The sequence below is a fragment of the Clarias gariepinus genome, chromosome 21 (genome assembly GCF_024256425.1).
Source record: "Clarias gariepinus isolate MV-2021 ecotype Netherlands chromosome 21, CGAR_prim_01v2, whole genome shotgun sequence".
Classification (NCBI taxonomy): Eukaryota; Metazoa; Chordata; class Actinopteri; order Siluriformes; family Clariidae; genus Clarias; species Clarias gariepinus.
In genome coordinates, this window is record NC_071120.1 from 13281852 (window position 1) to 13521943 (window position 240092).

Here is a 240092-nt window from a genome sequence, read left to right on the forward strand (position 1 = left end):
GCGGCAATGAAAATTGCTAAGAGCGCTATACAAATAAAATTGAATTGAATTGAATTATTACTACCCTAGTGTAGGGTACCTTCTGTAAATGGAAGAGTGAGAGGCCTACTCACCCACAACCCCGGAGCTCTGGCCTGTCCCCAAGACTGCTGAATAGGTTGAGCAACCCAGGGTTAGATACCTCAAGCAGAGCCAATAGAGCCAGAATCTCCAACCTCTGTATCTAGGAAGATGGTGACTTGCTGACTGCAGTTTACATTCCCCCACATAACCTCAAGCACCCTTCATCTAGACACTGAAAGCACAGTTTCATTAGCCCACCACTAGTTTCATTGGGTCTGCCCCAGGATCAGTCTTTTGTGTTCATGAGGATGTCCTGCAGTTCCTCACCACACCAAGAGGGCAAATAACCTTAATATATAGGCTTGGTCACCAATGTACCCATGCCTCCGTTAATATGGAAATACTGGTCTGGGTTCCCTAAGGTCCTTTCTGAGATTTTTTTCATCAGACTTCAATAAAGAAAAGGGGAGCTTTGTGCAGCTTTTAGTAGTTGACATGTTACAACATTTTACTTAAAGAAGAGATTATAATTATGTGAAAGGTTTACAAGGAAAAAATGTAAGGGAAAACTAAGGTAACCCTAAATTATTTGTAAATTATTTTTCAATATTTGACTGCCAATCCTTTGCAGTCTCTGACTGCAATGAATGTTGGGTCTCTTCTTTGGTGGTGGTCTTGCCAGGCTTTTACTGCAGCCATCTTCAGTTCCTTGTTCTGGTCATTGGGCTTTGCCTTAAACTGAGTGTCAAAAATCACAATTATTTATGATTATGTTAAATTGACCTTACCTTTGGTCCCTGATAAGAAGAAAGATGCCACATAAAAAAGCTGGAAACTGTACACTGTATGTAAGGACTCTCAAATTGATCCTAGAATTCTGCTTTGAGCTATTTTAAATAAGCTATTTTAATGAATTGTTAATTAATTTTAAGTCTAATAAATTAAGTGATTCCAACAACAGTAACTATGCATATACAGTATTTATGGCCCTGACTCTATTATATAAATTGATCAATTATGACATTAAAAAGTTGTTGAAGATGTGTTTAAAGTCAGAATTAACAAGAGTAAGGATTGCAGTGATCTTGCCTGGTACCAAATTGTGATGGCCAGATGACAGGGTCAAATCATTACCAAAAATGACAGGTCTATTGTGGTGTCCTTTGTATTCACTGTTTAGTATTTATCAAAATTGGTCCAAGGAAAGACAACCAGTAAAGCAGATACCAGGCCATGGTGTAGTCACTGTTCAGTATTTATCAAAATTGGTCCAAGGATAGACAACCAGTGAAGCAGATACAGGGCCATGGTGCTCAAGGCTCATTTAGGCTAATCCTGTCGGATTCCCCAGAAGAGGCACTGTAGCAAAAATTGCTACAAAAAATGTAATGCTGGTTATGATAGAAAGGTGTCAAAACACACAGTACAATGCAGTTCCTGGTGTATGTGGCTGCGCAGATTCAGACCAGTTAAAGCTTTTATGTTGATCCCTAAATACTGTTGAAAGAAACTTCAGTGGGCATTTTAGCTTTAGAAGCAGACCAGAAAACACTAAATAAATATGGCCTGGTCTGCCTTTTTGCAAAGTTGATTAATGCACAAACTGTACCATTTGTAAGGCCATCAGTATCTTTATTAGAGTCATTGACTTCAGTCTGATTATTTTCACATTTTTCATTTGCATCCCAGTATGCTTGCTCTTTTATCAGGTTACAGCTTCAGAACAATGAGGTTGAGACTTCAATAAAGAAAAGGGAAGCTTTGTGCAGATTTTACTAGTTGACATTTTTATAACATTTTACTTAAATAAGAATTTATAATTATAAGAAGGGTTACTTACTAGTTTGTATGGTATAATCTATAGCTTTTAACCAACAACTGATAAACTCATAAAATTGAGAGGCGAAAAAACTCACAAACTTTTAATGACACCAAGTAATGTTTACATCAGAAACATACAAAAATAACTTAGATGAACACTGTGTAAATATAAATAAAAAACACTGACATTTTTAATAAATAATCCTTATTTACAATATTGTATATTGCTAAGTGACTTAAATTACTAAAATACTGAATAGGTAAGCAGCAAACATTCCAAGCATGAGGTACAGCAAAATGATCCTGTTGCCTTTACAGTAGAATGTTATATCTTCTGACATTTACATCAGGATTCACCTGTTTCAATGTAAATTTTCTTGAAAGAAAAAAACAGGAATTACATTTTTATTTGCAGACAATAAGAGTATCATTTCCATAAAATGAACACAATTGGGCTCTTCTAAAATAAAACTGGTTTTGATACTTAGTGAAATGTGTACTGGCATTTGTCCTAGGCAATCTCTCCAAATGATATACATATATAAGCTGTATTTTTCGTATTTAATATCACATACAATAGCATACTATATAACACTGAGGATAAAGACATTTATAAGGACATAATATCATATGGTAGGCTTCTATCAAATTTAGAACCGAAGTTTGTACTGTATACTAAATGATAAGTTTAGTATTCTACTGTGCTGCCTACATGGTCTTTTTACTCTATTTATTGCCATGCGTTTTCTATTGGTGATGGGGATGTTTTATTATATAGAGTGGAAAAAAAGCTGTATTCAGAGTGTATTTGGATTTCATTTCTAAGTTTTTTTTAGTACTATTTCCTCCTAACTTTATATTTATGTATATAATAAATGGGGGAAAAAGTAAAGAAAAAAGAAAAGGGTCTAATACACTAAATACACTATGAAGGGCGACATTAACAATAATAGTTGATGTAATAATTACAATTTACCTGTCTGACCATAGCAGCTTTTGTATACGTCTTTCTTTTATTATTGGATTTTTTTTTTAATTATTGACAAACAACAAAGACAAGTGCAGTAACTGAGGTCAATGATTACACAGAAATTACACAGTTTAAGAATGCACAACCAAATGCAAAGACATCATAAAATAACCTACATACTATCCCTATACATCTATCGCAAAATCTTCTACTCCATTTATTCCTGTTGCCACAGATCCTTTCAAATAATTCCATAAAAACGTTTTGGACACACAGCCAGTCTTTGAATGTGCTGAATTTGCATTCTTGCATTTAAACAGCTATGTATAAACACCTACTGCTTTTCCCACATTATCAGTAACATGCACAAAAGAAAGCCACAGTGTGAGTGTGTGGGGCAGGGTTCATGGACGCTGTGCATGGTAAATGTCTCTATCCCATTCTGCAGTTGGATAAGGTCATATTGTGACAGTGCACATACATTACTGATTGGAATGCAGCTATTGACTCATACTCATTAAATGCAATGTTTTGAAAAAATATGTGATTAAAAGCTGAAATCAAATTCTCAACTCACCTCTGAATAAAAATGTATTTATGTATGCCCTTAATACTTACAATGCACAGTAGAGATAATACTATAAATAAATCATAATTATAAGTATGAGTAACTACCAACTTGTCTTCAGTCTTTCTCAATGACTATATCTATATATATATATATATATATATATATATATATATATATATATATATACACACACATACTGATAAGTGTCAGAGCTGAATTTAGTTTCAAAGGTCAGATTCTAACAATCAAATTATAAGAGATCAATGATGAGGTTGAAAATTTGGCATCTGCAACGTTTTGCAGAAAATAAGTCAGTAGCAAAATAGCTCTGGTTACTATCTGGATGTTTTGCCCATGTCTAAGTGGGATTCCTTCCACCTTCCAAAAACATACCAGAAGGTGGGGGCTAAATGAATGAATCTAATAATTAATACATTTAACATCTTTACCAATGATAATTCTGAAACCCAGCAGTTCCTTTTTAAAAAGATTTTGTTTATCGCAAATGCTTATATTATGTGTGCTAATATCGACTAATGTGGAAATTTTTAAGGTGATGTTAGCATCAAGCAATGCCTACCTTCACTGGACTTATGGTACTTCTAGTTAGCCTTATACTCAGATTCATGGTGTGCGCATAACGTTTCAGGTGTACCGATACACTGTGATGCATTTACTTGAGTTTCTGCCAAAGCTTACCTTAGAAAGCTACCAAATTAGCACGGCTACTCTAGTTAGGATGGGATAATGACTACCGATGTCGTCATTATCGTTGTTTAACATTTAAACTGGCTCAGGCAAATAAAGTTTAAATAAGCTGGACACTGATGTTAAAAAGGACATATTGCATATACCTAAATGCAAATGTTCTTACACAGTCAGCCTGATATCAGCATGTCTTTTTGATATCAGCCTGTAGGTAACATAGCAGCATGTCTCTTTGATAAGCTGATGATGCAAGTTTGAATTTGGTTACAATTGGATAAATTATGCTTGCTATGACAGTACTGGACTTTTTGTAAGTAAGGGTTTTGTTTAAAAAATCCTTAATAAGTTGTTAGATGGCCAAATATATAGACATAGTCCAGAAGTCATATATAGGCCTGCAGTCTAATAAATACATACATCTGAACATCATTTTATATTATGGCAGGAGGAAAGATGGAGAACAAGCTTCATACACACTCTGCCTCGATAGTTGCCTGCATGCCCAAAACAGGAAATCTTACAGTAACAGCTGTGCTTTCTTTCCTTATATCCCTTTTATTCATTTTTTCTTAGTCTTGCTCCCTTGCTCTTAATTATACACATCTCTATGGATGTATTTTATTGTCTCTTTTGAGAGAGGTATTTATTCAATAAAATGTGAAAAAAATAAGTTAATACTTTTTAGATATATGTGTGCATATTTCTTGGTGATTTTCAGGTTGTTTTTGCTAATTTATTGCTTCCCTCATTATTTTCCAATGCATCATGCATCATCCAGAGACACTTAATTTTCCTATGTTTCATGCAGCTACTGTAAGTGCTGCTTTTGGCTCTTGAAAAATATTTGGCCAAATGCTCCATCCTTTAAGAAGAATTAAATTTTCCTATGTTGTAGCATACCATTTATTATTAAATGCATCAGTGTAAACAAAAGGACATGGGTGGGATAATTTTTATAAATAGCTGATATTATTTCTCTGAAAAGCTTTGGAATCTCCAAGACTGCTAGTTTCCTCATTTTCCCTTTCTTACTTTCTGTTGGTCAAATTACTTATAAATGTTGTCTCTTAAAAACAAACAGAAAAAAAAACATTGAGAGCATAAAACGGCATAAAGTCCTCTCTGTGTTGCTTTTTAAATATTTGCTGCAGTCCTGTCTACAAATCATGACTAGGGAATACAAAAGACAAATCTGTTCCGACTTGTGTCCAGTTCTTATTGATGTAACTGGTTGTTTATTTTTAATTTAGCTGGCTCCCATATTTGAACCCTATTTAGCATTGTATATTGTGGTGTGCTGTTTGCTTGTTGAGCGGCATACCATAGTTGGCAATGGCTCATAGGTAGGCATGTCAGGGTACAGTATGAGTGGAATGGCCCTCTAGTAAGCAGCATGAAGAGAGAAAGATTTTATTGTTTTTCCCGTTGTGTACCCGGAGGACCTCTAGTGGCCCGGTCTCAGCCCAGTGTACGGTGTCGAATCCCTTTATTGTTTTCCTGTGCATTGGGGTCCCGACATGCACAGTCTTCTCGCTTGTCACAAGATGTGGGGAATGGAATGACCTGGGAAAAAAAACACCACCACCCATTTCATTAAAAAAAATCAGAAAATACCCAATCTGTGCTATAAACAAACCTGCATAAATCCAATTTTTAACAGTATAATAAAACATGTTTAGGTCAGCCATTCATAAAACTTTCTTTTCCACTTAAAGCCCACAATCAGCACGTCATCTATCAAGCAATAACAATGATAACCCAAACCCAAAGGTATTGTGTTATTTTGCATATAAACAACTTAGTAGTACATTGTTTTGTACTTTGTATGTCAGTTTGCACTCAGCTGGGTGACACAACTGTCAAAGTGGACATAACTGAGCAGCAGCAGGTTAGACTCACACACACACACACACACACACACACACACACACACCGGAGCAGAGGAACAAGGGCTCTCTTGTACAGAGAGCAGTAGACGAGGGAATGGCCTTATATTGCCCTGAGAAACACCCAGGGTTTCCCTTTCACACTATAGGGGATTTTCCCAAGTATAAATCTCACCCATTCATTCTGGCCCACAAATTCTAGCTGACAACCTTCTGCCATCACCTTATTGCAGTTCTCCAGTGTGGTTGTGTGTGTGCACAAATGTGCAGAATGTTTTCACTACCCTCAGGCATCTTAAAAATAGTAAAAAAAAAAACACAACCAAAAACACCAAACGCCATTATGCTTGCTGGTTGGGCTGTAAGTTTGTTTTGGCGACACAATTATCAGAACCTTGACTAATAGCAGAAATGACTATACAGAGACACATCTGTGAACAATTTAAATGGACCTATCGTAAAACAGTAATTTTCTGCCTAAATGCCTAAAATGGAATAAATAAATAAATAGATAAATAAATAAATAAATAAATAAATAACAACAAGAAATACAAGAATAGGGAATAATGATGACTACACATTTCAACCTTTGGCCGTAATGCTACTTTGGGAGAAATTTGCTTTGAAAACGCAAATTAAGTTATTGAAAACTTTTCCTTTTAGCCATAACACTGGAGGAATAAATAATTTCGAAGAGGAAAATTTTACATGAATGGAAGTCCCTAAGGTATGACAACAAAAAAAACAGAACCATAAATTTTTTCTACAAAATTAGATCAACCTATTTTACCATTATGTAGTCATAAATTACACCAATCCATTTAATTCTTACTTAAGAAAAAATACAAATTTTATGTAAATACACTCACTTACTCATCGTCTATACCACTTTATCCTGTATTTAGGGCCGCAGGTGGCCTGGAGCCTATCCCAGGAGACTTTTACCCTGGACAGGGTCCCAATCCATTGCAAGGCACACACACACAGACATACTGTACACTCATACTATGGGGCAATTTGGGAATGTCAGTTAGCTTAATCCTCATGTCTTTGGACTGTGGGAGGAAACCCACCAAGCACAGGGAGAACATGGAAACTCATGCACACAGAGATGGGAATCAAACTTGGCCAGGATTCGAACCTGGACCCTGGAGGTGCAAGGCTACAGTGCTAACCACTACACTACTGTGCAGACATATGTAAATACAATGCCATAAAAAGTATTTGCCTTTAGTGAATTTTAAAATATAAAATCATAATTTAATTAAAAAAGCGTGAATGTCTGAATTCCAATAATTTATTTTGCAGTTTTTAAGACCCCTGAAGGGCTTTACTGTGCTGTGCTATGCAAGGCTAGCATGGAATGGCTGATTAGATTACAAAAGCTGAGATAAAATCATCAAACAACATCCTGTTTAGGGGTTGAAGAAGTGTCAGGGCTGATGCTCCATCAGTGTTTTCCTTTAGTTTTTATTATTTTTTATTATTTTTAACATTGTACATTAATAATAAAGACATTTAAACTATGAAAGAACAGGTATGGAATGTTTTTAAGCTTACAGCTGTGCCTTGTCGAATGTTAATTTATGACATTTCTTGCCTTTTTGATGTGCTTTAAACCATCAGTTGTGTTGTGCAGAGAGAAGGTGTGTACAGAGGCAATAGCCCTATTAGTGCTAATACAACTACTGTAGAAATCCATACTATGGCAACACTCAGTTAAAAGTAAAGACAATTTTGATTATTTAAAAAAAATGGATGTCAGGCAATCTGAAAAATCTCAAGAACTTTGAATGTATCCTCAAGTGCAATCACCAAAACATGAAATGCTATGATGAAACTGGCTCTCATGAGGGCCGTCCCAGGAAAGGAACACCAAGAGCTAACTCTGGGTAAGTTAATTAAAATGACCATCCTCAGAAACTGCAGATTTATAGCACGGCAAATCAGAGCATGCATTTTTGTACCTGAGCCTCCAGTAGAAAATGTTTAAGTTTCCTTAAACACCTTTCTTATTATATTGAACTTCTAGCCTCCATATGAAACCCATGAAGCCTCCATTAAACACCATATAACATCAGATCAATTCCTACTATCTGTTAAGTTAAGCCTTTATTTGTCACATATAAATTACAGCACAGTGAAATTCCTTCTTCCCATATCCCAGGGTAACTGGGGTCAGAGCGTGCGGTCAGCCATGATACAGATAGGGTTAAGGGCCTTGCTTAAGGGCCCAAATGTGGCAACCTGGTGGAGCTTGAACCGCCGACCTTGGGATCAGTAACTCAGTGCCTTAACCTTTTGAGCTACCACTGCCCATTATAATCACCCATGCCCCTTATTATCACCCAAATGAGGATGGGTTCCTTGTTGAGTCTGGTTCCTCTCAAGATTTTTTCCTATTATCATTTCAGGGAGTTTTTCCTTGCCATCATTGCCCTTAGCTTGCTTATCAGGGACAAACTGATAACTATTTACAATTGTTAAAAGGGCTATGTAAATAAAACAAAATTTTTCTGAAGCACTCCCAAGTTCTTGAATCGCCTTTGCTCGACAATCTCCTTAAAGCACCCTTATGGCAGGTCATCCCTGTTGCTTGTCTACAATTTCCTCAAAAACTTTCAATGAATATGTTTTGATATGCTTTGCCTGATTTGTACCCCATAGAGAATCTATGGGTATTGTCAAAAGTAAGATGAGAAACACAGTCCATCAATACAGATGAGCTGACAGCTGCTATTAAAGCATCCTGGTCTTCCATGAGGTTTCAGCAGTGTCACAGGCTAATTGCCTTGATACAATGCTACATTTAATAAGTAATTCATGCTAAAGAAATCCCAACCAAGTATTTAGTGCATAAATTAACATACTTTTAAGAAGTTATTATTGTATTGTAAATCCTTTTTCATTCATCTTAGTTTTTTTGTTTTTTTACTTATATTTATATCATGGACTTTCGATGATTATAATGTGAATCAATAAAATAAACAAAGAAATGCTTTACATTACATTTTCACATTACATGTAATGAATCTAGAATATATTATACAGTGGTGTAAAAAACTATTTGCCCCCTTCCTGATTTCTTATTCTCTTGCATGTTTGTCACACAATGTTTCTGATCATCAAACATATTTAACTATTAGTCAAAGATAACACAAGTAAACACAAAATGCAGTTTTTAAATGATGGTTTTTATTATTTAGGGAGAAAAAAAATCCAAACCTACATGGCACTGTGTGAAAAAGTAATTGCCCCCTGAACCTAATAACTGGTTAGCAGCAATAACTGCAATCAAGCTTTTGCGAAACTTGCAACGAGTCTTTTACAGCGCTCTGGAGGAATTTTGGCCCACTCATCTTTGCAGAATTGTTGTAATTCAGCTTTATTTGAGGGTTTTCTAGCATGAACCGCCTTTTTAAGGTCATGCCACAACATCTCAATAGGATTCAGGTTAGGACTTTGACTAGGCCACTCCAAAGTCTTCATTTTGTTTTTCTTCAGCCATTCAGAGGTGGATTTGCTGGTGTGTTTTGGGTCATTGTCCTGCTGCAGCACCCAAGATTGCTTCAGCTTGAGTTGAGGAACAGATGGCCGGACATTCTCCTTCAGGATTTTTTGGTAGACAGTAGAATTCATGGTTCCATCTATCACAGCAAGCCTTACAGGTCCTGAAGCAGCAAAACAACCCCAGACCATCACACTACCACCACCATATTTTACTGTTGGTATGATGTTCTTTTTCTGAAATGCTGTGTTACTTTTACGCCAGATGTAACGGGACACGGCCCTTCCAAAAAGTTCAACTTTTGTCTTGTCGGTCCATAAGGTATTTTCCCAAAAGTCTTGGCAATCATTGAGATGTTTTTTAGCAAAATTGAGACTAGCCTTAATGTTCTTTTTGCTTAAAAGTGGTTTGCGCCTTGGAAATCTGCCATGCAGGCCGTTTTTGCCCAGTCTCTTTCTTATGGTGGAGTCGTGAACACTGACCTTAATTGAGGCAAGTGAGGCCTGCAGTTCTTTAGATGTTGTCCTGGGGTCTTTTGTGGCCTCTCGGATGAGTTGTCTCTGCGCTCTTTGGTCGGCCGGCCACTCCTGGGAAGGTTCACCACTGTTCCATGTTTTTGCCATTTGTGGATAATGGCTCTCACTGTGGTTCGCTGGAGTCCCAAAGCTTTTGAAATAGCTTTATAACCTTTACCAGACTGATAGATCCCAATTACTTTTGTTCTCATTTGTTCCTGAATTTCTTTGGAAATCTTGGCATGATGTCTAGCTTTTGAGGTGCTTTTGGTCTACTTCTCTGTGCCAGGTAGCTCCTATTTAAGTGATTTCTTGATTGAAATAGGTGTGGCAGTAATCAGGACTGGGGGTGACTACAGAAATTAAACTCAGGTGTGATAAACCACAGGTAAGTTATTTTTTAACGAGAGGGGCAATCACTTTTTCACACAGGGCCATGTAGATTTGGAATTTTTTCCCCCCTTAATAACGTAAACCTTCATTTAAAAATTGCATATTGTGTTCAGTTATGTTATCTTTGACTAAAAATTAAAGTTTTTTGATGAGCAGAAACATTTAAGTGTGACAAACATGCAAAAGAATAAGAAATCAGGAAGGGGGCAGATAGTTTTTCACACCACTGTACAGTATATGATCAACTAATGATGACTTTAGGTTTGTTTTGTTATTTTTGTTATCTATGTTTGAGTATGTATGTTACTTGTTGGGTATACATTCTGCCTGGGTCAACACCTACAGTATAGTCGGCATGAGCTCCTTAAAATAGGAGTATGTTGCATACAAACTGTCACAGCCAATTTTCTCCGCTTCCATATTTATCCCACCTGTGAATATAGCCAGGATCCTGGGTTCCCTTTCAAAGGCTACACTCGATGCTGCGTGAAAACGCTATGGGAACATCTTGTCATGTTGCCGGTTGTGAAGCATGTGTGTATCAAACACACCAAATTTTTGGCTTTTATAACCTCGTGGGTGACGTCATCTGATAGGACGCACCTGCAGGTAATCAATAGGAGTAAACCAAAAACATTCCTCAGATTTTTGTCTTCACCTAGTTGTGAGCGTGTTGTGTCTAACCAGCAAAATAAGTGTTTAACTCACCTATAATGGCAGAGTTTTAAACGAGATGTCCCTCTGTGTGTTTAATCCATATCGGAGGGCGATCTCTACACTTTACTGCTTTGATTAAGTGCTACGCGCGCCTCGCTTGGAAGTTTTGAGTCGCCGCGCATTCCTGGGGCTTAAACTCATGCATCCGGCAGAGCAGTGAGAGACGGATTTAAAAACTCCTTTCTTTCGCATTCTCATCGGATCGTTGCTTCTCAAGAGTCGGGACTGTCGGCCCCCCAGTCTCGACCGGGTCTGACTGTTGCGAGGCGTGAAACAGAGTGTTTCTGAGAGTGTTTTTGAGCTGGGCACCCCCTCGCAAGATTGAGGTGCGTCCAAAAGAGGTCAGACTGCCATATTGTCTTCACAAAGAAGCCCTGAGGTTCATGTGCCCAGCACCGTGGGGGGTGGCCCCGCAATGGGGAGAGGCACGCAGAATTCCTTTCAAAGAATTAAGTGTTCTCCCTGGCACCCCAGGAGGTCGGTGTTCTTGCTCCGCCACCACTGGTGTTTCGGGCAACTCCAGTCTCCAATAAAATGTTAGTTCTTCGTTTTTTTTTTCCTGCCTTGTTTCAGGATGCCGAACATCTAACAATTCCCCCCGTTTAACCAAGCCGCCAAGACTTTGCCCGTTTCTGAGAAACTGGCAGCGTGGAAGCTACTGCCAAGTATATCTCCTTGGGTACTAAGCACTGTACAGAGAAACTACAGGATTCAGGTCTCACATCACCCTCAATGGCCTCCACTTCCATGAAACTGGAAAGTGCGCATCTGCTGACAGAAGTTGCTGGGAAATGGGGCCATGTAACATATTCCCCTACCAGAGGCTACTACATTCGGTATTTTTTGGTTCCCAAGAGGAACGGGGGGCTGCGTCCAATTTCTTTACCGCTATCTAAAAATAAATCAATAGAAATATTGCCACAACACAGGAGGTTCCTGAGGTTTGCTTTCGAGGGCAAGGCTTACCAGTATCGGGTCCTTCCATTTGGTCTAGCTCTCTCACCCGCACATACACAAAATACATGGATGTAGTTCTGGCTCTTACGACTCCAGAGCATCCGTATTTGAATTGCATGACTGGCTGGCCCAGTCTCAGTAGCTAGCGCTTCGACATCAGCATGTCGTTCTAGCTAATCTTTGTTTCTTAGGATTGAGATCCAATGCCATAAAAGCATGCTCTTTCCTGTTTAGAGGACAACTTTTTTGAGTGTCACATGGAATTTGAGCGTAAGCGGGCACAGCTGTCTCCCGCTCGTGTCAAATCCATTCTCAACACCGTCAAGGAAATCAAGCTAGACCAGAAAGGGACCATCACTTTCAGAGATCTTAGCTGTATCCACGGTGACACCTTTTGGCCTTCTGCACATGAGAGCGTTTCAGTTGTGGCTAAGAACCAGGGGATTTTACTCTAGGGCCAATCCCCAATAAGGGCTACGCGCCAGGTGCTTCGTACCCTTCCTATGTGATTCAGACCCCGGTTTCTGACTCTGGGTCCCACTCCAAGTCGCAGATGCTAACGACAGAAGCTTTCCTCATGGGCTGGGGTGCAGTCTTAGATGACCGTCCAGCCCAAGGGAGCTGGAGAGGCCATCTTTTTGCGCGGCAAATCAATTGCATCAAAATCATGGCTCTATTTCGGGCCCTAAAGCACTACCTCCAGCAGTTGAGACTTCCATGTCCTAGTGCGGGTGGACAACACTATGGCAGTCTCATAATATATTTGCCAGGGCGGACTGTGTTCGCGCCACTAAATAGCTAGCGCACCAGGTTCCTGTCCCTCAGGGCGATTTACATTCTGGGACAATTTCATGTAGTGGAGGTGGACCTCTTTGCCTCGCAAGATCAGCAAATGTCCCCTTTATCACTCTCTGACTTCCAGCCCCTACGTCTGGACGCCTTGGCGGTCCCTGAACAGGACCAACTAAGTCAAGCTGGTCTTCCAGCCAGCGTAATTAAGACTATTCTAAGTGCTAGGGCTGCCTCCCCTAGAAGAGCTTATGCCCTCAAATGGAATGTATTTGAAAGTTGGTGCATGACGAAGCAGGTAGACCCAGTCCACTGCCGAATTGTTTCAGTGCTGGAGTTTCTGAGGGAAAAATTTGTCCTCGGGCTTGTGCCCCCTTGTTAAACCACTAGAGTTAGCGCCTCAGGTTTTTGACCCTCAAGATGGTTTTTCTAAATGGTGTTACCTCTCTAAGAGGATCGGAGATCTGTCAGTCTCCCCATCCTGCCTAGACTTTGCCCCTGGGCTAGTCAGGGCCATTTTGCATCCTCACTAACTATCTTCCAAAAGTTCCATTCCCAACGTGCACCCTATTGTTTTTGAAGCCTTCTGTCCTCCACCTTTACAGCTTCGGAGCAGGAGAGAGTTCACTTACTGTGTCCAGTATGTGCTCTTCAAATTAATGTCCACCGCATTAGCCAGTGGCGTAAGTCAGAGCAGCTTTTACATGTTTTGAAGCCGCAAGCTGCGTGAGAGATGCTATTGCCCTTTCCTATGAGGCGCGTGGACTCACTTCGCCTCTAGGAATTAAGGCTCATTCAACCAGGGGGATCGCCTCATCTATTGCACTAGCAAGAGGTATTCCCTTGCAGCAAGTGTGTGACGCGGAGGGTTGGTCCTCCCCGCACACATTTGCCAATATGCATCCTATTGTTTTGAAGCCTTCTGTCTTTACAGCTTCGGAGCAGGAAAGACTTCACTTACTTTGTCCAGTACGTGCTCTTCAGATTTATGTCCACCGCATCAGCTAGTGGCGTAAGTCAGAGCAGCTTTTACATGGTCTGGGGCCGCAACGGGGGTGGCCCCCACTACACTGGGCTATTGCCCCCTCCTATGAGGCGCGTGGGCTCACTTCGCCTCTAGGAATCAGGGCTCATTCAACCAGGGGGATCGCCTCATCTCATTGCACTAGCAAGAGGTATTCCCCTGCAGCAAGTGTGTGACATGGAGGGTTGTCCTCTCCGCACACATTTATTACATTTATAGTCTGGATGTTAATGCTACTCCGGGCTTACGGGTCTTAAAAAACATTCTCCCTGAATTACATCAGCATGTGAAATGTGCCACTAGAGGAATAAAAACGTTGGACAAGGTGTATTCCAACCTCAAAAAGGGCTACATGTACATGGCTATCCAGCTGCCACACCTGGGCCAGTCTGACCATACAGTATGTCTCTGCTCCAAGCTCCAGCATACACCCCCTAAGAAAACAGGTCCTGATCACTAGGAGAACTAAGAAAACTGAGAAAAAAGGTGCCTATCAACAGCTGCAGGACTGCTTTGGAAGAACAAGCTGGGATATTTATGACCATCCAGAACAGGAGGAGTATACATCAGCTGTTTGGAGCTATATTAAATACTGCACAGACAATGTCACCATGGATAAAAGCATCCAAGTTCATCCTAACGAGAAACCCTGGATAACCAGAGAGGTAAGGTGCCTGTTGCAGGAGAGGAATATCACATTCAGGTCTGGTGATATGGTACTATATAGAGTGGCCAGTACCAACCTGATTAGAGGCATCACAAGGGCCAAGCTGAAATACAAGAGGAAGATAGAGAACCATTTCAGCAGCAACAACATGAGAGAGGATCCAGCATAAGGTGCATACACTGAGGGCGGTAAACCCAAGTAATGCTGCTGGACCTGGTTGTGTTATGGAATGGGTGTTGAATGAATGTGCAGATCAACTTGTGAGGAATGTGTAGGAATGTTCAGACCAACTGATGTTTTTACTAGAATATTTAACTACTCAAGTCCACTGTTCCTTCCTGCCTGAAGTTCTCCATCATAGTTCATCTGCCCAAAAAGTTTTACATCATCAGCCACAATAATTATAGACCAGTGGTACTAACTCCAATTATTATGAAGTGCCTTGAGAAGCTGGTTCATAGTCACATAATTTCCTGCCTCCCATTAACATTGGATAGATATAAGTTTGCTTACAGGACTAATAGATCCACAGAGGATGCAGTAGTTACCACTTTCCATGCCACTCTGTCCCATCTGGAGAAGCTGAGAACTTGTGTCAGACTGCTGTTTGTGGATTTTTTATCTGCATTAAATATATTACTTCCACATTAGCTGGTGCACAAACTCACAGGCCTATCAGACTATTAGACTGCCCTCTGCCTCAGCACTGGCTCCCTGCCGGGCTGTGCACTGAGCCCCCTGCTTTTCACGCTGTACATAAATGACTGCAGGCTGTTTCCCCCCAGCAATGCCATCATTCATTTTGCAAATGATACCACTGTGGTCGGGCTCTGAAGGTGATGAGTCCACCTACCGGGATGAGGTGGGCAAGCTGTCTGAGTATTGCAGGGTAAAGAACTTTACAAGCCTACTTAACATTAACAAGCCTAAAGAGATTGTAGTGGACTACAGAAAAGTCCCTGTTTATTAGCGGGGAATTTGTGGAGAAGGCTGTCGATTTCAAGTTGCAGGACTTCACCATTGAGGAGGACTTTACCTGTAGCGCCAACACTACAATGCTGGTCAAGAAGGCCCAGCAGAGACTATTTTTCTCAAACTCCTCAAGAAGGTTTTTCTGGGTTAGGGTGAGAAGCTGCTGGTGGCCTTCTATCTATGCTTTTTGTGGCTACTGTTTTTGTGTCATTTGTGGATACTGTTTTTGTGTAAAGCATCTGGTGGCCTTTTATCTATGCTTTTTGTGGCTACTGTTTTTGTGTCATTTGTGGCTACTGTTTTTGTGTCAAGCATCTGGTGGCCTTCTATCAATGCTTTTTGTGGCTGCTGTTTTTGTGTCATTTTTGTGGTTTTTTTTTTTGTTTTGTTTTGGGATAATATAAGCACTTTTGGTTTGCACCAAGGACAGCACTCAAATTCATTGCACTTATGTAATGGCAATAAAGATTCTGTTCTATCCTTTTGTATTATATTCTACTCTATTTTACTCTATTCTATATGCGTGTTTCATTTTTTAGAATAAATTACAAAAATAAACTTTTCATGATATTCAAATTTTTTAAGATGAACTGTATATATACCGCTTTCTGTCTGTGCACATTGCTCATCAGTAGTGTCATCTCCAACATTACTCATTCTGTAGCACAGTCTGAGACTATCTGACTAGGAAAAAAGGGAATTCATCAATAGGGTACGATCATTTAGATGGCTTAGGATGGAGACAATGCTGAGTGGTACCTTACTATAGAGGAAGGGCTACTCTACCAACATGTGCAATTTGAATTACCTATGTTAGTTAATAATAAAAGTTATGCTAACCATGCATTTCTTTCAGTATAGCATTTATGTGTGTGTGTGTGTGGGGGGGGTGTGGGTGTGTGTGTGTCTCTTTGTGTTTGCATGTGGGTGTGTGCATGTATATCTATATATATAAATAAACAAAGTAATTTTCTCCACGGTGATCTCATGACAGAACAGCAGACCATATTGACCTTGCCTTTCTCAAGTCCCACAGAACCATTAGGAAGCTTTTTGGCACAGTTGCTTTCCTGTCTGTAGTGAGCCACTCAAACAAGGTTTTCCCATTGCTCATTGGGGTCAGTGAGAGTAATAGTGTCCTAGTGATGATACTATTGGGAAGAACAACCTTTGGCTTACATTAGTCTTCATGTAATATAAGCTGTGGAAGACAATATTTAAAGGTAGGTAGTCTGTCCAAAACAACAATGCAACTGGCAGCTAATGCCTTAATATATCTGAAATATTTTAATCTAGCTAGCTCAACATTGCAAAAAACTACTAAAATCAACTACCAACCAAAATTGAAGAAACACATTAAAATTGTAAAATACCAAAGTGGACATTATGTCCAGGCTCTTTAAAGTCATTTTAAATATTCAGGAATATTAGGGCTAAAACATTTTGAGATATAAAGGTTGGAGAAATCATGAAATGATATTCAGTGAAATTACTTAATTAGATATCAAATCCCTAATGCACTTAACATCATTCCTATTTCTACAGAGGCCAAAACAGCAGCCATACTAGCTACATGAGTGTTGACATGTTTCTATCAGTCAGGATCTGTAGAGATCACATTTCCATTGCTCAAAAGAAAAGGCTCAAATGAAAGAAAATAAGAACATCAGAGAAAATCCCAAGCTTCTTTGTAATAAGTTTTGAGTATATGGTCTACAATATGAGACACATTCCTGGCTGGTGTTATGGCTAATAGATATTCATATCAGTATACTGTATCTATTAACTTAAGGAGAGCGATTTATTGTAAACCTTTCTCAATCAAAATTAAGGAATCAAAGCAATCACAAAGAACTACATGAACTCACTGTTTTAGTTTTGACAGTAGAAGCACAGCAGTCTCCACCATCGTAGTTACAGAATGCTCGGTTGTTGATGGCATCACAGTAGTTGTCACCCATGAAAGGCTAGAAGGAAAAAACATTCCCACACTCAATGTATTTTGAATAAAATAAACAAGTCTTCATAATGATTACATGCATACAGTATGAAACACAGCCAGAATAAATCTGTTCTCTGTAATTACGGAGAGAGAGAGAGAGAGAGAGAGAGAGAGAGAGAGAGAGAGAGAGAAGCTTTCACACATATACATTAATATCATACAAAAATAGAAACAGACCCAGTTTTTTGCAATCACACTGGAAACACTGACCTAGCATCCTGTGACTGTAGATGGAGTCCTCTCTTAATTGGGAAACTACAGCACTATAAAACTTATATGTGTTTCCTGTGAGAGTTGCTACATATTTCCATTCTGATGGACTCCAAATGTTGCTCAGGCACACCTGTGACCTTTATCAAGGTTCATCAAGACTCTTCAAGGCGATTACTAATTAATTATTCTGTGGCTAAAATGGCTAAATGTAAAAATTGGCTGAATCAAAAGACTCTCAAATATGGGAACAAAAAAAAACAGTGATGGGTGAGCTACCATCATTGGCACACATCACTTTTACTTTATTTTGCTTCATTAACACGGGTTGGGAATATTTCTTAAATAATAGCCTTTAGCGGAAAGAAGAAAAAATGTTGATGTGATGGCTTGATGATTTGTCAGAGCCTCCCCAAAAAAGTATGTCTTGTAGGGTATTTTTGGTATCCAGTAGCTAGTACCCACTATGGTTGTAATGGGGCATATATTTATAACATACCATTCAGTAAAGGCTGTTTAATTCAGGATAAAATATAGTCTTGCTTTAACCATATGCATAACTGTTTTATGCACTGACGGTAAGTCAATCAAAGCTTAAGCGAATGAAGTGATACTTGACAAAAAACAGTGTGCCCTCTCTTTTAAAGTTCTGCATGTAAAACTAAAGCTTAAAATTTCGTAACAGAGCTATAACTTTATAACTGAATTAGAGCATGTCCAGCCCTGTAAGCATTGTATGTATGAGGTTGCCGCAGAAAACTGACAAGACATTCCGTCACTTTTTTCATCTTTATAAGCAATATGTCTGTGAAGTTTCTCAGTCATCCTGGTAAGTTTATTTGGAATGTCAACTGGACTTCTCTCTTGTTCAGTAGAAACGTTTCTCTACTTCAAGACTGAGAGTCTTCATAGACATATTGCTGAACACATTGGGATGAAATCGCTAAAGTTGATACAGAAATGTGAAAGAACAGCAAGGAAAGTGGCAGATTACAGGAAAGCCCTACACTTCAGCTGGACTACTGAACAAGAATGATTTTCAGAAATCCAACTTTTAGATTTTTGTAAGCACTTGAAGATCCAATTATCAGGAAAGGGTATTTCATCCGAGGAAACCAATAAAGCAAATGGATAGTGGATAGTGCTGATGTCAACTAATGCATCAACTAAGTCAATGTTAACTAAAAAAAATTAATTGGCATTTTTTGAAAAATTCACATCTTGAACAGCTAAAAACTTAAATGATTCTATGGGAAAAGAAAGGTGTATTTTCATAGCTTAGCATGATGACCTCTGCCTGCACTGCAACTTTTCCTCAGAATTCAGGTTTTGAATTAGGTTTTATTTGCCCAGGACAAGTAGGTATATGAAATTATTTAAAACACAATATTTGTGTTTATTCTTTGCTTATATCATATAAAGCTAGGCCATGTCAGGCAAGTGAATAGTATAAAAGTATAAAACAAAGAATTCTTTAATGATGACAGTCCTGGCCTTGGCTAATGCAGACTGGTGACTGCACTTGTGACTGCAGTCGCTCAGTACTTTAGGACTGGAACGTGCCTTTAATAACGAACTGGACCATGTGCTTTCAATAACGAACTTAACTTAAAGACATCAAATATTATATTGAACTTCCAATTGCCAAACTTAACAGCTTGGCTGTTGAGTCTAGTTCCTATCAAGGTTTTTTTCTACTTCCATTTCAGTTAGTTTTTCCTTGCCACCGTCGTCCCCAGATTGCTCAACAGGGACAATCTGATCATTTTGATTTGTGTACATTTTCATATATTGTGTTCACATTTCCATAATTTTCTTTTGATGCTGTAAAGCTGCTTTGCAACAATGACCATTGTTAAAAGCACCATACAAATAACATTGAAATCAAATTTAAAATGCTATTAAAATAGTATATAACGCAACTTACCTCACAACCTTTTATGCAATGTAGAATCTCTGGACTTGGATACCATTTCTGTGAAATTGTGCATACAATACTCTGCAAAAGATTAACACAAACATTACATTTTTATTTATTCAATTATTATTATTTTTTTTATTATTTTGACAACTTCAAACCTTATTCTTCTAACAATATACTATATCCCTGTTTACGGAAGATTTAAGAATACGTTTTTTTTTTTAAGCTTTTTTTAACCCAAATACATAAACATGTTTGGGTTTTCAGATATGAAAGGTAGAACAACAGTTTTACTTTTATAAAATTTTTACAAAGTGATCATGTAAATGTTATCATTATCATATGGGAATGATGTTGCAAAATGTGAATTTTGAATTTTTTATTCTTTTGCTAAGTCATGTTTGGGTAGTTGTTTAAAATAAATTAAAATTTAGTTAATTATATTGCCAATTTTGTGTTAAAGAAAAGGATATGACACTCTATACTGCACAATCTGGAGCACTATTATATATGTTTCATAAAAAAACAGCAAAACAAAAATTGGCTAAAATCCTCTGAGCTTTAAGGGCTACACGTAAGGAGCGCTAGCTGGCTGCGGTTCCTGTGTTAGAACAGGTAGAGAGGATGTTTAGAGAGGCAAAATGACACGCTCTGGGGGAACTCCAGAAGACATGAAGAGTGGAAAAAGCTAAACATAAACATAACATTTCCAAGAAAGCAGGCATTTGCCCACTATTCCGGCATGGCGTAGGGTGGTGAGGCTTGGCCTGGGCAATCCTGACACACATACACATACACACACACACAGGCGGCATGTTTACTCAGGCCTAATTTAAACCGTCTGCTCCTGAAACTGTGTGCTTGTTTTTATAGTTTCTTTAAAGGTCTGGGTTAGACAAGCACTACCTGCTTCCTTTTAAATAGACTTTTATGCTGTCCCTATCAGAGGGCTATTGTTCTTTTCCCCCATTTTGGCAAGAAATTCCATTGATCTGTTAGCATTTTCCAGTGCATTCTTGTTGCATTAAGCATGATTTCTTAAAGATATAAATCATGATAACACTCTCCAATTCATCACATTGGTTTATCAACACATTCAACACGCCAAGGGCCATATCAGGTCAGAGTAAGAAAGCAGCAACATTCACACTCACACATACACTAATGCTTCAGAAGCTGCTGCTCTGTTCAACATGGTGGCCATTCACCAAGTGAATGAAAAAAAAAAAGTCAGGCTCCTGAAAACATCCTTTACAACCATTTGGATGTGGAGGAACAAACAAACAAAAGAAATACAAGTAAAAGTTTGACAACCTCTTTACGACTTACAGGCATAACACACCTAAAGAAGACCATTCAATCCACCAGGAATAAATCAGTGTCATCATAAATCATAAAGATAGATATTCCTCATCTATTTTTCAATCCCTCAACTTTTTCAGCGTCTCAAGCTGTTTATTCATGGTTTTACATAGCTTTTTATTCAGTGCTTTTGAAATTGCATGAAATCTTTCATTCACCACAATAACAGAGAAAGTTCATGACAGGCTTTCATTTTGTTTGCCATTTCATGAAGCTAAACAATGAGTCATTTAATAAGGCCAAAGTATTTTTAAGGGCTAGACTGGTGTCTGTGGTCTTCTCCCATCAGCAACACAAGCAATGAGAAGTTCTCACAGACAGCACTAAAACAAGTGGTGGAGGCAGATAGGAGAACCATGACAATAGTACTAAAGGAAGGTCACCTCTTACAGTACAACTGTTACCTTTATTGACTGCTTTGAAAAGATTTAAATCCATGGGTTGAAAGCCATGGAGAACTTAGTTTGATGTCACAGTTAATGTCAATCCTATGTTTCTCGTCCAGCGTGTTGGTCAGACAGTTGTAATGGGAAACTCATTCTCAGGAAAGTAATAGCTTGTGTTTCCAGTCATCCACCACACAAAGGTGTAATAGGCCAGATCAGAGTAACGACAAACAAAGAACTTCATCCTTCCTGTCTGAAAGCTTATGTTTTTGTCTGACTCAACTTTTATGACAGAGGTTTTATGATTAGGTCAGACGGTGACTCTTACATTGTATAGTACGTCACTGATGAAGCAGTGACACATACTGTATGTAATAGCTTTATCGAAAATAACCAGCCAGCAGTTGTGTGTAATCTTTTTTATTTTTAGTCCTGCTATCATTTTCTAACAATTTCTTTACCTTTCCCAAGCACAGTTAAAAAAGGCAAAAGCTAAATGTTGTGTGTGTTTGAGAGAGAGAGAAAGAGAGAGAGATCCACCCAAACTGTTCTCTATTCTGCGTGACAAATATGACACATGGAAATTCATCACTAAGGGAAAACACATTTATAGTTTCAATCTTAATGGTAATAATTTATTTACTTCCATTCTTTGTCTTAATCATAATATGAAAAAAAAAAAAATCAAAGCAGGCTTTTAACTGCTACATATTTAAGCATTTACAGATATTTATTTTGACCATGTTTGTTGTTTGCAAACATTTTATACATTATCATAAGTAACTTTGGATTAGTTACATCAAGGCTTTCCAGCAAACATTGGTCCAAAGGTGACGACGTATAAAACAATCGAGATGACATCAATTGGTAAGAACATGCGACACAGAACATTTCCTAAAAATGCAATCACATTTGTACATGTTTACAGATGTCTGAGGTTGCATGTATTGTTGTTACTTTGATTTTTTTGCAAAGTGTTGTTTAATATATATACCCTCAAAGCAAAAATTTGGACAATTGATGACCATTTAAGACAGGTGTTGTGAATCAGATAATGTCAAACACGTCCGGTTCAACTTTCGTTTTGGAACTATTTTTTACCCATGTTGGAGGGACGTAATTTTAATGGTCATCCGACGTCCAAATGTTTGCTTGGTTGTTGTGAACCAATTCTGCTATCTTATTGTAAAAATGTAAAGAAATTCTGGGACATCTAGAAAAGAGGATACATTTAGAAACATGCTAAAACATACAACATACATACTGTACAATGAAACATACAACCTGTACAGTATACTGCATGATATCAATAATGGTCAAGAAAAAGGTTTTTAATCGAACCTTAACTTTGGGTGGGTTTCTCCAATGGTCTTTCATTAAGACATCCACAGTCATATTCCTGGGGAGGAGCACGACACTGCTACCAGCATCACTGCATGTTAGTTCACATTGCTCTCCTATTACACACCACACACAAGACATTTCAGTGTCACTGCTACTGTTTCCAGCTATAATTAAAAGTCACAAACATAATATAGCTGTTTTAGATAATGCTCTTATATCCATCCTTAATTTAACTAATTTGACTAAAACCTGCTCAGGCTATGACTGCAGATCGACTGTGTGCATTTATACAGACCAATGCCATGCTCCCTGCTGCAACTTGTGTTGATATCCAGGCTTAAATTCTGAGGGAACAAGCAGTGGCCTGTTAGCTGGGGACACAACTGGAAAGAACCAGTCCAGTTGCCGTCCTTTCTACAGCGGATCACAGTGGTGGAGGTTGTCTGTATGAGTAGACAAGCACATGGTTATTATATATAACAGACTATGTTTGGATCAAGTCTATTTAAACAACATTCTTTTTTTTATTATTATAGAATAATTAATTAAAGTAGCGAAATTAGTCAATGATGTGGTACATGTCAACTTTTATCTAGTTGTATCTAGGTCAGGGGTCGTTCATACCTCTCCTGCGGCTCCCTGTGGCTTTGGAAAAGACATATTGAGCATTTAATTTAAATGTATTTTATTTTCATTTGTTTTTTGTGGAAAATGGGTCCGAATGGCTCTTTGAGTGTTTAATATTGGCAACCCCTGATCTAGGTGTTTCTATGACACTATTGTTAAATTACTTTCTGAGAATATGATAAATACTTGCCCACTGGTCACATGTTTTTTTTTTGTTTGTTTGTTTTTCTGATATGGATATACAGATAACAACACTCAGAAAGTGAAAAGACCAAGACAGATTGTGTTCCTTAGGGATTTTCTATATTAACACAAGCAAAAAAAGCTCAAAGAAACTTCAGACCAAGTCAAGTCTGCGAGATCGCAAATGTAATTGTAGGGGATATGTTCTCTCACCATATGATTGGACTCAGGACAGCTTAGCCAGCATTCACTATTGAACTGGAAGCCATTAGTACACTGGTAGCTGCCGTGGAAGACTGGTGGTGGTGGCTCGCACGTCACTGGAACACACATGCCAGGCTGCCAAGTACCGTTCTCTGTACATTGTCGTGTGAAGGACCGTCTAAATATGTATGAACAAATAAATGAATAAAGTTTAATTTACAGCAAAACAGGTCACACAGGGCCACTCAAATAATATCCTGTATGACCACTTTCTCATGTGGGAGTAAAAAAAAAAAGAATCTACTCAAACAAATTTTTGTACAGTTATCCAGAATTCCATGTCCAATACACACCTCTAAGAAACAATTAAAAATAATAGAATTTAAGTTTGCATATTTATAAATTCACCGTTTGGGGTTGTCAGCACTTGGCACATGGTAGCCTGGCTTGCACTTGTACTTGCAGAAAGAGCCAACTTTGAGACCATTGGCATTGCAACGTTTGGTTTGCAGGATGGCATTGGGGATGGAAGGAGGCATTGGACATCGCAGCTCACACATAGCCTCTGGGAAGGACCACATGCCATCCTCCATACATGTCAGCACATTATTGCTGCCTATAAGAAATACGTTTCAGCTTCTTTATACTTTGAAAATCAGTGATTAGGGTAGTGATATTCCAACAACATTTATCTTTACTAAAATGGAAACTGCATTCACCATAGTTCACCTATTAAATCTGTGCTGTACCCACCTATCATCTGCGCTGGGTGCATACACTGGAAAGTACACTTCTTGCCATAAGTGGTGCCCTCTGTGAAGCTGAAGTTAGCTGGATGCACATGGTACTTGTCTGGGCGTCCACAGTCCACTGGTTCACAAGACACCTGTTTGTTCCACTTCCCATCGGCACAAGTGAGGATAGCCATAGAGTCCGACTAAGAAACAAGAGCCAAAAATATCAGTTTTTTCTTCTATCTATGTGTGGTAACATCAGTTCCAGAAGCTTTCATTTGTTTATACAAAAAGGTATGACGAGAATATAAAAAAAAATGGGAAATACCACCCCTTCCTCAATAAAAAAAGTTATTGTGTCTGTGATGGGTCTCTTAATGAGAGTGAATAGGGGCAGTGGTCATTGCAAAGGCGGCCACCAATAATAAATGGAGTGTGTGCAGCATATAAAGCTGTCAGGAGCAAAGTCGGTGGGAGTCAAGGGTCATTTCGCCTGATTTAATAAGTCATTTTAGTAGTGTGGAATGCCTGTAAAGACATTAGTAGAGCCCCATCAGAGCTGTTGGAAGAGCTGGGCCAGCCAGATTCTTTTTCTCTTTTTTTCTGTCCAAGCCCCACCATTGTCTTCTCTTTCCCCAGTGGAACCACAGTGGCAAGTATGCAACAGACCTGTCCAACAAATGTCAGTTCACTGGTTGTGAAATGGATCAGCAACATTCCTGCCAAATGCAGGAAAACAGCAAGAAGTGGTCTGCTTTGACGGGAAATAATACAGTCTCTAAAGTTTTCTCATACTGAAGCGTCAGACCTTCATGTGTTGCAAAATATTTATTGGACCATTAGAAATTAATGTTTAAGTCAACAGATCTTTACAAACTTTTTATTAAGTAAAACTAAGGAAAAAAAAGTTTTGCTCACTAGACAAAAAAAAAAAGCATGGAGCAAACTATTTATTTAGTGACCACTCAGTTACAGTAAAAGAATTATAGTGTAATAGATCATACCACCATTAGATTTGTAATATGTTCATTTAAGGAGATGCATAAAACTGCTTGTAAATTTGTGCCTGATAGCAAATTCAAACCATTAAGCCAATAAAAATATTGTGAGCTTCCAGCATTTGAAAATGAATTCTATGGGTTGTCCTGTTGTTTGGTGTGAAGCAAGCATTAGGCACACTTTATATTTGAGCACACTCAGAGCACTGGAAAGCTCCATCATTTTCAGTGAAATACAGAATAAAACATGCTTCTCTTACACAGATCTCTTAATGTGTTTATGACAAGGGCCAAAAGACTGGTCATAAAAAAAGAAATGCTAGAGATGTTTGTTGAACCAGATTCTGTGAAGCCAAACAGTTTTTGCTGGCAAGGCATAGATTATTGTGGCAAATGTTCTTTTACTCACATCCACAAAACTAAACACAGAAGGGAACTGCATTTTTGTTGTGTTTTGACCCCAGTCTCTCTCTCTCTCTCTCTCCCTTTCCCCTCTCAAATGGCAGATTTAAGGCAGTCTGGAATGCAGCACAGCCATGGAATCCAATGCTTATCTAATGTTCTGTACCCTCTCAGGAAATATACCAGCACCTAAAACTAAACAAAACAGCAGGAAACAGTTGAAATGCAATCCAGATTCAGCTCCAGCTCCAAAAACTTGCCCTCTTTTCTGCTTTTTCCTCTTTTTAGCCAAACACTCTTATTGAAAACAGCTCAATGGTGAGACAGTGCAAGCTTATCCATATTTCAGATGAATAATTCACGCAACAAGCAGACCTGCATGTTAGTTTTCTATAATTAGACAAGGGTTTAATAACAAACAGATAACTATGATCAAACACTCCAAATCCATCTCTCTGATTAAGGTGTCAGGCTATGAAGAGGAAGCATCACTTTCCTGCTAATAAAATCCCCCCCAAGGAGAAAGAAGTATATAAAAAGGGCATCAGAGGACCCCATCATGGTAGGCCCCCCTCAAAACCCAGTTACAACATAAAAAAAAAAAAAATTATGCCAGGCCCCACTCTGTAACATCAGGAATTAAACAAACAAGCTGAGCTGTAGGGGTGTTAGGAGCCTGGCCCAAGGAGAGAGGGACCAACCTAAAAACTGTCATCACTGAACACATGCAGGACACACATATCTACACACACACACACACACACACACACACAAAATGAGGGGGCTGTTTAAATACCAAACATCATTTTGCAAAGCATACAAGCACAATGCATACAATGACACACCGAATGACACACACAAGTACACAAACACAATGTTCTACATTTAGAAATCGTTGCTCAACAGGCTGTCACTGGTTGCCTCCTCCTCCTCCTCCTTTCCTCACAAAGCGAGGAATGGCAACTGGCAACATGTCTAGGTTGGGAAGCGACGTGGAGTGGAGCAGGGGTGTCTGCGTGCAAGGAGTTTCCTTCTTTTAAAAATTTACAGCTTCTGATTCCTCCTCCACTGAGAATTTAACTACCACTGACTACTGTGCCTAATTCAACACAGATGCCCCTCTTGCTTGTTGGACTTTCTTTTGCACCCCACCCCAAGAGTTTTTCTTTCTTTGGACACACACACACACACACACACACACACACACACACACACACACACACACACACACACACATCTTACTAACCATGTATAGACTCTCCACTAACATAATTATTAATATGGATAATTAATCCACCCAAGCTTAACCCTAACCTTACAGAGGCAACCAGCCAAATGTCCCAACAAGGTTAAAAATCTCAGATACTTCTATCATTATAATAATATTTGGGCCCCAGCTATATACAAAAACATGTCCAAACACACACACACCAACACTTTTTTGGTGGAAAAGAAGAAAAACAAGAGAAGGAACGTAATCCTTGAACTCTTCATTTGCCTTTCTGGCCTGCTGAAATGTTGTTGTTTGTCTAATAGTGATTTTCAGGACATGTTCTGCTTTCAATAACACCCTGGCAAAAACAAGTGGTGTGCCGCCAGGATATGTAGGCCGCAAATGACACTGCCCTTGTTGTGATGTGGGACCCTGCCGCCACCAGTGAAACCAGAACAGAAATCATTCAGCTCCAAAGCTACTTTCTCATCACGCAGACAAGTCTATGAGGAGCTAACAATGTTTGGTGCTGCCGTCTGTACCTATGACGTAAAAAACTGGAACATTCTGAGTTCCATTATAGCATTAATGGTGAAATGACTAATTTCTCACTGACTGGGTTTTTTAAAAGCAGACTTTAGTGCTCTCTGGAGACAGCAGATAAGCAGTAATTGCTGTGCTGGGATCAGCACTTTCCCTTTCAGTGCAAGCACACGGGCACCCTCATACCATCATCCATCAGGCCATCTCTCTCTCTCTCTCTCTTTCTCTCTCTCTCCTCCTTGTCTCTAGCCTGGCAGGGTTACAGAGTTTCTTCAGGAGAGGTTAAAAGCAGGGCATCTGATTAAAACCTGCCACACACTAGCCATATGTCTGGCAAACAGTTTCATGTTTCAACAACTACACATGGTTCAGATTCCTTTATGTATTTATTAATTAGTTTATTTATGTATTAATTAATACATTTATTTATAAATGTATTTATTTATTGTGTGTATTGAGGTTCTGAATTGCCATAATGGGGTGTGATGCAGTAGGGTAACAAATGTGTAACAGAGTAACAGAGATTGTCTCATTAGTATACTGTAACACAGGCAGCAGGCTTAAGGAAAACTCTCACCTTACATAACCAGTCCAGACATCTCCCCTGCGAGGGCCCCTGCAACCCCCAGTTCTGGGCCCCAAATCCTAGTGCAGTTATATAAACCAAGGCCTCCCAAAAAGCCGAAAAATCTGTCTGTTGCCTCTCTCCTCTTTCCTAATGCGTAATAGCTGCTGTATGGAAGCCAAGCCTCTCAGCGGACAGCGGTCTCTGGCAGCAATCAGCCCAAACACCTACATACAGTAATGCCCTTGCATTTGCAAAACATGCTCTGCATGTTTTTACCAGTTTTCTTTACCATTTTTATTATTGTGTTTATTTCTTCTGTTAGTTTTTTTTTTTTTTTTGCCAACATATACAGTAGCACACGCTTATATTCAGTGACACAACATCATGCAATTGGTGATGCAAGGGTGGTTTGGTAAGGCTTTCCTGATTAAACAATATGCTAGCAATTCCGCAACAGAAAATTGACATTGTCAAAAACTCAGACAATGTCTTGCTTTTCCTTGTTGGACCTTAAATAAAGCTGTACGTTAACAAATCTTGGCAGCACAACCAGACTCAAATTCCAACATGCATGTCCCAGAGTTGTGTAGAACTTATTGGCTGGAAATTTAGCAGACCTATGTTTGTTTTTTGTCTTCTAATATGTGGCAGAATGCAGGTTTTGCTGTTGCCTGATACATAGTAAATGTAAGTATGTGACTTCATAAGCAAGCAAAGATTTCTGGAACACTACCACCTCTGTGTTATAGAAATAAATAGGTCCTTCTATATGCAGTATACTGATCGCCAAATATAACAATTTTGGCCCATATAAATATGGGTTATTCTAAATTTGAGATTAACATAAAAACAAAACCTTTTCTCAATCTGTAAACATTATTTATAAAAGAGTTAAAAACGCAGGCCATGTTAAGATTATATACACCTTTAACTGTAAATTAGAGCAATTATTTAAAGGAATAAGTATTACAGGGACTAACAGCATGTCAGAGAGGAAACATAGATGCTGTGAAATGCTATGTGAACTTAACAATGCCCCTCACTAAGTTTTGGCGTGCATGGTGTGTTTTTCCTCTCTCTCTCTCCTTCTTAGTCCGTGAATGAAGAACCTTGCTTTTATTTAAGCCACATGGACTGTTTCCATAGTTTCAGGATCCTCAAACAAAGTGGTTTAGGAAGAAAGACATAAACCTGGGGAGAGGCCAGCAGCAGCACAGAGCCCACCGGACTAAGTGCCAGCGCTGCTCTCCTCTCTGATATTTGCTCCATCCAACCCACGAGATCCATAAAAATTTATTGCTACTCACTCCATGAACGCTTAGTAGATGAGACAAGATTATTTTGGTGTATGTGCAATTTTTTGCATTCTACAGTGTGTGTGTGTGTGTGTGTGTGTGTGTGTGTGTGTGTGTGTGTGTGTGTGTGTGTGTGCATATACTACTCTATGTAAACTTATCAAAATGATACACATGAAAGAAAATTGGAATCGAAAGGAAGGGACAGTGGGTAATAAAACAGCCGAGACCATAAGATAAGAGCAGCACCTGTGTTTTGATAATTTCGTCATCTCTGTGGATTTTGAGGGTGTATCCCCGGTTGCAGGTGACAGCGCAACGGACACCATTAAAGTAGCCTGGACTGCTGCATTTCATCTCTGCATTATGCACCATAGGCTTCTGGCAGTCAATGGCATCACATGAGTAATGCACACAACTATAGGAGAAGAGCATGACATAATATTAATAATAATAATTATTATTACAATAAATATTATAAATAGTGGGAGTACTTAAGTTGAGCTTTTGTGAATAGTTTAGCAATATTAAGCATTGTACATCAGACATATTGAAATTTGCTAATCTAGATATGACAGGATTAAGCTTTGCTGACACACCTACAGTATGCATGTGATAAATCAAATGCCTCTTTAAATCTGACTCCAAACTTAATTTTATTTGTAGTTGCATTGAAAGGCTCACCTTTGGCCCATGGGGTTGTAGATCTCATTGCTCTGGCAGCCACTAATTGTGATGGGATCGAAATACTGAAAGGAACGGAGACCGACTCCAGAAATGGCCACCAGAGCTGATCGGAAGCTCACCACAATAGCCTTGGTCCTGTAGAAAGCCATGCTTAGGTCATGAATTACAGGGATCACTAGAGGGTTGTCCCTGCAACTCAGCCGCCATTCGCCTACAAAAGTTTTGCAAAGTTTTAAACTGTCATTATAGCTTCTGGCTCATCTGGCAAATTAGCAATGAATGGTAAAATAAAGGTGTGATGTAAAGAATAATATTTAGATGTATATGATGTATGATGTACAAGATGTTTTATGCAAATGTAAGATGAATGAAGGCACACAAACCAAGATTGTGAAGGTGCTCCTTGGTGTCTACCAGCTGGATAGTGACATTGCTCTGTGTCTGATCACTGTAGATGGTCCCATCTGCAGCCAGGTGAATAATGACAGCAGCAGCTACCATGGGGTGGGAATAGTATGCCTAAAGACAATGTTAGATAGACATATTATTCTCTCTCTCTTTCTCTCTCACACACACTATTACAGTATTTTTTTTTTTAAGTTTAGAAAAACAGAATAAAAATAGAATAAAAATAGTAAAAAAATTAATATGGGTATAAAAAGAATAGCTATCTAAAAACAAGAATATATAACATAGAATTTAAGCCAGAATATATAAAATATGGAAATGTAATAAATGAATATTTAATAATATAATTAATATAGAACACTGTAAAAACAGATGTACTGTCTGACTTACTGATGTATTTTTGTAAAGCATTTTAAGTGTATAAAGAAAAAAAACATTATTATGTGTCCCATATATTTTACAGCAAAACAAAATTCCTTTTTTTCGTCACCCAGCTTGTTAGAATCATAAAGGTTAAAGGGCCTTGTGTTTGAGCCCCTGACCATCTGATCAGTAACCAAGAACTAACAATTTAGCCACATTTACCATCAGTAAGATTTAGGTTGGAATATATAGAATTATGAGTTATTTGGATTGAGATTAAATTATTTACTTTGCCGTAAACAGCATAGGCTACATTCAGCATGCTTACGGTTATTCATTTCAGGCAAATTTTAGTAAAATACTAAGCAAACCACTTTTTAAATTTTCTCTGCTTTCTGTTGATTTCAAAACTATTTGTAATTCTTACTGCAGCACGCTTCTTGTATAGCAGTACAAACCTACTAATATATATATATTCCTTTTTTATATTTTAACTTTTTTTGAATTAAAATAGATAAACTCCACACTTTTTAAACACAAAAAATGGTTAAATCTTTTTCTAAACACACTAAGCATTCTTTCTTTCTTTCTTTCCTTCTTTCTTTCAGAAAGCAGGTGTCTTTGCATCTTGCTTTAAATATTTGGTGAGTTCAAAAACAAAATACATAACAAATCATTAATATATACCACAAAAAATGTATTGTTAATTGATTGTCTTGTGTAGTTTCTGATTTTTGCCAGCATTTACTCATTAATTAATAAAACATTACTTGAAATTTATGGGATAAACTATTAAAAAAATGTTAAAATGTTTAGTTATTATTATTATTATCATATTTTCTTGTACACATATTTAGTCACTCCAACTCTGAAGCTTACCTTTAACCTGTACTGAGTGTTCCAGCTGTGCTGGTGTGATTCCTCACATGGAAACCAGGCATACTGAGACACCCCAACGTCAGATAGGTCAAACACCTTCGACAGGCAGCCCTAAAAGAACACAAAATACTAACATTAACACATGATTAACACATTCATATTCACTCCAAAATAATATAATAAATATACCAACAGACACAACAAAGGATTAAACCATATGTTCAAAATAAATTCATAACCTAGGAAGAACCACTTCACTAAGGATGGGAACCACCATATTACATTTCCGTTGTTAATATCTGATTTAGGAGTTATAATTGTGCAGAGACCCAGCAAGGTTCGTCATTGCCCCACAAATCAAAAACATAAAGAAACGGGGCAGAGGGGTGATGAGACGAACCACTTCATACACTATGTTTCAGATGTCTTGAATTAAGCTTGAAGATCTAGACTTAAACTTACAGGAATTTGATCTTAAAAAGAAATGTGACCCTACATTGCAGGAATAATGTAACCTAAAGTCCCTTTAAACACTTGTGGTCTGTTTTAAGGCCAAATATTTCCAAGTTGCATAAACCATACACATTGGACTCAACTAAGATTAAGCTGATGCATTAAAAAGAATAACTCAATCTGACTTATTCAATTCATCTGACATTTCCAAGAAGCATGTCAATTACACCAAAAGCGTACTGAAAACCTGGAGATTTGAACCCACTGAACCCAAGTGTGGGGTGACGGCAGTGAGACGCTAGGTGACACTGAAGAGCCGCATGGTTCCCGAGATGGCACTAATTATGTGCACGCGCGTGTGTGTATGTGAGACAGAGAAAGAGAGAGTGTAACAGGAGCATTGGCAACGGTCACGCTGTCTGCTGTCTCTGCACAATGGATGTCCCCAGTATTTTTGGAGGAGTTTATGGTGGAGAATTTCTGCCCCATCAGCAGTACACTGGCTGTCTGGACTTTACACTGTGCCTGCTTCTCTCTCTCTCACACACACACACACACCTGTCTCTCAGTTTCAGCAATGTGTATGGCTCCTGTGCTCACAAACTATATAATTTGATGCAGTACACATTAATACCATGTATAAAAAAAAAATTGTTACTTAAAAAAAAAAAAAAGGTGGAATCCACTATAAGGAGACTAGAGTAGTCCTAAAGACTTGCAGCTGTAATTGCAGGGAAAGGTGTTTCTACAAAGGTCAGAGAGCTTGAATACAATGTACAATTTATGTACAGGCTAAAGCTCCACTGCAAGCAGACTTTTGTGAAATATATTTTATGTATTTCATTCTCATTAATTCTTGGCTACAGTGTTTCAGAGGCTTTATTTCTACAGGCATTCTACTTAACTGCAAGACAGAATACTTGAGGTTTTTAATTACACTGTCTACAATCAGCAAGCAAAATGCCTCTGTTGAGATGTTTTATTGCTGCCAGCTTTCAAGCATCTGTCTAGCATACTAGAGTCTTTCTCTACAGTGCTTCCCAACTTTAACACATAAGACTAGAAGAGTATTCTTTTGAAATCTGTCAATGAATGTGTGTACATTTCTAAAGAACAGAACCAACAAAAAATAAAAACATGTCTCTATAACATAACAATTCAGCAATTGTGATTTATTAATAAATAGAAAAAATAGCCAAAAGTAAGCATAAGCTATACACATATGAACAAAACACATGGAACTGAAAATGTATTTATGAATAGCAGTGAAGTTTAAATCACTGCATTTGGCCAAGAACTATAAATCCTGCACAGCATGGTGAGAATAGTTATCTGGCATGATTAATTCAGGAGTCTTTAGCAGAGGGGCTGTAGTTTGCTCTGAAAACAATAAAGAATTGAAAAGAGTAGGCAAAGTGCCAGAGAAATATGTACAATTATAAATGGTTTATACGGAAATATCCAAAAAGTATAACAGATCAGATTTTTTGGAATCTTTTAGAAATGTTTTACATTACCTCTGTGTGATGGCAGAATGACATGATTTGATTTCATAAAATGTTAAATCCATGGCACATTTAAGACATTGTCACAAATTAGCTTTAAGAGCAACTGGATGAAGCTCTACATTCCTATTGAGGCACCATGGCTAAGGAAAGAAACTACCTGAGACAACAAACTATGACATCACATTGCATAATTGGATTATAAATGATAACTCTTTATGACTGTATACTCTTCACGATTTTATATCCTGTATATAAAACAATTGTAAATGTGGTCAAAGAATGTACAAGTCTACATTAAATTTGTGAAACTCATAATGTGAAACTCATTTTGTCACCTTTGTCACGGCAGGATACCCAGCAGCCACCTCCGCAGGGCAATGTACTCTGTCCTCATTTGAAACCTCCACTCCTGTGGCCCACTGGTCAAGGAAACCACTGGGTGTGTAGAGACCACAGTCTCTCACACTTGTCTCCCGTTCAAAGTCCTCACAAAGACCATCCCCATCATAGAAGTAGCAAAGGCTGGGCTCATCTACATGAGAGAAAAAAAAAGCATCGATACAGCAAATGTACAGGTAGTGTATACTTGCTGAAAAAAATATGCAAAAATATTCTTTGTTCTTTGGAGGTTTTAAAAGTCTTACTGGTATTATTTGCCTACAAACATTCTTATTCAGCATAAGAACAGTAAAAAGCATCTCATAAGCAAAGTGTCCATTGGTTGCTTCCTTTAAAAGTGATTGCTGAAGTAATGGCATTTATTTAGGAAAGAATCTACGTACAAATGCATTTGAAGCATACATTGTAGCTATATAGCAACTTCCCACTCTTAGTGCAGCCCAGTATTACCCTTTTGACTTTTTACATACATAGTAGGCCATTGGTTCTGTTTCTTGTTATGCACTCACAGCCTTTGTAATTAGCTTCACCTGTTCCCTGTTTCCACCTCTTTATTTGAGTGACTTGTATCCCATGTGTTTCTTCAAAACCTTGCATATGTTTTTGTAATTGTAATTTGTGGTCTACTGATTTGTATGTTTCTTTTCCTTCAGTTGTTTGTTTTGCTAGTTACCTAGTTGTATTTTGTCTGTTTCTGTTTTGAATTCCTCCACCCTGTCTGGATGGTGAAGATGCATTTGCTATTGTTACCTTTGTCTGGAGTTTTACAATAATGCTAAAAATTATTATTGAAAAATTGTAGAGTGAAATGAGATATATCCTACCTTCTACCTCTATCTACAGACAATTCTTACATCTACACAGGAACTTCTGAAAAGCAGAAATCACTTAATGCTTTCTGTGTTTTACATTCTTTTTGAGCCACACAGCCCTATTTAACAAAAAGACTCTTTCTACATTTTGCAGAAAATGTGAGATTAATATAGAACATATGAGTTCTCCCTCATTCTGTCACTCTGGCCCTCATCAATGATTACAATACACTCCTGTTCTTCTACATGGCTTGCCACCTGCTCTTCAACATTTGCCTAATGATGCTGCACAAACGTGGCACTGATAAAGAGGTAGGGGCTACTACAGCAGCCCCTATAGCAAACATGCCTAAAATCATTGCATATTTGGCATTGTCCTGCCCAAACCTAATTTGTCCATTTTGACATAAGAGATGGAAAAGAGGGGTTGGATGGGTGTTTTAAAAAGATACATAAGCAGTGCAAGATACTTTATCGCTCTGTTATGGTGGCATATGATTGGGCTTAAGCTGTCAATATAGAAGCCTGTCTCTGTATGATGGGCCGCTCCCAAGGGAGGGGGGGGGTGTTTGGACAAACAAACAAATAATAATAATAAAATGTTGTTGTTGTATTGGCCCCAAAGTGCATTGGCCACATGGTAAAATGCCCGGTATGCCAGATTACCAATCCAGCCCTGACTGCTTGTCTCATTAATAATGTGGTTCGGCATACGTCATCTTATACACTCAACAAAAATATAAACGCAACACCTTTGTTTCTGCTCTGATTTTTCATGAGATGGACTTAAAGTTCATTCCAATTACACAATATTACCATTTCTCTCAAACATTGTTCACAAATCAGTCTAAATGTGTGATAGTGAGCACTTCTGCTTTGCTGAGATAATCCATCCCACCTCACAGGTGTGCCACATCAAGATGCTGATCTGACATCATGAGTAGTGCACAGGTGTACCTTATACTGCCCACAATAAAAGGCCACCCTGGAATGTGCAGTTTTGTCTCACAGCAAAATGCCACAGATGCCACAAGCATTAAGGGGTCCTGCAATTGGCATGCTGACAGCAGGAATGTCAACCAGATCTGTTGCTCGTGCATTGAATGTTCATTTCTCCACCATAAGCCGTCTCCAAAGGCGTTTCAGAGAATATGGCAGTACATTCAACCGGCCTCACAACCGTAGACCACGTGTAACCACACCAGCCCAGGACCTCCACATCCAGCAGGTTCACCTCCAAGTTCGTCTGAGACCAGCCACTCAGACAGCTGCTGAAACAATTGGTTTGCATAACCAAACAATTTCTGCACAAACTGTCTCAGGGAAGCTCAACTGCATGCTCGTCGTCCTTATCGGGGTCTTGACCTGACTCCAGCTCATCGCCGTAACAGACTTGAGTGGGCAAATGCTCACATTCGATGGCGTCTGGCACGTTGGAGAGGTGTTCTCTTCACGGATGAATCTCGGTTTACATTGTTCAGGGCAGATGGCAGACAGCGTGTGTGGCGTCGTGTGGGTGAGCGCTTTGCTGATGTCAATGTTGTGGATCAAGTGGCCCATGGTGGTGGTGGGGTTATTGTATGGGCAGGCATCTGTTATGGACGAAGAACACAGGTACATTTTATTGATGGCATTTTGAATGCACAGAGTTACCGTGATGAGATCCTGAGGCCCATTGTTGTGCCATACATCCATGAACATCACCTCATGTTGCAAGGATCTGTACACAGTTCTTGAAAGCTGAAAATGTCCCAGTTCTTGCATGGCCAGCATACTCACCGGACATGTCACCCGTTGAGCATGTTTGGGATGTGCTTGACCGGCATATACAACAGCGTGTACCAGTTCCCACTAATATCCAACAACTTCGCACAGCCATTGAAGAGAAGTGGACCAACATTCCACAGGCCACAATTGACAATCTGATAAACTCTATGCGAAGAAGAAACTGCACATTCCAGGGTGGCCTTTTATTGCGGGCAGTATAAGGTACACCTGTGCACTACTCATGATGTCAGATCAGCATCTTGATGTGGCACACCTGTGAGGTGGGATAGATTATTTCAGCAAAGCAGAAGTGCTCACTATCACACATTTAGACTGATTTGTGAACAATGTTTGAGAGAAATGGTAATATTGTGTAATTGGAATGAACTTTAAGTCCATCTCATGAAAAATCAGAGCAGAAACAAAGGTGTTGCGTTTATATTTTTGTTGAGTGTATATTGCAAAGCAGAACAAAATGCTCTCTGAAGTATTTATGCTCCCTGTGAGGTTTTTGTTGGAGACCAGTTCAACTGCAAATCAAATAAAAACATCATAATAGGAAAAAGCCATGGCCTATTTAACTTGGAAAGCAATAAATGAAGAGTGAAAATAAAAATCCATGTCTTGTAAAACCTTTATCTTATAGGTGAAACTGTAAATATCAGTACATTTTATCTGTGGAGGAATTCATCATTCATCTTGAAATGAAACTGTATAGACCTTTAAAAGAAAGCTGCATAGGTAGCAGGATATTGTAGAGAAATGACAGGAACCTTTTGATAACTCTATAGGAATGTCAGAAGAATAGGATAGGTATGAATTCAGATTTGGTCACATGCCCAGTGTGACTAAGCAGATTAAATAGGAGCTCTGTTGCTGATATTCAAAAAATTTGTGCAAGAATGCAATCAATCAATCGATCAATCAATCAACCAACCAAATAAACTAAATCAATAATCAGTTGATATTTAAACTTTTTGTTTGTTCGTCCAAAAGACGTGGAATTTGTTGTAATGACGGAATGAAGAATACCAACAAAATGCTGACACAGGACTTCCTAGGAAAGAGAGAGGGTCTGTAAAGCATAAACTCATTGAACCCTTTCCAAACATGTGGCTTGATGGCCTATTCTATAAGAAGAGTTGCTAATTAAGCTGTACTGAACATCAGAGCAACTCCAGAGGGCAGACTTCTACAAATGTCTCAGGTCATCCCTTCAGCTGAATACACATTCAAAGGGACACTTCAAAGGATTGGAGAATTCTTTGGTAACTTTCTTCCTCTCTGCACTTTTTACGCTCCACTTCCATGACACGCTCTCATTCATAAGTTTTGTCATTATGAATGAAATACTTTTAGCAGGGAAAACTTCTATTCTAGAAAAGAATTTCTGTTAATTCCACTGCACAATGTACAATGATCATAAATTATTTAAGGACTTTAAATAGCAAAAGTTTTCCTTTAGGTTTAGAAGTCTTTAAGAGTTCATATTGTATCAGCTAGAGGGCCTAATTACTAACATTCATCAATAAAGCTCCACCATTAGCATTGAAATCAGGGATCCCAGTCTAGAAAGAGCAATGTGACTCATTATTGCATTCATTGAACAACCATGAGATAAATGCATATGGGCTGAAAACTATGAAAATGGTGGCCTTGACAAAAGCATGAATCTTTAAATTTATCCCTAGAAATGTCAAAACTCTTTGGCTCCCATGTGTGGTCTTCAAATAAGTTCCCTTTCAAAGGCTACACTCGATGCTGCGTGAAAACGCTATGGGAACATCTTGTCATGTTGCCGGTTGTGAAGCATGTGTGTACCAAACACGCCAAATTTTTGGCTTTTATAACCTCGGTCAGGTGACGTCATCTGATAGGACGCACCTGCAGGTTATAAATAGGAGTGAACCGGAAACATTCCTCAGATTCTTGTCTTCACCTTGTCTAGTTGTGAGCGTGTTGTGTCTAACCAGCAAAAATAAGTGTTTAACTCACCGATAATGGCAGAGTTTAAACGAGATGTCCCTCCGTGTGTATAATCCATATCGGAGGGCGATCTCTACACTTTACTGCTTCGATTAAGTGCTACGCGCGCGCCTCGCATTCCTTGAGAATCTTCGAGCCGCCGCGCATTCCTGGGGCTTAAACTCGTGCATCCGGCAGAGCAGTGAGAGACGGATTTAAAAACTCCTTTCTTTCGCGTTCTCATCGGATCGGGGAATCCCTCTGTCCGCTCGCAAGCGCGCGCCGCACTTCTTGTGAATGGGCAAGGATAAACATCCTCTCTTGCTTCCGCGGAGATGGTAATAGGCTCTAAGCACTTAAAAATAATAATAATAAAAAAAAAAACATAGACGGCAGGGTGGCCAGGGGCGGAGCCTCAACGACGCTCTCTCCCCTTTTCTTAGCAATCTCCATATAAGTTAACCCTTTCATGGAGTAAGCTGTATTCATCCCGTGTTTTCCTGCCATCAACTTATTTATTTATTTAAATATAATTGAGGTAGAAACGCGGAGTTATATGATGACACCCAGATAGAAGAGACGCTTCCAGGCTATCTCTCTTCTGGGACATCATCCTTCCTGAAAAGCTATTATTTCCTTTCAAGTTGTGTAGACTTTTTATCTGCCCTGGAGGGAAAAGCTTTTCAGGCAGCAGGTCAGGTTGGCGCATTGCACACCATGGCGGTTTTGCACGCCTACCAGGCTGACCTGCTGAGAGACTTGAGTACTGGCGGGGCTCTGCAAGGTAAGGCGTATTGGATTTACGCCGGGCCACAGACTTGTCTCTTCGTGCAACAAAGCAGACGGCTCGTGCTATCGGCCGTTTTATGGCTGCTATGGTCTCCGCGGAGAGGCACTTGTGGTTGAATCTCAGGGGCATTAAGGAGAAGGATCGTGTATTCCTCCTCGATGCCCCATCTCGCCTCCCGGCCTACTTGGCGATGTCGTTAACTCGGTCGCCACTAGGTTCATGAGGCGAAGTTTGTATAACAAGCCTTCGGGAAATTCCTTCCCCGCCTTGCTCAAGAGTCGGGACTGTCGGCCACCCAGTCTTGACCGGGTCTGACTGTTGCGAGGCATGAAACACACAAGGAGAGTGTTTTTGAGCTGGGCACCCCGTCGCAAGATTGAGGTGCGTCACGCAATCCGCCTCAAAAAAGGTCAGACTATATTGTCTTCACAAAGAAGCCCTGAGGTTCATGTGCCCAGGACCGTGGGGGGTGCCCCCCCCCAATGGGGAGAGGCACGCAGAATTCCTTTTAAAGAATAAAGTGTTCTCCCTGGCACCCCCAGGAGGTTGGTGTTCTTGCTCCGCCACCACTGGTGTTTCGGGCAACTCCAGTCTCCAATAAAATGTTAGTTCGTCGGGTTTTTCCTGCCGTGTTTCAGGATGCTGAACATCTAAAATCCCCCCCCCCCCCCCCCCCCGTTTAACCAAGCCGCTGAGCTTTGCCCCTTTCTGAGAAACTGGCAGCGTGGAAGCTACTGCCAAGTACATCTCCTTGGGCACTAAGCACTGTACAGAGAAACTACAGGATTCAGTTCTCACATCACCCTCCGCGTTTCAATGGCGTGGTCTCCACTTCCATGAAACCGGAAAATGCAAGAGGAACGGGGGGCTGCGTCCAATTTTTTAGATTTTGCGGGCTTTACCGCTATCTAAAAATAAATCAATGGAAATATTGCCACAACACAGGAGGTTCCTGAGGTTCGCTTTCGGGGGCGAAGCTTACCAGTATCGGGTCCTTCCATTTGGTCTAGCTTTTTCACCCGCACATACACAAAATACATGGATGTATTTCTGGCTCTTACGACTCCAGAGCATCCGTATTGAATTACATGACTGGCCGGCCCAGTCTCAGTAGCTAGCGCTTCGACATCAGCATGTCGTTCTAGCTAATCTTTGTTTCCTAGGATTGAGATCCAATGCCATGAAAGCATGCTCTTTCCTGTTTAGAGGACAACATTTTTGGGTGTCACATGGAATTTGAGCGTAAGCGGGCACAGCTGTCTCCCGCTCGTGTCGAATCCATTCTCAACACCATCAAGGAAATCAAGCTAGACCAGAAAGTGACCATCACTTTCAGAGATCTTAGCTCTCATGGCAGCTGTATCCACGGTGACACCTTTGGACCTTCTGCACATGAGAGCATTTCAGTTGTGGCTAAGAACCAGGGGATTTTACTCTAGGGCCAATCCCCAATAAGGGCTACGCGCCAGGTGCTTCGTACCCTTCCTACGTGGTTCAGACCCCGGTTTCTGGGTCCCACTCTAAGTTCGTCTTGTCGTCGCAGATGCTAACGACAGACGCTTCCCTCATGGGCTGGGGTGCGGTCTTAAATGACCGTCCAGCCCAAGGGAGCTGGAGAGGCCATCTTTTTGCGCGGCACTCAATTGCCTCAAAATCATGGCTCTATTTCAGGCCCTAAAGCACTTCCTCCAGCAGTTGAGACTACCATGTCCTAGTGCGGGTGGACAACACTATGGCAGTCTCGTATATTAATCGCCAGGGCGGACTGTGCTCGCGCCGCTAAATAGCTAGCGCACCAGATTCCTGTCCCTCAGGGCGATTTACATTCTTGGAAAATTTCATGTAGCGTAGGTGGACCTCTTTGCCTCGCAAGATCAGCAAATGTCCCCTTTACTACTCTCTGACTCTAAGTCAAGCTGGTCTTCCAGCCAGCGTAATTAAGACTATTCTAAGTGGTGTTACCTCTCTAAGAGGATCGGACAACTATTGCCCTCTCCTAGCAGGCGCGTGGGCTCACTTCGCCTCTAGGAATCAGGGCTCATTCAACCAGGGGAATTGCCTCATCAATTACATTAGCAAGAGGTATTCCCTTGCAGCAAGTATGTGACACGGAGTGTTGGTCCTCTCCACACACATTTGCCAACATGCTTCCTATTGTTTTTAAGCCTTCTGTCCTCCGCCTTTACAGCTTCGGAGCAGGAGAGACATCACTTACTGTGTCCAGTACGTGCTCTTCAGATTTACATCCACCGCATTAGCCAGTGGCGTAAGTCAGAGCAGTTTTTACATGTTTTGAAGCCGCAAGCTACGTGAGAGATGCTATTGCCCTCTCCTATGAGGCGCGTGGGTTCACTTCGCCTCTAGGAATCAGGGTTCATTCAACCAGGGGAATCGCCTCATTAATTGCACTAGCAAGAGGTATTCCTTTGCAGCAAGTCTGTAATGCGGAGAGTTGGTCCTCTCCGCACACATTTGCCAATATGCATCCTATTGTTTTGAAGCCTTCTGTCCTCCGCCTTTACAGCTTCGGAGCAGGAGAGACTTTACTTACTGTGTCCAGTACGTGCTCTTCAGATTTACGTCCACCGCATTAGCCAGTGGCGTAAGTCAGAGCAGTTTTTACATGTTTTGAAGCCGCAAGCTACGTGAGAGATGCTATTGCCCTCTCCTATGAGGCGCGTGGGTTCACTTCGCCTCTAGGAATCAGGGTTCATTCAACCAGGGGAATCGCCTCATTAATTGCACTAGCAAGAGGTATTCCTTTGCAGCAAGTCTGTAATGCGGAGGGTTGGTCCTCTCCGCACACATTTGCCAATATGCATCCTATTGTTTTGAAGCTTTCTGTCCTCCGCCTTTACAGCTTCGGAGCAGGAGAGACTTCACTTACTGTGCCCAGTACGTGCTCTTCAGATTTATGTCCACCGCATTAGCCAGTGGCGTAAGTCAGAGCAGCTTTTACATGTTTTGAAGCCGCAAGCGGCGTGAGAGATGCTATTGCCCTCTCCTATGAGGCGCGTGGGCTCACTTCGCCTCTAGGAATCAGGGTTCATTCAACCAGGGGAATCGCCTCATCAATTGCACTAGCAAGAGGTATTCCCTTGCAGCAAGACTTCACTTACTTTGTCCAGTACGTGCTCTTTAGATTTACGTCCACCGCATCAGCTAGTGGCGTAAGTCAAAGCAGCTTTTACATGGTCTGGGGCCGCAACGGGGGGTGGCCCCCACTACACTGGGCTTATTGCCCTCTCCTATGAGGCGCGTGGGCTCACTTCGCCTCTAGGAATCAGGGCTCATTCAACCAGGGGGATCACCTCATCTATTGCACTAGCAAGAGGTATTCCCCTGCAGCAAGTGTGTGACACGGAGGGTTGTCCTCTCCGCACACATTAATTACATTTATAGTTTGGATGTTCATGCTACTCCGGGCTCACGGGTCCTCGAGTCAGCTACCCAGACATAGTTCTGAGACCTTCTCGGCCTTGTGCGCACACGCTACACAACCTTGGAGTCCAGACACTCGCAGTGCGGCGGCGTTGGCACTCTCGTTCCCATAGCGTTTTCACGCAGCATCGAGTGTAGCCTTTGAAAGGGAACGTCTCGGGTTACTTTGCTGTAACCCTGTTCCCTGAAAAGGCGGGAACGAGATGCTGCGTCCCAATGCCGCACTGCCTATGTGACCGGACGTCCGTTCAGACAAATCAATCTGAGGAATGTTTCCAGTTCACTCCTATTTATAACCTGCAGGTGCGTCCTATCAGATGACATCACCTGACCGAGGTTATAAAAGCCAAAAATTTGGCGTGTTTGGTACACACATGCTTCACAACCGGCAACATGACAAGATGTTCCCATAGCATTTTCACGCAGCATCTCGTTCCCGCCTTTTCAGGGAACAGGGTTACAGCAAAGTAACCCGAGACGATTTCATTAAATCCAGACATTGTTTGGTTGAAATCTGTAGTAATACAGTTGAATGCATCATCTGTAATAATCTGTAAGAAATCTGTAGTAATACAGTTGTACATACATACATACATAGTAATACAATAATCTGTCAGAAATCTGTAGTAATACAGTTGAATGCATCATCTATAAAATGCTCCTTTATATTTTCCAGATAGGCGTAAACATTTACCAGGACATACCAACACAGTTAAAAAAAAGTTCCTTTTTGCACTGGTTGGAACAGCCATCTCCATTGGCAAAGTTCATGTCATCACACTGCTCCCCAAGATAACTGAAATAAGCATACACACACACACACACACACACACACACACACAACACAGATTTAGAAATTCCCATAATTTCCAGACAATAAACACTTCCAACAAAATAAAATATACCTTTATAACATCATCTGCTTAGAGACTAAATCAATATACTGTATATAGCTTGCTTCACTGTATATATTGCAATATCCTAACGAGTATTTCCACATTAATAATAATGTGTGTCTCAAACAATGCTGGTGTTATCTATAAAAAAAAATTGAGCACTGTAGTATTTTTTTAGACTGAAGCATTTCTACAGGTACCTTTTTTTTTTTTTTTTTTTTTTCTTTTGGTAGGTACAGAAAATATGTCTATCTTTGCAAGGGGGTTATTACACAGCTGTGTTTAATACATAAATTGTATAATAGGTTTTCTCTATCTGTCCACTGATGATATGATAATGCTCATTTCTGCTTGTGCAGCAAAAGCATATAAATGTTATCTTACTGCCCTGATATCTGCATTGTATGTTACCATAACCTTACCATTATATAACCTTTCCAACAGTACACACATAAAATCATGCAATTATTCTAACGCAAAAATTATTTTGCTAAGCTAGATAGGCAACAATAAACAAGTTTTATTTCATTCTTCAAGTAGTAGGAATGGTACGTAATTGCAAGAGTAAGGAGTAAGTCTGGACCTAAAACATTGGTTTACATAATAGCAGTGCTGTTCTTAAGTTTCTTGAAATGCTTGTGAATTTAAGATGACTTACTCTTGGATGAGTCCATCTCCACAATATGGTGAGCCCAGCTGGTGTATGAGAGCAGGAGATGGCTCACTTTCTGCTGTATTGGATACTGTCAGCACATGGTAGGTGTACATCTCACCAAACTCTATGTCCCTGCAAAGATCAGAGTGTGACAAAAGGTCCAGGTTTTTTTTTTTTTATGTTTTTCAATCATAGGTTGCCCCTTTAGCTACCAAAACAGAAATGGACTATGTTCTGACACCTGTCTATGGGAACCAGCATTAAACTTTTCAGCAATTTGTGCTACATTAGCTGTTCTATTGAACCGGACTACACGGCCCAGCTCATTCAAGGTGTGTCCAAAATGTTGGGGTAAAAGATTTAAATAAAAATTAATAGTTAAATAAATCTTGTTAAGCTGCCACATAAGTTGCCTCCTCAAACAACACAAACTTTGGTGCAGATCATAAACTGTATAAAAAACTAAGACAGTTGTTGCAAGTGAATTCATTCCTTGAACCTACAATATGAAGCAGTGATGCTGCTAGATTCAGGAGGAAACTTTTAAAATGTTTAAACACAGGTCAGTGACTGTCAGTGACATGAGAACAGAAAATAGAGCCAAATTTTTATCTGTTAGAAGTGCATATGAAGGAATCTCAGCCAATCCCAGAAGCAGGAGTTAGGCAATCATGTGGTCATGTGGTTATGTGTTTTTCTAAGACATGTTTGTTGTGGTCAGGCAAAAGCACAACTAAAAGTGTTCTGTTACTATCCTTAACAGCCACAATGACTTCTGAGGTAAAATGCTGGCTTGACATATGACAAGAGGAAATAACATTTGCTAGATGAATCCAGTAAGCATTACTGTAGTTTGGCCATCAGTGTCAGGTGGTAAGGTTACACAATTGCGGCTACACTGTGGGTTACAAGTGCATTCTGCATTGCTGCAAACCATACTGTCTAGCTATAAGCCTAGAAATTAGCACTTATGCAATTCAAGAAAACATTATACAGTAAAAAGTATACAGACAGCAAACAGTATATCTCAACTTGAGGCAGATAGATTTTTTAAACTGTATACAGCTGAACTAAGGTATTTTACACCTGAAAGAAGGTATAATATAACATACATGTAGCTCAGCTCATGTAGCTTAACTATATAGCCCCATGATCAGGAACTAAAAAAGCATGATTTAGTACATTCAGGTAGATAGCTCACTTTATTGCCACATAACTTTACTGAGCCTAGAGCTGACCAACTTAAGCATCCCCAGAAGATAACACTGAGGTTTGAACAGTGGACACTATTCATTATGGATACAAAACTTTATACTTCTCTTCTTAACCTGACTCATCAGGCTAAAATAGGGTAAATCTAGAGTCCATATTACCTTTTTTCCACTGCTGCAAAGCCAATTGTTTAAGTTTTCTAGTAAATTGAGGACTTACTATTTAAAAAATTTGTAATCACAGTCATTCATGTTTTTTTTTTTTCTGACTAGATTTCTAGGTTCATGCAATCAAGGTTGATGCAAGGCCAATGCGGGTTTCAGGGTCGAATCTTAAATAGCAATAGAAAGCTGGCATGCTATGTATAGTTTAAGTTAGAATCCCTTATTCCACACAATAAGTAGTGCCCTTGATCAGGGGTTAGAGATATGTTTGAGATTTAGGCTTGTGTTAGAATCTAGTTAGGATTGTTCATAGGCTATTTAGAACTTAGATGTATGTACTAAAGAGTAATTTTACATAGTAAAATATTGCTGTATAAGTGTTTTAGCCATATATTTCATGAATGATCTTGTCAGGGAGTTGGCTGGGCATGGAAAATCCAGGCAGAGAAGATGGTGAGGAACAGAGGTAAGGAAAAGAGTGAGAGTGAGTGCCGTTGCACCCAGTCTGCATGAGATCTCAAAACAAATCGTGAAACAAAACCATAGTCAAAGTAATTAGAGAGCGAGGCGACAAATCCAAAACGCAAGACGAAAAAGGGGGAAAATGAGAAAAACAAAGCAAATTAGCAACAGTAAAATCAATCATGAAACAAAATGGGCATGAGGTGATTTAGATGGGAGGTGTAAACCCCTAGGATTGACTCGCCACATAGTAGAGGGCAGCAAGAGTCTCAGGGAGAAAGGATTGATTATTTTGGTGATTGTGTATGGACCAATGTATCAGGGAGAGAGTTTGCAGGAGATTGTTCTCATGGAGATATCTCTTCCAGCAAGCATTACATTTAGGCATTTGGCAGACGCTCTTATCCAGAGCGACTTACATTTTTATCTTATTATACATCTACGCAGGTGAAGGTTGCTCAAGGGCCCAACAGTGGCAACTTGGTTGTGGGGTTGTGGGGTTTGAACCTGGGATCTTTCGAACCATAATCCAATGCCTTAACCACTGAGCTACCCCCGGCCCGATAACTTTCTAGCCTACCCTATATTTTGGATTATGTGGATTGGGAGTTATAAACGTATTCCACCCAGGGCATGAACTCGACTCTAAGCTGGCTTACAGAATGCCTTCATGGACATGGAGAATCATCAGTTCCTCAGTCCCAGTGGAAGATGGGAGTGGGCTGCCTTGGAGAACTGATCCACCAAAGTCATGATATAGGTGTTGCCGTTGAAGGTGTCTAATCCTGTGAAGAAATCCAGTGAGATGTTGGACCATGGGCAGTATGGAATCAGTAAGGGTCTGAGGAGGCCTGCTGGTGCTTGCTTGCCATGTTTACATCTTAAACATCTTTGGCATGATTGATGCATGCTGCCACAAAGCTAAAAAATGTCTTTCTTTAACTTTGGCCATCAAAAACGTGGCTGATCTGTTTAAGCATAGCCAGGGTGGCAAGAAAGCTTACAGCTGTGCCCCCATTCCAAGACCTGGGAGCAGAAGGTGAACAAAGACGCGATTAGGGAGTACATTACTGGGCCCTGGTTAATAAGACAGGTCCTGCTTGACCTTGGTTTAAGTGTCCAGCTCGGCTGCTGTGAGCAAGCAGGGAGAAGGTTGGATATCTCCTCAGAACTCAGCTACACCGGCTGCCCTATCCTCTGCCTATGTATTCTCTCACACTCCACGAGAAACTGGCAGAGGTGGTGGTACGGGTCTCCTGTTGTCCAAGAGATGGTCCTTCTCGCCCATCACCCTGTCTCATCTCAGTTTTTCATCATTTGAATTTCATGCAGTTAAGGTAACCTCTCCAATTAACCTCCACATCTTAGTTATTTACCGTCCTTCTGGCTCTCTAGGAAACTTTCTAGATGAAATGGACATACTTCTTAGTCTTTTTCCTTCTGCTAACACTCCTCTCACTGTTCTAGGAGATTTCAACCTTCCATCTGATAAACTCCAATCCTCTTTCCTTCTTCCTCTCCTTAACTCCTTTTCTTTAACCCTAAACAGCTGCCCTCCTACACACAAGGCAGGAAATTCTCTCGACCTTGTTTTCTGCCGCCCTTCCCCAGCCACAGATACCACTACTATTCCTCTTCATAAATCTGATCATTACCTGGTATCCTTCACCATAACCCTTCCCATTCTATGTAAACCTAACCACCAAAATGTCTCTTTTACCCGCAAAAACCTTCACTCTGTCTCCCCTTCCTCTGTGTCTTCATACACCCTATCATTCCTCCCAGACCCAGACTCCTTCTCCTCTTTACCACTAGAGACTGCGACTGAAACTTTCCTCTCCTCTCTCTCCTCATCCATAGATCTCCTTTGCCCGCTGTCATCTAAACCAAGGAAGACGTCTTGTCCTGCTCCTTGGTTATCTGATGTACTGCGCAACAACAGGAGAGAATTAAGAACTGCAGAAAGAAGATGGAAGAAATCACAGCTTGATGCAGATCTCATCTCTTACCAGACTCTTCTTTCCAAATTCTCATGTGATGTGACTTCTGCCAAAACTACCTTCTTCAGACAAAAGTTGGAAGCGTCTGCACATGATCCTGGCAAACTCCACAACATCTTCTCCTCACTACTCAACCCACCGACTCCTCCTGCCCCTTCCTCTCTGACTGCTGACGATTTTGCCACATTCTACGATGGGAAGATTGCAGCAATCCGCCAGTCCTTTGCTCTCAACCAAACTCCTACGGCAGAACCTCAGGACCTTTCCTTCCCTCCTTTAGTAGAATTTTCCAACTTGTCATCTGACGAGATTCAACAGATCATCTCGTCATCTAACCCCACCACCTGTTCATTAGACCCAATCCCTTCCACAATGCTCCAGGCCATCTCACGAGACCTCCTTCCCTTCACCACAGCCATCATCAACCAATCCATATCATCTGGTCATGTTCCTGCCGCTTTTAAGAAGGCGAGGGTTATTCCCATCCTCAAGAAACCCTGCCTGGACCCATCAGAAGTTAACAACTATCGCCCGGTATCACTGCTCTCTTTCATTTCCAAAATTCTTGAAAGAACGGTTTATAATCAAATGTCTCTTTATCTCTCACAGAACAACCTTAATGACCCAAACCAATCTGGATTCAAAGTGGCACATTCCACAGAGACTGCCCTTCTGTCAGTCACTGAGAAGCTCCATGCTGCTAGATTTGCTAAACTTTCATCTGTCCTCATCCTCCTGGACCTGTCAGCTGCATTTGACACCGTGAACCACAAGATTCTATTATCTATTCTTACAAGCCTTGGAATTTGTGGAACAGCGTGGCAATGGTTTGCTTCTTACCTAAAAGATAGGTCATATGAGGTAACATGGAGGGGATCTACATCTGCCCCACATAGACTCTCTACTGGTGTCCCGCAGGGCTCAGTACTTGGTCCTCTTCTGTTCTCCCTCTATACCCGGTCTCTTGGTAAGGTCATATTATCGCATGGATTCTCATACCACTGTTATGCAGACGACACCCAACTTGTTCTTTCCTTTCCTCCCTCTGACACTCAGGTTTCCACCCGGATCTCAGCATGTCTGGCAGACATCTCATTTTGGATGGCTGCTCATCAACTGAAGCTCAATCTCAGTAAAACCGAACTGTTGTTTATCCCTTGTGACTCATCTCCAGGTCAAGACCTTGTGATATCCATGGACAACAACCAAATCACTCCCTCAACCACTGCCCGCAATCTCGGGGTAACCATGGACAATCATCTGTCATTTTCCCCACACATCGCTAACCTTACTCGCTCTTGTCGATTTCTTCTTTACAATATCAGAAGAATTCGCCCATTTCTTTCTTCACAGGCTACTCAGGTGCTTGTTCAGTCCCTTGTTATTTCAAGACTGGACTACTGCAACTCACTCCTGGCAGGCCTGCCTTTGTCCACGATTCGTCCTCTGCAACTGATCCAGAATGCAGCAGCACGACTCGTTTTTAACCTTCCCAAGTTTTCCCACACCACCCCACTCCTCCGCTCCCTGCACTGGCTTCCTGTAGCTGCCCGCATCAAATTCAAAACACTGATGCTTGCCTACAAAGCTAAAAATGGCCCAGCACCCACTTACCTCTCTGCGCTAATTACACCACGAACTGCACCACGTTCCCTCCGATCCTCCAGCACTGCTCGCCTCATCCCACCATCTCTCAGGGATCGAGGGCGGCAATCATCCAGGCTCTTTTCTGTTCTGGCACCTAGGTGGTGGAATGAACTTCCTCTAGATGTCCGTACATCAGAGACTTTGACTATCTTTAAACGACGACTCAAGACGCATCTGTTTCTCCAGTACTTGGACTAACCCCCCACCCCCCGAAAAAAAAAAAAAAAAAAAAAAAACTCAGATGTGTTGGACTAATGGTACTTAGTTATTAACCTAGTTAACCCAGTGTAAGTATGTATCCAATGTTGTAAACATTAAAGCACTTTTTGTAAGTCGCTCTGGATAAGAGCGTCTGCCAAATGCCTAAATGTAAATGAGAAGGGAGGATAGTCTCACATGCAGTGGAGTCGTAGGTGGTCAAGAACTGTCTAGAGAGGGCATCTTGCTTTGAATTTTTAACCTCAGGGGGATTGGAAAGTGTGAAGTTGAACCTGTCAAAGAAACACGACCACCAAGCTGGGTGGGCACTGAGCCTCTTGACGCTTTGTAAGTACTCAAGGTTCTTGTGGTTGGTTCAGACCAGGAATGAAACCTCCGACCCCTCAAACTAATGATTCCATTCCTCCAGGGCCAGCTTCGTCTAGAAGCTTTCGATTGCTCATGTCATAGTTTATTTCAGCAGGGGTTAAGGGGTGTGAGAAGAAAGAGCAAGGACACAGCTTGTTGTCACGCACAGACCTCTGTTAAATGCACCTCTTACCCCCCATATAAATAAGGTGTCAACTTCCACTACAAACTGGTGGGACGGGTCCAGGATGGTAAGGATAGGGGCTGAGGTGAACCACTTCTTAAGTTTCAAGAATGCTCTTCTGGCTTCCTAGTTACAACAGAACTGGATCTTAAGGGAGGTCAGGACTGTTAAGGGGGAGGCGATGAAAGTGTAGCCCCATATGAAGCAACGGTAGAAGTTCCCAAACCCCAAGAACCTCTAAAGGTCCTGCTGTGGGGATGAAGTGGGCAAATTAGTGACAATTGGTAACAATTAGTAACAATTAGTGAATGTTCCCTGCCGCAAGGGACTCAATAGGGTGATATACTGGTTCATGGCTTTGCGTTTGGACAGAGAATAAAGATGGTCTTTGGGATTGGGAAGAGAAATGGTGCGAGACTTGAGGTCATCGTATTCATTTATGGTATTCTGGGGGTTCAACTGTGGTAAAAGGGTTGAGATGTAGCATGACGGCAGCTTGATAGCATGTGGCACACGATAGACTCAGGCTGTGATTGTGATTGAGTGTGTTAACCAGGAGAGGCCGAGGACAATGATAGTGTGGGATGTTTTCATGATGAAGAGAGAAGTCTGCTGTCTTTGAAGTCTGCTAAGAACTCTGAGTGATTACCTGAAACCCTCAGGCCTAGAACAGGGATTCAGTGAGTGATTGATAAGAGCAGGCTCTTATCAATGGCTTGGACCTTGAGAGGGCTTTCTATGGGTAGAGAGGGAATTACCAGAGCCTTAGCTGAGGTTGTGTTGATTAAGTTAAAGCCTAAGTCGATTAATGCCTGGACCAGGTGAGCCAATTGATCATGGACAAAGTAGACAGGAAGTAGACGGTGCACAGTTCTTTCCAGACTTTCAGCAGTAGAAGCAGGCTCCCTCCACTTGGCGATGTTGACACTCCTTAGGAGAGATGCGGGTCCTGTCCAGCTGCATGGGTTCCTCCTGTTAGCATGCTTGTGGTGAAGGAGGCATAGGGGTCGCCTTGGATGGTTTTATTCCCTAACATTTTAAAACTGTTATTGATTTCTTTCTTGGCAAGATTGCTTTGTTTCTTGTTTTCCCTTTCCTTCACTTTGCGTTTTGGATTTGTCACCTCAAATTCCCCTTTCGACTATGGCTTTTGTTTTGTGATTTGGCACGTTCACTTCCACTGACTGATTTCCCTGTTTTTCTGATTTATTTCCCAGTTTCTGCTTTCCCAATCAATTAATCAATCAATTAATCAATCAATCAATCAGTAAAGTGACGGAGCCAAAACAAGAAACAAAGCAAACTTGCCAGGGAAGAAATCAATAATTAAACAAAACGTGAGAGAATTGGGCAAGAAAGCTAATCCAGAAATAATCCAGCAATGAGACGTAGCACATGCTGGGAGTAATCATAGCGGAACAAAAGACCGGTGCGCAGGTGGGGCAGTTTGAGGGAGTGGAAAAATACATGTATATGACAGTTTAGGAAAAACATGAGGACATAGGGATAATGTAAGCAAAACATGAGGACGTGGGGAGGACGTGGGAAAACTGTTTGACAGGAGTGATTGTGGAACATGACAAATCCAGCTCTACTATAACATCAATTATTTAATTTCAATATGTGGTCATTTCATTTGAATGATGGAATAAATGTGCAAATGCTAGTTTTTGTTCAAAAGTAAAGCACCCAGGCCAAGTTCCCACCATGTCTTTGAGCACCATGAATTTGGGCGAACACAGAAAGAGCGTGTTCAACTTGGCAGGAAACATAGTATAAACAGGCAAGGATGTAGTATTGCCTCCCTTGATGTGACATGTTCAAAAATTGTCTGGAAAGGACATGCTCAAACCAAGACGTAGGAATTACTTAATATGGATGTAAAAATGACAGCATTAGCCAGACACCGAATCCAACATCTGCACCAAACTTCTGTACAGAATGCATGACTGACAATTCAAGGTTAAAGTGAACATCTATGAGTAGGACCATGACACAAGGCTAGCTGGCATTCAGCTCCATCTCCTTTCCTAAGATAGAATTATTGAGAGTAATGGATGTGAATTTACATAAGTAGAGTTTAAAGCATATTTATATGAGTAGAGTTTCAACCCACTTGGCGAATCCTAAACCGGTGAAGCAGCAGTGGATCCTTTTTGTGCTCATCCAGCCCCTAAACCTCACAGCAGCATTTCAGCTTGGTCAATATTTGCCTGGCACTTTTTGCAGCTGTCGGGGTATTTCCCCATTAAATTGTTTGAGTCTCCCTAAGAAAGAATTTTTTAGAGGGGGCTATACACATTGTGATGGCAAAGCGAGCAAAAGAGTGCCAGGGTGCTCAATGTGGGGGGTGAGAGCAAAGTATCCCAATGACAGCCTGACTACACAGAGCACATGTGTGCTCAAAGTAGGACCAAAATGGTGGTTCCCAGAGACAAAGTTTTTGGTATTTTGATAAAATGGTGAGGAACACTGTTTTCTGCACACTGATCGTAGTTTGACAAAGTTACCAGCAGAATTCATATTCTCCAGCAAGCTCAGTGCAAATGTCTTACACACATACAAAAATATGGCATAAGCAAAAGATCCTTTTGAAAACATTTCTGCATAAAAGAAACTTTTATAAAGAGCAATAAAGAGTAATAAAATAAACAGTCAATATTTGAAATGAAAATCCACTGCTTAAAATCAGGAGTTTTAGACACAGATTTGTGCAGTTTTATAAGAAAACAGCTGTTAGGTTTTACTGAGCATGCTGGAGAAAAAAAGTTTTACTGTTAACTTTGACGCACTCGCTCCTTTCTATTTTTATGCAAATCCCAGGAGAGTACATTAGGTTTTTTGTTTTCGTCTGAAAACTGGTCTGTCTTGTACTATATTTTTGTTATTTACAGCCATGCATAAGATGACAGGGTGGTGTAGTGGTTAGCACTGTCGCCTTGCACATCTCGGGTCCGGGTTTAATTCTCGGTCAGGCTCGATTCCCATCTCTGTGTGCATGGAGTTTTCATGTTCTCCCTGTGCTTTGTGGGTTTCCTCCCACAGTTCAAAGACATCTAGGTTAGGTTAATTGGTGTTCTCAAATTGCCCATAGTGTGTGAGTGTTTATATGTCTGTGTGCCCTGCGATTGATTGGAACCCTGTCCAGGGTGTATAGAGAGAGAAATGGTATTCATCCTTCTTCACCTAGTGAACTATCATGAGGATGTGTTTTTAATAGAGACTACAACATAGTTCTGTAAGTCTGCTCTGGAAAAGGGCATCTGCCAAAACATAATAAAAATCATCTGATCATAGCGGGATTTGTATTAGACAACAACAACAAAAAAAATTCACCAGGCAATTATTTATTTAGCAAAAATAAAGCCAAAAAGAAAAAAAAACACCTGAGCAATACTAAGTACCCCCATGATTCATTACCTTGTAGATCTACATTTAGTATTAAGTAATCATGTCCTGTGTTACTATCTGTCTCTCATATCATTGTAGTGAAATTTTGGCCAGTTTTTCTTTACAAGATCCTATCCCAGAATTTCAGTTAGATTGAGGTCTGGACTTTGACTTGGCCATTTCAAAACTTTAATTATTTTATTTTTCAGCCATTCTGATGTAGATTTTCTGGGGTGTTTTAAATCATTGTTCTGTTACATGACCCTCTATACAGAGGAATTTGTAAACCTCAGTTGTGCTTCCATATGCTTTTTAGATAGAAGAGCCCTTCTCCTAGCAACCCTTCCAAACAAAGCAGACTTTTTCAGTCTTCTTCTAATTGTGCTGTCATTTAACTTTTAGAGCAAGGCATGTAGGGTCTAAGATTTAACTCTTGCATTATTTTGTACTTCTACTGTATAAGCATTGTATGATCTGACCTTGGGGTGAGTGTGCTGGGACATCCTTTCTGGGATGATTGGTAATTGTCTAGAGTGCGTTCCACTTGTGAATAATCTTTCTCGCGAAAAAATGTTGAACTCCAAATCATCTGAAAATGGTTCTGTAAACCCAGACTGACAAAACTTTTGCTTTTGTTAATCATCTGCATACCTGCTGTTTACTAAAGATAAGCTATGGGAGCATGAGGTGGTACTTAATATTGCGTTTTTTTTTGTTGTTGTTTTTTTTTTGGTTTCATGTAATGGCATAGTAAAAAAATATATGTTGTTATTCATCTGGGGTTGTATTTGTCTAATACTCAGGCCCACTATGCTTAGATTTAAAAAAAATGTTTTTTACAGCAGTGTGATTTATTTTGTGATTTTATTAAAAGTATTAAGAATTAGAATTGTAAAAAAATATATAGAACATTTAAACATACATAAAAACACCTTTGGATTTAATACTGTATTAAAGGGATAATTAAATCACCTATTGTGCAACTAGAGTCCAACAGTTTGTACAGCCATGTTATCTGAAAAATATGAGGTGTCCCTTAATATATGTCCCTTAAGTTGAATGAGCATGATGCCTTTGATCAAACCACATGTTAACTGGATTTATACATGTAGTTATCTATTTCAGTGCTGTTATAGTCTATATGAGCACTCATAGACTGTCATATCAAATTGCTTGGATGAAACTAATTTCTGTGTAATATGCATTAACAGTCAAATAAAGGATTAGCTAAGATTCAGGCTAATCAGCAATGCGAGTCATTTTTTTAACATCCCATTAAAAATATTTGACTGTTTCAAAGTACAATTTACAGCACCATGCTCATTCTAGCATTAGATGTAAAAACAATAATTTTATGAAAAATCCCTCTTTCAGAATTATGATTTGTTACAATAATTCAGCTAATTATTGCCTTTTATAATTATTGTTGGTATACAATAAGGTACTCATGTGCATATTACATCTTCCTTAAAACTGGAGCTGGGCAAGGTAATAGACTAGTTTCCACAGCAAACAATTTCGATTTGCATACAACTTAGCTCAGGTTTTACACTAGCTGCCTGACCTGACGCAACCTTTAAATTTCTTTAGTATTGTGACAGCCACTGCAGTGGCTGGGGTTTAGGCCTTGACAGGGAATTGAACACAAGAGTTGGCAGGCCAGAAACCTATCACTGATGACACATGCTAGTTGTACATCATACCAATGCATAGCATGTGATATCACAGAGTCGTATGCCCAAGAACCATCTGAAATTGAAATTCATTACATCATGAACTTCAGTTTGGGACAATTTAGCACACTTAAGTTTTGTTTTGTTTTTTTGTCGGAAATGTGGCAACGTTTGCTAACTACTTCATCACTGTTATGGGAAGGATGGTTTGTGAGCTTGGTTTGGTTGCCAACCATTGTCAGTGTATTTTGCAGATACCAAATCAGTAATGTTTCCATATTTACAATAATGTTTCCATATTTAATATTTGCTACAGCACCTACAAGTGAGCAATTAATCACTTAATCACAAACAGTTCACACTGATTGGTTCTAAACTAACTAAGAGGGCCATCAGAAGATAACAATGGATATAAAAACTAGAATTCTTGGCACTTTTTAGCTCTTCCTTTCAGTTTCAATGACCTTAATATGTTCATACAGTCATCAGTGCAGAAAAAAGCCCATATGCCTGTTCTGGAGCAATGAAATAACTTGGCCAATGAAAAGAAACAGAAAGAAGCTGGGTATTACCTATGGGATTCCCACAAGTTGGATGCAACTGAGATCACTTCATTTAAGGATTAACGCTTTGCGTCATTTCCCTGGAAAATCTTTTTTCCCAAAGAGGAGCTTGGCTTAGTATTAAACATAATTTTTCTAGACTTAGTTTTTGTCTCTCAGGATTTTCAGGTCAGAATCCGAGAAAGGTGATCTTAAAAGCTCTGAATACATGAACTGACTTCTTTAATTGCTTGGTTAATGTGTTTCTACAGGCTTATTTAATCTAAACACTGTTCTTAATAATTCAATCTCAATGAACGTTTCTAAATAAACTAGCTGCAGGGAGGATCAAACATGCTTGCAAGTGTAAGCAAACCATCAGGCAAATGTATATAAGAAACTGTACCACACTTTCTCATATGGTTTGGGGGTTGGGTAGATTTTTTAAGCAGAACATTAATTGCCTGACTACTTAAATTAAATTATACAATTTTAAATCTTGGTGTGATTTGTAATTTGCAATACACATGTATTACACATGTAACCGTTATGTTTTAAATACGTTTGCCACAGCTCTCAAATGGCAGTGAGAAAACTGCAAGTGACCTTACATAGTCTGGCTTATGCAAGGACAGAAAGGTTCACCAGGTTCACATCAACTGCTGTTTACAGAATCAAAGAATATTTTCGGGAAGTTAATGTACAGATTTGGCAGCTTGCCAACAGAGGTGTCGCTCAAGGCCCCAGGAAAGGCCCATTATTCACTGTGTCAGGAAAAAAAAAACACTCGACCCACACTCAAAAAAAGACAACCAAGACAATGCCTGCCTCCTGAATGACTAAACTCTTCATTTCTGTATTGTTAATATGAGACACATCTGCCAGAAACGAAGAATGGGTGCTGTATCAGGCTGTAATTTTTTTATGGCTTAAAAAAGGGGAGGAGAAGCGAGGAAAAAAATGCTTTGAACTTGCCGCCTCATTGTGTATAGACTATGGTTGTTACACTTGAGTAGCTGTGAAATTCTTTAAGCTGGCTTAAACCCCCTCACAATCTAAGGGGCAAAAGGGCAACTTGTGAGACCCCACACATACAGAGGAGACCTAGGACAAAATACCACTTGCAGTGAGAAGGTGTGACATGAATAGAGCCATTGAGGTTGCATGGAATAATAATTTTTCACTAATATTGTTGTATTATATTTTATTACATTAGGAATCAAGTGGAAATTGATACATTACCAAATCTCTCATCCATACCTGTCTACAAATCTCCTCATGGGCTCCATGAGCACCACCCCATTAGGTGCATGGCTGAAAGGCGGGCTCCGCATCAGTCTATAATGCAGGGGTTGGCATGCCTGACAGAGTAGATGTCCTGGCTTGGAGGTCATCATTGTGGCATCAATCTCGAGGTGCCGATCCATAGTAAAGAACTGAACGCCGTAGACTTCCTCATCCACATCCAGCTTCACTGTCAGTGGCATGTCACAAAAGATGCTTTGTGGACCCAGAGACACATTGTTGCCGCTCAGTGTCAGAAGCAGGATGTTGTGGATGGCTGCCTGGTCACTCTCTTCTGCTGAAAAGAATGTGACCCAGACAGTGAGTGAGTCTGGCACAAGTGGGTAAGTGAAGTTCAGGTGGAGCATGCAGCCTTGTGGAGGGCATGAAGCAGAGCCCACACTGCTGGAGTCCAGGCCAGCATGTGGACTCCAGGTACGCACACTGGGTTCACACACCTGCTCGACATCCGGTGAACCTGTAGAACACAATAATATCACACACTTTTGATGCCTAGATTTCTCAAACCAATAAATTCTAGGGGCAAATAATTCGTCACAATCCAGTTATAAAAACTGAAATGAAAAACCTCTCTGTACTTTTTTGTGTACAGTTGATTTAATGATTGCATTATCAATTCTGCACATTTTGTTTAGGTGTGTGTATGATGGTGTAGTAAATCCCTACCACAGCATATTTCAGCTTTTCTTACAATATGAAACTGTGTACAACACATCAAATGTGCTATTCTGTCTAACTGTGGTCAGAACTTCCTTTGTGATCCTATTCAGGATATCATATTTTCCTACTGTACATCTACCTATTCACTATAAAACTATATTGGAATAGTGTGAGGTGAAGAATTGCTTAAGGAAGGAAATCTGAAAAACCAACTAACTGAGAGGAAGCAAATGAAGTCCTTTAGTAAGGCAGCAGGAGGTCTTTGGGGCAATTTTGGCCCTCAGCCCAGTTATTCTTTCAGGAGCTGTCAAGAGGCCATTATAAGGTGGCTAAATCGTAAGGGTGCAAAGAGAGGGAAAGTTTAACAGAGAGGCCCCACTGAGGAATGAGAGGAAAAGAAGATCACTGGAACCTTTTGCAGTGAAGGATCTAATACTAAAAATCATTCCATTATTAGGATGGGGTAACAGCCATGGTAATTTGTTTGGGATAGTGTGACAGTCTAGTAAATTATTTAATTCTTCTTTGTCTTCTTCATTTGATTGTTTCCTTTCAGGGAATTATCTGCAAGAAGGTCAGAGATACTCCTACTGTGCTAACAGGGTCATATTAACTACTACTTATGGTTACAAAACAGTGATGAATGTAAAGTTACCAAATGTTCTGATCTGTTAAAAAGTTAAAAATAGAAGTTCAAATAAAAATAAAAATATATCACTGTAACAATTTCCCTCGTAAACATTTAAATTTTGTCTAGAAATCAGACAGTTTTTCAGAACCCATTGTATTTGCATGTTTCATCAATCATTGGCCATACTGCATAGGCTTACAAACTGTTTACCGAGGTAGGAGGCTGTTGGTTACTATAACTGAATGAGTTTTTACATTCTTTTATTTTGTGTTTTTCACAGTCACCTAATCTGCTACAGGATCTTCATGAACGACCACTGACCACAGGGCAATTTGCATAGCAAAAAATCTTAAAATCGTGACTTTGGCACAATTTCTCAAGCCTGTGAGTTTTTGTGTCCTCATTGTTCGTTTCTTAAATTTCAGCCACTCAATAATGGCACTGCTCTAATACTTCTTGTTCCATCATTTTAACTCAGGAGGTAAGTGAGGACACTCAGTGCTGGTGTGGATGTGTATGGTGCATTAATAAAAACACTAAACTTGGTTGTTTAGCTTATATAGTGGATGATGGAGAGCATGCATTAAAGAGTCTAAGTGCTCAAGGCAGGTGATTTTCTAAGATTTTGTGGTAGTTGTAGGCAGCTGCAGGTTGTCAAAGGAAGGTTTGTATTAAGTTGTAAACAGTGGAAAGATCACCCAGGCTATGGAGTACACCAGGGAAGTGTTCCAAGCACAGAAGAAGTTCGTTGAAATGTTGTGGCAGTGGCAAGCCTGGGCATGCCTTTCCCAGCTGAGAATAGCCACTGTATTGCCAACTTGGCTTTAAGGAATACAAGTTTGTACTTATGGCCATCCCTACCACTGACTCACCCATTTCTAAAAGCAACTCAAACTAAGTAATTAAACTCCAGGGAATGTAGATAACTTGGTTTGTTTTCAGTGTCATCTCCAATTTACTTTTCAGAGGTTTTTTTTTTTTTTTTTTTTTTTTTTTTTTTACAATTTTCAGATAAAACATAAAGCAGGCAAGTGTCAACCCTGTTAGGTTGATAAGTTCCTATATGTGTGAAGACCTAAAACGACTCAATATTCTGTAAGATATAGTGGTAAATTACAAACCAGTCTGGAAAACGTCCAGCAGGGGAAAGTGAATTAAGGACAATATTTTTCTGGCACACAGCATGTTTTTGTGCAATGTCAGGTCAAAGGTTGAATTTCAAGCTCAAAATAATTAATATAGTTGAGGAAAACATGAGTCACTCTTGGTGATGAAGAACATTTTCATTCATATCAGAATGCTCTGTGGACTAATTCTTTTATATATTTACATCTGTATTTTCATCTCTTAAAATAAACCCATGAGAAAATAAAATTTTGTGACAACCCATGTGGCTAATATTTTCCACACATTTTAGTCAGTTTCCTTCACTTGGCCTCTCTTGACTAACTGTAAGGTGCAATATTCTAGACATGTGCTCCATTAAAGAAAATGTACCAAATGTTTTGAATGACACTTACCAATTAAATATTTTTTTTAAGTGTCAGTAGAAACAAGTATCTTTCCAAAGCAAGCATGGCTAAAATTCAACAAAAAGTACACACACACGTGCATCTACCACTAATGATAGAGCTTGAGATAAAGACATAGCAGTTTAAATGATGTTAGTAGTATGTAGTTACTCATATACTGTATACTTTTAATAGATAAAATATTTTAAAAGTATATAAACTAGGTTTGACAACTTTGCCAAACAGGTACTTTCTTCTGGTTTCTTTTTTTTTTTCTGTTATAATTTTGAAGTTCTAATATACACAATTTCACAGAAAATAATAGCAGGTGTTTATACAGTATATATCCTTATTATCCACTATTTCTTACCCTCTGCTTCACGTGGGCTCCAGTGTCCTGATGGAATGCAGGGTTTTGGGGAGGATGAATTCGAGGCATACTGCAGGAACACTCGACCTTCAGTGCATTTGTCACATAGGGATCCCACTTCTCTAGGAAACCAACAAACAGCCAAGGTGGAAACTTAGACAAAGCATAAGATCCATAAGTGCCCCAAAGTCATTTAAGCAATATCACATGAGAGGGAGAGTTTTTGTATTGAATACCAGCGTCGCTTTTATGTAGTCATAGTAAAACTTATATTTAAACGTCTTTTCTTCAATAAAATTACTTGGTCAGAATTGTTGTATAATTTACTTTAATACATTGTCAGCATTAAGGGAAACAAACATGAAGATAACAGACGCATGCTTTTTAAAGAACACTCTGTGATATAATTTGCTACAAACCAAAGATGGTCTATTTTCACCTGTCAAAGTAATGACCAGTAAGTGTAGGGAACCACTCCAGGGTGAGGTAGTTTTGCCCTTGCTCCATAAGTCGAGGAGCTAGAGGAACTGGGGCTGGCTTATTCTCTGTCCTCCAGGACTGGTAGATCAGATCTAAATAGCAATGCATCCGAGCCACCTGATTCATTGTAAAGGAATTTGTGCAGACATCATCTTTAAAAAACAACAACAATAAATTAGACAAAAAGGAGTGAAATGTTTATGACAATTGTTCTGTATGTAACACATATGACATCACAATTTAAAAACAACATAGACAGCATTTTAAGCCTCTCTTAAGGCAGAGGAAAGCAGCTGTTCTCTAAGGTTCCTTATTTTTGGCAAAATGTGGACTATTACGTAATTCTTCTTATCGGTTCTAACTCCCATGAAAGATTACTTCATTTGAAGGGTATATCTACAAACGCTCATGAACTGCTTATCATATCTTGCTTACAGTGATATTTGCATATTTGTGCTTGTAAATTGAAGAAGTGATTCCATAACTATTGTGGCCTTACAGAGTATCTTTCATTAGCTAGGCTAGCTTATCTTATTATCAGGAGTTAATACCTTGTCACTATTTTGAAAAATACTATTTGGGTAATGTGGACATGGAGATGGTCTGTTTTGTACTTCGGTGTTGGGTTTGTATCAGCACACAGGTCCCCAAATACCTAGTGAAAAATACTATATTTCTACTATTCATTGTAGGGATTTGTATACTGTTCCTAAGAACCATTTTTGTGCAACATTTAAAACAGTATCTTACATAAACATTATTATAGAAAGTAGATTTGCCCTTCCCCACAAGTAGATCTATTGTAAAATTTAGGGATCTACAAAGCGTGAGAGTATTTGATGATGGATTTGATTTCCTTCCAATCATTTCTTACAGATGATTTTGCTATCCACAGAGGGGTTTACACTGCATGGTTCATTTATAGAAAATCAAAAATGCTTAAAAATATTAAAACCATGATAAATATCCAGAAAATAATTTCATTGAATCGTTCTCAAACATGAGCAGTCAGTGGAGGATCCAGTCACCAGTTATGAGCATATGCATGCACATGTGTAAAGAGTGCTATCTGTAAGATCTGTGAAGATCATTTATATTTTATTCTCACCAGTATAACTCATATAGTTTCTAAATGGTGTGTGCTTGAAGAGCCGCTGGCCACACGTGTAATTTCCACGCTCCGGGTCTCTGCAGTATTTGTACTTCGGTGTGGGGTTTGTATCAGCACAAAGGTCCCCAGTCTCTAATGATGGTTCTGTCTCCAGACAGGCATCGTTGCACGACTCTATTTCTGAAATCCCCCTGAAGACATGGTATAGCCCAAGGCTATGGCCAATCTCATGGATCATGGTGTGTGTGTGGCCAAATGTGCCATAGAACAAGGGATTCAGCACAATCCCACCTCAAAAAGAGACAGAAAAAAAGAATAATGCAACCACCATTTGTGTAGCTTACAGTAGTTGAATTGCATTCACATCACATAAAAAACAAACAAACTGGAACTATTATACAGTACACTGCCCGGACAAAAAAAACAAAACAACAAAAAGCACTCATTTAGTCGGATCACTTTGCTTTGGTTATGGCACATATTTGCTGTGGCATCATTTCAAAAAGGTTATGCAATGTCACATTTATTTCTGTCCAAAGTTGCACTATCTTCTCTTCTTTTATTGATGATGGGAGAGTCAAACTAATGTGTAAAGCATTCTCCAGCACATCTCAAAGATTCTCAATGGGGTTAAGGTCTGGGCTCTATGGTGGCCAATCCATGTGTGAAAATTATGTTTCATGTTCCCCTGAATCACTCTATCACAAATTGAGCCTAATGAATCATAGCATTGTCATCTTGGAATATTCCCATGCCATCAATAAAGATAAAAATAAATTCATGGAAAAACCTGGTCATTCAGTATATTTAAATAGTCAGCTGACCTCATTTTGGGCACATAACATTGCTTAACCTAGACCTGACCAACAGAAGCAACCCCAGATCATAACACTGCGCCCACAGGATTGTTTGGTAGGCACTAGTGTAAATCTGGACTCATGAGACCACATTACCTTTTTCTAATGGTCCACAGTCTTTCTTTATGCTCCACAGCAATTCTTTTTGCTCCCTAGCAAATGGAAGTCTCTTTTACTGAATAGCCTTATTGATAAGTGGTTGTCTTAAGGCTATACAGTAGATCCCCTTTCCTTGATATGGTTCCAATTCCTTTTTTAACAATTTGATTTTACCAAACATTTTTAGTAAAATCAAAAAACAATCATTCAAAAAAAAAAATTGTGACCATGGTTCACCACTCTCCTTCCAGATTTTAATAATGTGCTGACTAGTTCTTAAACCAATTTTAGTAGTTTCATCAATCTTATTAGTTGTTTTCTTTGCTTGATGAAGGCCACTTATTTGACACTTCTGAAACATCTTTGCCATGACTATATGATATGTCTTCAGACTTGGTTGCAGTTAGATGCCACTTACTCCATTTATTTATTTATTTGGCTGGGCAGTGTATAACCAGTTACTACTGTTTACCCAAATGTGTTAAGGCATCCTTATCCCAAGGCCATGTGGCTTCGCCTGCTAGGTCTTCATCAGTGGCATTGGCAAAGAAGATATTAAGGTGTGTGGAGCCATCCAGGTGCAAAATCTCTTTCAACTCCTTCACATCCAAGTAGGCCCTGAGACAAGACAGAATGGTCAGGTTACAATTAGATATTTTACACTTGGCTTAGTTTCCCTAAAGCGCAATAGGTTCAAACCAGCTGCTGTTTAAAGTAATACTTTAAGAATCTTTGGGCTGCAATGCCTTTAGGAAACCATTTGATCATCAAGCAATTGTGGCAAGAATGTTTAAGTACATTCTGCTTTTTAAATTAGATTTTTTTTATCTATTAAAACCTCAGACATGCATATATAATATAGCATATTTTTATTAGAAATAATATAAATAAATAACAAAATAATTTCTATGAATTTCTATATACAGTGATGGGTAAAAGTGCCCTCTCTTTAATTCTATGTTGTTTTTGTGTATAAACATAATAAAAATCAGCTAATTATAGTGGGTCTTAGTATTAGGCAAATACAACAAACAACACCATATAACTTTATTTTATTTTATTATTGTTTTTATTTAACAAAAGTGAAGTTAAAAAGAAAAGAAAACATGTACAGAACTAGTATGCGAGGGTGCCAGAAGAAACGTCTTCTGTCTAAAAAGAACATGGCTGAGGTTTGCAAAAACTGCATCCAAGCAAACCACAACCCTTCTGGAACCATGTCCCGTAGACAAATGAGACCAAAATGAATTGTTTGGCCTTAATGCCCAGCACCATGTTAGGCAAAAAACAAACAGCATTTCAGCAGAAACACCTCATACCCACTGTCAAGCACAGTGAAGGGGTGATGATTAAGGCTTGTTTTTGCATCCACTGGACCTGGGCACCTTGCAACTTCTCTGTGTATCAGAGAGGCAAATGTGTGGGCAACTGTATAACAGCTCACTCACTTGTCTCCTATATTGCTTTATTTTGTATTCAGGGTCGCGGGGACCCGGAGTCTATCCCAAGAGGCTTAGGTCACAAAGCAGGGTGCCAATCCACGACAGGGTGCCAATCCATCAAAGGGTCCACACACATACACTTACACACCCATTCACACCCATTTGGGAACGCCAATTAGCCTAACCTGCATATCTTTGGACCCATGCATGTTCTCACCCACCAAGCACGGGGAGAACATGCAAACTCCATGCACACAGAGACGGGAATCGAGCCTGGCTGGGAATCGAACCTCGGTGTAACCACTACACCACTTCAGTCTTATGCATGACTGAAAAGGAAAAAAAATTGTACAAGACAGACCAGTTTTCAGACAGAAACAAAAAACCTAATGTATGCTCCTGGGATTTGCATAAAAATAGAAAGGAACGAGTGTGACAAAGTTACCAGAAGAACTCATTCTTCAGCATGCTCAGTAAAACCTACAGTAACAACTGTTTTCTTATAAAACTGCACAAATCTGTGTCTAAAACTCCTGTTTTTAAGCAATAAGTTTTTTACTCCAAATATTGACCGTTTATTTTATTACTCTTTATTGCCCTCTATTGCTCTTTATAGAAGTTTCTTTTATGCAGAAATGTTTTTAAAAGGATCTTTTGCTTATGCCATATTTTAGTATGCGCCCAAGACTTTCGCACAGTATTATAAGTGAAATAGTCGTTACAGTAGGTTGTTACGAACCCGGACCCTGGAGAGGCAAGGCGACAGTGCTAACCACTACACCACCGTGCTGCCTTGTCTGACAGCTAAAACTTAAAATTTGATCTAGCTAACAGGACAATGACCTTAAGCATACCAGTGATTCTACATCAGAATGGCTGAAAAAGTATTTTTTTTAGAAAAGGCCTGTAATTCCAGACCTCCCAATTGAAATGCTGTGGTGAAACCTTAAGAGAGTTGTGCATAAGTGAATACCCAAAGACCCTAATGAACTGAAGGAATGTTGTTAAGAAGAATGGGCCAAAACTATGTGAAAAACTGGTTATACAAGGAAATTATTACTTACTGCTGAAGGTGAATCTACATATTATAGGATTATGAGTGTATTTAGTATTGGCCACATGTTTTAATTTTTTTTGATAATTTTTGTTAAATAAATATTGGCATGGTAAAAAAAAGTTAGATTTTGTTGTTTATCTGAGGTTGTGTTTACCTAATACTGAGAACCGCTTTGATCAGATTATGTCTTTACACAAAAACACATAGAATTGAAGATTGAATACTAACTTTTGAACATGACTGTATACACAGTCTTGGCATCAGTATGTGTTCTGTAATTTAATAGCCCTCGTGAGTATTATGATGCTACTCTGGGAGTTTGCATTTGGAATAAAACTTAAGCTGTGGTCTAGGGCCAGCTTTGATGTCAGAGGTCACGGGCCTTGTCTAGTTAGGAATGCATTGTGCCTTCTGGATAAATGTGACCTCAGTCCCTTTACATTATTTGTCATTTTAATTTAGCACTTTATTAGACATGTTACTGGTTTATAGTTTTTAGTCAAAGATGTATTACAAGTGGCCTTTTGAAGGTAAATTATGTTTTGCTGCAAAAATGTCTATATATTCTATAGGCTAAGTACCATGGAATCCCATCAGTGAATTCATTTACATTTGCAAAGACTGTAAGAATGTCCACTTTCACAGTTTCCATCAATTGCACCTGTTCAAGTTGTCCTGCCCTCTGACCTTGTCAACTGTTCATTAATTTGTTAATTTTTTGTACATTTCATTTAGTATATGATTATGCGTGTAATAGTTTTATCACTGTTTTACCTAGTCTTGGGTTTGTAATGAAAAATTCTCCTTTGCCTAACAAACATGCCACTATTTGTTCCATGGGTTTTAGCAGCATGAAATCCCATAATTGAATTAACAGATATCTACAAAGACATAGAGTGTTTTGTATCAGCTCACTTCCTCATATCTTTGTGAGTTCTTACATGAGGCCCCATTCAATTCTTCTCAAAACATTTCCTCTTTAGAAAAATCTGAGAAAAAAAAATGAAAAGCCATGCTCAACCCCCACTTCCAACCATCTCTCTCATGGTAGAACCCCCACTTCCACCCCCAAACTGCCATTCTTAAAAACAGCCAGCACCTCATTCCTCCCTTTAAGAATATCTGTTGTCGAGTTTACTACAAAGACCAACCAAAAACCGTTTCTTAACTGTTGCGACAAAAAAGAAAAGCCTTGGTAAGCTATGATATTATATATATTCTTTCCAGTGATCATAAATAAAAAAAAAAAATTTTAAAGAAGGCATTAATCTTAAAGGAGAAAGATGAGGATCTTTTTCTTCCCCTAAGCTCCAAACATTTGTATGAAAATCGCATTATTCTCCTTCATGAGTGACATTTTGAACAATGTGAATTATTGTGTATAATATTTTACTTCATCTGAATCCCACTCATATTACTGTACAGCTCCAAAACATACAAATAATATTTAATGTTAATGTACTTAAGGACACATGTGAGCTAGTGTGTGTGCCCAATATAGAGTAAAAAATTGCTACCTTAGCTTTAGTGACATTTAGTTACAAGCCAGCACATAATTTGACACACTGGACAAAAGTAAGGAAACTTCCTCATATAACAGCAAAATCCACAGCATTGAACCAACACATTTAGTGATGAACAAACTCTTGTAGTGTTCAGTCATTTCCATATTGCACTCATTTAAAAATTATTTTAAATCAAGAGTTGGGATTTTTTTATGTGATGTGAATAGGTGTGAATAATCAGAATAATGTGTGGAGATTACAGGAAGATTTATACTTATAGTAGGTTGGTGCTATAAACAAGTAAAAGCAGAAGGCATATTGGGATATAACAATATAGCAGACAACTCACAAAATGTGTGCACTATCAGGCATAATACGTTCCAAACCCAACCTGTTGTGGTGCTGGACACAACCATGCCTTAACCAAGATAAAGCTTTGGACAATAGACTGGGCTTGTTTCTCTTAGTAAATGTTAATATACCTTTTCTAAATTTGTTTAAATGAACACATTGTTGTGTAATTTGAGTCATACAGTTGTGATATCAGACTGGGCTTACTGTCTGTCTCACATATAAATTGGCACTGTCTACTTTGCAGCTCTTGCTATCACCTGGGCCTAAGAGAGAGAGAGAAAGAGAGAGAGAGAGAGAGAGAGAGAGAGAGAATGATATTTTTCAAGCTTAGATATTTTTCAGGCCAGTTAAAACAGCCATTGAGGCCACATTGCAACCAATAGCCAAGTAAGACAATGTTTCACAGGGGGTCTTTAACAAAAGCCATTAGAAAGCAGCCTGTGAAACCTGAATAACCTGCATGAGGGACATGTCTGTAAAGAAAAAATGATATAATGATTCCTTCTATCAATTTCTGGAATTTTATTATTTCCTGTGAAAACATTTCGCTGGCTTTAGAGAACGGTGCAAAATAGGTCAGCGAGTTTAGCAGGAAGATGAACAGTTCAGCTGCACACCAAGCACACGAATGAGGTTGTTTTGAAAAAAGCAACACTCTACTATTGTAGGTCAATGCTAACCCAATTTATTCAATTTAAGCCACTGGCTCACTTACAAAAAAACTCAACATGAATCAGATGCGGATATGTGACACAAACTGTAGACAAGGATTGTGGCTGGTATGGTATGCATGCAATAATGGAAGGGCATTGCCAAGTGCTTGCTTTTCTTGTTGTCAACCAAGGGAGAACCAAATGCCACTGATAATGCTGACTTTAAAAAGCCCTTTTTTATATTCATATGAGTGTACTTGTTTTGGACTGGTATAAAAATAAACTGCAATAAATTGGAGAAATAGTAATTATGCAGTTCTTTTTTTCTTAATCTAATCTTTATTTAACATGGGTGGTTGACATGAAAAATGAATGCCAACCTGTTACTCTGAATGCCCAGAAATCAACATCTGCCAAGGTGAGATGTGACAGCATGAATAGAAAAATTCTGGATGTGAATGTTTAAAATGTTTATAAATATTAATTTCGACATACTTTAAGCAAGCTACCTACAAAAGTGCATAATAATAATTATAATAATAATGTACGTTTATTAAAGGAGCTCCTCACACTTCTCAGATGAAAATCAATAATCAATTCTGCCCACAAGGGCACACTAAAATCCTATTTTATTAATGCTATTTAACAAGAATATGTCCCACTGTTCCCAGGGATCAGCTTTCCTCACCACATGTATAAACACTGCAGGCTACATGGACATTTATATGCCTGCATGCTTGTGTTAGTGTGTATATGTATTCATTTGCGGGAAGGAAGTGTAAGCAGATCCTCTCCAGTTCATCTCACTTGTGGCAACAGGTGATTTATGAGCCCACCAGACTCTTTAAAGTGAGCAGGTCCCTCTCCCAAAATCCTTGATCAAGCCATAACCATGTTTAACAAGGTATGTGACTCCTTGTAGGCGGCACAGTGGTGTAGTGGTTAGCACTGTCGCCTTGCACCTCAAGGGTCCATCTCTGCGTGCATGGAGTTTGCATGTTCTCCCTGTGCTTTGTGGGTTTCCTCCCACAATCCAAAGATATGTAAGTTAGGCTAATTGGCATTCCCAAATTGCCTGTCTGTACCCTGCCTCGTGTCCTAAGCCTCCTGGGATAGGCTCCAGGCTCCCCGCGACCCTGAATACAGGATAAAGCGGTATAGACCATAAGTGAGTGAGAGACTTCTTGTAAAGTTTGGAAGCTGCTGACATCAGGTTAATGATGAAAAGCACAAGTCTCTGGGCCCTCAAGCTTAATGTAGCGGTTCAAAAACAAATAGACAACAACATGGGAAAAAGTGTCTTTCTCTAAATGAAGACAAATTTAAATATCACTATAAAAGAAATTATAATGAAAATTTTTGGTACGCCTAAAAAGACAGTAACAACAACAAAAGAACCTCTGGAAGAGGTATCATCATTAGTCTACAATTAAGACACCTTCATAAATGTAACAAAGAAGATTTACCTCAAGACAAAAACCAAAAATAGAAAACCTAAAGAAATAGAAAGGCCAGTTTAGATGTCTTTAAAAAAAAAAAAAAAAAAAAAAAAAGGACTTGTACCCAAATAACTGGACGTCAAGAATATAAAAATATTGTAATATTATGGAAATATGGAAAGAGCTCATGTGTCAAAGCATACCACATCATCAGTAATCATGGCATTATAGCATGGGCATGAAAAGATCCCAAATGGAAATGGGTCTCTGATGTTTTTGATGATGTGAAAGCTGACAAAATTAGCTAAATGAATTCTGAAATATATAGGCTCATACTTTCTGCTAAGATTAATGCTGCAAAAACTATAGGACAGCACTTTAGTGTAAAGGCAAATAATTGACCAAACTATTGCTACTGTGAAAGCTAATCAAGTAAAATAAATTGAATGTTCTAAAAAGGCTAAGTAAGTCACCTGACCTCAACCTAAGAGAATGGTTTTCACTTAGTAAAGACAAAACTGAAAGAAAAAAGACCCACAAACAAGAAGCAACTGAATGCAGCCACATTAAATGCCTGGCAAAGCATCTTAAAGGAGAAAATTAATTGTTTTGTGATGTCCATAAGTTCCAGACTGTCAGTCCCTGCCTACAAAGTATTAACAACTGAGTACATACAGTAAGTATATGTTAATTTGTCCAATTACTTTTGAGCCTTTGAAAATTAAGGCCATCATTCCTAAAAAAGTTTATTGTTATGTTTTTCACTATTTTTTCCTTGACTTAGAGCTGAATGTAATATCCTTATAGATGTAATGATATAATAAAAATACCCTTTATTGACAGAAAACAGTTATGAGTTTAGCAAATATTTGATTTCACAATGCAACTTTACTTCGGGGTTTGCACACAGACAAAAACACCAACAACAAAACTGCTGTTAGGTAAACAGATACACATCAGGATGCAAGTTTGTTATTTTATTCTTGCACAAACTTCAGTTTATGCATTTTTTTAACAATAAAAAAAGAAGGTCAAATCAATTTGTACACCAGACATACTGTAATCTAATCAAAACAAGCAACAAGATTTACTTTTTTCTTGACTTACATGGTTTAACCCCCTCACACAGACATAGACACGCATAGACACACACGCATGCGCACACACACACACACACACACACACACACACACACACACACACACAGTTTTCAAGGCACAATTACAAAAGGGATATTAATTAGACATAGGCATGCATAGACTTGCAGAATTCTCCATAAATTTATTTTCCATAAATGTCTCCTATGTGCTTAATTTTACTTCATTAGAAACACCTTTACTTCTAATCGTAACATTTGTTTTGAATGTTTTTGAAAGCTATTCCAAGAAATGCTTCAACTAATGTAAGTAATACTGTACAAGGTCTAACTCTGACTGATTCTGAGTGGTGTCCAGTAGGGACAAAGTTTCCATTTACTTTCTATCAATCCTCTTTACAAAGCTAAAATTCAAGGCAAAACATCTATGTTCTTCCAAATCTTTTAACAGAATTACTTTGTCAAAGCAGAAAAGCATTAAGGGACTGGCTGCTTAACTTTGAATGAATCGCACAGACGGTCACAGAGGACTTGTAAAACATACTCTGCTAGTAAACATCAAAACACATAAACACATGACAAAGACTGAAATTACACACATCCAGTGTTCCATATTTTACTATTTTTGTAACGTAAAAATTTCAGCTGAGCTGTTGTCTGGCTTGTTTATGGGTAAAAAAGCAGTCAGTTCTTTTCCATCATGCTTTCGTTTGTATTGTGGACCCATCCATAGGATGTGAATGAATTAAAATGAAGTTAGACAATATCTGATTTAATTTATTATTGTCACATGTTGTCATTATTACCCTATCTATGTTACTTAGGTAACTTATGGTGATATACTGAACACCTCTGTTCATTAGCATTAATTCCTTAATTTGTTTGTTTGTTCTTTTAATTTGATCATTATTTATCATATATATGTTTGTTTAGCATGCGAAAAAAGGCCTGACCTCAGCCTCACAGCAACTTTTAGTTTCTTATCTGAGGTCGGTACACTATATAAAAGTCTAAAAATGACTATCAAATGAAATTTACATAATAGGTCCCCTTTAAATTGTATCAATAATGTGTTTTCTCAAACACATGAATTTTCAAAATGCCATGCCACTTTGCAGAAACAACATGCAAAAACCTAAATATCAAAAATCCTTAAGCTTACCTGTAGCGTGATGCGGGATTAAAGCAGGTTTTTGTTACATCCGTGATGTTGGGGTCACAGCAGTCACCCTGGTCATAGTAGAAATTATCCAAGTTACATTCAGGATCACAAACTTTGTTCCCTATTTTGTGCTCAGGACAGCTGATGGTTTGCCTCCTACAGTAGCCTGCATCAAAACCAGTGAGTGTGTGGTTGCATTCTGGGTCACACTCCTCATCACCCACCTTGCTAATGTCACAGTTAGCCAGGACCAGGCGGTTGCGTAAGGATGAGTTGTAAACATTATGCACGGTATGCTCCCAGGTGATGTTATAGATGCGGAAAGCTTTGTTTAGATGCTGGTGCTGGAGATTGATTTGGTGTTCTGTAACTGTTGGCCAGTGACCATCATCATCATATACATTCACCAATCGATAACGGACTGTCTTGGGCTTGCGTAAGGTCCATAAGCGATTATAGTTTGTAACAACCGCCACATTGTCACAGATTGTCTGGCCACATGATGGAGGAACCAGTGCAGTTTCAACAGAGTCACCAAGATTGACTGTCAATGAGCGGTCAGAAACCCCCATTTGGGGGAAGCTCCCATCTTTTACTGTCAGCCACTTCCGTGATGCATTTTCAAAGTTCTCATAAATGACCGGTTTAGAAATATCATCATAGTACTCATGGCGAGGGGTCTGCATATACTGAATGATCTTGTGTTGGGTCAGGGCTTCTTTCCATAGGCTCAGGTGCTCCACTGTTCCTCTGTAGTTGTGATTGAGAGCATTGCCACCTATCATAAGCACCTTGCACTTTTTGGTTAGCGGGCTAAAGACCTCACCAGACTGCTCTTGACTTACAGCCACTTGAGCGCCATTCAGGTAGAGCTTCATATGGAGGCCATTGTAGGTAATAGCCAGATGGTACCAGTGATTAGGGGAGTAGGGAGCTTTGGTGGTAATTGTGGTAACTTTGTGTGCTCGGTCTGTTTTGAGTGAAAAGAAGAAACGCGGGTCCCTGTTTCCTTGATCACTCACTGGTCTGATGCCTATTATCCAGCCTCGATCACAGGATGCATAGAAGCATTTGTCATAAAGCCCTAAATGAAAGAAAAGTAAGTTAAACTCAGTCCTAGTCTCCCATAGGTCAAAACTATACAAATGTATAGCACATTTTGCTAGAAATGATTGTTAGAAAAATGATTCATCAAATAGGTTAAAGTTTGCCCCAAATAAGGTTCTATTTCGAATCTTTGGATATGGATATAGAACACCCAAGGAACAAATAAAAAAAACTGTTAAGTAAGAGTTTTAGATTTTATCTTTTTTTTCTAATAATTTAAACTGTCATCATCCAGTATGTGCATTACACATATGTAAAGTGTCGATTTCCTTAAAATAGGATGTTAATTTCTTATTATGTTAAACAGACAAAAAATCTGTTACTTGCACTTTTACTATTTATGGTTTACAGTGTCCTGTGAAGAACAATGTAAGAAGACATTTATGCCAGTGAAGCAAAGTGAGAAATACTGTGCAGTTCCCATGATTGAACTTTTTAAAACAGTGTAGTCCAAAGACTGCAAGCCTACAGAGAGGCATCTGCTAGCAATCAGACTCCAACACTGTGGTCTTGTATCAACAGACCAAAGGTTACATGAACTTTCAGTCTATTTTCTTGAAATATGCCTCAGCAGTTGGGCTGGTATGAAATAAAAATGGTCCTTTTTTAGCAAAGACCTTATTATGATAAGAGAAACTCTCTTTTCCTGTTTCATTTGGAAAATGTGTGAGTCTCAGGAAGGCAGACATACTCTTATGTCTAGGGAGAATGTTTCTTTCATGTAGAAAAGTAAAAGTAAATAAAAAGGTAGTAATCCTGAGAAAGGATTGAGGCAGTCAGTGGTAATTAGGTTAACATGTTAAATATTAAAATATGTAACTGCTGGAAGATTTCAATCTGAAAATTATTAACTCTTACATTGGACTAAAAAAAATGCAACTGCAAAGATCCAAGTCATTGTAAAGTTTAATGACCTGTCAGTTCTGTAGAAGTTTTAATATCAACATATTTGCTGAAGTTTTAATATCAAACATAATTAAAATTAAATGTGAAATTAAATTTAAGTCCTAGATTTTTAATAATAATAAATACAATATGTAATTGAAGAAAATAAGATAACAAAAGTTGTTTATAGTCTGTTGCCAAAAATATGTTCTCTATGTCTATGTACAGTAGGTGATGATCAAACAATTTCTTAAAACAAAATTTTAATACAGATCACCAAAATCTGGGGTGTTGGTGTATGACACAGTGGCAATTTGCAGACATGTACTGGAGTCAAAAAGAGGGATGTGCTTTGTGACCTTCAATCTAGTGTTGTGTACACAGTTGTGTGAGGAATGTTTCCTCTTCTCACATTGCTGTGAGAAGTATGTTTGCTAGAACTAATTGGTTAAAACTTGTTGGCCAAATAAGTTGTAAAGTGTTACTAGGGTAACAGGAAAAAAAAATGTCCATTTTTGTGGGTCAATGTAAGTGTGCATTTGTGAGTGTGTGCATGCACATACATGTTTACACAGACCACTAGCTTTAACTAGCTTTTTCCCACTAGACCTAACAAAGTCATACAATTATTAAGCAAATATTTCTCACACTTTGTTTAACCATTTAAAAATATTTATAATGAGAGAAGGAAACACATGTGCATCTACTCAACAGAGAAAGTTTTCCTCAAACAGCTTGAAATAGTTGAAGCATTGCCTACTTTAATGAGTTTTCCCTTTTTCATTCTGACCACTAGCATTACAAAAAGATTATTCACATTAAGAGAAAAGCCCCAGATCTGGGGCAGAAATGGGCACACAAGAGCTTGCAGCCTCCCTCACGCTCCTTTGCTGCCCGCAAAAGCACTGCCAGCTACTATAAAAATAAATTGTGCCATAAAAGTGAGGAAATTACAATCTGTGAAATCCTGGAATGAGACCACTAAGTGGCAAATAACAAACAGGTAAAAATTATGCCAGCACCAAAATTTCACGTGAAAGAGTGTCAGTGGAGGCGAAAAAAGAATGGAGCAGAGATGGGCAAAAACAATGCAAAGAAAAGTACATTTTCTTGTCTTTTAAAAGGAAGGTATGAAATGTAAAAATCACAGGGAATAAGGTTGGCATTTAAGGTAAATGAAACAGTGCCACACTAAAATACTGAAATATGACCAGTCTTAGGTTCACTAATGTGTTTATTTGAAGTGTATTGCATCTCAGCACCATGGACAGAGCACAATACAGTTAGTATTGCCAAATGAAAGACACAAAAAGCATTTCTAACTAAGAGTCAGTCTCACAAATAGGCCCATAATTTAATATAATACTAAATCATATGCTTTAAAAAAAATTCATTAAAAAAGCAGACATTTATTTTGCTTTCAGCATTTTGTGTCTGTTCCAGAAAACATGAAAATTCTGGGATGCCCCATAAAATTATTCATATAAATAATAATTTGGTATAAACTTTTTAATCATGTGGTGTCTGACCACATGATATGAGAGCTCTTTATAAATAAATAAACAAACAAACAAACAAATCCTTAAATCCCTAGAATTACATTCCTTACTCTCCTAACTACATTTTTATTAGTTTCAGATTATGTACTGCATAGGAAATTTAAGATTAAATAATAGATTAGGTATTTACAGTGTCAAGATATTTTATTTAGGGTTGGTATTTCATGTTTATGTTTAAATTAAAAAACCAATATTCACTTGTCTCCACCTGATGCATTAAGTGTTTTTTAAAATAAAAAAAACAATTAATGTTATACTTTGTTTACATTTTGTAAAATTAAATAAAATAAAAGAATAATGAACTAAAAGATTATCTCTCATCCCCTCTTGTGCTTGATATTTTTTATGTTAGGTTCCCAGGACTCCCTGATTTATTGTGCATTTTGGACCATTGGTCTGAAATGTTAATATGTGGTATTTTTTTTTTTTTTTTTTTGACAAATCAGACAAAGTTGATAAAGCTGTTCAAGATATGTCACATCTAAATCAATGAGTTTTGTATTTATTTTGATCATGTAACTTATTTCTTTTACAATTAAAATAAGTGTAAATATAATGTAAATATAATAACACCTTGGATTTGTTCATTTAATTTGTGTATATTAACTAGTAATGCTGTCTAACATTCACATAATGGGAAGACAATGAGGCAAAACCTATAAGCACAGCCATTTACCTAATTTCTGCCATTAGAAAACAAGAACTAAAATATATGCACGAATCAAATGAATTCTTGAATTTTAAATTACATTTAAATGAATTTTAAAAAGTGTTAATGACAATATTTTACAAAGAAAGAAAGAAACTAATAGGGTACCACAATGAAAAACTTCGTTATAGTTCATGAAATATTTTATAAAAAGTCTTAATATTTAATATCGCCAAAACAATGGTTTGTTTAATTGTTAGTTTAATAAATAAATAAGCGCCTTGAATTTATGTATTAGTTAAGCATTAATTGAGCTTAAGTAATTTGATTTAAATGATTAATAAAAGAATAAAGATTTGATGTACCTTAAAAGTGCAGTTTGTTTTCGTGTTGATCAGAGCTGGAGGCCAGCCTACAGCTCATTAAATAAGGGGCGGGGCCATATTACGCATCAAAATGATGACGTCTTCCATACAGATTCAAAAAGACGAGCTGCGACTTAAATGGAATTTGGCTACAGGACGCCTCATTGACTTCAACCCGTGTCTACATCTTCAGCCGTCGTTCATAAATATGATGGTACTTAACATTTAGGTTGTCACGTTTAAAGCCTGAAAAAATTCAGAAACATTTTAATTATTAGCGGAAATACAACGCCATTCCCTGTTAAAATATCTCAGCATTAATCGGATTTTTTGATCTTTACATAAAGGCTTAACTAAATATGTAATTAGCTTTTAATTAAGAGGAAAATTTTAGAAAGTTGTCATCGTGTATGTGGTGGTGGGGTTGTTTCAATTGCGGGTTACCACACTCTATAATGACGGCTTGAACTTGCGCCAACGGTTAATATAGAAATGGGTTAATATTTAAAGGAGAAAGAAAACAAATCACAGCTCTGTGTCAAAAGAAAGCGCAGAATCAGCAAGCGGTAACCTGTCAAATGTCAAGGGTTGTTGGTTTTCATTCTGTTATGTTTTTCTTTAAAAAGAAAAAAATGTAACAGAAATGTGCATAAAAAGATGCTTCGTAAAATAATCAAATAAATTTTAAAAATACACAAATTTATGTATGTCATAGAAGGCAGTATTTCAGAGCAACGCATCATTTTTTTTTTATAACTAGTAAATGTAGCTTAGATAATAATAATAAACGTCTAATTTCTTATAGTCTACAATTCCCTTTGTATTTATAGGCAAAATGTTTTAATCAACAAACAACAACAGCGTGCAAGTTGCACGTGCACAATGCAGTCTCTAATCTGGATTACATCGGAATGTGGAAGGAGCAGTAAATCCAAGCAAACCTGCGATCACACTTGGAGAGCGCTGACCGCCCTCAGGTTTTATCCACATCTCCAGGGTGAAATTGCCGCGCGGAACCTCCACGCTGGGTTTAAGCCGCAGCTGATCTCCTCTGCCGCTGAAGTAAACACTGTTGCGGCGCAGCGTTGTGCTCGTGCTTTCTCCCAGCTGGCGCGCATGCAGGCGGCCCCCGCGTCGATCTGCTCCGGACACAGAGCGCTTGCCCCGCGGCAGCCGCGTGCCGCACGCTCCGGGCGAGACTCCGCCAGCCTCCCTCGCGCGCACCAAGTCTCTCTTTGACCTGCCCGTCCACCTCAGAGCGCCGCACTCGCAACCCAGACACAAGCTGAAGACCAAGAGGCACGGCCACCAAGTACAAAAAGGCAAAAGTTTCATTTTCACGTGAAGCGAATAAAATGTATCCTATAGCCTATAGGTGTGAATATACGTATAGTTTCCCCCCTCTTTAATAGATTAGGTGAAAGCAGTGATCTCCAGAAAGATCACTCCAGCGTCTAGATCCTCTTCTCTTCGGCGCTTCGTATTTTTTAGACTAACAAAAGCTTGTCAAGACAGCGGATCCAAACAGCGAGAAAGCGATGCTGTCTTATTTTTTCCTTTATAATGTTAAGCCACGACCCCCCTTTTCCTTGCCCCTTTCAAAGACACTTCAGCACAGATTGGAGGGGGGTATGTTAATTCATCCAAGTGCTCCACCTTCCCAATTGAATGGAACCCATTAAAGTGCGGGCATGACTAATAATCAATCAATCAATGCAGAAGAGGTATCAAAATCATTTCCCTTTCAGGGCTTCTTTTCAAAACCCTATACATTTTACAGGAAATGCGCCCATTTCATCAGCATCTCGCAGCCTGTGGAGCAAAAAAAAAAAAAAATGAAGATAGGCGCCAGCTTTAGTAAAACAGCCTTTAAAGGAGTATGTACAACCTGAAAGAAAAAAAATATCATGTTTTTATCGCAGTTAGGGTTAATCTGATGCTGGGTCTAGGATTTCCCTCAGACACAAGGTTTAGGTTGCTACTGTTCGAGCCTCTCACAAGAGCCCGCTGCTTAGAGGACAGGATAATAATGAAGAGATCTTTAAGTTAACGGCGCTTGAAGTTAAGAGCGAGAGTCATGGGTGGCCTATGACCGCCCCACTGATTTCCACCTCTGTGCGTTTCTGCGGGGGACAAAAAGCGAGCAGAGCGCCCCCTGGTGAGTTCACACCTACAGACAAAGGATGCAACCAATCCGCACAATCTAAACGATTTTAATTATCGCCCAAAAAGGCTTTGACCACTAGGATCGCTCACTCAGCCTAACATTACCAGAATAAATAAATAGTAACAGCCCATGACGTATTTGGTTCCTTCAAATTACATGTTTATTTGAATCGAATGAGTTAAAAATATTCGTTGTAACACAATCGACGAATACTTAATGCTGATCCACATTTATGGTTTTATACAATAACTAATATTATTTAACTTTATTTTGTAAGGGGAAAAAAGTTAGAAAATAATATATGCAAACACGTAACATCAAATCCACTAAAAATCAATAGTAATCTATTGCAAGGGGGAAAAGTGGTACAACCTCTGGGGAGCCAGGTAGGAGCCTCAACCTTAAATTCTTACTACTTTGCTTCATGTTACTTGTTTTTCTTTTTTTTTTTTCATTTCATGAATAAAGCAAATGTATAATTAAAGTACAAAAATGAGTTATGCAGCCACAGCTGGGGTTTAAACTCGATCATGAATGTGAAAGAAATAATTGGCATGACAATTATTTCTTTGAACTAGTGTTTTTCTGGGGAAGAATGATTATACAAAATGCATCTGTACTTAATGAAAACTGCAAAAATCTGAAGCACAATTTCATTTCATCACAAAATTCATTTGAGGTTTTCTAAAATTAACGCAGGGGCAAAAACATACATACATTGACTGAAATGATTTCGTTCAGTGGTGGTAAAAGTCCCAAAATGTCTTTTAATTTTTCAAGACCAATGCTTCTTAACTCACACAGCAGAGAGGACATTTGAAAGAACTGAGAGGAACCATCATGGCACAGTCTATAAGGAAGAAGTTGCTAGAAAGCCCATGTCACTGTCTTCAGTCATGCAAGATTTATGTTGCAGAGATAACACTGGTGAAAGTGGCAATGCTGTCATAGGTAGTCTCGCCAGTGTCTCTGCTTGGGGTCCCTGATTGAGTATCGTCCCTCTCCAGACATATTTTCTTGATTCAACCTGATGTCCCACTTCTGGTTGGAGTAATTATCACATGGAGACCACTCACTGCAGTTTATACATACAGTAAATGTCACTCCTGAGGACAATTCAACTTAATAACCATAAAGATGACTTTAAACTACTTTGATCCAAACAGGATTTTATGTAATGGCTTGTGACTGCAATTACTTGATTAGTCTTAGGATTTAAATTGTGCGAGGCACCATTAGCCAACTGTTGGTGATCTCAACAAAGTGGACTTTCCCAACTCTAGTCTTGGTGGACCCCTGTCCTGCACATTTGAGTGGTTTCTCTGCTTTCAGCTAATTAACAAATTAAAGCTTTTTCTAAAAACAAGTAACTGTTGTAGACCAAGGAGAAACACTAAAATGTGCAGGGCAGGGGGTCTTTGAGGATTGAGAACCACTGTTTTAAGCCATGTAAGAGACTGCACACCAAGCCCCCACCCAACCCCCATGCCGCATATCACAGCCACAGCATGGGAGGATATGACCAAGGAAAGTGGGATAGTTGTCCCGCTACACTGTTAGGCACTCTGCGGGTAGCAGCTTGGGGGGTATTTTCTGTCAGGGTTGTCCCTTGAAGGGCAGTGCCTGCTCACTGTACTGTTTTGCACTGAGGACTTCTATATTGACATTGGTGTTAATTGTTTCCTGCTTCACATTCTAGCTTGTTTTAAAGATTTGCATTTGAGCATTAGGTCCTACTGTATGGTGCTATAGTTAATGTTTAATAAAGTTAGGTTGCATCCCCAAATCTGACAGCCCTTATGCGCACTTACTTCTGACATTAATCATATCCCTTTTTCCTTCAAAGAAACAAGTGTTTAATAATAATTTAAGGATGGTTGTCGCTTGGACAATCACCTCTTAATATATTTTTAAAAAAATTACTCATCCACTATCCCACAGCTTCTTATCCTTTTATTGTGTTCTAGGTTACCAATCCTATATATTGCTGTTTTCCAAAAAAAACTTTAAAAGTCCACGTTATTGATTCCTGGATAAAAAATAGCCAGCAAACCTGAGAACAGTACACACCCATCTTTAGTGGGCAATGTGAAAGCAAAAAGCAAATAGTTGCAACATGCACCTTTGCCTGAAACTTCAAGATTCAGTCATAAAAAGCTTGCATCTTTTGATGCATCTATATCCTCAAAATGTATAATAATAATAATAATAATTAGGATGAAGTTGTCCAATAGGGAGTCTTAGGAGTTGATACTGATCCTACAATTCTGCATGCTGGGAGTTAGACTGTCTTTCGAGAGAAGAGACAGTAATACAATGATAAAACATTTGTTCTTTTGATGTGGTGGTATCCAGATTTTCCTTTTGAATCCAAAAGGATTTATGGACAGAGCCTGACTGTTAGGTAAGAATCGGAACTAATAGGTAATAATACATTGTGTTAAGAAGTTTCCAATCACCCTGTGGAGTATGGGAAGAAAAGGGTGACTGTTTTGGGGCTTTTATACACATTTATCACATTTCATTTGGGATTCATTTTGGGTTTTTTGGATGGCCTTCCCACTACTTTCTCTTTACTTCTTTTTTAAGAATTCTATTACAACTATAAATGTATGCTCAGGATCATTGTCCTGCTGTAAAGCCCAGTAGTGAACATGTTTAAACTTTCTGGATTGACAGACCTATTCCTGAATAATGCAATGACTGTGCAGTCCCAAGATTTTTATATTTGCATACAGTTGCAAATATGCTCTTTTTAGCTTCACTCATATAGGTAGCTTATTCATTTAGTGTATCATTGGTAAAGATCTCAAACTCCCTCATTATTGAGCCCAACATTTACTTCACTTTTTCAGAAATTGCACATAAGAAGGAAACATTTTCCCCCCAGTGGTCTTGGCTGGGTTGCTTGAAAGTTCTCATGGTATCACAGGGGGGATCAACCATAGGTGCACTTTGAATGAATTCTTAATTATGACAATGTTTCATAATGAATGTTTTTTTCCCCAGATTCCACAATTTAAAAGACACTTTGTACATTCGGATTGGTGTATATAAACTTTGGACACATTAAACTTTGGATACAGTGAAATAATTGAAAATAAATATTTAATTGAGTTGCTAAAGAAAATATATATAATGTAAAATGTACATATTTAGCATATTTATATATGAACTTCATGCCTCAACTTTATATGTGATGGAAGAAATATGATGTACTATAGATGCTCTCAGTTCAAATAATAGCACTTATTTAACAACCTCCTGGTCTGTATTTCTAAAAAAAGGAAAGCTTGGTATCCAGGTACTTAAGAATAGGGCCATGATGGTTGAGTAAAAATATTTATCTTATTTATTCTAAAAGTACATGGGTTTTTTATATTTCAGCAGTGCAATGTCAGTAGGCTTAACGCTGCTAAATCCTCTGAAGTATCTATCGCATTTTGTAATCCTCTATAAATGCTACTTGAGAGTAGGCTAGTACTGAACAGTTTTACAATATTGTAATCCAAATTGACCCCCTCCAGTCTCATAAAGTATCCCAGAAATCAAATGGACTTAAAGCCTCAAAGAACAGCATGTTTGTTTAAAGCATTTCAAGCATTGTCCTACCATGAAATGATGATTGGCAAGCAACAGTGAACTGACCATTGAGAGTACCAGGGGTTTTCCTGCTGGACAAATGGGTCGATAAAACACATGGTATAAAATGAACTACTTGATGTACTGGCCAATAGAGTTGTGTGTTAACTGACCTAAAAGGGGTTTGAGGCCATTTTAACAGGATTGGCTAAGGTCTCCCAAATAGTTTAACATATCCCTAACTCGTAGCCACGTGACAACATTACACCCAGTTTTAAACTGTCTGCTGTCAGACATCACATCAGTGGCACTGTTAGCTATGATCATTTGGGGCTTTAGTTTTTAAGCTTACCCCTAAATGTTTTTACCTCAAAAAGCAAAGTATCAAACCTAGGGAGTTACAAAGCAGAACTTTACATTTGTTTAGTGTCTGAGGAAGTGGAGGTGGAGAAATTAAGTGCTGGAAAGAAAAGCTGAAAGACGTGCACACCCAGACGTCAAGAAAAATTCCTATTCTAAAAACAATCTAGCTTTCTGAGCTATTTCAAGCAGAAAAATCAAGTTTGAATATAAAAAGGCCATTTTATTTCAAGAGCCATAAATGTACTTAATCAGTCCATTAAGTGCCCCCATTACAAATGTAGCATTTCCAATTATAGCTACAATAATCTTAACTTTCTACCATAACTACAGTATACACACTATCGTTTAAATATTTGGGGTCACTTTCTAATTCCATGATGACAATACTGTTCTTGCAAGAACTATTACAGAAAGGCTGACCTTTGTGTCTTAAAATAACAACTAACTGTTGTTTTTGTTGTTGTTACATAATTACCTAATCCCATATGTGTTATTTTATAGTTTAGAAATCCCCAGTATTGTTGTAGAATGTAGAAAATAAATCACTAAACAAAAACAAAGAATTTTGCAAGTGGCCCCTTTTGAACGGTAGTGTAGGCTATATAATTGACGAATAGAACTTGCATGTTGCATTTCATTGGAATGCACTGTACAATGCCTGTTACTACAACTGCCTGACTGCCTAACTTGCACTTGTACAGTAAATGCCTAACTTGTGAATTTAACCTAAAAAAAATATTATAGCTTGGGCAATTTGCCCTTAATGAGCAAGCTATAGACAATGGTGGAAAAGATCTTTAAGATGATGTGAGATGACATCATCTTAAGAAAAAAGGACTGCCTTGATCAATTGCTTTGATATAAATAATTTTGCTGTGATGGTGTTTGCTCTGCTCGTTTCAGGACTGAGACTGCACATTTTGCACTTAATAACCAAGTTGCCTACATGTTAATTAATCACTTTTTTTACTATATGACAGTCAGAGAATGGTTATGCTATCTGGCAAGGCAGGAAAAGTCCACTGATGAAAAATGTCTAACCCAATTTCAGTAGTTTCAGCTCAACTCAGCTGTTTTCATTGCTTGATGCAGGCCAATAATTTGACCCTTCTGGAGCAGAATAACGACCACAGAATATGTCTTCTGAACACCTAATAGAAATGAACACCTAATCATTGCATCAGCTAGAGTTAATTAACTTGTTGGAGGCTGAAACATATTGATCACTGCAGTAATTATTCAATGGGCGGTGCTTATCTATTTAATTAGTTAGATCCAGATGGTGAATCTTTTTCTGTTTTGGCCTTGCACTGTATATACGAATTCATACATGCATTACATCATACAAAAGACATGGATCAACTTATGAGTGATTACAAGTTATGCAACTTCCATATTTAGGGTGTTCGTTTGTGTACTGATTATAAACATACATGTATAATAACATAAAGAAGATTTGTAAACAGCTTTTTCTTAGGTAAGGATGAAGAACTCTCAGAACTCATGACTACAGTTTTTTTTTCTGATATTTCTGGATGCTGTCGGTCCCTACTCTCACAAACTCACCTACTGTAAGTTTGTTAATGATGAAGGGACTGCCTTACTTCCCAGGGAAGTAAAAATATTTATGGGTATTATCCTTCACATTATATATTTTTACATTGTTTATCATATAACTTTAAATGATATATTTTTTCTTATTCATGAATAGTGGTCAAGTGAAGACATTAATTATCACTTACAGTAGTTGTTTGACTCCTTTTTAAAAGCGAATGTTAACTGTAATTACCCAAATAACCCTGATCAAATGTTCACATATCCTTGAATATTTGGTTACATTGCAAACACACTGGCTGACACACACAGGTTTAAATTGCTATTAAAGGGAAGTTTCCATACAATTAATTGTACTTAGTGTCTGTGCATAAGTTGTCAGTAAATTTTTCAGCTCAGGAGGTGATGCACTGACTTGGCTGGATACTACACCATGGAGAACCAAAAGCCAAGGGACCTGCATAATAAAGTAGATGAACTTTATAATGCTGGAAAGGGATATACTGTAAAAAGCTATCTCAACACCTGAAAACACCAGTCAGTACTGTCCAAACGGATGTAGAGGTGGAAAATAAAAGGTTCTGTTGATACTAAACCCTGGTCAGGTAGACCAAGAAAGATTTTTACACACTGGCAGACAACTTGCATCCTACAGCACAAAAGCTGCGCTCAGGACACTCTCGGATGTTCTATCATGACAATGATACAAAGCACAAGGGCAAGCAGACGCTCCAGTGGCTACAGCAGAAAAAGGTGGAGGTTCTGGAGTGACCTACTGAGCTCAATATATTGAAACCACTTTGGGGAGATTTCAAACATGCCGTTTATGCAAGACAACAAGAAAGGTTATAAGAAAAGAAATAGGCAGCTATACCACCTGAGAGAATTGAGGACCTCATGCACAATTATTACAAAAGACTGCATGCCATCATTGATGATAAATTGGGCAATACATGATATTAAGAACTAAAGGTATGCAAACTTTTGAAGAGGGATTATTTCCTTATCACTCCTTTGATGGTGTTTTCCTGTTGGTCTGCAGGATATACTTGTTGATGTTCTGCATCTTTAGTAGGATGTTTGCTGAAAAACAAGTGGTGGAACAGGGTAAGAATTAAACTATGCAAATAATTTTGTGATAAGATTAAGGGAATTTTCTAGACTGTCTTGCTTCCTTTCCTACTGCAAATCAATCACACAGGACGAAGCCACCAAAGAAGGCACTCATGCATATCCTCGTGCAGTTCTCACATTCATGTTGTACTTTTACTAATCCAACATCTCACTTTTTATTGTATTCCAAGAAATTCATCAGATTTAACATCTCTGATATATACTGTAGGATAACAACAGTTGTTTAATAATTAATTTCCTGTGATATTTTAATGAAACCAGGTTAGGTATAACTTAACTGTGGGTCCTTACCAAGTTTTATTTTTGACATTAAAAGCTCAGGGTACAGACAGTCAGGTGAAAAGAGTGAAAATCATTTTTTCATGGTGAGTGCCTCGTAGAGTGCCTCATACTCTATTTTAGGACAATTAATTTGAATTGACCTTGGCCTGTCCTAAACTTGGGTCTGAATAATTGTGTTGTTACCGTTATCAGTGTGAACAGCAGGATGGGTTCATGTGTTCATGTTGTTTTCATTATATTCTAATTATGCAGCAGAAATCTAAATAATTGGTCAGGAAAAATTGTGAATGATTCATTCTGATGATTGATCAGAAGTTATTCAAGAATAAAATTAAGTGTGGTTCTAAGTGCCACAATGTGAGGAGAACTCAAAGTTTAGGCAATAGGTAGCTGTGTGACTGTACCATTTGTTATTGGTAAAACCATTTTTTTGTGGTAATCTGGAAAAAAAGGCTTCAATTTGCTCTTCATGACTTAAACTTGGAACAATTAAAAAAAAGGTCATGTGGTCTGATGGGTGCTTCAAGGTAAAATACGAAGTGCATGAAAGGATGTACCCATCATGCATAGTGCCCTCTGTACAAGCCTCTGTGCACTGTGTTATGATCCAGGATTGCTTCAGGTGCTTATAGGCTGAGTAACATGGAGTAACAGAACCTTTCCACTAGGTTTAGGAGTGTGTTTATGGGAATTTTTAACCATTCTTTCAGAAGAGAATTTGTGAGGTCAGACACTGATGTTGGACAAGAAGGCCTGACTTTCACTCTCCGATCAAATTAATCTCAAAAGTGTTCTATCGGGTTGAGGTTAGGACACTGTGCAGTCATGTTGGAACTGGTGTGGGGTATTACGGCACTGCGGCATTGACGGAAAAAAAAATTATTTTACGGATTTTTCCTAAATTTATACAATTTAACACCTTCATTAAAACAACAGCACTATAAGTTTAGCAGTAAAACACCAATATTCCATTCCATCTTTATTACAACAGCACTAGGCGTGTAGCAGCAAAATGTTTTTAATTTTCAGTTTTTTCCCAAAATTATTAAAATCAAACACCTTTAATAAAGCAACAGCATTAGACATTTGGCAGGAAACACTGATTTTTTTCAAAATTTAAGATCAAACACTTTTAAATAAAGAAACAACACAAAAAAACTGTTATTTCACAGATTTTTCATTAATTTCTATAAATAAAAATGTTCAATAAAGTGTTCTAACCCAAACCCCAAATTATAATATTTGTAAAATAGCCTGAAGAACTGTGACACAGTATAGTACAAGTATGATGCAAAATAGAAGAAAAGAACACATTAAGATCTAGGATTCAAACGAAAAAAATTATCTTTTTCTCTGTTGCCCAAGAAGCAGATTAACAAAGTACTCGATATCATATTTAACTAGAATACTGTTAAAGAGAAATGCAAGACCTTGTTCCCCCCTCAACAGGGGCCTTGTTTTTTTTTTATTTATTTAAGAAAACATAATCACCGTTCATATGAAAGCAGCGGCAGAATTCGGCTCCTTTGGCTCCTCCCTGTCTTTCCCACATTGATTTCAGCGCGGTCTTCAATTCGCCATCACTGATGGAGGATTAAGGCAACGTGTGTGTTTTTTAATAAATTGTTATATTTGCATCAGTGCAGTCCTTTCTCATAAATACAGTTTACTAAATGTCATGAGGGATTAATCAGTTAAATCTTCGCTGTGTTCACCCTCATCACACCAGCTGTTTCCTCTAGTGAAAATGAAGCCCTTAATACACACTCTATGAACCTATAGTATACTTTATAAAACAATCATGCCATCGCTGTTTTAATTGGAAAACCTAACTGTCTATATAAAACATTGCAGAGTGCATATGGCATTAACTACCATAGAGTTATGCACATAAATGATTAAAAACAGTGACAGACAGCATTTAGTGCACTCGTTTTAAGTGCATAGCAGTGTGATTTATAGAGATAGAAAAATCCTTTTTTTTGGTAAGAAATATCGTATTGTATTAAATAATGTCCCAAATCGTAAAATACATTTATTAGCCTTAGAGTCGAGATTTCGTAACTTTGATTTAGAAAAGGTAACTTTTTTTAATGAATAGAAACAAAAAAAGAATAATATTAAAATGATGCTTTGTTAAATTACATTAAAACAATGTTTGTCTATATTAATGAATTTGAATAAATAGCCTAGTAGCTACAAAATTTTAATGAATTGAATAGAGAACCTACTGTCTCATTTATGTAGCTAAAACTAAATTAAATTAGATAACATGATGATCAAAGTTGTAATATTTATATTTACCTGTAGATGGAAGGTTCTTCAAGTCACATGGAAAAAAAAAGATGTTCTATTCTTACCTGCTGTCATTTGGAGACCTACTCCCATGTGATTTGAAAACCCTTCCATCTCCAGTTCTCTGTTTAGTTCTACAGTTCAGTTCTCTGAAAGCGCAGCCTCTCAGGCACATTAACACTGTGTTCCCAACATTGATTAAGGTCTTGCATCAGAAACTATTTTTTCACATTTCTTATGTCTGCCAGTTTCCAAAAAAAGCAGCAGTATTGTCAAAGAATTAACAGATACATGTTTGACATTATTGGCCCCCACACAGTTTATTCCATTGTCCAGCCTCATAGGTGTGTGGTTTATATTGCCAATCAACGTAAGTTTAAAGTTATATGCTGTTTGTCTGGTTACATTTTTTTTATTGTACCTGTACATAGAAAATGGTTTATACAGTAAACAGCATGTGTGATCAAGAAGACTCATTTGAGTACTGATTCTGAACAAGCCAAATATGTGTTAAACATCTATGGGGGCTGAGGCACCCTTAACTGAAAATCCTAGAAACGCCCCTGCTTTACATTAAAGGTATGTTGAAGGCATAAAGCAGATACTATAGCCTACGTGTAAGTGTGGGACTTTTGTGCCTTATCTGTGCCACTTCCTGTGAGTAATCTTTTTAAAATGTCAGGAAAAAATGCTAAACTTGCATCAAGAACTTGAATGTCAAAGTATTACAAAACTAATAGGATTTACCTTAAAATTACAAAGAAAAAGTAGTTATTTTTATTTAGTATTAAAATAATACTTAAAATAATAGTCGACTTAATAATTTACAGATAATATCTGTAATTTTACAGAAATTTGTATTTATTTATTTATTTTTTAAAAAAAAGGAAAACTAATATAAAATTAGTTATTTTCTGTAAAATTAGGACTTAGGACAGTGTTTGTCTTTTTAGACACTTACCTGTGCCACGTCATCCTTGGGCACACATCTTATGATGGGTGTATCCCGTCTGATGGAAACACCTGCATCGTGACCATAGTAGATCGCTTCTTCAATTCAATTCAATTTTATTTGTATAGCGCTTTTAACAGTTGGCATTGTCCTAAAGCAGCTTTACACAATCAAAAGAATTATTTAAGTTTGTATGGAATTTGAATGTGTATGAATCAAAATGGTCAGATAGTCCCTGATGAGCAAGCCGAGGGCGACAGTGAGAAGGAAAAACTCCCTGAGATGGTAGTAGAAAGAAACCTTGAGAGGAACCAGACTCAACAGGGAACCATCTTCATTTGGGTAAAACAGAAAGCAGGAATTGATCTGCATTTATACAGCGTGTTAGGTGGCAGGCAGTTCAGCTATAACAGTTGATGTTAATTGATGTTAATATGGAGTCCAGGTAGTTATTGAAAACTCAAGTAGACTTGCATGGATTTCCAGTCCTGAACTATCGAACAATCAATTCCACAGAGAAACAGCTGCCAACACCAGTCGAGGCCAGAACTATCTTCTACTGTAGGTAGAGAGAACCATCCCCAGACACGAGACGCATCCCAAAGAGACACACAGGGCATCCATGTGACGAGATCTCCAACCAGAAGCGGGGCACCAGGATGGGTCAGACAGGTCCGGAGGGCAGAGGGAGTCTGGATCACTGGCAGCTCAGGAACGACATGTGTAGCTCGACAGAAAGAGGGAAGAAGAGAGAGGGAAGAGAAAGAGCAGAAGAGAGAGCAGAAGAGAAGAGATAACAGGTCTGGTCACAGTCATATAATGTATAATATAAATGTATATTCGCTGTAGAGTGCAAGCAGAGACTCCATCAGGACTAACTATGACAGCATAATTAAAAGGGAGAGCCAGAAGGAAACACAGACATGAGGGCTCCCTGAGATGTAAAGCAACCAATCACCTCACCGTCAACAAACCTGAGTGATCAATGAGAGTAGGGAGGACAGCATCTAAACATACCAGTTCACCTTAATACTCTACGTCCATGAATCCCCCAGATCTGCTTCTTTACCTAAGGCAAATCTATTTATAAAAATGCTTGATTAATTAAATAGGTTTTTAGCCTGGACTTAAACACTGAGACTGTGTCTGAGTCCCGAACACTATTTGGAAGACTATTACATAATTTTGGGGCTTTGTAAGAAAAAGCTCTGCCCCCAGCTGTAGTTTTCATAATACGCATAATACTGATAAGCAGCCTGCATCCTATGATCAAAGTAGGCATGGCGGATCGTAAGACACTAGCAGTTCATTTGGATACTGCGGTGCGAGACCATTTAATGCTTTATATGTCAAAAGTAGTATTTTAAAATCAATGCGAAATTTCACAGGGAGCCAATAGAGTGAAGATAAGATAGGTGTGATGTGCTCGTATCTTCTGGTTCTAGTGAGGACTCTCGCTGCTGCATTCTGGACTATGCACCTAGTTGAACAACAAGACAATAGTGCATTACAATAGTCCAACCTAGAGGTGATAAAAGCATGAACTAGTTTTTCTGCATCGTTTAGCGACAATATATTTCTTATCTTGGCAATATTTCTGAGGTGAAAGAATGCTATCCTGGTAATATTATCTACATGAGCTTCAAATGAATGGAATTTATAATTACATCGAGGTCTTTTACTGTTGCACTTGATGTAACTGAAAGGCCATCTAAAGTTACAGAGTGATCTAAAATCTTACTTGTAGCTGTATGCGGTCCTATGACAAGAACTTCTGTCTTATCTGGATTAACCAGAAGGGAGTTAATTAGCATCCAATTTCTTAATCATTTCTGTATGTCATCAGGTTTTGCTAAGACATATTACTGTGTGTCGTCAGCATAACAGTGAAAACTAATACCATGTTTATGGATTATGTTGCCCAGAGGAAGCATGTAAAGGGAAAAAAGCAGTGGGCCTAAAACTGAACCCTGTGGAACACCAAACTCCACTAGACAACATGCAGAATAATCACCAAGTCTACATACTGATACTGATTGGTCAAATAGGATCTGAGCCAGGAGAGGGCTGTACCCTTAATTCCTACTACATTTTTTAATCTGTGAAGAAGAACACTATGATCAGTGGTGTCAAAAGTTGCACTGAGGTCGAGTAATACAAGCATGGTTACACAACCTTGATCAAAGGCCAATAGGAGGTCATTTAACGAGTGCTGTCTCTGTGCTGTGATGAGGCCTAAATCCTGACTGATACAGTTCATGTATGCCATTTCTATGTACATATGAGCATAGCTGCTCCGCTACTATCTTTTCCAGAATCTTAGAGATGAAGGGGAGGTTTGATATTGGCCTGTAGTTGGACAGCTGACAGGGGTCAAGGTCAGGTTTCTTAATAATCGGTTGAATAACTGCTAATTTAAAAGATTTTGGAACATACCCAATGCTGAGTGAAAAATTTATTATTCTCAACAGGGGTTGTTATTGCTGGTACTATCTGTTTAAGAAAATGTGTCGGTACAGGATCTAATATACAGGTTAATGAATTTGCAGAAGAGATGAGTGAAATCAGTCATTCTCTTCAAGGGGAGTAAAGTATTCTAGGTTCTGATCTGACATGGCTAGTTTACCATCTGCATAACTTACATTTTTTGGTTTCAAAGCCTCAATTTTATGCCTAATATTTACAATTTTATTATTAAAAAAGTTAATGAAGTTCTCACTATTACACAATGTTGTTGTGGAGATTTCTGCAGTGGTCTTATTTCTGGTTAATTTGGCTACGGTATTAAATAAAAATCTAGGACTATTTTTGTTATTTTTTATAAGAGTGGAGAGATACGTTGATCTAGCTACACTAAGAGCTTTTCTATAGTTTTGAATCTGCAAATTTACTAAGAAATTCAGAGTACGGTCCTGGAGGTCTGTAAATGACAATTAGTGGAATCGACTGAGCTGACTTAATATTTGTAGCTACACTTGTTATGTTACTATAGAGAACTTCAAATGAATTACATTTGTGTCTGTGTTTTGGTATAATAGTCAAATTATCATTGTGAATAACTGCGATGCCTCTTTCTCTACCAGTTAACCAGGGCTGGTATATGTACTGTAGCTGTATCCAGGAGGACTAGCTTCATTTAGAGCTATATACTCGTCCTGTTTAATCCAGGTTTCTGTTAAACAGAGTATATCAAATTCCTGATGCAGTGGCATCATGTTGCAAGGAGCACAATTTATCTCAGGATTTTGTAAGGCGTACTGAAAACTAACGGACAGCCAGAGAGAAAGAACCAGGCACTTGAAATCACTCTCCGGTGCATGACTATTTAAGATGCCACCACCTAGAGAAAACTAGTACAGTATGTTTCCTTTCAAAAGCTACACTCGATGCTGTGTGAAAATGCTATGGGAACATCTTTTTGTGTTGCCGGTTGTTAAGCATGTGTGTATCAAGCACGCCAAATTTTGGCTTTTATAACCTCGGTCAGGTGACATCATCTGATGAAGTGCACCTGCAGGTTATAAATAGAAGTGAACTGGAAACATTCTTCTGAGCTTTTAGTCTTCAGAACTGCATTGTGTTTGCATGTGTGTGTGTGCAAGCGAGTTCAAAAAGTGTTAACTTACCGATATGGCGAAGTTTGTTAGGAGATCCGTGCCTCGGTGATAGATCTCAGAAGAGATCAGGAAGTTTTTCCGCCCACTTCTCAAGCGTGCCCTGGGCTTCTTTGAACGGGCAAGAGAAACATACTCTCTCGCTTCCGCGGATACGGAGTTACTGCAGGTAAGTAATGCAGGCGTTCGAGCATTGCATATCGTCTGGCTGCTGAAGCAGGATTTCCCCAAGTGCTCAAGATTGGATGACAGGTTTCTGTCAGGTGGCCGTGGGGCAGAGCCTCAGCGACGCTTTCTCTCTCCCTTTTTTTGGCAACCTTCATGACAAGTTAACTCTTTCATGGAATAAGCCTTATTCATACCATGTGTTTTCGTGTCATCAACTTCGATTTATACAAACATCGTTGCTGCGAAGGCGTGGGGTTATTTGGTTATACATCATCCTCCCTGAAAAAGCCCACACTCCCCACCAGGTCATCTTCCCTGGTGGGGGAAAAGCTTTCAGGCAGCTTGTCAGGCTGGTGCTCCACTGCACACCATGGCGGTTTTGCAGGCTTACCATGCTGACCTGCTGTAGGACTTGAGCACTGGCGGGGCTCTTGATGACAAGGTGTTCTTGGAACTTAGCCGAGCCACAGACTTGAGACCTTTGTGCAACAAAGCAGACGGCCCATGCTTTCGGCCGTTTTATGGCTGCAATGGTTGTGCGGAGAGGCACTTGGTCTGACTCTCGCGAGGCGTGAAGCAGGGAAAAAGAGTATTATGAGGTAGGCAGAACCTCGTAAGACTGGGGTGCTTTGCAACCTGCCTCAAAGAAGTCAGACTTGCATACTGTCTTCTTCACCAAGAAGAAGTCCTGAGGCTTATTCGCCCAGGGCCCTTTCGGAGAAACTGGCAGCGTGGAAGCTACTGTGAGGTATATCCCTTTGGGTACTAAGCACTGTAGAGAGAGTCTACAGGATTCAGTTCGCACATCGCCCTCCGCGTTTTAACGGTGTGGTCTCCACTTCCGTGAAACCGGAAAGGGAGCACCTGCTGACTCTAGAATTACAGACATTGCAGGAAAAAGGGGCCACAGAACATGTTCCCCTACCAGACAGAGAGTCAGACTACTACAGTCTGTATTTCTTGGTTCTCAGGAGAAAAGGGGGGCTGCGTCCAATTTTAGCTCTTCGCGGGCTGAACCGCTATCTGAAAAAATACACGTTTAAAATGTTGACTGTCAAAGTGATTGTTTCTTATATCCAACCGAAAGATTGGTTTGTGACAATCGACCTGAGCGACGCATACTTTCATATAGAAATATTTCCACAACACAGAAAGTTCCTGAGGTTCGCTTTCGTGGGCAAAGCTTACCAGTATCGGGTCCTTCCATTTGGCCTAGCTCTGTATAAAATGCATGGATGCAGTCCTGGCTCCTTTACGACTCCAGGCCATCCGTATTTTGAATTATATAGACGACTGGCTGATTCTGGCTTAGTCTCAGAATCTAGCGCTTTGACATCGGCATGTCGTCCTAGCTCATCTTGATTTTTTAGAATTGAGACTAAATGCCACAAAAAGTGTTCTCTTTCCTGCTCAGAACACAACACATTTGGGTGTCACGTGGGACTCGATCGAAATGCGGGCACAGCTGTCTCCTGTGGTGTTGAATCCATTTCCAACACCCTGAAGAAAATCAAGCTAGGCCAAATAGTGACTGTTCATCACTTTCAGATATTTTTTTAGGTCTCATTGCAGCTGCGTTCACAGTGATACCTTTTGGACCTTCTGCACATAAGATTGTTTCAGATTTTACTTAAGAGCTAATCCCCGGAGGCAAATAAGGGTTACGCGCCAGGGGCTTCGTACCCTTTCTATGTGGTTCAGACCCGGTTTCTGACTTTGGGTCCCACTCTAGGTGCGTTTTGTCGTCGCGAGAAGCTAATAACAGACACCTCCCTCACGGGCAGGTGTGCGGTCATAGATGGTTGTCCAGCCCAGGGGAGTTGGAGAGGCCATCTTCTCGCGTGTCACATCAATTGCCTCGAAATGATGGCTCCATTTCTGGCCCTGAAACACTTCCTCCAGCAGTTGAGAGGCTACCATGTCCTAGTGCAAGTGGACAACACGACGGTAGTCTCCTACATAATCGCCCGGGCAGACTTTGCTCGCGCCGCTTGATTAGGCTAGCACACCAGGTTTTGCACAGGATGCACAGGATGAGTTCCTGTCCCTCGGGGCGAGTTACATTTCACCTAAAAGCCAAGGAATTTTACTCAGGAGCCAATCCTCGGAGGCAAATAGGGTTACGCGCCAGGGGCTTTGTACCCTTTCTATGTGGTTCAGACCCTGGTTTCTGACTTTGGGTCCCACTCTAGGTGCGGTTTGTCGTTGCGAGACACTAATGACCTCACAGGTTGGAATTTACATTTCAGGGCATATGAAGTTGGAGCAGACTTTGCTGTCCAGACAGGCTGTGACACATGGGGAATGGAAACCCCACCCTGAAGTAATCAGTCAAATCTGGAAGAGATTTTATGTAGCATTGGTGGACCTCTTTGCCTTGCAAGAAAGAACAATGTTCCCTTTGCTACTCTCTGACTCCTCCTGACCCCAAATGGAGTGTTTTTGAAAGTTGGTGCATGGCAAAACATGTAGACCCAGTCGACTGCCGAATGGTTTCAGTGTTGGAGTTTCTGCAAGAAAAGTTGCCCTCGGGCTTATGCTTTAGTACCCTCAGAACATATGTAGCTGCTATTTCGGCTTGTCATGTTCTGACTGATGGGGTTTCTGTGGGTAAGCACCCTTTAGTTGCATGTTTATTCGTGGAGCTAAACGGTTGAGGCTGTCCCACTAGAGCGACGGTCCCTTCTTGGGATTTAGCGATTATGCTCAAAGGTCTGGTTGACACCCCTTTCAAACCACTAGAGTCAGCACCTTTTGGGTTTTTGACCCTTAAGATGGTTTTTCCTATCGTTACTTCTTTCAAGAGAATTGGAGATCTGCAGGCTTTGTCAGTCGCCATCCTGCCTAGACTTTGCCCCTGGGCTAGTCAAAGCTATTCTGCATCCTCACCCAGTTTTCCTCAAAGCCTTCTGTCCTCCGCATTTTACGACCAGGGGAATTGCCTCATCTATTGCGCTGGCAAGAGCTGTTCCCTTGCAGCAAGTGTGTGATGCAGCAGGTTGGTCCTCTCCACACACATTTGTCAGATTCTATAGTTTGGATGTTTATGCTACTCCGGGCTCACAGGTCCTCGAGTCAGCCTCCCAGAGCTAGGTCTAAGACCGCCTTGGCTATTGTGTGCACATGCAACACATCCTTGGGGGTCCAGACACTTGCAGTGCGGTGTTGTTGGTATTCTCGTTCCCATAGCATTTTCACGCAGCATCGAGTGTAGCTTTTGAAAAGGAATGTCTCGGGTTACGTTGTTGTAACCCTGTTCCTTAAAAAAGCAGAGACGAGATGCTGCGCTCCAATGCCGCACTGCTTGCGTGACTGAACGTCCTTTCAGACCAAATTGATCTTAGGAATGTTTCTGGTTCACTCCTATTTATAACCTGCAGGTGCACTGAATCAGATGATGTCACCTGACTGAGGTTATATAAGCCAAAATTTGGCGTGTTTGATATACAAATGCTTCACAACTGGCAACACAAAAAGATGTTCCCATAGTGTTTTCATGTAGCATCTCATTCCTGCTTTTTCCAGGAACAGGGTTACAGCAAAGTAATCCAAGACGTTTCTCTCATGTGTCGAGTATGCCCATTACTGCCAGCCATCTGCCTCCATGGGTATGTCTTCATCCCAGTGCTGTTTGGGCTACTAGCCACTACTGTTCCAAGCACAGGAGGCGGAGGTAGACAACCAATATATTCAACACCTCGTTCGCCACTGCAAACAGATATGGTCACAAGCATGAAGAACCCTTTTACAGTCCGGCAAGACATTTAAAAGACAATCTAATCTGGTCATGTCTCTGCTCTGCAATTCCTATTTTTTAATCATGATTCAGCTCAGTGTTTCGAATTCACACCTGCATAAGAAACCTCACAGATCTCTTCGGTGGCACTGCGCTTTCCAGCTGAACCTTTCCATTTGGGTCCACCTTCCCACGTACTTCTGAACCTCTCTGACGACACCCATGATCTGTGTGTTCTGACACCTTTCTATTGGAACCAGCATCAAGATTTTTCTTGGTTTGAGCTACAGTAGCCTTTCTATTGGATTAGACTACGCTGGCTAACTGACTGTAATGGTCAGTTAGCCCACCCCTCTAATTTTACTTGAGTTAAATAACTTATCTCCCAGATAGCCAAAAAATAAGAACACTTGTTATTATAGGTTTGGCTGTATGAAAAAAAAAACGGAAGAGTGTTCCTTACCTCATGCTGCTATAAATCATCTATCTTCATCTAATCATTCTTTTTTTAATTTTACTCTTCTGATGGTTTTTAGCTTTTGCGTTCTGCACGTTGTATTGGTTTATGGTGTATAGTGATGTGACCCAGCACCGAAAAACCTTATAATACCAACCCCGTGCAAATTGGGCTTAAGACTGCTATTCTTTCATCCTAATTAAGCTGTTATCTGTCATCTGGCTTTGCTGAATCAGCTGTGTCATCTGTATAGCAGTGGAAGCTTATACTATGTTTAAGAATAGTGATAATGCATTGACCCTAGAACAGAGCTTTTTTTCAACACCTAACTGCAAGTATTAACATTTACAAACTGATAGCAGACAGTTGGTTAAAACACATAGTTATTGCCCCACTCCAACAGACATCAGCTACACAAAAGTGAGTGTGTTTAACTAAAAGAAGCACACCTTGTTTTAGGAAAATTACTCTAATATGCTGGCAGTATGGAACCACAGGCAGCTAGATTGTCATTAGAACTAAACACAGAGAAAAGACTTGGGACGGATAAGGTAACTAATGGACCAACACTCTGTTGTTGTATTACCACGGTGACTAATGCAGCGAGCTAACGTGAACAACAGTTTGTCAATGCCAGCAGAATGCTGAGGGAGGACCTGATCTGGGAAAAAAAAAAAATTGTTGATCGAGAGTCAGTGTCAGTGCTATGTTAACAGGTCCAACCAAAATGGCAGGCTCAACAGTGTGTGATAATATAAGGGGCACCCACTTGACCATGTTAGTTGTGCTATGACACAATACCCCGTCCCTTGCTATGTTGTATAATGACAACTTTTGGGAAAGCCTAAATAAAGAGATTCTATGCATCTAGTTATAACAAAAAAGACCACGGCAATCTTGAATTCACTGTCCTGTTTAAATTTTTGTAATAATAGCTAGTGGTTTATTATGGATCGCTTTTTTCTTAGCACCTTCAAGAAACAGAAAAAAATTAAAAACAGAACAGAAAGCCTTGTGAGATAATTATTTATAGTTTATAGGGGCTAGAATGCAAGTGATAACATAGACTATCATGCACAGTCCATAACAATAACCATCATATTTTTTTCCTTAGACCATTACATCTACTGTATAGGGTTATTACTTTTGAATCTACATTATATGTAAACACACACCTCCAGGGCCGAGACTTTGCATGATTTCAACTAAATATATATATATTTTTAAATTGTTGAAAGTGAAAAGCACAACCCCTAAAAACATAAAAACCTCCATTTTAGCATTATTTTGCATTCCCTCATTGCCGTTCCAAAATTCTTTTTTTTTGCACAGATCATCACCAAAGTCTTTAACTCTATAGAGATGATTAATTGAATTGAATTGAATTAATGTGAATTAACATATGTGATGATAATATTCTGATTTGTCACACCCAGGTCTTGTTTTGGTGAAGTAAGTTGATAAATGAGGAAGGAATGCATATTTATATATATATATATATATATATATATATATATATATATATATATATATATATGTATCCCTTTGGGGTAATGGTACAGTCTTTACTCTCTGCTAATTGGTAATTGGTTTACTCTCCTGCTTTTGGCAAAACTTTTTTCTGTTAGACTTAATACTTTAAAAATGGAAGATTTCCACAATGTTGTGACTGTAGGCTACATGCCAAGGCTGACCTAGATTACAGAGTTCGCTGCTCTCAGGTGATGGGGATGAATTCATGTGGACATATTAATATTTCAGTCCTTTACATAACTCTCCTCATTGGATGTTCCTACTGCAGGGACCCATGTTCTTTGATCCATGGAGAACAGAGGGAGATGTGCCAGTCAGGATGTGTTTTTATGTTTGACAGTGACACTTCCACCCCAGTGTGGTAGGAACATTTTAAGTCTTACTCCCTCAGGTCAAACTGCAAAATCAGTCACAAAAAAACACTGATCTTGCTGCAGAAGCACTCAAGTCTAATCATGCTGCATCATTTTACATGGCTGGAAAATACCATGGTTATAGAAAAAAGCATGGATATATACTAATAATGAGTTCTGCATGTGACAAAAAAGATAAAGAAATGTAATGGGATTTCTTAATACTGAGTTGCCCAACTCTAGTCTTGAAGGGGGCCAAGGTCCAGCACTTACCTACATGTTTTGTTCTAAATTATAATTTAAACACAGCTCTTTAACATGACATTGGATTTTTACAAACTCTGCTTACTCCTAAACCAAGTCAACCTAAACACATCACAAGATCTTTGTTCTGCAGTGACCATCTCTCTTATGCTTTAAAAGTGGAACTGTAAAACAAAGTTTTTGTATTCTAAAATCATATTGTAGGACATCTGTCGGCTAGGTGGCTTTCCTGGCTGGAATCAGGGGTCCTAACACAGTCATCTCTGTGGCCTTTTCCTTTTCCGCGGCAGGGATGCGAAGGGAAAGCCACCCAGTTGACGGACGTCCAGGAGAGACTCCCGCCTGTGGCCGCACCCAGAGAGAGCTAGGAGGGGCCGGTCTTGGCTCGTGTTAGTTGGAGAGGTTGTCATTATGGAAGTGTGCTCCATCCACCCTCCATCCTGTCATTTTGCCAGCTGTGTGCCCGCATGCCAGCTGATCACTGCCACCGGATCTGCACGTACACACCTTCACTCTTTTCCTCCCCTTCTTCCCATCATCTCTCCTTCAATTCTCTCCTACCTCATTTATTCCAAATAAAATGACCCTTTTCCCTGTAAGACCTCGCCTGATGTCCATGTGTTTGTGGTGCCACCCGTTACAATATTATTAACCATGCATCTCCTTCATTAAGTTATATCCTAATGTTAGTAGAAGCCTTAGTGGTTAAAATTACTGTTCAGCTAGGTGAATTTAGTATTTTAGACTGGTTCTACAGTAGATAACAAGAAACTTCCATGGGTTTCAATCTCCTGTAAGGTTGAGTAAAAAAGATTTCCCTTTAGGAGAAACAGTGTGATACAATACTCTTTTTAAAGGGTTTTAAAGAAAAGCAACAAAAATTTGGAATTCAGGTGAAACTATAATTTTGTGTCTTAAAATAACAAATTTGTTGCTTGGATGTCGAAGTTGTCTGAATGAAAGGGATTCAACTGGAGGTAAGTTTTTGATTCATCTTTAGTAAATGATTTATTGTGGTCCGGATCACAGTAGATTTATTCTTGGAACACTCAGAGCAGGAATACAACCAGAATAAGATCAGGCTAACTGCTAGGTTAGCATCCTGTCCAGGGTGTACCCCGCCTCATGCCCTAAGTCCCCTGCGATAGACTCCAGGTACCCCACGACCCTGTATACTGGATAAAGTGGTGGACACAAAGTGAGTGAGAGAGTATAGGATGCTAATATGTTATTGGTTGTATTATTAATATGCAGTTAAATTGTAGAATAATTTACAAAAATTCAAATATATAAGAACACTCATACTGTGAGTTGACCTTCAGAGCTCAGGTAGTCATTTTAGTCATAGTGTTTGTTTGCTTGTTTGTAACTTGCCTTTAGGTATTAAGCTAATCAATATTTCATTTTAAAAATGCTTGCTTTAATCTCTTTAAAAAGCAATAGACAATTTCTGATCACCATTGTGATCTTCCTTTACTTTTTACCTCCTGTACTGCATTTTCACTACCAGAATTGGCTTAATAAAAAATGTTAACAAAATATATTGTGGCGTGGGCGGAGCGGCAGCTAAAGACCATCATGCATTGTGGGGAGCTTTGCAATGTGTTCACCATGTTGGGGAAGGGTGTTTGGGTTAGTGGCTTCGGCCAGGTTTGTGTGTTAGTGTGTGTGTGTGACCTGTTGAATGTGCTCTGGTTTATGCTAAGGCTAAATTGGATGCGGTTCTTGTGTGAATGTGCTGCTCATGCTATACAAGTGCTGTGTTAAATAAAGTACCCCCAGCCGTTGCATTGGGCAGCAGTTAAGCTCACTCGTCTCTTCAACATTCTTTCCGGTGATAAAACACTACATTGGTGTCAGTTGTGGGATTTGAACCCATGTCTCCAGGGGACCTAAAAAAGATCCAAGCAGGCTGCTGAGTAGCGGAGCAGTTAAAGAAGGAGAAAGAGCATCTTCCTGATGGGGCTAGCGCGAGCACACCACGGCGACCAAAGCAGAGCGGTGAGATGAAGATCCTGGCACTGGATCTCGGGGCAGAGCCCAACATTGATGCTGCGCAAGCGCCGGCGCGCCTGGTGCATGAACATTCTGGTTCGGGACACTTCGGAGTGAATAAAACTTTGCGGCGGTTGCACACTCATTTTTACTGGCCGGGCTGTCATACCGACAGTAAACTCTTTGTCCACCGATGCGACGTCTGCACGGCACCGCTGCAGGACTTTCGGGTGGGGGCACCTATGGAGCGTATGGGCGTGGACACACGCCGGGCGAAACGTCAAACTCAGCGGAGGCCTGACCGCCTCAGGACAATGTTTGCCCTCCTCTCTACCCCACAAAAGAACCCCGGTGTTCCCAGCACCAGCACCGACCGCCTTCACGCCTCCAAGACTGAGACTCCGTCCACACGAAGCCGGTGCGTTCCCTATCCGATAATCTTTTTGCGTAAACACGGCGTCGTCTCAAGAAATATCTCGTACACACGAAACCACTGAAAACGGTGTAGTATATATGCCAGACCAGTATGGGGCGCTGTAATTCTGCCATAGAGATACACTATACACGGAGAAGAAGACTTTGAGCATGCGCATAACCTTGCGTGCTGTATACGAACCAAGATGGTGTTGTCCATTATCGCTTGTTACTCATATGAGTTGCATAAAAGCAATAGATTTTGCTGTAATAAAGCTAGTAGGCTTTGTAGCAACACGAACACAATCATGTAGTCCGCCATTATTGTTGTTGCTGTTACGTGTGACGCAGCCGACACGTGATGTGATGACATCATCGTTTCACAAAATATACAGATTGGCCGTACACACGAAGACGCAAGGGTGTCGTTTTCAGATTTATCCACTTTGGGACCCGGTTTCAAAAAATAGCGGTTTCAGTCTCCTAAAACGCCGGATCCGTGTGGACGAAACGCCAATACGATAAAAAATTTATACATATACAGCGAAACGCGTCTCCGTGTGGACAGGCCCTGAGAGAGTCATGGTGACCGGGGACGGTCACAGCTCGGGTGGGGGCAGTGTGGCATGGGCGGAGCAGCAGTTGACGACCATCATGCATTGCAGGGGGCTTTGCAATGTGTTCACCACGTTCACCATGTGTTCACCACTCATCTCTCCAACATCGTTTCCGGCGGTAAAATGCTACAATATATTCAGCCACGGTAGCATTGATTTCCAGGAATCAACAACGGAAGCAGTAGGGCAAGAAAAGGTATAAGCCAGGGATATTGAACTCCAGCCCTAGGGACTGTCCTGCTCTGTTTGTAATTCACCAACACCTAAACACTCCCACTAAGTCAAATACTTAACATATTGGTTTAATGTGTTTGAGTAAAAGAATTACCAAGCTGTGTAGGACACTGACCTACAAATATGAGTAACAAATGTGCTTTGCCACTCATAAAGCTAAATAAACAAAATAAAAATAAGATAAGAGAGAAGAAAAACAGAGGTGAAAACTTCAGGATCACTGGTGGCTCCTAGTTCTGAATCTAGGAAAGTATTTCCATGTGAGCAAAACAAATGGCTCTATTTATTGCCTTTTAACAAGATACAAACAGCAATAATCTGGACAGCATTAAAAAAAGGTGTGTGTCTGACTTTCAACAGCATTGCTGCTGTTTTTGTATAATGAGGCAGGCAATCCTTGTATTCAGTGGAAACTTGACTCCAAGATCTTTCTTGAACTGTGAACGAGCTGTTTTTTTAATATTGGAATTTTAGGCGACTTTGCAAAGAAGTGCTTAAGTGGCTGGTATTAACGGGAGTCATGCTCAAAGGCAACAAACAAGTGATCCTTTTAGAGCACTGGACAGACTCAGACTGTTTCTTCAATTCTAGGAACACGGCAATGTGGACCGTTGCCAACTTACACAAAAGCTGGTTTCCCCACTGGCCTGGAAAGTGTACCTATAGGAAACTGTAAAGACCTCAAACTTGCCTGCAAGCTAAAGCCTAGTGCAAGACAGCTCTCTCTTTATTTTTTTTTTTCCTTAAATCAAACAGACCACATAAAAAATGAAGGATATAGCAGTTCCACATGGAACCCCAGCAAGACATTTAATTCAAATAAACAGGCTAAACACAGTTTGGCGGCCCAAAAAGGGCAATGTGAGGAAACATTTGTGCCTGCTGACTGTGCTGAGAAGAGAGATGCTATGTTCCTGTTCCCTGCTACTAGCTCAAACTTTACATGCCCACTACCCACAAATTTCAATTTTTCACCCCTTTCCCTGGAAAATGTTGACCTTTATGATTGCCTTTAATGATCTTGCAAGAGGATTAAGTTCCGGACAAACTTGTGTGCATAATTTGGATAAACACGTCTATATGCTGTTCCCAAACAAAAACCCTAAACAAAAGTTTCCACCATTGAGGCTGCTGCATTTAATCTTGTGGGGTTAAGCCCATAGAAGTATGATCAACTTCCATCTAAAAACCTCAAACTAGAGCATTATCAGATATGTTATTATGATTAATTTCATTCTATTTTAATTTTTTTTTTTATTTAAGCAATAAATGGAGTCACATATACTCATTGTGGGTTCTTGCCAAACCTTAGTGTTTGCCTCAACAAATTCTTTTCTTTTTCAACTTCCGCATTCTTTGTCCATGAACTAAAATTTGAATCAGTTATGTAAAACTCAGATGCTGTAGTGTTTGTAAAGGGGGTTGTGTATCAATAACTATTTGAGACAATAATTCCACCTGAATAACAAGAACCCTGAACATTATGCAGTAGGTTAGGTTATGTTTTCTTAACTTTTACTGAGAAATGGCCTGAAGGTTTACAAAGCAGTGGTGTGACGTAGCGAAAAAATTTTGGAGGAAGTCAAGACAAAATTCTCTAAGACAAGACCTGTAATCTATGTCCTTTATTATTAATATTGTTCAGTGTGTGTGTGTGTGTGTGTGTGTGTGTGTGTGTGTGTGTGTGTGTTCAACATCTGACACTTGCGTGGGCATACACGCCAAGCACTTACTAACTTGTTTACTGAGTCTCTCTCTCTCTCTCTCTCTCTCTTTCTCTCTCTCACTGTCTCATTTTTATTTCTCTCTCTTTTTCTTTTACACACAGTTAACATTTAATGTATGCATTTTTTAAAGATATAGTTAACTAGCATACGTTACCCAACCTTGATGGAAAAGAGTTTGTAGAAATGTTGGTAAAGAGTTAATGTAAAATGCTAAAGCTAAAAATAAGCTGATCAGATGTAATTAGTGATATTATTATTATTTCAGGTTGAAGCCCACATACTTGTCTTCCTGTCTTTCTGTATAGCAGAAGCCTTTATGGCCTTACTTATTATTACAAAGAAATAAAATTTTGTAAGGTATATTATCTTATGCCTGGTCTACTCTTAAACAAGATATAAAAGTTGAAAGAAGTTGTACTTCTTTTATCAGCCAAATACATTTTCTGTAAGTCACAGATGAAAAACTGGAAAAGTACTGTAGATCAGATAATAATTCAAGCGTGTTTAATTCACATCCGTGCTGTTATTTCGGTAAAACTATTTAGTTTAGAATTTTATACTTAATATCTATTGGTGCAGGTGTTTGATAAGCAAGGAGCTAAGAAATAGCTTATTTTAAAATAGATTATTAAATCTGGCACATAACTGTGCATGACATCGCTTTAACCCAACATTTTGATTTTACTTATGGTGCAGGTTAAACTTCAGGCGAATGCCTAAGTTTTATTAAATTCTGTCTAGCCAGTTCTGCATAATGCTCTGATAATATCTGGCTGGACAGACATACAGACAGACAGAAATTTTTTCTCAGACTGGTTTTGGGTCCTCAAATCTATAAAACATAAAAGGTATCATTGAAAAAGCTGATTCTGACCAACGTACAAACAAAACCTTTCTTATATAGATTGTTAAGCAAAATAACTCAAGACTACCAATTTTACACCCTATGCATAACCAGACATCTATAGGCTAACCAAAACTGAACTGAAACCGAAATATATGTATTAAATATATATAATATACACTCACCTAAAGAATTATTAGGAACACCTGTTCAATTTCTCACTAATGCAATTATCTAATCAACCAATCACATGGCAGTTACTTTAATGCATTTAGGGGTGTGGTCCTGGTCAAGACAATCTCCTGAACTCCAAACTGAATGTCAGAATGGGAAAGAAAGGTAATTTAAGCAATTTTGAGCATGGCATGGTTGTTGGAGCCAGACAGGCCGGTCTGAGTATTTCACAATCTGCTCAGTTACTGGGATTTTCACGCACAACCATTTCTAGGGTTTACAAAGAATGGTGTAAAAAGGACAAAACATCCAGTATGCGGCAGTCCTGTGGGAGAAAATGCCTTGTTGATGCTGGAGGTCAGAGGAGAATGGGCCGACTGATTCAAGCTGATAGAAGAGCAACTTTGACTGAAATAACCACTCGTTACAACCGAGGTATGCAGCAAAGCATTTGTGAAGCCACAACACACACAACCTTGATGTGGATGGGCTACAACAGCAGAAGACCCCACCGGGTACCACTCATCTCCACTACAAATAGGAAAAAGAGGCTACAATTTGCACGAGCTCATCAAAATTGGACAGTTGAAGACTGGAAAAATGTTGCCTGGTCTGATGAGTCTCGATTTCTGTTGAGACATTCAAATGGTAGAGTCAGAATTTGGCATAAACAGAATGAGAACATGGATCCACCATGCCTTGTTACCACTGTGCAGGTTGGTGGTGGTGGTGTAATGGTGTGCGGGATGTTTTCTTGGCACACTTTAGGCCCCTTAGTGCCAATTGGGCATCGTTTAAATGCCACGAGCTACCTGAGCATTGTTTCTGACCATGTCTATCCCTTTATGACCACCATGTACCCATCCTCTGATGGCTACTTCCAGCAGGATAGTGCACCATGTCACAAAGCTTGAATAATTTTTAATTGGTTTCTTGAACATGACAATGAGTTCACTGTACTAAAATGGCCCCCAGAGTCACCAGATCTCAACCCAATAGAGCATCTTTGGGATGTGGTGGAACGGGAGCTTCGTGCCCTGGATGTGCATCCCACAAATCTCCAAACAAGATGCTATCCTATCAATGCTTTTAGCACCGTGTTAAATTAGTGCCACGTAGAATTAAGGCAGTCCTGAAGGCAAAAGGGGGTCAAACACCATATTAGAATGGTGTTCCTAATAATCCTTTAGGCGAGTGTATATGAGAAATAATAATGTTTAGAACATACCACTTTACAAACATTTACACCTGGGCAGATATTTGCAGACATTTGTAAGTGACATTAAAAGGCAATGTATCATGTAACCAGTTAAAATGGGATGGTGGGTGTCTTGTACATGGATTACCCTCACTATTTACCTGTGTATACTGTGTGGGTGTGTCCCATCGCAATGAGGTGCAACAGGAAGAAACTCTTTAGTTTCATACAGATTACATAAACTGAGAATATTATGTTTTCGATATGACTTGGTTTACTTAAAAGTAGACACTTCATGCTTTCTATAGACATATTTCTTATGTCTGTGTGTCAAGTGTTTGCTGAGTTTCAGCACATTTTAGTGACGCGTTTTAGAAAGATCTTCACGGAGACGGTGGAAAGTGAACCCTGTTTATTTTCTTTATTTTACAAAAGCAGAATGGTTTGTTGAAATTGTGAATGTGATCAAATTAAAGTAGACCCTTTACAGATTCAAACGGTATATTACACTTACATGTACGATCTAAAATTACAGATCTTTTTAAGTTCTTTTTGCTGTCATCAGGAAAAAATGCAAGTTATCCTGCAAGTCGGTTTTTGTACCCCAGGGATTTGTACCCAAATACCTAAGAAACAGATAGATCTTTAGTCATCGCTTAAAGATTGCCAGTAACTGGCTGTACGGACATCTAGAGAAAGTTCATTTCATTACCTAGGAGCAAGGACAGAAAACAATCTAGATTTATGTCTTCCTCATAGATATAATAGACATATCTTCCGCTGTCTGTTATAAGTGATTAAATTAAGAATTGTGCCATGTTGAAACAGCGTGATCATCATACAGGTAGATGTCTTTTACAGTCAGATTGATAGATGGAAGGGTTAAGCTCAAGATGCAATATTAGATTGCTGCTTAAATTAGTTTCTATCTCAACAACATACCATGTTTTTTAACTTAAGTGCCTCTAAACCTGTTTACTAAAAAGCAGTATTCACTATTGTCTCATGGAAATTGCAAAAAAATCTGTTTTGGAAATCCTTAAGCCAACATAATCAGAGAAAGAATGGTTTGCACTCAAATGCTCATCACTGAACAATGCGTCACTTCAATCTGATACAAGAAATTTACATTTAAAACTTTGATGATGGCCACAATCACTGAGGTGAGAGTGTGTTTCCTTATGTGTCTAGTTCCCCTTAATTTTTTTTTCTTCTTGTCACTGTGCCGCCATCATCTCTGTATTGTATATTAGGTTTAAATTTAAAATCAAGTTTCATTTCCAAATCTTCTATTAAACTCCTTTGTGACCAGGTCCATTTTTAAAAGCAGTACATAAATAAAATTTAAATAGAAATCCCGATGAGTGTCAATATACTGCGTATGTCAGGGAACTGTCTGAATATGAATAGCCCAACACTTAAAAGGACCTACTATACTAGAAATTCACATCTGGCTTGAGTCATAGTCTATTATAAACATAGTGGTCCCATCTCAATCCCTTGTGACCATTAATTCACTTCTTTAATACCCGCATAACCAGATACAATCCTACTCCTGCTGACAAGAACCAGGAACTGGGCCCCTGATCAAATAAGATTCATTTCTTTACAAAGGCATATACAGTATAGACTGTTACCATAAATGCATTTGAGGCCTTCACCTCACAGTCTGCAAATGTCAGACATACTATGGAAAAGCAACTTAGTTCCAATCTATGGACAACCATACATCTGGTTCAGAAAACAATGTCTTAACTGATTCAAGAATCTTTAAAAACAGATCATCTTCAAAAACAGATCATGCTATTTTAGATTAGATTTGTGCTACTTTGTGGTTTGTGAAGCATTTATTGGTGTGTGATTTAGCCAAGGCAAGACTCACCATCTTGCTATTTGTGCAAGGACAAAGTTCAAACCTCACTCAGGCACGGGATGAAACTGGAACAGCATGTTCTGTCTCAGGTGTTCATCTCACCCACTGATATATTGATTGTTCCAGGAGTGCAGTGCGTAGATGAGAAGCTAGGAGGAAAAAGTGGAGTGATACCAATAAGACTACTCACTAGAGGAGATTATAATAGCCTGTGGCAGTTTCCTATGACCATGTCACTGTGGATAAAGTCAGCCTGGTGTGCTACCTGACTTCCGAGAAGGTTTGAGTCCCACTCCAGCTCTGGTTCATAAATTCTATTTTCATTTACTGAAGATGGTGTTTTTTTGTTTTTTTGTTTTTTTTTTAATAATGCAGGTAGTTATTTGCCAGAGGTGTGTTAAAGCCTTTTTCTTGTTAATGTCTGGTACAAAAATGTAACTTAGTATTGCATTAAATCTTAGGCAAAATTTACAGAAGTGTTAATATCATATGACAATATGATAATTTAAAAAGTTCCAAATTAAAACAAAACATATAAATTAATAATAATAATAATAATAATAATAATAATAATAATAATGCACATTGAATACCACAAATAATACATAAATAAATAAATAAACAAATAAATAAATAAACATTTCATTGCAATTCCAATACTTTGAGAGGAGAGTGCATCTCACCTTCAACCCACCTGACTGACACTAACAGTGGGAGAAGTGGAGAGCTTCATCCACAAGTTGCAGAAAATGAAAAAAGTAGCTGTAGAAGAAAATTCAATGGGTGCCGCCTAGTGGATTTCTGCTGTTACTACATGACGTTTATTGTGAATGAAATATTGTTTGTATAATTGATGCATTATGATTGTTCCCGCTTTATACAAGGGCAAATAAGCAATTTGGGAACTGAGGATAAAGTAAGCTCATTATTTAATACTGAGGGGTCAGTTGTGTGCACCATGGACAGACAATTGTGGAAGAATAGCATTTAAGTGCTCGCTTATTTTTAACAGCAAAATGTATTAATCCATTTCATTTAAATGTTGCACCAGAAAAGCGAAGCTATAACAGGCAAAACACAAAAGACCCACTAGTCATGCTGTTCCATTTTTAAAATAAGAATATTTAATAACACTAGGCTTTCAAAAAGCAGATCGTGGCCAACAACATATTCCAGATCAAATAGGGCTAAGTTCAGGTTTGTAATGCCTAGTTAGGGCAATGACAACTATTCTGTGGGCCAGAAATAGTCCATCAATAAAGTATTACACAGCATTTGTATTCTGCGCCAGAAACAGAAGGAATTAAATCAACCATTTTTGTGTGGCAATTAACCTAAGCTCTATTTCATATAAAGACCCATGCAGTTTGGGTTGTGGCCATGTGAAATCAAATAAATTAATAAAAAGATTTATCATCATCATAATCCTCATCATTATCACACAGTGTTGTTATATGGTCCAGGTGAATGTGGTAAGAAGTGGATTATCATTCTTATGTTAAATAGAGAAAGATTAGTTATATTAGATCATTAGATAAATATCCACTGCTTGATGAATTCAACTAACCAGCTAAAAATATGCACAATAGCTACATATGCATATACACATAGAAATATATACTTTCTGAATGTTCCAAAAATCCTTCAATCATTTGCTTGCATAGTTTCAGACTGTCTAAATGAGTCAAATTATGCTGATAATTTGACTCATTCAGTTTGGGACATTTTGTGACAGTTTGCTGTTCAAAAGACTATGTTAAAATGCCAGCTGTGATGAATAGGAAGCCTGGCTGATGCTGATTTTTCATTGTTTTGCTTTCCACCTTAAGATATACTGTACTGTGTGAACATGTAGTGCTTTATCATCTGCTTAATTTCTGATTTAGATTTCACGATGCAGACTACATGTGGCTTTGGGAAAGGATAATGCCCTATTTTATAGGAGAATTCATCCACTGGTGCACACAGACACTGCACCTAACCATGTGAAGCGATGATGTAATGTCTATAGAGAGCACCTCCCCCTCAGTATGGGACATTTTGCACACATTTGAGGACTGGTGCATTTTTGCTTCGATATGAATAAAAGCCGATGTATATGTATACATCTATATATAGATTTACAAAGATGTGGGCTATAACGCAAATAAGCTTTGTCAAAAATTATTTTGAAGAGTTTTTAGCATTTTTCCTAGCCTTAATCAGTGCTTAGAGCATTCTTGTCAACCAAATTAGAAGATCAGGTTTGATTTACCTGCTTCCAACCAGCAGCACATTATAGTACAGCGGACAGCAGACGCCTATAGTATTGAGTGCTTATCTAACATGCAGGTCTTCATAAAGATCTGTAGTTGGCAGACACTGCTGTGGTCTTATTACTCGCTGCTCAGTTGATGGATGTTGTCTGGGCTGGCTCTATTTAGAGTGTAACAAAGGCATCAGAGTGCAGAAAGAACAGATGTGGTGAGAAGGGGTACACTAGGACACCTGCCATTCGCCAAATCATCCACCTCTTCTGAAACAACATGTAGCAATATTTTATATGACTCACATGTTACCCTGTTTTGCTCGACTTAGACAAATAGGGAAATCCATCAAGGAGCAAGCTGAGAAAGATTTTCATGGCAATGCATACTTTGTTTGCAACGTCTTAATCATTCATCTCTAATTATTCATATGCTGTGTGTGTGTGTGTGTGTGTGTGTGTGTGTGTGTGTGTGTGTGTGTGTGTGAATGATGATCCCAGCCAAGGGTGCTCTGAGGCAGTCATTCCCATGAACATTCAGCGAGTAGAACACCTGATCCTTGAAAATCGATGGATACTTGTCACCAGGTTGTAGAAGAAAGCGCATTAGGCCGTGGTAACTGTACACACAATTATTCTCAAACACAACCTGCACATTACAGGAATTCAGCTGGGTGTTATTGCCACATCCCCAGTACAGTCCTGACCTCGCTTCAAGCCATTTTCAAGGCATTGAGGAAAGCAAGTCAGAAGGGAGGAAGTAGGCAGCCCAATCATGGCTTGATGGTGTCCACTAGTAAAATAATGGTTGTACTCTCACAACTGTGTTTTATTATTTCACATTCAACAGTCATGGTTTAACTTTAGTGTCTCGTGTGTGTGTGTGTGTGTGTGTGTGTGTTGTGTGTGTGTGTGTGTGTGTGCTCACTTGCACAAAGTGAGGAATGTGCTAATGATCATCAATTTCATATCTAGGTTGAAACATAGTCATTAGGTGAAACTAAAACAGCTGTGTAGGTGGCTAAAAAAACGGGGTGAGAAACAGCCAAACTCTGCTGCTAAGGTGAGCTGGAGGAAAACAGTTTCATGTCACAGATACAAGGGATTCATACTGCATCAGCCATGTCTCTCCCAGGCTATGATTTTAATGCTGACTCAGGTTTAAAGAAGTGCTGTTCAGAGCTATCTTGAGAAAGCACAAAGAAACGGGCAATAGAGTACCATAGATGAAGGGGTTGGCAATGGAAACTTGATGCAGCAGATAAAAGACACATCATGCGTTCTTTCCTTCAACATCAGAACATGTCAGCAGTGTCATTATCATAGAGCTGGCAGAAACCAGTGCAGCCCAGGTACAACCATCTACACCCAGAAGTGGTCTTCATGGAAGTATGTGGCCCAAAAGTTATCCCTCCAATGTGGAAACTTAGTGACTTAACTATGCATGAAATCATAGGCACTGGGGTGCAGAAAAATGGCAGAGACTCAAATGCGCTGGACTGATGAGTCAAGATTTTAAATGTTTGGCTGAAGCAGGAGGCCGTTTTTTTGCCAATGGGCAGGAGAGCACTACAAAAACGAGTGTCTGCAGGCAACAGTGAAGGATGGTGGAGGTTCCTTGCAAATTTCCACAAATAGAGTTGGAGACTTGGTCATGATTAATGGTGTCCTTAATGCTGATAAATACAGACAGATAATTAAAAACATACAGTCAATTTCATTAAGAACTATATTCAGCATAGAAAAGAACAAGGAGTCTTGGAAGAGATGGTTTGCCCCCCCCACAGAGCCCTGATCTCAACATCATAGAGTCTGTCTAAGATTTCACAAGGAGACAGAATTATTTGAGGCAGCCTTCTTCCACAGAAGATCAGTCATTTGTTCTCTAAGATGCGTGGAACAACCTATCTTCCGAGTTAATTATGGTTTTGTAGGCAAAGGGTGGTCACACCAAAAACTGGATTTAGATTTCATTTTCTTCTGTTCATTTACATTTTACTAATTGATAAAAAATAAACTATTAACATATCTTTTTTTTAAACCACTCTTATTTTACAGCATTTTTTTTTACAAAAGCCTAAAACATGTTTGCAGAGTACTCTCTCTCTCTCTCCTACTCTCTCAAACACACACACACACACACACACACAGCCAAACCTTTGGTCACTTATGCTAATGCCAAACATCAGTTGCAGCGAAAATCTTTGGCAGTGGACAATGTAAAACATGTATTGTTCTCTGATGAGTCCACCTTCACTGTGTGTGTGTGTGTGTGTGTGTGTAATTTTTTATTAACTGGCAACAGAAACTATGCTCATTCAGATTATTATAAGTGTATTTTAAGTAAAGTAAAAAAGTAAATGTGTTTTTGTTTATTTATTCTGAATGTAACACTCGTTTAATGTCTGTCCTTTTCAAAAGAAATTGACAAAAGGACAATCTAAAAAATGTTTTTCACCAAAGAAAGCCTGAAGGCCTGTTTTGAAAAAAACAAGGTGGAATTCACAGTGGAAGTGGTCAAGTTTTGTCTGCATAATCTACATTCTCTATCTCTAAAATAACATAACTGAAATATTAGCCCCCATTTCCTCAGGGAACAATATGCAGCTGTATATTGATTCACGTTAAGTACTGCAAGTATCCCTCTTGAGAGAGCAATGTTATATTTACAATGCACTCAAAGCAGTTGAATTCCCAGTGCTTGACTGGGGCTGTAGGGAGTTAGAAGCATTCAGAAAGTTGCACTGGTAGAGTTTAATCAGATTAACATTTGCATTGTACGACCTGAGAGAAAAGCAGTGCACATAGTTGAATCGCTTTGCTAATGATTTACATTTTGATAAGCTTTTAGGACAACAACAATTGCAGATTGTGTTCTTTGCTAAAGGACAAACTCTGGTGTACAATTTAGATGCTTTCATAGCATATCCTGGCTATTTGAATATACAGTAGGTTATTCAAATATATATATATATATATATATATATATATATATATATATATATTTGAATATATATATATTTTAATATATATATATATATATATATATATATATTTGAATATATATATATATATAGGTAGAAAAATAAATGTAATAAAAATGGTTTTATTTGGTATTACTAAGCAGTTGTTAAAACTAGTTTTAGATATATTAGGCTTCTTAGTAATCTGTTTTAATACATTTTAAAGACACTCAAAGACATATTTTGAACACAGGTTCTTAGTCTATTCAGTTGCTTACCTGGTGGGAAATGATTTACTACCTAGCACTACTGTAAACAGTTTTCATGAAAAGGGCTTCTCTGATCCTTATTAATGCACCAACTAAGCACTTTGTTTAAGGTGTAGTTACCCTGACTGTAACCTAAAAAAATAAAAGGAGAAAAACAAGAGAGTTGAGAAATCAGGTTTATTTCAAATTCATTACTCTCCACTTTTCCTTCTAGATGTCCTTTGAATGCTGATGTCAGAGTCACACAAGGACACACTCCAGCTTATCCAGAGAGGATGTGCTTGACGAATGAGATATAGTTGATGCACCCATTTGCATCCTCTTGCCCCATCATAAGGCGGTCCACCTCGTCTTCAGTCATTCTCTCACCCAAAGTTGCCAGAACGTGGCGGAGCTCAGCGCCCATCACTGTGCCATTGCCTTCCTTGTCAAACACCCTTAGGCCTTCCACAAAGTCCTCAAATGTACCCTGGTCCTTTGCTCTGGAGATGTGCTGCAGCATGGGAAGGAAGGTCTCGAAGTCCAACAACTTGCTGTTCATTTCCTCTGCCTTGGGCTTCCCTAGAACAACATGCACATCAGCATTAGTGGGATTATAACCCAAAGCCCTCATCACATCACCACACTGCGCAAATCTTATTTTCATCTCTCCTGTTGGTGTCTCATCAAATAGAGTGAAGGCGTCTCTGAACTCCTCGATCTGGTCAGGAGAGAACTCCAACACAATATTCTTCAGATCAAGCTGAGGATCTTTGGGTTCTTCCTGAACTGGAGCAGGAGCAGGTGCAGGAGTCTCTTCCTTCTTAGCCTCAGGTTTCTTGGGTTCTGTTTTCTTGGGTTCGATTTTTTTCGGCCCCATGGTGCTCACGGGTTGCAGACAGGAATCAGCAGATGGAGTAAAGAGCATTCTAAAAGAGCCAGCCTTGTGTTTTTATAGAGGCCTCAGACACTATGAGATAAGATTTATCAGAACCAGAACATTGGCCGACTATAAATGGAGATGAATTAAAATAGACTGGAGTGACACTTAGATCACACAGGAATGCTTGATATGATCCATTATGATACAGGCACAACCTATCTGGTTACCCTCCATAGTAAAATTAGCATTAAAGTATGTTGAAAGAGAGCAAGTAACAAAGGATCAAGCATGAGACAATATGAAATCAAGGACATTGAGGCTTGTATAAGGAGAAGTTAAGGAACAGCAGACTTTTTTCCAGCAGGAGATACCAGTGCCATTTTGTTCATATGACTTTATACACTGGAAAAAAATTTTTTAATATATAACAGAAAAATGCTTTATTCGTGGTAAAGGTTTTTTTCAAGTAAAGTGTATTTTAGAAATTCCCAAACAACCCATGATGTTTTTTTTGTATACTCCACATGCCATGTCACAAACCTCACACTAAAAAATTAACTTACCATTTAATTCCAAAAACAAATAATAATTAAGAATTAAATATTTATCTGATGTGTTCTTTAAACATAACGTCAATGTCACTCTTATGCTGCAGAAAGTCCAACACTCAAATTAATAGTCAGCAATAGACCTATTATTGTCCATTAATGGATGAAAGTGGGCTGACAAATTGTGCAAATGTGTGATGGATTGTACAATGTGAACTTATATATGGCCAGTTGAAGTAGATAAAGGCAGTGCTTGACTGTGTATGCTATTATTATTTGAACACAATTAGGAGACGTTACTTGACTGCACTGTGGCATGATTTGTGTCAGTTTGTCAGTTCACAGGCAGCCATACTGATAAGAATGATAAGGATAAGTAGGATGCTATTCTGAGAGGAACAGCATTGTTCACTGAGACAGCAGCACTGATACAGTAGATTTGATTCAGGCCTTGTGAACAATGACGTTCTAAATCAAACCAAAATATGAATGCATTTCATAAAATCTCAGTTGCTTTATCTGAATTACAGGGTTCACATTTTTTATTCTCAGAGTTGATAATCTTGAAAATCCAGATAAAAACCCTTTATATAACCCATATCTCTTTCAACAAACTTACATATTAATAAATATTTCTTTATAAAGTTTGATTATGCGCTACAGCTTCTTCAGCAAAGCAAAAGTCTGCCATCTAGTGTAACACCTACCAAAACACAGGGAGACATTTAAATTAAGAAATTGCATAACTTTTATATGCTTGGCGAATCTGTGTCCATGTTTATAAAAAAATGGAAGGATGCACAAATCTAAAAACAAGTGTTGGTAATATTGCTTATTTAAACAGGCTTAAAGCTTTATGTTTATACCGAATAGATGTACAGACATGTGACACATTAAACAGAAAATACCAGGTTGTGCTAGGAAGGTGCTGGGTTAGCACTTGCTACAAAAACCTCCCTATATAATGTGTCTTGGTATAAGCTCATTAAACATATGATGATGGCATCATCATCATCATCATCATCATCATCAATAAAACACTCACTAAGGGAATAACTGTAACAGTGGTGTTCATTTTCTTTTAGTTTTAACTAAGTTTAGATACTTGAAGTATCTACAGTAATACTGTACTCCAAGTCTCTGGAATCAACCTTAAAGGACGAACAACATTCTCCTAAAAAACATTCTCATGAGGATAAGATTATGGTGAAGGTGGTGGAGGAGGGATGTAATAGTTTACATTACATTGAAAACTAGTGTTTGAGAATTCCACAGCATTCTATTTAAATATTTATTTAGTTATTTATTTTATTGAGTTATTTATTTTATTGTGCTCTGTAGAAAGGAACATTTTCAGCCTGGCAGAGACCTCTCTCAATTTCTCTGAAATTATTTTAATTAGACAATCGTGTTTATGGTCCGACTAGTTTGTTATAACAGCAGAGGACGATGTCAACTTCAACTTGTGCAGTGGGTACAGGCTTACCAAAGTGGGCGGTTAGGAATTGAACACAAATTAGGGTCAGATTTTGGTGCTAGTGGCATAACTCCATGGACACAATCTGCCTAGTATTAACAGTCCAGACTTGTAAAAATGGAGTAAGTGTGGGGAAGATTTCATTTGTTCTTTTCAGGCTTATTTATAACAATCAATCACAGACTTGGAAGGTAACTGAGTAGATTGAATTTGTTACTGCACTTTCAGAAATTTTACATATCTGTACTTTACTTGAATAGTATCTGAAGATACTTTCTACCTTTACTCCACTACACCATACAGGAAACATCTTTACATATACTTTACTACATTTCTGTGTGTCGTTGCTTTATACAGTACACAGATCAGTCATAACACTACAACTCAAAACATTATGGCCAACATTGTGTCTGTTCCCTTTGTGCCACATGGTTCTGGTCCCTGTGATTGCTAAGCTCTGTACTCCACAGGCTATGATCCACTCAGTGTTCTGATACCTTTCTATCACGGTCAACATTGTCTTTTTTTTATTTTAGCAATTTGTGTTATTGTACATTAACTTTTCTGTGGGACTGCACCGGACGGGTTAGCCTTTGCTCTCCACATGCCTTGGGTGCCCATGATCCTGTCACCACTTTACTGGTGTATGATTATAAATCAATGTTATTCAATTCACCTAGCGTTTGTGTTAATGTTATGGATGGTCAGTGTATAACCACAGTGGTAAGTAGTATGTGATGTGATAGATTCACAGCATGAAAATAAACCTAAAAGAATACAGCACTTGTGTGATACAATCCTCTCAACATTGATCAGAATGTCAATGGAATCTTTCCAAAAACTTGTGAAATCCATGCTAATAAAGATTGAGGAGAATTGTTTTTAGAGCAAATGCCCTACCCAGGATTATTATAGTGTTCTTAATAAAGTTTCAATTGAAAGTATGTCCAATGAGGAGTGGTTATTAGGAGTAAGAGACTCAGCTGGACAAAGAATCATTAATGAAAGCAGGGACATTTGTCTGTTGTCTGTTTTATCTACTCTTACATAAGTTGTTCACTGTCATGACATGACCAAAGATAAAACCTTTATTTATTATATCCTTTATATAAAATAACATGCACACAATCCAACCATTTACTTTTTATGACATTAGAAATTTATTATAAATATTATAAGAATAAAACACAGGTTAAAGCAGAGCAGACTGAAAAATGAAAATTCATCTTCACAAATATTTAAAGCTTCTTGGTGGTTCTGGCAAGTACAGTTGTTTTTAAGAACAGTTCTTAGTCATGCCTATTAGAGAGCATGCAGCAAGTCGGCTGTAAGAAATTTTATTTAAACAAAATTATATTTAAATGCATAAAATATAGGTACATATAATACATAAATAGGGTCCATCACAGAGAGGCCTTTAAATGTTTTGTGGAAGCCATGACAATTAAAAAGCCTTTGATTCTGCAAAGGAAGCATGGAATAGAAATTAGGAACTGTATCTCCAAAAAAATGGTCTGTAACATAAAAGTTTGAACCATTTACCTTCTTCCTTTGAAAACAGTTTCTCTTTCACTATAGCCTTGATGTCTGTGAAAATGTCATCTTCTTCTCGATCTGCATCAACCTGATGACAACATGATTTATATTTAAAATTGTCATGCTAAATTTATATAATTGCTTTCCATCATCCAGCCTTGGAAACTGCTAAGAGAGAATTATTTATAAAAGCAAATCTAGCAATATTTTAACAGACACTTATTAAACATCTACAACCCTTGTTGTCTTAAAATAATATTCAGTTATTCAATTTAAAAGTATGTTCATCAGTATCTGCTTTAAATGACTTGGTAACTGTAGTAAAACTAAAGAAAGAAATGCAGTTTTTAGAATGTCATTTTGGATTTACAATGAGTCCTGGAAATGTTACGAACTATGACAGAGTTCAAGCTCTCACCCTAATAATTAGTCCTCTCTCCTGGTAATACTTGGCTATGAGGGTTATGTTGTGCTTGAAGGTTTCAAGACGCTTCTCAATAGCATGAGCATTATCATCAGGCCGACCCTGCTGCAGGGCACGTTTCTCCAGGCGCTGGCGTAGCTGCTGATTAGAACAAGCTAGTAGGATCACTACATCTGGAGAGCCAATCTGACAGGAGAACATGTATTAAGAAAGTTTCATGTATCTGTGTCTTTTTTTTACTTTGTTTTGATGTCCAACAACATACTGAGGAATGAAACCTTATTTTAATAATTTCAAAAGAAACTTAAAACAACAATTATCTCCACTACTTATTAGCACTGCTTTCATATACTACAGGGAAATAATCTAATAACACACAATATCAAAAACAAAACGTTTTGCCAATAAGTCCATCTCTGATTAAAACATATTTTAAACAATGGTCAGTGGGCTTCTGAGCATTGTTGTGGGTAATGATTCAATTTGCTAATTAAACCTTTAATGCTATCAGTAACCGAAAACGTTATTGCATAGTATAACAAGATTGCCTATTTAGTGAATTGCTCACTTGTTCTTCAAAGGTGAACACCTGAGATATTTCCCGTGGGAATCCATCCACGATGAAACCCTTGGCATCTTGTTTCTTGATGAACTGTTGCTTGAGCTCCTCAATTGTGGTCTCCTAAGAATTTAATCTCAGATGGTGATTAATGCCATCAGTCATTGTATATTAACAAATGTTGTACTCTAATGAAATAACAAAAAAATATATAACCTGTCAGTACCAAATATTATGAAAACAACAGTGAGCAAGTTTATGAAATAGCCATCCATTTAATGGTGTCACAGTGGTGTCACACAATCTGTTATCGCTCCTCGCTCACTCTGTAGGCTCACTAAGTAGGCGGTCTCCGCTTCAGCAGGTGTGCAAAGGTGAGGTGTGCACGGCTGCAAAGTAATTAGCACTAATGGATCGCAGGCTTCTCCCTGCATTATAAAAATAAGGTGCTGGAATTCTACAGAGAGTGGTATGCGAGCGGGGTGATGTAACGCGTCCCAGGGACTTCAAGGGGATGAAACTGACAGTAACCATTTGTTCATCGGATGAAGGACAGCTGTGAAAACACTGCACAAGCTCCTGCGACACTCATATTCCCGCGAAGGCTACACCCTTGATAACACCCTTATTCCCAGCCGGGAAAGCCACCCAGCTGTTGGATGTCTGAGGACGCACCAGGTGGAGAGCTGAAAGGGGTTGGTTGGCCAAGTCAGCGAAAGAAAATGTGCTCAGATGCCCACAGGAACCAATGCCCACACAGGCATACTCTGCCACTCTGCCTGCGACTAGGCACTGCCATCAGACCTGCACATGCTGTGCAGACCTGCACATGCTGTGCACACCTTCACATACTTTCCTTCCCTTTCTTTCCATCCTTCCCCATTAAACCCTTTTCCTTCCCTATTTTTTTCTAAATAAGATCCCCCTTTTTTCTAAGACCTCACCTCATGTCTGTGTTTGTGGTCCCGCTAATGCTTCAAACCCCTTTACAATAGTTAGGACTCATACACAGTCTCTTCTAGGATGGAAAACATATTTATTTTACTAAGACTTTTGTTATTTTGGGTTAAAGATGCAGTTCTTCGGGACCCATGGATTTAGAGGTGAACTGATATATTTGGCAGCTGTCTTCCCCACTCTCATTGATTATGTGAAAGTTGACAGTGAAGTGACTGGTTGCTTTAATTCCCTAAGAGCAATCATGCCTATGTTTTATTCTAGTGATCTCTTCGATTATGTTGTTATGTTATTTTGTTATGAGACTGTGAGTATATCTAACGGTTATCTTTCTCTCTCTTTCTCTCTCTCTATCTCTCTCTGAGTTGAGCTTCATCTGGCACTCCTGTTTAGCAATCACGGCCCCTTCTGCCCACACATGTCTGACATCCTGGTGCGCCACTTTTGGGTGGAGTTCTTTTCACACGGATGTCTCTGGCTCGATGCTGGGGATGGCTCTATGTGGACGGCTTGGGATGTGTCTAGTGACTGGGGCCGCTTCCACTGGACCATTAAGATTGTCTTGGACTTGGTTGACGCTGGCAGTTTTTTTTTTGACAACTTTTGACTGCAGTCACTCAATAGTTTGGGATAGTTTAAAACAAAAATGTTTTGTACTTAAGTCTCCAACAACAAAAGTTGGCTTCATATCAACTTAAACACCTTTTCCATTATATTGAACTTTCAGCATTATACTGTAGCACACAGTATGACAGCAAATTAATTCCTGCTATATCCTTCTGATATCACCGAAATGAGGATAGGTTCCCTGGTAAAGCCGTTTTTCTCAAGTTTTCTCAAGTTTTTACTTATATACAGTTAAACCTTGGATTGCGAGCATACAGTAATTCGTTTCAGAAACATGCTTGTATTTCAAGAATCATGGCTGAGATAAGACGAGTGAGGAGAGGAGGAGGGCTACTGTGTGGGACAACAGGGCCGTTGTTGCAGTACAGTTACTAAACAACAGTCACTACACTTAGACACAAAATGAAAAATGCTTTGCACACACCCATAATCCTGCAGCACAAGAGAGGAAGGAACCATTGGCTCAGTTGTGACGCTTGGCAGACAAGGCGAATATGTACTACTTGTATGTCAAGAACTTGCTCGTTTAAGGTAAAAGGTTCTACTGTACATACATAGTGTACAGTGTTTATTTTATTATATGTTTTCTTAAATCTTACAAAATTTAATTGTAGAGTTAAACATTAGATAAGATTGCTGGTAATAATCAAATTATGTCAAACCAACTAGTGTATTTTAGCATGTATTTCACACATACACCCACTTGTTTACTCATTGAACACCTGTACACTTTTACATTTGTGCAGTTATCTATTTAGCCAATCATGGGTAACCAGCACCATGTATAAAATCATGCAGGAAAATGTCAAGAGCTTCAGTTAATGCTCAAATTTAAAATCAGAATAAAAAATATGACCACAGTGACTTTATCTGTTCCACTGATAGTGGTATCAGATGGGCTAGTTTGAGTATTTCAGAAATTAGTAATCTCCTGGGACTTTCTCACACAGCAGTCTCTAGAGTATACACAGAATGCTGTGAGAAAAAACTACCACTAAATGAGCAACAATTCTAGGGAACAAAAAGTCCAGGACGTACAGTACAGGACATGCATATTGTTTATTCATAGTCCTGCTCCCAAATTAGTTAACTTTATGAATGTGCAGATGTACAGGAGTAACAGAATAGACACAGCACCATACCTGAGGTGCCAGTTCTCCGTTGGCAATGATTTGAGCGATCACTTCCCATTTCCTGTCACTGGGAGCATGCTGAAGCAGTTGGTTTCTTAAAATCTCCCCCACTGACACACACTCAAAATCATAATGAGCTGCTATTTTAGCCGTCTGAGTGCCCTTTCCACTCCCTGGACCACCTATGGAGAGAAAATGACTAAGAACTAAGAGCTACAATATCAAGATTGAAATTGATCACTATATATATATCTACAGTTATCCTTTGAGATTGGATTCTGCAAACGTACAGTACTGTGCAAAAGTCTTATGCAGTCTGTGTTTTAGTATATAAATTCCTATAAATTGTTTTTATAATATTTGATGACTTTATTATTAAGTTAACACAAAAACATTTCTGATTTCCAAACAATGGTTATCCACCACAAAGCAAAATGGTACAGAAAAGTACTTGTATGCTGGAAAAGCAAGCAGCACATTATATAAGCAACCACTTTTCAGTCAAAAAACAAAACGGAAGTTGCTGGGTTTTGCATGCAAAAAAATAGAAGCAAGTGCAACAGTCAAAGTCATCAGAAGAACCGTGGGTGGTTCTGCGGGATGTTCAATAAACTTAGTAGCTAATTTCCTTATAAAACTGCACAAAGTGTACCAGAGAATAAAGGGTTCTTAAAGCATCATCACGCTAAATGCTGACTTTCGTTAATTAATGTTTACTTTATAGTTTTTAAAGGCATACAATATTTGCTTCTTTATTTGCATGTGCCTAAGACATTTGCACAGTACCGTGTATAATGTATTACCCTGAAATATTACCCAAACCCCCTCACCTATGATGAATATGATGTGTGGCCTTGGTTTTAATGGGTCAAAAACATCATATTCCTGTATGAGACCAGAGCACTCAGTCATGTCAGAATCACTTTCAATGGAAAACTGAGCCTGAGTGGGAGGCAATCTGTCATAGCGTCGGTAAGGCCCAGGCCCAGGACCACTATCTGTGGAAAGTAAAATATATCAAACGATAACAGCTGATCAGACAAATGACTGGTCAATAACCAATTATATGGGTGAAAAATAAATCTAAGCAAAGCAGGGACACTCTAATGGACGTGTGTGTGAGGCTGGAGCAGAAGTAATATGTGGGGCTTAAAATACTGTTTTCTTGGTGGCTGCTTTATTTTATGTATCTGCATTGTTAGTCCATCATGTGGGCAAAAGGAACAACAGTATAGATTTTTTTTCCATGCAAATTTGCATTAATCACTCTTTACAAAATCTCAAAAACAAAAATCTCAAAAACAAAAATCCAACTTTGAACAGATCCAAATTCCCCCCCCCCCCCCCAAAAAAAAATAAAAAATAAAAAATAAAAAAAGTCACACACTAATATTTTGTTGGACTGTCTTTTGTTTTGATTATCGCACACAACACACAATATTTATTTCCATCCAAAATCGCATTAATTTCTCTCCAAGATCTTTAAGGACAGGAGAGTTGGACAGCTATTTAAAATCTATCCATTGATGTAAAAATCTGGTCATTCAGTATAGTCATAGTCAGCTGACCTCATTTTTTTGGCACATAGTATTGCTGATATGACTAACTGAAGCAACCACAGATCGTAACTCTATAGCCACAGGCTAGTACTATACTGTAGGCACTAGGCATAATGGGTGCATCACTTCATCCGCCTCTCTTCTTACCCTGATGTACTCTGGAACAGGGTAGATCTGTATACACATTAACTTTTTCCAATGTTCTACAGTCCTTTCTTTATGCACCCTAGCAAATTGTAGCCTATTTTTCTGATTAGCCTTAATGATAAGTGGTTTTCTTAATGTTACACAGCTGTGGAAATTTTCTTACCTTCACTAATAAACAAACCCATGAGTTCTACTTTTGTTTTTTGTGATTTAATTTCAGATCACGATCATTAAAAACCATTCTGACCACAAATGTTCCTTAAGTTGATGCTTCACCACTATTCTTCCTGGTTTCAATAATGCATTGGACAGTTATTAACCAAATTATTATTACATATTATTAACTTTCTGAAACAGAGTAACATCTTTGCCACAACCACAGGATATGTCTTCTGTCATGGTTGTTTAAGAAATGACAAGCTACTCACTGCATTAGTTACGGTCAAATAGCTTGTTGCCAGCTGAACAATATTAATCACTGCAGTAATTATCCAGTGGAAGGCTCTTACCTATTTGCTGAGTTAAATCCAGGTGGTGACTTGTTAGCTGGGCAGGGTAGCTTCTGACCATCGTCATATTGTTATCTGGTTTTAATTATGAACTGTTTCTAAGAATTTGTAAGATTTAGTTTATCTAGTTGTTGCATGTTTATAATTGGATTCTTTGTTTTTCATATTTTCTGCCATATTGCTGTTTCCACCCAGATTCCCAAAAAGCCCATAAGAATGTTTTGCTGCACATGCATCCCACTGTTTTTTCCTTTTGATTGCTGGCAACAGTTACTTGATGCTTTCAGCGTCTTTGAAAAGACATTGTATTGATTAGATGACAAGCATAAATTAGCCTCTTGTGATTGTATTTAGCAGAATTACCCAGCTTGCAGGGGCCTTTCTTTCCCTGGGCATTGGTAATTGGTGGGAGTGGTTTACGATCTGGCATGATGAAGGTGTCCCAGGCCACACATTCTGGACCTCCCAGATCTCTTGCTTTCTGCAGGCAGTTTTCCAGGAAGCCCAAAGGATCATCAGGGCGGTGATACATCAAGCCAGTCAACATGCTCTTAAAAAAAGGGTAATACAGTATTTATTGTATTAATAAAATATTCCTTATAAATATACAACATCTATCAAACCTTGAAGGATATTATCTACAGAACTGCTATAAGACTTACTATTTAAGGTTATTTAGGTAACATATTATTAATTAATATTAATATTAATATATTAATATTATTATATAGAATAAGCCTATCCAAGAAGTCTCTGGGTGGTGTACACCCTGAACATGGTGCCAAATCCATCGCAGAGCACACACACTCATTCACATAATACAGACAATTTAGGAACGGCATTTAGCCTAATCTGCATGTCTTTGGACTGTTGAAGGTGAATGGAGTACCCGGAGGAAACCCACCAAGCATAAGGAGAACATGTAAACTCCACACACACAGATTCAGGGTAAGAATCAAACACCTCCAGGTGTGATGGCACAGCACTTAACACTACGCCACCATGATGCCACAAATCCAGATGACATTATTTTCATTACTTTTGGGGTTTTTTTCACAACACATTTACCAAAGTAAACAACATGAACAGATAATGCCTGAAAAGATTAGTGCATATAGATTCTTGGCCAGCTCTTGATAGACATAGACAGGTAAGATGAAAAAAGAAGAATAAAAAGCATAGCTGAGAAAATGATAATTGCAAATGCCCACTCTATTCAGCCCACACAGCTGTGCTGTGGACTGCTCTTAGAGAGGAGAACTGGAAACCCTTGTGTTAATCAGGCATTTTCTTCTTATGATGCTAAAACATGTAAATAAACTGAGCACACAGCTTGAGAAACAATTAACTACTAAATAAGGCATCAGGGTGAAAGAAAAGAGCTGCCTGCATCCTTAATAATAATAATAATAATAATAATAATACATTCTCTTTTTAAAACCTATTTGGGTTTTCAGAATAAAAACAATACAATTGTCTAGAATGTTAGTTCTGAGCAGTTTAGAGCAGAAACATCTCTGCGGGTTACAAGGGTTCTTATGGAGTATTGTAAATAGTTGTATTATTACAGTATATTGCAACTCAAGTAATATTTCCTTTATGGATCCAAGTTGGACTTTTGAATTATAATATGCTTTTATTTTAAACTTTAACTAAATACTTTAAACTAATAATAATTACTAAATATTCTGGACAACATATTGTCTTGTGCATGTGGGAAATAAATGTGTACTGTAGATGTAATTAACAGTGACTAGTAAAATTTATTGTCTACCTGTATAATGTGCCTACACAAGACTCATCTTCATTAATGCCAGTAACCCCTGGTGAATACCAGATCATTGTTCACTTTCCTCTTTTCCACTCTCTCTCTCTCTTACTCTCTTATTCTTGTCCTTTCATACTTTGTTTTGTAAGTACAATGATTCACACGAGGTACATCAGCAGCTTGTTGCCTTGGAGACAGCCAGAGTGGAGTTTTCAATCTTTACCTATTGCCAAAAAAACAAAATCCTTTCATATTCTCAGATATGGCACAAAAATACTGACCTGCCTGGTCCAGCATGTGCACGCAAAAACTTTATCTCTTACTTGACTAAGAGTTATACAACCTTACAAAGTACTGTGTGGAATAAGCATTTGTTTTGTATTGAGTGAGTTCACTTTATGTCTGCATGTGTTTACCAGCATCTAAATCCATTTTATGTGATTTGTATGCATCTACACGAGACCTCTTAGAGTTAAGCCTCCTTTACACTCTCAGAGGAGGAACCTGCCACTTGCATGCAAACTTTGACTAAAGGCTCTGCAATCAGAGTCCCACTCAAGGATCACCATAGCGACAACTTGAAGAGACACAAGTCTATGATCTGTTAATAAATCATCCGTTTTAAAATGTAAAATGTGCACATGTTCCAGGACAATAGTGATGAAGTATAAATCAGTGATCCCTGCATTATTTCAAAATGCATCACGCAGGATGGCTGAAGCTCCAACATCAATATAAAAACAGACTGTCACTTTTTATGTTTATTACTGCACTAAACCTCTCACATAGAAACCTTGCCATGGATAACTTTTTTATGTCTTATATGCAAAGACGGATGTGTCATGTGATCAGTGCTCGCCTATGCAAATAATAATAATATTAATAATACACATAAAATAGCCCACTTCGGATAACTTTTTTGTTTTCGTTTTGTAATACATACCTCAAACAGATGAGGGATCTGTCGTCTCGAGAGATACTCCTTGGAGTCGTTGGTGTTCATCTTTACGTATCTTGTAACAGAAGTCAACTCAGTCCGCGCGTGAATGAGCGCCTGATGGAGCGGTCGGCTCTGTTCAAGGTTGCCAGATTGACGTTTACGCAACCCTCATATTAACCCCTCAACAATTAACAACAGTCCAAAATGTAAAGTTTATATACTTCACATTTTGGCCTGTGACAATTTTTTTTAAATTAGTTTTTTTAGGACTGTTGCCTATTGTTTACATTGTTTTAAAATTTACACATCTTAAAAATGAATTATTAAGGCATACTTCCTGTTTTTTTTTTTTTTTTTTGTCCACGCCGATACCCCAACTAAAACTGGCAACGCACTCTCCACGAATCGAATGTGTGTGTGTGCGTGTGTGTGTGTGTGTCACGGCTCTGTCCAAATTCGAGTACAACACTAACATAGCAGTGGATTAATATTATAATATTAACATTTTGAGTGTTATTATGCTGTTTTTAGACATAACTTCTGTTCTACTTAAGGCAAATGCCTTAATTCTCTTAATGAAGAAAAATCTCTGGATATTACATCAGTGTACACGTGACTAATCAAGAGAAAGCCAAAATGTTTCATTTAAGGTTTTTTCTATAACTAAAATAGTATCTCCTTGTTTGATAAACCTATAGGGGGCACAGACTTTACATATACAGAGCCCTCCAAAAATCTATACACAATTGGGGGGGAATCGATTGAGGATCATAAGACCATTTAAAAGTGGTATTTAAAATTTGAGAATATTGGTGAAGTCCAACAACAATGAAGTGTGAGTTTGGAACAGAACCTCCAACACACCTGACAATTTCACAGATCCGTGGTAAGTTCGAAAAACAAGCACCGTGTGTGATGTGCATAAAAGAAAATCTGGCAGATATCGCACAACAACACGTGCTGCTTCCTCAGCTATGGTGCTGGAACAGTTCACATGCTTACCAAAGATCCCAGGATTGTTACTGTACATGCAATCAATGAAGACGATCATGATTGAAGAAAGCAGTTTGTGAGTGGTTTGAACACATGGTAGGCGAGGGTGAGGAGTTTGTGAGGAAGATTGTGTGGTCTAAGTTAAGCTAAATGGAACAGTGAACCCGACATAATTGTGTTTACTAGGCACCAGAAAATCCTAATGTGAACAAAGCAGTCAATTTACTGGGAGTCAATGTCTGGTGTGGAGTTTCAGCAAGAGATTTAAAGGACCATTATTTTTACTTGAAGGTACCCACTACACTGCTGGCCCTTAGAGAAGAAATTGAAAATGCAGGTGTGGCAATCCCAATGAACTCTTTGACCAAGCCCACAATTTAATAAATGTCTGGAAGCCAATGGCCACCACTTTAATCACCTCTTTTTATTGTAGAGGCCAAAGGTAACGTGTATTAATCTTATAATGTCTTTTTATAGCATGAACAAATGTACTAAATAACTTATTTATTTACTGAAACATGGAAAATGTTGCATCATAATTTTTAAGACACTACTAACATGTTAAATGAACAAGATACGCAATAAATCCTTACTCAAAAACATAATTCACCTTTAGTTTAATATTTTTATTTGTTTATTTATTTATTTTCCTTATCAATGTGTGCCTTTTGTAGCTAAGTATTTGTTTTTGTCAGTCTTCCTTCTATTTATTGTATATTGAGTTTATTGAAGCCAAATGACCCTGGGGTCCCATGAGAGGTTACCCTATGCAAAATTTATCATTTCCCTCTGCTATGAAACAATAGATTCGTATTCACAGTACCTACAGGTGGGGAATTATTTTTCACTTGACTTGAAAATGTGTGACAGTTGTTGTGTCAGTTGTGACACTGAAAGTTAGTATAATTACCATTTAAATTATTAACATGTTAATTTTCCATAGTAGTTTGTTCACTTGGAATCTAAACAAATAGAGCATACTCCGTTCCCAATTCCCTCAGACAACATGGTCTAATGGTCTAATAATCTTTAGGCCTGTTTTCTAGTTGCTAGTTTTCTAATAGATACATACACAATTGGCAATGTTTCCTATTGTAATACATTCATTTAAACTCACAAAACTGGCCATGTTAGAGCACAAAGGACCTGTTAATGAGACCTGTGAAGAGATAAGACATAAAAATGTGCTTTAACATAAAAAATGTTCCAGACTTTATGCTACAAATCTGGGCCATGTTTTGAGGTCAACTAGTTACACCAAAGTCCACCCGGACCTTAGTATAGAGATCTATACCAAGAACAGTTTATCAATGTCAGTGCTTAAACACAGCACCAAAATTTCACTCTTAAATACCACAGTCTTTAACTGGTTGGCTTGGACTGGGGTTCAGAGTCTGTGGCATCATTTTCATCAGGATGGAAGGAGACTCTCTGTTCATCCATTCGTTTAGCCTGTACTCTTTGAATGAGACTGAAAAAGTCCTCATCTGGATCCGGAACTGGAGGGAGTGAGCACCTCTGGTCATTGATCCGGGATGACTGACAGACACATTGGGACAAATTGAGAAAGAGACTCAATATTTACTTTAATTTCTATTTCTAATAATATAGAATAATACATTACATGCCCAAAACTAGAGTATGTGGACGCATAATAATCACACCCATATGAGAGCCTTCTTCAAACTGTTGCCACAAAGTTGTAAGCCAACAATATCTTTATATGGCCTTACTTTAGGATTTACCTTTACTGGAAACACAAGGTCCAAAATATGCTACAGCATACTGTAACAATGCCCCTGTGCACAAAGTGACATTGCATATGTACTGTATTCATAAAAGTGTATGGAACAAAACACCAAACTTAACCTGACTAATACTTTTGGAATAAAAATATAATGAGAATTTATAATTAGATCACTTATGTAGACCAACTCTATATTAATTCTAACTTTTTTGGAATGGGATGTTCAACAAGCACATATGAATATAATAGTGAGGCGTCCACATATCTTTGGCCATATAGTGTATACTATATAGTGTTGACTATATATTCTGAGTTGTTAAACAATATATTAGTATGAGTAAATCAATTATAAATGTTATAAATAGTTTTACACATCAGCGCCCAATGAGTTTTTACCTGATATTTTATGAGCATGTTAAAGAATTCGTCACTAAGCTCTTGTGGATTACAGGCTTCACAAAGATGACCAATGCTGTTTTGTGCTATCGTGATGCCCAGCTGATCTCCTACACTGGCCCTCTGATCATCCAGTCTGCGGCTCTGTGAGCTGGCTATCAGATCAAACAACTCCTCTGTTTGGTTGAGGGAGATTAGTGAGGTGGCATCTGACAGCAATGGAGACTCACATTCAGAAGACCGCGCTTCAGCTGGGGCCTCTCCTGGCTGGCCATTGGGTTGTGGAAGATGCTGACAGCGCCGGTTTTCCATGTGGCTGCTTGTATAATCACAGAGGATTGAGAAGAGGGAGACGTCATGAGGGCAGCCCTGACCTTGGCTTTTAAAAGGGAAGAATATGATAAATAAAATGAGACAAATAGACAGACAAATGGCCTACTCTATATACTCTATAAAGATTGGGCCTTGGTAAGAATGTTTGTGGTCATGTCAAAAGGAAATTTGACGTGAGAAATTACAGATCTGGTAGCTCTGCTTCTTGTTCACAAAACTGCTGACTAGAGCTAGGACATACTCTAACTAAAACTGTAAATGTCATGTAGCATAACCAAACAAATAAATAATAATAATAATAATAATTCAGTATTTCCTCTTTACCCCAATTGAAGCTAGGATTGCTTAATTGCTTAATATTTGCTTATTTAGTTGCTATAAGGCTAATATATACTGTCAAAACCTACTTGGCCTCCAGTTAGTTTTTACAGTAAAGCTTTAATAAACTACATGTACATTTCTAGGCAAAGAAGCACACTAGGTACAAACATTGTATTACTGAAGTACCACTTTAGTGACAAGGAAAGGTTCAGTTTTGTACCCTTTTTCTTGAGAATGTATAGTCGCATATACACAATGAATAGCTTATGTAGCGGAAAATCAAAATAGATTTGCCTCTATTGTTGCTGGCAATGTATGGTGTGCTGTTTTTCATATAAATGTACAAAAAAAGGTCACGTAGCTAAAGACAGCAGTGGTGAATATTTGCTTTATTTTTCATTACATAGCTTGATTTCAGTTTGAGTAAGAATCAAATGTGGAAATTAGATTAGGATGATAACAGTTTCAGAAAAAAAAAATGCTATTTTATGCAGATACTAAAATGCCAAATGTTCAAAAAGCCATTAATTGGGTTAATTATATCTTGGAAATGGTTGTGAGCATATGTGATTATTTGTATATGCAGTTAATATCATGCTAAACTGGAGAATTTCCCTCATAGCTCATGTTAAAAACATAAAAAAAGTAAAACTTCAGACTTAAATCATGCCTTGGATAATCAGTTACATTTGGTTTAATGGGGAAAAGGTGTACATTTTTTTGGCATGTTGTCAAACTACCCCTGCTAACCAAAATGGATTGAAGGTATTAGTGGTAATTTGTGAGATTAAATGTGTCATAAACATTTTATTAGATACTTTTGTTAAATCTGAGTTTGACAAAGACACTGGAGAACAGCATTTTCTATTATATGAAAAGTTTAATCTTGTACCTCCAGTTAATTTGTATAAACAATAATTAGTTTCTATAAAATTGTGTGCTATGTTAACACTAAAACTAGGTCACAGAGCCTAGTTAGAGTTGGCATGATGCACTCAGTAAGGCCCAACGAAGTTTGAAACCATGAAACAATTCCAAATGAATACAAGATTTATACGAGCTTAACATACATTTATGAACTAGAATTTGAATTATAATCAAAAATAAAATGACATAGCCTAAACATGACAAATGATATAAAATGATGATTTTATATAAAGAATTAATCTCTTTGCCACAACTTTAAAAGTTCAAATAAGAGCTACTAAGGTTCACACAAGTACTGGCTGCACTGGGCTGTTTTTGCCCTGAATAGCCTCAGATGCCAAAGCCCAGTCATAGACTGAATGAATTCCTAGGCAGACAATAGACACACCTTTCTTGCCCGACACCCAAACGTGTTTGTTATTGAGCAGAGGTTCCCAGCTTGCTTATCTTCTTCCGTAATGTAAAAAATAGAATAGAAGATGAAAGAGATCTTTATAATCCAGAAACGCGTGGTGCACTTGCCATTTTCACACACCCAGTTTTCCTATGAGCGGGTTTGTGTCTCTTTTAGAGGGGGAGAGAAAGAAAAAGAAATGGGTGGGGGTTGATGGGGCGCATTTGCCCCTCTCAGCTTACATCATGGTTGCTATAGGAACTGCAGCTCACTTCCCAAATCTTGCTCCTGTGTATTCACACACTTGTAGACAGCTAGACATGCACGCACACAGGTTTACTGAAGAGAGACAGATAAAGACAAGGACAATGTTCTATCAAATGCCTACAGTTGCAAATATTGTCTGGTTGGCGTTCCTTGAACATCATGTCTTCTTTATTAATACTGAAGGACCTGTACAACCTGTACCCATTTTTCTATAGTTTCACAATGTTCACACATTAATTCTTTAGAGTTGATTGTCCATGGTTTATAACATTTATTCCATTATTTTACACAGTGATTGATGAAAACTTGAGTTGCTGCTGCATGGTGCAAAGGGGTGGGGGTGGACAATAATGATTGAAACCGGGGAAACCAAAGAAACACATTGTAGCCTGGGGCCTTGCCTGAATTGAATGGATGAATGCCCATCCGTTCAGAAAGCCCTGGGGAGAAATAGAGCAGTCTCTCTCTCTCTCTCTCTCTCTCTCTCTCTCTCTCTCTCCTTGGTAATTCCCTTAGTTCAGCTCTGCATGCCAGCCAGCAGGGCAGCTGTTACTGCTGGTCCTCAGTTCTGTGTCTGTCTCACTGCTGTCCATCCAGCATGCTGAACACACACAACCACATTCACACCCACAGCTGCTTTTGGTTTCTCTCTCATACATCAACGTACTGTGGCCCAGCTGCATAGACTCTGTAAACACTTGTATTTGTGTGTGGGTGAGCAGATTGAATAGTCACAGTGTGATTGGTGTGCAGACACCCACTGCTGTTTGCTTGATTGAGTGGACAAGAACTGAATATTTTGATTGTTATGTATTGTTATGTCTGCAGTGCGACACTTATAGTATGCTGTAACAAGAACACACAAAATCGATCTATTTGCAATCAGAAATACCTGAATGTATTCTATGTTTTTCATTTTCTTCAAAGGTATATTTCCTGCATGGATTCCATTAATGGAACACTTTTAAATGTGTGTCTGGTTATAAGGGATGCAGGAACTTACTTTAAGACTTCAAGAGATTTATTAAAGCAAGTTATTTCTCCACTCCTCTTTGGGTTTGTCTTTATGAGGCATCAGGGGTTAGCTGGTACTTCTACACAAAACATAAGGTAAAAAGAATTGCAGGATCAGTAGGGATGGGAATCACCAGTAGCCTCATAATACAATATTAACTTGGCACCCAGGTGCTGATTTGATTAAAATTGTGATTCTATAGGTTTTACGATTTTATGAATATTCCAATTCGATATGACATTTCCCCCCGTTACAATTTTAAACCTTTAAAAAAGTTTAATGTTTAATTTAATCTAGCCCATTTCTTATTAAACAATTTTCTTACATAAAAACCATGGGGAGCATTTAAACAATACAAACTAACCTCAAATACAAGAGTTCAGTATTTAACTGAGCATGTACTGTATGTCTGTTCTCCGCCATAATAATATTTTTTTCTAAACAAACTTCCTTCACTTCTACCACATGCCATGAAAATATGTTAATAGTAGAGTTTACCACTTGTAGGATTATAAAATAATAGCAATGTTTTACCACCTCTAATGCCTCCAAAGTTTTAAAACTTAACTTGACCTCTAACAGGGGCACGCAGGGCTTCTAATACAAGAGATTTTCGACTAATTAGCACTTACTGTGGTTTGGGAGGCGGCACCTTTAGGTTCTGGGTTTGATTCCCATCTTGGGTCATGTGCATGGAGTTTGCATTTTCTACCGGGCCTACTGGGTTTCCTCTGGGTTCTCTGGTTTCCTCCAACAGTCCAAAGACATGAAGATGTTGTGTGTGAGTATGTGCGTGCGCCCTGCGATGGATTGGCACCCTGTCCAGGGTGTACCCAGCCTTGTGCCCTAAGTCTTCTGGGATAGGTTCATGTCCCCCGTGACTCTGTATACAGGATAAAGCAGTATAGACACTGATAAAGAAGTGAGTGGGTTTTTTGTGATAGGTGTATTCATGTGCAATAAGTTGATTTGGGACTAATTAGCTCACAGAGATTTATAAAATGTGTTTTGTTTTTTCCATTTTGTGTGATACAAAAGCTCCAAGCTTTTGTGTTCTGTACAGAACCTGAGAATCTGAGACTGATCAGTTGATCACCACTCACAGCCAGTCAAACTGAAATTCGGCCAGCTCAGATTGACCGAGTCATTTTTATTATAAACGTAAAATTGTATATATTTTTTTAATACTCGATTTTGGAGTATTGCTGCAGAAACGAACTGCGATTCCTAACTGAACCGATTTTTTCCCTATTTCTGGTGTGTTTTACCGGGAGAACCTGCTGCTCCCTCCTATAGTACAGGACAAATTTAGTAAAGACTCTCTTGTCTAAAATGTCAGCACTAAACCTTTTTCTAAAGTAGTAAGATTGGATGCACTTGAAGATGACCAAACCAATTTGAGAACATTTAAAACCTCTATATGGGTTTGTGCATGTAAACCATATTTATAGTATGGTTCATACCTGCAGATTGATATGGCTTTAAAAAAAAACAAAAAAACACTGTGTGGTACATGCATGGGCAGGGCAGAGAAAGCACAGGCTTTAAAATAGATGTGAATGAGACGCACACTGAGTGGTTGTGGGAATTGCTGTGATATATCCAGTTTCCACTATTGCATGCCTACAGGAATCATGGCACAAACAGTCTTTCAGTGATTCCGAGATTGCATTGTATTACATTACATTAGAGACATTTGGTTTTGAAATGAACACTCTTATGAGGCTGATGGTTAATAAAAGGCAATGAGGTGAGGAGAATGGCACCGTATTGGCTGCAAGTTTCTGCGCTGGACCTGAGCATGTGCCGTGCTAGGACACTGTTACTAAGAGAGAGCATGACAAACATTCTAACAGAACCGGTTCATGACATACTGAAACCAGTGTAACTGAAATCAATCAGAATTACAAGATTAGGGGAGGTAGAGTTTAAACCATGTAGAGCTTTTGCTAGTTAAAACCATTTCCACCCCAAGATAAGGTTTCTTCATGCCTTCTGCACGACCTCTGAGATATCAAGGTAACTTTTCATCTTTTGATTTTTAAATATATTTAAAATATAAATGTTAAATAGAACAGTTATACAACAGTTTTGATTAGCTGTAGACTATACTAAATGTACAATAAATTATAAATGAGAAAAATAGGAAGACTGAAAGAAACAATCTAAAGCATGCCATCGTGTCAAAATATGACGTGTTATGGTATAATAACATTCCAGAAGTTTTCTGAAGTAAATTGCAAGGGTCTCTTACATTTTTCCAGAGCTATATGCTAGTGTTTTTTGCTGACCTGACTGCTGATAAAAGTAACAGGATGAATTCTGAAGCTTATAGGGCTATACTCTGCTTAGATCCAGCCAAATGATGAAAAGCTAATAGGACATTGCTTCATATTACAGATAATGACACAGAACATATGGTGAAGTAAAGTATGCTTTTTACTTAAAGAAGGCAAGACTGTAAGCAAAAAGTCAACAAACAAACAGACGGTCTAAACCCTTGAATTAAGGCCGAAAGTTTTGATATCGCTTAAATCTTGTGTTTCATTTCAAACTCAATCTGCTGGTGTACAGAGGCCAAAAGCCAAAAAAAACCTTACAATTGTTAAGAAATTTATCGACCTGACTGTATAGGAGACTGACACATTTTGTCCCAGAAAAATCCATAACAAAGGTACAACACAAAAAAATCCATAACAAAGTAACAAATCAAATTAAAATTGTATTTGCCACATACACAGTCATACACAGTGTGATATGCAGTGAAATGTTTTAACAACCGCGCATGAACTCACTCACTCACTCATCTTCTATACCGCTTTATCCTGTATTCAGGGTCACGAAGACCTGGAGCCTATCCCAGGAGGCTTAGGGCACAAGGCAGGGAACACCCTGGTCAGGGTGCCAATCCATTGCCAGGCACACACATACACACACTCACACACTCATTCACACTCTACAGGCAATTTGGGAACACCAATTAGCCTAACCTGCATATCTTTGGACTGTGGGAGAAAACCGGAGTACCCGGAGGAAACCCACCAATATATATATATATATATATAGAGAGAGAGAGAGAGAGAGAGAGTAGTTACCAATGTTGTTTTCATTATAATTCATAAATGACAGTAATTTAGTACAGAACATTGAAATTATTTCATACACATCGTAGCTTGTTAGGAAGCAGAGTCATCTATGATGCATCATCTCTGCAGAGAGGAAAAGTTCTGTGCCAGTGTTGGGGCTTGAACCTGTGACGTTCTGATTGTAACCCCAGGTCTCAGTTATTAAGCCACTACTGTCCTAATCATATTGTTTTTAGCTTTCATCACCACATTTCAGTTGGAAAAAAAAGGTTACATTTTAAGTTGATTCAAGGTGAACAAATGAATGCAATGAGTGATAACCATGTGAAAGTACAGCACACTAAGCCTGGTTAAGTAATGCAAGTAAACAAAAAGTTTTGTTTATTCAGTTGTTTGCATATAAACAAATGTTGGGCTAACAGACTATTCTTGTCTTTCAGTCCTAAGAAAATGTGGTGTGAAATGGGACCTGCTGAACCACATTTACCTACTGCTTTTATATTGGAGATCTCACGCAAAGATCAACCTCCGCTAGACACGTGCAGAGATGGGACAAAAGGAGTTCCTCTCCAGCAGGCCAAGTTTCAGATCCAAGGATCCCCACAAAGTAGTGCTCTGTCTCTCACCTCACCAACGAGGGCCAACCGTATGGACCTACTGAAAAGTGGCTCCCCAAAATCAAAGGCCCTTGATAATCTGAAAGCAAAGATCCAGCGGCAGAGACTAGAAATGATGACTTCAAGTCCACTGGTTGAAATAAAATGTCAAGATCACATAACCAGAAAAGTCTGCAGAGTGAGCAGCAAAGGTCTGTAATGTATGTGTGCTTCACTGAGCCTTAACTGAGCAATAATTTCATTAAATCTCCTATAAAACAGATATAGAGGCCTATGAGGTCTTCATGGATGGATAAATGACATTATATTGTAATATAGTGTAATGATACTTACAGGTACACCTGTGTCTCAATGGAAAGCCCACATAAATTCAGCCTCAGGCAGAGACCACCATATTAACCCAGCTCCCCAGGGTACTACTTCTACTAAAAAGCGTAAGAAAAATCTTACTTATTTAAAACCTGGTTGAGCAATATTTTGAAAGTATAATAACATACAGTTTTGAACATTTTTCTTTACAATGATATAGAAGAACATTATATGTACATATCTGCTTGGAGAGATGCCCAGAAGCTTGTGAAAGAAGTCTTAGATTCCCAGTGCATCATGTCTACAGATTCTCAGGAAAACAACATGAAGAGTACGCTCCAAAATTCTGTTCTGCTATTGTGGTACAATACACCACATGAATATCGTAATAACCTGTCTGTAATGAACAGTAAATATATATTTACTACAGTAATTCTGTAAATTGCAAATTTGCAAATCTTTATTTACAGAAAAGAAGGGAAAATTCATTTATAAGAACCACCAAAAGACTGCAGCATTAAGCACGCCAGGTGGTTCAAAACAAAGATCGAATCAGCCAAATGTAGTTGAGAAATCAAGTCATCATCTCCCTAGTAATATTTTCCATGCACATAACCAGGCGACAAACCCTTCTGGTAGGTGTGATAAAAGCAGCTCTGCATGGCCATTGTGTTTGAAAGGGAAGGAGAAAGAAGGTCCTGCCAAACAAAGTGCAGCACAGACGCAAAAGACACAAGAGGTCCGTGAATACATGCACTACAAAGTCCTTGAGAGGAGGAGAAAGGAACGACAGATGAGAAGAAAAGTGATATTTGAGCAGGAGAGGAAAATAAGAAGTGTGCAAGACATAGTGAAACAGCAAAAAGAAGCTCTTTACAGGAACAAAAAACAGCAGGCACGAGAATCAGAGGTATGTATATACAGTATAAAGGTGTGTCTGGAAGTAGTGCCCTGCAGCTTGTTGAGCAAATGTTATAACCATAATTTCCTGTTCAGCCCAGTCTGGGAGGTGTGATAAAATAAAAAACTAGCATGCTGTGCAATTTTAACCACACTTCAGCGCATCAATTCTAATCCAGCACCTGAACTAATTATTAAATTATTCATGAATACAAGAACTGAACTGTAGTTGTCATGGTACCTGCTGTTTAGCTGAAGCATAAATTTGATGTAAAATTAAACTTGCTTTCTGTAATTTTTTAGGATGTCTGTAGCAAAAAAGCGTAACTGTGATTTCAGTGTTATATTTGTGATTTTTTTTTTTCTGTTCTCAGTGGTCTTAATTACAAACGTGAGTTTCGTTATTGTTTTATTTACACCATATCACATTGTTTTAATTGGCCTATATGGGTAACCCACAATGATGAGTAATGAGCCACTGTGTGAAAAGCTACAAGAAATGTTAACACATATGTAGAAATATAGCTGCTGTGGGCTCAGATGATGTCTACTCTAACATTCCTTTTCTTAGAAAAGCAAAAATGCTGACAAGGAAATATTTGCTGACAATAGCAAGACTCTTGGACTGCAGCTCAATGTACAATATGCTGTTTTGGATACATCCAGGTGAGGGCAGCATTCACTAGCATTAGCTTGCAGTGTGTATTACAGTATTTGCTTTGTTTTAGAGAAAACTCCATTCCGTGTTCCATGGTTAATTATGCTATATTAAATATAGTTGATTTAAATGTTTCTGTTTATGCAACAGAACTTTGCAGATGGAGCTGTTTTCTGATGCCTCGTCTAAGACCAACTATCCTGTGCACCCGGATAGCTCTTCGAGTATCCAGGCCGAGGCTCAGAGACACAGAGTTGAAGCCCTCAAAAAAACGATCTCCTCTCTGAACGCACGTGTGCAGATTGAGACTGTCCGGCTTGGCATTACTGATCATAAAGAAGCTCTGACGCACACAAGGCCCACTGGCGATAAACATGAAGCTGCAGATAGAAAAACTCAAACAAAGAAAATAAAGAATAAGAAGAAGTTTGTGTCCATTAATGGAAATGTGCCCATGAAAAAAATCAGTGTCGGTAAGTGGTTAACTTGGTCACTTACCGGTTAACTATCCTGTTAAACAAACAAAGAATGAGAGTAGTGAGTGAATTTTTGAATGTGTATTGTAGATAAGCAAGCTCATCCAGTGATGCGTGCACTACAGAATGAACAGGGAACATCAGATCAAAGTGATGCCAGTAAAGGCACAGATGCTACTAGCAAGGTAAACCAAAAATTAGGGTGGGAAAAAGAATGTCAAATACCCAGTGCTGCATTTCCCTTATAATGATATCACAATTACAGCATACTGTAGTTCATTATAAAGTTAATTTTATCCAACATAGTTCATGCATTACCCACTGTGTGCAGTGGTGTGAACTGAGCGGGAACTACAGTCAGGGACAGTTCCAGTGCCACCTCTCGCTGGCACAAAGTCAGCAGTTTATCTGGGAAGAGGAGCTCAGGGCGCGCCAGTTCAGTGCCCTCTTCAGGCTCAGACAGAAGGCATTGTGGGAGAGAACTCAGGCTGAGCTCGCATGGTTGGAGCACTGTAAGAAGTAAGTGTTGTACAATATTCAAATACAAATTTAAATTAGACTTGTGTTGCTTTTAAAATATATACTGTATGTGAAAAGCCTTTTTTCCACACTAATTGCTAATTTTATTAAACACATCTACACATCTTTTTGGACGATTTCTTATCTTCTTTCTACCCCATCCATTAGTGCAAAGGGACTACCTGGTTGTAGATGACTATGATTCATTCATTCAACCACAATAACACTAAGAGGGTAATGGCACAGTAATGTGTGCTGGTTTGAAGTATTAGACATCATTCAGAATCTAAAAGATTTCACTTCTGGGTTGAAAAGCTTCTATCCATCAATTATCCATAGTATACTATTTATCTTGTGTAGGGTCAGAGGGGCCTGGAGGCTATCCCAGGGAACTTAGAGCAGATGGCAGAGTAAACACATGCCACGGACAATTTGAAAAAGCCATTCACCTGAGAAAACATAGTGCCCTGAGGAAACCCACCAAGCACTAGGAAACCATGCAAACTCTTCCCACACAGAATGGAGACATTTAAACGGATTTAAACCATCAACCCTGGAGGTGTGAGGCAACAGCACTAACCACTAAATCACTGTGCCACCTAAGTTGAGGAACAGTCAATGCTAAATATATACATCGAACAGGCATCTACTGTCATAAACTAAACACTAATAAAGGCCTGGAGGACAATTAACATCAACTGGAAAATAGAAAAAGTGATATATTTGCAATTATGCATCACAAAATGGACCATCACAGTAGGTGTGAATAATAAAGCGGCCAATAAATGTGCACTGTTTGTAACCCTTAATTACCACAGCGCTGTTGAATTCCTAAATCTGATTGGACAAAAGTTCAATTACTTTTGTAAAAGAACAAAACTTTTGTACAAATCACATTTTTTTTATTCTCATATTATAGTTTCTACTGTATATTAAGAGCTAATTCACAGAGATTTGTCTAACCCAGTTATAGAAGTTGAAAACGCTCAATTTCTGTTTAGTTTATATAGTTTAATTAGTTTTATTTACATTCATATGCTTCGGTTGCCCCTTTTACCAGTCAGTCACCAGATCATATATATTTAATCTTACTGCTCCTTTACTGAATCTAGATCTGGTCTTCAATAAAATAGTGGTAACATTTATCAGTGCCATTAACACTTGTATGCTGACACTCAACATAGTGTAAAATTATTCTGTAAGAACATAACATATTGGCTGGTGTCAGTGCTTCGCAACAGTCAGTGGTAAAACCGTTACTCTAAATGAAAGGAATAAATGGGAACATAAGACAAAAGAGAAATGAAACACTATAAATAATCATCTGCTTTGTATTAGGTCATATTACACCACCCTGTTGTTAATTATTTTCCCCGTAACAGCACAATCTGCTCTGTTTTCTTCCTCACACAATAATGCATTTATTTTACTGAGTATTTGACGTTTAAAGGGATAGTTCTATAAGTCTGTCTTAAATCAAAATTTAGGTGCATTACAATAGGCCTTGGTTGTTATGATTTTTTTCTGCTCTAAACTAAGACAGTGAAGTTCGTCTCCCAGAATGTGAGTACAATGTAAGAAATCAGGGCCAAGTTCCACAACACTCGTTCCATCCAAAAATGCATTCCAAAGTTCATATGAGCTGAGATTCATTTGAAGCTTCTGCAGTTCCACTGAGATAAATCAAGATGGTATCTTACAAAATGACAGTAGTTGTTAAATCAGTTGGCCAGGCTTACTTACATTGTACTCACGTTCCAGGTGACAAACTTCAGGGTCAGTGAGCAGAGCACTGTATACAACAAAGACCATTATTACTATATGATAATGTAATTACATCTATCCACCTCAATTTTGACCTTACTGATTGGTCCAGCAATGGGAGCTTGGTGTTGCTGGGATTTTTAACTCCTGATTATCCATCCAGTGTCCAACAGTTAACTATATTTGAGTTTAGTTTCACTGTATTCCAATTTAGTTCCAGCTAGATTTAGCACAAGTCCCTCTCCCATGTCAGCAAAACCCACCTCCCACTTGCCAACACATACCTAGAAATATATGCTTAAAGTGCTATTAAATCATTATTTTACTTACTGTAATAACTAATATTTTGGAATCTGGCTTCTTTTATTTCTATCAGCAATGCTCTATCAAAAGATGATTCTGTGACTGAAATCAAGAGGGAGCAGGAAGAAGTTATACGCAGACTGAGACATGAGGAGGTGTATTCTTGCAGCTGTTTATTTATTCCATGGACTTGTCATAAGCAATAATATGAAATTTCCAATTTTTATATATCTTACCACCGTTTTGTTTATTACCAGGCGGAGATCCACCACTGGCGCAATGTATATAAATGTGGGCGGCAACAGCGTCATCTCCTGCTTTATCATCATAGAGACATCCTAGACATCAAGAAGTCAACTAATCACTTTCGACAAGTCCTAAAGAACCAGACCATGACTGAGACTGATTCAAAGCCCAGAGACACAGCTTCAGCACCAGTAAATACCCTGCATTTCTCTGCCTTTACTTGACATTTTCCCCTCCAGCCAGTGCCTCTCTATTAATAATTGTCATTATATAAATAGCCATAAGAGTACTATCGATGTTCTGGGGGAAGGATTTGGGTAGAACAGCTGAATTTTACCCACAATTTATCCACAGTTCTCAGGTGCCGCTCCCAAGCCATGCTGTGTTATTTCTTATTTTCTGTAGGAGGGAAAGAGTTTAATCACAAAGCCTGGGATTATACCTGCTGCCAGAGGCGAAGATAAGCTGCCAAGTAAGCAGAGGAGGCAAGTGTCGCCATTCACTTCTACTGTCATGCAGCAAACAGAGGAGGGCTTTTTAGCATTGTTTTACAGTGGTCATTGAAGACCACTCTGGCTTGACATGCAACCGCTTAGGGATTTATGAAATACTGCAGTGCAGCATTTAGCACACACCAGGGCTGTGTAGCATGACACACATCACTAGGCAATCTCTTAGAAGCATAAGCCTGCAGTACAGGATAGGAATATCATGAGCTTTTTGTCTTAGGTGTGCACTGTACTCTATCACTGTTACAATGCACCACTCAGAGTAATTACTCTAAGTAATGGAGGGAAGCAGAGAGAAAGAGAGGGAGAGTACAGGGGGGATGGATGAGAGAAGCAGAGTGGTTGGAGAGAGAGAGAGAGCGAGAGAGAGAGAGAGAGAGAGAGAGAGAGAGCGAAGTGGATATTGAAAAGGAAAGGAGGGCACGACTGAAGAGAGGGATGCAGGCTGCTGTATGCTGCTCTTCTAGCTCACACTAAGATGGGACTGCATGTGATGATTTGGGGAGTGGCTGCAGTTTCTCACTAGGGATCCTGAAGGAGGATAGTCTAATGTACCTCGAGCTGTTAGCTTCTGTGGCTCTATCATGCCACTATGCCAGCCATGAACAGGCCAGGGTAGGTAAAAGACATTATAGTCTTTTTGTCTGTCTGTCTCTCTTGCTTTTTGCATGCAAGGCCTTCTTGTCTTTATATTACATAATGAAGACTTGTGACTTGAAAACTAATACTGGTGGAAAAAAGACATCAGGGATTCCACCAAAGTGCAATGCATTTCTGAGAAGATCAATGCTCTCTTTCATGTGGGATGATGAAGTGGTTTTATGTGACTCTTGTGCCGAGAAGCCGATCCTGCTGCAACATGAAGCCGTCAGGATATGGCCTAGGCTGACCCTAAGTCAAAAGAGTGGAGGCTAACTTTATTTTTGCTTCCACAGGCTTCTCACTAAAGCAGGCCTGAGGAGACTTCTAACAGCAGAAGAGGTATGGAGTCTTGGGAGGAAGAGAAGTTTGGGAGAGCATACTATACCAACAGAGCAAGAGATCTTACAGACAAAAGGGTCCAAAGATGCAAGTGACTTAAAATGCTTCTCAACATATAGCCATCGAAGCATGCCATGCCATAACACAAGCACTGAGAGAAAAGTTAAAAGAGAGGATGGAAAACCTCCACATAAGCAAGAATCAGTCATGGCAAACTCTAAAGCTCATGGTTACGGTGGGTCAGGTTTTAAAGATCTTTTCTAAAGTTAGATATAACATGTTCTACAGTTGTTTAAACATTTGAATGAAATGACTACAGTCAAATAATTGGTTTTCTTACTGGAAATTATTGTGTCCTGTTAAAATATTGTCACAATATGTAACAAAAAAATTCTCCTCTTTTTAAATTTTAACCACAGCAGTAAAACTTGGTACCATTTTGGTTCCTTTTGAGGACCAAATCATTGTTGAAACAGCTATAATTCATTTTAATGTACAGTGGATGTCCTACATTTTCGCTGACTCATATGCTTGCTTGAGTGATTCAGCCATTAAATTATACTGACCGACTATAGTAGTTAGAAAATGCATCATTACAGACAATTCCTTAATTATTGGCACCCTTCATGAAAAGTAAGAAAATGTTTACATAATGGGGACAAAGTGTAAATTCAGTAGGGACAAATACACAAAAAAGTATATATACTCAGCAAAAAAAGAAAGGTCCTCTGACTTTCAACTGTTTTTACTTTCAGTAAACTCAATGTGTAAATATTTGTATGAACACTAAAAGAGTCAACACCATAAGACATAAACTAAAAATGTTTCACAATGTGTCCCTGAATGAAGGGAGGCTCAAAATCAAAAGTACCAGTCAGTATCTGGTGTGGCCACCAGCTGCTTGAAGTACTGCAGTGCATCTCCTCCTCATGGACCGCCTATTGCGGACAGTCTGAGCACTGATTGAGGGATTGTGTGTTCCTGGTGTGACTCGGGCAGTTGTTGTGGCCATCCTGTACCTGTCACGCAGGTGTGATATTCGGATGTACCGATCCTGTGCAGGTGTTGTTACACGTGGTCTTCCACTGCGAGGATGATCAGCTGTCCTTCCTGTCTCCCTGTAGCGCTGTCTTAGGCGTCTCACAGTGCGGAGATGGCAATTTATTGCCCTAGCCACATCAGCAGTCCTCATGCCTACCTGCAGCATGCCTAATGCACGTTCACGTAGATGAGCAGGGACCCTGGGCATCTTTATTTGGGTGTTTTTCACAAGTCTCTTTAGTGTCCTGCATTTTTAGAACTGTGACCTTAAATGCCTACTTTCTGTAAGCTGTTAAGGTCTTAACGACCATCCACAGTTAAATCAATTTTTGGCTATGTATTGATGACGAGAGAGTTGAACCACTCCATAAAGTCTTTTTCAGCCCATCCCAAAGGTTAATCCATTGAGTTAAGGTCAGGACTGTGTATTAGCCAGGACATGTTGAGCCAAATGAATTTTGGCATTGTTGTCCTGCAATATACCCAGGTAGTCAGTAGGTTTAGGTAGTCAGCTGATTTTTTGTTTTTTCAGATATATATATATATATATATATATATATATATATATATATATATATATATATATATATATATATATATTGTTGCTATACAACATTGCTGAGCCAGGACCTGACTAGCTGAAGCAACCCCAGATTGTAACACTGCTTCATAGGCTTGTATACAGTAGTAAGCACTAATCATACAAAATGCTTCAATTAGCTTGAGAGCATAACGATTTGACTTTGGAGCAATGGAAAAGGTCATGGGGTCCGAAGAGTTAAGATTGATCCCAGGGTAGAAAGGAAAGCACATAAAGTGATGCACCCAGTATGCACACTGTACGGTAACAAGTAGTTTTCTTTTTTAATCTTTTTTTTTTTTTTTTTTGAGCCACATAGCTCAAAAAAACTCAACTTTACCAAGCTTTAAGTCATTTTTAATCATGGTAAATCATAATTATTTGTTTGGACCATGTGATTCAGCACTGTCCATCTAATTAAGCTCAGCAATGTCTTTAGTTGTTTTCTGGTTTCTTTGCATGATGCAGGCCATTAATTTATTCTTTATGAAACGCAGTAACTTATTTTCCACAACCACAGAATACATCTGACATGGTTGTGGTATTGGTTAGAGTTGAAAGACTTGCTGCGAGTAATTATCAAATTTAGGGCTTTTAAGTATTTGATTTTTTAAATCTAAATGGAATTTCAATATAGAAGTAAATGTAAGGTATATGTTTTTTTTTGTTTTTTTTTCGAAAGCTTACCAGAAAGGTTCACAGAATATGCATCAATACTGGGGCCCCACAGAGACAAAAAAAATAAATAAATAAATAAGAGCTTGTTATTTTCATATTAGCATCTGTAGATTGTCCGACATTAAGCTTGAATAATAAACAAACAGCTTCATCTTTAATACCTACCTGTTCAGGATTGCAATGATTTAAAACAGACTACAGTTATGTGGTTAGAATTATAAAATTATCAATGCTAATTAACATTCTTTCCTCTTCTTCTGTAAAGGCTTTTCACTATCATTATCATTAGTGAGGTCACAAAGTAACAAAGCGTTAGGGTTAGGGTGCAGTCAGCATTCAGTCAGTCAGTCAGTTCATCCCAAAGGTGTTCATTGGGGTTGAGCTGAGGTCTCTGTGCAGGTCAGTTGAGTTCTTTCACACCAGCCTTGGCAAGCCATGTGTTTATGGGTCCTGCTTTGTTTACAGGAGCATTGTAATGCTGGAACCGGTTAGACTTTATTAATCCATTGAAGGTAAATTGTAATGCTACAACATACAAAGACATTCTGTGCAGATAAGTACTTCCAAACAGCACTGACATCAGCATGCAATGAGTTACATTAATCAAAAGACCAATCTTCTCAAGACTACCATCCAAAAAGATTTAATTCATCATGCATCATCTTGACGCATCTGCCAGCAGTTTGCTGTGCTCATGTGGATCAGGACATATGATGACTGTGCCTTCTTAACAGAATTATTCTTTTTCTTCTGGGATTGCCAGCAATGCTCGCCTACACAGTGGTGTATGGAAAACATAAGCTAGTAACGCTAATTTTAGTTCAGGGCTAAAGGCTCTTTTGCCAACTAAGGCTCCCTGCTTCACCACTGCTATTGGGCAAAGCTGAAATTTTCTGACAAATTCCTCCCAAGTCTTGTTATAATTTGTCATTAAAGACAATTGCCTGGGCTTTTATTTTTTCACCTGGCATAGATCATTAGACTACTACTCTATATCAACAAACCTATACTAGAACATAAATTCATAGGTTAATTGTTTACAAATTACAAATCATATGAGACAATAAAATTAAATAAACAATATGAAAATAAATGTGTTGTATATGAAAAAATAGAAATATTACTATTTTTTTTTCAAATACAACATATATACTTTTATATTGTTTGTTATAATAACATTAGTTTCGTCCAATTTATCATTATAAAAAAATATTTATTATTATATAGAAATATTTATTTGAATATTTTTTATAACAAACCCCTGAAAAATAAATGTGTTACAAAATAAACATTACACAAAAATTTGTATTAATGATCGTGACGGCTGTCTCGTGCCTAGGGTTTATCATAATAATTGTATAATATTTGATATTAATAAACCTATGAATTTATTATCTAATATAATATTTGATAGCGATGTTATATATATTGGTATATATGCAAGATACTTTTCTTTTTCCACATGAGTCAGTCCGCGTCAGTCGTGCTCTTTTACCAATCAGATGTGACCTCGCCATTTCAAACATTCATAACCCGCCAGGAGCGCATCGAAAAACGAAACAATCTAATATCAGGACAAATCCACAACAATCAAATCCAGCTAACTAAGTTGGCGACGTACGAAGAACGGACCCCTGGTCTTTGTGACAATAATAATGGTGTTAATAATGGTGTTGACTGTGTTGCACATTCATTATTTATAAACATTCCTTCATTTCATTGTTACACATGTTATATAGTATTTTATGAGGTAAATTTTTCCTTACAGAGCCCAAGCCCGTGAAAAAGGTCAAGAGCCCTTTGCATAAAATTGATGCTCATTCAAAGGTGAGCCCAACACAAAGCACTGAAATACACTCAGGAGAAAAGGTCCATCGGACTCTACAGGATGTGCATCACTTCACATCGGAACACAAGCAGCCTAGTTGTGGAACAGCTGGCAATCCCTCCATTGTTTCCTGTTTGTCTTCCGACATAGATGAAGACCTACCCTATGATTATGAAGACATTTATCCAAAACCTCAAGAACAAACAGAACCAAGATATCAAGAGACATTAAAGCCACATTCTTCTTCATTTGAAATGACTGTTGACTGCAGTGCGGTAATAACGGACAATCTAACTCTTAATGTGCAGAACAGCCACGAGTCACAAAATATGGTATTTAACAATAACCATGAAATTTGTGATGTGTCCAGGAAATCAAACATAGCTTATACTTACACATATGAGACTGATTTAGTCTCACACATCTCTGAAAGTCTGAAGTGGCAGAATATGAAAGATTTACTCATAGATAAACCACTTGTTACAAATTCAGTCCATGCTGTAAGTAGTGATATAAAAAGAACTGACAGCCCATCCTGTGATGATAGCCTTTCTGAGGCAGAAGATAAATCCGAACCATTTTCCCTCCAGAGTGAAGGACTGGTCTGGTCTGAAGAAGAGAAGGATGTTCACAGTGAAGATAAATCTGAAGCAGGAATCTTTTCTTTAGTGTATGCTGAGAAGTTTACTGTCATCCCAGAATCGCCTCCATACTACAATGACTGCAACACTAACTGCTATGAAGTGGATCCCTATGATCTGTTTCCTAATGAAAAACTACTAACAGCAGAGTCAAACCTGTCAGAGATCCTGTCTCCTGTAGATGAGGTTTTGTCATATGGAAGTGCTGAGCTTCCTCCATCACTTAAATCCGGACCTGGACCGGGACTAGACATCAACATTTTACCGCCTCCTCTACCTGCATTTGAGATCATCACATGGACTAGTGAGGAGGATCTTCCAGCTGCACCCGACTTTCTTGAAGACATTTCTATTAACAGTGAGAACATACCTCCTCTTCCTGTAGACTTGTCTTGTAGGAGAGATGCAGAGAGGCCAGATGAGACCAATGTTAATAATGATGATAACACTGCAGGTTTGTGTCAAATGTTTTCTACTGCAGAACAGGATCAGCAAGACGAGGGCTCTGAATACACTACCTCTCTTCACGGTGACAACAGTAATGAAGATCAGGATCCTTTGTCCTCCTTTAATATTGGAGACAGGGTTCTTGTCTACAATTCAAGACAAGGAGTTCTCAAATATAAGGGATACACTGCTTTCGCTGATGGCTTCTGGGCTGGCGTTGCTCTTGATACGCCCAACGGAAACCACAATGGAACATTCAGAGGTGTCAAGTATTTTACATGTAATAAGAGCTGCGGGGTTCTGGTTAGAGCTGAGGACATTTCTCATTTGCATATAGAGCATTGTAACAATGCAAATACAGGCATTGATAAAGATCAATTCTCAGATGAGGATCCCCCCAGTAATAACCAAGATGGGGAAAATGGAAATAAACCCATTAAGACAAGGCAAAGAAGACAAAGTGGCAGGCATTGCTCTCCTGGACATGATTCATCAGCATCAGAACAGACATTACAACAGGAGGCATGTGAAAAATGTGAAGGCACAGACAATAGTGTAACAACTTTTTCAACATCCAGTGAAAAAAAATCTATTGCACAACAAGTGAGCAAGACACACTAACATACTTGATTTCATAATTATAATTTTCCGAATGTGCTCTTTTGTGATCATTAAACATGTTATTATAGATTGATTGTACAAGCCACCTGGATCCGGAATCTGAGGCTCTGATTGAAAGGTTGACTGAGGAGATATTTGCCGATGCTTTAAAGAATATACAGGGAACAGGACCAAAATCTGATGGTAAACCAAAAGCAATCGTAAGCAACCAATTTTATGCTTCAGTAGAATTGAATTTTGGCCAGACTTCTCCAGAATTGTTACATTTGTCTCAATGTTTTGTTCTTTTTTTTTTAAACTTCAGAATTTTAAGAACAAAGAAGTTGGCGATGTGATTAACAAACCGCGTCTCATGGACAAGTGGCAGCAGGTGTATCCAGCATCTCCACCACAAATACGGGTCAAGCCTCATGAACACAGCATTGTGTACAGACTGGTTGATTGCACAGTTGAGACACTCTGTGGCCAGGAAAATGAAAGTGCACTCAATGCTTGTGAGACGCCAAACTATTTAGTAGATGATGAAAGCCGCAAAACCTACAGGCAGGTTAGTCATGCCTACTTGATTTAAACTGGTAGCAATTTGTCGGACTCTCATGTGTGTGTTTTCCTGTCATTCTGTATTCATGTCAGGTCCTTTTCCAGTTAGTGTCAGATATTCTGCACAAGATTTGTGGTGATATACTGGAAATGAGCGGATCTTTTCAGAAAACAGTGGATAAATCAAAAATCTCACTTCTACAGACAAGACAAATTTCAGTCAAACTTTTAAAGGTAAGCGTGGGATCATCATGAAATCATTGGGATAGTGATAGTGCTGGCACTGCAATACAGCTTGAAATACAGTATGAATATACTGAATTGTAAAATCTATCTACAGAATGCAGTGAAAAGGGAAACACAGAAAGTGCTTAATTTAGAACAAACTGATCAAGAAATGACAGAGATGCTGCAAACCCTGTGCAAATACTGGTATGCTAAGAGGGACAGAGTGGACTACATACTGGTTTGTACAATAATGTTTAATTAAATATCAGTATGAAGGATTACTATTATTTGTGTAGCCTATTACATACTGACGTCATCCTTGTCAATAATGCACACATTGTTTTTTGTTTTTTTTTGTAGATTCAGGAGCTTCACAATGAGGAGAAGGAGTGGGTGGATTACACTAATGACCAAATCACTGTGAAAATGCGACTGGCCGATGAGATTTTCAGCCTGCTTCTGGATGACACTATATCAGTTCTTAACCACATATATACAGCAGACAATCCTGATACAATGGAAAAATAGTATAAATTTGACATACTTATCATGTCTTTTGGAAAGTTACTCAAACTTTGACACATTTTCGATTCAGGTAAACTCTGTACAATTTTACAATAGAAAATAAAATGAAGGTGTGTGTATATATATATATATGTACATTAGTATGGTCATTTGTGATGCCGTGTTATAGACAACGAATAATCATTGGAATGTACCTATACCAGTATCAGGTATCAGTCTAATCCTGCACTAATCTACTCATGTTCATAAAATTGTTTTGATACTATTGAACCCATGCTACTCTACAACAGAGCCGGACACTTATTACACAAATGACATAAGGCCCAACTCCTCTCTCATGTCAAAATTTTTTCAATGTTCAGAATTTTTGTTCTAGGTAGAGAAAACAAATGCACAATGATATGAGAATTACATAATGAGATTGAACTGCAGGAAAAGCAATTAATGTCAGCAAGTATGTGCTAGCTCACACTGCATTTGTCTTGCTAGCCTAGCTTAGCCATGCAGCTCTCAGTCCGCCTGTGTCTCACTGCCAGACACTTCCTGAGATGTGTTGTCCAAAAATACTGTACATACAAAAGTGAGTGTGAATTGCATTAGATTAGTATCTAGATCAGACTTTGTGACACAGTAAAATATTACCCGCTTAAAGGTCCAGTTTCTAGTTTCCAGCTTGGGGTAAGGTCTTTATAGAGTTTTTTTTTTCTGTTCTCCCAGTGTTTGTGTGGATTTCCTGTGGGTTCACTGGTTTCTTTGACAAAAACACAAAAGCTTATGGATTGGCTACTCCATATTGCCCCCAGGTGTTAATGGATGTGTGACAATGTGTTCATAGTACCCGGAAATAGATTGTCAAAGCATCCAGTATATATAACCCATATCTCATGCACAGTTCTTGTGAGATGGAGATGGCTCCAAGGCCATCACAACCCTCATCAGAATAAAACATGGCACAGCAGGTATTATTGGCTCCTCACAGCTCCACTGTCACAAGCTCAAAATTGAGCTTCAGTTATAGGCTATTGTCTGTCTGCAGTTACTATGTATTTTCTCCCTGTGTCCATGTGGACTTCCTCCAGATTATCAGGCTTCCTCCCACCTACTAAAACATGCAAAATGATAGGCCAGCTATGCAAAACTGCCTTTAGGTGTGAATATATGTGTTAATACAGAGACCCATTACAAAGTCCTGGAGTGGTTAAGTCATATTTCTTTCTACTTTGTCCATTTTACTGAACAAACAGTAAAAATCTGCATATGAAATGTGTGCACACTAAATACTTAATGCTCAAACGTGCACATGAAAAACGTAAGTGTGAAAATGAATTGTATCTCATGCAAACAAATAACAGTACATTTACATTTAGGCATTTGGCAGTATTATCCAGAGCGACTTAAAAAAGTTCAAAAGGAACTTACCGTACATGCTTTCTATATGCACTTATCTCATGCCAATTTACCTCCACCTTTAAGTTTTAAAGTTGGGAACAAATTAACCTTAAACTCAAGAACAGACTGTAGCTTGTGTACATAACTTAACATCAAATATGGTACTACACTGCTCAGTGTAGTAAAATGGAGTGTTTATGAGTATTTTTTCTCTCTCTCTTTGACCACTCCAGGAATCTGGGGCTTTCTATGTTAATGTGAGTATGTCTGTTGCCCTGTACTGGTTTGGCTTACATCCAGGGTGTATTCCCATCTCACAATTAGTGGGCTGGGAATCTGGAATAGTTTTTGCATTTAATGTTGTTGTTGGTCTTTTTGTTGGTCGTTGCTCCTCTTGTCGAGGAGTCACCACACCGGACCATCCTGTCCGCACGACAACTTGGCACAGGTTTTTATACCAGATGACCTTCCTAAAACAACCCTGCCATTTTTATGGGTGAGTTAGGGACCAGCACTGCCTCCAATGGCTGGGGTTTGGGAATTTAACCATGGGCTTCCGCATGGCAGAGGGTAAACCTATCATTGAGCCATCTATGCCTTAATTCTTGCATTTATTACACCTTTTTATGTACAAATATAACATAGACTCGGAACAGATTCTAGTTATTTTAAGGTTCTGTCGTGCAATGCAGACTGAAAGGGGATGTTCAATTATTTATGCCAGCTTTCAGAAAGATGCGCCAATTGAACGCAGACGGGAGGAGGAGGAGGAGGTCCTGCGCATAGTAAACGCCGTATTGATGCCACGAAGGCACCCTGTCCGTTCACCACTAGGTAGCTGCCTGAACGTAGAAGAACAACAGTTAATGTAGGGGCACTGCTCTGTTCCGTGCTAAATGCTTGTTTATTCATTTCGAATGGCAGTGCCACATTGCTTACAGGTTGTTATTTTTTGGGTTGCCATACTTCAGCATGGACAAGCCGGTCGGTTATACACTGAAGAAGACCCGCTGGTCATTTTAACCAGTGACACTCTGAAGCAGACCCTGTCCAACTCTTCCGCAGCCTGGCTGGTTCAGTTTTACTCGTCGTGGTGCGGACACTGCATCCAGTACTCACCCACATGGAAAGCGCTAGCGGGAGACGTGAAAGGTAAAGCAGGAAGATCAGCCGTTTTTTACCCCGGATTGCTAAGCCATTTTTCACTCTCCGTCTGCACGTAGTCATAGCTGCCTCGTAAAGCTAACGAGCTAATGGTTATAAAAAAGCGTCTGAGAAAACCATAAACTTACAGGAAATACCTGTTTATAATTCGTAGACGATTAACCAAGATGTAACCACAGACGGTTTATTATTATTATTATTAATAATAATAATAATAATAAAAAAATAAAAAGAAGTAACCGTGTACTTGTTAATGACTGATTCACGTGCCATATTGTTACATACTTACATAATAATAGCTATTATTATTATGGTTGTTGTTGTTGAGCACCTGTATGCAGCCACTCTGTTGATTAAACCCCTGTTTGTACAGCTCTTTTCACACAGCTGTTGAGTTTTTTTTTTTTTTTTTACTGATATCCCTAAGCATATAAGTCTTCTCTTCTAATCCAAGATTACATTGAATCCAATAAGATGTCTGATCTGACGAGAAAAAGTTACAGCTGACTCAAAAAGTAACTTTTTTGAGTCAACAGCTGCTACACCAAGTTGAAACCTTCCAGGCATGAAGGTGTGCAAATCTTTACTCCTCCTTTTTTGTTTGGCATTTTGCCTAACAGTTACTAAGCTGGGCATGTGGATGAGAGAATTTCTTATGAGAAACCAGAAAGGAGAACATGTACTGTACCATCAGGCATCCCGAATGCTGTCCTTGGATGACTAATGAATTAGATTAGATTAAAGACCTGATGCTCACTGCTAATTAGTTAGTCTTAAATGCACCGTGTATCCAGGCCATCCTCAGATATAATTTAGTATTCAATGCAGTTGAGGTTGATGATGCATTAAAGGCCTCCAATTTACCACGTCAACACAAAAGTGGATTAATTTATTACTGTCATGTCTACAAGTCACTAAAAGTAGACAAGGCTTTAACAGTGAAGAGTTTAAAGCTTGTTTTAGTGGATGCTATAGATTTGTACCTAAAGCTGTTTCTGAAATCATAAAGATTATCCTGTGCATGTTAATTAAAATCCAAGCAGCATAATATGCTTATATGGAAGCCTTGCCGGTGTGTTAAGGGAAGGTTTCAGATGTCAAACTCTGCATTTGGGTCAGGTAGAACCACAATTATCATTACTTTTATAACTAATAAATTTTACCACTACTGGAATATGGGAAAGTCATTGCAAAAATGTAGAAAGCTTTAGAATCATGTGTGTGATCATGTGTATCTGTGCAATTTTTTTGCCTATATGACAATTTTTTCGCTTAGTCATGTTTGTATAGTTGGTTAAAATGAAATAAAATTCTTTTCATTATATTGTCTAGGCTACGTCACTTTATACTGTACACTCCTGAGCTTTATATTCGTTTATTAAAATAAGAGTTAAACATAAAATGGCTATCATTCTCTGGGTTTTAAGGGCTATGGGATTCCTGCGTTTTTCAGTTCCTTTCGAGGCAGCGTGTAACTTGTGCTTTTAACTCTGGCATTCTTATTAGGGACACTGTCTGTTGTTAAAAGCACTGTACAAAAAAAATGTATACTGACCTAAAGTATTCATATTCTTTTTGTAATCATTTTAAATGGAAGCATTTTTGGGACAATAAACCCCTAACCCCACAATCACTAACTCACCACTCAACATCATATTTAAGAGCCAGAGAGAGATTAAAATTTCAGTAAAAAGGAATAGGTTTGACATTTCAGGCGACTGATGGAACCCAGCCATTTGTTCTGTTGAATGCATTAAGTCTGGTTTTGTTGCCACAAGCTGTCAGTCTGGTGGCTCGTGAGTAGCTGCCTACCAGCTGTTCCCTTTATAATAGGGGTCGGATGATCCTATTGTGCTGTGATGACCCTGGCGTGCATTCCCCCACATGACCCAAAACACTCTGAGCAGGTGAAAGAATAATTCAGCGGATCTGGTTAAAGGGGGTTTCTCTCTGGGGGGGTGTTCCTGGAGACTCATGATGTCCTCCAGCTATCCTATTCTTTGAACCCCAACTTCTAAACCACCTACTGCATCCTCTGTTTTTATTATTTTCCAATACTTTTGCTAGCCATACCCCATCTGCTTCTTTTATCCTTTGTTCTAATTGATTGTTGTCATCTGTTCAGCTCTACATGGGCTCAGTATTGCTTTCTGTGGTTACAGATGGTGCAGGAAACTAAAGATGTGTCTTATCATTTAGGGCTATTCCCAAGCTTACAGTAAACAGTACACCAAAACAAAAATTAAATCCCAGTGTGTCTGGAGTGCAAAATTCCTGCCATCCTAATTATATAATAAAAATAATAATTATATTATGATTGGACATGTGCACACCACACACATTATACTTAACTAAGGGCTCCTTTTTAACAGGTGCAGATGTGATGTGTACTTTGTGGAGGTGATGCTTTATAAAGTGCACTTTATCTACTGTCGTGTGAATTGGTCTATCTCTGAATTTCCTTTCACTACAGATTGGTCTCAGGCCATCCGTATTGGAGTTCTGGACTGTGCACATGAGAAGAACTTTGACATTTGTAAAGAATTCAGCATCCACTTCTACCCTACATTTCGGGTATATATAATTTAATAATTTACTATTGTAAATGTCTTTTTTTTAATTGATTTTATTGATTTTTTTAAATAAAGCCACAAACTGCCAAAAACATTCATAGATTCTGTGTTTCAGCATACATCATCCTTCTTGTTTTAGACCTTACTGTATTTTCTTTCACAGTACTTTAAAGCACATAGTACTACTTTTGACATTGGAAAGACATATCGAGGTGGGTCTAATGTATATTTTCTAATAATTCCAGATTTGTTGGTTTAATTTAGGCTTGTTTATTTATTTTTGACGGTTGTCTATCTAATTCATTTTGCTTGGTGTTAGGAGCTGATCGAGAGATTCAGACAGTAAGACAGCTGATGGTAAACTTCCTACAAAACCATACAAGGCAAGACTGGCCTGCTGGCTGCCCATCACTGGAACCTGCCAGGTCTGTTTACAAGCATATGAGGAGTATGAATTGCCCAGAGATTTAAAAATGTTTCTTCTTTTGACACATTTGGAACAAAGTTTCAAATAACTTTATGCTAAACCAAAGACGTACTAATGTACAATACACTGCAAGTCTTGAGCCTTTTTTTCTTTCCTTAATACAGTATTTTGCTTCCACAGAGCCAGAGCAATCTTAAGAAATAGTTCCTGAAGTTGTTGCCTTTTCCTTAATCTACATGATTAATTTAATTTAAAATAAAGAAAGTCGGTATGGATCAAGACTTTACTGTACACTATCGCTCAAAAGTTTGGGATGGAAACTTGCAAATTTATTTGTTTTGGTTTAGTGATTTATTTTCTACATTCTACAACAATACTAAAGTTTTTAAAAATATGAAAACACATATGGAATTAGGAACAACAGTTACTTGTTATTTTAAGACATGGAGGTCAGCCTTTCTGGAATAGTTTTTACAAGAAAAATATTGTCAACTTACAGGTCATGAGTAGCAGATATGTAAATCTAAACATTAACTGTTCAAAAGAGATTATTGCATATTTTTGACATCACTTCTACTTTACAATGTACTGTAGAACAACATAAAAAACCATAGAGTTTGAAAGTGATCCCAAACATTTGAGTGGTAGTGTATGTCCCTGAAAATACACTATACATATACAAAATTGGTATGTACATCCAGGGTAAGTTGTATGCTTTGTAAAAAAAACTTTGTGTATTTACACATGCTATACTATAGCAATATTGATCAAATATTTGTTTGTGCACACTCAGTGCCAGTGTCAAACACTGATAAAAATGGTGAAGGTTGCATCAGGAAGGGCGTGCCAAATCAAATATGCGGACTGGATGGTTGACTGTGATGCCTCCTTAAGGTAGCAGCAAAAAACAGCAATGCTGTTTGGGATACAGTGATGGGTTCTGTCTAATTATCTATCAGTCAATCAATCAATCAATCAATCAACATTTATTTATAGAGTACTTTACAGCAACCTAAGTTGAACCAAAGTACTACAGACATGTTCATCCATAAATAGCTTGCAACAGAGAGCTTTTGGAAAATTTGGAAAATTCCCAAATCTTACATGAGCCCAGTTCAGAGTTGGTGGACATGAATACATAAAATCTGTGTTACTTATTGCACGCTTGCTTTTTAGGCATAGTAGCTATACTCACTGGGCACTTAAAATTAGAAATTAGAAATATTATGCTTATACTGTGGCATTCAAGCATTGATTGGCACTAATAGGCCCAAAGTGTGCCAAGAATGAAGGAATGTTCCCCACACCATTTTACCACTTCCGCCAGCCTGGACTATTGACACTAGGCAGGTTTTCAGTCTTTACTGCAGCCTTAGATTTCTTTTCTTGGTTGACAAAAGTGGAATCTGACCAGGTCTTCTGCCATTGTAGCACATCTGCTGCAAGGTTCAACATGAACATTCCCAAGAAATCAAGAGGATAAGAAATACTCAAACCAGTCCACTTGGCATCAACAATCATGCCATGGCCAATATCACTGAAATCACATTTTTTATTTGCAGCTGCTGGTTTATTTGTATGATTTAATACATTGCACTGGTGTTGCATAATTGGTTGATTAGGTAATTGCATAAATGCTTGCGTGTGCAGGTGTCCCTAAAAATGTTCAGTTTAACTGCCACAACAACATGTTACCACAAATCATAACACTAGTTAGCTAAATTATAGAACTCAATTTGGATGCGTCTGACAGCCAACATATTAAGACACACATATTGCAGCAGATACATTGGAATTATCGAAAGTCAGTTTTTAAAAGCTTTGCAGTCAATGACCATGATAAACCAAAGCTGGAAAATAACAGGGGAAAGGATAACAGGGATTAATTAATTATTATTTTTTTATTGAAAATTTCATGACTGTGCAAATAAAACAGTTCTTTGTTATATATACAGTACAACAGATTAGAATATCATGAAAGGGTTTTTCTTCCAATAATTTAACAAAAAATGTGAAACTCCTATATATTATAGGTTAGTTTAATGTAAATGGCCAAAACACAATATTGGTGCTGATATTGTAAAAAAAAAAATTATGTCATACATAGAAAATGTGTGTTAAAGAAGCTACTTCTAAAGTTTATACAACATGGAAGTGACTAATTATGCTTCCCTAAAAAGTTGCTTTTGGACTTTTGGAGCCGTTTTGAATAGATGATTTTATATTTTCAGCGATATACTGTCCCGCTTTAAACGATAATTAAAATTGTTCCTACTTCTTGCAAAAACTTTTGATAAATTTGATAAAATTGGTAAAAGCTTCTAGAAGCATATGACCTGTAAAAATTTTTGGCTTAGATTAAAGCATTCCAATTTTTGGATTTTTGGTAAAAGATTAAATAAGCAAAAAAAAATCTGTATTTTGTAATTTTGCATTTTAGAATAATACACTTTCAGGTTTGTCTTTTAATGTGAAATCTAAATTGGCTAAGTTTCATCTGCATAACAGTTAAGATCATTGCAAGATTTTAATTAAAAAAAAAAGTTATACATATAAGCATTTTTATATACATACAAAAACTAAGCATGAATCAGGAGATAGAAAAAATCATAATAGGTTATGATCCTATCTGAAAATTCACTTTTTCACATAGATTGTGACATTTTTTAACATCAGTACTATGTTTTGGCTAATAGTGAATTATTTTAAGCTGTTTTAATTTCGATAGTTACAGCACCTAAGAATAAACTAAATATATTATTTGTTCAGTATATATACTATGTATCTCTTAGTCTAGTTCAGTACACACAACCACGATTATAGGGAAAACTGCTGACTTGACAGTTGTTGAGAAGATGATCATTGACACCTCCCACAAGTAGGGTAAGCCACAGAAGGTCATCGCTGAATGGGCTGGCTGTTTACAGAGTGCTGTATAGAAGAATATCCATGAATGTTGACTGAAAGGGATGTTAGAAAGGTAGAAGAGGAGTAAGGGGGGAAAAGTGTCAAGCACAGCCCGTTCATAATTTGGGAGAACTTTAAAAGGAGTGAAATAAGAGTGGAGTCAGTGCTTCTGGAGTCACCACACACACATGTCTCAGGAATAAGCTGCAACTTTTGCATTTTTAGTTTATGGTTTGAGGAATCCCCTTGTCTTGTCTTTCTCTGCAGTGTTAATATTAGTCCATTGCAAAATATTCAGTAGTGAGGGGGGCTATCATGCACTAATGTTGCTCTGCTACCTTTTACAGGACTGAGAGCATTCAGTCTTTGGTTGGACTGAAATCAGATCACTACACTGCAGTCATCATAGAGGATGGAGAATCTTATATTGGACGAGAGGTACATGCAATGACACCAGTCAATTTTTCTTTTTTAGATGATCAAGCAAAATTGCATCTGTGGATAATCTAGCCTGAGCTGAAAAGAAAAATGACACCAATAAACTCTTAAGCCCCTACCTGCTGGCCTAACATAAAGTAAAGCAAATATGTTTTTTTCTATGTAAATATATCAGTGAAAAAAAATAGTAAAGCAAGAAATTAAACTTTCTGTTACAGCCTTCAGACTTTTCTAGTAATTACCATTTAGTTATATGTTAATATAATTTAAGATTATCATTCTCAGCAGCCAGTCAGTTTACTTTATGTAATCAGAAATTTGTAGTGATGAGTGTTATTATTAAAGATCTCTCCACTTAGAGGCCCAAACATGTTGCGGTATGACAATGCCTATTTGACCTGGTGTGAAACTGGCCTGACCACCGAACAACTGGAGGACTGGAACACGGACTGCACAGGCTTTCTTTGCTGACATCAGTGCCTGATCTCACTAATGCTCTTATGGCTGTATGGGCAAATTCTCATAGCCATGCTTCAAAGTCTAATGAAAAGGTTCTTATGAAGGGGGAATAAATACAGAATGATATATGCAACACATACATATGTGTTACAGGCAGGTGTCTGCAAACATTTGGCTGTACCTGAAAACAGGAAATGTGAAAGGATTGTAACCACTAGCCAATTTTACACAAATAGGCATTATGATGAAAATTAATTTATATCCAAGCCCTGACCACTCTATATATGTTTTATACATTAATTATTATTTAGGACTAATAGTATATAACTGTTATACAATATACAATTTTGTTATATAACACTTCTTGCACTCACTAACCAGTCTAGTGGTAAGGTTTTACCTGCATTTCTTTATGCTCTTTCTCAAAAAATCTGCAGGTGTATTTAAATGGGTGCATCTTTCTCTCTCTCTTCCTCTGCCAACTCTTGCTTTAAACATTACAGAAGTAAAACAACACTAAGCTTGTTGTTGGAAAACTGTTCACTTCATGGTGTTGTGTAATGGCCTAAAGTGAAGTACTGTGTCCTGTTTTATACTTGATGCATCACTTTGTATGCATGTGCAGAAGCAGCAGTAATTAAAGCAACATTATTCCCACACTCATCTGTCTATTTGAAATGCAGCATTCCAAGATCAGAGCCAGAAATTCCCTGGCAAGTATGTGGGGGACTTTATGCACAGCAATATAAAACCCACTGACAATGTTTGTTTCTCTTTAATTTAACTGATCTGTTCTGTTGATATTGAAATGGGTTCTTGTCCCAACCCCGTATGAGTCTCTGAAGTATCTGTTCACAGATGAACATATAGTAGCGCTGTGGACATTTTGTGTCTCACTAATCTGTGTTTTGTGTTTCACTAATGCACAGTCTGCCACAGATGTAATAGTGGTGGTTTTTGAGATGGTGGTTATGATGATTGTGGGCATATGAGTGTGTTTCTGATTTAAGTGGAGAATGCAGTTAGTTACACAGTATGCTATTGAGTCTCACATCTGCATTCAGACTATAAACGTATGTATGATATGTGGAAATCCAAAGCGAGAAAGGAACATCTATGAGTGTTCTCTCAGAATCGTCTTGGGATTTATAATTGCTGCACTGCAGAACCTCAGGTTTTTTGGGTGGTGTGTTGAATGTGTGCACTGCAAGAAGTGGTTCTCAGTAATGATATATTTTGTACTGACAAGGATAAACAGGATGACCCAGTCAGTCATTATTATATCCAAGTGCTCTGCTTTGTAGTTGACTGTTGATTATTCAAACACTAGAGCATCACCTCATTTTTAACAGAAGTCTCTGAGTTTTGTGGCGCAAAATAGCTGTGCCTTGCACATGCAGGGTAATGTACAGATCATTGGCATTCATGACCATACACAGTTAAGTAGGGAGAAAAGCATTTCTTGGCAATTTTGCCAAATCCAGTAAATTTGTTGTATGTTTTGGCTTACACAATCACACAACAAAACTACAACATTGATGAATGAGGCCCAATATTTTTACATTGTCAGCTAACAGGGAATGCACTGTGCAGGTGATTTTATAGTTGGCCTTTAAAAATATTTCTAGTTATACAATATGCACTTCTGTATCTGTAGAAATGTGCAAACTCCTATTAGTGATAAACCTGGTATATTTTTTTTACCTGGTGAATTAGGGGCGCAAGGCTCCAAAATTTAGTCTTTCTTAATTCCATCACATGTCCTGGTACTTTTACAATGCATTTCAGTGCCTGACTATTGTTTTTTTCTGCCTTTCTGCTCAAGAGGCTGTAGCTTGGTTCTGATTCATTAACAAAGGTTTATTTTCAAAAATGGTAAATGGCTGCATGTCCTTGATTACCATGTTTACAATAGCCTCATCGAGCACTGCTGTGCGACAGTGCTAAGAGGATTATGGGGAAAAATTATGCTGACACACATATGGGTGGGTTGGATGCGCAGAAAACATGAACACCACTTAATGATTATCAGTATTTCGGTGGTAGGGGATTTGGGGATTTATGTATATATGATTTGATGATAATGAATTTTGCGTTCTCAGCCAATCATGTAGCTGTAGCACAATGCATAAGATCATGGCAGATATAGGACAACATCAATGTGGTTACATTCACATCAAACATCAGAATGTGGAGAGGATTCAGATTTTAGTGACATTGCCTGTGGCATGGCTAATGGTGATATGGTGGGATATGGTGGAATGGGAGATTCAAACAACACACGCAGCTGCATGTATGCTAATAGGTCACGTTTTACGGATACTGTTGTAATCCTGGGCAGGACCCCACCCCAAGCATGAATTCATGCTTTTGGTACCAAATCCTGATCCGTTTGTTGAAGCAGAAGACATTTTCCCAACCTTCAAATGTGCCGCTTCAAAGAGCCCTGTTCCTGACCAAAGCACATCCGTCTGTATTTCATGTCCCTACTTATTGGGATGTCTATCTACTCACCATGATGGTGGGGAAAAAAGCAGTATTTAAGCTCATTTATTCTTCCTCTCAGCTCCCGTCAATTTTTCAATTCTTCTCTGACCTCTCATCAGCAAGACATTGCTTCCACGGTTTAAAAATGATACAAAATCTTGGCTCAAGTTCACCTAGATACAGTTGAAGTCGAAAGTTTAAATACACAGGTTGAAATCATTCAAAAAGATTTCTCTTTAAACACTCAAACTATAGGTTTGCCATGTTGGTTATTTTATTCACTATAATCATAACTCTAGTGGGTCAGAAATTCACATACACTCAGTTGACTATGCCCTTAAACAGCTAGGAAAATTCCAGAAAATTATGTCATAGTTTAAGCATGTGATTGACCTTATTTGCGTCAATCGGAATGCCCCGATTGGATGAATTTTTAGGCATACCTTTAAACTCAGTGCCTCTTTGTTTGAAATTATGGAAAAATCAAATGAAATCAATCCAAGACCACAGGAAAAAATGTGGATGTCCACAAAGTAGTTCATACTTGGGAGCAATTTCCAAATGCCTGAAGGTACCACATTTATCTGTACAAACAATACTACTTAAGTATAATCACCATGGGACCACACAGCCATCATACTGCTCAGGAAGGCGACACATACTTTGGTACAAAAAGTTCAAATCAATCCCAGAACAAGAAAGGACCTTGTGAAGACACTGCAGGAAAATATGTAAAAACATATTTATATCCACAGTAAAACAAGTCCTATATCAATTTACCTTGAAGGGCTGCTCAGCAGGGTAAAAGTCACTGCTCTAAAACCACCAAAAAAGCGAGAAAATGGGTCTTCCAAATGGATAATGACCCCAAGCATTCTTCCAAAGTTGTGGCAAAATGGCTTAAGGACAATAACGGGTATTGGAGTGTGCCTGACCTCCATTTTAAAAAAAATTGGGCAGAACTGAAAAAGCAGGTGGAGGCAAGGGGGCCTAAAAACCTGAATTAGTTACACCAGTTCTGTCAGGGGAAATGGGCTAAAATTTCATCAACGTATTGTAAAAAGTTTATGGAAGACTACCCAAAACATTTGACCCAAGTTAAACAAGGTAAAGGCAGTGCTACCCAAATAGTAATTAAGTCGATGTAAATTTATGACCCATTGAAATGTGATTTAAAAAAAAGCTGAAATAAATCTTTTATTTCTGCCACAATTCTGACATTCTCATTTTCTTAAAATTAAATAAATTAAAACCTGATTTTAAATGTATTTGGCTTCTTGTTTCAACTGTAACTAAGCATGAAGCAAAGAGAAAAAAAACCTGCAAGTCCTTTCCCATAAACCTGAATTGTCTTTTTCAGTCAAATTGTATTTGTGTTTGTTCTGACCTCTCATGGTCTGTATTAAAGTTTTAGATCTACGTTAAAATATAAAATTCCACCTCAACTTGAGTAAAAAGTGTACATAAATTCAACGATTTATTCTCCATCCACCCTCCTTTTTATTCATCCATCTCTCCCTTCTTCCCATAGAAACTTAAGATACTTTTTAATCTTTAATCATTTAATCAAGTTACAGTATGGCCTAGCTAGTTTTGTGTTTACCATCAGCAAGTTGGATTTGTTTACATGGATTTCAGCTAGCCTGATGTAGGGATGGTGACTGTAATTTCCTAACAGTTACATTGATTGTTTTTCATAGTATACACATTCTAATTTTATATATAAAATGGTTCCTCAGTAAAGCCATGCAGTCACATCCAGTGTTAACTATTGCAGTTACACTGAAGGCCCAAACCTGAAATGTAAATCTCTGCTGCATATAGCCAGCACCATATCTACCCTTTTAGGTACAATGTACATATTGTTTTATTTTGTGTAGGTTATGTTGGACCTAATGCCATATGAAGGTGTCGTAGTGAAGCGGGCTCTGAATTCAGAAAAGGTCCTTATGGAAAAGCTCGGCATCACCACTACCCCTGCTGCCTACCTCTTTTACCCCAATGGAACACATGCAGGCATGGATGTGTAAGTCATTTACTTGACTCCAGACTAAGAACTTTGCTGTGCTGTAGTAATCTGTTCTGCTAGGACTTGTATTACAAACTATGGTTTATCTATGCTGCAGAGTAACATTACTCTTAAATGATATGTGAAGAATTAAAGTAAGAATTACATATTACTTTTATTAACTCAAAGTTCTTTTGATGGTCACAGGCAGAAGAAAATCCGCTTTTTCTTTTCCTCCTTCCTTAAACTTCTACCTGGTGTTCACCGGAAACAGACCTCTGTCCAACAGCCTGAAAAGGCAGCTATTAAAGATCAGAGCACAAGTGATCTGTTCAGAGAATTTGACAAGTAAGTTTTTCTACTTAAATGCTTTATGGAAAAATAACTTAATGCTGAACCCAAATTAACAAGACTGAAAAGTATCTTATTAATTTACAACCACATTTAAACAGACAGGGTGAGCTATGATAAATAATAATAAATGCTGTAGCACTGCTCTTTAGTGTTTGGGGGAGAGCTGGAAACTTCAGAGACACTAATTTTGTGAATGAATACAACTTCTCTAGCAGATTCTTTGTTGCATTGCATTTTTTTAAATAATTTAGCAGCATCAACCATATACTAGTACTAATAGTTTTGAAAGTGAGGAATTACTTCAGACTTTCAAAAAGGTTTGCATGTCATTTTCGATTTATTTTGAGTAGTGAAGTGATGATATGGTGGTAAACAGACAAATAGACAAATAAAATATGTTTGTTCTTGTGTAAAACAGATCTCTTTTGCCCATAAAGTTACTAGTCAAAAGCGGTGGAAAATGTGAATTGCAGCTGAGAAACAAAGCATAATTTAAAAATATAATTTAATTTTTATATTTAGGCATGAGCAAATTATTAATGGTTAAGTTATACAGTACAAAGGACTGTTAGGAGCTTAGCTGAACATTTGTAAGCAAGGAATTTTAGGGCTTTTCTTTTTATGAATCTTCTGAATTACGTGACCATGAGCTTTGTGCAGTAAAATATAATCATTGTATTGACAATGTCTTTTTTGCCGAAGAGATACACTATCAGAAAAAAGCTATTAAACAATATATTTGCTTGTCATTGTTTGTTTTTTTTTGGTTACACAACGAGAATGATGTGAATACATGATACGAAAAAGAGGTAGTACAGGTTCTGCAAAGTCATGCTACAATAAATGAATTCCACATCAAACGGTTTTCTTTTCACCTGCTTGGCCATTCCTCATGTCACCCTCCTCTCTCTTCCCCCTCACATGGGTATTAAATTTTCCCACAGATTTTTCAATTCCTTATCTACAAAAATTTAAAAAGTATGAACGCACTGTCGTAATAGTGAAGCTCTTTGGCTATTTTATTGCAACATATTAACCCTGCGCGCCTTGTCTTTGTGATTGTTGATCTTTTTATCATAAAGAACTGCATTAGCTGAAACAAATAGTCCTCAGTGCTGAATGGTTTTGAGTGATGTTTCCAGAAGCTGCATTATAATTGGCCAAAAGTTTGTAAAATTGCCCTGAAGTGGGAAAAGAACAATGCAGTTTTTCGCACAGTGAAATTCTGTTGTTGTGAAATGTTCTATTGGGAGGTTATTGGTTAAAAAATATTATTGACAGGCCAAAAAAAATTGCTGTGTAAATCCGCCTTTGGTGTGTAAACACCTTAAGTGTTTATGTTTATGTAGTGAATATATTGTACTGTAAGAATTGTTGAAGCACCATGCTGACAAGCATTAAATGGCCTCTTCCTGTAAAATGGCCACATTGTATGATAAACTACCGAACACTTGAGTACCTTCTCTAGACTTCCTGCTTGTGAATTTATTAAGTAGACACTTCTATGTCTGGTGATTAAAAGATTGAAAAGAAATGTTCTATCCTAGTAGAATAAGTGATACAGAATACATTTCGAAATAATAAACATTTAAATTAATTGTTAATTTAAAATATAATAACGTTTTTGTTTTTTAGGTCTAAAGTGTACATGGTCGACCTGGAGTCTGGCCTCCATTACCTACTAAGAGTGGAGCTGGCAGCTCACAAGACATTAGAGGGAGCAGAACTGAAAACCTTTAAAGACTTTGTCACAGTAGTGGCTAAGGTAGGACCCATTAATATACATTTTTGTAATTTTGTCCACTGACAAGACACCTAACAACTTGTATCCCTGACCTCAGCTCTTTCCTGGACGCCAATCTGTAGTTAAGCTTTTGGAGACACTACTGGAATGGCTGATCAGTCTACCACTGGATAAAATTCCCTATGAAGCCATTTTGGACCTGGCCAACAACAAAATGAGGGTGAGACTTAATATGGACACACTTTTACTGCACCAAAGCAAACTCCAATAAGAAAAAACATAAATATTAATAGCATAGAATTAGAATGGAATGTGATGCCTACACAGTTTGTTACTTATTATTAAAACAAAATCCCAGGATGATTTATTCTGTTATGCTTAGCCCATAGAGTTATGGCTTTACCCAAGAACAATCTTGGCCAATTTTTATTTCTTAATTATGCCTTGATATCATGACATATTTTCACACCTTCATCCAGTGGCAAAGTCTAAATCAGACCAAAACTGAGACTTTAGCTTTGTTTGCTATTTGATTTTGTTTAGTAAAACACTGCACATAATTAAAGTTTAAAAAGGTAAACAAACTTTGCCAAATGTTTATAAAAATTAAATAAATCACCCAAAACAGGCTTTGCTTTAAATAAATGATTATACAATTATTTTAATAAAAATGTATTATTTTGTGCATCAAATATATATGTCAACTTAAATGTTGTTTGATTGTCCAGATATTTAGAATACTTGGCAGAAATGCAGTGCTGCAGCTCAGGTCGCCTCGTGGCTCAGTCTAATAGCTGAAAACTGCAAATGCTTTCCATAACCCAAAAAACAAAACTTCCTGATTTTAGGTTGATTTGGGGCAAAATCTTTTTCTCACTGCAATCAGCCCATGCTAGAAGTAACTTGGAAACAGACTGAGATCACCTCGGACACTATAAGAATGTTTTGGACCACAACCAAATGTGATTGGTCTGTTCACACCCACCCAGATGAACAGCCCCAGGGGGAAATCCTCACCTTGCTTTAGACAGTGTGATAGCTTAGAAAAATAACTAAAGGATTTATAATTTGTAAACACATTCTATGGATAGGTAGTGAAGGGTCCACAAACATGTGAAAAGAAAACAAGGTATAAACCATTTAATTAATTTTTTTAGTCAATTATTATATAATAATTATTGTATGTAGGGCAACAATGCTAGACAAAATATGTGATCTGTTATCTGTATTCATACTTGCATCTATACATTCATAGATAGATACATACAGTGCTGACTGGAAGTTTTTAGACTGTTTTAAGTTTTCCACATTTTGTTATGTCCGATTAAAAACATTATTTTAAATAAAGACAATACTCCACAATGACAAAGTAAAAACAGGCGTTTATAGTTTTTTGACTGAAGTATCCCAGTTACACTATTAATTATTACTTATTATCACGTATCATCACTTTAATACTTGGTCAGAGCACCTTTGGCACCAATGACAGCCTCAAGTCTGCTTGTGAATGATGCTACCAGCTTTGCACACCAATCTTTTGGAAGTTTCATCTATTCTTCTTGGCAGTGTCATCTTAGCCCGGTTGAATGGGCATTTTCAGATGCTCTGTTGGGTTCAGGTCCAGATTCAGGCTTGGCTCCTCCTGGAAATTCACAAAGTTGTACTAAAGCCACTCCTGTGTTTTCTTGGCATTATACTTTGAGTCATGTGTCTCTTTTAAATAGATTGACAAAAAGCTATAAACACGTTTTACTTTGCTGTTGTGGAGTAATGTGAAAAAACTGATCCGAAAATATTTTAAGGTGAGTGTGAAATGTAAGAAAATGTGGAAAACTTACAAGTCTGAATACTTTTAAACTGTAAATATGGGGGCATTTAAATTCAGCCGGAACTAGTGATGAATGTTCTTGTGAATGAGGGCATAAGATTGATTTACATTTAAAGAAGTCTTCCTTCAAAATATTTAGCCACCTGAAACCCTGATCCTTGAAAACGACAGATAACCTGTTGCCAACTAACGGAAGAGACGCATCTGTCTGTATAAACCATACACACAATCATTCACAAACATCATTTGCACATTACAGGAACTCAGCTGGGAGTTATTGCCATTTCACCCGTACAGTCCCATTACTTTGGTAGGGGATTATATAAAAGAATAAAAGTAGTTTTTACTCTCATAACTGTGTTCTTTTGTTCTTCACAACCAAAAGTTCCTGTTTTGACTAATTATTTAATCAGTCGTGTTGCAGTACCACAGTGCATAAACAAGTCAAGAACTTCTGTTTTTATTCACAATAAACATCAGAAGCTGCATGAATTCCTAAGAACAGCATAACAGAATGCACAACCCATTTAACCTTTGGGTCAGACAGCCAGACGGATTGACCCAAACTAGATTATTTAAGATTGGGAGAAAACATCCTGTCTTTAACTGTCTTATTTGGGTGAATCTGAGCCCATGATAGCCTTCGGTACCTGTGCTTGGCTGGCTAAAGTGAACCCTAATGTGGCCTTCTGCTGTTGGAGCCCATCCACCTCAAGGTTCAGTGTATGCTCTTCTGCTTACCATGGTTGTCAAGAGTGCTTATTTGAGTTACTATAGATTTCCTGTCAGCTCAGGTTAGTCTGGTCATTCTCCTCTGATCTCTCTCATTAAGAATGTGTTTCAGGCTGTTTTTTCTCCCCACTATTGTTTCTAAACTCTAGAGACAGTTGCGTATAAAAAAAAACTCTCAAATCCTGAAGTACTCAAACCTGCCCATCTCGCACCAAAATGCCATGCTTAAAGTCTCTGAGATTACAATTCTTCCCTGTTCTGATGATTGATGTGAACATTAACTGAAGCTTTTGACCTGTATCTACATTACTGTATGCGTTGTGGTGCTGCCACATGGCTGATTAGTTAACTTCCTTCATGAAAGATAAAATTAAACGAAGAGTTTTAGATATCTGTCCATATATTAATACTGATAGCAGATCACTTTCTTTGTCTAACACCAGACAAAAGAGAACCAGAAATTTAATGTGCAAAATGTTTGCTTAAATGAATGTAACTGGTTTAGTAACTGTTGCATTTTGCTTTGTTGTGCCAGATCTCCGGACTTCATCTGAGTGAGCGTGTGCAGTGGCTTGGCTGCCAGGGCAGCAGTGTGGCACTCAGAGGATACCCCTGCTCCCTTTGGACCCTTTTCCACGTACTCACAGTGCAGGCTGCCAGCCGGCCGGATGCTCTCGCCAACACGGGTATGAAGAGCCAAGCGCTTTCAGATTTCCTCAATTTAACAGATGAAAAGCCTTTATTTTATATTAAGTCATTAAATGAATGATATGGGATCTGTTCAAGGTGTTTGTAGAAATTTTTGCAGTGGTTATGTTCATACTGAAATTTTCATAGTTTGGTAACTATGACTCGTTCTCTCAGCGCTGGAGGATGATCCATTGGCCGTTCTACAAACAATGCGACAGTATATTGGAACATTCTTTGGCTGTCGTGAGTGTGGAAAACACTTTGAGGAGATGGCACAGGAATCCATGAGTCAGGTGAAGTCTCTGGATGAAGCAGTGCTCTGGTTATGGAGGAAACATAATCAGGTTAATGCAAGACTAGCAGGTAAGTTGCCGAACTTAAATATGGATTGGTGGAACAGATGATCTGCACTGCAATATTTTTAAGAATTATTATATTATAATTAAATAATACAGTCATTTTTATTTTCATATAGGGTCAATGAGTGAAGACCCCATGTTTCCTAAAACGCAGTGGCCCACTCCTGATCTCTGTCCAACATGCCATGAAGAACAGGATGGGCTTCATGTATGGAATGACGACATGGTCCTTGTTTTCCTCAAAAAGCATTATAGTGCTGCCAACATCTCCCCCCAAAACACCAGTGATGTCCATCCAGAAGCTGGCACAGTTGCAGTTAACAAAGCCATATCAACCCCATCCAGTGAGCTTATTAAAGGGTTGAAGCCATCTCCTAAAGGTGTTCCAAAGCACATGAAGCAAATTGATAAACATGGATCTGGAGGCATCCAAAAGGATCCTAACCTCCCATTCCTGGGACTGGGCTTCTCCGGTGTGGACATGAGTCTTTGTGTCCTGTTGTACGCGTTCTCTTGTGTCTTTCTCATGCTCATGTTCTTCTTCTTTCGTGTTCGCTCCAAAAGGTGGAAAATTAAAAACCACAGGCCATATGTATAGCAGTTAAACCTTACATTCAGAAACTTTTAGGAAAGACTTCAGTTGTGTGATATAGGAAACTCCTGTTAGGGGTCGAAGAAATTTATTTATTTGGTTATTGTATGGTCCTGCTTTGTAAGTTTTGCTGTGGTGAAACTAATGTCCTAATTGCGAGGGTGATTTATGAATTTCATAGAAATTAGGATCATGTTTCTGACCTACTTGTAAGGTCAAACTCGAAATGGATGTTTTTTCAGTCCTGATACAAGCAGGGGTGATGTTTAAAAGGTCACAACTGTTTTACAAATATTTTAATCAAAAGACTCCTGAGGTCTAAGAGGTCTATTTTTATGGAAAGTTGTAAGTATAACAGATATTTATAGACATTTTATGAAAGCAGTGAGTGACCCTAAAAGCAAATTGTGGAATTGTTTACCCCATCAGCGAGTGTTAGCGGTAAAGTTGACACCCTTTAAATCACTGCCTTCTAATGACCTGCAATTAAACTGGAAACACAAGTGACAAAGGATTTGATTGCATTTAACTTCCAGGTATGTGTAAGTAGGTAGTCTGTACTACGGACCTTTGGCTTCATGGTTAATGGCCTTTATCGGACCTCATCATTAATTCAGTTCACACAGTGTTCTGTGATGTGATGGGGTTCTCAGTTGTGTGCCAGTGCACTGAACCATTTACTAGACTTTTTTCTTTCAGGCTGTTATATTATACATGCATTGGACGTTAATGCATCAAGCATCATTTCCTCAGGCTCACATGATTGTAGCCCTTTTTGTATACACTGATGGAGTTCAGTGCAGCTGATTTTTGTGCCCACATTTCCTTGTCTGTCTAGTGCTTTAAAACCAAAACAGTTGGTATGGTGTTGAACCTATTTTAATAGCTCTGTTTGTCAACTACTGTGAAATGATGTTGTGTTATCTCACTGAAAGCACACTTAAATTATTGATAGGGAAATTGACTGTCTTAATGCATCTGTTTGAATGATGGGAATATGATAGGAATTGCTTATCCTGACTGGTGAATTATGACTGTTTCAAATCATTGGAGGAATATTGTGAATTGAGTACATAATAGGTTATGATTATCACGAACCATAGTTTTAAATTTTGTGTTAAGCCATCTTTTTTTCAGGTGACCTGAAGTGTTTAATATCCAAGTGTACTGTTTTTTTTTTGTTTGTTTGATTGTTTGTTTGTTTTGTTTTTTTGGACAGGATGATTTTTGTTTAGGAAGGATGTGTAAATACTGTAAAATTTGTTTCACTCCCGTTTTCATTTTTCAGGATTTGATGTTCTTTCTCATTTATTTATCTGCATTAAATGTGAACTTTTTTTAAGCTGGTAAAGCAGCCATGTACTTCAGTGTACCTGGTTTGATGAATTAGCCTTACTAATTGACTGCTTCTGTGTTAGGAAAGTAAGCAAACAAACCTCTCCCATGTCCATAGCTACACAAAAAAAGTGGCCTTTTCAGCTGCTAAAAATGCATTGTTTTATTTTCAGTAGTTTTAAAAAAGGAGTATTTTTATGTGAAGGGTATTTTTGGAGTTATCATGTATCCAGTGTTGTGTAGCTGGTCCCGTCTTAAAAGAGGAATTGCAACCTTTTGTATAAGGAAAATTGTAACTTGATTGAAAAATAAAATGTGTTTATTGATATTAATTATAACTGTGTTCTTACTGAGATTTTTGGATTTCTCATAAACAGTTGAGTTAAGTTGTCTAAACACTACTGTAAGATTACTGTGGATGATACACACAGATATCCTAACCTGAAGACTGTGATTGCCAAAAAATGTTCACACTATCCAGTGCCACCCAGAGGAAGATTGGATGTCTTTTGAGTGAAGCTGCCCTCCCCCAGAGCATGTTTAAAAATGTCTTAGACGAAGCGCATTGCCAGACGTTGTATCTGCCTGAGATTTCTTTTAATAAATTTAATTGATCTAGCTTCTTAAAATGTAAACAATCTGGTAACTACTTCAACCCTGACTAGGCAGGTGCAAAACAAAAAAAAAACAACAAAAAAAAAACAGTATGACTAATTATGTTACTTTTGATTATGGAAGTCTATGTGATCATCAAAATTGTAATCTGAGATAGTTGGTTAAATGTAAAATTCAGGTCTGATCAGTTTATTGGGACCTTCGCATAACTATGCTTAACACAACCAAAAGTTGTAAGAAGTTTTTAAAGGAAGCTAGAAACGCATAGCAAGCACAACAATATAGCTAAATTATAACTTGGTATCATTTAGAAAATTATAAGTAAAAAAATTGTTAAATTAGGTTAAAAACTCACAAAATTAAAATGACAGAAAAGCAAAAAAAAGTTGGCAAGAAAAGTAAAAAAGAAAAAACTTCCTGTTTCCTCCAGGGGGCAGTATGGAGGCATAGCTTTCTCCTCCATGCCTCAGACTGCAGTCTCTTTTCACTGGGGACATCATACGTGTGACCATGCAGTCTCTCTTTTGCTAGCATCCTGCCTGTCAGCTTAATAGCTGTTGATATCGGCACACTCTCTTCAAGAACAAATGTGCAGCAGTTTGCCTAAGTCACTAAATCAGTGATGTAGAGATTTGCCCTAAAATAAGACAAAAATCGGTTGTTAATAATAATAATAATAATAATACAATAAAAAAAGTTTGATGACTGTTTTTGAGCAAAGTTAAACATGAGGTAAAGTGAAATTTACAATGAAATGAACATACAGTATACGAGAGAAATTGACCAGCTTATGTTGAAACGGTAAGATTTGGTGGAGTTGGCGGTGGGAGGGGGGGTTTGTGACACAGTTTCACAGTTTTTTCAGAAGACCAGACAGTCAGGTGAGCTCATCCACTACTGCACTTACAAGGACATATGTCTGACAGACATTACAGATATAAAGCTTTCCCTCTAATATTAGACACGCAGCCAGCATGTTCCTGATGTTTTTATGTTTCTCTTAAATAGTGCTGACTCATGCTCCACTGGCGTCTTAGCCTTAAAAGGCAATGAGTCAAAGGCAGGGCTTCAGTACACCCCCCCTCCACCACCCTCCACTTTCACATCTACTGTGCTGAGTGATGCTGCTTTACCACCCTGCTGCTCCATATAGTCTGCCTCACACTGCAGTGGTTCAGCTTTCCGTCTCACAAATAATGACAATTTCACACTCCTAACACTTTGTCAAAAAGCCTGCTCTTTGTCATTTTTAGGTAGAGACATGACGGCAGAAGCAGTTTGGAGGCTGAGTCTGCACCTGCTTTGCGTTTTTTCCCCTCATCTGGCTCTTATCGGAGGAGTATCTGTCTGATGCCGTGTTGGCACATCTGATTGGGTATGCAGACTCTGTACTGAGCATGCCAGCCTGTGACAGGGACTGCATTGCAGCGCTGCTCGCCTGGCACGCTCCATTTGTCTGCCTTTAATGTAAATAATCGGAGGTGGGATGGGGAGGGGGCTCCTGATGGATTATGTGACTGCGCCTGTTTCAGTCTCGGAGGATGACATGAGATGAATTCTCCCATTTCTCCCTTCTTCCCCATCTCTTGATTGCTCTAATAAAAGTAAGCCATTGCTTTGGCTTTGCCCAGCTTTTTGTCTCTATAGCACATGCACGAGTTATACTCTGCAGGGCAATTATCTGCATCAGCCTCATTCTCTCTCTCCCTGTTCTCTTTTGCTCTCTCTCTCCCTCACTCTCCATGTGTCCTTAAATGACTTTCTCTCAGTCTCCCTCCCTCCCCCTCTCTCCCCCGTCTCTGTGTCTGTGCCTATAGCCTCTCTCTCCCGCTCTGTGACATACAGTAGATGGTGCATCGATTGCACACAGACGCTCGCTTTCCCTCTTGCTAGGAAGTCCTGTGTAGAGAGGCGAGGATGGATTGAGACACATCTCTCTCTCTCTCTCTCTCTTTCTTTCCTGCTCTCCTTCATTCTGCTGAGCTAATGTGAGGAGCCAGTCTGCCTTCTCTATCCCTTCTCGGAGGATTCTGCTCTAGAGGTCAGGTAGTGGGATGGTGGGACAGGGAGGGAGGGTAGGGCTGGTGGGTCAGTTTGCAGCTTCTTCTGAATACTTCTCACAAGCTAATTCAGAGTTACTAAACATATAGTCTGTGCTAGTGCTAGAGGAGAGAGTGTGGCGTTTAGTAGGGGAGTTGCTGTGCAGTATTTTTCCTCCAGGTTTCTATTTCCATTTGGTTGTCCTCTGGGATACAAAAGAGCCAGGATCACAGCAAGTTCTTACTTTTAGGAATAAGGTCGAATCCTGTTTTTGTTTTTTGTTTTTTTTGTTCTGGAACTTTTCCCGTTTGTCCTGTGTATTGATATTCTGTGTGGAATGTCTTTTTGCAGATGCCCACTGGGAATTCTGTAGAGATCTGAAGCTGGCGCAATGGCTCAGCTCCTGCACATGGAGATCCCCAACTTTGGCAGTGCGGTGCTGGACAGCCTCAACGAGCAGCGGCTGCTGGGCCAGCACTGTGATGTGGCCATTATGGTGAACGGGCAGGCCTTTAAGGCCCACCGCGCTGTGCTGGCTGCCAGCAGCCTTTACTTCCGTGACCTCTTCAGTGACAGCAGCCAGACTCTGTTTGAACTGCCCTCTTCTGTGGCCCCGTCCTGTTTCCAGCAGATTCTGTCTTTCTGTTACACAGGCAGAATGACAGTGACAGCCAGTGACCAGCTCATGGTCATGTACACAGCCGGTTACCTGCAGATCCAGAACATTGTGGAGCGTGGGATGGACTTGATGTTCAAGGCCAATGCTCCATTCTGTGACTCGCAGACATCTGCCACAGACGATCCTCCCAGCCCAAACAACAACAACGCCTCACTGTTGCTAGGCGACCGGCCTACGGCTGTCTGTAAAATTAAAGAAGAGAAGCTGGAGACCCCTGTGTGTACTCAGAGCGGTGAGCTCAAGCAAACCGAGGATGATGCCAAGGGACTCAGGAGCAGATCTTTGAGGGGGAGTGCACTTTTCTATACCACTGGTGCAGGAAACGGGACCCTGAGTGTAGTACACCCATATGAGCACTCGTCACGAGATCACTCAAGCCCCGGAGCCTCCAGCCTGCCCACCACGGACAGCCCCACTTCCCATCAGAACGAGGAAGAGGACTTTGAAGATGACTCGTATGAGAACCTTACCAGTGGGAAGATCTATGGTGTCTCAGCCAGTCTCTATGGCAGTAAATGTCAGAATGGATGAATTTTTAAATACATATGGCTAAACATTTAGGATTGAAGTCCCTCTGATACTATGTATTTGTCTCTCCTCTCCTCCTAGTGCATGAGAAGATGGAGGCATCTTCCCTGCCTCCATCCCTGGAGAGCCGTTTCTGCACGCTGCTCGGAGGGGACAGGGAAGCGCTTCCTGCCGGACTTATCAGTCAGATTGGCTACCGCTGCCACCCTGCACTCTACACAGAGGGTGATCCAGGAGAGAGGCTGGAGCTGATAGCAGGTAAGGCCTCGGCTCTGCAATTCTATCCCATTTCAGAAAAAGCTTATCAGCTGACTGAGTAGGATAGCTTGCTTAGAGAGTTGAAACCTCATTGTTTCTTTGTTGTTGGGGTTGTGAAAGGATCTGGTGTGTTCATGACACGTGGGCAGCTGATGAATTGCCACTTGTGTGCTGGGGTCAAGCACAAAGTCCTTCTTCGGCGCCTGCTTGCTGCTTTTTTTGACAGGTCTGTAAAGTGTTGCTATTATGTACCTTTGTGTTTTGCCATGTATACCTTTGGTTTATCAAATAAATGCTGTTAACATTAGGATGTATCACAACATCAGCAGTATCTGCAATATAGATTTCCAAAGAATCAGTGATGTATGTGATAAACATGGCTGTTAGTGAAATGTTCAGTGTGTGCCCCACTGTGGCTGACTGTGGTATGACAACTGCAGAAATACACTGGCAGACAGCTGTGGGACAGGCATCCGCTCCTCCAACTGTGATCCCAATCGCAAACCTCTGGACAGCCGCATACTCAATACAGTCAAACGTGAGTTATCTTTAGCTCCTCATGTGCAATTGCGTTTACTTTAAAAAGTCAGGATTGCTAAATAATAATTTTGGCCAAAGTGTCCAGTTTCGATATTAGTCAAACTTTTTCACATAGAGCAGGATAAGTCCACTGTAAACTGTACTGCATGCTTTACATTTTAAAATGTGCAGCTCACAAAGAATTTCTAAACTTGTAATACAGAATATCAGAGGAAGACTGACTCATGAGTTGAACTGCAGTTTTATCATGAAATGAGCAGTATGGATGTTTGGGAATCTCAATCTCAGGCTTTATTTACAATCTTCTGACCTGAACCTTAGCTCCACCCCCTAACCCAGACTTTAATAGGAAACTCATAGGCATATGTATTTTCTTTTGAACAAGGATGGAAGACACATTAAGGAAGAGGCTTGTGTATATTTTATTTGCAATTTCACTTCAGGCACTAAAGACTCTAAAAATAACAAACTGCTTCTCTAATTGAGCTGGACAATATTCATAAGAATTCTCCTACTTTTTTCCCTCTCTTTTCTCTTTAAAGTTTACTGTCAGAACTTTGCCCCAAACTTCAAGGAGAGTGAGATGAATGTGATCGCCGCAGACATGTGCACCAACGCGCGCCGGGTTCGTAAGCGCTGGCTGCCCAAGATCAAGTCTATGCTTCCCGAGGCAATTGAAGTGTACAGGGGCTCTGTTGTGTTAGGCCAGGTAGATGGAGTCACCCAGCCCAGTCCTTCCTTCCTATTTGAGTCTGACTTCAAACACTTGGCCCAGGCAAACCTTACACTGGAGCAGCATCTCTACGGTGACTGCAGAGAGACACTGAGAAATCACTTCCCTGGGGCTGTCATTGAGGAGAGAGCCAGCACAGAGACAAGCAAGGCTGAAGCGCTGCGATCACGCTCTGGGGACAATCCAGACGATGCAGCTCCCAGAGTTCTGGAGAGCTCAGAGAGAGAAGGGACAGTCCTCGCCCTCAACCCAGCCAGTAAGAGAGTTGATGGGGACAGTAGCAGCCCCAAAAGCCAACCGGAGGAACACAGTGAAGAGCAAGCACTGGTAGAAGACCAGTGAATTCTCCTTTTCCACACCATTCTAACCTTATCTATTCTTTAAAAAAAAGGAGTGCTATCACTAATTACATGGCTTCTTGCCAGTTAAATAACATGTCAAAATCTGCACGATGGACACTGACATGCAATGAATATATGAAAGAACTTCAATGACAAATACAGCATTTTGCAAAAAGCTGTAAGTGCTAAAGCCGTAATTTATCATAAGTAATACTCTCTCTCTCTCTCTTACACGCAAACACACACACACACACACACCCACACACAAACACACCCACACGCACGCACGCACACACACACACACACATAAACACACACACACACACACACACACACACACACACATTCATAAATACATGCGAACATCCGACTGAGTGGATTGTTATGCATGTGATGCTCAGCATTTTACCAACTACTCTTCCTTTGAATGACCCTTACGAAACAAATGGACAACTGGTTCATGTTGATGGACCACTGCATGGCAAGAAAAAAGCTGAACCTGTTCATTAACATGACATACATTGCTTCAGATATCAAAGCTGTACTGCTGGGTTTGGACTATAACAGGAGGAGAGTATAGAGATACTTTATTAAAAAAAAACAGCTGACTGTGGGACTGCTGACTTGAACACAGAGTAGGAAGCAGAACAGAGAACATCAGTTCTCTGGAGAGAGAAATGCTGGACTCTCACTTTCTCCTCCCATGCTCTTTTTTTCCTCTATATTCGCTTGGGCTCAAGCTGCTGTATTGTACATGCTTGCCTGATTTTTGCATATCAGCTGGTCTGGAAAATTGAATTACTGTTGGATTTTGAAGTGAAATAAAGGAAAGTATTATTTTGAGGGAAATATTAGTACTGCATCTTCATAATTTACACATGGGGACTGTAATCATGACAATTTACCTTGCTGACTAAGCAACTAATCAACATATATTGTGCAGCCATTTTAAGGCCTCCTTTTCATCCTTAGACATTATGTTGACTCCATCTCTGGGCTCCCTACTGGTAAGTTTGTCTCCTTAACTCTCGATCTGCAAAAAAACAAAAAAAAAACAGAAATAGCATGTTTCTAAAAATTTTTGCAATTATTTATTATCTATGTCAAAACCATATGACCAAATTAATATTAGTGCAGATAATCACCTTAGACAATTAAATAGTAAACAAGTGGGTGTACGGAGTGATGTACTGGTTTGCTGTTGGCTAATAATTTGCTCATTTGGATCCATCAGCTTCTCAATGAGGATCTGCTGAGGCAGGTTTATTGGACAAGCGGGCAAATCAAAATCAGGAATGGCGCGACACTGCCTGCAGTTTTTCAGGTGCTCATTTTCCAACCGAAAGAAATTCCAGATTGAACGCCTGGAAAATACATGACAAAACAAAAAGAAATGTAATTTGATTCAATTCAACTTAAATATATTGAATTAAACGAAATTAAATTAGTTGGTTTCCTCAGAAACAATATTTAAAAGTATATGGATTTTTGAAAACATTAATTCAAATTCAAAACAGAGTCAAGTTACTGCAATGGTGAGATTCACATGAGCAACTTTAAGAATCAATACATATTTAGTGCCTTACTGTAAAGTAAATCTAACCTGAGGACCTCCAGTGGAGCCAGTATGGCACTAGCAGTAACAGCAGCAGCTGAATCTTTCATCTGAGCCAAGAGGATATTAATAGCCCAAGAGATCCGCAGTAGCACATCTGCTAACATGGCTGCATAGTAATATACCTAAAAAAGCCGCATAAATTAACTGAATTTAAATAAAATGAATACCAGAACTCTAAGATGCATGTCTAAGTGTTCAACTGTGATAGATTTAATATGATTAAAGTATATTTATCAATGTGTAATGTCCATTCAAGTTCTAATTTTAGTCCAGCTAGACTTCTATATATAACAGCATGTCTAGAAGTATTGGGTGTATCACATTACACCGCACCTACACAGCACATCTCAATCTTATCTGTGAAAAAAAAATTTTGTTTTTAAAGACAGATGCATTTGTATATTAAACCTCTTGGGAGTAAAGTAGCTCCTTTTTCAGAAGTCCATTTCCTTGCAGCAGTCCCCAGTCCATCCTTAGGTCCCAGCTCACAGTCACTATTACACTTATGCAGGTAGACATGGCCCACAGGTACAGATACACATGCATACTCTCCTCCATGGCTGGATCCGACTTTTCTAAAGCACACAGATGGCTGGCATTCTATTCAATCTATAACTTTATTTAAAGTTTTCCTAATCCTAGGAACAAGTCCCAGGAACAAGATTGAATGAATGAATGAATGAATGAATGAGGTAAATGTTTATAGAGTTATATAAAACCTTTATAAGCTCTTACTGACACATAACATAAAGACACTGTTGAAGTCTAACATAAGTTAACATAACACCTAAATCACATAACATACAGTAGATATGTTCTGCAACAAGTCTGACTTCAGAATGCTGTATGTCTGTTTAATAACACACTAGTGATATAAAAATCTTATAAACAAAAATACCCACTTTCCTTAAATTCTACTCCTCAGTTAAATTTTTTTAATTGAACTAACATTGTAGCCTGTAGAATATTGCCAAAAATGTTGTTTTTGGTCCATTGTCTGCATCCGTCAAGGGGTCACCACAGTGGCCCATCAGATCTGCACAGAGCTTGGCACAGATTTTACCCTTTTTGACACAACCGTCCCATTTTTTTCCAGACTTGGGACCGGCACTGTATCCAGTGGCCGGGTTTAGGGGATTGGCTGGGAATCGCCTTCCACCTGGCAGGTGGGAAACCTACCGTTGAGCCACCAATGCCCTATGCCAGAAATATACTCATATAATTACAAACTCAGTTGTCATGGTGTTCTAAACCATCCTGGAAAGTGTCATAATGTACACTTTTGAAATTGACATGGGCAGGGTTAACAGTTAAGTTCGTGAAGACAGTTACTCACATTTTCCCTATATTACTTATCATGTACAGGGTCATGGGAGGCCTGGAGCCTATCCTAGGGTACACCCTAGACGGGATGTCACTCCATTGCAGACCACACATTTACATACTACAGTCAATTTGGGATGCCGACAGTTTGGTATTGGTCTGTGAGATTAAATCTAGAGTACTGGAGGAAACCCCAAAGCACGGGGAGAACATGCAAACACCATACATAGACCTAAAGACAGGACTCAAACCTTCAACCCTGGAGGTGCGAGGCCACAGTTCAAATCACTATGCCACATTAGTTAAGACAGGTAAGCCTATTTGAATAATGCATTATTCCTAAGAAGGCTTTCTACTAGAATTTGGAGCATGGTTGTAGCGATTTGTCAACAAAGGGCAAGCACTGATTTATGGCAAGTAGGACTCGGGTGCAATTGGTTTTCAAATTTATCCCCAAGGTGGTCATTCAGGCCGAAGTCAGGGCTTTGTCCATTATGCTTAACCCTAGTAGTTTAATGATAAGATTAATATACAGAGAAAAACAGCTACCCATAGATACATTATTTCTATTTTTTAACATTAATTATAAATTTGCAATAACAGTTTATATAGATTTTGCTACCTATATAAATTATGGCAGAACAATAAGACAAAGAAAGATACCAACTGACATATTAATTTATATATATATATATATATATATATATATATATATATATATATATATATATATATATATATATATATTACTTCTCTACCTCTTGCTGTGTTATAGAGACCTGCAAAAGTGACCATGAGAAAAACAGTGGAGTATTTGCCAGCATTAAGGAGATGCACTGTGTTTCCACTGTCCCAAAAGTGCCTAAGACACTGAGCAAACCTCAGCCATGGAGGAAAGCACTGAATCAGACATATGACTACTTTGCTGTGCCTTTCTGAGTCCACACTCTCTGAAAAAAATAAATAAATACAGAAACATAAACATAGATAACACATTGAGTGAGATTGCACAGCTTCTGTTCTCAGCTCTAAATTTACACGCAGTGAAAAAATGTTAACATTACTCCATTTATTAACAGGTTCTTTTTTAAATGTAAGAATAACATGTCTGCAAGGTGACAGGTAGTTATAATCTCCAGCAAAAACGTTAATCTGTGTTTAAATCAGTTGTCTAGAAAACAATGCACAATGTTGGATTGCAGTGATTTATTTTTTTTTACCTCTAACCAGAGACCTGCCATCTTGCAGATCTGCCCAGTTTATCTGAAAGGTGTAAAAGCACAGCAGGTCCCACAGGCTCAAGATAAGAGGACTCAGACTGTTGAGCTGGTCAGCCAGCCAGCAATCTGCAAACCCAACAGGCCAAAGAGGTGCTGTCAGGACCTTCCACTGTGGATACACAAGAGGGACAGTGCTGCTACAGCAAGATACGATACATCATGGCATCTCACTCCTCACACATCCAAAAGGGAACTCTGCTGTTTTCTGCATTATGAGTGAAAGGGTGTAATAAAGAAATCACATGTTTGCCTATGTAAAATAAAAGTCCATAACATACAGGAATGCAGTATGCATTTGCTGCTGTTACCATTGTAATATGAGTATAATACTGAAAAACTGTAATCTGTCTGTAGAACCCTACAAACAAACAAAAAATTCCCTAGCTGCTTAATACTGTATGTTAGGACAAATTTTTTTTTTTTTTGTGCAATGCTTTTCTGAATTAATTAAGACAATGTGACATTATATGGGATTGTTTTTCTCACTAGATAAACAATAATATTCATATAATAATTTATTCAGCTAAGAAAGTCTGGAAATCTTGAAAAGTTTAGCTAAGAAAAGTGGTGCATGTTAAAATATATAGCCATTAGTTAAATCACACCTGTGGACACCTGAGCTTGATACCTACTGTATATCTTCTCCAAACTGCTGATACAAATGTGAAAGCAGACAATTGAATAGAACATTTTTGCGTAAGCTGTGGCAATCTGATTTCCCTGCCCTGGAACAAAATGTCCCCAAAACATTTACAGCACAATAATCCCCCTGTGCACTAAGTGAGATTCATTTGGATATGGTTTGCCAAGGCTGGTATGGATGAACTACAGTAGCCTACACAGAATACTAAACTTGACAACATTGAACGCCTTGGGATCAACTGGAATGGTAATGTGCACCAGGCTTCCTTGCCTGACATCAGTGCCAGATCTCATTAACGCTCATGTAGTTGAATGGACAAATTCCCAGAACCACACTTCAAAATCTAGTGGAAAGTGCACCCAGAAGATTGGAAGCTGTTACAGAACCAAAAAAATGACCAACTCTGTGAATAGTAACTAGGCATTAAAATTGGTAATAAAGTCCATATTTCTAATGCAAATTTATTAAAAACAAATCTTTAAATTTCACTGTAGGCACCAGCCACTTCTTCTTGCATCATACACCGAATCTGTGGTCATCAGCTTTGCATGACAATTTTTTTATTGTCTCCAGATGTAGTGTTGCATTCCTCTCTTTCACTGTACGCCACTATCTCTGCACAAGAACAACAAAATTCCACATTTCATAGCGTGCTGCAATCATAGCTCGCTCATGAACAGTCAAGCAGTCGCCCATCTTTGTTTTTGCGAAGCATGTGCTTCTCACATGGCCTGTACTACTGACATTGGAAATATGCAATCCTATTTATTAGTTCTATAGCCATTAAACATTGCCTATTTAATTTTCACCCACTCTGTAGGTGTGATGATCAGGTGTCCAAATACTTTTGGTATTTTTCTGTGTATGAACTAAAATTGGATTTTAAAGTGGAACAGTGTGTCCCTTTTTTGTCTTTTTCTTATTTTTGTCATTCCATTTAAGCAGAGCAAAATATTATGCCTGAAGGAAAAGGTAGAACAGAAAAACAAAACAGGTGCTCTGTGTACAAGACTATGCAGTGTAAAAACTGCAAGATACACGCAGTACAGCGACAGTAAAACAATATGATTTCAGTAGAATTATAAGAACAGCATAATACAATACCTGTGCAGGATGGTCTGGGGAACTACAAGTTACTGATTAACTACAGAAGATAACAGCACTATCAAAATGAACCAGATATTAAACTGTCATAAGCAACAGCATATGCTTACAGATTAAATATGTAATTCATTCGCATCAGCATGAAATCTGGGATATCAAATCTCACCATGACAGTTAGGAACCAGCGCCGAGACCAAGAGTGACAAGTAGATGTAGGGTTTAATAGCATGAGCAGGAGAAAACTGTGGAATAAAAGGGGGTGGAGCTGTTGGGGGATTGACATGAGTGAAGGATGTAGCCAGGCCAACACACTAATACAGCAACATACAGCCAAGTATCCTGCCACCTGTAGTGAATACATAGAAGAAATAAGAAATGGAATATGAACTACCTACTAGTATTTATGTTTGTTGTCATCAGACTTACCTCTAAAATGTAATGATGTGAAAAGTGATGTCTAGGATCCAGCTCAAAAATGAGAATGTGATTGATTCCAGATCGTCTCCAGCAGTAAATGGTTAAGCTCATCAGTGACAGGAACTCAATGAGCAAAAAACTCCCTCTGTAGAGTTGTAGCAGTGGTTTCAAATGCTCTGGATGTGATTCGCTGGATGCTTGTACATAGCAGTGAGCATTAGCCAAAATAAAAAAATATAAAAGTTTGAGTAAAAGCATAAGAAAGCATAAACTAAAGAACTAACATACCTTTAAAAACAATAAATGCTATCAGCGCAATAATGATCCCACAGGTGACGCCAATCCGAAATGTTATCCACTGTCCAGCTGTCTTTGCATGAAAACAGTAGTGTAAGAAAGTTCCTTTCGATATTCGGTACAGTTAGAGAAACTGACTAATAAAATTATTTTTTTTAGTATTAGTGACTGATAAAAACAACTCCAGTTTACTAATAGATTTGTAGCTTAGCTAATTTGAATTTATTTGTAGCAATGAGCAAAATGTTTATCATCTTAAAATGGTGATTCCTTGGTTCTTACTTGTTCTGTTACCTTCGGTGGGAGTTCAAGCCTTCTTAGAGCTTTTTCTTCATCACCACCCTCAAGATGAAGCATAAGATTCTGAGAAATTAAATGTAAAGAAATCATGCAAATAAATATACAGTATATATATACGCATTGGATTTCTTAAATGAACAAAAGAACAATTTATATCAATCAGTTCATCCTCACCTCCAGTCTTAACATCATTTCTTCACAGCTGCTCCTCTCAGTGTGTAGTACAGATGTGTATAGTCTTTCAGTTCGCCACTGTAGTCCACGTTCAGATGAAATCTTTGCATCATGCTTTTTTGTGATCTTATAAAAACCTTGGTAGTTCAGTTCCTGTGGACAGAGAAGCTGCTTCAGTGACTAATCCAAACTATGTCAAAATCTTTACAAATATGTCTCCACATCCACCTGGTAACTCTGGAGAAGGGCCAGACTCAGGTATAAATCCCCAACAGCCATTTTAAGTTTATATATTTCAGTCTTCTTCCCCTGCAGTTGTGTGTAGGACTCAGGGGAGACTGGGACATGTCCACTTTCATCCACACCTGCTCCCGAACCATCAAGAGAAACAATCCCAAACGTGGACAGCTTCCATTTCGCCTTAGATAGCTTTTCTGAGGAAAGGTTTCTACTCTGTGATATCATTAACACAAAAAAATCTTAATAAAAAAGAAAGAAAGAAAAAAAGTTGTAACTTCTAAGTAAGCTACCTAAATAGAAGAGGTCCACTTTCTTCAGCTCTGAGTCACATTTTGTGAGGAACTCCTCACACACTGGAAAATGATGTCTATGTTCTGCAAATAAATTTATCATTGAGGTTATTATAAGAAAAGGAACAATACTGTAAAAATGATTACACATAAAAATGAACCTACCTTCTATTCCATTTCCTTCCCTGATAAGCACTTAATTATGAAAGTTCATTAATCATTCATTTCCCCCATATTGTCTTTGCTATTGTGAGAATACAGTAGGTTTTGTGCAGTAATAAATGCTATGAGGTTTTCTGTTACATTAAGAATAATTTATGAGATTATAGCATTGTCTTACTAAAGGAGCATAAACTGTGCTTTGAAAGCTTTGTTATCTCTTCAGAGGATATGACATAGAAACTCTAGCCAGCGCCCAATAAGTCTCATTATCAGATTAAGTCTTTAAACAATTTATTAAATAGTGAAAGAAATACAATTTCACAGTTCTGTGGAGACATGCACCTTTTTTTTTTTTTTTACTCACTATCAAATAGGATGTGTTGTCTGTGTTCCCTGGTAAGAATGGAATTCAGGTCCTGAAAAAAAGACAGTATGTTTAGTTACTATAACTCATGTTGAGCAACCAAAAGAACATAAAGCCTGATTGACCCTTTAAAATAAATAGAATTATATTAGACTGTTTTAAAGCTTACCTCATAACAAATATACTGCTTCTTCCATTCTGGGATCATGTGTGCAGTCAAATATTCTGAAAAGCTTATATGAGTTACCGGCATTGTAGATATCAGAAAGTATTATTGTATTTTTAGTCTTGATCAGTTAACAGTGCAACAGTGAGGGAGCAACAGTGAGAGAGAAAGGAGAAGGAGGTGGGCCCAAAGGCTGTTACAGTTCAAGAGCACAAAGAATCACTACTCTCATCTATAATTCACCAGGCCATCTAAGCATTTAAACACCTATTGTCACTAGAATATTTTATAATTGTCTTGAGTCAGTTTTTTTTTTGTTAAAGGTGTATACTTCTAATAATGCCTTCTTTGTAAATCTTTACTACAACCTGTCTAGAACCTCACTGTGCACATCTTTCAGTACTACCAAACATATCTTGGCAAAGAAAAATATCTTAAGGTGAAATTATTATTTTTTTCATTAAGACATTCCAATAGAGTAAATATGACTAAAATATATTTTCTATTTTATTTTCTTAAAATATTTGTATTATTTATTAACAAAACATAAAGATAAATTAAGGCAAGTTTAAGTCTTAAGCCTGATCTAGGCATGTTTTATTGGCTTAATTTTTTTTTTTTTACAATTTCTTTTTATTTACAGCAAAGTGTCTAGCAATAAAACAGGATAATTTCAAGCTTAGTATCAATAAAAGTCTAGAAATAGAATTAATTTTTAAATGTTGCTTTATTATAATATCATATGTAAAAACCAACCTAGATGGGCTTTGCTGTTTTAGGAAAATAATTAACAATGTATTTCCATATGTAGTTTCTTGATTTGTACTGGAAGAAAAAAATGGGGATCTAATCAAATCTTATTTCACACACAATCAGAAAAAGGGTATTGGCAAAAATATTTGTACTTTTCTGAAGTTGTAAAAAAAATTGGATTACAAGCAGGTAACAAGTGACAAGTTGCAGGTGCTGGTAATATAAAAGATCTATTTGAAAATAGTTCAAATAGAGAAAATGTGATTTGACCTATATTTTTGTGCCTTTGTGTGTACCATTCTCAGCATGGACAAAAGACAGAAAAGTAAAGAACTGAGAAGAAATGAGAAGCAAAATCAATGAATGGGGCTCTATAATAGGACACCCAGGAGGATCCCACATCTGACACAGAGACAGACTAGAGTCAAAACACACTTAAACAAGCCAGGAGTTTCTAGGAGAATGTACTCTAGACAGACAGGACCGAATTAAGACAATACCTAATAGAGCTTATTGTAAATCACATCATAATCATGATTACAGGAAAAATATGCTTTCAAAGATGTTAAATGTTGATGTTGAATGTTTTGTGTTTGTTGGCACTGGGTGGCATAAAGCTGTATATGGTATCATAAAATCCAAAGATTATAGAGTATATCATAAGACCCAGTGTCTGAAAACTTGGTTTTCTTTTAAGGATGTGGGTCCCTCAATATGACACTGATGCAAAACATGCTGGAATGTTTTGAAGTGGCCAGCACTAAGTCCTGATTTAAATCCCACTGAACACTTGTGAAGATCTGAAAGGAGATGTTGGAAGAAGGCACCCATCAAATCTGGAAGACCCGGAGTATTTTGCGGGAAAAAAAAGAGTAATAAAAAAGAAATCCTGGAGAAGATTTTTTTCAAGGGCCAAATATTACATTAATATAACAATAAATTTGTCTGTAGCTTTTTTGGGGGACTTTTTTTGGGATGTAACAATTGTCCACAGGTTTTTGTAGTTTTCCGATACAAATTAAGGATATACATATACCTAAATCATTTTATTATGTTGTACGTTTTGTGCAATTGTAAAAAAACTGCAATAGTGTCAAAATTTATGGCCACAACTATGTGTATAAACATACATTTACAGTAGGTCATAATGTGGTATGCTCATAAAACAAGTTAGTTCCTGTGATGACTTGTAGCACATTATAGCATAGACAGTCATTACTGGAAAAGCCTCTGTCTTAAATTGAATAAGACTTTTGTATGACAGAAAATAGAAAGGAACTGCCTTAATTCCAACAGCTAAAAAACACTGACACCACAGAAAAAGGGTCCTAGTAAAAATAGAAAGAAATCACCTTATTGGTGATTATATATCATTATTAATACATTTAAGTAAAAGCCCTTTGAATAAGTAGTTACTATAATTATATTTATAACAATAGTCATAATTTTGGTTATAATTACCGTAATAACATATATAATTAATATAATTAACAGCTCTGAGGTGCAATGAGAAATATTAAATATACCATATGGTCAAAAGTATGAAGAGACCTGACCTTCACATCCATATGTGGGCTTTTCCAAAACCATTGCCACAAATGTGGAAGCGTGCAATTGTCCTGATTGTCTTTGTATTCTGTAGCATTAAGAATGCCCTTCACCGAAAATAAGGGGTCCCAATCTTGTTCAAGTATGACAGTGCCACACATTTAATGTTGATCCATATAGACACAGTTGCTGTAAAGAAACTGACCCTGACCCCAACTTCAATTAAGTAATTTGGGAGGAATTTTAATACTGATTGTGCACCAGGCCTTCTTACTTGATATCTGTGCCTGCTCTCACTAATGTTCTTGGAGCTGAATGGACAAATTCCCAAAGCAATAATACAAAATCTAGTGAAAAGTAGTGATGGGAAGTTTGAATCATTTTACTGACTTGGATCTTTGGGTCTCGTTCAGCAAAATGAGCGAATCATTTTTCGAATCATTTTGTTAATATGGTTTATTTTAGCAAAATGTCATTAAAATGTGACATGTTACTTCCCTATCATCCACTACTTTACTACGCACTGCATAATACGCAAATGTTGATCACACAACAAACAAGACAAAAATATAATGTTATGAAAAAAAGAAAAGATTAATTCATTATTTATAGGAAAATGCTTATTATACATCTTTTGATAATTTTATTAAAATTTCCTACATTACCATTAAACAAATACAGTTTTACATTATTTTTGAGGTACTGATCCGTGAATTGGTCATGTGACAAAAGAATGAGGAGCTCGAATGACTCAAGAGATGAACTAATAAAACTCACTTTCCGGCTCAGACTGCATTGGTTAGGCTTATAAGCGTGATGAACGAACGACTCGGGAAACCCAAAGACTTGACAAATTAACACGTAAGATGCATTCAAGAACGACCCATCACTAGTAAAAAGCTTTTTCAGGTATGTGAAGCTTATTATAATAGCAAAGTGTGACAAAATCTTGTATGGGGTGTTCAGCAAGTACTGTACATGGATGTGATTAGTCAGGCACCAACATGCTTTTGGTCATATACTGTAGTATATGTTACACTTTGCACAGCCTATTTTTAAATGTATATAGTAACTGTACAAAAAGTTTAAACTTTTTGCTATTTGGTATATTATAGAAGGATAAAAAAAACTTTTTTTTTTTTTTTTTTTTTTTTTTACAAAATTCTGAAAGGGAAACAACAAATGTTATTTAAAACTAAAATGTTTAAAATCTCAGTAAATTTAAATAGCAATTTCATCATTAGCATTACTGATGTTCAGAACCAGGAGTTTTAGGATTCAAGATTCAAAGAACTTTATTAATCCCAGAGAAAAATTGCTTATACTTGGTTACAGTTGCTTACAGTCATTTACAGGAGGAAAGAAAAAAAAGAATAAATAAAGTAGACAAAAACTAAATCCTTAGTTGCACAATATAATTCTATATACAGATATTGCACAGTTGAGGGAAAAAGAAAAGATTGCACCAGTTATATGGGAAATTCAGCGATTGCTGTGGTAATTGCAGAGTGGTATGCTCAAGAGCATCACTGGTTATCACTGGTTATCATTGGTTAACAAATTGTCATTGCAATGAAATATCAGCCATGACCAGCAAATTTTAATAAAATTACAGCATTTGTACTGTATTATCATGGTGGTCATTTTCAAATAAACTCTTAAACATAAGCCCTGCTCTAGTTACCATTTATTGATGGCAAAGATGAAAGAGTCCCTGTCTCTTGAGGCCATCTCTCACCCACAACAACTAGGAAAAATCACCTAGAATTATAGATCCAGCCATCCATATCTATATTGTTTGTTTACTCTGAAATTACTTCTGTGTTCTTAATCATTTTTTTTTGTCCCTGCTGCTATTATAAACACATCATTATCATCATTGCAAATAGTTCATGAGTAAAAAATCGGGGCAGCTATGGGCAGTTTGGAATCAGGGCATACAGTCCCCACTGAGATGAGGCTTACATAGAACATGATGCAGATAATCAAACGTTTTAAGAAATAGATTGTGAAAGGTAACTAAAATCTGGACTTTTTACAAGTTGCTGCGATTATCTTTTTAAAAAGAAATGTGTTGTTCTATAGATATTGCTGATGGAAAGCATTACTCACAGGTATAGAAAAACTATGCATAGAAGGTGATGCAGACAATCAAGAGTCTCAGTTTTTTTTCACACAGAATTTAATATTTGCCAGTAAATCAGATACACATTTTCACACAGTCATTGTTATAAATCTGAGATGTCATTTAGCACTAACCTAAGTGAGTTGACCACCTGTGCACAGATGCTTTTCACACCAACTGTTAAATACATCATTGTTCTACATGCATTAAAATCTAAGGGCAGCATGTACTCTAATGGATCTGCTTTAAAATTTTAGACCACACCTCACTGATAAAATTATCAATTATTTCACTACCCCTCTGTAATTATAAATGACAACAGACATGAATACTCATTCCTTTTCACAGAACTGCATGCATACAAAATTCTGTTTACTGAAAAAAACATTAATGTAGTGTGCTGTTAATTTCTGAGTGTCCAATAAAAGATCAATAAATATAAAATGTATTGCTTGAGGTTCAAGTGTTTATTTTCTTGCCACTGAGTATTTAGGGGGAATGACCACAACCGACTCCCCTCTTTTAGGTCTCCAAACTAGCACCTGGGCATCATTAGCACTGGGCTTGACCAAGGCATTAGGTGGGATGGGTTCATTTGTAGGCAAGATCTCCGGCTGTTCCTGTGCAAGGTGATCCATAAGCTGAGCTCTCTGTCCCAAAGGTTTCTTGGGATCCACCTCAATAGCGAACTGCATCCTCCATCGGATGGTCCTGAGCAGTACCATCTCAGCTGAGGACTCATTCATGGCCACCAGCCAAGTTGTGAAGTGCTGGTCCCTCTGGATGGAGCTCAGAAGTGGGGGGATACTGGTCAACCTGGTAGGGACACTCCATGTCACACTGGGGCAGAAATTGTCATTCATGCTCACAGTAAGAATGGTGCTCCTCTTGGTGGGCCCTACAATGGTGTACATCTCAGTTGTACAGCCATACCATGGGTAGTTCACTCCATCTGAATCACTGATGGCCTGGATGTGCCCATCTTTCAGCTCAGGGATCTCCCAGCTTGATCTACAGAGGAGAGGGTTACACAGATCAATAAAAAGTTCTAAATTGAAATGGATAAACTTTCTACAAAAATGTCTTTACATTCTAATATCCATAGTCGAGATAGCATCTTAAAATTCAAACATAAATTATTAAATATATTTGCCCATATGGGAACACAAAATAATAAAGACTTTTATTTTTTATTTTTCCATAAATTAATTATTGAAATACTTCGAGCAAGGTCATTTATTGTGGAACTCTATCTCATTGTTATGAACATGTAATAATGACTATATTTGGCAGATACAAAAGCCTGCTAAAAAAGACTTACGTTGTTCTGCTTGGGGTGTGTTCATTTTTTCTGCCATTAAGGAAACAATCCCAGGAAATTGAAGCATAAACATTACTAACATCCTGCCTAACCATTCTTGTGAGTGTGCATTGAAATTTCATGTTGCCTAAAACCCATATTTTTGTCTCCGTCAAATACAGAAACAGAATTATGTTAACAATCCGTCGATTATTTAGATTTTTTTTAGATCTTTTTTTTAAATACATTATTTTATCATCTTGATTTCTCCACATTAAATGAATTCCAAATACTTTGACTTTATAATTAATATGAGTATGGCTATGTTCATGTTTACACATAATAGTTATTGTTTAATGGGTGCCTTTCTCATACATACATTCCTTCTTTGCCATAGTAATTGAAGAAATCCATTTTGTTGCATGCCTGGATCCAGCCCACTGTCCAAATTTCTTTACGGGCCACTGGTGGCACCTGCACCCGGGCAGCAGCTCTAAAGTAGGGTGTATGGTATCTGAGTACAACATTGGACGACTCGTCAATGACAGTGGGATTTGAATCAATAGAGGTGTTCAGTTCGAGGACTCTGATGTTCTCATAAAAATTTGTGTCCGCACTTTGCATGCACCCCATGGTGAAAGCGTGCAAATCTATTAGCATCCATCAGGCTTAATGAAGAAGCATTTACATTGTAAGGAATATTAGTTGTATACTATATTTTATGTACTCTAAGTATTACCAATAATGTTATATGCGTATGTACCACTGAAAGTCGAAATGTTTTATCAACAGGTACACACAATCAACTGCTGACCAGTTTTACAACAGGCTCAAAAAGGCAGTAATATGGTATATTAATATTCATATATATAAAATGTCTGTACACAGAACAGTCCATTAAATGATTATTAAAATAACTTCACATTCTAAATAAATATGTTGTAAACTACAGCGGTAACATTTAACTAACGTCCGAATACTACTCAAAGCCGACATGGTGTCACCTCGTATGCACATCCAACAAATAATAAAGAATAAAAGTCGTGCAAGAGTCTAAGTTACACTTGCAACACGGAGTCCCCGCGTAATGCATGTAGAGCAGTTAGACTAATAGCCTGAGCACCGATCTGCTGTGCTGGACGAGGCGCTGGATTCCGCAGCTCTCCACTTTAATAATCTCCATAAAGAGATGGCGAGAAGGAATCAAATCTCCATGCACTCAGTTCAAGTCGAGCTCGACATCAGGGCTGTAAGTTAAAGTGACAGTTTCTGAAGTGGCAGTGAATAAATGTTCTGCTGTTTCCCCCGGGATGGCTGAGGGATTTCAACCGCAAGTCTTGCTACTGTTTTTTTTTCGCACTCGTGCTATTAAAGGCTCGGCAGGTTCCATTGGTGTAACGCAACACTTCAGCTGTCACTCTCTCTCTCTCTCTCTCTCTCTCAAGCGGATCAGACGTCCCATCTCTAGGCCCCCTGCATCGTGGGTAATGTAGTTTTAAAGACGGTAAAGTATGGCAACTTAATATTATATTTCTTGGGATGATAATGCTGATTATTATTATTATTATTATTATTATTATTATTATTATTATTATTAAATAATGGGAGGAATAATACAAACAATAATATTGTCTTAATAGCATTTTAACGCAGCTATACATAAAATCTGAAGAAAAAAAAGAAATGCTTGCAAGTAAGAGTATGCAAACCTGATCCCTTTAAAATGCATTTAAATTAAACTTTGAGATATCAGCAAAAAATTATGGGGCATCTGGTATTCTGTATGGAGTTATTTTGGAAGTATAACATAGAACACTGCAGAAAGAATTGTAGTAGTGATAGATTTTATTGCTCCTCTTGTTGTTGTTCTTTTGTTTGTACCATGTGTATTGTTTTTGTACTTAATGGTATTTCTGCCATTTGCTGATTTGTCTTTTCTTTCTTTATTTTTCAATATACATTGATAAATATTTTTTTTAAATATGATATTTGATATTGATACTCTGAATAATAATTGGACCCCCACTCCCTATTTTATTTATTTATTTATAAAATAAAATAAAAAAATCTATCCATATATTAATTTATTTTCTAACCCTTTAAAAGTGAGTCTTTCAACTTTTGTTCATTTCGTTACGTTTTAAGCGCTAATAAATGAATAAAAATATAAATAAATAAAATGCAAAAAATTTAAAAAATTAACAATAGCAACTCCTCTGTGGTAGCCTACTTTTTAGCATCTTGCCCCGCCCCCAAAATGACATCACATCCATTAAATGATGTGATTTGTTGAGCACGTTTTCACTACAAAGGCTTGAATAAATAAACACAAGTTTTGGCCAGCACTACCTAAACTAACTTTAAACAATCTGATTGTATTGAAATGACGTTAGACATAAATGTACTTGATAAATCAGTATTAAAAATATAGTAACAAAAAAAAAGTCTATATATTTCTTAGTAGTGGATTGTTCCAGACTGAAGAGCTATGTGGTGTGCATGTTCCTAGTTGCGGAACACACTTCGCTGGCTGAGAGCACAGTATGTGGGTGCATTTCATGAAGCCAGTCAGTTGGCGTGTCTATTTATAGGAATAGACTGGAATAGATCTCGCAAGAGTTACAACAGGGCAACACACGATCTGAGCATGGACATGGTGGACCGGTTACCTGGCCACTCTGCACACAATAACCAGACAGAAAGAACAAAGGTGTTGACGCAAAACCCCGGCCTATAGGAGATCACAATGCCTACGAGCCAAACTAGATCTAGGACGAGGGACCGGAACAACGTGCTGAACAGAGCAGAGTTCATGTCTCTCCAGCAGCCGCTCAGAAGCAGCAGTAACACCGAGGCTCGCGCGCGGAGGCCGTCGTACAAACAGCCGCAGCATGCGCACGCGAGCAGCGGAGACAGCGCGCAGCAGGAGCCGGGAGACGCCAGCAAGGACAGGAAAGAGCTCCCGGAGGAGGACTGCATGCAGCTCAACCCGTCGTTTAAGGGCATCGCGATGAACTCTCTGCTGGCTATAGATATCTGCATGTCCAAGCGACTCGGCGTGTGCGCGCACGCGACATCGTCATGGGGCAGCGCGCGCGCCATGGTCAAACTGCTCGCCCTCACCGGCCACGGCATCCCGTGGATCATCGGCACGCTGGTGTGTCTCACCAGGAGCAACACATTAGCTGGCCAGGAGGTTTTAGTCAATTTGCTGCTCGGTGAGTTTAACAGTCCGGCGTTTTAGACCTCAGTGTGTAGAATGAACAGCTGCAGTGCTGGTGACCGGAGACAAATGCACGCTGTAAATATTTTTCTGTCAACAGTAATTCATTTCGACATCCTCGAACCATTATCTATATTTGTGGTAACCATATGCACTTAAGATGACCGTCTAATAACTGCTGCACACTGCTTTTGAATCGTTAAGGAGTGAATCGATTCTTTACGATCGACTCTTTCGGGTGAGCCGAGTCGATTCGCGAGCACAATTAACATGCAAAAAACTGCACACATTTGCGTCTTTTGATTGATTTCGTAAATTGGATGTAATCATTTTACATGCATTCCTAAGGTTATAAGCAAATATTCACTCACTCACTCATCATCTATACCCCTTTAACCTACATACAGGGTTGTGGGGGCTTTGAACCTATCCCAGGAGACTGACTTCCTGGACAGGGTGCCAATCCATCGCAGGGCAATTTGGGAACACCAATTAATCTGATCTGTATGTCTTTGTATTGTGGGAGGAAACCGGAGAAATCCCACCAAGTACAGGGAGAACATGCTAATACAGACTGGGCCTGGGACCGAACCCGGACTCTGGAGTTGCAGGGCAACAGTGCTAACCACTAAGCCACCGATAATCAAGCAATCTGTTACATTCTATATCCGCTAAACTCAGCTTTCACTAAAAGGGACTGAATCATAGACTATTAATGAACATCTATTTTACGCAGAACTAAAGCAGCTAAGTAATAAATAGGGTAATTTATTCACTCATCTACAGTAATCTTCTGCATCAGATGAAGTAGGCCTTTTGACTTTGTTGCCGATTAATTTGTGTAATATAATCAGATCAGTCACAAAATCAACAACATCAAGACATACATAATAGAGGAGGTTTTGAGGATGCTGTTAGCTTTGTAGGTCATTAGATATGGGAATATAGAAGGGACAGTGCAGGAGAGCGTCAAGTAACCCTCCTGTCTGTTTATTTTGCTGATTTTTCTCACATATTAAAAGCAATAGAAAACATCATTTTCTATTTAATATAATTTCTTGTAAAACTTGACACTTTCCCCAACTGGATTTACAACAGCAATAATTTCACATTCTGTGTTAAATTTAGCCTACCATTAGTGCTGTCTGTACATGTGATAATGAATGTTCACCAAACCTCTTTTTTTCACTTCTAGCTCTCTTACTGGATGTGATGACTGTAGCAGCAATGCAGAAGTTGGTGAAGCGCAAAGGGCCCTGGGAGATGACACCCAGTTTCCTTGACTACCTGGCTATGGACACCTACTCCTTCCCAGCAGCCCACGCAAGCCGGGCAGTTATGGTGTCTAAGTTCTTGTTAGCACACTTGGTTCTTGCAGTCCCTTTGCGCATTTTGCTTGTTCTGTGGGCCGTGCTGGTGGGTATGTCACGTGTACTGCTGGGTCGCCACCACCTTACAGATGTAGGATGTGGTTTTGCTTTCGGATTTCTCCATTACAGTCTAGTGGAAATGGTGTGGTTGTCTTCCAGCACATGTCAGGTTTTAATCTCTATTGGGACACTTAACTGGAGCCCCCTGTATTGATCAGTTTGTGATTACCTGCAACCTTTTAATCAGGCTAAAATCTGTTGGCTCAGTGCCCATACTGCAGAGTTATAGTGATAATAATGCATCTGTGCATATTTGGAGAGAATCTGGAGTAATTTTAAAACATTAATTAAACATTTTCTGCAAAGCTATTTAGGCCTGGTCTAGGGGAGGCAGTAAGGGAGCACACAGGCTCAACATATGATGTAAACGTAGCGAGGTCCATGCAATTAATCTTACCATTTTGCATGGTTATATCGCAAAAAAACATCTATGTGCAATGGACGTGATGATTTGCTTTGCATTTTTTGTGTTGTTGCTGTTCTGAGTGAGAGAATGTTTGCTCAGGGATTTTTGCAACAGCAATATACTTTGTCATTATTATAATTTTTTTTTATTTAGAATTGGATATCATTGGAACAAAACTTGCTGTCAGAAAAGAAAGTATATATAAAAGAAAGTATGTTGTGTGTGTATATACAAATGTATATACAGTACTGCAGTTGTTTAATATACCTGCAAGACTCATGAGTTATTATGAACATTTGACAGGTGGGAGTGGTTACAGGTTACTGTGTGAGTGTATTGTGTTTGTGATGAGAGAGAGAGAGAGAGAGAGAGAGAGCGAGAGAGAGAGATTACCTTTATATTATTTACTTATTAACCGTATGCAAGACCATTTGGTAAAAAAATCATAAATTCAGAAAAGTTTTTTATTGTGAAAACACAATGCATTGTTCCATTAAAAATAATTATACATTAAGTCTCTTTTTGAATAAAGTTTGAGATGCAACAATCTGCATGTTATCAGTTGTTGTCCTTTTCTATGGACCAAAATAGGGGCACCACCACCCAGAAATTAATAATGCAGAAATGTATTTATTTTATTTTATTAAATTAAAAAGACAGTGTCATTTTCAATGATGCCAAAGTGTAACTTTTTTTTATATTATTACTAGACCTAGTTCTGTTCTATTTTAAGTCAGACAATACAAAACCATGTCATGTGCATTTTAAAAGGGTGAAAAATTGTCTCTTGTGTTCACACAACAGTCACTTATTTTTGTAGCAGTGCTGAAGATTTCACAGCTGCCCTTGTCACTCTGTTTCCTCTCCATAACCGTTATCAGGTAACACTAGTGGGGCTGAACTCTGACTCAGCAGGCTATAAATACAAGTCCTCACTCCATGTTTTTTTAGCCAGTACACTATTGGATGGAGAATATCATTGAGCAGTATTCAAAGAACTGTCAGCGACAATAAACAGAATCACTAGTTAGTGGTAGTGTAATAGGAACTCCCTGAATTTTTATTATTCCATTCATCCATCCATACATACATACATGCCTACATACATACATACATACATCTAAGAATCTCTGTAGTCCAGTTAGGAACTGAGAAGGCCAATTGTAATTTACCATTGTATTTAATCCCATTTCTCTTTACCATTAAGCACATACTTGCACACTACAGGCAATTTGGGAATGCCAATTGGCCTAATCAGCAGCTTTTTAATTAAGTTATGCTTTGTAGTAATGAAGATGTATTTTTTTTAATCCTACAATATGTTAGAATATAATGGGGTCCAAATTATGAATTCTAGGAGATGGACATCCACACTCAGCAAACATTTGGACGTTTGTTGACTGTTGAAATGATTTAAAACAACTGTCATTAACGGTCATCAATCGCCCAAATGTTTGGACCCCAGCAACCCCAGACAACCGTAGACATGCACACATGTATCTGAATGCATTTTTAGGAAATGTTCGGTTTTTTATATTATTACCAATTAATGCCGTCCTAACGCGACTGCTTTTGGCAAGGGACACAACGTTGCTGTCAGACCAGTGTTTGCTGGGTAATGAGCTTTACTGTAGCTCTGTAGGAGACCATTTTGGACAGAAGCAGTGTTAGCTTAAGCACGGCTTTTGTTGTATTATCTAGCTGGAATTCCTGTTCAAACTTTGAAAGAAAAGACCTGACCACATGAAACATTCATTCATTCATTTATCATCTACACCACTTTATCCTGTGTACTGGACTACACCCTGGATGTGGTGCCAATCTAATGCCAGGCGTGCACACACACACACACACACACACACACTCATTTACACACTATGGGCAATGCCAATTAGCCTAACCCGCATGTCTCTGGACTGTTGGAGGAAACCGTAGTACCTGGAGGAAACCCACCAAGCATGGGGCGAACATGCAAACCTCATGCAGACAGAGTTGGACGGGAATCTGACCCGGACTGGCTAACGACAAAAGCTTCCACATGAAACATAATTCACACAAAGGTTAACGTTTGGTTGCAACACAATTAGCTTCATATTGGCCATATACAGTACTACACTACACAGACCCCTGAAGAAGTTGTTGTTTTATGCATATTTTAATGATATTTAGAAAGCATTACGTGACTCCCAAAAAATAAAAAAGTGCGCTGCACCCCATACTGTGGGATTTGGGACACGACAAATACAGACTGATCAGCTGACGCTAGAGCACGTTCACGCAATGACGTAAGTTTGTTCGCACTTCCGGGTTGCAACGTGAAGCGAAATAGACCAAAGAAAGTCAGCACCTACTCTGAGATAGCAGTTAGCAGAAGTTGGGCGTTTTATTACATCTAGATTAGTCGCGTAATCTCTTATTAAAACCAAAGAATCTTCTAGAGAACATGGCCGAGAGTGACTGGGACACAGTGACCGTGCTGAGGAAGAAAGGATCCGCGGCGCAGGCCAAATCGAAACAGGTTCTCATATGCTAACGTTAATATCACGGCTAGCACGGTTATTGTGTCGGATAATTTACCTGAACAGACTGCTATTTTATAGTATTATACACATGTCAGGGGGAATTGTTTAGCGGACATTTAGCAATGCGCGACTCCTTGTGTTCAATATTCTGATGATATATGTGTTTACAGGCGGTAACTGCAGCTCAGAGACGAGGAGAGGAGGTGGAGACCTCAAAAAAGTGTAAGACTTTAAATCAGCTCGGCTCTCTGTTCTTCAAGTCCAGTGCTGCTGCCTTTTTTTTCAGGGGAAAGTAGCCTCTGCGTGCCCACAAAGTCGTTACAAGTCACCGGATGTACTATTATACAATGAATAAATTGTACTAGCTGAAGGACGCGAAAGAGTTTTTAGAAAGAGTTAAAAGGTTAAAACTAAAAACAAGCAAACGTGCATGTCTTTCAGAACGGACTTTGTAAAACTTATTAATATAAAGAAATCAAATGTTGTAAGGTTAAGTATTTTACACCTTGTTTACGCTAAGTTGTACTTTCGTCGTCAGCCATACACACTCCCTGTTTGGTAATCGGGGAGCGAATCACAGATGGTTGTCATAAAACGACTCTAGCGCGTTTAAATCCCTTATCTTCAGCACTGTTATCTTAGTGGCAAGAAATTAACTAAATATATATTAGTGCAGTTTTTTTTTCTTCTTTTTTTACATTGATCAAATAGCTAATAAGCAGTGGTGGGTAGAGTAGTCAAAAAGTAAGAGTAGCTCTCTATATAATATTACTTAAGTAGAAGTAAAAAAGTATTCGGTGAATAGACTACGCAAGTAAATTCATCGCAATGCTCGATTACTATTATTTTTTTTTTTAGAAATTATAATTATGTATATGTAGTATATTAGTATAGTGTTATATCTATACATATAATATAACACTATGTATATATACACATTAATTATATGTATGTTTAAGTATAATTATAATATGCCAATATTGCAGCATTCAATGAAACAGCTAAACTTACCGCGACATGTTTCTTCCGGTTAGAAGTTGTGTTTTTATTATGTCTGTTTTGCCAAATAGAGAAGACGCAGTATAAAGCGATTCTTTTGCAAGCGAAACATGCTTTGTATATGATGCCAGGGATGCCGATTGAATATTTTTTCCCACTATACCGCCTGTCTACCTGTGGGTATTGTTATTGCGGCTGATTGGTCAAACGGAGTCATGTGATTATTGTTGCTGCGTCTGATTGGTGAAACAGTCATGCGGTAGATCTACCTGCTACATGTGTAGAATAAATGGTTAGAAAAGTAACCAGTCAAGTGTAGCCGAATGTAGCGGAGTAAGAGTAGCGTTTCTTCTTCACAAATCTACTCAAGTAAAAAGTATGTTGGAGTGAAACTACTCAATTTTTTCCCCCAAAAAAAGTTACTCAAGTAAATGTAACGGAGTAAATGTAACTCGTTACTACCCACCTCTGCTAATAAGTAGCTTTTATTCAACATTCTTATTTCACTTATGGGGCTGGTTAAACTTCAGGCAGTTATATTAGTACTTCAAAAGCTTCAATAAAGTCCGTCCAGCGGTCGATTTAAAACGCGCCCACAGTTTGATGCATGCACAGTATGCCGTCATAACTTGCAGTTTCTAATTTGCTCATAACTTCACCTCTACTCAGCATTTTGATTTCATTTATGGCATAGGTTTAACTTCAGGATCTTTGCTTTATTGGGTGTTACTATTGGGTGTTGGGTGTATTCCTTGCAGGGGCTGCGGGTCAGAATAAACAACATGTTATAACCAAGAACACTGCCAAACTGGACAGAGAGACAGAGGAGCTCCATCATGATAGAGTACCTCTGGAGGTGGGCAAAGTCATACAGCAGGGGCGGCAAAACAAAGGCTTAACCCAGAAGGACTTAGCCACAGTAAGTGGAGATGTAAAAAAACACACATCTTTTAAGTCATAAACCAATTTTAACTTAGTTTTTTTTGTGTGTGTATGCCATGAGGTTATACAAATTCAAGAGAACACTTAAATCACACATTGGCTCTTAAAGAGTGAATTATTCAAGTTGAAAATCTTGCCTGGTGAACATTATGTAATTTATTCAGAACAATATTATCAACCCAGGGAGGGCTGTATTTAGAATCATACTGAAATTCAAAGTAAAAAAATTAAATTACAGGCATGTCCAAGAATATGCCTCCCCAGGCCATCACTAATCCACCAAACCGGTCAACACGATGATGTTACAGGCAGCATAACGTTGACCATGGCATCTCCATCACCAATCGAGCTGCATAGTACTGTGCTGTGGGCACAGGTCCTGTTAATGGATGTCAGATCTTTGTCAGAAAAATGCACACCAGTATTCTGCTGGAGGTCATTTTGAAGGGCACTTGCAGTGCTCCATTGTTGTGCATTTTGTAACAGGAGGTCTCCTGGTATCTCCTCTATTCTCTTGAGACTGCTGGGAAACAGCAAACCTTCTAGCAACTGTACACATTGATGTGCCATCTTGGAGTAACTGTGTAACCTGATTGGGCTGCAGGTACATGCTAACAGTAGTGACAAGGAAGCTGGCAAACACAAATTTACATTTAGGCATTTGGCTGACGCTCTTATTTAGATTTTTTTTTTAATTTATTTAGATTTTTTTTTTTTTTTTTTCATTACACATCTGAGCAGTTGAGGGTTAAGGGCCTTGCTCAAGGGCCCAACAGTGGCAACTTGGTGGTTGTGGGGTTTGAACCTGGGATCTTCCGCACAGTAGTCCAATGCCTTAACCACTGAGCTACCCCTGGCCCCAAATGTTTTACAGAAAACAGCCAAGAAGGAGAGAGCATTTGTCAGTGGCCATCCCATGCAAAACCTGTCTCTTAGGAGTGTTGTTTTGCTTTGCCTCTTCATTGTACCTGCTGTCACTCTCATTTTCTGTGTCACTTGACAATCTGATTGACAGTGACTTGTGGCTCCTAAATGGACAGATTGATATCCCTAAAGTTCATTTGACATGGTGTTATACTGTGATGATTAAGTGTTCCCATTCATTTTTGTGAACAGTTATATTTGACGTATAATAAATCATGATATGGATTTCATGAATATTGTGTTTTCTTCAGAAAATTAATGAGAAGCCACAAGTAATTGCAGACTACGAATCAGGAAAGGCCATCCCCAATAATCAAGTAATGGGAAAGATTGAGAGAGCTATTGGTGAGATTTCGCACATTGTATTCTTTAATATTTTGTTTTAAGAAGGCTGATGTATGTGTCCCACTTTTTCACTGTATTCTGGTTATCTGCAGGACTTAAACTGCGTGGAAGAGAAATTGGACAGCCCCTCGATGCAGGGCCTAAGAAGAAATGAACAAAAAATCCTCGAAATCCACCACTTTGCATGCAGAATTTCTCTCACTATTCTGGCCGTAAGGTCAGTTTTCACATGCTGCTGCCTCATTAATTCCCTTTAAATCTGTAACACTTATTTCAGTGGTGGACCAAATGTCAATTATTTGACAATACAATTAAATAAAAGCAGCTTTGCTTACATAATACTGATTTTAGTTTACCTTTAATTTGGACAGTCTGCAAACATTTAACTGTCTCCTCTTGTGTGCATTTACATAATTTTATGGTTACTCTGAAGTTTAAATAAAATTTGGCATTTGATTGAATTCCCACAAGTGTCTGTGTATTTAACGCACTGTTTTAGAGCAGTTTGTTTGTTGTTTTAAATATACTGGGACATGAGAAATAGGCATGGAGGGTTATATGTGTTAATTTTACTCATGCTTTCAGTTTTTAATAAATTACAGTGGAAAAAAAACAGTGCCATCTAATCCCAATTAATTAAACAGCCACTACAAGTGCAGTAAACAAAACTTTTACATATTTTTATTTAGAATCTTTTGATATAGTTTACCAACCAACTCTACAGTATTCATAATTGCACTTCAGGTAAAGTAGTCTTTATCCGTGTTTACATGCATCCTAATAACCTGTTAATAATCTTGATGATTGCTTAAACCTTGACACAGAGAAGGTATTTGGAGTAAACTAAAGCAATTGAGGTCAATCTGAAATTTGTATAAGACTAGACAAGCTGGGTAAGGGTTTTAATAACCTGCAAGTGTAGGTATGTAAATATTTGTCTCTGTTTACTTGGCCTATTGGGTGTACGTCATCTGCGCATGCGTGTTTGAATCCTGCCACGCACCATTCTGTGAGAATGTAGAACATATGAAAAAGTAAATTATTTTGAATAAATGCAATATTTATCTGCTAAACCAGGATTAAGTGCACATAAACAGCATTTACGCTTTAAATTTCCAGGATTAAGTGCACATAAACAGCATTTACGCACCTCCTAAATTTCTAAAAATGGCACGTACCCACCCCTCACAAGCCTAAATGCACCTTTAAATTTAGTTTAAATTATTCCTGGACCGGTCTTTCAGGTTATTCATGATCTTGTTCTGTAAGATCGAACTGTAGTATATTCTTATCACTGTTTATCCAGCATTAACAGTAACTCAGCTGTCTGATGTCACCAATCACAATGTCTGTATTGTGTCAGCCAGGTGATCAGTTAAAGTTTGACAATATGATTATATGACGATTTTTAAAGTGCGGAAGGGCAAGCCACCTCCTGCTGATGCCAGCAAAAGACCTCGAAGAGATAAGCAGATAAAAAATAAAATAAAAACATAATGGGTAGTGAATATTATTTTACATTATTATAGGGCTAGTCAGGTAGCAATGTTCTTGAATGGTGGCTAGTAGGGCAGCAATTCATCTATCGGTTATCAAAATGATTAATCAAATTACTAGTGTCACAATTTCTTAATAGCTCTTATTTAGCGATCAGCTTTTATATTTCCTCTGAGGTTCTTTCATGCATGTGGGAACTAACAATCAAGATGGTAAAGATGAATACTTCATGAAGGTACTGAATTGTAATTTATGGAAGTTTAGGTGCATTTTGTTTCTGAAATAAGTGACATACTAAACAACTTAACTGCGTTATTAAATCATCTGTATAAACTGTCCGTATTAAACACTCTCGGTAGAGATGAACTCACTCTAATCTTACGCGTCGCGTACTCTACAATGTCTCGGAACTATATATCGGACTTGAGGTTTCAGACGGACCCAGATGTGAGAGGGACTCTGTTGCCACTGGCAGCGACAGGCGTTACTATGGTGGCCTATCACTGCTGACAGGATTTCACTTTTACACGGGGATTTAATACACGGGCACAGTAAATAAAACCGACACGCTAAAATATTTTCCACGTGAACCATGAAGCGAAGCTTATTTTGGACAGAAAATTTCATTTGGGACTGAGTTCATCGAGTTGAAGGGAACAAGCTAATGGTAGCATGTAGCTACGACGTTTACTTCACATGCCAAAACGCAGTGCGCGTTCATGGACTGCTAGTTGTTTCGTTTACTCTGGCGGTGTTTGTAACGCGATGGTGTGAGGAGTGCTTGGACATGTCCTGCAGTCACCTCGCCCTGAGCAACACTGTGTACCATGGCGGAAAGGTTTCCTCTGGCGGAGAAGGCCATGTCGGAGGGGTTCGCTCGGCTCCGGTACAGAGACACGTCGCTGCTTATTTGGCAGCAGCAGCAGATGGAGCTTGAGAAAACACCGACCAACTACCTGAAGCGCAGCCGCAGCGCCTGGTACAGTCAGTACGGCAACCAGGCCGTGGTGGTGCGGGACAGACACACACTCCAGCAGCGTGAAAGCGGCTCCCGCATATGCGCGGTTATGTAGCAGTGTTACTGGATCCTTTTACAGTCCTTGTTTTAGACACGGTTTTGAAATACTGTCTTAAATATTGTTGAATGCGTTTACTAATGTATGTTACACCTTCATGTCTGTGATATTTCTGAGACTTACTGACAGATGTACTTTTAAACATGTATTTTTTTCTTCAGTATTTGTACTAAACGTTCTCCCACTAAGCACAAAAAAATATATATAAAAGCAACAAGTGAGCAGACAGACACTATTTTTTTTCTTGTGATTTATTTACAAATAAAATAATAATAATAAAAAAAAAAAAAACAAGGGGCCCACCTTCCAATCTAGGAATTTGTATACTTTCCACTTTTTTTTTTTTTTTGCACAACAGCTCTACGCCTGCTTTAACTGGCAGCACTTTAATATTCAGCTTGATTAATATCAATGGTTTTAAAGAGTGGCTTGTACATGTTAACAGTAAAAAAAAAAAAAAAAGAGTAAGAAATATACTGTAAATCAACATGCAATACACAAAGGTTTTCACTCATAAAAAAGAACTAAAATATAACCTATTTATACCCAAAGCATCAACTAATAGGTGAATACATGTACATATGTTATATCATATAACATATTTAAGCCTTTTTATGCTTGACATCTAAAAAAAAAAAAATGCTTGTACGCTTCTTTTTTTTTCTATTTGTTTAGTGGAAGGGACATGTCAGTGATAATCATGGGGGGGGGGGGGCGGCGGAGTAACCCGCTCAGGACATTACTACTGAGAAAAAGAAAAAAACAAAGTCACTGTTTCTTAATGCTGATTTCTGCTCCGCAAAAAGAAAATTAAAACACGGATCAATCCTGGCTTAACAGCGGCAGCTGTTTTGAGCACACAGGGTAGGGTTTGACGTATTGTTGATCTGGGTTATTAAAAGGTATTAAAAAATTAAACAAAGGAAAGAAAATTCTATCAGGTTGTTCAGTATGTAGAAGTTCAGCAGTAATTAATTTAAAGATGACAAGGTGACAAGAAAATATACCATTTAGCATTGAAATACCACTCAAAGCATTTAATACAGGATTCCAAAAAGAGATGGTCATTTGGGGAAAAAAATAGCTATTCATAAAATCAAGTAATTAGTGTAATACTTTAGAAGTGACTAACCATATCCTGCTGAAGGTGGTATACTGCTGTTTGTCTTTACAGGCGAATGAGACGAGTGTCCCTCAAGTTAAAAAGGACACCACCATAAGGACCAGACCACAAGTATTCCACATGAGCGTAAAGCATCCTGGATTGGAGAGTTTGCCAACAGTACACAAATGACTGTTTAATATTGGCTCTTCACTGGGAGCTTAATTTGACTCAGCCAGTCGTCAATTATGCTACTTTAATAAATAACATTTTTTTTTGTTTTGTGTGTTTTTTTTTTTTTTGAATTACTGATCTAAGACAGTGGGGATTATTATGACGGATTCCAGAAGCTGTAGGACAAAAAACATCTGGTATATAATTACTGAAATACATCATTAGTGAAAAAAAAAAAAAAGTTGAGTATGTTCAAATAAAGTATAAAAACAAACCCAATATTGAGAATGTGTAATGTAGTTAAAACAAAAGACAAAATTATACATCAAATACTGAATGAGACAAGCACTGGGAGAAAAGGAAATTACAGCGCTGAGACAACTGAAACTACTGCAGATTACACACAGGCCTCTCAAAGTACACCTCTGAACTTTACTGACACTGGGGGGAGAACAGCAAGCCATGGTACGACCCATAGCATCACTTCCTCCCTCCACTTAGTCACAATGCACCAATTTTTTTTATTCCACTGACTTTTTTTGTTTGTTTGTTTTTGATATTTCTGTAATTCCTGGCAAACCAGGAGATGAAACATACCAGATGAAAAATAAATAAGTTCTTCTTTAAAATGGTAACAATCAGTAATTATCATTATCTGTAAAAGAAATGTGGAATGAGTTGAAACGTCATGCTTACATGACCGGCATAGCAGAAAAAGAGAAAGTTAGCTGCTTGCTCCTTCACACTTTCATACTTGATGAAGCTACTAATTTACTGAAACACGGTCAGGCGTTTGTCAGTCCACTAAATATGCACTTGTCATTGGGCTCTTCAGAGCGAGACCCTTGGGGGGGAAACGTACAACTCAAAGTCTCCACAACCACAAAAATATCTTTTCTAGTGATGACCAGCTGTTTCCCTTTGAGGGCCACCACTGTTCCACTGTCAGCTATCTTTATCCGTACACGTCTTTATCCAAGCCAAGGGCGTTCTACAACAGGTTATTTTAAAATATCTTCTGTCTTTAGCTTCTAACTCCATATGTAACAGGTCTTCAGGTGAGACACTATCAGGACAGCAAACACTACTCATTAGAAAAAATGAAGGAGGTTGAAGTGTACGTGTTGAGAGCTCAGTCTGAGTCGCTGCTCTCGGAGCTTGAGCCGCTGGAGCTGCTGCTGCCCGTGTCGGAAGAACTGCTGCTGCCACTCAGCCGAGATGGCCCGCCCCCTGGTGCTGAGCCCGCCTTCTCTGCTGGGTACAAGAGGTGGAGATTAGAGTGAGGAATGGATAGAAGAACAAGATATCAGATATGCCAAACTTCAATGGCTTGTATAAGTGTAGATTCATGACATAAGAACAATTAAGTCCATTTAAGTTCCAGGTTGTAATATTACAAAAACGTGGAAGAGTTCATGAGGGGGTGAATACTTATGCAATGGTGTTATGAGCCTGGTAAGAACCCTTAGCCCTGCTTCCTTAGACACCAATGTGCTTGCGTGTTATGATAGAATAAAGGCATGCGCACAGAGCAAAGCATTAATCATGACAGGATCGAATCAACAGTATGGCGCTATGGTCCTGTATGCAGCCAGACACACTGAGGCAGGACGAAACTGCTGCGAACTAAGATTTCACTCATCTATTCTCACTCTCTCTTTAGAAATAGGTTTGAAGCAAATGAAAGGGGAGGGGCACACTATGGCCTTTAAGTTAGCATAAAAAATAAAAAAAATCCAGTTACAGACACATTGTATAGAGAAAGGAATACTGTTATTAAGCAAAGCCCTGTCTGTCCTCTCCACACACTGCCACACAGGTACCTTTTTTGGGTGGTTTCTTGTTGTTGTTCAGTTGTCCACTCACGTCCTGCAGCCTCTTTTCTAACTCTTTCTTCTTTTCCTGAACCAGTTCCTCTTTAGTCTTGGCACTCTTTTTCCCAGTGCCCGCTGCAGGAGACACACAGCGGCGACCAGTGAGTCCTCAGCCTCGCACCCGCCGCCGTGGCAACAAGCAGCAAAAAGCACTTCACTACACTGCAACTGATTCATCTACTGCAGTACAAAGAGCTAATGTATACTACTACTTTGACTACTGTGTGTAGTGATTAAACAGCAGGGGTGGACAAATCACTAGGGCAAGTCTGAGTCATCTGTGCTTGTACGTCATTGCAAGACATGGGACTCTGGGAAACTCTTCATCTGATTATTTTATTCCCCTCATCCATCCGATAGCATTCCCTGAACCGAACATGCTCTAGTTGGTGGATACATTTCTCAGCATGGCAGCTGGTGATAATGCTGGAAATCGAACCTACTATTTTGCACTACAAACATCAATAAAGTAAAAGCGTTTTTGGTTTGTTTTTTTTGGTTTGCAACATCCGGACTTTCTTTTTCATTAAAGTAGTATTAACTTCCATTATGGACATCCTTGGTAGTAGTCGGCGCTCTCATGATGCGTGTCCTATTAGTCAACATAATACACATTCACGGCATTAACTACACCAATGGAACGTTGCCGAGTATGATCTAATGCCAGTGTTAAGCCAAAATCAGATCATCAGTACATCCCTATACATTAACAAGCTAACTAGCTGATAAGGATGGCAAGAGGTGTTAAATTTTGATGTAAAAATCTAAAAATAATTTTGTTATACAGTATATGTATCCTGTGGTCTCCTTATACCCCAAAGTCATTTATTTGGCAATTATAATCAAAGAATGTAAGAGGTGTTTACTTGAAACATTACATTTAGCAACAACCACCAATTATACGTGCACTACACCAGCACTTAAAGCCCAACTATACGGCGTTATATTTCTCTCATTCCCGAGCGAAAAAACTTTTCTGCCGAGTTTTTAGTCTGTCGCAGGGTTAAATTGTGTCTTCGCTTACTCAGACTCTCCTGTGCACGTTTAACAGCTCAGCCCTATGCTTAATCCGAAACAGGCATTCAGAATTTTCCCTCCAGTCTCCGATTAGATGGATGTTGGTAAATTTATACACTGTGCCAATTTGAGCACCTTTGGGCTGGGATATTGAGACAACACAGAAAAGAGCTAAAGTAAAAAAAAGTTTAGGCATGACAGTGAAAGCTTGGGTGAAAAAGAGCTTTGCTCAGGATTGAGGCACAGGTATAACACCATATTAATATGGCATGTTGTGGAACACGTGCACGCACTCACGCATGTGCGTTTTTCTTTATGCTGCACTCAAGCAGTGCTTCCTCCTTATTTAAATGAAGCTAAAGATACCACTGCAGGGATAAGAAAGTTCATGGAGAATGCATGAAGACTGGAAAAAAAAAACTTATAAAGTCATATTTTTAAGAAATATTATCTGCAGTTTGTTGCATATATGCACACTCATATTTACATATTGAATTCAGCCAGTACCAGAAAATGGACAGAGAGATGCAAAGCACAGGTATTTTGCAGTCACATACTGTCTATAGATTTCTAATTATTCTTTGATTAAATCGATTGTAAACAATATAGTGTATTGAACAACAAAAATATGTTTTTGAATCTGATTAAAATTGTGTCCCCTTTTTTTTACCTTGTTATTGATGCTACCTAGAATTGCCATGTTGCTTGGCTTTACAATACAATACAGAATTATGTTTGTACAGGGTTAGCGAAACTGCACATGAATCCGCCCCTAATTCAAGTCACCCTGTTCGGTCTTGTCTCCTATTTTTGTGATATTACCCCTAATATAAACATCAGAGTATTCACATAGCTAATTAAAAAGATTTGTCCACCCCTGAAAATAACAGGCCACATACAAATATACAACACTAATAAGTGGCATTATTCAAAAATGAGTTTCTCATTCAAAAGTGTTCTAAGCTTTCTCAAAGAGCCACTGATGACTTAAATGTAATCTTTCGGATGGTTTATACACAGGCACAGTATTAATCTGAGTAAGAAGTGGAGAGGTGATCTACCAATCATGCAAGACAGCCGAGAAAGGAAGTGCTCCCATCACAGAAAGAATAATCGCAGGCAATTTCAGCATTCAGAGCAGGTCAGCAGAGAAAGAGACAAACCCCCTGCAAACAACACACAGCTACACACACACACACACACTCAATCACACACACAACCACAGAGAGGACTTACGTAAAGGTTTGCGCTGCTTCTTCTGTAAACAGGACTTGACGTAGCGCTCAAGCTCACGAAGTGTTGATGGCTTGAGCGTCTCAAAGTCGATCTCAATCTCATCTGGGTTGGAGTCACGCAGCGATGGCTCGCGGGATTGGATAATGTGCACCACACGGCCCAGCTTCTCACCAGGCAGCCGGTTGATGTCCAGGCTAAGCTGCCTTTTTTCATCGTATGACATGGGAAGCGCTTCCTCCTCGTCTGACTCGTAATTTGCCGCGCTGGGTTTGGCACCCTTTTTCGGTTGCCTGTGGAAGAGTTTGACACAGCAGTTAAAGACAAAGAGAAAACTGACACTGGGCAAACACAAGAGATTGGATTCCGTTATGAAATGTGTTCTTTTGTGTGGTCATTCATGTATCGCCACACTGACTACAAAACAGATTTTTACGTTTATATTAGAGATGAAGCAGTTGATCGACCGGTGACCAGAAATGGTTGGTGTTTAGTTTGATTAGCCCTGACTGGTGATCATAAATGATTTTGTACCAAGTGCAGAAGCCTCCAAGAGGCGCTAAGAGACACATTTTAATGGCGTTACATTATTAAAAATTTTGTGTGTTAAAAGCCTCTAATCTGCATTTTTCTTCAAACTCAGAGACTTAATCTCAAACTCACTACTGCATTAGAAGCTGCACAAGACTGTCTATAAGTCTTGACTGGAAATAATAATGAAGTGCTGCTCAGATAAAGTGTAACACCTGTATTTGAAGTTATTTTGTATTGTTTAAATGCTGCTCTTGGTTTTTAGATAAGAAAACTAACGTTATAAGCGATGGGCCACATTTAATTATTTAAACTTTTTGAAAGATTTACAATTGTAACAAAATCTGGAATCTAATCAGGAATTATAAAATCGTGATACTTTTAGAATTGTAATTTTAATCGAATCGGCACCTAGTGATAGAGTATCAGCGAGAATGAAAAGCAAGGTGTAGAAGAACATGGTGAGACCAGCGATGCTCTACGGCTTAGAGACAGTGGCACTGAAGAAAAGACAGGAGGCAGAGTTGGAGGTAGCAGAAATGAAGATGTTGAGGTTCTCTTTGGGAGTGACAAGGATGGATAGGATCAAGATCATCAAAGGGACAACAATGTTTTGGAAATAAAGTCAGAGAGGCCAGATTGAGGTGGTTTGGACATGTTCAGAGGACATGTCCTAACCATGATTGGTTAGGAATTGAGAAGCTACTCCCTGCATCGGTTAGAATCAAAAGAATTTTTAGATTAAACTAAATCAGATTTTGGCATATTTAAATCCAAATAGCACCTTTTATTTGGGCAGGCAGTTATAAATTATTGTAACATTTCTAAGAAATCTCATGACGTGTTTGTACCTGGTAGTAGATGTGCTGTTGGGTTTCCTGGCTGAACTCTTCTTGGGCTGACTCGGCTTGCTCTGCTGTGAAGACTTGGGCTTCTTTTCTTCTTCCACCTTGGCCTTGGTTTTTTCTTTGTCCTTCTCTTTGTCCTTCTTCTTCTTCTCTTTTTCCTTCTTTTCCTTTTTCTTCTTTGGTTTGCTAACGGGACCCTGTGACAGAGCGGCCAGCTGTTCATGAACTGCCTTCAGCTGGGGAGAGAACGAGAACAGGCATGGTTAGCTAACGGGGGATTGCTACTCCAGAACGCAAGCAGGACATTTATTTCATGTTCCATCTGTTTTTTTCCCCTTATGAGAAAAATAGTCAATTTGACCATTTTTTTTAATTCAATGAAGAGGTTTTTAAACTTTCATTAATAACCTTCAACAATCATTATCGCACAAGATATGGTTAAAAAAAACACTAAAAGCTTGTGTCTGTGGTTCTTAGTCATAGCTGTGTTGCTCAAACAGCATGAACAACCAGAGGAGCAAAACAAACTGCCCTTTAATGACAAGGCATCTTTAGGGGCTGTTCACATGCCTCAGCTTTTGCAAGCTCAAGTTCATTATTTTAAATGGAAACAGCAACAAGCATGTTGACAATAGACAGCAACACAGTCGTGACATTTATGTGATGTGACTCGCCTGATTTACTTTGTGCACCTACACCACAGCAAAATAAAAAAAATATCCCAAATTTTCAGAATGACTCAAGTGCACCACAGGTCATGTGACAAAAACTTATCAATCTTCTCTGTCTTCTTCATTCTTGAATAACAGAGTACATCCAAACATGGTGTTTTTGCAAGCAATATGCTTCAATGGAAACTTAACCAGAAGAGGATAAGAGCTACAGCTACACACTTGTTCTCTAAGAGGGAATTCAGAAACTCATTAAATTTCACTTAGTCTGTATTTCTGCACTTCAATAGCTCACCATTCATGTATTACGTTATACCACAGTGAATCTGATTGGAAGATAATGTGCATTATTTTTGAATAATCACAAAGCCTTGGACAAGTTTTCTGGCTGTATCATAAATGATGAATAGAACAATTTACATCAAGGCACTTGCTGATGTGGTCGTATTTTATTAGGAGACATTAATTGAAGGAGTGTCTGTTTATCTGGTTAGTAGTTAACTGCTATTTTTGTTTGCCAGGATTTCTAACTCACAAGGCTAAAAACATGATGAGAGACAGCAGACGTAATCTTCTGCTTGCCTGGTGGGCTTGCTAATGACTTTAGGATTCATCCAGCAAACACATCAGGAACTATCATTAAAAGGACAGCCATGACTAAAACATCTAACATTAAAAAAAAGAATGTTTAGACATCGAAAACCATAAAAAAGAAGCATTTTCGAAAAAAGTATGGTGAAGCAGGACTGAAGTCACATGGTGGATTCGGTTTAGTTTTATCTTCATTCTAGAGCAGGAAAATAAACCAAAGGTTTCTATGCAACAAATAATTATTTAAAAATTGGACTCATTTCATAATAGGGTTAACACAGCTACATATATACTGTATGTAGTAATAGTAAGTAATGTGTGTTACATAAAGTAGGGCTTTTTGCAGAACCCAATGTAAAACTACTAGTCATACATGATGCAACACTAACTCAGTCATTAATAAATATTCCATTCTTGCATGAGTCAGTAATGCAAGTTTAAAAAGAAAAGATGTTAAATCTATCATTATTTAATAATATACTTGATGCAATGTACAAATACAAGTATTACTACATGTCTGTTACCAATACACAATCAGTTATTAGCAGTTATTAAAATTGCTACGTCTTGCTGTAGTCATTATCTACTAAATCACTAGTAATTAATAAACTGTAATTAAGGTAGTGCAAATAAACAGCAAAACCATTATGTATGAATCACAATTCTTTTGTGTGGCAATTCACATTTCACCATGAACACGCCAATTTTTTTTTTTGTAGTATTTAAAATTTATAATAGAAATGAAGCGAACAATTTGGGTTAAGGAACAGGCTACATTTGATTATTAAACGCTGTTTAACGAGTAAAATAAATAAGTATTGGGGGAAAATATATTGAACCAAGATATTTATAAAATTGTGATACCGCAATTTATCATTATATTGTATTGGGTGGTAATTCCCATCCCTAATAACTATAGTCTACTGATACAGTACAATAGGGTTGTAAAGTTACAACTAAGTTTGTAAGTAATGTTTATTTTTAACTAACATTCTTCTAGCAATGAATAAACTGAGAATTAAATCTAAATTGTATGCAAGTCCAGACAGTTAAAAACTTTTGTAAATGTCTACCATTTCGTCTGAAAAATTAGTAGTCAGTAAAATCTGTAGTTTTTAGCATCAACAGTCCAGGCATTATAAATCTCATATATTTGGCCCAATTTTAGCCCTCGAATCAGCCTGACTAATTTTATAATCGGCCCATGGTCGAAGCGTGAGTTCCCATAATCCTGCATCGAGTCAATTCAATGTCTCTCTGAACAATTATCTCTGATTCATGCAACATAGAGACAGGCAGACGATACTCCATTGGTCTTTACAAAAGGTTGTGTCCGTACTTGTTCGATACAAAGCAAAAACGTTAACAGTAACAATGCTTTTCTCTCCATCTCTTCCTTTTTTTTATTTCAAACCTTAAATTTCCCGGATAACACAATTGAATATAACTTTATTGGAATTGTTGTGGAACTGTTTAAATGTACATCAAACCCACTTGCTTGAGCATACAGGTCTCATACAGAGGCCACAGGTACAGGCCATGGGGAAATGCTGAATAAAATGTGTACTGCAAGTGAACACCTCACGCATGTCTTACCAAAAATGTCAAGTCGCTGACAATATTTTAGGCAAACAAATAACATTTAACAAAAAACTAAAAGTAAATAAATAAAAAACCAGAAAACTGGAAATTCCTGTGATTGACACACATATTTTCAGTCAGTGGGGAGGGGGAGAACAGGTTCTGGAACCTGCTGTTAGGTACATGAGGCTCCATAGTGAATTACTGGTAAAAATAAATAAATAAAAATTGTGAAATGCCAAGCAGTCATACAAGAGTATAACCCATTCTGTCACAAAAAAAAACAAAACATTTTTTTCACAAAACAATACGCATGCAAGCTTGCCCTTTCTTGCATCTCTGACACAGTGAATAAGCCCTGCCAGTCTCCTGGACGAAACGACTCTGTAATATATATGTTTTAACTCCATACTAATTTAAAACACATCTCCTGTTATACTGAACTTTCAGCCTCCTCACACACAGTATAACTGCAGTTCAATCCCAGTTATCTGTTTCATCCAAATGAGGATGGTTTTGGTTCTTCTTAAGATTTCTTTCTGTTGCCATCTCACAGAGTTTTTATTTCTTGCCACCGCCACTCTCAGCTTGCTCATCAGGGAAAATCTTATAGTTTTGATTCATACACATTCAAATTTAATACAAACTTCCATAATTCTTTTGATTGTGTAACGCTGCTTTGCGACAATGACAATTGTTAAAAGCGCTATACAAATAAAACTGAACTGAACTGATTTTTTTAGACGACCGATTGTGTCCTGTGACATTTTCGGACCGCCTCCGCCATGAGATTGATCCCATCATTTCCAATTTCCATACCATCCTCTTAATAACACTCTTTGAAAGTTTGTCAGAAACGCCATATTTCTTCTTAAATTCACTCAAACATTGCTTAAATGAATTGGTGAGCCAATAGGTTTGCACTATAAAGACGTGCTGCTCATTACTGTACACCACCATCCTGATGAGAAGTCGAGTGACTGATTTCTTCACATAAGTTAGTGTACCCCTCATCCTGCTCTCTTCTTGCTGCTGGTGCCCACCTGCAGTACACTCACCTGTTCCTGCAGCTCTGCCAGGCGGGTGGCTCGTTCCTCCTCCGAGTCCGAGCTGGAGCTTGAGGAGTCGGCACTGCTCTCACTGCTCCCTGTGCTCTTACTTACTACCGCCGTGGCAGATGTACCTCCAGGGGACGAGGGCTCAGCCGGCTCATCTGGCATCTTAGCAAAACGCATCTCAAACACATCCTACCAGAAAAGAAAAAGCGGGTTAGACAAAGAACAAGGAGGATGTTTAAGGGAATTTTTTACTTTTTTTTTTAATATAGTTTATTACTTTTTACCTGAAGTTTCCTTGCCATGGCAACCACCTCGTGATCAGGCGGATTATATTTATAGCAATTTGAGAACATTAACCGGACATCTGCTGCAAAGCTCTGGGCATCTTGGTACTCTCTGCTGTCCATTTTTTTCTGTAAAAAAACAGCACAGGATACCACTTGTTACAAAATGCCTGCTATTTTATTATGAAAAACTAAAGAATAATGTGTTCCATTTAGTGGCTATAAATTGTATGTTATTTATATGGAATTTGGATCAAAGCAAATAAAAAAAATAAAACAAAAAATAGCAGGAGGAAGGATGAGTCCATGTGTCATACTTTAACTGTACTGAGATCCATCGGCTGCTTGATGATTTCATGGTAGTCGTGCAGCTCCAGCGCTTCTGCATCCACAGGTTTATAGAAGGGCCAGGCGTAGGCAGCGTGCTTCTTGGACAGCATCTCTTTTAGAATGGTGTCGCAGTATTTAAGGTGGTCGCTCAATTTGCTCTTCTTGCTCCCTTGTTGCAGGAGCTCGCCGTCATCCAGGTCCTTCTTTGGAGGTTTGATAGGCCTGCCAGTGCTCTCGCGTCTGGAGATTACCTTGCTGTGTTTGGACTCCAGCAGGGGAGTGGGAGACTCGCCTCTACTGGCCGTGATAGCACAGGTGGTGGGTGTGGTGGTGTCTGCTTTCCGCTTTACCCCCTTCTTCTGAAGGCAAACAAAAATAAACGCCAGAGATGGACAGTTCAGACAACACTGCTAATATCTTAACAGAATTATTAAAAACTCCTCCAGTCTACAGCAATAAGGAAATAACATTGATACTGACTTAGTTTTACCATAGCTTCTGGAGATTACTCTGAATAAATCTGATAAACACTGTGATAACATGCTCTCCTTGTCAAAATGAAAGATGAAATTTGTGATCTTACAAATCTGCTCAGATCATGGAGCACAATCCTGGCTTGTGCAGAAAATGGGTCAAAATAAATACAAGCAAGCCCTGTTGATATTAGTAGCAATGTTATGTCTACAGAAAAAAAATACAAAAAGGCAAAAATAAAAACGAGAATACAGTAAATATAAAAGTAAGAAAGAATTTTTATCCATTAACATTGCAAAACAACTTCTTGTAAATGTCATGATTTTACTTCAATCACTGCCAATATTGTACTGTAGCTGTCCACCGAGTTTAGTGTCATTCAAAGCCGTCATATTGGCAGCTTTTTGCTAACACCACTATCTCACCTACGAGAAAGAATGGAAACTTATTCATGCCAAAACATGTAATGAATCGCCATGAACCGTACTTATGGCCACCGCGTGAAAGCATACTGACTCCATGTATGAGATAAGGGTGTAAATCCCCATGATCCAAAACTATTTTATTCATAAATGTTTAGATTTCTTTTGTCACAATGGCACTAAAATCAAATGATTTTTATTTTGCATCATTTCTGTCTGTGACATCATAATTTTCTATAGTCCACAAGTTTCTGTCTGACATCATACAGTGTAAAAAAAAAAAAAAAAAAAGGCTTACATATTAAATCACTTAAAGTGGTATTTAAATCTTATCTTTTAGGACAGATTAGTGATGAGAAACCTCAGTAAATATCAGAATGTAAAGTAACTGATCCTGAATCTCACATCAAGTAAAATTAAGTGTTTAGTTTTAAAAGATGATGTATTGCCAGCAGATATATTGGAGGACTGTTGTTAATAGTCTCTCTACTCACAGCTGAACATGTCAACATGCTTATAATAAACGATATTGCTTTAGATTATTAGGGACACATGGGAAATTCAGAATGGAAACGGCAATGTAAAAAAATATTTTTCTCCTTCTGTTTAATTCACTACACTGAGTTTTAAAAGGCATAGAATCCCCCCCATCTCAATCATATAACAGCCCATACACACAATTCTCTGTATCATACTGAAAATGCAATTATGACATTCCTAGAAAATTGCATATATCCCATGTACGCACACATCCCTCTCTCTATATATATATACACAGTATGTGTATATACACACACATTATCACATTATATACATAGACCATTTTAAAACACAGTTCAAGTGTGTGTGTATATATATATATATATATATATATATATATATATATATATATATACACACACATTAGTGCTGTCAATCGATTAAAAAAATTAACTAATTAATCGCACAATTTTTTGCAATTAATCGCGATTAATCACAATTAAAAGACTGAAACTTTTTGGATATTTAAATGTAAATAATTAATGTAAACTCAAGACAATGAAACTATTTAAATTCAAATATGATTGTTTATTGGAATTTTTGTTTAACTTGTAACACAGATTTTCTCATGTAAACAACATACCTGCAATAAACCATTAATATCCTCCAAATTAACTGTTGGCTTAAAAGCCATATTTATTACAGAAATAAAAACACAGGTATGTGCCATTTGTGTCATTTGAATTTCAAAACAATCAATGCAATTTACATTGGCGAGGCCCTGTAGAGATTGTTTCGGTGGGGTGTTTTGCTTTTAAGTGATATGTCAAAGACGAATTACTTCTCTGGTATTTAAATTCGGCTTTGCAAAATGTACAGATTACTTTTGTTTTATCCACAGAACCATCCGGCAGAGTTTTATACTGAAACCTTCCGTCTAAAAGTCCTTCCTTGGTCTTATCCATACTACTTTGCACGTTGAACACACGTCGGCCACAACAGGAAATAAAAAAAACTGCAACCGCGTTAATTGCGTTAATTTTTTTTAATGCATTAAATATTTCAAATTAATCGCATGCGTTAACGCACTAATTTTGACAGCACTAATATATATATATATATATATATATATATATATATATATATATATATATATATATATACACACACACACACACTTGAACTGTGTTTAAAAAAAGTCTATGTTCTTGCAAGATATGAGATGGAGTAATAGAAATCTTAAAATATACACTAATATACTATATTATTCACTAGTTTGCATCATTTTGTGCTATAAAAACGAGGCTGGTTTGGTTTGTGAGAAAATGCAGGTGGGGCGAGATGTACCTAATAAGATTTTTTTTTTGCGCGCACGTTAACAGAGGTTTAATGCGCTATGATGTCACCCCGCCAAAAACTTGCAGAGTTACAATAGTTAGAATATCATATAAACAGTACAGTGCATTGATATTAAGAGCATAATTCAAATCAAAATTAGCAAAAACAGATGTATTTTATTTCATTTCTGTCTAGATGGCATGATAACTTTGTTAAAAATACATCCTATTTTATAAACCCATTCTTTTTTAAGTAAGCCTATCAGAATTTGAACTATCTATTTTAATCTAATGTATGACAAATAGCTCAGATGATCGTTACTGGATAAAAACCTTAACGCAGTGAAGTCTTACTTTGAGAACAGGCTGTGCACTCGGGATCATGGGAGCAGCCGCTGGGACTGCCTGGACATTGGAGGTGATGGTTGGTACAGGTGTCGCTGCGATTACAGGAGTTTGAGGTGGCTGCGGAGGGGAGCTGGGACATGACGAGGATGGGGAGGTCGAGGACAGCGCTGAAGCTTGTGGAGTTTCTGTCAGAGAGAAGGAAGAGAAGGTAAGGTGGTGCATTTGTGACGCGTGTACTTTTTAAGTGGTGCGACATATGTTTTCGTTTTATTTTGTCAGGTTTAATGGTAAACTTCACATTATTCCTTCTTGTTCTGTCTATTAGAAAAGATGGCAATTAAAAAATGTACTATTATGATATTGATGCCAGTCTGAATTAAATTCATATCAACATTGTGCACGGCTCAGCAGTAACTGTATCCTAATTGCATCTATAATGAACATATGCAGAAATGTCTGCTTAGTAGGCAAATGTCTTCGTAACCACGTGCATCAGGGTTATTTGTAAAAAGTTTCCTCACACAAAAAATGCCCGGATAAAAAACTAACCTGACGGAATAGTTGCAATGTCTACCGTTTAATGTGTAACCAAAAGTAATTAGTTTACGGTTATGAATAGACAATAATAATAACAAGACATGATAAGTAAAATAAAAATTATGAACGTTTGAAATGCAGATCATTCTCAGTGGCAGCTCAGTGAGTCCTGTAAATAGGTACAGAAGGCATTATTTAGGATTCTGTCAGTCTTGTATGCAGTATTTCTCATTTTATTTTCCGATTTACCTGCAGCAGGGGCAGCACCTGGCTTGCGTGCCTTGCCTTTTGGAGGTGGTGGCAGCAGTTCTACCTCCTCCTGGGGCATCTGCGCTACCTTCTGGAGGAAAATCTTTTCCAAGGCTTGAGCCATAAGAACGATATCATCTGTAGGCTGAATCAAAAAGAATTAGCACAGAGAAAAATTATTAAAACATGCAAATAGTAGTTCAACACTTCTTGTTTGTAATACACACTGATGAAGTTGGAACATTTTAATAAGACAAAACATAGAATGGCCGAGTTCTTTTTACCTTATTATATATATAACAGTTTGTGAACATAGTGTTGAAATCCTGCATGCATTCACCAGCTGTCCAGTAATAATTATTCTCAAGTCTCTTCTTGATCGTCCCCATGTCCATTGGGTTCTTGATGACTTTATGATAGTCCTTTACAAAAAAAGATGTTTATAAAAAAATGACTATAGCAGCAGAGAACGAAATATGTGGATGAGAGGAATATCTATCTATCTATCGAAATAAAAAGTATAAAGGTGTAGAGATCTTACGCTACATACCGGAAGATTTAATTTGATGGCATCCACAGGTGTGTAAAAAGGCCAGGCAAACTGATGCCTCCACAGCGTCTTCACCACGACGTTTTGCATGTACTGGAGCTGGTTGGTTTTTCGGCCAGGCTTGCTGGGGTTCGTTACTTCGGGTGGAGGGGGGTTGACTATAGGGGGTACAGCCTGGGTGGGAGAAGTGACCGCCGACATTGTGGACAGCGGAGAGGGGAACGTGGCGCGATTGAGGTTGGGTCTGGTTGTATTTCTCTAGTGATTACAGAGTTCCTCTTTCTTCTCCGTACTCCCTCCTCGACACACACATCCCATCTCAGGACCTGAGCGTCAAGCACTCGGCTGGAAAATATCGAGAAACCTGTTTGATTCGAAGTCAAGTCAAACACTGGTGCATGAACAATACGCCATGAACTTAACGAATGGGAAAACTAATAGCAGCAAGCGTTTTCATTATCTATCTATATGAAATTAATGAAATTAACAACTCAGTGAAGTGTACATATATTGACAATGTAGGGTCTAAAGTGTGATCTGATTCAACAATCTAACCAATCAAAGCAATCATTCATCACCAAGTGTCCCACTGACGGAAAACATTCAGAAATGTTCTCCCAGATCTTTATTTGGCCATTTAATTACAAAAATTGGTGATGTTAGGAAATGAACCATGGGAGTGTTATTAGCTTACTGTGGATAAAAATCAGCTCGTCGACGTTAGCTAAGGTTAGTTCGTTAGTTAGCAGACCGCGCGCTTTCGGAAGTCTCTCAGACGGTTTCTAACCGGGGAAATTTCACCAGGCACAAACACTCCGGCTCAGAAGCTAACACAACGAGCCAGATCTCCTCGGTTATAACTTTCTTTAGAAGATGGCGGGCACGGTAAAGCTGTGCATCGAGGCTGCCTCGAAGCTAACGCTAGCTCGCTGAGGCTAACAGCTCCTCCATGTCGGCTCCACGGCCACAGCCATTGTGTGCACGCCGTGCGATGAGCTAGCCGGTTAGCTGGCCGACTGGAAACACACCGGAGACCACACTGTATGCCCAGAAAACAGAGATCAAACGCAGGACGACGTGTACAGCATTGATCCGGTGTTACATCTGATCAAACAGCGCTGAAGAGGGAGTAAAATGCTCGCTTTGTTACATTGTTGCCCAGCGCTGTGCATCAGAGGCAATCTGTGTGTAGCCACATTCAGCCGTGCATTCCCGAAAAAAAAACAAAAAACACAATCAATATGCACCATCAAAGCGCAAAATCAACTCAAATCCAAAGACATTTATCGTAAACACGTATTTTACACTTTATTACTTTTAACTCCAAGCAGCTCCGGTAGCGTTTCCGTGCAGATTTTCCGGTAGCTTTTTATTGCATCGAAGAGGCATAATACACGACTGGCTCGACTCTGTAGTTGGGTTGTGTGTGTGTGTGTGTGTGTGTGTGTGTGTGTTGCCCATGCGCAGTGGCGCACAGTATTGTGGTCCATATTGTGCTGATGAACTGGTGGCCTTTAGCCTGCATGGTGTTTATAAAGCTCTGCGAGTGCTTCAAAAACACACACATCAATTATCGCCCCACACTCGACTGAAAATGCTTTCCACATTTCATTTAAGTCCTTTCTAACCCCATAAGTGGTGTCTGATACAATTGGTGATTTTCCTCCTCAAGTAAATACACCAACACGTATAGTATTATCTTATGTCGTCTGTGTTCTGCGCATGCGCTGAAGACTCCTTGACTAAGGTGCAATTACAAATGGCTCTCTTCTGTATAAATAGGGCACTACACACTGTGACGACGTCGTTATTACACACACCCTACGTAGTTCACATACACAGAGTGTTAGCACTCATTTGTAATTTATCCTTTGTATTTTTGCTTATATATTTAGCCGTTTCCCTTTGCGTGTAGTGTTTTTCCCCCCGAATAAAATGTTTAAGGAAATTCATATTATAAACAAAAATCATTTTCAAATATATAAATACTGATTTAATAATATTTGAAGCGGAAGTAGGGCTGGGGTAGCTAGTAGCATGCTAACGTTGTTAGCCGTGCTAGCTGAGCCAATGTTAGCAGCCCCGGGTTAGTTATAGTTATCTTAAGGTTGCTGAGGTAATACTTATGTGCTTTTTAACTTCGTGAGAATGTTCTATACATTACCATGTCCATATAGCTCACACATACACACAAATAACTACCGAAGATTCCCGTTATTATTAGACTTGACAAAAACACACGTCGGCTATTTTTATAGCTCTACCGTAAAGTCTAATGTAGGTGATTTTTCTGTAAATGTTGATCCTCCCCGAAGAGCCCCATTATATGAAATACACATAAGCAGATGGATTAATGCTTCTTCTTGCTAAACATTGGCTGTATGACTTGCATTTCTTTCCTGCAACCTGCTTAATGAACTGTAGCCATGGCAACAAAAGAGAAGAAAGCAGACTCTGAAGCAAATAAAACACATTTATCATCAGCCCCAACTACCAAGCTACAGGAACTGTAAAATATCCTCCATAGCTCAATTAATTTGTTCATTCTCACACATATTACCATCTTGATATACCCTATATGGACAAAAGTATTTGTCCAAACCTGCAATGACACTGTATCTAAATACATATACATCAATATGGAGTTGGTTCCCCTTTTGCAGCTATAAGAGCTTCCACTCTTCTTGAAGGCTGTCCACAAGATTTTGGAGTATTTCTGTGGCAATTCATGCCCAATAATTCTGTAAAGCATTTATGAGGTCAGGGACTGATGTAGGAAGTGAAGGCCTGGCTTGCATTTGCCATTCCAGTTCAAGTCGAGTTCTTCCACTTGCTTCGTGCACTGGGGCACAGTCATGGTGGAATAGAAATGGGCCTTCTCCAAAATGCTGCTACAAAGTTGGAAACAAAGCATTGTCCAAGATGTCTTGGTATGCTTAAATATTTAGATTGCCATTCACAGGGTTTGGGTTAAGTACCAGGTGCGGTGTTTCAATATATGCACACCTTCTTGCACGCGAGTCTGCAAATTATGGTGACCATGGATTTATGGATTTTGGTTAGGAAGGACGACATTAATCCGTTCCTAACCGCCAGTTCCTGGGTCTTAACTCCAGTCCTGCCCTGCCTGCACATTTTCGTGCTAACTCAGCTTCCATTAAACCTAATTTAACTAATTCGGTTTAGTATATTAATTGAAATGGTTGGGGGTGGAGGCTTGAACAGAGATTAAGCATTTATCCTGTGTAAGGTCACGGAAGGCCTGGAACCTATCCCAGGGAACAAGGCAGGATATACTGATTATAAAATTTTAATCGCTAACCTTGAAGCTGGGAGGCAACAGTGCTGCCTGTGGCATCATAGGAGGCAATTTTTTTTTTACTAACAACAACATTAAACAAAACCTAGTCAAAAGGCTATGAAATATTTTAAAATATATCTATATTATATAATTGAGATTAATTCAACAGTCTAGCAGCCCATTTGTAGTAGTCTAAAAGATAAAATTCTCTGTGATTGAGATGGTAGGTTTGACCAATTTCAGGCAAATATTTAGCCAAACTATATTTCAAGAACACACTAAAGAACCTTAAATTAGACAATTTACATCATTAAAATATTAAAAAGTATTTTAAAAATGATGCACTCTTTTGGCTAAGCAAATTAAAATACTCAAGCAGCCGAAAGACCAACAGCAACATTCCCCACACATTTTCGATGTAATGCCATTACATCATAATCCCCAATACCTCACGATCTCATGACACTAAAAACTGGCATATTTGGAATGTTGGCTTACATTATCTGGTCAAATAGTAGGTAACACTTTAAAAGGAACCCTGGTCACTCATAACAGGTAACTAGCATTAAATAGAGCTTAAACGTTATGGAGGTTTGAGAAAGGACTGTTTGACGATTAACATAGGTGGCACAGTGGTGTAGTGGTTAGCCCAGTGGCACTGCATCTCCAGGGTTGAGGATTCGATTCCTGCCGCGGATCTGTGTGTGTGGAGTTTGTATGTTCTTCCCATGGTTGGTCAGTTTCCGCTGCGCTTTCTTTCCACAGTTCAAAGACACGCACAGTATGCTAGTTGGCATTTAAGAATCATATATTAACAAAAGGGTAAGTCCCAAGGCCAGTAAATCACTTTTACCTGTCCCTACTATATTTTTACTGTCCTGGAAAAAAAAAGAAAAAAAAAAACCCTTTTCATAAACTTGTTAATTTGTCACATGTACATTGCAATGATCAGAGCATTTTAAAGGTAAAATTTTTTACTTACTTCACATCAATACAATTTCATGAGAACACCAGATTTTACACAACAAGCTCTGTCTGTTTGCCACATCTTCACGACAGGCATCGTGTTAAATTTTCTTCACGTCTGAACACTCCATGTTAATGAAGTACGACCTCATCAGCATGTGAACATTTAAAATGCTTCTTCAATCAGTCATGGTTTGTTTCAGGGAACTTAAGTCCGTCTTAAATTATGCTGTGGACAAAGGCAGGACCAAGATAAACTCCACAATGAGAAGTAGGTTGGGAAAATTGCTTCTTTGCTTATCGTCCAGAAAAAGTACCACCAATCATTTCTTTTCAGGCCCTAAAACAAACAAAAGAACAACTTTTGTTGTTTACTACTACTGTTGTAATTATTGTTATAAAAACAGAACAAAGGGACTAGGGTACCAGATTCCCTCAGAATAGTGACTGGCATAACTGGCAACATTGTTAAAAATGTCTTGCAAGTGGCAAAGCTGAATTGGAGTACATGGCTACCATCACCTGAGCAAACTAATGCCACTAACAGCTCACTTAGTATAAATATAGCATGCATCTTTTATGATTTAAACTAGTGTTAGTAAAACAGTTTTAAAAATTAGTTAAAAGGTTAAAGCTAAAAAAAGATGATCAGATTTAATCAGGAATATTATTTTAGATTGACGCACACATACACTCACCTAAAGGATTATTAGGAACACCTGTTCAATTTCTCATTAATGCAATTATCTAATCAACCAATCACATGGCAGTTACTTTAATGCATTTAGGGGTGTGGTCCTGGTCAAGACAATCTCCTGAACTCCAAACTGAAAGTCAGAATGGGAAAAAAAGGTGATTTAAGCAATTTTGAGCATGGCATGGTTGTTGGTGCCAGACAGGCCGGTCTGAGTATTTCACAATCTGCTCAGTTACTGGGATTTTTACGCACAACCATTTCTAGGGTTTACAAAGAATGGTGTAAAAAGGACAAAACATCCAGTATGCGGCAGTCCTGTGGGTCCTTGTTGATGCTAGAGGTCAGAGGAGAATGGGCGACTGATTCAAGCTGATAGAAGAGCAACTTTGACTGAAATAACCACTCGTTACAACCGAGGTATGCAGCAAAGCATTTGGGAAGCCACAATACGCACAACCTTGAGGCGGATGGGCTACAACAGCAGAAGACCCCACCGGGTACCACTCATCTCCACTACAAATAGGAAAAAGAGGCTACAATTTGCACAAGCTCACCAAAATTGGACAGTTGAAGACTGAAAAAATGTTGCCTGGTCTGATGATTCTCGATTTCTGTTGAGACATTCAAATGGTAAAGTCAGAATTTGGCATAAACAGAATGAGAACATGGATCCATTATGCCTTGTTACCACTGTGCAGGATGCTGGTGGTGGTGTAATGGTGTGGGGGATGTTTTCTTGGCACACTTTAGGCCCCTTAGTGCCAATTGGGCATCGTTTAAATGCCACGGGCTACCTGAGCATTGTTTCTGACCATGTCCATCCCTTTATGACCACCATGTACCCATCATCTGATGGATACTTTCAGCAGGATAGTGCACCATGTCACAAAGCTCGAATAATTTCAAATTGGTTTCTTAAACATGACAATGAGTTCACTGTACTAAAATGGCCCTCACAGTCAGCAGATCTCAACCCAATAGAGCATCTTTGGGATGTGGTGGAACGGGAGCTTCGTGCCCTGAATGTGCATCCTACAAATCTCCATCAACTGCAAGATGATATCCTATCAATATGGGCCAACATTTCTAAAGAATGCTTTCAGCACCTTGTTGAATCAATGCCACGTAGAATTAAGGCAGTTCTGAAGGCGAAAGGGGGTCAAACACCGTATTAGTATGGTGTTCCTGATAATCGTTTAGGTGAGTGTACATATCTGCCTGTTTTTCTGTATGGCAAAACTCTCTGCCTAACTTATAAATACACTCACTCACTCATTTTCTATACTACTTTATCTATACTGCAGGGACCTGGAGCCTTTCCCAGGAGACTTGAGGCACAAGGCAATCCAATTCATCGCAGGGCACAAAGACATACACACACTCACACACACACTACAGGCAATTTGGGAACACCAATTAGCCTAACCTGCATATCTGTGGACTGTGGGAGGAAACCGGAGTACCTGGAGGAAACCCACCAAGCATGGGGAAAACATGCAAACCTTATGCACACAGAGGCGGTAATTGAGCCTGGCCAGAAATCAAACCCAGAGCCTGGAAGTGCAAGGCGACAGTGCTAACCACTACACCACAGTGCCGCCCTTATAAATACAAATAAATAAAATTTTATAAGGTTGCATATCTTATGCCTTGTTCACACTAGTTGTACTGATTTTGTCATCAGCCAAATACACTCCCTGTTTAAATCCGGCACATAACTGTTCATAACATCACTTTTATTTAACATTTAAATTTTAGCTCAAAACACTCTCAGTTTGGGTATTTTACATGCCCTCACCTCGGACTGCTGTGGATATGTTTGCTCTTGCTGTGTTTTATCTTATGTCGTGGCTTTCCACATTGCAGCTTTTATTGGCAACACACTTCATACAGGAAGAATAAACATACATTGATTTGTCCATACATCTTTGAAAGGTTAGCCTTCATAGTGTACTTGCCTTTTTTGGAGAAAGCTATGCTGTGTTACATCTCTGTTTGTGTTTTGTAAAGTTTTGTGTGCCTTATAGATGCATTACAGTTATTTCTGTGTATATTCTGTGTATTTACTACAAAATATTGCATTGATTGGCTCTGATTGGCTCTGATTGTTTGATTAGCCACACCACCTCAAGGGCAAAAGCGCTATATTCGTAAAAAAAAAAAAAACATATGCTGCTGTGATATAATCTGGCACATAACTGCTCATAAAATCCCTTCTATCCAATATTTTGATTCCTTTTATGGCTCAGGTTTAACTTCAGGCAACGAATAGCAACGTTTCATTAAATTCAGGCAGTTTTGCTTGATGCTGTGACAAATTTGGCCCGACAGACATACAGAGAGACAGACAAATTCTTTTTGGAGACTGGTTTCTGGATAACATGCCACTGTGTATAATAACAAAATCAGGTCAATGCCATAAAATCCTAGTTGGTTTCGGGAGCATGTGGTTGTAAGTACATTCATGTTTTTTGCATTTGCAATGCAAATGACACTAAACTTTAAATAGTTTGTAATTTAGCTAGCTAAATTAGAGAGCTACTGTAGTGTATGTGCAGCAGACATCTGGCATAGCTTGGCTAGGATTTATCACAATTTATTGTGGCTTGCTTGCTAACTGCCTGGATGGCTGCTATGACATCACACTCAAACTCACTCATGATACTCAAGCAATGACATTTTTCTTCTGCTGTCATTTATGATCAATGACATATCACTATTATCAGTAACATATATTAGCTGATTCAGTAACATACCTTCAAGATGCTCTATCAATGATGTCCTAAGAGTAAATGTCTTCAAATGTCTTCTGGTATGAGGTGATGGGAGCTCACTTTCCATGATGTGGTAAGCAGGGTAATTAATTTCACCACCTCTGGATTGTCAATGTTTGTCAATTTATATAAATAAATAAGAACATGTACCAAAGGTTCAAGGTTTAATACCAGACTGCATTGGTTCCTCCCTTTAAGCACCCTGAGAGTGATGGTAGCAGGGAACCCATCCTCATTTGGTTAATATAAATGAAAAAAGCTACTTTATCCCTTAGAATATACGGATAAAATTTGCCACTAATTCTTGGTCAAGTCTAGTCCTGAATAAAAAAGAGCAGAATCCAACAGATCCAATAGTTCATTAAGGCAATTTAAAATTGAATTAAATTTGGAAAACTCTTTAAAGGTTGAAAATGACCTTGACTGCCACTGCAGAACAAGGACAATTGATCTGCTCCATTCATCAATCCTCCATTACTCCCATTTTCACAATTTTGCCTAATTTCCCCCACATGGTGGAATCAGCACTACTACATCATGAGACAATTCTCTTTACATTATTTCTTCTCTGATTATCTTATTTGAACTGTCGCTATCAAATAGGATGAGCAGAAAGGCAGGTTAGTAAGGGACAGGTGGACTTGATTAGGATGAAAAACAACTGGTGGGGGTGCAAAGCAAGAGAAATAAGGTGAGCAAACAATAAAACCATGAACGGAGTCATGACATGCTGGGTAGATGATTGATGAACTGTCATGCGCTCCAACAATATCTCTGGCTCTGTGGAGTACTGCCACAGCCTCCTTCCGATCCAGCAATCTCAGTGTGAACATAAACAGCTTCCCTCTCGTCTGGGTTATACAGAGATGAGAATAATTTTGCCCAGGTGCAACTACTCTCTGATCCCCCATCAGTTATCCTCCAAACTCTCTCACCATTATAGTCTTTGCTAGACTAGAACCATGCCTTGATTGTCACACAGTTATGTTGTCAAAGCAAACAATTGTAAGTCAAACAACATATTTCCCACTAAAATTTCCCATTATTGTAATTTGAAAGGGATGGAAAGGGTATGTGGGGGATTTGAAACATTCATGGCTGCAAACTGTGAAAACTCTGCCTGTACAGAAGTGATATGTAAGCTCATAATGTGAGCTGTTCACATCATTTGCGAAGTTTGAACTAAATCTATGAGGAATATTTTGAATAAAATGAAAAGACATGAAATTTGAAATCCAAAAATATAGATCTATGATTCATAAAATTACTTTATTACTTTTTTTATTTTAGCATCCCAGTCATATGTGATTACTTTGGAATGACCTCAATCTTGTTTTCTGTCAAAGAGGGAAGTGCGTTGATGGGATTAGCACTGACCTTTCTTGCCCATCCAGATGATGATAACCCACCTGTCTCATTTATCAGGTTCTCATCCAAGGGGGAAATATTGTATATATTGGGAGGAACTTTGGCTAAGAATGACATTTCCTGTGCTTGTTGTTACCTGCTTGTTACAATGTGTATAAAATACCACTGTTCTATATTATACATATACAAAGAGAAAGTGTATTTTCCTTTGCTTTTTACTGTACATTAAATATTCCACGACTTTTTCCTTTATATCACAGCTTACAGCAAAAATCCAGTATCTCAGAATACTGTATTAGAATATTTTAAGTTTGAGTCTATGCCATGCCGCATTTCTGCAGTAATTTATGCTACAGTGTATATATATATATATATATATATACTGTATAGATTTTTTTTTACAGTAATAACAATTAGTACTACTGTATTATTCCTATTATGGAAACTTATAAAATAAAGATTTTTTTGCATTAAAATAGTTTACTGTATTGAAAGCTGTACCTTAATAATTACAAATAATTTTATATTAATACGTTAATATAAAATTTATAAAACATTTAAACATTAATAATATTATAGCTGCTAATTATTAATTATAATTACATTTTATAGCTGCAAAGGGTGGGCCAACATTATATTAAACACTTTGGATTAAGAATTGGATGTTACTCAAGTGTATATGTGTGTGATGTGAGCATGAGCATTTGCATTTGAGCGAATACTATTGGCATAGAGAGAGAGAGAGAGCATTTAGGTATGGACATATTCATATAATGTATAAGGTGTATATTTCAATGTATATAAGAATGTATATTTACACAGACATAGGGGCTCCTTGGGAAGTAAAGCAATCAGTCACTCCACGAAAAAGCTCTGCCCCCTGCTGTGGTTTTTCATAATACAAGGTACTGAAAAGCAGCCTGCATCCTTTGAATGAAGTAGGTGTGGAAGATCGTAAGACACTACAGTACACTCAGGTACTGTGGTGAAAGACCATTTAGTGCTTTATAGGTCAACAGTAGTATTTTAAAATGAATGTGAAATTTCACTGGAAGCCAGTGTGGATGAGATAGGGGTGATGTGCTCATATCTTCTGGTTCTAATAAGGACTTTTGCTGCTGCTTTCTTGGGTGATTTGAGCTTGTTTATGCATCTAGTTGCAACTCCAGACAGTAGAGCTTACAATAATCTAATTAGAGATGACAAAAGCATGAACTAGTTTTTCCTGCATCATGTGACAATGCAGACAATGTACAGGTGCATCTCAATAAATTAGTATATCATTGAAATACTATTTATTCTATTTATTTCAGTAATTCAATACAAAAAGTGAAACTTGCAGAATATATATACTTACTACACACGGACTGATATATTTTAAGTGTTTATTTCTTTTAATTTTTAATAAATCCACAATTCAGCATCTTAGAAAATTTTGGAGACTCATAGTATCATACGTTAAGCAGCTAATTAACTCAAAACACCTTCAATGGTTAACTGAGGCTTTACATGTTCTGGTTCAGTAAGCAACACACTTATAGGGAAGACTGCTGACAGTTGTCCAGAACATGATCATCACTGACACCCTGCACATGGAGGTTACAACACAAAAGGTCATTGCTAAAGAAGCTGGCTGACCTTAATTGGCAATATTTCCAGAATAGACTGGAATCTATAATCACACCAATGTATGTTATAGCTGCATATTATGAAACAAAAAGGCCATCCTTAGTTACTGTGTGATCAACACTTACAAGCTGCATGTGATCCTAGGACCAGTACTTCTGTTTTCTCAGAATTAAACAAAAAGACCTTAATTAGCATCCAGTGTCTAATGTCATTGACACATTTCTCAAATTTATTAAGCTGGTGTTGCTCATCTGATGTCAAGACATAAAACTGTGTCATCAGCATAACAGTGGAAACTAATACCATGCCTTTAAATTATTTTGCCCAGAGCAAGCATGTAAAGAGAAAATAGCAATGGGCCTAGAACTAAACCACTTGGAACACCAAACCCTACTTTGGTACACGTAGAACAGTCACCATTTAAATCCACAAACAATCAACAATAAATAACAAAAAACAATAAATAACAATCAGTTAAATAAGCCCTGAGCCAGGAGACGGCCGTTTAATTAACTCCTACAACATTTTCATATCTTTTTCTATCTCTCCAAAAATGCGGTTTGTCACTTTTGTTATTCAGTCTTTAGTCCTTTGCAGTGGTAGAAAAATTTACATAGCACCTGAACTATAGAAGCTGTCACCCTTGATATACCATAAATGTTAAATAAATGTTATCCAGTAAAAACCACAATATCAATAATTATACATTTTTCTTCATTACAAATGTTTTCATTAGATTATGTAGACCATTCATCATGAAATTCCTATAAATTAGCTGTTATAGAAAAAAACACAAATTAAAATGAATGCATTAATATACCTCATTGTTCATGTTACAACTGGAACAACTGTCAGAGTCATGCAATTGCACAAAAAATACAAAAGCAGCCTGAGGAAACAGGATTGAGAATTTCTTCCCACTTTGTACTTAAGGAACTGCACAGTTGGTCCTATACCCTGATGAGAAAGGAGGAGGGTCTTGGGTGTTGGGCTACGTTGGGCTATATGACAATTTTTGTGGCCAACTCCTGAACACCTGGAAGAGATGCCATGACACAAGTCGTAAAGAATGGTGACAGTATGACCATACGCCATTGATAAGCTTAATCAGCTTAAAGCAAGTGATCAATAAAATTACATAGGCGAAACAATATAGAGACCAAGCCAAGATAAATGGGGAACATGATCAAGAAGCATAAAGGTATGTTGAACTTGACTGTAAAGTCAAGAGATCTTGTCATTGTGGTGGCAGAAGGTGGCAGAAGCCCAAGATTCTGCAGATTGTGGAGACTCCAGAACTCCTAACCGGATCATCAACAGGCTGTCTGGAATGTGGAACAACGCGAATGTTAAGTTTAAACATCTTAATACACTTACCACCCTGATTCCAGCAACTTGTTGGTCAGGAAAAAGAGACACACACACACACACACACATACACAACACATACACAACACACACACATGCAAGACACACAATAGTGTATAAATTTTCTCTCCGATTCTCTCTTAAGTTTTCAACCAAACGCTTTGTGTCACATACGTCTACTGTACATTATATATCTGCACAGGGATTCTCTGTAATCCCAGCAGATCTCCTGAGGATGGGTGGCCAACCTCTGGCCAAGCAGCTGATTTTGACAACAAAAGAAGGTCCTCTAAGACTAAAGTACATTTGCAATTGTCTGGCTTCTGAACAATAGAAACAGCTCAAATTGCACAAATTGGCGAGGCAAGCAGGATTTAGAAACAATTATTGTGCTACAACCAGATCTTTAACCTATACAACATCATTGGGCAATGTCAAATACGGTATGTCAAAAATTGCCAGCCGCCCTATATTTTAAAAAATTTTAATTATCTTTTTTTATTTGTACCCATCATGATTCATTGTAGGCGATTATCTTAACTCTCAACTGCGTACCGCAAACGTTTGTAAATATCTTCAAGAAAATTTACCTTAACTCTTTCTGCAGCAGGGGAAAAAGGAATATGGAATACACTTTATTTTAAAAAAATCATCACCAGAATTCAGCAAGGATGCATTCTCTCACCAATTTTATTTCTTATCACCTTAGATTGTCATAAAAATGGTAACGGTGTATGGGGAAATGGGTCTTAGCTGGACGACCATTTGACTGACCACTTTGCTGGTGATATTGTACTTTTGGCTGAAAAAGACATTCAACTCCAGCACTTCTCTGCAAAGCTGGACTGTGAAGCTAACATTATCAGCTTATGAGTCAAAAGTCAAAGTCAACTTTATTGTCGATTCTGCTACGTGTTCAGTGCATACATATAGATCATTTAAATTATGGTACTTCTACAAACAACGACAAGTACAAAAACCTAAGACAAACACAGTGGTAAGACAACTGTCCTGCAAAAAGGGACAAATAACAGGACAGAAGACCGATATGGTGCCATAGTGACATAAGTTCTTTTATTGCTGGGCTGAGGTAATGAACAGTCCAATGCTGCACAACTGACAGGTCTGTGTTCAAGAGTAACCTTTGTGTTCAGTTCTTTATTGCTGGGCTGAAGTAGTGGACAGACTAATGCTGCATAAAGTGACAGGTGTGTGTGTCTGTGTGTGTCTGTCTGTGTGTGTGTGTGTGTGTGTGTGTGTGTGAGTGTGTGTGTGTGTGTGTGTGTGTGTGTGGGAGGCAGAGCTGGGAGAAAGTTGCAGTGCTGCAGTGTTGTTGCTCCAGGAGAGATCATGTGCACACCCAGGAACTTGGTGCTGCTCACCCTCCCCATGGTCGCACCATTGATGGTCAGAGAAGGTGTATACTCTCCTGTAATCGACAGGAATCTCCTTCGTCTTTTCCACGTTTAGAGAGAGATTGTTGTTAATGAGACCCACCACAGTCCGCAAACTTGATGAAGAGGTTGGAGTTGTGAGATGGTGTACAGTCATGGGTTAACAGCGTGAAGAGGAGGGGGCTCAGCACACATCCTTGGAGGGCCCCCGTGCTCAGAGTGAGGGTGATGGAAGTGTTATTGCCAGTTCTGAAAAGTCGAAGCTCATGAAGTTCGAGACCACGGGTACGCAAAGATGTTGAGACCAAGTCCGAGCCCATATCAGAAAAGCCTCAGCTACTGTATGTTCTGTCAACTCCAACTCCTCTGGATGGGAGGACCAATTTCCTTCAAGATCAAGCTGTATGCCTAATGGCTAAAAAGAGCTTACAAGAGCCACGCTTTAGTGGAGAGAACTCACCCAATATGCTCAACAGCATAGGAGGAACTAACTAATTAAAAGTTATTAAGGAATTTCTCAAACAAGACAGATTAGGACACAAGTATGAGGATGCCTGCAAAGTGCCCCAGGTAACCTTATTGATATTAAGTACGACAGCATGATTGTAAGTTTGATGTTGCTTATTTACTACAGTCCTTTAAACAATAAATACATCTACTGTAATTACCATTTCAGACACAATGTGACAAAATATTCTGTTTATTTTGACTCTATCACTGAAAATAGATGCCAGAGAAATAGAAGAACATAGAATGACTGACAGCCAGACAGATAAGTGTAGTAAAGGATTACATTTAATGAGCAGTTGTATAATTGGATTTTTTTTTTTTATAGCAGACAGTTTTACTAAATATCAACCTTCCTGCCAATCAAGTGAACTTAATGGACTGGAACTAACAGTTGTATAATTAAACTGGAACTAACAGTTGTATAATTAAACTGGAACTAACAGTTGTATAATTAAAAATTATGCCAATCATAAACATAAAAATAGACAAAGGCAGTCACTATCGACGAAACAACGAATGAAGTAGTCAACATATTTTTTCCACAAAGAGGAGAGGGCTCACTACTCTTTAACTTGAAAACATGAATTAACAGATGCTTTTGGGTTTGTGTTGCTACGCTGCCAAAGTTGTAGATCAAAACAAATAAGGCAAAATCCAAACTGAATATTTATCTTAACAAATCAATAATTGTGAAGTTGTTTTAAAAAATCATTTTGGTCCAAATATTCCATTAAGTGAACATACAGTATGCATGTACTCATACAATGCATGAATTATTGCATTGTTGTTTTAGCAGCTTGGACATGTTGTACATAATAATAAAAAATATCAATTTATCAATTTCTCTGCCTGTGGTGGTAATTTAAGTATTCAGGTTTTTTACATTCAGTCTAGCTTTTATACATTTACCATTAAAGAACTGAATCTTTCAAAACTTTCAATCTTGTATTTTGTCATTTTAATTTTGTAAAGACTACATCTGAGCCCATATTTACTAAACGTGTCAAAGTAGAAAATCAGTGTAAGTGGTCAAAAAGTCTCAGAGGGACACATTTTGGGTCCTACTATTCTGATTAGAATAAGAGCAGTTTATCAACATTCTTAAAATAAGAAATCACTCCTATCTCCACCAAAATTCAGGAGAGCTCCAAAGCTGTCCTAACTGGTTAGGAATTGCGTAGAAATGGCGTTCAGTCGGAGGCGTGCGTGGAAGAGCGACGTTTTTGTAACACCACATGACACAGAGCTCATTAAAAGTTTTGATAAAAGTTTGGACAAAAAAACGGATACTTTTTGTGACAGATCTTGTGAGGTATGCCGCTGGTCCAGCAATGAACATTTCGTTGTCTCCACAGAAACTAAGATGATTAGTACTTTTTTTAGTAACAGTGAAGATGCAGGTTTGTAACAGTGATGATTTGGGTTTGTCATAGCAAACAAAGTCCAAAATAATAAATCAATAAATAATTAACAGCACCACAGATCATGCTCAGATTCATGCATTTCACCAGCAGCTAGCATGAAAACATGCGCATTGCTGGTTTCCCTGGAGTTTTGGGCTTCATACATGTTAAAATAATTGTTCTGAGCACTGCTGTGGAGGCTCTGAAAACATCATCACAGCATCAACACAAAATAATGTAATATAAATAATTAATTTCTTTCAGCTGGTCCCGTCAAAATTTATTAGTGTTTTGGAAAAGCAGGATCATCAAATCGGCACACAACTTAGCACAGATTTTAGGCTGAAGGCCCTTCCTGAATGCAGCCCTCGCATTTTTTTTATCCAGGCTTGGTACAGGTGTTATGCTTGGTATATAGTATTATAGTATAATTCATAGGTTTATTAATAACAAATATGATATAAATATTATAATAAACACGAGTTACGTGACAGCTGTCAAGACCATTAATACAAATTCTTGTATAATGTTTATTTTGTGACACATTTATTTTTCAGGGCTTTGACATGAATATGCAAATAAACATTTATATATAATAAAAATAAATATTGTTTATGATGAAAAATTTGACTAAACTACATCAGATCTCAATATGAAGTTGGATATCTATACAAATAACGACAGGGCAATGTCTTAGGAACAAAAGGATGCCAAGTCTGTTAATGGAAATAAAAGTTTTCAGCCTTCAGAGGGCTCTCAATTGTGTAGACACCCTAAAATCAGAGTGAAATGAAGATGTGGCAGGCTAGTACATTTTTTTCAAAATGCTTTTCAGTATCTTGTGTGGCCCCCACGAGCTTGTATGCATGCTTGACAACGTCGGGGCATGCTCCTAATGAGACGACGGATGGTGTCTTGTGGCATTTCCTCCCAGATCTGTGTGAGGGCATCTCTGAGCTGTTGTACAATCTGAGGAGAAACCTGGCGGCGCCTAATGGACCTAAACATAATGTCCTACAGATGTTCTATTGGGTTTAAGTCAGGGGATCGTGAAGGCCATTCAATTGTTTCAATTCCTTCATCCTCCAGGTATTGCCTGCATACTCTTGCCACATGAGGCCGGGCATTGTCGTGCATTAGGAGGAAACCAGGACCTACTGCACCAGCGTAGGGTCTGACAAAGGGTTCAAGGATTTCATCTCGATACCTTATGGCAGTCAGAGCACCATTTCCTAGGCAGTAGAGGTCTGTGCGTCCCTCCATGGATATGCCTCCCCAGACCATCACTGACCCACCACCAAACCTGTCATGTTGATTGACGTTGCAGACAGCATAACATTCTCCTTGTCTTCTCCAGACTCTTTCACGTCTATCACAGCTGCTCAGGGTGAAACTGCTCTCGTCTGTAAAAAGTAAAGGGCGCCAGTGGCGGACTTGCCAATTCTGGTGTTCTTGAGCAAATGCCAGTCGAGCTCCACGGTGCTAGGCAGTGAGCACAGGGCCCACTACAGGACGTCGGGCCCTCAGGCCATCTTCATGAAGTCTGTTTCTGATTTTTTGGGTAGAGACATTCACACCAGTGGCCCTCTGGAGGTCATTCTGGCAGTGCTCAGCCTGTTCCGCCTTGCACAAAGGAGCAGGTATCGGTCCTGCTGATGGGTTGAGGACCTTGTACGGCCCTGTCCAGCTCTCCGAGAATAACCGGCAGTCTCCTGAAATCTCCTTCATGTTCTGGAGATTGTGCTGGGAGACACATTAAACCTTCTTGCTGCAGCACGTGTGGATGTGCCATCCTGGAGAAGTTGGACAACCTGGCCAACTTCTGTAGGGTTAAGGAATCGCCTCATACTGCCAGTAGAGATAATTACTCAAGCCAAAACTAGCACGAGTGGAAAACCAGCCAAAAAAGATCAAGAGGGAGAAACTTGAAATGACCTCCACATGTAAAATCAGTCCTATTTTGAGGGTTTTCTAATTGTTGCCACGGTAGTGCACCTGTCATTAAGTCCATGAACACCAATACAGCTGAAAGTGATTAACAATGCCCTCAGCTGCTTAACCATCCAGAAAATTATCAGACAGGTTTAATTGATTTCATGCCAGGCCCAATAAAAAAAGTGTTCCTTTAATTTTTGTGAGCAGTGTATTTTTTATTGTAAAAAAACAATTAAAAAGTATACATGTTGTACAGTATATAAAAAAATATTTTATATATATATATATATATATATATATATATATATATATATATATATATATATATATATATATATATAATATTATATTTCTATTTTTTTATATACAACATATTTATTTTCATATTCCTTATTTTATTTTATTGTCTCATGTAATATGTAATTTGTAAACAATTAACGATTATGTAGGGGGAGCAATCAATGGCAGGGGGGCATTTTAGCGCATAACACCCGCACTGCACGCAGTGGGTATTACAGGGTGTGGCAACCTATGTCCTCAGATCTCAAACGAACAACCTCGAGCTGTAGCTGCCTGAGCCACCACTCCCTCCCAACTTAATATCAGTAATATAAACATAAAATATACGTATTGGAACAATATATATGAATGATTGATTTACCATTTATTATATTTTATATTGATATATTTATATACAGTTATTTGACAATGTACACAATTGTTTTTTCACTTTTTAATTTAGTGGAGTAGGACAGAATTTTCCTTGAATTATCTGTTTACAAAATAGTTTCATTTTCTCTCAGCTTTATTATAGTGGCTTGAAACAATTGGGATTGGAGCAGTCAGATTATATTTATATTGTGAAAAATTGAAATGTTGGTATCAGCGCCAGGTGTGTGAAAGCTGTTTGCACATAGACAAAACTTATAGAGTGGTGGCGGAGCTGCATGAAGTTATCCTAATTAGACTGCTCCAATCACACCTCTGTTAAGCCCCTATAATAGAGTTGTGTAGATCAATATAATTTATAAAATAAAGCAAAACTGAAGAGAAGAGACCATTCGAAAAAAGTGAGTGGATGGCAATTTATAACCATCAATGCCACTAGACAGTTTTCCACATATACCATATACCTGTGAGGAGTGTGAGAAATGGTTCTCCGCTGTGTTAATGATATAAAAACACACATTATATTACACAGTATATATACTGTGTAATATATATGCTTATTTATTATGTGAAAACCCAAATTATTTTACTTAAAGACATAATGTATCATTCTCCTTAGTTTCTGTGGAGACATGTATACCGCACAAGATCTGCCACAAAAAGTATTCAGTTTTTGTCCAAACGTACCTTTAATGAGCTCCATGTCATTCAGTGTTACCAAAACGTCTCTCCTATATACACGCCTCGGGCTGAACGCAATTTCATCGCAACTCCTAACTAGTTAGGTCACCTCCAGAGCTCTCCTATAATTTGGTTGAGATAGGAGTGATTTTCTATTTTAGGAATGTTGATAAATGGCTCCTACTCATAAAGTAAGACCATAATTGTGTAATTTCGGGCACTTTGGAGCAATTTCCTACTCTGCAACATTTAATAAATACAGGCCCTGGAATTCTAACTGTAAGACATGACGCTTTTATTTGTATAAGAGACAACACACTATTTATATTCTACAAACATCATAAAGGAAGCGGGCAGGAGG

The 240092-nt window shown here is 38.4% G+C and overlaps 13 protein-coding genes across 21 annotated transcripts; 6 read left to right on the plus strand and 7 right to left on the minus strand.

Annotated features, from left to right (window-relative positions):
• Nucleotides 1-3921: 3921 nt before the first annotated feature.
• pappab (pregnancy-associated plasma protein A, pappalysin 1b) lies at nucleotides 3922-78136 on the minus strand. The gene is made up of 22 exons (XM_053481689.1): nucleotides 77656-78136; nucleotides 72150-73233; nucleotides 63914-64059; nucleotides 62483-62776; nucleotides 61334-61526; nucleotides 60895-61016; nucleotides 57678-58179; nucleotides 44580-44708; nucleotides 43730-43821; nucleotides 34187-34383; nucleotides 31891-32001; nucleotides 30624-30759; nucleotides 30238-30451; nucleotides 29803-29971; nucleotides 24554-24737; nucleotides 24209-24416; nucleotides 23810-23978; nucleotides 23082-23229; nucleotides 22784-22899; nucleotides 19701-19772; nucleotides 17430-17528; nucleotides 3922-5696 (listed from the first exon to the last, which is right to left on the minus strand). The coding sequence occupies exons 1-22, from the start codon at nucleotides 78047-78049 to the stop codon at nucleotides 5592-5594; spliced, it is 4884 nt and encodes a 1627-aa protein (XP_053337664.1). The 5' UTR covers nucleotides 78050-78136; the 3' UTR covers nucleotides 3922-5591.
• A 35748-nt stretch (nucleotides 78137-113884) lies between these two features.
• cmlc1 (cardiac myosin light chain-1) lies at nucleotides 113885-114617 on the minus strand. The gene has a single exon (XM_053481026.1). It carries the CDS (start codon nucleotides 114578-114580, stop codon nucleotides 113984-113986), a length of 597 nt encoding a protein of 198 aa, XP_053337001.1. The 5' UTR covers nucleotides 114581-114617; the 3' UTR covers nucleotides 113885-113983.
• Nucleotides 114618-117805: 3188 nt separating this feature from the next.
• ak5l (adenylate kinase 5, like) lies at nucleotides 117806-126852 on the minus strand. Its single transcript, XM_053481499.1, has 8 exons — nucleotides 126771-126852; nucleotides 124423-124609; nucleotides 122675-122842; nucleotides 121854-122026; nucleotides 119137-119250; nucleotides 118563-118754; nucleotides 118151-118232; nucleotides 117806-118069 (listed from the first exon to the last, which is right to left on the minus strand). The coding sequence occupies exons 1-8, from the start codon at nucleotides 126828-126830 to the stop codon at nucleotides 118053-118055; spliced, it is 993 nt and encodes a 330-aa protein (XP_053337474.1). The 5' UTR covers nucleotides 126831-126852; the 3' UTR covers nucleotides 117806-118052.
• A 1575-nt stretch (nucleotides 126853-128427) lies between these two features.
• Nucleotides 128428-132023, minus strand: gpsm1a (G protein signaling modulator 1a). The gene is made up of 3 exons (XM_053481504.1): nucleotides 131873-132023; nucleotides 129904-130282; nucleotides 128428-129299 (listed from the first exon to the last, which is right to left on the minus strand). Exons 2-3 carry the CDS (start codon nucleotides 130213-130215, stop codon nucleotides 129123-129125), a joined length of 489 nt encoding a protein of 162 aa, XP_053337479.1. The 5' UTR covers nucleotides 130216-130282; nucleotides 131873-132023; the 3' UTR covers nucleotides 128428-129122.
• Nucleotides 132024-142974: 10951 nt separating this feature from the next.
• On the plus strand, nucleotides 142975-150764 carry LOC128509040 (uncharacterized). 2 transcript variants are annotated; one of them, XM_053480563.1, is made up of 8 exons: nucleotides 142975-143162; nucleotides 143483-143763; nucleotides 147596-149346; nucleotides 149433-149564; nucleotides 149669-149911; nucleotides 149998-150138; nucleotides 150245-150370; nucleotides 150493-150764. In XM_053480563.1, the coding sequence occupies exons 1-8, from the start codon at nucleotides 143140-143142 to the stop codon at nucleotides 150658-150660; spliced, it is 2865 nt and encodes a 954-aa protein (XP_053336538.1). In that variant the 5' UTR covers nucleotides 142975-143139; the 3' UTR covers nucleotides 150661-150764. The 2 variants fall into 2 exon arrangements, with proteins under 2 accessions (XP_053336538.1, XP_053336539.1); XM_053480564.1 differs by having other exon boundaries at nucleotides 150010-150138.
• Nucleotides 150765-152814: 2050 nt separating this feature from the next.
• Nucleotides 152815-172475, plus strand: qsox2 (quiescin Q6 sulfhydryl oxidase 2). Its single transcript, XM_053481500.1, has 12 exons — nucleotides 152815-153198; nucleotides 155684-155784; nucleotides 155947-155995; nucleotides 156103-156208; nucleotides 159465-159555; nucleotides 164382-164527; nucleotides 164717-164857; nucleotides 166499-166628; nucleotides 166705-166827; nucleotides 169703-169853; nucleotides 170032-170220; nucleotides 170333-172475. Exons 1-12 carry the CDS (start codon nucleotides 152943-152945, stop codon nucleotides 170812-170814), a joined length of 1965 nt encoding a protein of 654 aa, XP_053337475.1. The 5' UTR covers nucleotides 152815-152942; the 3' UTR covers nucleotides 170815-172475.
• A 2146-nt stretch (nucleotides 172476-174621) lies between these two features.
• LOC128509503 (nucleus accumbens-associated protein 2) lies at nucleotides 174622-178743 on the plus strand. 3 transcript variants are annotated; one of them, XM_053481267.1, is made up of 6 exons: nucleotides 174622-174799; nucleotides 175150-175994; nucleotides 176087-176263; nucleotides 176384-176489; nucleotides 176704-176801; nucleotides 177346-178743. In XM_053481267.1, exons 2-6 carry the CDS (start codon nucleotides 175190-175192, stop codon nucleotides 177876-177878), a joined length of 1719 nt encoding a protein of 572 aa, XP_053337242.1. In that variant the 5' UTR covers nucleotides 174622-174799; nucleotides 175150-175189; the 3' UTR covers nucleotides 177879-178743. The 3 variants fall into 3 exon arrangements, with proteins under 3 accessions (XP_053337242.1, XP_053337244.1, XP_053337243.1); XM_053481269.1 differs by having other exon boundaries at nucleotides 175150-175988; XM_053481268.1 differs by lacking the exon at nucleotides 174622-174799 and adding an exon at nucleotides 174892-175055.
• Nucleotides 178744-178852: 109 nt separating this feature from the next.
• Nucleotides 178853-186342, minus strand: LOC128509026 (xenotropic and polytropic retrovirus receptor 1-like). The gene is made up of 15 exons (XM_053480534.1): nucleotides 186259-186342; nucleotides 186090-186141; nucleotides 185564-185647; nucleotides 185262-185467; nucleotides 185034-185186; nucleotides 184842-184922; nucleotides 184551-184632; nucleotides 184272-184459; nucleotides 184012-184191; nucleotides 182039-182207; nucleotides 181577-181768; nucleotides 179904-180070; nucleotides 179481-179617; nucleotides 179023-179241; nucleotides 178853-178910 (listed from the first exon to the last, which is right to left on the minus strand). The coding sequence occupies exons 1-15, from the start codon at nucleotides 186340-186342 to the stop codon at nucleotides 178853-178855; spliced, it is 2052 nt and encodes a 683-aa protein (XP_053336509.1).
• A 4425-nt stretch (nucleotides 186343-190767) lies between these two features.
• fam78aa (family with sequence similarity 78 member Aa) lies at nucleotides 190768-193316 on the minus strand. The gene is made up of 2 exons (XM_053481289.1): nucleotides 192361-193316; nucleotides 190768-191692 (listed from the first exon to the last, which is right to left on the minus strand). The coding sequence occupies exons 1-2, from the start codon at nucleotides 192639-192641 to the stop codon at nucleotides 191149-191151; spliced, it is 825 nt and encodes a 274-aa protein (XP_053337264.1). The 5' UTR covers nucleotides 192642-193316; the 3' UTR covers nucleotides 190768-191148.
• A 1127-nt stretch (nucleotides 193317-194443) lies between these two features.
• On the plus strand, nucleotides 194444-197687 carry plpp7a (phospholipid phosphatase 7a (inactive)). Its single transcript, XM_053481255.1, has 2 exons — nucleotides 194444-195199; nucleotides 196400-197687. Exons 1-2 carry the CDS (start codon nucleotides 194728-194730, stop codon nucleotides 196786-196788), a joined length of 861 nt encoding a protein of 286 aa, XP_053337230.1. The 5' UTR covers nucleotides 194444-194727; the 3' UTR covers nucleotides 196789-197687.
• A 1646-nt stretch (nucleotides 197688-199333) lies between these two features.
• On the plus strand, nucleotides 199334-203233 carry edf1 (endothelial differentiation-related factor 1). The gene is made up of 5 exons (XM_053481625.1): nucleotides 199334-199558; nucleotides 199733-199784; nucleotides 201320-201480; nucleotides 202679-202772; nucleotides 202865-203233. The coding sequence occupies exons 1-5, from the start codon at nucleotides 199484-199486 to the stop codon at nucleotides 202924-202926; spliced, it is 444 nt and encodes a 147-aa protein (XP_053337600.1). The 5' UTR covers nucleotides 199334-199483; the 3' UTR covers nucleotides 202927-203233.
• Nucleotides 203234-203993: 760 nt separating this feature from the next.
• On the plus strand, nucleotides 203994-205539 carry LOC128509582 (putative uncharacterized protein BRD3OS). The gene has a single exon (XM_053481362.1). It carries the CDS (start codon nucleotides 205097-205099, stop codon nucleotides 205340-205342), a length of 246 nt encoding a protein of 81 aa, XP_053337337.1. The 5' UTR covers nucleotides 203994-205096; the 3' UTR covers nucleotides 205343-205539.
• Nucleotides 205540-205642: 103 nt separating this feature from the next.
• brd3b (bromodomain containing 3b) lies at nucleotides 205643-222461 on the minus strand. Of its 6 annotated transcripts, none has more exons than XM_053480854.1 (12): nucleotides 222352-222461; nucleotides 221037-221381; nucleotides 220771-220908; nucleotides 220487-220631; nucleotides 219707-219885; nucleotides 216627-216995; nucleotides 216310-216438; nucleotides 216026-216214; nucleotides 212128-212360; nucleotides 210749-211038; nucleotides 208445-208570; nucleotides 205643-207875 (listed from the first exon to the last, which is right to left on the minus strand). In XM_053480854.1, the coding sequence occupies exons 2-12, from the start codon at nucleotides 221235-221237 to the stop codon at nucleotides 207754-207756; spliced, it is 2121 nt and encodes a 706-aa protein (XP_053336829.1). In that variant the 5' UTR covers nucleotides 221238-221381; nucleotides 222352-222461; the 3' UTR covers nucleotides 205643-207753. The 6 variants fall into 6 exon arrangements, with proteins under 6 accessions (XP_053336829.1, XP_053336828.1, XP_053336826.1 ...); XM_053480853.1 differs by having other exon boundaries at nucleotides 205643-207872; nucleotides 216627-216998; XM_053480851.1 differs by having other exon boundaries at nucleotides 216627-216998.
• Between the last annotated feature and the right edge of the window lie 17631 nt (nucleotides 222462-240092).

Bases quoted from the DNA above. Each gene is read 5' to 3' on its own strand.
- qsox2 (XM_053481500.1), top strand. From the start codon at position 152,943: ATGCTTGTTTATTCATTTCGAATGGCAGTGCCACATTGCTTACAGGTT. The intron at 155,785-155,946 runs GTATATATAATT...TTTCTTTCACAG, and splicing joins ACTTCTACCCTACATTTCGG to TACTTTAAAGCACATAGTAC. The intron at 164,528-164,716 runs GTAAGTCATTTA...TGATGGTCACAG, and splicing joins ACACATGCAGGCATGGATGT to GCAGAAGAAAATCCGCTTTT.
- LOC128509503 (XM_053481267.1), top strand. From the start codon at position 175,190: ATGGCTCAGCTCCTGCACATGGAGATCCCCAACTTTGGCAGTGCGGTG. The intron at 176,264-176,383 runs GTAAGGCCTCGG...GGGTTGTGAAAG, and splicing joins GAGGCTGGAGCTGATAGCAG to GATCTGGTGTGTTCATGACA. The intron at 176,490-176,703 runs GTCTGTAAAGTG...TGACAACTGCAG, and splicing joins CTTGCTGCTTTTTTTGACAG to AAATACACTGGCAGACAGCT.
- edf1 (XM_053481625.1), top strand. From the start codon at position 199,484: ATGGCCGAGAGTGACTGGGACACAGTGACCGTGCTGAGGAAGAAAGGA. The intron at 199,785-201,319 runs GTAAGACTTTAA...TATTCCTTGCAG, and splicing joins GGTGGAGACCTCAAAAAAGT to GGGCTGCGGGTCAGAATAAA. The intron at 202,773-202,864 runs GTGAGATTTCGC...GGTTATCTGCAG, and splicing joins AAAGATTGAGAGAGCTATTG to GACTTAAACTGCGTGGAAGA.
- pappab (XM_053481689.1), bottom strand. From the start codon at position 78,049: ATGAAACTTTTGCCTTTTTGTACTTGGTGGCCGTGCCTCTTGGTCTTC. The intron at 29,972-30,237 runs GTGAGCCTTTCA...CTTCTCCTATAG, and splicing joins TACAACCCCATGGGCCAAAG to TTGTGTGCATTACTCATGTG. The intron at 19,773-22,783 runs GTTCGATTAAAA...AATCTTTTGCAG, and splicing joins GAAACCCACCCAAAGTTAAG to AGTATTGTATGCACAATTTC.
- plpp7a (XM_053481255.1), top strand. From the start codon at position 194,728: ATGCCTACGAGCCAAACTAGATCTAGGACGAGGGACCGGAACAACGTG. The intron at 195,200-196,399 runs GTGAGTTTAACA...TTTCACTTCTAG, and splicing joins TTTAGTCAATTTGCTGCTCG to CTCTCTTACTGGATGTGATG.
- brd3b (XM_053480851.1), bottom strand. From the start codon at position 221,237: ATGTCGGCGGTCACTTCTCCCACCCAGGCTGTACCCCCTATAGTCAAC. The intron at 216,215-216,309 runs GTAAAAAGTAAT...CTTTTCTGGTAG, and splicing joins CCATGGCAAGGAAACTTCAG to GATGTGTTTGAGATGCGTTT. The intron at 208,571-210,748 runs GTAAGTCCTCTC...TGTCTCCTGCAG, and splicing joins GAAGCAGCGCAAACCTTTAC to CGGGCACTGGGAAAAAGAGT.
- gpsm1a (XM_053481504.1), bottom strand. From the start codon at position 130,215: ATGGAAAACCGGCGCTGTCAGCATCTTCCACAACCCAATGGCCAGCCA. The intron at 129,300-129,903 runs GTAAAAACTCAT...TGTGTCTGTCAG, and splicing joins ACATGCTCATAAAATATCAG to TCATCCCGGATCAATGACCA.
- LOC128509026 (XM_053480534.1), bottom strand. From the start codon at position 186,342: ATGCCGGTAACTCATATAAGCTTTTCAGAATATTTGACTGCACACATG. The intron at 185,187-185,261 runs GTGGATGTGGAG...CTCTGTCCACAG, and splicing joins CCCTTCTCCAGAGTTACCAG to GAACTGAACTACCAAGGTTT. The intron at 182,208-184,011 runs GTGAGATTTGAT...GTGTATCCACAG, and splicing joins GCTGGTTCCTAACTGTCATG to TGGAAGGTCCTGACAGCACC.
- cmlc1 (XM_053481026.1), bottom strand. From the start codon at position 114,580: ATGGGGCCGAAAAAAATCGAACCCAAGAAAACAGAACCCAAGAAACCT.
- fam78aa (XM_053481289.1), bottom strand. From the start codon at position 192,641: ATGCTAATAGATTTGCACGCTTTCACCATGGGGTGCATGCAAAGTGCG. The intron at 191,693-192,360 runs GTATGTATGAGA...TCTCCTCTGTAG, and splicing joins TACTATGGCAAAGAAGGAAT to ATCAAGCTGGGAGATCCCTG.
- ak5l (XM_053481499.1), bottom strand. From the start codon at position 126,830: ATGAACACCAACGACTCCAAGGAGTATCTCTCGAGACGACAGATCCCT. The intron at 122,027-122,674 runs GTGAGGGGGTTT...TTCTCTCCATAG, and splicing joins ACACATCATATTCATCATAG to GTGGTCCAGGGAGTGGAAAG. The intron at 118,233-118,562 runs GTGAGAGCTTGA...TGTTGTCATCAG, and splicing joins AGAGAGGACTAATTATTAGG to GTTGATGCAGATCGAGAAGA.
- LOC128509582 (XM_053481362.1), top strand. From the start codon at position 205,097: ATGGCGGAAAGGTTTCCTCTGGCGGAGAAGGCCATGTCGGAGGGGTTC.
- LOC128509040 (XM_053480563.1), top strand. From the start codon at position 143,140: ATGCCAGCCATGAACAGGCCAGG. The intron at 149,565-149,668 runs GTAAGCAACCAA...TTTAAACTTCAG, and splicing joins ATGGTAAACCAAAAGCAATC to AATTTTAAGAACAAAGAAGT. The intron at 149,912-149,997 runs GTTAGTCATGCC...TATTCATGTCAG, and splicing joins GCCGCAAAACCTACAGGCAG to GTCCTTTTCCAGTTAGTGTC.